Here is a 288,358-nt window from a genome sequence, read left to right as displayed (position 1 = left end):
GGCACTCTGGTTGCTCACAGAATACCTGCACAGAAATGAAAAATCACACAAGAAAAAAATAGAGAGAGAAGCCAATAAAAGGAAAACATGAGTAAAGCACTGATAACTGGTGCACCATGGCACTGAAAAGGGAACGATATTAATGATCTATTTTCTTAACTTCTTGTTGCACATACTGATCTTGCTTCAAATAAGGCATATTACCACCTGAGCTGAATCAAAAGAACAATGGTTTAGCATTCAAAGGCTTATCATGCATTAGAGCTGAGGGCAAATGGCTCAACTTAGTCCACATAGGAAAACTCTGTTCCGCTCCAAAACATGCTGGCTTTGTCCATGCTGCTTTCTGGAGGACAGTCCCTGGCCCAGACTATCCCTCACATTCTCATGGATGCCAGGAACTGTGCTAAAATCTAAACCACTGTCTGCCAGTACTTTAACCATGTTTTTACAGACACAGATAAGGAATCACTTCTGTTCCTGGCTCTGCTTCATATTCCTGCACACTCAGGGACAAATTGCTTCAGATCTGACTCTGCTCCATTAAAATCCATAGCAATGTAGGACTTCAGTAGGGCTGAACTCTCCACATCTCAGTTCCCTAGCTGTAAAATGGCAATTACAAGCCTAGTGGTTGGGGGCGGGGGGGACACGGGACGGGACACGGGAATAATAGAAACCCTTTAAAACAGAAGATAGCCCTTTTTCTAGGAAAAAAAAATGTGAATTTCTTTCTTCTGCTCTCCAAATGCTGTTTCTAGATGAGTCATGAACACTTCAGAGTGAGGGAGTCTATTCTGTTACACCTATGAGCATAAGAACAACTTACAGATAAGCCAATAAATAAATCTGCAGCACATTTTTTTCTTTTTGTTTCTTGTCCTACTTCTTCCAGTTCCTATCTATGAGGATCTTATTTTTCCTCTAAGGCTCATTTATGAAGTTGCAGAAGCCAAAGGGCAATTTGTACGTGAAGAAAAAGCCAGCTCCAGTATGAAATACAGATAGGAGGTGACACACATTGTTGTGTTAGCTCTAGTTTTCCTTTGCAGGTATTGACCATCTGTCCAAATAAGCTGTAGTTACACTTCAGATGTGAAAGAAAACTTGCAAATTAAATTCATCCTTATGTCAAGGTGTAATTAAATTTTGAAGAGTTAGAAATATTGTAAAGTATTAACAATTTTTTTTAGAGATATTGTACTTGGTAGACTAGTCTTTTATAAAGTAGCATGGTGTCTGGATGAACAGACCTCTGATATTCACTCCCTCCCTGAGCTGGTTTGCACATTTGGTAATCAATAGCTATGTCAGATGGAGCTTTGAGGAACCGAGACTTTTTCCTTATAGCATGCAACTCCAGAATGCCCAAAGGTTTTATATTAAAAAAGCAACAAAAATGAGAAAAATAGATTTTCAAATTGAAAAAAAAACCAAAAAATCAAAGAATCTGGGGAAAAGAATAGAAGACAAACTATATATACCGCTCGCTCCCCACTAACTGTGCCCTCATAGATGGGTGGCATCCTCCTACACTTGGTTGCAGCCAGTTAAGTGACTGTCTGGCAGCAAACTCTGCACAGTCCCCTTTGGTACCAAGAAATTTCCTGTGATCATTTCTGTGTCCTGTTTACTTACCCTCCATGTTTGACTGCAATCTTGCAGCATCTACATGAGCTCCACCCTGTTATCCTCTTCCCAGGCTCATTCCACACCTTCTGAAACCTGTTCAAGCTCAGTAGCTCCCTAAGGAATGACACAATCACCCCTCCAGAGGTGTCCCCTTGGCCCAGACACCTAAAGAAAGACATACGTTGTTGGGAGGAAAAAAGTAAGAGCAGTCTCTTATGGACATGTGCCTATGTTTTACCTTTCATGAACACTGAGCAGTTGTTCCTGCACTACCTCATCTGCATCTGCACTAGCACTACAAATAAGTTTCTGCAACCGATCCAGAAATTGGCTAATGGCATGGTTTGTGCTGGGATTTCAGCAGAGAACGAGTTTGCCCCACAGTCCAAAACATTTCTTCAGCGTGCTGAAATTCTGAGTTCCTCATCTGACTAATTTCCTAAGAAGAGAAGGGCTGCACTGCACTCCTGACACATCCTCAAAGCTGCCATTTGATGCTACCCCAGCCCTTGCAAAAGGCCTGTTTCCAGACTGTCTTCAAGCTGCCCACAGAGCTATCTGCTGTGGTGACAGACAGCCCCAAGACCCCACTGAATAGCAGAAGGGAAGAAATTCCTCCCGAGTACAATTTGCAGAAGGAACATGACTTACATGTTCAAGTTGCCTGTTGGAGGATCTTTTCTCTCTCCATTGATTATATGAGGAGTCTAGGGAGATCAGCCTTCTGACTCAAATGATGCATTTAGATGCTTGAAGTTCAGTAATGTAATTCATAAGATTGCTAAGCATATATAACTTTCTAGGTTTCCAACGGATAAGAGATGTAACTACATTTTGTTGCCTGTGAGAAAAACTAGACGCTGGAGGTAGAGGGAGGCTCTAATCAGTCATCAAGTACATCCGCCGCCAAAAATGGCTTTTCGTTTAATTGGCAAATTTTATTACATTTGCCAGTTGAGGTTTGAAAAACCCGTATCTGCCCTTCCACTGATAAAGAAAATAGTGCAGAGAGTGGCTTTGTCTCTACTACAGATCAGCAGGACAATTTCTGGAGCTGGGTATACAATCACAACAAATGATTTGTATATGTCTGTACAAGAAGCCACATTGTCCCAAGGTCCTTGGGGAAAGCCTTTACAGACACCGAAGGGACAGAGAGCTACCAAATGTTCCCAATACAATGCTTTATTAATGCAGTCATTGAACTCAGAGATGAACATTAAAATCTCTTCAGGAAAAGGAGGAAATTGAGCCCTCCTATACCCAAATGAAAATTCTCACCTCTCGGGCAGATCAAACACCCTTCTTATTCTCACCTCTGTAAAAGGCTTTGGATGCCTTTGAAAACCCATCACTAGCTTGCTTAATCAACTTGCTGCCCAGTGCAGCAGTGCCCAAAGCTTTATGTGTCCCAGACTGGCAGCACTCTGGGGCAAAGGAGTGGGTTCAGCTCTTAAAACTAATTCCCACTTGACAGGAGTGGAAGTCAGAGAGAAAAGGCTCTGGCAGCTCTCAGTCAAATACAAACCCTGAAAGAATTTCCCTGCATACTGAATTCTTCATAGGTTAGCTAACAAAGATGGTGAGAATTATGTTGTCAGCAAAAGCAGTGATTTTCAACAACCCAAAACAGAAAAAATACTTGTATTTCTGCTCAGTCACAGAAGTTTTTAACATGAGGAAGGCTTGCTTTCAACTTCTTTTTTTTTTCCACCTTAACAGTAAAATTCCAGAAGGACCTTATGATGATCGAGGTGTGTTTTGCAGTGACTAGAGTCATTGCATAATTGTGAACAAAACAGCGCATATTTCTTTTTCCTTATTTTCTTAATCTAAGTGGAGCAAGTGAGTCACAGAGGCAAGAATACAAGTTAAAATCCTCAAAAAAAAAAAAAAAAGATAATTTTAGATATGACAGAAAACAAATGGATGACTCTGAGTGTTATATAACGTGGCCTTTTATATCCTCCTGCATCCCAGATACAGGTACCAACCCACACTACTGCAAGTTCCCCAACAACAGACCAGGTTAAAGAGGCTGCCACCCTCCACCCCAGACACGTGACCCCCCAATAAACGTATAAAGATACTAAGGAAGTCTAGTATGCACACAGGCTCTCAGCAGAACAAATAACTAGCAGGGGGGGAGCAAACAGCAAATTCAATGAATACTTCATTACCCATTTCAATTCTTTTATTCCCTAAGGGAGTTAGTAGAGCAAAAGCACTCTCACACTCTCTAATCCAGTCCTCAAATTTTATAACCACTTTGAGATAGGAAAGGCAATTTGAAGGGAGCTCATGGTAATAGATTCATTTCTTCCAGTGACCTAATGCACTTGGCCAGCAGACTTCTGGTGAAGCCAGGAAAGCTATGTGGATTTATATGGTACAGGGATCTGCCTCCATCAGCTTCATGTCTCCAAGGATGGTCTCAGTCACCAGGGCATTTGAAATGGCCTTGTTAGGCAACAGAAACCCAATAATTAGCACTAAAACAGGAAGAAAAAAGGCCCAGCTTCCTTCTCCTTGCATAAGTGAAGGAGTGAGAGGTAACTTCACCAAGACCTGTATTTCTGTCCCATGCAGAGAGCTTTGATTCCCTGCAGGCTCTCCTCTGCGCCAGAGGAGCAGCCCATAGCTGCTTTCATCCTGGAAAGCTACTCTAAGCATTTTGACACCTCACAGGAGCTAGCAAGCACAACCTGCCAGCAGAACAACTCTGATGCTCTGCTACCATATTCAGTAAAGTTGCTCAAAAAGAAAAATAACCCATTCCCCAGTCATCAGCCACCCAGGGGATGGGACTGTGCAGAGACTAATGCTGTCCGTCCCCTTCCCATCCCTGAGGGAACCACTGGAGAGATGAAAACTGCAGCTGTATCCCACCCCACAGCAAAACAGGTACTCACCACTCTTCTCCAACCAGTCCTTCTTCAGCCTGGGGGCTATGCAGCTGGCAGGAAATGGTGTTCATGATTTTCTACATCAAATAAGCAGGAAGCCCCAGATGCACCTGGTTCCCACCAGTGGGTCAGCTCTTACAAGAGTAAATCCAACACTAAAAGGCTGGGCCAGAAGATGAAGTAGGGATGCTGGCTGGGTAGGAATGGGCCTCATGGGCAGAAGACGAGCAGGAAACAAAGACATACGGGAGCAGACTCATGGGTTATTCTTAAGAAGATTTTGTGAGAAAAGAAAAAACTAATGTTGTTGAGGAAGAGAAGGAAATAAGACTAACAGAAAGGAATGTGGTAAATGTGGGAAAGGTGCTCTACAAGCATCCAGGATGTGGGTGGGGTATCAAGAGTCCAGAGAAAAACACACCGAAGGTTTGATGCGAGGGTGGGGACTCAAAGTCTCTGAGGACATCTGCAACCCAAGCTAAGAAGCTGGGACAGCCCTTTGGGATTGAGAGAGAAACAGCGATGCCAGGCCTTTCCTGGTCATGAAATAAGGGGGGAAGGAACCCAAACTACAACATTTTGGGGGTCACAATGAAGATGTGCAGGCTGGCTGTACAGCAAAATGTCTGCGATCCACTAAATGTTTGACCAGGATTATTCCACTTTAAAGCAGAGCGCCGTTCCCTGACTTTGGGTTTCATCAAGAGATGCCCTCTGATGGGGTATACACGTTCCTCTTTCTTGGTTTTATTGCCTGTTATTTTGCCTTACTTTAAATAAGAGGGAAATGTAGCCAGAGAAAGTTTATGGACCCTCTAGGGGATGCCTCTGTCAGAAAAGAATATACTCCAAACATCTTTCGTTTCCGCAAGCCAGAAATACTTATTAGATCAGTACGGATGAGAGGGTTTTCAAATCTCACACCAGTGTATAAACATTTTGTCCATAAAAAAGGCAAATTGGGTTTTTACTCTGGAGAGAAACATCCATAAATCAATCAGTGGATGGTATAATGCAGAATGCAGTGTGAAGCAAGAGTCTGAAGAAACAAGAGAAACGAAGAGAATTATGTCAGAAAATTGAAATATAGATGGTAATTGTGATTATGAAGTTTAAAATCCAATAACTCATTTAGCATCAGAATTGGTGGGGAGCAAGCTTTTAAGACTCACAGAGACCACTGATTTTCATGAGAAACAGCAGCTGTTTCAAATACCCAACTGTAACCAACTGGGAGAACAGAAAGTTCAGCATCGCTCCTGGAGCTCTGCTTGCTTGACGTTAATATGAAGTATAAACAAATGTCATAATAGGCTGGTTTTCTGCAAAATTCTATTATTCCTTATAATTTAAAAACAAGTTAAATGGTATTTCTTTTAAGATGTTTGTTTAGGGTTGACATTTAAACATAGGATTTATTATTTATGTGGTTCTTCAGACAGCTTGTCCTTTAGCTATACTTGAGGGATATGGCTTCAAAAAACAAGTCATGGTTAAACAAGATTGCTGTGGAAAAGAAAGATAGCACAGGAGATAATTCAGGTGTGTCTCTTCAAGGGCAATTCTTGGTCATGGTACAAGATTGAAAAGAGTGTGACTTGAAAATATCAACAAGCAGGGGCTCCATCCCTTTCAGTACTGACCAGCTTTTACATCCAGTACCACTGCCTTTAACTGGTACTGAGGACATTTAGCAACTTGCAAGATAAGGCCTGTAAATTAGTATCCACCTATAACATCATATGAAAACATCAAGCTGTAATTTAATACTTATTCTGAGCCAGAAAACTCCTGTGAGTTTATTTCAAGGTGGATTTCAACTTTCTATTTCAATTTTGTAAAAAATTATCGTGCTTCCTCAGAAAAACAAGCATAATGAATTTTGCCCAGTTTGGTTTTAGATGGCAAAGTGACTGGATTTAATTTCCAGTCAGTCTCTCCCAAGACTTTACAGTGAGGGTAGTGTTATATTGAAATCAGTGGAAATGCTGTTTGAACAAGGACTAGAAGAGTAGACTGTACTTTGGATTTTTTTTAAGGGATTCTTGTTCCAAGAAGACAAGTGTCGTGGTTTAACCCCAGCCAGCAACTAAGCACCACGCAGCCGCTCGCTCACTCCCCCCCAGTGGGATGGGGGAGAGAATCAGAAGGGTAAAAGGGAGAGAACTCGTGGGTTGAGATAAGAACAGTTTAATAATTGAAATAAAATAAATTAGAACAGTTAAATAGGCAAAGCAAAAACCGTGCACGCAAACAAAACAAAACAAGGAATTCATTCACTACTTCCCATCAGCAGGCAGGTGTTCAGCCATCCCCAGGAAAGCAGGGCTCCATCACGCGTAATGGTTACTTGGGAAGACAAACGCCATCGCGCCTAATGTCCCCCTCCTTCCTCCTTCTTCCCCCAGCTTATATACTGAGCATGATGTCATATGGTATGGAATAGCCCTTGGGCCAGTCTGGGTCAGCCCTCCCCCCGGCTGTGCCCCCTCCCAGCTTCTTGTGCACCCGGCAGAGCATGGGCAGTTGAAAAGTCCTTTACCACTGTGAGCGCCACTTAGCAACTACTTAGCAAGAACAAAACGTCAGTGTATCCTCGACATTGTTCTCATCCTAAACCCAAAACACAGCCCCATACCGGCTACCAAGACGAAAATTAACTCTATCCCAGCTGAAACCAGGACAGTATCCACCCCTTATTCCATACCATTTACATCATGCTCAGGTCCCACATTATCCAATACATCCTCTTTAACCACCACCCCTGTTGTCCCCAAAATGTCCATTGAGCTCGTTTAGTCCATGACTTGGGCTCCATCTGTGATAGTGGTCACTCAGGACAGGAGAGGTGGTGTGTTGCGTGGAGTTCTTGGGCACCGCTGCACTTGCACTGCTTCTTGTAAGGCTTCTCCTCCATTGGTTCAGGTGGTTCCTGCTATGGTAGTTCCTATAACATGCAACTCAGATCATGGGTTACAACAATTTAAAGGTATTTCCATCACAATCTCCACCCCTGGCCCCTTTGGGCTAGGTTTAACATTGCAATGAACTCCTCCCCTTACTCCTAGCCTGGCTAGCAACAAGGGGTTCCTGCTATAGTAATTCCCATAACATGCAACTCAAATCCCGGGTCACAACAATTTAAAGGTATTTCCATTACAGTCTCCACCCCTGGCCCCTTTGGGCCAGGTTATAGGGTTTAACACTGCAATGGAGTCCTCCCCTTGCCCCTGCTCCGGCGTGGAGTCCCTCTGACAGCACAGTCCATGAACTTCTCTAATGTGAGTCCTTCCCACGGGCTGCAGTTCTTCACTAACTGCTCCAGCGTGGGTCCCCCACGGGGTCACAAGCCCTGCCAGCAAACCTGCTCCAGCGTGGGCTCTTCTCTCCACGGGTCCACAGGTCCTTCCAGGAGCCTGCTCCAGCACAGGCTTCCCATGGGGTCACAGCCTCCTTCGGGCATCCACCTGCTCCAGCATGGGGTCCTCCATGGGCTGCAGGTGGATCTCTGCTCCACTCTTAATTTCCATGGGCTGCTCTGACACGGGATTATCCACGTCCACAGACACTTTGGGGTGTCATGCTCCCGCAGGAACTCGTCCACAGGTCACAGTCCCTTCCACTCGAGTTGACACTGGAGTTCCAGCCTGTCCAGTAAAGCAGCACAGAAAAACAGCGATGCCCTGGCCATCTGCCAGCCCGGGTACGTGGCCATTGCTGTTATCAAAATATTCCCAGGCACAACACAGTAAGATGACTCTAGCATACAGTAAGGCAAGCAAGCCCCATGGCAAGCACAGAAGCCTGCCGATTAACAGCTAAACAGCAATAACAGCTATAAATTCGATCTAGCGCATTCCAATTAAATCTGTTGTTATCTCGAACCCTTCGAGCCCCACGTTGGGCGCCAAAAAGGACTGTCGTGGTTTAACCCCAGCCAGCAACTAAGCACCACGCAGCCGCTCGCTCACTCCCCCCCAGTGGGATGGGGGAGAGAATCAGAAGGGTAAAAGGGAGAGAACTCGTGGGTTGAGATAAGAACAGTTTAATAATTGAAGTAAAATAAATTAGAACAGTTAAATAGGCAAAGCAAAAACCGTGCACGCAAACAAAACAAAACAAGGAATTCATTCACTACTTCCCATCAGCAGGCAGGTGTTCAGCCATCCCCAGGAAAGCAGGGCTCCATCACGCGTAATGGTTACTTGGGAAGACAAACGCCATCACTCCGAACGTCCCCCCCTTCCTCCTTCTTCCCCCAGCTTATATACTGAGCATGATGTCATATGGTATGGAATAGCCCTTGGGCCAGTCTGGGTCAGCCCTCCCCCCGGCTGTGCCCCCTCCCAGCTTCTTGTGCACCCGGCAGAGCATGGGCAGCTGAAAAGTCCTTTACCACTGTGAGCGCCACTTAGCAACTACTTAGCAAGAACAAAACGTCAGTGTATCCTCGACATTGTTCTCATCCTAAACCCAAAACACAGCCCCATACCGGCTACCAAGACGAAAATTAACTCTATCCCAGCTGAAACCAGGACAACAAGCTGATAGACACTGTGAATATCAGCATTATTTTTTCAGACCATTCTTAAAATTAGTGAATTGGCTCAAGCCAATTAAACAGCAAGCACAACTGGCATATGTGATTGTGAGCAATCTTACCTCCATCCTGCCAGATTAGTGCGTGGTACCTTAAAGGAAAGGAGTTGGAGATTTAGGGCACTTAGGTCTTAAAAAAAAAAAAAAGTCTCCTTATCTCTTCATAGTACAAATCATCAGCCTAGCTAATTAGCCACCCACTTGTTCTCAATCTGTTGAAATGACAGCTAAATCCATTGCTTCAGACCATGCTTTCCATTCTTGAAGACAACCCATTGCCAATAGATGTAGATCTATGAGGCATGGTTGGATGAAAACAGGAAAGAAAGGCTTTGCAGAAACTGGAGACAAGAGCACACATACATGGATACAATGAAGGCCAGGCCGAGTGGCACCACCCACTCCTTTTACACACGAGCTACACATTTGTCCCACAAATTCCTCATTTGCCATAATTATGTCCTTTTAAAGGCTGTTGATGTGACTGGCATTAGGACAAGGCTCACACATGGTCATTTACTGCATTACACTTGTGGATGATTAATAACAAAGTATGGTATCTTTGCTGCTTGGAATTGAGCACAGCCTAAGAAAAAACAGAATAATTCCACAAGATTTGTCTTCTGGTAACATGTTCACACAGTCTTAATCTTCATTTGCAGCAGTGGGATCAATGTTCAAAGAATCAAGCGCTCCAAGAATGAATCCATTCCAAGACTACATAATCTGCTCTAGTATATTCCCAAAGGAGAAAAACTAGCTGAAACAAACAGATTATTCTTTCTGTTTTTCCCAAAGATTTAGGACTAATTCCTTACAAGTACCAAATCACTCAGCACTGTCATACCTCTCTTGCTCTGCAAGGTATTTGTGGCTGGTCTCATTCCACTATGAAGATCACATGTTGCTTTGTTCTGAGGTCCACAGGGATCACTTCAAATGGTGGAATAAAAGACAGTACATTCTGCACAACTAAAATCCTGAGATTCTCCTCTTGGTTGGGTGCAGGTGGCTTCATACTCAAGGTCTTTTTTTGATCGACTGCATAACTCCTCAGAAAGTCATATTTTCATTTACTAGATACAGAGACTTACATGGTATTTAGGCCAATTAATATGGCCTAGATTATGCATTAAACTAATGGCAACACATCTTATGAGTAATTGAGACCACGGGTGCAATGACAGTGCAGAGGGATTTTCCTATATAACCCATGGCATAGATGCAGAGGGCAACATCAGGACATGATGTGAACTGGGAAGATAATATGCAGTTTCATAGACCTACTGAGTCTACTGTTAGCCTGTACAGACAGGCTTATGGAACATAACATTTCTTGTCCAAGATGAAAAGAGCAGCTACTGCCAGCTGTGGTCATTAGTTTTAGAGAGCTGTATGATGCTAAAGATCTACTAACAGAATTTGGTCTTCCATGAACAACTCTTCCATGACACCGATGAATGCGCTTCTTGTGCAGCATATTGGCAGCGTGATCACAGATGCCAGAGAAACGCAGGAGAGATGGGAAACAAGACAATATAAAACACCTCTGGGGTATGGGTTTTGCTAGTCTAATGTCTATGAAAGCTGTTATCTGTACAGAATGAGTGTAAAAGACAACAGACATAAATTTTGTGAACAAAGTATGAGTGCATATCCATCAGAGAGTGGGAGCAGACATGAGATGGGGAAGAATGTCTTTCACAAAGTTTTCTGTTTACGCTCTTAAATCCCCTGTTGAAAGCCACTCTGAAGTCTCTTATGTCACTCTCTTCCTCTGTTTTGAACAGAATATGCATTCGTTACAGGTATCCTACTTTGCCATTTTAAATTATTTCTTATCTTTAACTTCAGAAGGTTGATTCTATTAATCAGAACAAAGGAGAGTGTGACAGCTAGAAGGGGAACTAGGGAAAAGTTGGGAATATTTATGACAGCCATTTGGGGCTCAAGGTATCCCAGTCTTATTTAATACGTTGACATGTTGAACACTAAATGATTTTTTTATCATCATTACTCAGCTCTTATATATAAATATAGGCATCTATTAATTATACTAGCAGATGATATATATGAAAATGTCTACTTAGCCTCCAGTTATGAGAAAATGCATTATACTCATCAGGGCTGCCCCAAGGGCATCAGTGATTTGTCCTTGTGAAGACATGCTTGGCCCTCCAATTAAAATACTGAGCAGAAAACATCCACCTCTCTCTTGAGACAGCTACTTCTGGGAGGCAGCAAAAAAATACCTTTCCTTGGCCTCAGGGTATAGGAGCCAGAACAATTTAAGAATTAGAACATAGTAACGGGAGTGGATTTTTGCTGTTTATGAAGATATTTCCTGCACAGTAAGTATAGACGCTACTTGATATGCAGCAGTCAGAGCTGGGATTGTCTGTTAACAGGGAATGCCAAAATGGTGTAGAGGCAGCATAGCAGGAGATACCCTCCTTTCCAAGCCTAGGGGTCCAGTACATCAGGAACAGTCAGGGACATACTTGAATTACAACATGCTTCTGGGCTGCCTAGCTACAAAATAGTGCCTTGGAGCTGTGGGGGATCAGGTAAACTTCCCTAAGCTGTATTGGGGACCAAAACCAACTTCAGGTGCATGAAGGTGTCTTTGTTTATTTGTTTCTGACCATCTGCTAGCTACAGCTTTGTCAAATTGGAGAATCTGACCCAGACTCATCGCATGGCTCCAGATTGTTTGAATTAAAGGCTCTGCTTAATTACTGCTACAGTAGTTAGGAAGTTAGACTAATGTAACAAGCTGAAGCAGAGTAGCTATCCATAGATGCTTTCTGTGTTGTTTTTTGTTGTGTTAAATTACTGTTTAATCTAATCTGCATGAAATTGGACTGCAGTGAGCTACCTGGCATTTTCCCATGTAAAGCACTCACATGTAAGCCGTTACCGCAGTTGAGGTGATACATAACAACTCCTCATGTAACAGTGAGTGGAATGTAAACCTGAGTCCGAAGAGCAGCAGGTCAGATCCCTCAGTGGTATAAACCAGTGCGTGTTGGCTGGCTTCACTTGAGCTTGGCCAGTTTCTGGTTGTATGCTTTCCTTTCTTTGAGGCCTCTTATAAGACTTCCTAGTGTCAATTCCAGCTCAAAGCAGATCATGCTTTCTTTTTGGAAAAAGCCTTCAAAGTCCCTGAAAAAAAACTGAGCAGTGAAAAGAAGCCCATCCATGCCTAACTGTTCTAGTGGTTAATATAACCTTACTATTAATTTTTAATGCAATTTCTCAAGAGTCAAAATTGAAATTCAGTTTCTGGATCTCAGAGTAGCATAATCTGCTAGACTGGGAGTTGTCTGTTACCAAATTTTTTTCCCTAAGCAACTAGTTTTCATAGCACTGCATTCACAATTTGTTCATACTCTGTCTTTAACGTGATTTGCAAAGTGATACAATGTGAAATGTAAAAGCATGAAATCTGTTTTTCAGACATTCACAAATAGATTTTGAGAGTGAATGCTTTCTGCAAGAGTCTACAATGGTTTGGGAATCAGATAAAAATAATACAAATCTATCAACTGGTGAGCTTGGTTGATCTATTCTGCTGCGTACTAAGTTCTTTTTTTGTAGTAAATAAAACTTTTGAATTAGTAGTACAACTTGAAATAGACTTTTTAAAGTTAAATACTACCTGGCTTTACTGTCTTAATAACAGAAGAGATGATAAGCACGCAATGACATTGGTAATAAATATTCTCAAAATTAAGATGCAGGACCTGAGCACAGAATGAGATACAGCTTGCCTCAATACACATATCTGTAGGAATCTAATCAAGATTGATCTTATCACATTCAGAGCCTGAGAGTGCCTCAGGTGGACTGGAGGCAGAAAAATGGCAAAATGCTGTTACTTCTTGTAATCCTGGGCAAGGGCAAGGACAAGAGAATGAATCATAAAAGTACCCTTGCTCAACAAGGAACCAAAGAAAACGTCAAAATAGCAATACAGAAGACCTGTTTGAAAAGAAAAATTCTGCCTCCTAACTGTCCCTGAAGTCAGTATCATTTTATATTCAATGTGGAATACTTAGAAGCTGAAGAACTGAAAACTAAATTCTGATGGAGTTCATTGTTGACTCACTTGTTCTAAGAAATTCATGGTCATACTTTCTACACGTGCCTGCCTACAACCAGGACAACGTTTGCTGTAGATATTGTCTCTTTTTATCCATCCTTTATACAGCCATGGAATAGGAGCTATGTCTGTGCCTCCCCGACCCTACATCACAAGATGCAGAACACCACAAGGATCCCTACATGTGACTTATAGTTCACTCAAATTCTAAGGAGAGAGAAATAAAGGCAGAGAGATGATCTTCTTGCACTACTGAAGATTCCCAGAAGTTAAAACAATAAATTTTACTCTATACTCCTCTGATTATATTTTCCCCATTTTGATCACTGTCAGAGAATAATAACTGAATACAGGAGGAGGTCATGTGACCCACGGTGATTTAATGGCTTTTCTTCCAAGTTTGGCTTCTCCAGAAGTGATCATTGCTCTGTTTTGTTAAGAACTCAGTTTGGCACCAAAATGATCACTCACGTTTCCCTACTTCAGGCCCGCTGGCAATCAGCAAAGCAGCACAACACTGTTCAACAACAGCCAGTGGGGCACAAGCCCTTCAGCCGAATTTACCAACCCTCCCTTTCCTTCTGCACGCTTCATGTTCTAAGGCATAGCATTATATATTTGTTACATGGTCACAAACAATTTGTGTATGGATGGGCGGATGTACACATGTGTATATACACACACATTTTTCCTCTCCTCTCCACTTTCAACCTGTACACTAGTTGCCATGCAGACCAGGTGCCTAACAAGTACATTCTTGCTGTTGGGGACTAACTGGTGTATTTTTTAGTTATGATCAAGTCCAGCTTGGTTTAGATGAATTACAGGCTCGTCTCAACTGCTATCAGCTTCTCAGCATTTGATGTATCCAGCATTATTTATCAGTCCCCACACTAGCATAGGTCTACCACAATAGTTGACAGCTTCTTTCACTAGTTGTCACTCACAAATTTGCTGAACCAGTCCCAGGCCTACCTCATTACCTGTATTTTCAAGGAATAACATCTCATACAGAATGCAAACAACTAATCTCACTCTGCCGAAGGCGTCAGCTTTCAGCCATCATTTGCTACATTTGCAAGCAAATGCCCTTCCACTGTCTCCCACATCACCTTTCATATGCAAGAGAAGCTCCTCATAAAACACCAAAACTCCACTTCTCAGGCTGAATGCATCCAGACTCAGCTATGGTTAGATATTTTGGGACTCTGTGCTTCTCCGAGTGACTGGTGCCATCTCACTGCTGCTTTGCTCTCCTCCCAGCCTCTTGCCTCTAGGCTTATGCTGAGCCTCATAAAGGGGTCACAGTACCAGCTGGAGTCTCACTTGCAAAATGCAAAACAGGGGCACCCTCAAGGCTCTATTTGCAACTTTCTTTCCATTGAACTTGGCTTCTTTGTCCTATAATAATAAATATCTCAAAGTGGATTCTAAGTAAAGAAATGATACATACCGACAACAATTTTGTTAAATCGTGTGGAACTTTGCCAGACTCAGGAAAATCTGCAGCATCTGGCAGCAGACTGAAATATATAACTGCAACCAGGGAAATATTGTGAGTTTACTACCCTGGAAAAGTTTACTGTCCTGGAAAATTGTTACTGTACGAAACACATGCCAAGTTAATATTGTAATGAATTTTATGGCTTGGAACTGCAGTTGGCTAGTTGTTGTAGCCAGAGGGCTATATCCTCAGATGGTGTAAAATAAGTGAATGTGGAGGAAACCGCAGACTTATCAGGAACAGACTTTTAAACATGGAACAATTGGCCTAAGAATAAGCCTGCTGTTGCAAACCTTCTCTTACAAAAAGGGACTCAGTCACTCGTGTAATTGTGAACACAAGTAAACATAATATCTAATAAATTTAGAGGAAGACAGATGCATAAAATCTTGAAGACAGATGTATGAAATCTAATAAAGCAGTATAAGAAAATTTCTTAGTAACATAGAAGACAATTATTCCTTGCTGATGCATATCCCCAGCACATGGAACTATTGTGCCTATGGTTAGGATCGCCCGAAACCACTCACAGAAACTCTTGTAGCTCTCACCTGCTTCTTGCAGAGGTGTTGGGGGAGATAAGAAGATAGACAGAGTGGAGAGAGAAGGACAGACACAAAGCTGTTGCAGAATGCCTTCACCTGGGTAGTGCTAAGGTCCTTTCCTTTGCAGTTCTGTAGTCTGCCTTCCACTTGCAGGTTACCTTTCACCAAAGCTGCTGCCACAGTGGTTTTCCCTGTTCTCACGCTGTTGTTCTCATCCTGTTATTCTCATGGCATCACACCTGCAAACCCTGGTGTTATTCTTATGTCTGATTTCTCATGGGAAGCAATTGCCACCAGAGCAAGAATGACTCCTTCCTTCCCCCTGCCCTTTCCCATCTCTTTTATAGCTTTTAGTTTACACCAGGGGAAAAACAAAAGCTAGTCAATAACATAGTAGGTAATAGTGATTTAAATCTCTGGTTAGAATTATCCAATAATATATATCTAAGCACAGTGTGAAACACTTGTCTTCCATTCAGAGCAAATAGTGTTTTAAGCAGGAGTATCCAGAAGGGAGTTTGAGCAGGTCAAAATGAAAGCTATATGGTTACTATGGAAAAACATGGTGGGAAATTATCATTATCATTAGCATCACCTAGAGAGGATCCCCAGAAGAAGATGCTTGCATTGGAGACTCTGTTGCACCTCTTCACAGCCAGGCATGGGTGAAAGTTTTCACTTTCTCTTTTCTCTCTCTTTCTTTCTTTTGTATTTTCCCCAAAGGAAATTTTAGAGTAGATGTGTGCCATCAGCTACAGACCTCACAAACAAAACTTTAAGCATTTACATCTGTCTCAGCATCCTTTGTGCAACAACACCAATGTTATCTCTTGCCTAGGGCAGAAAAAACGGCTTTCAGTTCCAGGCTTGAGGCTGACTTAGCATGTAACTTTTTGCAAGTTATTTCAGCCTAGGTGCAGTCTCCCAGCAGCAGTGACGTAGCTGCAGTGGCTACACTGGGAGCCTGCGTGTTACGTCCCTTCCCATCAATGTAGAAACTCATGGTGCAGCATAGCTGTGGCCTGGGTAGACTGCAGTCTCCCTCCATAAACACCTCTATCTCTGCATGTATAAACTCCTCCAATATGCATACTGGCTTCTTCTATAGCCGTACTTAATATAGAGACAATCTATGAAAATTGCTTCCTCAGTTAATGCTTAAAGTAGTGGTGGGGAAGGGTCCGTGCTTTATTTCCCCTGTATCTCAGTTCCCCAGCTGTAAAGCACCTTGTGGTGTGGACTCAGTGTCTCACCACGTAGATGGACAGCCTCTTTCAGAGGCTTACATGCAATTATGGTATGAATTGCACCAGTAAAGTAAGTCACTGATGGCATGTCTGGACATTACAGCTATGTCTATACTTGTAAGTTAAGCAGTTCCAAGGAAGACTCCCAAGCAGTGGAAATGAATTGTCTGCACTGTAAATTTGCACCTTTATATTATCCCGGTGCAGTTTGGGCCATGTCAGACAGCTTTGGCACTCTCTAGAATACTCTCTGGGAGAGTCTGGGAGTTAGCAGGGGCTAGGGACAGTCCCGGCTGGCAGTTCTCATGCAGCCTCTGTTTTAAAGGCTCAGAGAGTTCAATAATACATTTTTGGACAGTTCTGTAACAGCTGGTCTCACTGCTACTGGGTGAAAAAAAAAACTGGAGAATTAAGTGGCAATATGTAGTCTAATTAATTGTGCTTATACAACACATTTAATTCCCAGAGATCTCTTTCCCTGTTCCAAAGGGTAAGACTCTGCTTCCAGAAAGATCAATAATGCATAAAAAATCTGCCCAGTATTATTAGTTTGAAATGTCAAAGCTTTCCTGATTACAGTGAGGTTTCAAAATCCATATTTAATCTCTTCAGCAGATGTGGTTTGAGCTTTCATTGCTGTTAACCACCTGTAGCTCTCACACACTGGAGCCTGAGAGAGCTCACCACTTCTGAAAACCAGGCCATTTTAGTCAGCTCCCGAAAAATTGATTTGGAAGCAATAGAGACTAAGTCACTTTGGTTTTCTAAGAGTCAGAACTAAGGAAACTCTTCCTCTAAGCAATGATGTAACTTGAAGGCAAACCTACCCACTGTGTATTAAAAATGGATGCTCGTCCAATAAGGTTTATTAGCTTTTTGCATGGAAATACAAAGATGAAACATTTCATTCTCATTACTGAAGGAATAATGAAGAAACAGTGAAAAGAAGGAAAGATTTTTTATAATTGATTCTTCCTGCTGGTTTTGAACTAATCTGAAACCTCTTGAAGTGACATAGTTGTGTGACTTTGCAATACCTTCCAAGGCTGATTAAATAAGTTCATCAAATCATCACAAATCCAGCAGAAATTTTCCTAAATAAGCTTGAAAACTTCAAAATGAACATGTCTACAAAGAAATAAAACAGATCAGAGAGAAAGTTCAACCTTCAAAGCAAACAGGGCTTTCGTGATGCCAGAAGAGAGTCACACAACACTGAATGGAAAAGCAGAGCAGAAACTGTTCAAAGACTGTGCAGCGGCGTACATTCTGGGGCAGCTGAAAACATCTCAATATACAAGTAATCATATAGGTAAACTACATGCTGTGGACTTGGACTTGAATTGATTTTCCTATTTTGCATTGCGTTTATTTACTCAGACTCTGTATAGCATCATAACCATCTCTAGTTTCCTCTCCAACAACAATTAGCTTAAATTATATTTAAAATAACAGAGAATATACTTGTCTTATTCGGATTTCAGTTACTGTAGCTAAGCAGCAGAATGCATTTGATCTGTGAAAGGACCCAGTACAGGAAATATATATATTATATAAACAAAATTTTTCTACTGTCTCTTCTTTAATATTCTCCAAGAGTGTCTTTTATTCCCATTCACACAGACTAGTACCTTTTTCTTCAAACAGCTTCACTGCTTTTAAGGTACCATGAGGGAAGGTCAAACTTTATTCCACATATGTAAGAGTAAGAGACCCTTGTGGGCATAGTGGAAGAGCAGAGCTTTCATGAGAGCTAGGAAGGAGGAAGATGTTTAATGGAAGAAGCTTAGTGTCAGTTCTCATCTGAAATAAGAAATGCATTTTAATAAATTGTTTAGGAACAGCCTTTGTCCTCTCTCATATCTATTAAAAAGAGAATCCAGACTCGACAAATATATTCCTAGAAGAATCAGAAGACATAAAGAAAACTGGGGGAGGTTTCCTGTGTAGGTGTTTTTCAAAGTTAAACTGAATAAGCATTTAAAAAAATGTTTACATTTCTTGTAAATGTTTATTTTTTGTGAGCAAAAGATTTCATTCTGTGCAAGTTTCTATTGCAGCTGCCATTATAAAATGTCAGTAATAGATATATATTTTAAGTACATTTGTACATTTCTTGATTTGTTTTTTTTCCTTCCCACTTCAGTATAAAATGTTATACTAAACTGAATTTTATCTGTGATAATATTAGTATCATAACATGGTATCAAGGACATTGAACAGTAGTCAGAGATTGTGAAATGAGGTCATATTTTGTTAGTTAATGCTCAGCCTATATTCTAATGATGTCATAAAACTTATACTAATTCTCTGTTTCTTATTGGGCAACCTTAGTTTATGGGCTTGATCTTCTTGCTTGTACAGTAACCTGCAAGAATGACTCCATTTAACTAAATACTATTATATCATGTTATAAAGCCCTGTGCAAATCTTTGCCTTTTTGAAACATCTTGCAATAAGAATGGGTTTCCTTTGCTGTTCACTGATGTATTAGAGTTACGCTCCTCCGCACTGGCAAATTCACTGTTGTACTTTCTTCCATTTTACTTCACAGAGTTGAGCATTATCAAAGAAGGGCTCAGGGCAAAGACAGCAAGTGCGGAGAATTGAACACACTGTACAGATACGCTGACAGAACCGAGTCCTTTGGCACAGAGTCTTTTTTCTCTTTTTAATTTGATGAAATGGACATTGCTGTCAATTCTGCAGTGCTTCTGTGAGTAGGACTCTCCTGATCAACAGATGTGGATATTGAATGATTGCAAGACGATACCAACCAAATGAAAAATGCATTTGGTCCCTGCAGTGTGTTTTTATTCTACAGTGGAAAAATTATTATTTCCCTGCAGCAAACAGCCCTTCACCCAGGCCCAGTTTCCCTTTAATTATACATTACTGTAGTTGTCTAGGGTCTTAGAGTTTTTCTTTGTTTTCTCTTTTAAAAGGTCTTTGTTATTCCTCCCAGTGTTCATAACTTAGTAATGTTCATCTGAGCTAGAAGAAAAGTTTATGAAGTGGCCGTTTAAATAGGCCCAAGAAGTGACATTGTTGGACATCATGGGAGTGGCAGGTGCCAGATGCTCCACACTTTGTAACAACAGTCCCACCATCGGCTCCTTGTCCTGAATATGCACTCTGCAGTCTGCTTGTAAGGTTCCTATAGCTTAGTTCAAGTCATCTCTTCTTACTCCCATAAAGGTACGTAATAATTCTGCAGGAAGTAAAGCCCTGAGGATTCAAATATATTACTTTACCAAAAGTAAGTAAGTTAGATGGTTTAGGCCCAGAGGTGATTTCATTTTAACTAAAGAGAAGTTTCTTATAGTACGGCTGGAAAAGGTATGCGCTATTATTTTTTCAGTCTATAAAATTTAACTCTAAAAACTTCAGTTATACTGAAAAGGTACAGAATTTAGTGCCTTCTCTAATACAAAACCCAAACCTACTGAATGAAGGAAGTCAAGAGATTTTTAAATTGTGTTTGGTCCAGTTTTCGTGTTCTAGATTGTCACTTTCCCAGCCCTGAAATACCCTTATACAGATACAGATGCAAAGACAGAGGAACCAGAGGCAGTTTCACTGCACTAACTCTCCAAAAGCTGAGCTGATAGAGATGGGAAAAGTATGAAGAGAAAGGGAATGACTCCTGCTGTTTTGGGGCTGGTTGAGCAAACAGGGACTCTTGGCTACGACACTTGGCTATGAGGAGTGATGACTGAGCCAGGCAATTATTTCTAGGGAAGAGCACTGGCTTCATTCAGTCACCTTCTGAAATAGCTAACAACTGGCAGACGCTTGTGTCCTAACAGCGGGGAGGCTTCCCTCTGTGTTTTCATTGCTCTACACAGAAAAGGCAGTCAGGGTTGGCTGAAGTATGTTCTGGAGAATGTCTCCAACTCTGGTACAGCGTTGAATGCAGCAGGATGAGCTGAAGGAATTCAGCAGTTGGCTCATTTGTAGATGATCCAATACTGTGTGTATGGGAGGGAAAGCCTCACCGCCACCCCTGGGTTCAGGAAACAACCACGACCTCTGGGGTGGCAATGATTGTTTCTCGCCATGCTATGGGGTGCAAGGAAGATGGTTCCTCACACTTCTCTTGTCATGAGCATCCTGCTGCCTCAGAGAGAAAACAGTGTGGTAGGAACCGTCATATTTCTCTCTTCTCTGTGTCAGTATTCGAATGAAAGGCCAAAGAGCACTACTTAAAAAACAAACCATGTCTATTTTGTATTCTTATTGTGCCAGGAAAGGACACACAGTCTGCCTGTAAGGTGGTCTGATTTATTCAGTCCCCAAACCACTGTTTACATAAGGAGTCAACATTGCTTAGTGTAGGCTTCAGCCTCATTGACATTCATTGGTTCCACCGTGGTCTCAGTCGATCTCAAGATTTCAGATAATAGCTTCAGTGTCTGGCCAATAAGTAGTGCTCATGTGAAGCCAAGCAACACCACGTTAATATTTATGTAGACAAATAGATTCACTCCATAAAGCAATTTTTTTTTTTCTGGCAGATTATATGACACCCACTTGGCAATGGTGTACAGCATCCGCATGGGGAAATTCCCTCTCCCGTACTGGATTAAAAGCTCCAGAGGTGATTCCAAGCTGTAAATTGCCTTTTTTACACTACAATCATTTAAAAACTCTTTTTATCTTATTTCATCAGTGTATTTGACTTTTTTATTTTATCAGGTATGAGGCAGACCTTTTATTGCAAAAAGAAAGACCCCATCGGTGAAGCTTCTTGCAAAGCACAGATGTTATTCCCAGGCACTCTGTACTGTCCTTTGCATCACAGAGTTACAGTCCAGTATCCACCCATGAGCAGATACTGAAACACTGTTATTTTCATTACTTCCAATAGCCTTCAGTTTGCTTGTAAGTAAGCCCTCAACGAAAAGTAATATAATGTCAACAGACAGTTTTGGCAACCATGAAGAACACCCAGGAGGAACAAAGCTTGTTGTGGAACCTTTAATGAAACTGCACAAATCTGCAACAGCCTGAACAAAACCTATATCTCCTGTATTTCATTTTATCCTCTTCAGCTATCAAACATAGGTTCTTCAATATTTAGGTATAAATGAAGTGTTAGGTCATCCAAGCAAGCATCCTGTAAATCCCTATCTATTTACTTTACCTGGTTGTATCTGCTCTTGGGATGAATAGCTTGTATTTAACAAAAAGGTTATTCATGTCTGACTAAGGCTTTCTGGGAAAGCAGTGGAAGATATATCAAGTGCTGGTTAATCCACCATTGCTGGGACAAGATTTCTCCCTCTGTTTCTTAGTTTTGTCCTTTGAATTATCTTACCTCCACGTCTGTTGCTTATAGACTTCTTTTCCCTCAAACAGCCCTTTTAGTGCCCATTGTCTCCTTCCCATGAAGGCACTTGCACACTATAATGAAGCCACCCTTCAGCCTTTCTTTTCAAAAAGATTGAGCTGTGTAATCCACTCACCCTGTGACACTTCCCTCGGCTTTCATGTCATTTCACAGAACCACAGACCAGCTGAGGTGGGAGGGCATGTCTGGAGATCATCTAGTCCAATCCCCAGCTCAAAGCAGGATCACCTAGAGAAGGCTGCTCAGGACTGTGTCTAATGAGGTTTTGAATACATTTAAAATAATAATATAAATAAATAATTAATAAATAGTTTGTGCAGGCTTTTTTTTCTCCAGAAATTTTAAATGGTTCTACAGAGTAACCCCTCATGCTTCTCTTGAGAGGACAATCAGTTATGGGAGGGTTGTTTTTGTTAGTATTATTCTGACAAGAAGAAAATAGAGCATAAAAAATTTAGTATCAACAACACATCATGTAGTAATTACAGCACTTAAACACATGACCAGACAACGAAAAGCCAGGGATTTTCCTTGTGTAAGAGAGGACAGCCACATATTGTCTGTCTTGACTAGTGAAAATTATTTGATTAAAAAAAACAAAATGTTTTCTCAGCCAAGTCTGAGAGCACTGTGAAGGGTATACAGAGGCACTGGGTGTGTACATGTCTATTGTCAGAGGCAAAATTATATTGCCTCTGCATAAGTTATGAATTTGAAGGATAAAACACAGACAGCAAATTCCTGTTGTTCAGAAGAGGGAAGGAAAAAAAATCTTTATGAGACAAAAGAGAGATTTTGGTCTGTAAAGGTAGTATTCATCTCACCCAAACTTAAGTGTCTGAGAGTTAGATTTCTAGTCATAGGTGACCATTTAGTCCACATCTACTGTCACTGGAGAAAGATGGACTAATTCAGAGGTAGCTTCTTTCCATTTGTCTTAGACGTCATCTGAGTCAGGCTCTGCAGGATCCTGCCTTTCTTTTCATTGACTAAAAACAGTCTAAAAGGACTAGTTTTGCATTGAATGCTAATTTATACATAGATTATATTAAGTGAGATTAATTACACACTCAGGTTACAAACCTGTAAAATGACTGTACAATGTCCATACCACTGTGCTTGGCAGAGATCAAAAATATGGGTAGAAGAATCATGACTCTTTCTTGATTCAAATCATGGAAAGATGTGTCCCAAGATCAGGTGTCAACAATCTTCATGCTTATTTTTGAAGAGGTTTTTAGATGTTGAGCATCAGTCTGTTTTTCCATTGTCTTAATTTCAATTCCATTTGGCAAAAATTAGTTTATAAGAAGATTAATTACTAAATTGAAAACCTGGCTTTAAATCAGTAATTTTAGTTGTCTTCTGAATGGCTTGCTTTTTGAATTTTCCTTAACAGCTCTGCTGTTTATCAAGAGCTGGACTTTAAAGTCTGTTCATTAATAGAACCTTCATCCCAAATTTGGCACTTTTTTGCTATCGAGGAAGAGTATATTTAGACAAGTTAATATAAGCAATTATGTAACTAAACCTAGTTCAGAATCTTAATATTTACATTCTTTATCACGTTTTCTAAGGAAACGAAGCCTAAATGGTCAGACTTCATACATATATCCATCCTCCTCTCTGTGACACTCGCTAGTAACTTCTGAACCCTCTAATTTCAACTAAATCTGACAGATTCAAGCACATTATAGTCCTGCAGATTTCACCACACCCATATGAGATAAAGCTCCTACCACTGCCCTCATTAAATGAAAGGTGGCAGCAAGAATTGAAATCTTTATAAAGACGCTGGAAGTCTGCATAGAGTAAAAATACCACAAATGCTCTGAGCTCAGAGAAATGGTTCATTTATATTCATATCTTTTCAAAAACCACAGAATCTAATCAATTCTGCTGTTCATGGAACAACTTGTTATTGCATTAGAAAATAATTTTCCTCGTATTAATATGGGACTCTTCCTCTATTTTTTGTTGGTGATATATGCTAGTTTGAAAAAGCCAAAATTAGAATTGAATTTTAAATGCATAAAAGCAGTATTTTCCATCTTGCTGTCTAAACTAGCCTTGTACCCCATTATATTAGAGCACAGATCTGGGATTCTCCAGGGAAAAAAGCATCTGCTGTCACAGAGATATAATATATCCAGTATTGTACCTTTGTGTATAAAGTAAACACTGTGCCTCACTATATGGAATTTTTGTCCCATGAAAAAAGTAATTTACTTTATTCAAGACAAATTAAGGAGTGGGGAAGTTGCCCACTGACAGTATTTGGGTTTGCATAAGCACAAAAATGATCCCAAATGTATTTATTTTTTTTATTCCTTCTAAAATTACCTAAAATACAGTATTGGTTAATTCACAGAATTTCTGAAGTTGCATAGGTCTATATTCAGCATTCCAGTCAGAAGTCGGAATGGCAAAATAATGTCGGTTGGAAGGGATCTGCAGAGATCTACTCTGTTCCCCCACACTCAAAGCAAGTTCAGCATCAAAATGGGGTCATGTTACTCCAGTCAAATTTTGAAAATGTTTAAGAACATCCCCACAAGCTCACTGTGGCCCTGTTGCAAAACTTCACCAAACTTATGGTGAACGTTATTTTTTTTCTTGTGTCCAGGTAGAATTTCCCCTGCTCTGATGTCTCCCTGTTGCTTGCTGTCTTTGTGCTGTGCACTGCTGTGTCCAACTACGTCTTCTCCATCACCTCCCACTAGACAGCTGTAGACAGCAGTAAGGCCTCTGTCCCCTTATCTTCTCCAGGCTGAACAAGTTCCAGTCCTCTTCTCAGATGGCAAGTACATCAGCCCTGATCATCCTGGGGGCCTTCTGCTTAACTTGCTCCAGTTTATTGATGCCTTTCATATACTGGGGGCCCAAAAGTGGACACAGTCCTTCCGATGTATCTATCTCACAAGTGCTGGGTAGAGATGAAGACCAATTCCCTGGACCTGCTGGCTCCATTCTTACTGCTGCAGGCCCCATGCATGGTTAGCCTTTATTGCTGCTACCTCTGCTTCCAGAAAACTGGTCCAGTGAAGAATGATTAATGTTTATCCATCCAGACTATCACACCCTAAGGCATTATAATAAATAGCATTAAGATCCAAAGGTGCAGTACTAGAACAATTTTTTTTAGTCCACTATAGTCATATGAGTATTTGCTTTTTAAAGAAAAGAAAGAAATATGACAAACCGCGGTTTGATTTATGCATTCATCCAAGATAGCCATAATCACCTAGGAGACAAATAAATAAACACAGCTTTCACACTTGGATGGTCTAGACTAGAAACCACAGACCTCACACCAAAGGGTGAGACAAGAGTCTCATAAATAGTAGTAAAATGTGACTCTCTTTTTTTTTTTTCCAAATTGTATTTTAATCAGCTTTCAACCAACAGCAAAACTTTCCAACATAAAACACAGAGTGCGTGGAATAAAACTTTGGGTCAACAAAAATTGGTGAATTCATTTTGAATTCTGTAAGAATACTATAAGATCTAGAATATAGATTTTGAGATTAAAATTGATTAAATGCTTCCATTTCACCCTATTTTGCTATTCGTGGCTCCAGTATGGTTTGTGGGCACTGTAGTCAAAGCCTGTCTTGAGAGGGTGGTTACCTGCAGCTGCAGAGCTGTGTTGAAGCACCTGGGTGTCCACACTACATCTTTTCTTCTGTTAGCTTCTCCCCTCCACCCAACCGTCTCTACCCAGGTCTCATCCATCTCCTCAGGTGACGTCCAGTGGCCACAGTCTTACAAACTCTCCTTCACACAAGCAATCCAGGTGCAGCAGCTGAGCCAGAACACGACCAAAGGCAAGGAGTTGCCAAGTCCTCTAAATTTCCAGGTATGAAATGCCATGAGGCAGAAGGAGCTCCTGGACCTGACACTACCCAGGGCAAGCCCAGCCCCAACAATCATGGGCTCCTCTGAGAAGGTACATCATCTCTTGTCTGTAGCCGTGTCTGGGACCTGCCTCTCTCCTTTGTGCCCAGCCCTTGGAGGTACCCACTATGTGTCTTATGGTCTTGAACATACAAAGGTTTTTGTTCTGTGGCTCACGTTTCAGGCTAATCCATTTTTTCATATATCCTCGTAACCCCCCAGACTACTGCCATGAAGTAAAAAGTAGCTGACAGTTTCTCCCTCTGCTGCTGAGAAGAATGGATGATAAGTTTTATAACCACAGGCAACAAGGAAAGAATTAGCACTTCACAGAGGTAGTAACCCCAAGGAAGAACTCCTTAATACAAACGTAATTGATTTGAAGCCATTTGTATTCAATGCTACTAGATTAGAATGACTGTAATAAAACAGATGAATAATATTAATACTCTATTAAATAATTGTACCATTAAAAGTGCACTTTTTATTTCCAGTTTAGTTTTTCCAGTCCCCAAATCAGGACAGATGGCTCTCTGTAGCAAACAGGGCCTCAGAAAACACAAATTTGATTCAGAAACCTGCAAGAGTTCCCTCGAAATGAACATTTCTACTTATAGAGTCTTTAATGCCAGGACATAAAGATTAACAATCTGGTAACATGGTTTCTAAGCATTTCACATGCATTTGCACTTACAACAGAGTTTCTATGAAAGACAAGCAACACTGCACACAAACTCACCTGCCAACTCAGTGCAAAAACTGATTGTGATCAAATGAGTTTTTTCTTAGTAACATGATCTAATCTAATATAAACCCTTGTGCATAAACTGAAGGTGTAGAAAAGGGAAAAAGTGTGTTGTTAACCACTCTCCAACTTTACAATGGCCAACTCCGGCACCCATCAGACTAGACCTCTAAGTGAAGGCCATGGGTGAAAGATTTCAAATAAAGCTTATGTCCATGTTGCCAGATTTTATTTGCACAACTTGTCAGAGACATACAATTCACACAAGAGCTAATTCTGCTGGGAATACAAGTTTTTTCTCTCCCCTTCTCCCTACAAGGGGAATTCTCCGTTGGTCTTCTGCAGCCAAATTTGGCCTTGACTATCTGAACTGCACAGAGGGACCAGACCATAACACTGAAGCCAACACTGCAGGTCCTAATTACCTATTCTGTCCTGCACTTAACGTGTTTAAATTTACAGCATGTCAATGAGGTAGAGATGGGAGGTGGACAAACTGAACTGCAGGATCAACTGGAGGGAACGTGGTGATGATCAGGGAAGGAGATGAAGAAGCCAACAGCGTGGATCACTGTAAACAGGGATTACCAAACCAAGAGATCAAACTGCAGCTACTTCAGTCATGTTTTGCTAGAAGAGGGCTGCGTGAAGGAGAACATTGCTGAAGCAAGCGTCTTTTGCTTTGCAGCACTTGGACTGGAAATACTCAGGTGTGGTGGCTTAATCAAAAAGGTGGTAAGTAAGCCCTGAGAAGAGAGTCTTTTTTTTCACCATGTGGGTATGGCAGGCACTTTCTGACTGTCCCTTAAAATACCACAGCAAATGTTGAACATTACCAGCCCACCTAAGAAAAGACAAAAATATTTCATTTCATCCTGTTGTTTAGGTCTTGTTGCATGAAGTACCCCTGCCACGTTATACTAGCGGGAGTCAAGATTTCAGTCTGAATGTCCAGGTAACTTACCAAGTTGCTCAAACAACTCTTGCTTCTAAGGACATACCCCCAATTCAAAACTAGATGTCTAAATAGACTTTGCACATAACATAATATTTAATATTTTGCTAATATTACCTATTGAGTCAGGTAGACTGAATAAGGATAGCCAAGAAGACGGACTCACACATCACACAAACCCTTTCAGTCACCCCAGTCTATTCAGAGAAATCTTTTTGGCCTACAGCAGTACACCGTGCTTCTGAGTAGGACCACAGCTAACATTGAATGGGGTGAGACAGCTTGCTCTAATGGGAATCGGGGTCAAATTCTTTGGGTTGAGCTTGGACGGGGCTTCTGGGGTTTGGCTGGGCTGGAGGTTGTGGGCATGCTTGCAAGTTTTGTCAGATCGAGTGAAAGTGCTCAAATCCTGGGAAGAGACACACTTCCCACTCCAATTACACCTCTTTGTGATATATGGCTTAGTCATACTGTCCGTTAACCGCCTGTCAAACTTCTGATGTCTGTCAAAGTCAATTCCTCTGCTCCCGAATTTTGGTACCACACCAAAAGTTATCTGAACTTCTTCAGGTTTCAAGACAATTCCTCTTTGTCTTTCACACTGTTTGCCACTGAAGCTTCAAAGTCATGTCTTTCAGAGATATCCCCAGAGATTTCATGAGTAACCTGAGACACCCTTACACAGTTCTAGAGTAAAATTTATCCTCTTCAATATATCTGAGATTTTCTTTCAAATTTCATTACAGGGGAAATTATGTAGGAAAAGAGGATGAAACTGAATTAGAGACTTTTTGCAGAAGATAAGAGCTGAACAGTGTTATATTTTGTTTCCTGTCATTAGCTGCCTTACTTTTTATTAAGTCTAAAGTTTGGTGGTCTCTAAAACTTAAAAGGGGATTTACTTGGTTTAACCTGGGAATACGAGATGTACGCCTGCATCTCAGGAGTAGGAACAGCTTTTGTTTTACCTGTCTATTTGACAGCCACAGAAACCTCAGCTGCAAACACTGCAGAGATGTTTCAGATCATTCTCTCTCTAACTCCATCTCCGCAGTCCGCAGGTGAGGGCCCGGCAGTGCTGGGGTGCCGGGCAGGAGGGTGATGCCCCATCCCAGGCAGAGCTGCCCTACACAGCCCTGCTCCAGGCCAGCCACGGGCTCAATTCCTCCCGCTGGCAGCACAGTGGGGTTTCAGCAGCAGCGTTATTTATCCAACTCGGTGTCAGCCTGGGATCGTTTTGCTATTGAAACAATACCGCATGAACGTCATGAAATGTCTGGTTATGTGTGAGTGTATGTGTTATTCTGTCTATGAAGATTTCAAAGGAACAACAGAAATACAAAATTCAGTAGACCTGTGCTTTCGTCTTCCCAAGCCAAAAAATGCTGTTAGCTTACTCATAATACTATTTCTGGCTCCTCTTCATCCTGTCATTTATTCCAGCAACAGATAACAGGGTGACTGTACTGTCATGGTTTAACCCCAGACGGCAACTAAACACCACACAACCGCTCACTCTATCCTCTGCAACGGGATGGGGGGAGAGAACTGGAAGAGTAAAACTGAGAAAACTTGGGGGTTGAGGTAAAAACAGTTTAATAATTGAAATAAAATATAATAATAATAATAATAATAGTAATAGTAATTAAAAGGAAGATAACAAAGAGAGAGAAACAAAAACCCAAGAAAAGACAAGTGATGCAAATGAAAACAATTGCTCACCACTAACTGACCGATGCCCAGCCAGTCCCCAAGCAGCAGCCCCCCTGCCAACCTCACCCCTAGTTTTATTGCTGACCATGACGCCATATGGTGTGGGATAGCCTTTTGGTCAGTTGGGGTCAGCTGTCCCAGCTGTGTCCCCTCCCAGCTTCTTGTGCACCCCCAGCCTCCTCGCTGAGAAGCAGAAAAGGCCTTGACTCTGTGTAAGCACTGCTCAGCAGTAACGAAAACATCCCTGTGTTATCATCAACACTGTTTTCAGGACAAATTCAAAATATAGCTGCTTACCAGCTACTGTGAAGAAAATTAACTCCATCCCAGCCAAAACCAGCCCACTGTACCCATTCTGCAGGCTGTGAAGCTGAGGCAAAGCTTTGCCCAACACGAGACAGCAGAGACATGGTTGGTACCAGAGGCAGCCCTGCTCACTCTCACCATCCCTGCTTTGCTCCTTTGCTACAGCTAAGATCTTACCCCTTTGGCTAAAACAGCACACAAGCAGTGCCCCGGAGACCAGTACTGAATCAGTTTGGGTTTTAATAAAGGAGCTTGTGCGGTTTTCTTTTTTTTTACATTTTAATTTTTGTTCTAAATTTTCAAAACTTTAAAATACACTAGCAATAATCAAGACCAGAGAGGGCCATGTGGTTATGTGAATCCAGGAGTGTGAAGCACCATAACGCTGGTGCCTGAAGTTTGCGAGAAGCTGAGATAAACATCAGACAACAATGACAACACTAACCTCTGACCTTAACGGGCAAGAAATGAATTTGAGTGTGTGTAAGCTGTCCAAAAGATTTACATGTTTACCTACATATAATTTTTTACATTTAAGGCCTCTAAAATGGCTTTGGAAAGGATATTTTAAAAAGCATTTCCCATCACCACCACCACCATTTATAGAGTGAAGCATTGCAACATTTTCCTGTAGCTTACTGTGCATGGGGAATTTCAGTATCTGGCATCTGTTCGGAACATGTTACATTGAGTACAAAGCTGATCCCTGGATAGCTCATTTATTTAATAAGTAAAGACAAAGATTTTACTAAGTTCCTCCTGCTGTAGCACTGAGGTGGCAACCTCACTACTCAGCTATCCCAGCAATGCTTTTAACCCTTAGCCCTGAGGCCAGCATGTAGACATTGAATTTTCTGCTCAGCTGGCTCTGTAATAGTTCAACCACGCTGTGGAGTGTACTCCTCTGTGTTGCGCCAGCTTATCTCTGAACACCGTGCTTATGTTCAGAGAACGGTATCTCATTAATAACAAGTTATATTATTCAGAAGCCACGCTTATGCATCATGCCCTTCACTGTGAGTTTCAGCAATCAAAAAATAGCCCACCTGAAGATGCGTTTGTTCTTGAAATGGAGGATAACGTGTAATTCTGGCATACCTCACGCCAGACGTGCAGAAGTAACTATTAAAGCTTGACTATTAAAAAGAAAAGTATACTGTCCTGCTTTGGAAGTAATCCTGCTTGTCTGAATTGCTGCACTTAGCCACTGCAGCCCGCTGCGGAGCAGTATGCCCTGGAAAATCAATTACCCAGTCCTCACATGTTGTGTGCACCCCTGGTAGAAGGAACAGGTTTTAAAATTAGGGCAAAATCTTCCCCAGAATTGCCTGGGATCCAGCAACAAAATTACATGCATATTCAACTTTAAAATTAAAAACTGTAGTACAGCTACTTATAAACTGTACTTCTGCAGAGCTACCAGTGAGCCGTGCATATTTTGCTCTCTGGGTAATTTAGCTATGTAAGGCCCATCCATACTCTATTAAACAAATCAAGAAAGTATATTGGGAAAGCTGGTTTAGGGTATGAATAAACAGATGCCAGAGACTGAATTGTTGCGACTTTACTGCTGAGCAATTTGGAGGCAACTGCTGTTAGGCAGCCACTTATATCTTCCTATCATGTTGCAAATATAAAATAAAATGAGTTATTTTATTTCAGGGAAGTTAAGTAACTCAGTTCCTCAGCAGTAAGCCGTGGGCCACTTTAACTCATTTTCTTGCAGTCACATGTACATGCTTTTAAACTGCAAATCTTTGAGAGCTGTAAGAATATAAAACTATCTCCAGGGGAAAAAAAAAAAAAAACACCATAAAATATATTGAAAAAGAAAACTCCAAGATATGCCGCCAGTAATAGACAATAAGTAAAAGGACATTTGGGAATTAAAAAAAAAAAAAAAAAAATTAAAGAAAACACCCAACGAACACTAGAATGAATAAAACAAAGGCAAAATTTTGACCAAGAAACAAATCACTGGGTAAAAAGGGAATGATTTTGTTTCAGTAGAAATTGGTGCATGATGGAAGAGCTTCACGTTACTGAAGACCTGACTTTTAAAATAAAAAGCGTTTTCTGACTTTTTTCGTCCCAGGAACAGAAGACTGACACTCCTGTCGCAAAGGCTGTGGTAAGATTTCTTGTGGAGGTGGGTGGAGAGGGGGTAAGGTAAACACTGAAAGAATGAAGTGTTGTCCCACAGCACACAGCTGGACACTGCAAACTAAGGAAGGCTCACAAGCATTGGATCAGATAAATTATATTCCAGAGATCTGCAGGAAGCCACAAGGGACAACAGAAAGCCTTAGGAGGAGTCTTTTTGACATAATGTTTTGCACAGAGAGGGAGGAACTAAGTAATGGAGCCAAGGACATAATTCATTTGGATTATGTTAAATGCTCTCAGCAGAAGGTTGGAAAAGCAGCTACACACTGAGACGGAGGAACAAGTGCCATGGTAAAGCGGTTCACCTTGAACTTATTTTTGTTTCTTAGCCCTTAAACTGAGTGAGGCATTCATACCATAAGTTTCTTGAGCAGAAACTGACCCTGAAGTACAGACTGCCTAGTTATAAATAAAACAGTTGCAATTACCAAAATGACTGTCCCTGCTAAAGATGTGCATTTCAGTTCTCTGGTCAGCAACACACAGATGGGCACCGAGCAGGCAGGGAAGCAGCAGCAGCTCATTTGTCACAGTGACGGTGAGAAGGAGTCGCAACATTAAACTTCAGATGCATCTCCGTCTGGAAAGTTCGTAACCTGTAAAGAGGTTTACAGAAGATCCTGAGGTAGACCACTACGGCATGGTGGACTAGGCTGGAGGAAGAGACAGGCACCCACTCTTTTGGCAGCCCTGTGTATCATCTACAGATATTTTGGATTCTGAGAAAACATTGGGTGAAGAAGATCAGGGTTTTCACAAAGGAGGATCATTTTTGGCAAGCTGGCAAAGAAGTCAGGATTAAAAATGCCTGTAAGGACATCATCAGGGTCTGTAATGAGGCTGAGAAGCAGCCAAGCACTCCATGAGATGAGACTTAGATGCCTGGGAAATAATGCACCATTGATAACACCAATATTCATAGAGTCTGATACAGGAACTGTCTTTTGTGATCTACATGGGAAAAGCATGCTCAAAACTTGGCATAATTGAGCCCGCAGAGAATCTACTGCTCCGGTGTCCAAGTGTCCCCTGGCTGCCCCCGGCATGACACACGACAGATCTGACAGAGAAACAAAGACAAATGTTGATGACTTTGAGGATAAATACCCTCCACCTCGTGTGGACACTGCAAAAGTTCCCAAACAATGCAACCCAGCTCAGACAGACCTAATTTAAGAAATTATTGGTCATTCATTGCTCTGTCTGGAATCATTTGGTGAGGAAAAAAGGACATCAGCTTAAAACATAGCAATTACATTTGTTTGGGAGGGTTTTTTTAATTTTCCATTTCTTCCCTATTTTTAGCTAGATGTACATCTAGTTTTATCTGAGTGATGTCCAAATCACTTCTAATGAAACTTGCTAAGTGCAGGTCACAAGCCAGGTTTTAGCACTGTCTGTAATCAGAATTCAAGCTGATTAAATGCATATTCAGGGGCAGCCAGCATGAAAATGCTTTTAATATTCTCAGTTTAAATTGAATTAAGAGTGCATAGACCTTACTTTATCACAGTAGTTACTGATTTCTCCTGAGAAAACCAATATACATTATTTTTGTAAGGCTAAAGCTCTTTCTGGCTCAGCTCTAAGAAGGTAAGTGAAAACAGTTGGACTGAAATAAAAGAAAATATCTACAGGATCTTGGAGAACTCTGATGTTTCTGCCTCTGAGCTCCCATCTTCTAACACATACATGTGCCTTGTCAATCACACTTAGTGCATTGGATGCAAAATTTTACCAGATAAGGCCAAGTTTTGCACAAGTAAATTTTAGGCTTAAATACCTGAAATTTTCACAAAGGGCAGAATAAGAAACAAGCACTCTTAAGTGATCTGCTTAACAGACACTCTGCCTGCTACTTTTAAAATCCAGCTGGTTTATTCTAATTGTCCTTAGAAGACAGAAAAAGCACTCAGCAGCCATCCATTCTGCTCAGGCCAGCAGCAGTGAAATCCCAAATATCATTTTTCATTCAAATATCATTCAAATATCATTTTTCATCTTGTTTATAAAGTCTTCCAAGTTCCCAAAGAATTGAGGTCTTGGCTTTGCCCTGATTGCAAACAGATAGGGAAGAACATTAGCAGCCAGGAGCCCATATCTGTTTGCATCAAATGTTTTTGTGTGGGTACAGAATATCAAAAGGCTCCTTCACTCGTCCGTGCAATCACTTGGGTCTGAAAGACAAACTCTGCCCGTGCTGCAAGGGCAGAGAAGGGGAATTTTTTAGCAGTGACAATGCCTGTTGACGCTTCCACTAGCATGACGCTGAAACAACTTCCTTTGGTGGGTGCATTAAATAAATCTAAGTATCAACCAGGGAGGCTAAAAAGATTTTCTACTTTCGGATATATCTATAAAAGTATATATAAAAATACATAAATATATAAAAAACAGCATGCCATTTGGATTTTTACTTTTTGAGGCAAAATTGTCAAGTAACCGTCAACTGCCTGGAGCCACAGGAGAGTGAGTTACAGTAATAGATTAGTCCCCGTCACGATAAAGCTCCTTTTAAACTATATCTTACCAGACACTGTGGCAGATCACTAGGGGACTTCTCATCTGTGAAATCTCCCTTCACACGCAGCAGCCTGACAGAAACAGAAAAATAGAGTTTGGTCGGTTCATCCAACTTCTTCTGTCATTTTAGACTGTATTTATTAAAAGGGAACAGTGTTTCTGCCAAAGGTAATATTAACATAAGTTAACATGCATTCCTGCAACTAAATCCCCCTGAGAAACATCGTGAAGAAACATCCTTCTTCAGTGATTTTAACTCAAAAGCACAGCCATCTGAAAGCAAATCTGACCGGAAAAAAAAAAAGTGACAAACCGCTTCGTTTCCATTCTCCGAACAGGGAGAATAGCATTAAAATAATTATTAAATTGGTCCAGCCCAAGGGAATGGAAATGAAAAAATTTCAAATAGTTCTTCAGTGATGATACACTGAGGGGAGGGAAGGTTTTGTACCTGCTGACGGTAAGGGCAGGTTGCACATGGATCCGCAGGTGGAGGCTAATGCTCGCCCACAGACAGCCAACCTATGCCAGCTTCGCAGAACACGTATTTTTTATTTTAGGAGAAGGTAATTCAGATGCCATCTCCCAGCCAAAAAGGTTGTTTTTACTTGTATCAGAATCAAATTATAAAAAGAAAGCCCCAGCCAAAACCACAAAACTCTCCTGGTTTTGTGTTACAAATGGATGAAGCCACCACTCAACTTCACGTGGTTTCCACACAAAAATATAAATTATACTCAGGTTTGGCAATAGGAAGAAGAACATATCCCCAGTTCATGGTTAAAAGCGAATGAAGGCTGCATGTTTATGGGCTTCCTCACAAAGCTTTTCCACAGCTGTATCTGTTTTATAAATAGAACTAGTCAAATTAATTGTAGACTAATATCCATTACAAAAGTGGCCCCTCTGTATTTTTCCACTGATTCATGCTAATTTTTTCATAAAAATCGACTCTCTGTTTGAAAGTTTTTTGCCAATATCTTGTTTGAGCGCTTGTACAGTAAAAGCCAGGACTCCTTCCAAATGGACAATGTGATTATTTATTAGTTTTTATGTGTCAGTAACTACAAAATCATAAAGTATTATCGCCACTCCCTGAGTGGTAACTGAAACACCAGAGGCTAAAGAACGCTAAGCTATGAACAGTTTTCTGGGGTGACTTTATGGATGAACTGTTCATGCAAAAATACACAAAACTTTCAGGACTTGTAAATCTTTTCAAATATACAGAGCAGCTTTCTCAATATTCATAAATAACAAATAATTTTTAAGCCACTTTTGTCATCATTATTTGGAAAATACCAAGCCATTCTTTCTACTGTCAAATTAATCCTAAACACAAGTGTGCTTATTCCTTAAGTCTTAAAAAATATTGTACTATATCCTCTGATTGTTATGGTGTTATAAACAATGACAAAGTTCTTTCAAAGTATTATTTATTACGCTCCTTCAAACTAGAATTGTAAATAGACAAAATGAGGGAACAGAGGGATAGGGCTTTTTAGCTGAAAACAGCAAGACAGCAAGAATAGTAAAATAGCAAGATATTCAGCAAGCTGATCTCGAAACCAAGCAACTACTCTGCATTCAAGTTGAATAACACAACTGTCTACTACACAGAGCTGAGGTTTGAGGTGGGGACTTCAGCACTGCATTAGCCTTGCGCTCCCCTGTTACTGCCTTTAAGGGACAAGCAAGGTAGAGAAAATAGCTTCTACTCAGAGGGACCGGCCAAAAGGCCAGATAGATGCCTCCAGATCTCACAAAGATTGCCAGAGCAAGGATCTTCCTGCTCACTTCAGATGGGATATCAGGCCTTGAGATCCCTTGATCCCAGGCCATCTGAGAAATGTATCAGCATAAAGGAGAGCATTTACTGAGGATATATACAGACCTAAGTCACAGGAGACCTTCTTAGATCTGGTACAAGCCAGTCTCACATCCAGCACTTTTCTTTCTTTACAGCAAATAGCTATAAATTAGCCTCCAGGTGCAAAGACCAAAGGAGCTGCCCAAATGTAGTGACTGGAGAAGGATGTTCCAAGTGAGCCCAAAGCATCTCAGTCACTCACAAGCAGTGAGGCAAGGAACAAATTACTGTTGCAAAAAAAGCAGAAGAGAGCAGTCCCTTCTGCTTACTGTAATAAAAAGGCTTGCAGACCCATGATTTGATTTACTCTCCTTATAGCCACAGCCATTTAATAACCCAAGTTGCCACACCACAAATTCAACAGATGCAGAGTGGTGGAGCATTCCCAGGCCTCTTTGCACAGGGTTGATTAAATGCTCGAGGAATTAATAATGACTGAGAGAACTGCTGTAATCTTCCAGGGCAGTAATAACTTTGCAAATAGCATTTGTGTATACTTGCTCGCCATAAAACTATTTGATGGGAAAGTTAAGACATTGTTCCCGCATACACTTACCAAAAAGTTTCTCTGAGTTCTAAGCTCCTACACAAGAGTCGGATAACCTCAAAAGTCAGTGCAACAAGTCTGTGGTGTCAACAGAAAGAGGAACATTTCTTGTTTCTCTGGGTCATGTTCTATCTGTATCGTTGTCTGTGAAGTCTTTTATAGGAGAAAACCCCACCAGGGATCTGTGGTCACGAACACTATGGAAAATTGCCTCCTGGCAGGAAAAACTCCCCATAAGTGGAGCATTGCGAGGACCCCCATGGTGAGATGAAGGATCACCAAGCCAACAGAGCAGAGATGGCTGTACATGAGGCGAGCCATCCCAGCGGGCAAGTACATGGGTTATGGCAGCAGGCAAGGGCCACGGCTGAGCCCTCCATGTTGTGACCAGGGAAAACCAAGGACCAAAGAGAACATGGAGAAAGCACAGTGTGAGGCAAGGGTTTAGCTGCACAGGAAAACCAGAGCTTTTGCGGATGGAAGGGAGAAGCTGGGGGTCAACAGAAGTCCAAGCCCCCAAGACTGAAAGAAGAAAAGGATGTTCCTGATATCAGAAGGGAGAGCAGACTCTGAAAACCAGCAATATGGGAAGACTGAAAGGAAGCACCTCCCACGATACACAGTGGTTCCTCCTCAGTTTTTACACCATGCCATGGTGTGTTATCACATGAGTTAAGGGATCAGACATTTCCCCAGGATGGGAGATGTCTGTACACCAACTACATCAAGAGGACCAAATATGAGGAAAGGGCTTGGTGGGAGACCACTACCTCAAGTCAGACCCTGCCTGGGTGGAAAAGGACACCCACCGGTGGGTAGTACTTCTCACACACGTGTTGTTAAGTGCACAGAGAGGGCACAGCAGAGCAGTTGCTCATAACGGGCTATGACTAATTATTTTTATTCACCAGCACATTTGGGGCCATATTTCTTAAATAGTAAGTTCTTGAGCGGTAACGAGACCCGAGGGTATTTACCACACCACTTATCTGTTATTAGAGCACACTACTAATGTGTCTGTGGGAAGATGAATATTAACTGAGGGGCTCGAATAGAAGGTCATTCAAATGCCAAGAAAAATGAAATTAATTGCATAAAGGCATGAAACAGTGCTGAATCAATCAAACGCCAGCACTCTAATAGAGACAAGATAGGCAGGTCAGCTGCAGCGGGTGTTCGCCCTTAAAGGAAAGTCTGGGTCTAGGGAGCAGAATTAAGCTCCTGCCCCCTGAAGTCCTCAACGTCTGGGTCCTCTCACTCACACGATGTAATGACATGGCCAGACACGCTGTGCTGCCTGCAGCTGACTTGGCTTAAGAGATTACAGCCCCCAGCCTGTCCCCGGCAGCTTGCCCCCACCTCTCCCTCCCGCTACATCTGATGCCGGTTACTACCCCTCCAGAGCCACCAGCAAAAGTGTGCTCGTATCCAGGTTCAGCTATAACTTTTTAGTATGTTTTACTTGTTCTGATCTTTAAAGAGAACATTTTGGCAGACTACGGCTAGGAAAAACTACACCAGCAGATCCTAGGAGGAGGTGAGGAAGACCGGTCACCAGGATGGTAGGCTAAGCCCTTTTACACCAGCTCAGCTATGGCCAGATCAGCTCTTGGGACTACTCACAGGATTAACTCCTCAGAGAGTGACCTTGCAGCATCACCAAAGGGAGGTGACACGAGCATCTTGTTTTCAAGCTTTGGGCCTGATTCTGTCTAACCAGGGACTCAAATGGTTTCACCACTACTGTATATGACAGCCCAGAATGTCAGCACTCTTCTGCTTCCATTTCTCCATCAAAAGGAAGGCCCAGAGTTTTTGGTTTGTTGAGTGGACCTACAAGCAATGAGATATCTGCCTTAGAAATCCAGGTGAAGAGGCAGGTTTAATATAGGATGTGAAATACTGTAGATTGATGGGTTGTACTTGTGACATGGAGATTGTGTGGTACAGAAGGGGATCTCCTCTACAAAAAAGAATGTCCTTCACTGATCAAAATTACCTGTAAAAGATCCCAGTTGGGAAGCACCATGTCAAAGTCAGGACAGCGTGACAGTACTGTCAAAGCTGCTGCTGCTATACAAGACGGGGCAGCCCTTGAGCTACAGCTGAATGGCATTCAGGCACTCTCTTGTATTCCACTTCACTCCAACACATGAAAAATAAATCTAGAAACAGAACTAGCTAAGAGCGGAGTGCATACAACATCAGAAATGACTGTTTGAGATCTACCACAGTGATCCTGTGGGAGAAGAAATTGTTTCTGTGCCAGCCTGCTAGAAGGAATAATATCATGCAGAAATCAGGACGAACGCGCTGGCAGAACCCAAGCAGAACCTGAACCTGCTGCAATGCACCACCCAGCAGGCACTGCTGCTCTCCAGCAGTGGGGAGCTCAGTGCCGCACGCAGATTTCCGTGAGCACTTGCATGTCATACAACCCACAGGGGATCCTGCAAAGTCTCTGTGTTGCACAGTAGAAGTGTCAAACATGCTCGCCATTATATCTTACACTGCATGTGAAAGAGGGTTTGCTATGTGATTTGAAGAATGGTACCTTTAGTGACTAAAATTTTACTACTTTTTATTTAATCACACACACACACAAATGCTGGCCCTGCTGACAATTGGTGATTTGGTCCAAAACCCAAAATGGCAAAGTGAAAACAGAGCCCGGATCATCAGCAGCTTTGGCTTTATCTGATGAACTAGAAACTCAATGCAGTAAAGATTAAAGATATATCTATGGTTTTGCAGTGTTTCGTGATACCCAGTAGAGCTGGCCGGACGTAACACCAGTGCTCTGCCATGGGCAACTCCCATTCCTCATCTTGCATCATTCTCTCTGAAAATTCACACACTCCTGTTTTCTTAACTGATATTCACAGAAAGCAGTTTTCAGTACCATATGCATGAAGGCAAGCTGGAAAAGCATTCAGTAATCAACCAAGCTGGATGTGGTTATACTGACGTGCGTTGCAAGGATAGTACAGATAGCATGTGATTCCCTAGCCAGTCATTACAAAGCCTAAGTCAGATTCATAGCATTTCTATAACAATCTCTTCAGAAAGTGGTTTGTGATCCGTTCGTGGGAAGTGTCATTGCCTGCATTTTAAAGCCAAGAAGAAACATGGCACAGAGAGATCTGGGATCATGAGGGCTACTCAAAAGGCCCAGATTCCCCATTTAGAAATGGTGTGAAAATTTCCAACATCAGTCCTGAAAACAAGGCTGCTAAATTTGTCTTCTATGTACCAAAGGCAATTAATCTGAAATAAACAGTTTGAAAATATAGTGGTGGCACTCTCTACTTCCCTTGCCAAAGTTTCTACCCCTTGGAGCAGCCACTGCTTTGGTATTTGGCTCAGCTCAAGGGGTAAAACATTTTCTGGGGAGCAGAGAGGGAATAAAGGCCTGGTGGCAGGAAGAAAGGAGAGAAGGCTGGGAGACCTGCAGGTTTGTGCAAGGGCCTTGTTCCTCAGGTAGCAGCTGTGGTTTCAGAGGTTTTTGTCCTGCACCTTCCCTTCTCTGCTCCTCAGTTGTACTGAGGGCCAGATAAGATGTTTCTGTGGCCATGCAGCAACGTGACAATTGCAGGAGAAAGCTTGTCATTATCATTTTAAGAGGTTGCTCTAAGTCAGCTATTATTTCTGAAAATAAAAAACCCACCAAGCTGGTTACCATTTAACAGCCCTATCTCAAAGTAAACTGAGGAAAAGGAAAACCTATCCATGGACATCCATGAATTATTATTTAGCCTGACGTGCAGGTGATGTGTAGATGTGAATCCCAAAGGCATGGCCAGAGTAGAGCCCAGGACTCCTCATTTCTGCTCAAAGCACCCCAGGGATTTCCTCATCCTTTTGTAAGATAAGAATCCGTTATTGCAGTAAAGGGCAGCAACATAAGACCCTCAAAAAGATAGACAGAATATCCCACAGGCAGAAAGGAATCCAAATTTGTCATATAAATGATTTACTGTGAATTTTTGGCTCAGCTCTGCAACTCAGATGATTGAAATTCACCCCAACAGGCACCTTCCATATGTCTGAAATCGTGTGACGCTCATTCTTGCCGGTACAATGCAATAATCGCTAACTGGCAGGTTGACCAAATACTTCCCATAGTCACAAAGAACAGATGTTGCACCATCCCCTCTGGCTATTAAAGATAGAAATAATCGGTCTTTGTGCTAATATACTGACTTCTATTGCCCCATGATCTCAACACTCTTTCATATCCCTACCATCTCCTATGAAATAGGAACAATAATCCATTAACACAGTGAAACAGGCTGTATTGGCTAAAAAATGCATTAGGAGAGGGCAAGCAAACACAGGAAACTTTTCCTTGGCCAGTTCAGTTACTAAGGTCTGTTAATCTTTGCAGCATTCAGTTCTCCTCCAGAGAGCTCAAGACTGAATTAGGCTTTTAAAATAAAACAATTAAAAAAAAAAAGTAGACCGTGTTTTACAGAGTTCAGCTTGACTAGAATTTTATTTTTTAAAATATTTTGGTTGGTTTATTTTCATCTTGTGAAAAACATAGTGTAAATCACCATCTATCAAAGCCATTTTTCTACAACAATTGAATGGCTTTAAAGAGGTTGCTTTGCTTTAAACTAAACTAAATAATCTCACGCAACTGTGAGTTACAACCCTGACACAAATAATAATTTCTTTTTTTAAATTAAAATTTGTTTGGAAATTTTGAAATGTATTTAAAAGAACTGACCAAGAGAAAAATAATCCTTATTAAAAAAAAAAAAAAAAATTAACCAGTTCTTCTCCCTAAAAATTTCCAGAATATCACTCTTTTTTTGCATTGCCCATGTAAACCTCCTCCCATCTGAGCAATACCATGGAGGTAGCTTGGTCCGCCTCTGCAGGTCCCTTAGGGTAAGCAAGGATGGCTTTCCCCTAACAAACACATGTGCAAGTTTCTAGCTGCAATCCACATGCTTGTTTGTTTAGGCTGCATGGATCTACAGTACATTAGGATGAGTCCCAGACAGCCTGCTGCTTCAAGTATCTAACGACAAATAAATTTCCCATGTTTAACAGCAGTACTACTAACATGGCACGGCAGTTCAATTATCAGACATATTGTTTGGTTAGCCATCAAACCTTAAAATTCTTCTTGTGTGAAATCACCCCAGCATGAGAAGTTTCAGTCCAAGTGTCAGAAGCGTATTAAAGACCTAAAGCCAATTTCTCTTCTTACACACTCCAGCATGACCAAGTATTCATATGCTAGCCTACAGCCATAAACACAGCTCCGGTCATAACCAGCCTTCTCCCAAAAATGAGACTGCACACGTCTGCCACTTCTCTCCCTGAGCAACAGGACACCAGTTTAGAGGTGGTCCTGCATGGCACAGATCACTCTGCCCTACCGAAAATAGTTACAGAGTCTTATGAAAGTGAGGCCAGCAGAGAAGCTGCCGTTCTCAAAATCACAGAATATTTGAGGTGGGAAGGAATGTCTGGAGATCATCTAGTCCAAGCTCCTGCTCAAAGCAGAGTAAGCAAGAGCAGGTTGCTAAGGGCCATGTACAGCTCATCACCCATCCCAAGGCAGAGCTCCATGCATTCCCAGTGCTCTCTCATAGAAAGGGCTATTCCCCTTCCTTGCCTTCCCGGCCTGTCCTTCCTAAAGAGCCTGCATCCAATCTCTAGAGCGCTCCAGCTGTGCGTGTGAGCTATTCCACCATGTCACTGCAATCCCGAACAGATCTTAGCCCTGCAACTGCGTGCAGACCTCTAAGTCCTCCTGTTTCTTCCCTGTGCTGCACGTGTTAGTGTGCCAGCACTTCAGAGAGGTGCCCAGTCATACTGATTTCCCAGAAAAGTCATAAGAGCCTTCCTACCTTAAAGCTCTCTTCACCAGGTTGGTGAAGACGCCAGTGTGTTGTCTCCAGTCAGTTTTGCACTGGTTCATCAGAGCCCGTTTCCCCTTAGCAATCAGGGTGATGAAAAGGCGTGCATAGGAAGATGTTCCCCAAGACCTGCACCTGCCTAGAAGGGCTGAGCAATGAAGAGGATTTGCTCTCCTGCGCTGTCCTCTTTATTAAGCCCTTGTCCACCTCAATGTTCAGAACAGGCCTGTGAAATTTTGCCAGTTCCAAGAAAACGTTTCATCTGGTGCCTTTAAAGCATCGCATCTTTTTGCATACTCTTGTTTTGCCAATGTGGACATGACCCTATTGAGTAATTTCACACTTCAGACACCCCAAAATCTCCCACCATTAACAAAAAAGCAGATTAATTTCCACCTGTGATGTGCATGGCCCATCAACATCCTCTTGTTTGGTTTTATCAGTATTTCAATCCCATATACAAGAACTAGCACCATCACACAATCCTGATGTGATCCTTCAGGGGCACGACGTACCTCACAAGCATTCTTAAAAACAAGGAGGTGAAGTTTATTTCAGAAGAGGGATGCTCAGCAGGTCGTGGTGATTCACAGAAACTCATTGGCCACCTTGGGACTGAACCAGTCAGACTCTAAGCCGCTCACAAAAGATAAGACGACATGAGGCCTGAGTCTATTCTCATTTATATTCTAGAAAATACTGTTGTTCAAGAATAAATATCATACATAAATAAAAGAAAGACTGCGAGCTGTAGATTCTCTGCAGCTGATGAAACTATGAAATGTAGCCTATCACTGGACTACTCCATGGATTTCAGTGATGCTAAATCCCAGACTACAATGAAGAGAGAATAAAAATCAGTGAACAAAACCCACACATTTCAATGACATTTTCCCACCTGATCATTCCTTTGAAACAGAAAGATAAAAGCACAAGTCTTCATATGTATTTATACAATGCCACCTAGTGTCATATTGATCAACCGTTTTTAATCCAAAGATCATTCAATATTTTCAAAAAAATCAGTGTCTGCTGGCACATTGTCACCAAAGTGCTTTTCAGTTGCTGGAAACCTGCAGTAAGATTATACCTTCAGAGTTCATTCTTTATCTCTATTTTCCCCGTGGTGTTTGTTAGAGTGCATGTAGGAATGTGCCTGTGAATGTATAGAAGTCATTTACTTCTTATGGTTCTTAATTTGCAGCTATTTTATAAGCCACTTGCTGATGTCGCACACACCGACAAACATGATTTGTATGGCACCACTGTATCTAGAACACCTCTGCAGTCATCGGACAAAACCAGGCACTTCTCGGGACTGTGTCATCTCACCCTAAAACAGATATATAAGATAGGACAGATGAATCACAGCCCCAAAGCTCTTCTTTCTCTCTGCTGAATCTCCACTATTCTGCAGTAGAGAAGCAGGCAGTATCTACCTCCACTATCAAGGTAAGCAAAACCTCTGGAGAAGGGGAAGAGTGGAAGCTAGTGACTTCTGGCACCAGGGTGAAGGCTCCTGCCCCACCTAAGGTCTTACAGCTGCAAAATGGATTCACCACCATCAAAGCTGAAGGGGAGTCAGATGTGACTACAAAAAAAAAACTGGTTCACTTTTTGCCTTAAATCATGCAAGACTGCCAGAAAGAAACGGTGAATCATTGTAATGGGTCACTCCCTGCTGTGGGGTACAGAGGCACCTGTCTGTCAACCTGACCAAATATCTGGAGAGGCTTGCTGCTTGCCGTGGGCCAGGATCCGGGATGTGGTGGAGGAACTGCCAAAGCTTGTCTGGCCCTCTGACCACTATGCCCTGCTGTTATTCCATGTGGGCACAAACGATACTGCCAGGGGAAACCTGGACTATATCAAAACTGACTACAGAGCTCTGGGAGCAGTAGTCAAGGGCATGGGGTCCCAGGTGGTGTCCTCCTCAATCCTGCTGGGGAGGGGAAGGAGTGTGAGGAGAAGGGCAGTAGTAGGACAAGTCTGTAATTGGCTCCAGAACTGGTGCTTGTGGCAGGGTTTTGGGTTCTATGACCATGGGACCCTGTCTACAGAATAGCATCTGCTTGGAAAAGATGAGATCCACCTCACTAAGGAGGGCAAAGCTATTTTCACCAACAGGATGCTTGACCTCATAAAGAGGGCTTTAAACTAAGGGTAATGGGGGAGGGAGAGAGTAACCAGCAGTCCTGTGAAGGAGTGATGGACAGAATCACTGGGCAAATGGCACGGGATGATGTGATAGAAGGGATCACAAAGTAACAAAATGAGGCTTAAGTGGGATCATCTCCAGCACGTAAGCAAGGAAGTGCCTACAAGGCACCGTTATGGAGAAGTCCCCCAAACCCTCTCTAGGAACTCAACATGCTGGGGAACCTCTCTAAGGTGCCTGTATACTGATGCTGCAGTATGGGGAATAAACATCATGAGTTAGACTTGTGGGGCTATGATTTTGTTGGGATCACAGAGATGTGGTGGGATGGCAAAGTCTGCAGCAAGGAAGTTGTACCCTTGGTGGAAGAAGATCGGGTCGGGGATTATTCAAGCAATCTGGATGTATATAAGTCCACGGGCCCTGATGGGATGCACCCACAAGTGCTGAGGGAGCTGGCAGATGTCATTGTGAGGCCACTAGATAATCTTTCATCAATCATGGTGACTGGGAGAAAAGCAAATATCACTCCTATTTGCAGGAAGGGCAAGAGGGAGGAGCCAGGGAACTACAGGCCAGTCAGCCTCACCCCAGTCCCTGGGAAGGCAGTGGAACAGGCAATCCTGGAAACCATTTCCAGGCACATTAAGGACAAGAAAATCATCAGGGGTAGTCGGCATAGCATCACCAAGGGAATATTTGATATAGGCTTCACATCCTAAAATAGGGTCTCCTGAAAGAGGAATTATCAGGATAACAAGAGGTCATTAGTGCTGTTTCTCAATAGTCAGTCTGGGCACCAAGCCTATTTAATGCTTTCATTTTGCTGTTGCTCTGTATCCCACCAAATTCAGCATTGCAATTGCCAGTAAAAGACCACAGGCTTCGTCCTATCTCTGCAAGGCCTCACGACTTGCCAGGTTTTGTTCAAACATGTCTTGGCTTGCCTGAAGTTTTGCTTTATCTTGTTCAGCTGTAACAGCATTTTTTCTAGTGACCGTGGTAGCTATTGCCTGATTTGTTTTCTTTGTAATAATAATGTGGTAAACCCATAATTTTTTATATAGAGAATACTTATTCTGTACTAAATGAAATATTTATGACCCCAGGATAATGATGCATTGTACAGGAAAACAAGCCTGGTATGATAGCAGAGGCCTTGAGAATGGGGACATGGGATGTGGTGTCAACAGGCAGGGGGTGGTTGGAGAAGAGACACAAGTTGGCACTGGAGACCCCTAAGGCTATAAACAACTCACCAGTGGTCCGTTAAAGAAATGCACACCTGGAGCTGAGCAAAACAGGTTTAGGGGTAACAAGAAGACCAAAGAAGTAATTTTTTGACTTAAGTCTCATTGATAGCTGAAACCGTCACCTGCTATCCTGGGCATTGATGTAGAAAAGCTGTTAAGCCTATGCTTGACTTGAAAGAGCACGAAGGGAAATCAAAGCTTGAAGCAAACAGGATTTAAGCAGCAGTTTAAGTAGCTTGCTGAACTGAATAGGTTGTTTATATAAAAATATTTCAGTTCTGTGAAGCTGAACAAAGTTTTTCAGTTCCCTCATGATGAAGTAATATTCCAAATACAAGAAGAATTATGTTCTCAAACTGTATGTATAGTTGTGAACACAAGCTTATAAATACTTTCTTATTTACGAGGAGACCGATCAGTCTTCACAGTTAGTTTGCTATATACCTACCTAAAATTTTATGGTCTTAGTCTAAATGTTTATGATTTGAAAATCACATGCTTAAAACAGTAGTGCCGAGGACAAGCTAGTGCCTTAGAGAAATTCAGTCTCAAACCAGCTTTTTTCTAAGGATTTATTGATTTGTATAGATTGGAGGATTTTTTTCTTTTGCAAATGGGCTGTTCTCTCCCCCAGCCTCTATAGTACAGATGTGTAGCTTCACTAGGCTGAATCGTGCCCTTGCACCAGGTACAGCCCCAGTGAAATGCTACTAAAGTCAGCAGTGGGGTGAATTGCATTTAAACGAGATGAGAATCTAACTGATTTCAGTAGTCCTCATTTACTGAAAACAAGGGCAATCAGGCTGCAGGTTTCTAAATCTTCTCCTCATGAAGATAACCAGCATCCATCTGTCTTCTGTGCTCAGACACAGAGAGTTCAGTACAGGTCTTCAGCTGGCACGAACAAGCACAACTATGTCAGAACTCCCAGGCAGAGCCCTCCCAGTTTGTACCTGCTGAGAGCCAGGTCCGGAGGCACTAATGTCCTGTGATGACAAATGAGACCTCAGGTCTATTAGGTTGTTTCATTGCTGGTTGTCTTCGTTGTAAATTCAGCTGTTCTGGGATTGGAACGGCAGTGGGTGGGGAGGGAATTGGGAAATATGACATCCTTTGGGGTTTTTTCCTGGTGGGTAAAGTACTGCCATTTCCCATGTGGGTGTAATTATGCAGTACCAACCTTTGAGCTGTGCCTGGTAATCCTCTACCAACATTAGAAGAAATTTCCACTTCAGGCACATCTTGGTCTTCTGACATCCTGGATGATGCACTTTCAATGCGCCAGTCGCTAGTGGGTTGGCAATGAACAAAAAAGCAGGAGAAATCATCTCTTTCAGGCCAAGCAGTGAGAAGTGGATGAATTCTGTATAGGCTATATCAAAAACAAGTCACCTCTTATTAACTGTGTTTGACTTCAACCACACCATTACTTGCACTACGATTCTTCTCCCACTCAGAAATATCTACCTGTAGTTATCAGCTGCATAAAGTAAAGGATAATAAAGCATGGAAAAATTTAACCAGAAACTAAGAGGATCTTTCATTACCACTGGCAAAATCTCACGGCCATTGAACGACCAGATCTGAGCAGGGAGCTGGGCCAGATGACCTCCCATGGTCCCTTCCAAACTACATCACTCTGTGATTCCCTGACAGCAGAACCTCCTTCTGTTGTACAACTGCATAATAAAGGATCATCTTTAATGCAAAAACAACTTTCATTGTCTAATCCAAAACCCACATGCTTATAGTCAAAATGAAGTATCCTTTTGAATGAACAGGGCCAGACAGGACACGATGGACACTGAATGAAAGAGGAAACAAAAGAAAGACATTGAACAGCTTTGCCCAATGTCATAGAAGAGGCTGAAAGCAGACATGGAAATAAAACACCATGCACATGTCAGAATAAAGAGGGAAATGGGAGTTTTGAATCACTAGATGAAGGAAGATTGAGGAACATGATTGCTGAGGAGGGAAGGTTTCCAGAAGTAGCACTCTGCATGCGACAATTATTCCCTAATGCTGCCTTCCAGACATGTCCAAAATCCCCATCTCCCCTGGAACAAGAGCTGTGTCATCATGACTAATGGTGGCTCAAGACCTGGCCATGTGCTGCAGAAACTCACAGACAGCCCTGACTGTGGGGAAAACCTACCAGACTGCTTGCCAAGCTGTAAAGGGAGAAAGGGGCCCATATTTTGCTCATTTGAAGATCTCAGGAATTTGTCGTCTCTTTCTTTAAAGCAGGATACTCAGGAGAGGTGGCCTGGGGACCACGTTCACATTGGTAAACAGAGGAGGAGCCATGCCTGGTCCCTGGGGCTCCTTTTCCAGCAGCAGAGACATGCCCAGGAAGGCCACACAGCAGCAGGGTTATCACCCTCCTGCCCATAGAGCTACATTTTTTTCACCAAAAGGGTTGTCAGGCACTGGAACAGGCTGCCCAGGGAAGTGGCTGAGTCCCCATCCCTGGAGGTATTTAAAAGAAGGGTAGACGTCGTGCTTAGGGACGTGGTTTAGTGGTGGACTTGGCGGTGCTAGGTTAACAGTTGGACTTGATCATCTTAAAGGTCTTTTCCAACCTAAACGATTCTATGATTTCCATAATAGCCAAGAGCCCCAGCAGCCTGCTCAAAGATGCTCATCCCCACCACTGCCCTGGGGAAGCCCCATGCCTCCCAACACCAACCAGCAGCACAAGGCAGGCTGGATTTTAAGACAACACGCAGTATGAGCATTTTGAAGCTACTCGAGGCGCTGGCTTACCATGTCTCTGTGGGTGCTACACTGAGGGTGACCGGTGGTCATCATGCGGGTTTCCAAAGCAGAAGGTGATGGGAGGCAGCATGTCATGGACAGGCTCTCCCTTGGGGGTGCCAGGACCCTGTCTGCAGGACAAGCAGCAGACTAGGGTGGGCAAAGCTTGGCAAGAGCATTGGCTAGGAGAAATCTGCCGGCAGGGCAACAGGGCACCCTCTGGCCCCTTTTTCTTGCTCCTGTGGCTCATCTGAGCTGACTTCACCACCTCTTCAATACGCTGGCTTCTTGCCTTCTCCTCTCCCCAACAGCCTCTCCCCTGGTCCTACCACCACCCAGGACACAGTCCTCCAAGCTCCAAAATACAGCAGGAGCCAAAAAGAATGGGGAGGACGAAGAGCAAAGATGGCAAAAAGAGAGCTGACAACTCTTTCATGATGTGAACCTGTTCAGTGTTGCTGCTTGCCCAGGTACCTGTAGTAGACATCTCATTTAACCTGATTTTTTTTTAAAAAAAGTCATTGACCAAAACCCTTTCAATGTCCAGTTTTCTGATGAAAACTTAGCATCTTCTGGAAAAAAAAAAATCTAAAAGTCCAAAAATATGACTTTTAAAAAAATTGTTTCAGCAGAAAAAAAAAAAATTAAAGGACAGCTGGAGCCTCTCCAAAGAGGAACGGGAAGCAGGGCAAGTCAGGGAGCCTCGTGCAGCCTCCCGAGACCCAGTGACTCTGCAGGACTCTGCTGTCCCCGTGAGCCAGGGGATGCTCTCATCCACTGTCCTCTGTTACCCTCCCACCTGCTGCAGAGGAAGAGCATTTCTTCCCTAAACCTTTACACAGAGAAATACATCCAACACTTCAAAACAAAGCCAATGCAACGAACAGCAATGCAGGAAAAAATCCATACCTCAATTCTACAAGTTGAAGTTGTTCTGCTTTCTGGCAGGGTATTACTTAGGTTTCCCCTTTTTCTCCTGCAGCCTAATGAAGAGAGCGAGGATGCCTGTAAAGGGGTAATTTGGACAAGTGGGCTCAGCTGCTCTTTGAGCCTACACGTTCCCAGCCCGGGTTGCTGTAACCTGGTACTTGGGGTCTTCTCAGAATAGATGCTGCTGACAGCAACTGGCACAGAGTATCCCAGCTCACATTCCCACGGGAACTAGGAAATAATATCTTTCCAATTATTTCCAGACCATATTGGCTTTTAATCTGGTTATTCTGTGATTAAAAAAAAAAGAAGTTCCTTTGAAGGCTTTGATTTGTCTCAGCGTCAGGGCTGCTGAACATTTGTCCAAATTGATTGGCACCTATATAAATACAATTTACCTCTCCTGTGTCTCCTCTCTCTGTCAGCAGCAAGCTTACTCACTTCTGGCCTGTCTGGTCTTGCCCTCCAAACACATAGAGCAAAGGATTGCTCTATTTATTTCATTTCTGTCAGCTATTTCCACTTCTTTCTTCTTTTCCTTCCTCTTCCACAATATTGTGAAGAATCTTCTAAGCATTTCCAATTGTGTGTAATGGTTTGGGGATATTTCCCTGGTCAGCTGCTTGGCTCAAGACCCCCTCAGGGAGTCTGATCTTTAAGATGTGAGGAATCAGCACTAATTGCTCCGCCTGTTTTATAAAAGGTGACCCATGGATTTTGTAGGAATTCCTAAAGGAAATCTTACAGAGGTTTGGGGAGGCAGGTCTTGCATCTTGCTTGTTTTTTTTCCCTAATATAAGTTCAGCTCCATGAAAGCCTTTTGCTCATCAGCTGCATAATTATGAAGGGGGTAGAGGCAGCACAGATTGTCACAGACTCTTCCCAGTGACTTCTCCCACCTTAGCTCTAGATGTGCTCTGACTTTGAGGGTGTAGATAATTCCCTAGGATGGGTATAATCTTTGATGCTCCTGGCAAAAATTGCAAAAGAGCCTCTATCCTCTAAATTAGCATCCGAATGTTATCTAAATCTTGTTCGGTGCCTTAAAACCCAAAGGCACAGTCTCTGTCTCAGGGATTTTGTAAGTAAGTTCTCTAACACAGAAGACTGGGCAGAAAGTGGCTCTGGCTTGGAAAGTCTGGGAGTAAGTACACTCGGCAAATGTGGTGTGGGACCAGGACGAAGTTCTTGGCAGTACTCAAGTTTGTCATGTCCCATGCACCCAGCTGTGTCCCCGTTAGGCTCTGTGCACCCAGGGCTGTACACCTGCTCAGCAAATCGGGTCACTTCAGCCAGCAGTGTTGGGTACGTGGAGGGATGGACCAGACCACAGCCATGTCCTGCAAAGGGCCCAGCTTATGTAGAGTGCAGGAGAGGCAGCGGTGAGAACCTCAGACTCAGTGTGTGAGCACCAGCCAGTCCATGGTGGTGGGTCCGAGCCCGTGATTACACCCTTTGCTGGAGCCGTCCCCGCGGCAGGACACGGATGTGGCTTAGCACTCTGTTATGATGAAGCAAGGGGAGGTCTTGTTGTTACAAAGCCTTACAAATGAAGGGCAGGATAGCAGACCCAGACCTCACAAATATTTCTTGGGTACTTTTGTTCTCATGTGAACTCCAGGTGGGGTTCATCCTGCAAAAATAAAAGCAACTCCTCTCTCTCCTCCCATGATGACATTATGCCGTTTGGCTCAGTGCATCCCTGCCATGGTCAACCCAGAGCTCGCAGACCTGGGTGGTGGGGGCTCACCTCCATCTAGGGGGTTCAGGGACCCAAAATGTGGCACTCATGGTACTGAAAAGCAGCCCAAGATCAAACCCACCAGCACGCCAGTACCTACCGTGTGGGGAAACCATGCCAGTGGGACCCCCTGTCCTGCCCTCCGACAGCATTCATCAACAAACTGCAACAAGGCAAGTCATTTGGAAATGAATTAACACAGACATCAAATGAGATCTCTGCTTTTTTGGATGTGTTATCAACAGTTGCAAATCATGAGGTTTTTATGGTCATCACAGAGTGAGCGTGAAGGTTTCTAAAGAGACGGGTAGGCTTTGGGTCAGGCTTATGCACTGGACAGGATCCAGGTCCTGTTGGAGTCAGATCTTTTGCAGCTGCATCAGGGAAAGCTGCATCCAGAGCAAAACCTACCTCGTACTCCCTTGCTCACCTAGAGACAACCCAAAAATCAGAAGGTAAAATTTTGGCTCCAGTGAATTCAGAGACTTCAATAGGGCAGGACTTCATGCAAAAAATCCCTACTGAAGATAGACTGCTGAGGAAGGACACGAAGCATGTATGAATGTAAGAAATGAGTCTTGACCACTATTTATTTGACAGAGACAATTTAGCTGTATGGTTTTATTTCCTACGGTTCATTTTTAATAAAAGTTTGTATCTTTACCAGAAGATTGGTATCAACACTCAGCAGTACAGTAAAGCATTGATGGGACAGGAATACATACACACTTCATCTCTATTAAAAATGCACTTCCTTTATATTCTCCTTTGATGAAAAAGAAAATCAAATGTCCCTTCTCACTGTAGCATCACATTAAATGACGTGAAGCAAAACTAAACAAAGTCAGCAAAATGCCAAACCCTTTGTAGCCCACACTGTCGTCATCTGTATGTGTGTACATGTCTGTGGGTGTATTTTTATATATTCCTAAGCCACCTCATGGCATCAGGGTATTTAGGGATGTGAAGGATTCCTGGGTGAGCAGTTTTGGAAAAATGTTTGTTGATAGGGAGGTATTTCTCACCTTGGCATCTGAGCACTGCGGGCAGTAAAGAGCCCTCCATGGGGGAAGCCCAGGCAGAAAGCAGGGCTGGATCTGAGTGTTCGTGACAATCACGTAGGCAAGGGGTTGTGTGACTGAAGAGTATGAGCAACTGAGTCTGTAATAAGAAACTTTATTTTCTTCAGTTCTTTCAACTAGAGCAAATCTTTAAAAGGAGACAAGAGCAAAGGCGAAACCCCATGGCATGTTGCAGGCACGTTGCAAGTTTGAAGAGTGCTCCCAGAATATCTGGATGAGAGATGAGTGATTTTCCCCCAGAAAGGGGCAATCTCTCAGACACGGGGATGGCAGGAGAGTAGGAGCAGAAATCCCCTGCCCTGCTCAAAAGATGATGACACATTCATGTGCTGACATCCCCATCTCTCCTACAGGAGCAGAGCTGCTTGGGTCTGTACTTGCTGCCTGCACCTTAATGCTGATCCACTTTTTCATGCATGATCTCAGCGCCTGCTGCACACACTAAAATTAAACCTATGGAGCAACATTTCCTCTGCTTCGCATGCCGCTGCACGAGGAGGAACCCCGGCCAGTTCACAAGAGACATTAGAAATGGCAAATGCCCATGAGCAACTTGCAGTCAGAGACAACCCCTCCTCTCCTCTCAAGGCCCTGTCTCTAACCAGGCTGCACAATTTTTACTGCCTCCTGGTTTTGTTAGCACGAAATGTACTATCATCTTCCCTGTGGAGTTGAACATAGGCCCACCCAGCCCATCATTAGCTTTTTGGTCATCTTATATATGTCGGGAGGGGCTTTCTTCCCTTACACGGTAGTGACTTGTTTTCTTCCTTCATTTCTTGAGCTTAAAAGCATAAAGGTAATTTTGTTGAAAGAAAAAGCAGTGAAAGGACACTGATGAGAGCAGAGAGGGCTGCTTGGGAAGTCAAAACACCACCAGACGCAAGTGGTCGGCCATTGCAGTACATCCTCTTGGCAGGATGGAGATACCCCTCTGGAAATGAAAATGCTCCTTCTGTGCTGCAGGAGGCACCTCTGCCCTCGGTATGCCCTCTGGGAAGGGCTGCTCTGGCCAAAGAGGGAGGGCAGAGATGCATCTCCTGCCCCAGGACGCCCACCACAGCAGCCCCCATGGTGGCCCTGCCTGGGACACGCTGGCTGCTGTTCCCTGCAGCCTGTGTGCAGTGGGGACCACGGTTAGCATCGCTCTGTTAGCAAAATAAATGTAAGCCTGTGAACTTCCCGGGGAATTTGTGGTGATTTCCAGAGAGCAGACCAAGGGGGTGAGCGAGAGGAAACGGGCACGTCCATCTTCGCTCCGCATGCATCCGGTTTCCTCCCCTGCTTTGTCCACGTAGTAACTTATGGACGTTAAAGCTATAAAATGCATATCACCCTGTCTAATCCCGGCCCTTGACAAAGCAGCACTGCTCCCTCCTAGAATGATTGCCCACAAGGGAAACATGTTTATGTCCATTACTGGCTCAGGCAATTAATTGGCAGCCATGCTAATGAATCTGAGAGCTCTTTGCCCGATTTCTCCCTCGCTGCCAGACGCTCGGCTGTCTGGGCAGAGTCCCTTGCAAGCAATTTCTCTGCATATCTCCTCAGGCCAATAGGAAACTCCATGACTCACTTTCCTCCCTCGAAACAGCAATAAGTGATGGCTGGGAATCAGAAACTTCCTGTGAAAACAAAGGGAAAAACCTTGCCTTGACAAGTCCTGTCAGGACTTAAACTTCTAAACCACAACAAAATCTTTGCAGATCCGCTGGCTAAGGCTGCTGTGCCTCTCCGCTGAGCCCCTCTCGCTGCTTTCTGCTCTGCAGCGAGCACAACAGCAGCCCTGTGGCAGTGCTGGGGTGCGGGAAGCCCTGTCCCTCCTCGTGCATCGATGCTGCATCCATACCCATAAATTGCAGAGTGCCAGGGGACGTTGCTGGACCAGGAACGGGCAGGGTCGCAGTGCTAATGACCAACCAATACCCGGCCAGCAAGTCCTGGGACATGTCCAGGAGTTTGCATGGGCCAGACCTCATTCCCTCTGGACAGCTTTCTGGGTGCCTCGGAGGTCTGGCCTCGGCAGAGGGACACCCGCATCCCCGCGGGCATGTGGGAGATGGGAGGCTGCTTAGCACTATCACAGCTGAGGGCATCAGTGCAGGAGAAGCGGCAGCATAGAAGGTCCTTAGAGATCTTCACGTCTGAAAACAGCACACAAATGGCAAGTTAAACTGCAGCTGGCATAGATATTGAGAATCATGATTTGAGGCTGAAGCACCAAAACCAAGAATGAGATTCCTAAGTCCTCTGGGAATTTGATCCATGCTCTCACTGTGCTGGTTTTGGCTGGGATAGAGTTAATTTTCTTCACAGTAGCTGGTAAGCAGCTATGTTTTGAATTTGTGCTGGAAACAGTGTTGATAACACAGGGATGTTTTCATGATTGCTGAGCAGTGCTTACACAGAGTCAAGGCCTTTTCTGCTTCTCACCCCACCCCACCAGCGAGGAGGCTGGGGGTGCACAAGGAGCTGGGAGGGGGCACAGCTGGGACAGCTGGCACCAACTGACCAAAGGGATATCCCACACCATATGGCGTCATGCTCAGCATATAAAGCTGGGGGAAGAAGGAGGAAGGGAGGGACGTTCTGAGTGATGGCGTTTGTCTTCCCAAGTAACCGTTACAAACGATGGAGCCCTGCTTTCCTGGGGATGTCTGAACACCTGCCTGCCGATGGGAAGGAGTGAATGAATTCCTTGTTTTGCTTTGCTTGTGTGCGCAGCTTTTGCTTTACCTATTAAACTGTCTTTATCTCAACCCATGAGTTTTCTCACTTTTACCCTTCTGATTCTCTCCGCCTTCACATGGGGCGGGGGGGGAGTGAGCGAGCGGCTGCGTGGGGCTTAGTTGCTGGCTGGGGTTAAACCACAACACTCATCTACTGCAGGAGGGAGTGGACAGGAGTGGAGGGAGATCTTTCTTCTATGTGATGGCATAAAGTGCTTAAATTGTCAAGTCTTGGGTAACATTTCCCAACACAGCAAGCAAAAGGTCACTCTTTCCTTATAGCAGAGAAAAATCTTAAGGATCAAGAAGTCAAAGAAAGATTTGGTCTAAGGATCTGAGCTGAGTTAAGGACTGAAATTCTGGCTCCAACTCCCCTAGGCTCCCAGGAAAATTACTTTGCATTGCTACACACGCTGTTTTATTTGGACTCATTCTCATCTCTGTGAGAATATTCTCCTCCCACCCCAATTTATTAGAGCAAAATAGTTTCAAAGTAATTCATGGAATCAAAAATTAATCCCATGCTGAGTGGTATTATGATTGCTGGAGCAAGCAGTAATTCCTGTCCAGCATCCCTGTCTACATACAGATCAAAGCCAGCATTACGGTCAAACACATCCTCGGCTGAGAAAGGCAGCCCCACTGCTGCTCCTTCCAGCTGAGCAAAAAGGTTGAGCTCGGCCCATTGGGTCATCTTTGGGTTTGCCATGCCCTGGAGCAGGGATGCAGGTAATCTTCAGCGGCTGTAGGGTACTGGAGGGTTGAAGGTGAACCATGAGGGTGAAGGGGGACAGACAGGTGAGCAGAAACTCCAGCTGGCGTGAGCAAGACTTCAGCATACGGCTTCCCACAGGAGCACTGCAAATGCTGTTTTTCAGGAGCTGCAAAGCAGCGAACGTGAAGCCCGAGGTTACGCTCAGAAAGCAGCTGATCATTGGAGACTGCATGGAGCCAAGTTTCCAGGCAGGCCAACATGTGAAGAGCATTATCAAAGGGGGAGGTTTTTCATCAGGGCAGCTTTGTTCTGCATGTTGCAGATTGCAAATTGCGGGAGGCTGTTGGGCACATCTCTGATGGCAGCAGCGAGTCGGACTCAGTCCAGTTTGCTAGAACTGATCTAATCAGTCCCTGGTTGTCTCCAGCAGCTCCTTGAGAAACAGACTCCCAAATGTTCGAAGCAGCCTGCGGTGGTGAGTGGCCCTGGGCTTAATTATCTGGAGTTCGTTCTGGTGGGCCGCTGGTTTCCTGCCCCAATTTCAGCAGGCAGATGAAGGTGTTCTGCTGCTGGTCCCATCCAGAAAAACATGTATGAGAGTCGATGACTTTTGCTCCTTGTAAGCCTGCAAGCATGAAGTGGAGTTATCAAGTCACACACCAGCTTTTTCACTTCTCTGATATCCCCTGCATAAGCAACACTGCTTTGCTTTTGGGACCAACAGCAGGGACAGAGCTTACACTTCACTGAAGGTTGTGGCTGTGGGACTGACCGCCCTGACTAAAGAGGGTTGATCTCCAGGACACCTCCTCACTGTCAATATGACCCTGCAGAGGATTCAGCTGAACCGTTGTAAAAAAACAACTGGATTTCTGCATCACCCCTGGTATGTTGGCTGGGAAATCAAGGCCATGTGCATTCAAAGATGCAATCAAACCAAAATTTGATAACCCATCACAGAAGAACGTTTGGGTTGGCAGGCCCAACAGCAGTTGTGACAGAGCTTCATAGTCTCCTTCCAAATGAGACCAAGCAAAGTCCCATTCCAAGCCACCCTGACAAGATACATACGCATCTTGGCTGATAGCGGGGGAAAATGCATTAATAACAAACTTGGGGCTGCAGCCAAGAGGCCTAGATCAGCTCCGTGCAGAGGACCAGTGCACTCCCATAGGAGACTCCTGGCCAGGACGCCTGGAGTTTCCTTTACCCCTGAGGCAATATTCCCAGCATGATGGGGCCGACACAGAAAGCTGAGTAACAGAAAAATGGAGGGAACAGGTAATGGTGCAGGGACAGGACCACCTTTTTGGGGTGCACTACTGGAGATGAGGCTGGTGGAAATACACCTGGTTTCCCTGACTCCATAAGCCGGGAGCACTACCGGCATCAGCCAGGGCACCTTCTAGGAGTAGAATCTGCTTAAGCTTAAGCTTTGTTTGGTGTTTCCAGGTCTTACAGTGGAGGAGACGGCGAGCGCCTGCCCCACATTGCTGCAGAAGAGGCCAGACCTGGCCTCCGTACGGCCAGCGCAGTCAGCCGAGAGCTGCCCTCTCCCACCAGGCTACGGGCACCACCCAGAAGATGTCACGGGTGAACCAGGGGGTCACTTTCTGCCTTGGTTTCAAACTGTTTACAGGATATTATTTTTTTGTGTCCAAGGAGACGTAAGAGCATCTCAGTGCAAAATGGTTTGAGACGTTAAATCCGCTTGTGAATATAATCACAAGTGACCCAGGCTGGAAATGCCTGGTTTTGGTTTTGTTTTTTTTTTTTTTTCACAGCCAATAGACAATGAGCAAAACAACATTTCTGGGTTGTTCAGGACTCTTTTTTACGTTTGTATCAAAACGGTGCAAGTAGCAGCGTTTTAGTGAGACTCTATCACACCAGGTCTGTTCACCCCAGCCCAATCTGTCCCTTCTTGCAAGCTTTTACTGCCTGCAATGGGAAAGCAGGTCTTCACTCTTTAAAAGAATAGGAAAACACAGAAAAAAGCCTTGCTTTTGTCCCTGACCCTGCGTGATCAGGTCTTCTGTAACCTTCAAGCAGTCCTGGGAACAGTCCCATCAGCTCCTGCTCCGACAGCCAAAGCAGCGTTTTTTATGTCTCCGTTGTGGCAGCTGAGGGGAAAAAACATTGATTGGATTCCACCGGTGTGAGAAGATTAATCGTCCGCCTGGATTTCCAACCAGCCTCTTCCACCCTGAGTAAAGCCTTGGCATTAATATTTAAAATTCTTCTGACCTCTCTCTGTTTTAATTAGCAAGCGGAAAGCTCCCTGGCCTGCGCCAGGAAAAAAAAAAGTCCTTAAGATCAAAGTGGGCTCTAATTCACGTTTCTGCTTGCCGCGTTCAAAGGAGCCTGTTGGTAAAATGAGCGTCGTATTTGATGGAGATGGAAGGACATAATCCATCAGCTGCAAAAGGTGGGTGCTGTGTCCTGAGGGAAGCGATCCCGTTTCAATGTGGCCAAAGGCAAGGGGGAGCATTGGGTGATTTTGCCAGTACATCCACAATTTTAGGCTCTTTATGGAGGAAAAAATATCCTTGCCTCAAATATTACTGTAAATGTGTCTACAGGATAAATAAAACATTCAGGATCTTCTACTAAATAATAAGAAAACCCATGAAATTGTGTAGCTCAAGGGGAAGTGTCAAACGCTTCCATTGTATCCTCAGAGAAGTGCGAGAAAACGTATTTGTTTTGTAAAAGGAGGCGACTTGTGAAAGTGAGACCCCCCCCAAACTGAGTCACCTGCAAGTACCCCCCAGTGCTGATTCATCTGGGTGGAGAACAAGGGTCGAAGTGAGGGAAATAATGGCCTCCTTGGTGAGGGACTCACTGCTGGGAAACACGAATCTGGAAATGGAAACCTCCAGACCAGTATTTAGGCACGAAGCTATGGCCACCAAAATGAGTTCGCTGGCCCCAACTGCATTTTGCTACACGCCACCCTCTCCTTGGTCCTATGTTTCTTCTGCATCACGGCAAGGATTCATAATACTGATGCTGATATAGAGAGCCTGGGCCCTGTCTCTGCTCCATATTAAAAGTAGTCGTGGAAAAAAAATCCTAAACCAGGTAAAAGCTCAGTTTGAGCATCACTGATTTTCTTGCTCTCTGTCTTTTTGTGCCTTGCCAGTGCACACCCACCCCAGGAACACTTGTCCAGAAATACTTTCCTCTGGCAGAGTTGGAAATTGAAGCATTTTCACACAAGCTGTCCTGAATTTTTGTCTTGCCAAGTACAGGGCTGAGCTCAGACCACAGCAGACCTCTCTGCCTGGGATGTCACCAAGCATCTGGAATGAACCCCTTCCCATGTCCAACCACGGTGGCCTGGGCAAAAGGAAGGGAAACTCTCAAAGGAGAAGGGGAACAACCCAACAAGTTTTCTGAAAATTATTTTTGAGCCTTACTGACAGTTCTCAGAAATGTCCCACCCAAGATGGCTGCAGTGAACGGGACCCAGGCCTGCTATGAGAGGTGTGGGAAGCTACTAGGAGAACAGGTTGTCCATATTATGGAAAGCACCTTGGTTCTCATTGCGGTTGAGAAACCAAGGAACATGGAGGTTCTTGACCATGCAACAGAAACCTGTATTTTCTCAGAGCAGCCTTGCCTGGAGAGGTGTCACCTGCAGAAGGCAGAGCTTCTGCGATTGTCCTGGAGACCCAGGTGTGAGACAATACAAGGAAGCTCAAGCTTTTACCTTCAGCAGTGAAATTACCCCATCTACACGAAGCAGTTCTGATGTTTTACTCATCTTCCTCATGAACTGAGATGGCATTATCTATAAAAACTAAAAATGTGTCATTGTAGGCACTCTTTGCTTTTATTATTAGCTCTCTAAAAGCTCAACATTTCTACATGCCTTCATGCGCTCCCTGGTGGAAGTATCTACCACACATGAACCCAGAAAATCTGCACGAATCTCAGCCTTGTGCTAGATTTAAAATGATTCTGTAAAAAAAAAAAAAAATCCTCTCTTTTAGTGGATCTCAGTGGCAGATGTCAACACCTTCATCAAGGACTGGGAATAAGCGATGAAGGTCTGCAACGGGAGCAATCTCATACAGCCTGAAAATCAGCTGAAAGATGGCAGGCAAAGGATGTTAATGAGTATCCATCATAAAAGATAAAAGAACAACCGCAACCTTCACTTTGGGACTTTGTGCATATATCTTAGTCACGGCCAGAACGTCTTGCATCGGGAGGGGAAAACTCTAGATGGGACTGCTGAATTCTGCTGCTCCTAAAGCAGCTCTGCCGACCAAAACCCAAGGGTGGCAGCCAAAGCTGGGGTGCACAGAACACCCCTGCCTGATGCTCCCTCGGGAGCAGAGCTCTGGATGCCCTGTGAAGGCGCGGTTCTGAGGAGAAGCAAAAGGAGGCACCCAAGGGCTGTAAATGGAGCTTGTAAGACAGAAGGGAGGACAGGGGACAGCTGGCACTGGGCTGGGTAGAGGTGAGGGAGGGATGAAGAACGAAGAGGAACTGGGGCAAAAGGCTGCGATCTGACACAGGGAGCATGGGGGTCGGGGTGCAAGACGGGGACTACAGCCACAGAGAGAGCGAGATGCACAGTAAGGGCGGTGTGGTAAGAGCGGCAGGGATGGCGATGAACTCTCCAGAAGAGCAGTGCATGCAAACAACCTCAAGGAAAGGTGAAAAAATTGCCTACCACAGGCATATTTGCTCCCGACTCCTGGGAGCCACGGATGAGGCGGCAGCTCTCGGGTACGCCCTCCTGAGCCGAGCAAGATCTTTCTGCACAGCCTCCCTAAGGACACCCAAACCTCTACCAAAGAACTGTGCTATTTCAGGTTGACCCACTGCTTCCCACCACCTCCTGAGCAAGTCTCCCCCTGTATTCCTCTTTGCAAAATCAACTTCTTTTGCCAGAAGTTCAACGTGATCAAACAGATACCCATCATATGATCTAAAAAATAAATAGCTGTGCCACATCAGGTGGTAGGAAACGCTGCCATTTCAGTCACATGAGGTCCGACCGTCTGGCCACGTGACGGGCAGAGCTGGAGGAGGCGTGCAGCTTCTCACTGCCTTCATAACTGGCTATGTGGCTTTCTCTGTTTAAAAAAGAAACATTAAATAACGTCAACCCATATTGCATAATTACCCGTGGAAGCACAGGGCTGAAGTTGTCAGCTGAACTGCTTTGGCATTACGTCTTCACTTACACGGCGTTAGGACTCTATTTTGTAACAAATACGTACAATTTAAATGTTCGGTCACGTTCCTGGCGTTCCTTCACCGCCGAGTATTACTTCACTGATGACTCCAGATGGCTTATTAACAACAACATAGACAAAAAGTCACTTTTTCAAGCAGCAACTGTTTATTATTGGGAAAAACATTAGGACTTTATTGTTTTCTCTTACATATACTTGATTTGAATAAAAATAATTTAAGATTTTTTAATTTTTTTTTTATATTACATGAAAATAACTTGAAACAAGGACTGTGAATTTTGGAAGCAAGAAAACATAGACAAAACTGTTGTTTAGCTGCTGAGATGTAGTACTTGGATTTTTTTTAACTCAAATAGACAATCACAATTGTCATTCCAGTGAAAAAAATTAATCCATCTATAAAATATCTTGAAGTTTGAGAATGGTATATAGTTACACTAGAAAGTATTCATAATATAGTGTGAGTTCTAACATATTACCTAAAATATATAACTTCTCAGACTTTACAAGGTCAAATATTTTAGACCATATTCCAGTGGAAAAACACTCCAAACCTATCACAATCCTTTTAAAGTTCTTGTTGAATTAACTTTTATTTCCTTTTGAGGAATTTTAATATAATATTTCAAGCAATAAAATATTGCATACAAACTAGCTTGCAGAACTTTATTCACACCAACTTGGACAACCACTGTTTTAAAGGATGAAGCACCTTTAGTAACAGTGATAAAGCAGCACTGTTACAGTAGCTGATGAAGAAGCAGATTTTGTGCACAGATTGGTACGATTTTCATGACATTCCTGTAAATCTGATAAAAATTACTGTATATTCAGTAATAAGAAATTAAACTAATAGGAATTAAAATATGCTTAAGGCTGGAGTAGGATTACAGTGTTACAAGACAAAGATTCTCTTAATTAATCCAATCCATATCATCTGACAGAGACTTCCAATAAAACACTGATTTCTTTTTTCTTTTTAAAATACATGCAACCTACTGCAATTTCCATTCCCTGGCTTACCTCATCTCTTTTCAGTTGAATGTGAATATAGTTCATCTTTTCATTAACTTGTAGGGTAACAAACACCATTCAGCATCACCTGAATGGATTCTAACAAAAAAAAGCCCCAAAAATCAAAAAAAGCAATTACCACGTCAAGGTCTCACATTAGAATATAAACTATTATCTGCAGAAATATGCAGGGTAAAAATTAGATGGAATTTGCATAGGTAGTTATTTGCACTGAGTACCATGTTAAATTTAATGTAACTGTCCCAGTCGTGGCTGTCTGATGGACCGACGGAAAACCACTCTACTAAGTGCAAGGAAAAAATACTATTAATACAATCGTCAAAACTGCTCTCTTGTAACAGTCTAACCTCAGGGGTCAGTTCTCTTTTAAAGAAATGCTTGAAATGCTGGCTGGCGTTGCAGCTTGACAAACAATCCCATGCCATCTAAAGCGACAATGTCAAGCCCTTTAAAAATAAACATTTAATTTCAGCATATTTTCGGGGATTTTTTTTGTTTTGTTTTGTTCTTGGCTTTTTTATTTTTGTAACTGGCTGCTGTTTCCAGCACCATCTCAGAGGCTGGAACGTTTCATTCCTTCCTCTGCCGGTTTTGTCATTTTCCACTTGGCAGATACTGACCACCACACCCCGCTGCTCCGCACGGCGCAGCAGGCACCGGTGCCGCCGCCTTATTTTCCTTGTCTGTATCGTATCGTCAGTGGGATTTACAGCCCTGGAATGTGACTTCTGAATTAATGTGCATTTTCTTTTCCTAAGGAATGCCTTACTTTACAGCTATAGCTGTGTAAAAGCACTGTGATTTTATATGAGTGGGCGGTGTCTCTTTTAAGATAAATCAGTGATGCAATTTAGAAAGCCAAAGACGCATTTTCACCCAACTGCAATAGTTCTAAGATCAGGTAAAATTTTGGACCTAAACTATGCCATCTGTCTTCCTTTGTAAATTAAGAATTATTTTTAGTTTTACCAAGAAATATTCTACTGGTATGAACTAACGAATTTTTGAAATTATTATGCATATTTATGTTTTACTTCTCTTCTCTAAATATATTACTCATTTGTTTAATTCATTCAGGAATCTACCATACTGCCAACCAACTACAGTAATCCAGAAACATTTTCTGTGTATGGAAGGGGCTTAATCACTAAGCCACATCTTCCTGCAAAGCTTCAGTATTTTTGATTGGTAAAAAGCATTTCTCATTGAAATAATACTGAAGTGGAGCCCAAGCCCTCCTCCTTATATATGACTGTTAAGTTAATTAACTTTTCAGGACAAAACGCTGATCACATTCAATGACAAGATACACTATCATTTTCAAGACAGCTCCAGCGGTAGCTCTGGTGGTACAACCGTGTATCTTGGGTCAAGCTTAGGTGTGAAATCCTTGAAGTTCTTAGATGCTTCAGTACCAAATACATCTAAAACTTTCCTGTTCATGAGAGCAAACCTGAAAAAGAAGAGACATGAGAGAGTGAACAGATTATTAATTTACTTTTGAAAAAATAAAATTATTAAAAATTATTTTATTAAAAAAATACTAATTTATTTATAAAATTATTAAAATTCTTTCACTTCATGAAAGACTATCCAAACCTTTGAAATATAGGCTTCAGCCTGCACTGTTTAGAGACTGCAAGTTTTTCATCTTGGGCAATAAAGATTAAAAAAAAAAAATCTGACAAATCTGATTAATAATGCTTTGTGTAGATATACGTTATAGAACACAACTTGTGGAAAAGGGGAAAGGAGAGTCCCCTTCTACTTTTAATTTCACAAAAAACCTCAAACCAGAATATACTACTCTTCTTTCTCACCCCAGCCTCGCAAACTCTGGCCATGCCTGCCCAAGTGTGGATAACAATTTTACAGGTGTTGCAACTTATTTCCACCTCTTTAGTCTTCAAAATTGTTGAGTGAAAGACCTATGAAACATCAAAAGAATCTCCCTCTATGGAGAGAGTGTCAAAATTACTATTACAGAGATCTACTTCAGATAAAACAAATGAGCAGAATAGAATTTCTTTTCCCTCCTCTCTTTCAACTAAAGCAATCTTAGGGTTAGCACAAGAGGGAAAAATGCAGCCAAAGCTGGACATCTGCACTGACATCATCCCCTGTATCATGTTTGTACAGCCTCAGAGGTTGCCTGCAGTCTGCCTCCAGGCATCCCACGGAAAGCTTCCCACTACGTCTAGCGATGTATTCAGTCACCTCATGTCCCGCTAAGAGTGTACTGTGCCATGGGGAGTGTAGGTTCGACATGCTCCAGGGACTGGCCTCTGATTTCACTTCTATTTTTATAGTCTCGAGAGCTCAGTGTCACGACAAACGTTACCTTTTATAATCCCATTCATAAACTGACCTACATCACGATTTGGATGCCTTGTTTCTGCCACACAGTACCCTCAGTATAACAGTGTACACTTCACTAAATTGTATTTTTATAAATTAGTTACAGCAAAATCTATTTTAAAAGGTAAGCATTTTAGATCCCTGCAGCAAATAAGAGCAAAAATATCCAATAAGATACAACAGTGTAAATTTGTGATTATAATCAGTGAAAATTTTTCATTAGTTTTCCAAGAAAAAAAAATTCCTTTCCCAACTGAAATAGATGTCCTATAAAAGCCTGCTGAATCTTCAAAGTATTCTTAGGAAATACTCTGACATTTCTAGTAATGCTTTGAAACATGTAGGAATACCATGTTGTCAATCACTGTACATACTGAGTGATTTCTTCAACCTGTAGAGTTGTTTACTGGATTCTTCATATTCCACTGAAATCTGAAAGCATTCCACCCTCCAACTGAACTAAAGATAAAAAAGCCCTCAAGTAAAACACTCATCTGCTAAACAGTCTTAACTAGATTTAAGTCTTTGCTCCTGTCATTAGACTAAACCTAGCAGTGTCACTTCAGCAGCGAAGAACTTTAAGTGGACTCGAAACCATTTGAAAAGCAAAGTAAATACTCATGAAATTAGCCTGTACTTACTCCTACAGCTCTGCTGTTGACAGTGAATGACATAGAAAGTTGAATGTGATCAATGGCGTGTTTAGACAAGCTATAACATACTCCCAATTACATACCTGCCCTTCGTTAGTCGTAAAAGAAATTTCCAGTATGAAGGTCTCAGGTTCTGAACTTCCATGACAGCCTGCAAGGAGAGTATTCTGTCAAAGCCAGGTGACAGCGTCAGGCAAAAGCTTCATCTGCTACATTATGTTGCCAAAACCAGTGAAAGGATAGTTATCAAAATACATATTTTTTTTAATTTTATTTTTTTAAAATCATCTCATGATTCATGGACCAAAAGCAGCTGTGATCACCTGCTAAGGTCCAGCGCTGTCCGTAGACAAACCACTCACAGCTGAATTCGAGGCTCCATATGGCCACCACCAGCACAGACTGATATTCCCAGAAGACTATCTTTCAAAAGTGGTGGCAATTAACTCCGATCTCATTGCAGACAAAGCAACGATAATCCTTATTATTCCTGCATGTGTGATTTTGCACTTGTGGATGCCAAATTTACCTGCTATTTTATCCCCCACTCACTCTGCATTTTGTGATTTACCATTTCTTGTAGTCAGTCATCTTTGTATTTCATGTTACGTATCCTAAATAATGTTATATAACCAAAATGCTTGTCTTCTCTCTATTCCATTACTTTTCCAGGTCACTTATGAATATAGTGAGTAACAAACATCCCAGCATAGATCCCTTTGCTAACTTCTCCCTCCTTCCTCCCTCCTAAACCCAGTAATTTATTTCCAGTCCTGGGCTCCTTTTCCAACTAGTTATTAAGTAATGAAAAAACCCTTTCCTCTTTTCTCATATGAACTTTATTTCTGTTAGCCTCACACGATGGTCCTCGCCAATAGTACTTTGGAGATTTCAATGCTGCAGACCTTCAGGCACATCCCAAGAACTAAAATATCAGTACACTTTGATACTAGAATGAGAGATATTCCCAAATATATGGGAACTATGTGGTGGAGGAGTGGAACTGTCCTGTTAAGCACGAGACAGCAGAAGAGTGCTTTAGGGTCATTTTATATTCTCTTTATTGAGGGGTACAAAAAATACATATAGCTCTGGAGGTCCAGAAATCATTCAGTGGGATGTTTCAGCAGAAGGTCTAGAAATGGAGAGATGCAGTGGAATAGTAGAGTCATTTGGGTACCAGTGAAAAGGAGCTTTTCTAGCTCATGCAGCCGATGAAAGGACTGAGGGCAAAGGCACGTAATTGACTTGGAAAGTGCAAAACATGATAACTACAGCGTGTTTCAAACATAAAACTTCTGATTTTCTTACTAGTCTTTGCAGATTCTTTCAACTAGGCAACTTTAATTCAAGTTAGCTGAAAGTGAAAACTTCTAGTTGATTCAAAAAGCACAAAATATTACAATATATTGTTTGTCTCCTTGAGAAACAGTCTGTTCATATGGTTATGAAAGCCCACACATTTATGTTCATCTTCTTGGGCAATGCATTTTGAGATCGTTTCCAAAGAATTCAATGCTTTGTATAATGTAATCAGCTATAAGCATATCAGAAATTTGAGTCCTAGAAATGATCTTCCCACTGTGACACTCAAAAGCAGGATGCAGGAGCCCTGATTCACAGCATCTTGCTGGAATCACTACATCACACTATGTTTTCTCTATCACCATATCCCTGAACTCCTCATTTCATTCTACATTTGACTTAAACTAGAAGAACTTCATATTCTGTTAGAAGACAACATACTTACTGCCTGAAAGCATATCGATGTAGAAATGGCATAGATGATGCTGTCTGCATGAGGAAAATAAGGAACCTTCCCTGCTTCAATGCCTTTGAAGTACATAGTCTATAAAAATAAACAAAAAATGATGAATGAAACAAAACAAACAAAGTAAAAGTAGCTTTTTACTTTTTATTTATTTCACCTTTTCAAAGTAACATGTCAACATTACTAACCTATGCTCATATATTTTTGTGTATGTCCACAAATGTGACATTGGTTGAGATAGCTTACAGAAGTTATCCAAGATCAATAGAATAAGAGACTATTAATGTATAGAACAGGACCTAGCAACAGCTTGGGTGTTAAAAGGGTAGTATAGATCTTAAAGATAAAAAAGGGAAAGTTTGCTACGTTAAACTCTTCATTTTAAAAAAGCAAAAGAACAATGCAGTAACTATTCCAACAAAATGAATATTCACTGTTCTTAAACAGCTTGAAATCACGTACTTTTCTTTCTGAGAAAACATGTAAAGTTTATTTTCCTGAGCACAGCTTGACCTTCTAAAGCAGCACACGCCTCTTTGGTCAGTTACCCTTGGCTTGCGTAAGACGATAAAAGTAGTAAAAAAAAAAAAAAAAAAAAAAAAAGGAAAGAAAGAACACACAGCACTTTTTGTATTTCATTGCAGCCACAATGTCTCAAAGTCCAGAGAAAACCATCAGCAATACAAGATAATATTGATTTTTTTACAACTGGTGTTCTAAAAGCCAATATAGATAACTCAGGTTTGCTTTTATATAACCAATATGTGAACTGCTTTCAGAGCTTGATCTAGGATTACAAGGAGCAAGAATAAACAGCGTTCATCTTCCCTTTTTATGTTTAATTTTATGCTTAAAAAAAATAGTTCCTTCTTTTTATATTCTTTGAAATGAATTCTGCTCTGGTAATGGAGGTGGATAAATATCACTAGGGAATGAGGCCCCAAGGTCTGCAGGAGAAAGCTTTGTGATTCGGGGATGATGCATAATAAGAGAACACACTCAACTTATTCCAGTGGCGCTGTTGGGGAAATAACCATGACTAAGTCCCGATTTTATGGAAAAATAACAGTAAGAAATCAAAAGCTGGTTAGCAAAGTATAATCAACATACCCAAACTCTATGAACTTTTTTTTTTTCCCCCTGGGCTCCTATTTTTAACAAGTTCATAGAAATAATTCAAGCCTGAAAAATAGTAATTAGAACGAAGTTCATTGCAAAGCTGGGATTTCAATCAGTTGAAGTATACTGACAAACAACTCCAGCTATAGACTAAAACCTAAGCTATTTTGAGTTATCTTATAACTTAATGCCAAAATTAGGGAACAAAGGCAGGAAGTTAAGCCGTAGCTTTTGGCAATAAATCTGCAATTAAGGACTAGGTCTGATTTATGTTTCTGGCAGAATAGACATTCTTGGAACTTTCAGATTTAAAAAAATCTGCAAAAGCTACAAAGCAAAGGGCTATCCGGAGATTAAAAAAATTCATGGAGAATATACATGGAGACCAGTGGATAAAGAACTTTTAAAATGAGTCACAGAAAAGAAAATAAGAAAGAAATGAGACCACAGACCGGCACTGCCTCTTGGCACACACATACTGAAACACGCCACTGCCACACAACTTTGCATTATACTGGAACTGTCGGACAAAGCCTGGGAAGTTAATTTTCTTTTTCTGCCTTGAAAAAATAGATGAAATGAAGAACTCTGCTATGAGGGTAATATCTTACCTCTACTAGTTTGGACACCAGATACATAGAGATAGTAGTACTTTTGTAAAACATCATAGAAATGCCTGCTAGACACCCTGTAACAATTAGAAAACAAAAGTATTGTTAAGATTGTGATTTGTTGTTGCTGCTGCAGTATGTCAGCTCAACAGACACTGCACAAGATTATGCTTTCCGTTGCTACAACAAAGTTCAGTGATGTTTCTGTGCTGCCCATCAAAATATGGTTTATGTCATTAAAAAAAAGAGAGTTTTGAAACCCTGAAATAAATAGTTCAGTGCTCAGGAGCACAGCATCCAATTTCCTCTCTCACCCCACAAGGAAGAGAGACCTCTGAGGTTCCAGTACGTGATAGATGCACAAACCGCAAGGAAGGGCCTGCACCACCACACGTATTTCATGGCAAAAGGGTCTTTCTTCGGATCCAGTGGAGCCCATCCTTTCAAATGGGTATTCTGTCACGTATGGAAGAGTCAGTATTTGAACCTCACATCTCTATAGTTGGAAAATAAAGGACAAGTTCACATTTGTGCATACAATAATATATTGTCCTTGAAGCTGACCGTAAAAAACACACCATTTGGTTGAATTTGCCTTACAATTATCATTGCAACTCTTTATTTGAAGATACTTGAAACACCACTGCCACTTTGACACAACCTTGATGTACACAGTCCCATTTTCATCACAGAAGTCTGAAAAGGGAATGGGAGGACAGACAAGAGAAAAATTTGCAGAGTCCCAACAGAGGCAATATAAACTTCTTGTCATGGACTCACCAGCTACAAGTGCATGAAGCTCATCATCTAGGTTTCGTACCCAACGCAGGAAGCAACTAGTACCCTGCAGGTGAACAGAGAGCAGGATTAGCCCTAGTTTTTCTCTTTCATAACGCACAGACTGGAGATATTCCTCTGTAAGCTAGTAATATAGCACACAGTATGAATTAAGAGTGTAGTGTGATAATACCCATAATCCACAGTACCTGAAACATTTCAGTGTTTTAATTAACAGTTTACTGCTACCATTTTTTTCAGAATCAGAGAGCAGATAAATCTAATTTGAATACAAATCTAATTCCAAAACTAATCTTGAATTCACATCATCTTCATTTGCTGTAGTTGTCTAGACTCTTTCCCATGATAAAGTCTGTTTTCAACTACACACCAAACACCTTGAGATTTTTCCATACATCTAATAAATTCTGGAACCAGGAAAACACATTAATCTAAAAAGTTAGAACTGCATCCGATTAAAAGACACAGTGAAACGCATAATAACCTGCTTGTTGACACAGACAACAATACACAGCTGTTCAGGCCAGAATGGATGTAAGTAACTGTGGTTTAGGCTGCATTAAAATCTATTTCATTTGGATGACTGCAGGTTACCAAATGATCCAGATTGTTCCACATCTGCCACATCCTCTGCATTGTTTTTTCAACTGTTTTGGAAATCCACATTTTGTCTCCAAATTTTACCCCTGGTAAATTTGTTTGCTTCTAAATGGTTCGAGGTCTACCTAGTAAGGCCCAATCCAGTGCTGATGGCACCAAGAGAACATTATGTAATTCAGTATGACAGACGGCTGATGTCTACTTCGAGATATGTGTGTCAGCCTCTTAATCCATCTTATGTGTGCTTTTCATGGAATCAAAGAATGATTTATGTTGGAAGGGACCTCTGGAGATCATCTGGTCCAGCCTGAAGCAGGTCTAATTAGAGCAAGTAGCTCAGGAACATGTTCAGTTGAGTTCTGAGCATCTCCAAGGATGGAGACTACACGGCCTCACTGTTCCACGGCAACCTGTTCCAATATTTGGCCACCCTCACATGAAAACATATTTACTTATATTTCTTTGGACTCTCCTATATTTCAGCTTGTATCCATTGCCTTTCATCCTATCACTGCACACCTCCAAGACGTGTAGGTAGCAATAAAATCTTCCTCCAGCTTAAAACCCAGTTCTCCCAGCTTCTCCTCACACTTCATATGACCCAGTCCTCAAATCATCTTGGTGGCCCTCAGGTGAACCCACTCTTGAAAAAGACATTAAAATTAAAAGAAGAAATGAAGTAATAGCTGTGTCCAAAAATGGACACAGTACCACAGATGTGATCTCACTAGCTATTTTAAAGTGCACATTTTTAATAAATAAATTCCTTGCAAAGCCATTGATACATTGCAATTATGACAGTCAACTTTCCTACTCAAACTTGTAAAGTAATTTAAAAAAGGAAACCAGGCTACCATGGCCAACTTATTTTCTGCAAAACCATGTTTGCTGACATTAATTAACAGTAAGGGGAACACAAAATCTTAATAGTACAGCTACTACAAACCTACAAAGACATTTTGGACTGCTTTGAGGGACAAGATAGATAGACTTTTTTTAAAAGCAGTCCATAAGGCAATTCCTTTGGGTTCAAAATACATGGAATCATAGAATCACAGAATCATAGAACCGTTAAGGTTGGAAAAGACCTTTAAGATCATCAAGTCCAACCGTTAACCTAGCACTGCCAAGTCCACCACTAAACCATGTCCCTAAGCACCACATCCACACGTCTGTTAAATACCTCCAGGGATGGGGACTCAACCACTTCCCTGGGCAGCCTGTGCCAGTGCCTGACAGCCCTTTTGGTGAAGAAATTCTTCCTAATATCTAACCTAAACCTCCTCTGGCGCAGCTTCAGGCCGTTTCCTCTCGCCCTATCACTTGTTACTTGGGAGAAGAGACCAACCCCCACCTCGCTACAGCCTCCTTTCAGGCAGTTGTAGAGAGCAATAAGGTCTCCCCTCAGCCTCCTCTTCTCCAGGCTAAACAACCCCAGCTCCCTCAGCCGCTCCCCATAAGCCTTGTGCTCCAGACCCTTCACCAGCTTCGTTGCCCTTCTCTGGCCACGCTCCAGCCCCTCGATGTCCTTCTTGTAGTGAGGGGCCCAAAAGTGAACACAGGACTCGAGGTGCGGCCTCACCAGTGCTGAGTACATACTTAATAAACTATAAATAAAGGTCATGAGTATCTATAGAAGTAAATTACACTTTGCAATTGGAGCTTTTAAAAGACATCAAAATAATTTCAGCTTTTGCAATTGAAATACGTTTTTCTCTAAAGGCTCTTTTCTTAAAGTTTGAGCAAAAATTTAATTTTCAAATAAACTCTGAACAGCCCATTTGCACTTTGCCATCAAAAATTTTAAACTCTGTAACCTTACAAATTCTTGTCTCTCAATCTGACTGCAAGTCAAGTGAAATGCTGTTTTGCTTACAAATAACACTTGTTTTTTTAATTTTCAGTAAGTAATATTTTCCCTGAATAACACAGAATTATCTTAAGTTTGCAGAGCAAGAAAAGTGGCAGTTGAAAAATGACATGTGCAATTAAGAATATAAAAGTGCAAAAACCACTTCAGCACTGCACTATGCAATATATTCTCCCTTCGGGTGTGTGCTTTGTCACATTCTCTTTTGGCATAAATAAACATAATTCGATTAATTCCAACAATGCTGTATGAATGCGTATCAATTCGCAAGCTGTCATCTTATAATAGCGTAGAAGGGTAGATTTCCAAGCAGTAAGTGCAATGTCTCCTCAGCTGCACATGATGTATGTTCTGCAATCTCCTGCTATTTAGCATCAAGTAAGAATTCCAGATATTTGAGCCAAAAAAGTCTGCAAATGGCTTCTCTCTGGCAACACTGCTGCTACTGCAGTCACTACTTGTGTCTGCAGTAAGATGTTTTTGTGTAACAGCAAATCCCTTCGAAATCTGAATTCACTTTCTGTGAAGTACTCCCTATCTCCTGATCCTGATACCATGCTGCAAAATTCATCTGGTTTATTCAGAAACGGTAGAAAAAACACACAGAATGGAAGACTAGTTTTCTATTTACAATTTGATTACCGCAATATGATAGAATTTGTTGGTGACATGCTGTGGCAAACAGTATCAGTAATATTAAAGGGCTAGACTTTTTAGCTCTTCGTGATACTCTGAAAAGTAAAATAAAAAACATGGCATTCGTCGTTTCTGTATGTTATAAGCTTACTTTGTATATACTGACGAAAGATCCCAGAAAAGCTCCAAGCTGGAAATTTTCCTTATTGTAGAAGAGAGAAAGCAGCCGGGATGGTTCTGTAAACAGATGCCGGAACGTGGATGGAATCCGAAGGCAACACTGGATCAGGTAACCGATGCTAAACATCCTAATGAAGCCCTAGAGAAAAGAAAGAAAGATTCTGTGGTAAGAAACCACTAATTCAGAAAAAGGAAAAGCAAAAACATCTCCAGAAGTACTTATTTTTTGACACTGAGCAGTATAAAACCCACTCTGCAGATACTATGTAAAATGCATCCCCATCTTAAAACTCAAAATCAGTTTTCTTTTTCCTGATTCCCCTGTAAAATAGCAAACGCAATAAAATCATAGACAATTGACTCTCCTTTAATTTCTATGAATATCTGAAAGGCCTCAAGGGACAAACTCTACTTCTCTTCTGCTCCAAAATTCTGTCCTTTGAAATAATCCTGATGACTTCATTTCCAGGTTACTGACCAGCTTTTAACCACAAATGGGTATATAGAGGAAAGTAATGCGGTGGAAAAAAAGAGCACTTCTACACTCAAATGTCTGGAGAAAGCACTAAGGGAGGAAAAAGTCCACAAAAAATAAATTTCAGAAAGTGTGAGAATTAGAAATTGACCCTGATGGTTTGGCACGTGCTCACACACCTTCCCTCAACCAAACTGGAGGCTGAGTGATGCCTGCAGCAAGAGAAAGGGCGAAACTGGAAGGGAAATTATGTGCAGAGCTACTGAGAAAGGATAACATGGGTTCCAATGATTTTTTCTTACTACTCCACCTTGGATACAGATCAGCTTTTTTATACCATGTCACAAAACCACACTGACCTTTCCTTTCCAAATTCTTCTCCCCAGTTTCTTATAACTTCCTCCGAAGCTTCCAACCATTATTCTTACCCTATGGCTGAACTTCTCTAATCATTCTGAATAAAACCTATCCGTTTTTTGGTTGGAAGGTGCCTCATCTGAAAACTATCTGTGCATTCACCATTGGCAAATAAGACAGGCACCCATTGCTCATGATTTCTGTTGTTCATTTTTCAGAAGATACTCAGGGACCCCGGGACAATTCCAGTTACAGGGACAACTGGCAGAGGGTTTGACCGAGCAACCTTTGAAACTCGGAAACTCAAACCATTTTTGCCTCCTACAGAACTTTATAATGCATCATAAAGCTCATAAAATTTTATTGTGGTTAAACATCCAGTAATAAACTCTTCCTGAAGCAATTACTCTTCCTGCTACTCAAGAAGTGGTTTATGAGAATCAAGTGGAAGAAAATATATTGTGTCATCCAATGATCCAGTAGCTATGAATGAAAAATTTCCACTTCTTCGTCTGCTGCTCTTAAAGGTATGTAAATTGTACATACTGAACAGCTAACGACCCAGTGTTTTCTGATCATGTAATGAAAATGCCTACTGAAAGGCATGCAAGGTAGGCAGAGATGTAAATGCACTGTGAATTTTGTGTAGTTAAAATATCAAAATTAAGAGGAACATATACTCACCCCTAAAATTAAGAGGTACCCTAGTGTGAAGTACATACCCCTTGTCTTCCAAGAAAATTAGATGATTACAATACTATTATATAAAAAGAAAGTCCTAAAACCAGCAGCTATGAACAAAGCCTAAAACGAGAACAAACAACAGTATGGTATGTTTGACGTTTTCACCCAGCTGTAGGAAAGGTTACTCTGACGGGCTGAGGAACACTGCATTAGGAAACACTTAAGTTCCAACTGGAAACAGTCAAATATATCCATGATTTTATTTTTATGAGTCACCTACTCAGAAGTGCTGAACTGAAGGACTGAGGCTTAGTTTTGATGTGCACCAAACAGCAATAAGTAGTGCACAAAATCTTTCTATTTAGCTGATTAAATCAACCAGGTGAATCTATATCACACTTAGAGGTGTTTTTCAGAGTCACAGAAAGTATTACATCTTATAATCAATGCACAGTATTGTAGCTTTTCTCTTCCATAAAAAGACCTCAAATGATAAGGGAGGTAGAAAACAGCAGAGTATATGCAGGACACTATAATAAGCACGAGTGAGTGAAGAAAACTCTGCTAAGAGCCATTTCTCCAGAGATTTTGAGTTGGGACTCAGATCAGCCAGAAGTAGCAGCACACTGAAACTACGTATCTGCAAAACTCATTGAATAAACCTTTTTTTTTTACCTTTTGACAAACAGATTTCTGAAAAAGTTAATAATACAGTTAAGATATTGGCTATAACTCAAATTCAGAAAAGCATGTGTGTGCACATAAAGAGAGTTTGGTACCGTACCAAAACTCAGTCAACCTGTTGCAACATATTAGGAATTAGTTAAAATAATTATTTAAAATAAATTAGTTAAGATATTTAAAATTCGTTCTGGGTATACGGTTACCCATGTTCCTTCAAGAGACAGAATGCAGAGATTACAATAATCAGAAAATAATCTTATATTCTTTTTGGTCATCCTAGTCATTAGGTAAGTTATGAGGGTGATCTGGTGTCATCCACAGCATCAGCAGAAAAAAAGGACAACTGGACTACTACTGCTGGCCAATGTCTCCTCATTGTGACCAGCTGAATAACAGAAGAGGAAAAATATTGTTTGACTGTTTCTGGTAGCTCTTTTCAGACATTCGCAAACCCAAAGCATTTTAAGTATTTAAAACTTGAAGGGAACTCTATGAAATCAGGTGGTATGTCATTACTAAATGTTACATAAAAGCTACCACGGATTCTGCCAACTACCTAATGTGCATTTAAATGTAAAGCAGGAGAAGAGGAGCATGCAATGACAACTAAAGCACAGATATGATAACGAGAAGACGAGATGTTCAAGGGTAAGGGAAAATATAGCACGAAGGGAAAATTTTGGCAATAAGCAGCTCATCAGATCACTATCAGATTTGAAAGCTCCCCTACAGATACGGAGTTACAAAAACATGCTCAAATCATGTCAGCTGACAGTTATTACTGATCGACTCCAGGAATGGCCACGGAGAGAACTGAAAATGCTTTAAGAATTTTGGGTCTTCAAAAAGCCAAACACATAAAAATAAAATTTTTCACTCATGTTTTAACTTAAAAAAGTCACAGAAAAGGCAGGAAGTTCAACGATCTGGCTGCCACTTCAGTGATACTTCCTTGATTATATTATTGTAGTCAAGAATAATTTAGACTAAAATACTATACAAGACTGGTACAAGAATGAAGTATAGTTCAAATGCACAACTGGTTTCTCTAATGAGAGAACAGCCTTATAAAAATGTCTTTTTTTTAATTATTATTTTTAGTCAGACCAAGACTTAGCTCAGCTCCATTATCAGTTGGGATTTCTTCTCCCCTCATCCCTTTTCGAGGTTATACGAAATGTGAACAAAATGATGCTGAATGAACAACTGAGGAGGAGAGAGACTCCTGAATATCCCCTTTTTGATGCTCCTGTTCTTTTCATCATTAACACATCTTCCTACTCACCTAAAAAAGGACAGAGAGAGTAGTGTAGGGATGGTCTACTGCAATCTGAGGAACTCACAACCTGGAATCAGATTTGGGTCACTCCACTAGAGTGACTGAACAAGACTAACTCCTATTTCTTGGTCTCCCTTCTATTTTAAAGGCATTTCAAGCTCATTATACTCCATAACGGTCAGATCAGCTCTCTCTTTACCCATGAAGTCACACACACAATCATTCTTCCAGCAGATTATGACAGTTTTCCATGGAGAAGAGGCATCAGTTCCATTATGAGTACTCTAACAGAATCCTTACTTGTTTGTTCTAACTGTGCCTGTAAAATAATACAGTGTTATGAGGGTACTTACAGATTTGACTGCTGAGCATGCAAGCACAGAATGCATAAGGATTTTCTGTGAGATTAATAAATAAGCTCAGGAAGCAAGTCTGGACTAACAGCAGTTAAGAGTTAATTACTGTAAAATACGCCTAAATAACGAAAGACAGCACTTTATGTAAAAGTGCAGCAGACTGAAGTTATAGCAAGGCACCCATGTAAAAAGATGCACACTAGGAGATACTACCCTCAGCAGAGATCTGGAAATGCAGCATATCAACCCATAAAATCACTTCTGCTTAATTTTAATCTTTGTTTTGAAGATAATATTCACTGCAGTCTTGGACATTGATTCTGAAGGCCAGACACTGATATCTACGGGGAAAACACAGAGTACTCTGCAAATGAAGGCACAGGGAATGTTTGCTCCCCAGAGGGTGCTGACCAAACGTAAGCACTCAGGAGATGGGAGACAAAGCGAGCCAGGAGGCACTGGACAGCAAACTTACTGGGCAAGGCACTGAACAAGCACAAAGCAAAAGGACAGTCTGTGTCCCCAAAGATGTTATGCCTTGAAGAAAAGAGCCCATGAATGAAACATTAAGTGGACCAAGATAGTGGCGAGAGGTTGTAAAATCGTAATTTTAATCTGGGTTCTGTTAAGTATATGTCATACCTACAACAGAAAAGTGATACCACTATCCTGAACTATTTGTGAATGCTCTACTGCATATTCTCGTCGTAATTCAGCAGAACACTTAAGCACCATCTCAAATCCTATCAACTCCAGCACAACTTATATCCACGTTACGCGGTGGTACGCTAATATATTGCAGTGTAAAAAGATTGTGAATACAACACAAAATGACATTGTCAATAAACATACATGAATAAATGTGCTAGATCTCTTGATGCTAAATTTAAGCATAGCTCTTCTGAGATAACATTAACTGTATATAAAATCTTAATTTAAAAAAGTTATTTTTGAAAAGTAATATATTGCAAAAGCATCTGAAGATACTCAAATCCATTTTTGCTGCTCCATAAATAAAACCGGGTAAATTATTAAGTGATTGAGATCTTCTGGAGTCTTACCAACTCCTAAAACAGGCATAGCAGGTGGTACCACCTGTGCCAACACAACACCAGCCACAACGAATCTCTACACAGTATTCCTCTGAAAAAAAATGCGCTGATCACACGAATCACGGAGGATGAATTACACCACTGGACGTAAACAGCTCTTCCTGGGCGCAGCAACTGTGACCAATCTCTCATTACCCTGAGCCCTTAAAATAAATGAACGGAGGAGGGAGCCCAGCGCCCGGCAGCAGCGTGCCAGACCCGCGCAGCTGCACGTGCGCCAGGGCTGCGCCGCCTGCCGCAGCAGCACATTCCAGGTGCTTTAGTTAGGGTGGAGCCACAAGTGGGCCCAGCCGTGAAGTGCATCACATAGTTAAACAAGTTCCTTGCTCGCTAGTCCATTTTTTCCCACACGTTTTATGTTATTCATTCACTCCAGCTAATCTGAAAGACCAGAGAACTTTAACCCCACCACCACCCCGCCCTAAATTGAGAAAATCTGTTTTCAGGCTTGTCACATTTTCAATAGAAGAAGAATGAGTAACAGGCTCCTTTCTCACTTCCTAAGTATATGCTTTTTCTGACTAAAGACTTGTACCCTGTCTTTGCCAGAGTTTGTCAAGCTAACCTTTTCTGCACTTACTTTAATACAATATGAGATGCAATTATCTCCATAGTGTTTACAGCATCTATGCCTTGGGCCATGTTTGCACCTGCAAAAAGCACAATGAAAAACATATTAACTCATAGCTGTTTTCAGCGTCATCGACAGGAGACTTCATAAATTTTTCTTGCCTAAAAATACATAAAGTGCTATTTTCCCACCATTCATTCTCCCCATTACCCACTGAAGGGCACTGTGAACTTTTATGATGCCATAAAAGGACAATAAAAACTAACAATACTTCAGTTGTACAGCAAGAAGTGTCTGCACACTTATTTGGATCCAACCTCTTGCCATGCTACACATTAAATACAAAATTAAAGAAAAATTTTCTGCTGTGGTCAACAGGAAGAAGTGATGTGACCCTTCCCGGTCTGTCTCTGCTTTGTGGTTCTGGAAGGATATTTGACCAAGCATCCATTATCTGTGTCCCTACATCTTTCATACCATTGTCAGGTTCACTGGAGGGCAATGCAGGACATACAAATGCACAGAGATACCTGTGAGACTTCTCTCAATTACAAGCCTTTCACTTCTGAGCTGTTTCTTCTACTGTGTTGATTTTTATGTAGCTCTTACTTTGGACTGAGAATTTGAGCTTGAGCATTTAAAACAGACTGGCTTGGGATGGTGGGACACATGAATTGTACAGTTGTTAGCCCTGCATTATGTAGAATTAAAATAAGTAATGTCATACCAGGTCTGAACATTATATTTTGCTATAGCCAAGTCTTTAAGTTTTAATGCAAAATAAATTACACAATTTATATACTCTGCCAAATATCTTGGAAGTTTTGAATTGTGTACTATGAAGTCTAATGGCCATAAATCATCTGTGAGGTCAGTTTATGTAGCAAAAATTGTAATGAGAATGTGATCAGGTTACAGGCATTTAGACGCAATTATACTGAAAAGAACCATATGGAAGAGAAACCTGTGAGAGCATTGGGACTGAATATCGAAAGTTTTCTGAAGGTCTGAGTCGGGAGTTTCAAAACCTTAAAGAACAAACTCTCTTCTCCACACGTAGTCCCTTGATCCTTGTATTTAACGAACAGTGGAAGAGCTATGAACTATATCTAGCAAACTGAATAAGGGGTATTTAAGGCAAAATAGGTATAAGCAACTCAGCTGAAAGAATCTGCGTATGGCTGGAGCTGTGTTCTCCTTGTAGGTCTTTTCTTGTCTAATACAGTTGTGCCTGAGAAACCACTGCTGACTTCCCTTATATTTTTCAATTAAAAACCACAGCAAAACATAGGAAGCTGCCGCGTGATGTAGGTCACTTCATTTTTGTGCATTATCTGAGCAAATAAGATAAGCCACTACTTTGAGAACACAACACACTTGGAAGACTTGTTTCTCTCCTGCATGTCAGCAGGTAAAGATCTGGTCATAAAACTGTTCCTGGAGAGGTCAGTGGAAGTGAAGATTCACAGGTGTGGTATGAACAGACCCCTAGTCCATTTTTTATTACATCTTCCCTGTAAATGAATGACTCCTTGTGGTACCCAATGTGCCTGAAGCAGACAAATCAAGCACAGCAGAAGTACATCATCTGAACATATTAGCCTGAAAAGCTATCTGATGTCATTTCTTTAAGCTTATACTAAAGGACAATAGATTGGATCCTGTAGACCGGGAGGGAACCTATCTTACCTTGCTTCAGATGTCTAGATCAGACCTTGTGCAAAACAGTTGTAGACTCACTCCTTGCTTCGCAATTTCCTATTTCCTGACAGAGGAGGTAGGCCAGGTGCTACCAATCCTGTTCTTGTTCTCCTTTATGCAATACAGGGATGTAGGTCACCAAACAGATGATGTTATGGTCACTTAAGGTGACCTAAGTAAGGTCTGCTGCTGTGCAATTTCCCCTCCTTAATATCACTACTAGCACCAGCAGAACCATGCCATGAGCTGGTTTTGCTGAACACTGCAGAAAAAGCAACCACCACTCTGCCACTCAGAATTGATTGAATTTACTCTCCCTTGTTAGACAAATGCACGTTGCAAGTCATTGCTATGACATACGGGTCTTAAATTTTGCTTTCATTAGAGGTCATCACTTGTCACTGCTAAGTACCCAATAAAAACGAAATGCAAAACACTTAAATGCAAAGCAAAAGTCTTATAAAACATTGTCAAATACAATGAAACAAATCATTAAAATGAGCTAAGTAAGAATGATTCACTTTGTTTTTTCTTTTGTTTTCTTTGACTCACACTTTGTCCATGAGCTTTTTTGTTAGAGACAGTATGTTCATTGGCTGCGATACTTTTTCACAGTGCTTTATCGTTCTATCTATTTTTGAAAACGCTGCTTCAGGTGAAAATGAATGAGTGGGGATTTCTTCTTTCCCTACAATGAACCTGAAAGAAGAAACAAAACAGAGCAAAACAACAATTATATAAATAACTCAAATAAATATATTAAGCCCAATAAGTCTCTAAAGTCTTTAAGACAAGCTTGAAGTTATTACCCACAGATCTGCAAAAGAAAATGCATCCTATACAGCTGCCAAACCTTGTATCTCTTTGAAAAGACCAACTAACTGACATATATTTAATCTTCAGATAATGGTCACAATTGCTGCCAGGAATTTTTTTTAAACTAGGAACAAAAACATTACTGGGGAAGTCCATCTCTCATACAAAGCAAGAACACCAAATAAGAAAATAAAAAGGCACATGAAATATCTCAATTATCTCCAGCAAAATGGGGTTACAGAAAGGTTGATGATTACTATAATATTTTTCTAAAATATCTTATTTTGTAAAATCTTCAAAATGTTTTTGTTCCCACCAAGAGCATCAATTTTGTTTTGCTTGGCTTCATCTTCAGCCCTCTTTCTTCACCCAGAAGTTGATATTGTCAATATACCCATTCATCTTAGGTGTAGAATTACTGTATATCAAGGGCAAAGGAGGTCATAAGAGCAAGGTGTTTCCTAACACTTTGCACTATAATCCAGATTACACTGCACTGTAGTAGTCTTACTGAGGGCAATGAAGGTAGAAAAACTTTGTCATTTGGTATGTGACTGTGAACTGATGATTTCAGAAAGCACTGTTGCTGCACGTTGCCACAGGAGTGGTTCATGTCCATATTTCTGGACTGTAGACTGAATTTTTCACTATTGGCACATTATATCAAATTTCACAGCTGTTTCATAGCTGCAAACTCTATAAAATATTTTCCACTACCACAACAGCAAGTCTGTCTTGATTGACTTCAGCTCTTTTCTTCACCTGTGAGTTGACACTGTCCATGCACCGGGCTGTCTGAGTGGTAGAGGGTAGCAGAGTATGAAAGGGACAGATAAGAATAACGCGTCTTTCTACTTTTGACACGAGACACAAAGATGGGAGAACTCTGTATAACTACAACAAATAAGGAGCACCAGAGGGTCTCATCGTGAAGTAAATTCTAGGAGAGCCTGGACCACTAGGACAGACACAAGGTTTAGCGGCACACTGAGGATATCTCGAATGAATTTCTTGTATCAGGAATAGTGTGGCCAGCAGGACCAGGGAGGTGATAGTGCCCCTGTACTCGGCACTGGTGAGGCCGCACCTCGAGTCCTGTGTTCAGTGTTGGGCCCCTCACTACAAGAAGGACATCGAGGTGCTGGAGCGTGTCCAGAGAAGGGCAACGAAGCTGGGGAAGGGTCTGGAGCACAAGTCTTATGAGGAGCGGCTGAGGGAGCTGGGGTTGTTTAGCCTGGAGAAGAGGAGGCTGAGGGGAGACCTTATTGCTCTCTACAACTACCTGAAAGGAGGCTGGAGCCAGGTGGGGGTCGGTCTCTTCTCCCAAGTAACAAGCGATAGGACAAGAGGAAATGGCCTCAAGTTGTGCCAGGGGAGGTTTAGGTTGGATATTAGGAAAAACTTCTTTACCGAAAGGGCAGTCAGGCACTGGCACAGGCTGCCCAGGGAAGTGGCTGAGTCCCCATCCCTGGAGGTATTTAAAAGATGGGTAGACGTGGTGCTTAGGGACATGGTTTAGTGGTGGACTTGGCAGTGCTACGTTAATGGTTGGACTCGATGATCTTAAAGGTCTTTTCCAACCTAAATGATTCTGTGATTCTATGAATCACGAAACCCAGTTTTAGAAAGATAAAAGAATAATGCTCCTTCAAAAACATGCAACCATATGTCTGCATTTCCTTTTAATAATGGTTCCAAATATTAAAAGATTCCTCTCGTGCCAGCATATTATGCATTCTTCAAAATATGCTGTATACCCCAGAAGTTGGAAGAGTTTTGTGACAGGATGAATTTTCTTAAGAAAACTCTTTTCATACAACGCAGCTGCCACTGTGCACGATGCCTCAAAATCTTCACTTTAAGCTCCGTACTCCCAGAAACTTTACTTACTTTAGTGCAGAGTATGTAAACCCTTTCAAGCCATCTTTGCACCTGAAACATAAAAACAACAGGTTTTGCTATAACGGGCTGCTTGCAATACAAAGTGTTATAGATTAAATATTATGTAGAAGGGCTGCGGGTGAACACCAGCTTCTCATGAACGGAAAACAGCACGTCTGTAACAACTCTGTGGCTATCCCTGACTTCACAGTTGTCACCATGGCCTTGGGACATCTCAGAAACAAAGGGTACAGCATACAAATGCCAGTGCTTCTCTCTTTTATCCAAACCAAGAGTGGAGAAACTTTTAAAGGATGGTGACAGAATTCCTGGGGTGACAACAGAAGATTTCATGTGAGAAAGACTTGTTACCTTATGGAAGAAAGTCATAATGAGTTTACGAAACATAAATGTTACTGTAAGGAGAGAAAGGAGGGTCGGACCTTGATAAATAACCCACCCTCTTGTGAAGAGCTGCAGGGAATAGTTATTCTGACTTTGAGATACACTGTTCTGCTTCGCACATTGCTGATCTCTGCAGCTCGTTACTTTAAGAAAACTCTCAATCTGAAAGTCCCAGGTTTTTAACTACATAGTGGTTGTTCTGATTCTGAGCTTGATTATATACATCCTTCCTTACAGACTATAGGGTTCCTTGTGTGAATAATGACCACAGTGAAGACTCCACAACTGGCTGTGAAAGTTTTAGGTTATTAACTTTTTCTGCCCAGGGAATGATGAAAGGAGTTGAAGCTTGCAGGTTCTTCCTCGAAGACTTCTCACAGCACCAGTGTCATGTTGGTAGCAAAGCAAAGAGCAGATACTTGGGTTTTTTTTTTTCCTTTTTTCTTTTTATAGGATTGCATGGGGAATACATCATGGTAAAAATGCACTCCTGACACAATATATAAAGCACAAACTAGTAACTTATCAACACCATCCTTTCAAGAACACACCTACCCTAAGAGAAGACAGGACAGCAAAACCTTCATAAGCCGGAATAGATGAACACAACCATTCTGCCTGCAAAGACCAAGATGCACCTGGAAAGTCTGTGCCCAAGCCTCCCTGAGAGAATGTGACACCATCCCCCAGAAGACACCATGCATGGTCAACACATGCTACCGATGGCTGCATACATATGAACAGCAGGAACGAGATGAAAGATGATCAACAGATCTATAGAGTCTTGCTTCATCCTGGCAGGAGAGTGCCTGGTGCGGTGCTGGTAAGATGTCACAGCATTAAACCCTTCTGGGAAGTCTTCCCAAGGGTATGGCCTTCAACACATATGTTTTCAAGGAACTGGTTTTGTCACCATGTGCCCAGTGCTAAATAAGTAGAAAATTCATCCTATGGATGATGAAAGTCCTAAGAATTTTCTCTTTTAAAATGACTACACCTAAAATATTGGTCATGTATATATGATCTATAGGGGTTCAAGGTAACCTTGCACAAATACAATTTTTCATTGTATCTTTAATTAATATAGAACTTCGTGACCAAGATGCATAAACATTTTACTTTTTATGATCCGTTGCCTGTGGAATTCAGAAGCTGAAAATCATCGTAGCACTTTTACTGAGAGATGGATTGAAAGAATTGGTGAGTGATGGACTGAAGCAAGTGAAATCAGCTTTGCCCAGAGATCCCAGCGAATCACTGGCAGAACTACAAACACGGCCCAAATGCACAGGGTTTACATACACCTGCTCTGTCCACAGACCCACAGTGTGGTAGCACGAGTTCGATTTTAAACCTCCAACTGACTCCAAGTTAAATGCCCTTTGAGTTAAGGGCGTTCAACACATTACACCTGCAAGCTGCCAGCTCAAGAATAGGGCCTTAGTTTCTACTTTTCCAGTAAATTAAAACTATTCACAAACTGAAATGTAAACATGCACGTAAGTGTTTCTAGACTAATACTGAAATAGAAAAGTAATTACAGCATGAGCATAATGATGGTTTTGCCTTAATCATTCCAATGCAACTGCACTTCGAGTTGCAAGTGTTCAATTATTCCTTTATTGCACCACCAGATGGCCCTACCCAACTAGTGCTCAGACTGACCCGACCTGACTGATGCCATCCTACAATTCATTTGCTTTAAACTCTCCTGAAAGAAATTGTCAGTCAAATCGTTTCTTCACTAATAGTGAAAATCAGACGACATCTGAATCACTAAAGGAGAAAACAACACTCCAACCCTCTCCTCATTACACCAAGAAACATAAAAAAGATTTCTAACGCCTGTTCTAATTACACAATTAAAGTCAATTCTATGCAGTAAGTATTTGATGCATTGGAATTTTATTAGTTATTCTTATTTTTCTTACTTTATTAGTTATTCTATATAGTTACAGAGCAACAGCTAAGCATCCTCCTGCAAAATACACCAAAGTTAAATACGTAGTTCAATATGGAAGTAACGCTAAAGATACAATTCCTTTTTTTTCCCATTAACTTCCTTATTTTTTAATAACAACACAGTATAAAAGTGCAATTTAAGTTCTTAAATAGAATTTAATTCATGCTGCTTGCTGTCTAAAATGTCTTGTGTAAAGTCATTATGCAAAACTAATGGGTATGTGGAAATGTTGCGTATTAAAGGTCTCAAAAACAGGAGTCCTAGAGAAACAATACTTTCGATCAAGAGTAATTTGCACTGTAACTTCCCCTTCTCTGACATGGCAATTTTGCTCTTACAAATGAAGAAGCAACAAACAACAAAACTGGAAATCTACTTTTTGGCTTTACCTCATGAATTCAGCATATTAAAGGCTTCAAAATACCCATCTAGAGACTGAAACTACCTTATTTATTCACTCACTAGGTACACAACACTGGCAGCAACAAAAAAAACCCTCCACACTGACTCCAGACACACTTCTTGGGTGGGGGGGACAACAAAAACCCATGCAGGGACAGTGCGGAGACACCACAAATTCAGCAACTGGCCCCAACGGTAACTGCTGAGGTCCAGCGCTAGCTGCACATGGCACGTTTCATGAACACCTGGCTGCTAATAACTGAACTAAGACTAATGACTTGCTTCATACAGCCACTAATTGGTAATAATAATGCCACCACTAATTGGTAATAATAACTTTTACTCAATGCTTCATTGCTCAAGGGGTGAAAAAGTCTGCACTCTGCTGCTGACCCCCACGAGCCATTCAAGCTGCAAATGAGCACACTAAAATGCATTACATGTGCCCAGCGTTGCAGATACCCCTGAGACAGGAAAAACCTCAACAGTGTATTATAAGCTTATTTTTAGCGTATTATTCAACCTGGAAGGTCTCCAGGAGTGAGCTGTACGCCGTTACAGGTACTCGGTGTAGCTCACCTCTGCTACCATTCCCATCACCCTGAATGTCCCAGGGACCCAATCCCAAACTGCAGGAAGGCGGCACCATTTTTTGCTCAGCAAGTAATAATTTAAAGGGCACATAATCTCGTTACGTTTTCCCATCAGAGGGGAATTTGTCCCTGGTACAAAGCCAGAGGCACCAGCGACTCTGCCAGTTGTCCCTGTTGGGCACCGCGTACCTGATCTGACAGCAGAAATGCTCTGCTCTGCTCCAGCTTGATTTTGGCCAGAGCCGCGGCTGGAGCCAGAAAAGAAGAAAAATAAAGGAGCCATAGCAATAAATTTGGGTTCTCCAAATTCCCCTGCTGGGACAATTTTGGCAGATGAGCAAATAGGGTCGATTTTAATCGTGCATATTTATAACATAAATTTAACGTATGGCCACACACATTTATTTTTTCATAAAGAAAACAGCAAAAGTGGAATAGAGCCAAGGCTTGATACTAACTATATTTCCAACAAGACATGAACTAACTCTAATTATTTATGTTTGTGTATGCAAAGAGGTGCTGTACATGAGTTTGCCCTACTCTCCCTCCATCCTGTGGGAAGGAGAAGTTCCCACACTGAACTGTAAGGCTGGATGCCAGCAATTATGTTCTGGGTTTTTTTTATTAGTATGTCTTGTCATAACTCTTCTAAAGATTTTCTCCGTGAACAACTGATATACCCTGCACAAGAAGCCTTCTGAGGAAACAAGTGACTTTTCACCCACGGAACTGGTAAGGAGAAAGCAGCTCACAGCAACAACATATGCCATGTTTAACAACATCCCCATACTGCTTATGTTATCCTTCAGGGTAAGAGTAAATTAGAAACTCCTATATGCAGAGCTCTCATTACGGCCATGCGGGAAGGAAACACCGCAAGCACAGGACATGTGCTGGCATATTACTGCAGCGCCTCTGCCCATAAAGACTGGCTGGGGGGACCACGTTTCCGCGTTAAGGCATCTTGTTTTATAGAGACGGGAGGATCATAGTTATGAAACGTGACTGTGTCTGAACACGCCAGCCACATCCCTTGCTATTAAATCCCTTGCTATTAGGAATTAAAGGCTACCTACACTCCTTTGTGAGCTGTGCTGAACTCTAGAGGATAATCCATTTTCTGTTTTAAGCTACTCAGAGAGGTTACTATACCTTCCTCCTTCTGTTTTTCTGTCCTTCATTCCTTGTCTTCTCCTGTCTTAACAGCAACAGGTGCCATTTTTCTGAGATGCATTCTGTATCCATTTCTCTTCTTCCTTTTCCATCTCCTCTTTTGCTCTTTCTTCCTGCAAGTCAAACTCCTATTTTGTATTTCCCCCCATCTGTCCTCTAAATGTTATTCTCAAAAGCTCATTTCTTTTTCTTAAAAAAAAAAAAAAATCCATCAGTACCTTCTCCATACCTCCCCATGGTCTGACACTTTCCACCATGCTAATCAAGTGGGTTGTGACTACGAGATTGAACATGCAGAATAAGCACCACTGAAAAACAGGATTATAAAGTAATTCCAGACTCAGGGACACGTGCTTAATCATTCCGAATCAGAGAAATGGAAGAATTAGTTCAAGCTCAGTTCTAAGTTGTTTTGAGACTAATTTGATTATGTGGTGACTGTAACATAAAATCACATTTTGGAAATATTAGTTTTCCAAAAGGCTCTGGGCACCAAGAACAATTCCAAACCAGTAACATCTTCCTCACTGATGTAACTATGCAGAAAAATTTATTTTAAAATTAAGTGTTTTATATCTCTGGATATAAAATAAGAGCCAACCCAGACAAGTCTAATAAAACAAAGGAAACTGAAACCAAAGGTTCTTCAGAAATGTGTTATCACTAGTATTTTTCCCAGTGGAAGAACACACATTTACATTTTTAAGTGGAAAATGTGATTTCTAAACATTACGATCGGACATGCCACAAAATCTATTTTGACTTGTCATTACTTAGTTGTGGTGAACTTTCCAACCATCTGAACAGTACCTACATTCTTCTCAGTGACCAAAGAAGAACATGATTATTGTGTTAATCCTAATGCCCAAATCTATCAAGCTGTCAGTGGTTTATGATGAGGCTGCAGAAAGACATTTTGGTCCTCATTTAGATAAATCTATGGGAACCTGGATCCTAAAAATCTCTGCAGATACGGTTATACGAGAGTCTTCTGACTTCAGGACCTACTCATGACTTTGACATCAGCTTAGAAAAAGAATACTCTGCTTGTATGTTTTCCTAGCAGAAATAAAGTGCATCAAATCTAAAATTGCAGCACCCTACTTGGAAGCAGAGAGGCATCCTGGAGGTATTTAAAGAACGGATAGACGTGGTGCTCGAGGACATGGTATAGATGGACTTGGCAGTGTTGGGTTAACAGTTGGACTCGGTGATCTTAAGGGTCTTTTCCAACCTTGATGATTCTATGATTCTATGACTTAGATGCAATTCCTTTGGATCAAAACCACTACTTGCAGTTGAGTAGCATCTAAACACAAAGGAGCTTCCTTTCTAGACCTACAGCTACAAGTGGCACAGAAGATCAAAACGCAGGAGGTTTCCTTCATAGATGGCTAGGTTGCTTTAACGTGGAAGATTCAACAAGATTTTTTTGCTTTTTCTTTTGTAATTATGGCTATTTCAACCAATCACCTTTATTTGCATCTTATTAAAGACACTAAAACTTACGTCTCTCACAAAGATAACTCAACCCAAAAAGAATATCCGTATCTCAAACTAAGTCATGGTCCCCGGTATAGACATGCAAACATTTCTGTCCATCCATCCTGACGGAAACATATCTCTTAGAGACCCCGAACAATCATCACATCAAAGCACCTGGAAATGCAGAGAGCAAAAATAATTTGTTCCATGTACCAGTTGCTGTTAACTTCAAGATTTCCCCCAAAATCAAACCTAAGCCCTTCCTTTGTGCTATGTCTCCATAGCCCAACTTTTCCCAGATGATGCAGGAGCAGGAATAACCACCCACTTTCCTCTCGTCCTCCACTTTGCCAGGACTGGCCTGGAAAAACTGATGGAAAACCTCTTCTTCCCCTCTTTTTGACACGGGTCAGGAAGGAGGCCCCATGCGGTTGCACCACATAACCCCAGGAGAACCAGTGACAGCTACAGGCAGAGAACACGGCACCACCGCGCTTGGAGCTGCCTCCTCCAAGACTCAATAGGATCATGAGGCACAACTTGTGACTTGTGCGGAGGAAATCCAGAGGCAAATTTAAGGGAAAAAAGGATTTCCACCCACATTCTCTCTCCTCTGAATTTCCCCTTTTCTGGATTAAACATTTATTTTCTTTCTGTCTTTACTCACAGGTCTTACCTATTCAACCCAGGACTATGAAAAAAACTATAAGGAGGAATTATAACCAAAAATCTCATCTTGTACCCCATGGACAACACATAGCTTTCAGAAGACATGTCAGAAATCAGATTAAAAATAACTGAAGTCAGAAGAGTTGTAGTGGAAACTCTTATCAAAATCATACTTCAAACTATTAAATGTGCAATGCAGCTGGGATCAAAATGCAATGAAAAGTCTCATTGCCTGTGTTTCCAAATCAGATTGATAGTTTAACATTTGTGTGTTCAAATAAAAAGTGAAAGAATGTAACCACGACATTTCTTTTAGCTGTGCTTGAAGTATAAAATGATCTTTTGACAAGGCTACATTTTTGTAACTATTACATGCAGCGAATATAAAACTATGTTTTAAAAAAAAAGTAGATGAACAAAGAAAGAGCAAGTAAGGACAACATTCAAGGAGAAGGGTCAAAGAAGCACAGTACAGGATGTACATTTTTTTTTCTACACCTATACTGAATGCATAATTTACAATACTTGTATAGAAAGGGTGAATGGAGATGACAGCGCTGTCAACAGTGAACTATGGCCCCATTAAGGTTTCATGTAAATCCAGGGAATTATATTTTTTAAGAAAAATTCTGCAATTCTGGCAAGAATGTGACACCACAATTGAAAAGAAAGCTGTTTATACTGAAGTTAAATTACAATACTGGATTCAGGGTTGTGAACCAAAGCTGTTATCAATCAACACTTCACATCTGATTGCTAATCAAGTTTTGTGTGTTATTGCCAAATATGAAATCAGATTTCTAGTGGTGTTAATTATTCCGCTACTTACAACACTCTCATTTCTTCAGAGACTAGCGCTTCCTGAAACGTGCATTTTTAAGTAAATGGAATTTCTGTCAAAAGATCTTAAAAGCAAAGAAAAAATTATTTTTTATTATCTTAGCTGGATGCGGCCTTTCCATGTCATTGTGTAGCAACAACGCTGTGCTGTGGGCTCAGGCGCAGCAACTGAGTCACTCAGATGGCCACGTTCCCTTCTCAAAACTCTTCATCAAAGCCCCTGCCTCCCACAGCTAATAGAAGAAGCCAACATCAATTAAAAGAGCTGACTAAACAATGAAGTTAAGGATTTACCTGCTTAGTTCAATTGGTTTGTTGAATTTTGGAAAGTGATGTCATGTTCCCACTATCCAATTTTAACCTTTTTCTTACAAGTGGTTTATCAAAAAACAGTAACCTTCTGCTACAGCAAAACCCGAACGCTCTCTCCAAATCAGGTGCGGAAGAAAAATAGGAAACGGCAAAAAAACCCTGAAGGCATGAAAATGGGAAGTCAAATTGCCTCTAGGGTATCGGGATACAGAGAAAGGTACCTTGACGCGCGCACAGAACCACGTCCACCTCCGTGGCCGAGGTTGCGCTGCTGCCGCTTCATTGTTGTTAGAACAATGAGAACAGTCAGGCTGTTACCAAAGGGACATGCTGTTACGAGATTAAAAAGCAAATGATCTTAAATTTATACCGGGTTTGGCTCAGGTTAAATAATGGTGGCATCTGCAGCAATTCTATGTTACGCTGAGACCTGTGCTAAATTTATCTGCTGCCAAATTCTCCTCTGCTTTTTCTATCGGCTCTCTGCAATTGGGAAAAAAAAAAGAAAAAAAAAGAAAAAAAAAAAAAAAGAAAAAAAAGAAGCTAAGCTTGTTGGAGCTGTTTTCTGTAAACATACTTCATGCTATTTGCAGGTGATTCAAAATTTCAGTGAGCCAAACCTCTCTCATAGAGATTGATTGATTAATTCAAGTATTCAAGAGAAATGGATACAACATTTGCTTTCCCCAGATGATCCCATAATTGGATTTGAGGGCAATGTTTGGCTGTTTGCTTTGTTTCAATTTGGGAAAAATGTGATTACAAGGAGATGATCCATTTATATTTTTATATTATATTACCCGTATCTCTAACATTTAATAAAATTGACATATATAATCAGAATAAACTTATAATGAAATGAAAAGCTATAAAAAGATTTTAAAGAAATTAGCAGTCATTCTGAATATGCCCAGGCCATTGCCAAGTTAGGTTACAGAGTGAAGGCAACACACGCCTTTTAGATCAGTGAGATATTATTTGTAATGACTTGAAGTGAGATTTTCACTCTGTTACTCAAAAATATTCTTAAATGTTTATAATGCAGAATATTGCAGAAATCATCTATTACAAGCAGTTATTGAGCCATAAGCGCTAGGACAGCATCAGTTTGTTGCTACACTCAAGCTAAATGACCATGTTGCAAAATCTGTTGAAACTTTAATTTCTGGCTGTATGGTATTTCTTTGTGATGACTGCCCCACGCAGATTTACCTGCTTACCTGGAGTTTACACACAGATCTCCAGCATGACATTGTGGTGTGTAGACATGCCTCTGAGGTTCGCAAGTATCACAGGAACTCTTGAAAATACATTAAAATCTCAAAAGTGTGCTCAAAGAACCACAGAGTGAATAAAGTATTTGTGCACAGCCTTGGAAAACACTATTTTGAGAACCAAATTTCAGTGCTACCACAGAAGGTCACTCCTGAGTAACTCCCTTGCTGGCTTATGCTGTAGCAAGGGACCAAGTTTTACTCTAACATAGTTTTATTTTAAATTACTGCAGTGCTGTTCAAATTGATAATATTTTAGTGCTGCACATCCAGGTGCAGTATGTGAAATAGAAAGTTGCACGAACCAGAAAAAAAAAAAAAAAAAGAAGTTGAGAGACTGATCATGAAACTTGGAGTGATATAACACAAAGCCCAAGCCCACCTCACACTTGGAGGTGGAAGTGTCACCTCTGCGATGGACTTCTGGTCCTTTCTTATTCTAATAATCACATAAATGTGGCTTCTGAACAATACTGTAATGCTGCCAATTTTGATTTTTTACAACAAAAAACTTTTTAAAAATTCCATGCCAAGAATGCACGCAATCTCCCAGATAAAACACAAAACTATGAAGAAAAGAATATTTTTTAATAATGTAACATGAAACACTTTCTGCAACTAACGAATTTAACTTTGTGAAAGAACATGGTATTTATTGAAAATAACCTTCCAAAAATTATTGCTGGTAAGTTAACCACTGTTGATATCATTGTTTACAACATCAATAAAACCTCCCACAATTATTTAGCTCTGCAAATATACAAGTGGCATTTACAACTACTACGCAGAGACGGTATTGAAGTGCTGCCAATTCCTATCACTATAGTGGAAGTGCCACCATGCCCGGTCTCTGTCAGAGTGTCCCAGTTCTTAGGTTGACTGGGTTTCATGAAATGATCAACTTTATCGTATTTTCACAGGGTAATTTCTAGCATCTCCAAGATCCAAATTATCAACACGTGAATCAAATACAATCAAGGAAATAGGAAACCATAGTCCAATGCATATGTGTTGGCATGTCACAATGTTTTTCTTAGTAGAGAACTTCTGGAGAAGGCATTGTTGTGGGTTTTCTGAGGTTTTTCTAACTTTGAGATTGGAAACACTACCCAAAATTTCCACTACATTTCATCTATACAGAGAGCTCTGGACACTTGCTAACTCCCTTCACTCACATATAGGAGAAAGAAAAAAACTCAGAATCAAAGAAATATCAGCCCCACTTTCCAAGCTGGGCAAGTAAGGTATGTCACAGGCGTTTTTATTATGAGCATTTATTGTACTTCTCTTGCAGAGCACAGAAATTAAACCAGAGAGCTGAGAGAACACATCCACTTCAAAACCACAACATACTGTGACTATACCACTGAAAAATAACATTAGAAAACTTCTGCTATTTTTCTAACCCAGTCTATATATACTAATTATATTTTGTTGTTCTTCAGTGCCCTATGCTAAATATGTATGTAATTACGTGGTTCCCCATTTCTAGAGTGCTTCATCAAAATACACATCTATACACGACTGATGTGCCTTTTCCTAAAACATACGATTAATCAAGTATTTAACATCCACTGATGAAATTTCAGCACAGTGGCAATGTTGCCAGTGATGTCTGATATTGTGAATGGGGTTTTGGACTATACCTTGTTTCACCTCCATCCAATTTCTTATAAAAGTCAAGAAAGTTTTAAATACAAAATACTCCTCAACAATTCACCAAAATAACAGAAAACACAACAGGTAAAGACACTTAGGTAAGTTTTGGGCTGTGTGAACCTGGCTATAAGTAACTCCCATAAAAATCAATATCCATAAAAATGATGCAATTTTACTCCCTGTCCTTCCAGGATAGCTATCCTGATGCACCTTTGGGAGCTGGAAGTAATCCCCCTTCAGTAGGAATAAGATGATCTAAGTGGAAAAACCAAATGGCACTGTGTTCAGAGCCTCTGTTTGCCTTTGAAAAAATTTATAGGGAATGATAAACATTTAAAATAGCTCACAAATTAGATGAAGATGAGTATTATTAACCCCAGTTCGGTTTGTAAGATTTTAAAGAACCATTAGCTCCTCTCACCATTTCTCACCTATTTTAAACTTCTATTACCCTCAGCTAGCTGAGATAGAAAACATGTGACACTACACTAGGAAGCCAGAACTTATACGTTAACAATGTAAACTTAATTAGCAAGGTAAATAAGTGACACTGACAAAAAAGAAACAAGCCATCCAGAAATACTGGCTAACATTATCTAAATGAAGACATGCCAGAACCTCTAAGGTAGCACCAAAGCTTGTTTTAGGTCTGCAAGTCAAAGTTTGAATCCAAATCACCAAATCATTTGCATATGCAAACATATCATCAATGTCACAGAGAAGTAATGTCAGAAAATCCTTGATGACTTGACTCATTTTTAGTCAGAAAACCTGTAATTTTCAACAGCTTCTACACTCTGTCAAGCACAGCCATCAACAAACTCTGCATCTTTGTAGTTGCCACTGCTCCAGCAACAGGGACCAAAAAATACATGCAAGTTCCCAAGTAATATATACAATAAAAAGCACAGATACCAGAATATTTTCTTTTCCTTCAACACTTTTTCTTGTACTCTTGCAATGTGTGAAGTATGGGGTCAGTTTCTACGGGAAATTATTACTGGCAAAGATGGAGATCTTCTCTTTATCGTTACCAAGGAAGGCTGTCAGGCGTCCTACAAGAGTAACGCACTGGGGTGTCTTCCTATTGAACCCATCCTTACTCCAATCCCCCTGAACCAGTCCTTCTGAGGGCAACTCTTTTGAGGGTACATTCACACGATCAAAGCAGTCTCACATGGAGCTAGCTACCGAGTTAGCTGGGAACACAAGCTGAAGCACTCCTGTCCCTGTCACTGTCACACTACGCCCAGGAGAGCTGGTCCTACAAGAATAGCAATGATTAAACTGATCCTGGAAATGAGGCTAGCACTGCATGGCACTACTGTGCCACAAAACCTAACAAGTCAATGGAAATGGACTTATGTGTCTCCATCAAAGATCCACCCCACACAAAATTAACATGCCATTTGAAAATCACAGAAAGTTGGTCTTTTATAACAGATAAGGCGTAATCATTGCTATTTTGGGAAAAAAATATCCTATTCAGCCTTAAACTCAGGTTAAGCATTGGTAATCAGCATACCTGTGATGTGTTCACATCTGCTTTTGTCAACTACTAAATATGTAGCATAATCTTCAGCTTCCTGGCAGCAAGTCGCCTCATTTCTAGAGGACAGTTACAGACTGATTATGAGCCACCAATGTGACTGCAGTAGTGAAAATAACTTCGGGATGCTTTAGACAAGTTATTTTCAGTAAAGATAAAGTTAAAAAATAAATATCATACTGTCTGGGAAAGGAGGAATTAGACAAAACTGCAATTCAACTGGCTTCCTAAGGAGGAAGGTGCCTACTGTGAGAAACCATCATACATAAACAGACATTGTAAGCACCCAGAAGACAATCATGAGGATGTGTCTAACAATCAACACACACTTATCAAAAAAAAAAATCTCCAACAAAACCCTTTTAACACTGGGTAACATTTTGTGACTCGAGATGAAAAGCAGGACGTGCCATACACTACTGACTTCATTCAGGCTTTGGACCCTGAAGCACGTGACATTTTCTTTTAAAAACAATCAAGGAAACATAATCTAATGGAAGAACAAATACAAAACTGGTTAGACTATAGTAGTGAGAGAGCAGTTATCGATGGCTTCCTGACAAACTGGAAGGACGTGCTCAGTGGTACTCCACAAGGACCTCTCCTGGATGTCTGCTACTCAATAATTTCAGTAGCGAGAGAGGTGACAGAGCAAAAAGTGTATGCCTATTACATCTGCAGATAATATCAAGCAAAGAAGAGCTACAAGTGGAAGAGATAGGCTCAGGAAAAACAGGATGCTATTCATCAATTGCATGTGCATTATATGTATGTAGAAACAATCAACTACACAAATACAGGATAAGAACTGTGGAGGGTCAAAAAGCAAAAGCTGCTCTAGGATGCAGAAGAAAGGTTGCAAAATACTGAATTAATTCTCTTGGTTTATCAGGTTTATAGAATCATAGAATCATTAAGGTTGGAAAGGACCTCTCAGATCATCGAGTCCAACCGTTAGCCTAACTGCCTGGTCCACCTCTAAACCACGTCCCTAAGCACCACATCCACACATTTTTTGAACACTTCCAGGGACTGTGATTGCACCACTTCCCTGGGCAGTCTGTTCCAATGCCTGACCACTCTCTCCGTGAAGAAATTGATCCTAATATCCAATCTAAACCTCCCCTGGCGCAGCTTGAGGCCGTTTCCTGTCATCCTGTCACTGGTTACTTGGGAGAAGAGACCGACCCCCACCTCGCTACAGCCTCCTTTCAGGTAGTTGTAGAGAGCCATAAGGTCTCCCCTCAGCCTCCTCTTCTCCAGGCTGAACAACCCCAGCTCCCTCAGCTGCTCCTCATAAGACTTGTGCTCCAGAAACTTCTTATCAGTTTCTCCAGAAACTTCTTATCAGCTTTATCAGCTGAAATAAATTCTTATGCATCACACTTCATAGTTGACTCATTTCAGAGAAACCAGAACAAAACAATGAGAATTATTTGTATGGAAAGTTTGAATTAACTGTGGTTGTTTAGTCTAAAGAAGAGGGGAGAAGGGTAGAGGGAGACAAGGAAAGAAGAAGCTGGGAGGATGTGATAAATGTTTGCTACTTAAGTTTGCTACAAAGTGAAGGGAATAATCTGTTTTCTTCAGTGTTTGTGGTGGACAGAAGAAAAAGTAATAGACCAAAGTCACATCAAGATATATTCAGATTAGACACTCAAAAAATCTTGTGATAAATATGGCTAAGAATAGGAATAGATTGTTTATGGATGTCAGGGACTCTCCGTTACTGGAGATTTTAAAGACCAAGTTAGTGAGGTATTTGACACGAATGCAGTAAGTGATGCTTCCTTAAGGTATAGGTAAAACTAAACAATCTCTCATGATTTATTTAAGTCCTTTTGTTCTGTATTAAGAGACAGAAAAGTTTAGATAACACTTAACTTACATGCTCTCAAATATCCAAAGCTTAAACCAACCACAGCACCTTATTAAGGGGGGGAAGGAAAAGTGGAGATCCTCCAGAGCTGTTCTGAAGGTTTCTTTGTCCTAGTAACAGCAAAGTCTCACTGCAGTGAATGAGGACCCAGAAAGGACTCTCACTCTGATGGCACTGTTCTACCCAGGTCAGCCCTTGGTTCCTTCAGCTGAGAAAAGAGAAAGAAATTCTAAACAAGATTAAAAAAATAAGATTTTAACTTTGAATTCACCTGTTTCTTGTTGGAATTTTCTTTCACTTCTAATGTTGAAGTAACAAACATAACAATTTGTCCTCCTAGAATAAAATCCGTGTTGTCCTAATTTTAAATTTAGATAGCAAGCTCAACGTACTTTTTTGTCCCTGAAAATACAAAGTCAAATAAAAATGGTGTGGCAAACAAACCTTCATGTGGCTGCAATCCCAGCAGGTCTGGGAACAGAAGGTGTTGGATTGTGTTTGTTATCCAAAATTAAAGGTCGTGATGAAAAAGTACAGGTGTTGCCCAGTGCCTCTCAGTTATGGGCCAAGAGGCACAACCAGGAACATCAATCCATATGGCCACAATACACACCTGGAGAAGCGACACAACTGCCTTAGCTGTGAAACACAACCGAGGGACATCCGTTGGAGGGCCAGAAAACACATCTGCCACTACTTCTGTCTTTGACAAAAATGTACAGCCCGTAGAAATTAAGTAGAAATTAATTCTACTTGCTTGTGCCAGGCACTTTATCCACAGTCAACATTTAATAAGAAATTATATCAACCATGACTGATAGACCAAGGACTCTGAGCATGAAGATGTGGGCTCTGCTCGTACCCATCCAGGTTAAGCGGGTCACTCTTCTTCTCCTTTTGCTGTGAGTTTTCTTGTACAGAGTCCTTCAGGAGACATTTTATGTCCCAATCTTGTTTCTGAGATGCAAGATCCCTTTATAAGGCTTTAGTAAAAATAAATAAATAAACAAATATCAGAATTTCCAGTGACACATCCCTTTAATTCTATTAGAGGCAACAAGATGTAGCAAACTGAAGAAAGAGTGTAATATGCCAAGGCAAATTTTGGCACACTGGACGTGCTAATACTACACATTTTGCAGGAAAGGAAGAAACTGAGTGGACAAAGGATTTGCACCATGAACTACTCCTTCAGCTCTGACAGCTTTCCAGTGAAAAAGTTCAGTTTACAGTAATATCCAGGACATTTGGATTGTTTTCTTCAGGGGATTACATTTCTCCATCTATCTCTCCCCAAGCCAGAACATGTCTTTTTTTCTAACTGCACCTGATGCTGACTCACAGACTGCTCTTGATGCTGCAAAGCCATGAAAGCAGATTAGACAAGGCTGCTTAATTTTTAATTTGCAATAATTAGTTGGAGATGCATCCAAGTTCGAGTGGCATGTTCTTGGCAAGTTTTTACCGTTTTAATACACTCATCAATATTATGTAAACAATTTAACAAACTTCATACAGCAGATGGCAATACTTGGACCTATACCATTTTGAGTGTTTATAATAAAGTTAGAAAATGTACTTCATGCAGAAGCCAACTGCGGAAAAAATTATTATTGGTTCAAAATTTCACTTGTAATCCAGCAAATAACTACAGCAATAGCTTTACATTAGTAAAACAACCACAAGTCAACAAAATTACACTTAAGTTGGACAAGTTATTATTAAGTATGTGAACCAGGCAGTGTGTACCATTTGCACGGTCATTTAGCCTACCATTTACTTACTGAAGTTTAATTTTATTCACTATTTTCCACTGGCTACCGGCATACAACGTTGTCTAAGAATAGTATTATACATGTTTCACCCAAGAGATACTAATAGTTGAAGGTAAAAAAAATATAAATATTACTAAAAGTGGAAGAAATTAAAGGTTTATGGAATTAGGTAATTGTATGAATGTGCAGACTCACGGTAAATTTTAAATATATACTGACAGAAGACAAGTTTTTAAATAACTAAAAATAAATTGCTCTTCGATAAGATGTAGGAAATCCACAGCACTTGTGAAAAGAGACGAATAGAACTGTAATCAACCAAGAGCTGACGTTTTCCAAAAAAAATGTGAAGAAGCTATGTTTTGAAATGATGTGTTTCAGTCTACAATACCGAGAATAAGGAAAGGATTCATGGCAAGGATTAGGATGCTACAAATCATATGGAACATATGAATAGGAGTCTGTTTCCATGTATCAATAGGGGTTTAATTTCTGAATGAGAAGCTTAAGCAAGGGCACATTCTTTTGTAAAACATCCCACGGGTTTCCTAGAATATACAGACTTGGTAACATCCTCAGTTCTAACTTTGCTCAATAGGTTCTTATAAATCTGCTATCAACATTTCATTTAACGCTTAAAACAGTGAAAGACTGGAATTGATTTTCGAGGAAGATAATAAAAAAAAGAAATAAAGTACATGATAGGTAGAAAATGAAAGTCTCTCATTCTACAAAGAAAAGTTGATCAAGAACTGGCTGTAACTTCTCAAAGTTTGCCACTTGGGCTGCTATCTGAAACCAAGATTTCCCAGGAAAAAAAAAGATAATCCTCAAACAGCTGGAAACCATCCTAGAGATGCAAAATAAATCACTTGCAAGTGAATTCCACACTCAAAAGCCCTAATCAGTACTCTACACCAGCAACAAAACAAACAAAACCCAGAAGGAACATTAACAGCCCTGGTAACTGGTGTCTACTAATTGCAGAGCATCAGGACAGCTTCAATAGGAAAGCAGAGCCTGAATAGGATTGTCTGATAAATCTACTGCTCTCAAAGACTCCACGCAGTATTCTTGACCCTGTAGGTCACAACCTTTTGCTCCCAAGTCGCTCATGCAAAGGGGGATAAAGAGGTTTAGCCCATTCTATTAAATCCTTGTAATTATTTGTTACAGCATTAAGTCATCTAACATTATATACACAGTAATTTGGTGAATCACGCATGCCCTTTTAAAATGAAAATACAACAGACAAAAAGGATGCAATTTAAAACCCTTTAAGGTAGCCCAAAACTTTGTAAGTTTAATTACTTTTATATTTAGCTGGTAAGAATTCTGTGTAGTAGACAAATTAGATATAATAGCCTCCAATTATGCCTAAACCAAACAAATGTGAACTATTTCACAATGGAAGTACATTAGAAATTTATCTAAAGCTTAAATCTACAACAAAGATGGGAAAAACATACACTGACCACAACTGGGTATGAAAATCGGGGTACCATCAGAGAGCAGCATAGTCATAAATAAGTCCTTGGATAGTCAGTTTTCATTCTCAAATTTCACATCACTAACAGTTTGCTGTCAAATATAATATTTCTTTTATGGTGTAATTTGGGTGAAAACTGCCAAATGCACTGTATAAAAAAGATTACTTCACCTTATGAATCACTTTTCATCAACATACTTTTAAATACAGCTGTGAAACTTTTGTTCTAGAGAAAAACAACAATTTTACATTGTTGATTTATCTGTGATGGAGCGAAGGGTGGAGTGTGAGGATGTGGGATGACTTTTTTGTATTCATTTCCTTGTTCAGAATTTTAAGTATAACTTTCTTCTATAAATATATTTCAAAATACATAAAACTACGTGCATTTTTATCTTGCAAAACAACATTGTATGGCAATCAGTGATGAATGTGTTTCATGATGTGCTTGCAAAAACTTGACCCGTGGAATGCAGCCAAGTGAGATTTGGGGGAAAAAGTCCCACCTCCAGTCCAGAATATCAGAGTTCTGGACTTCATTAGGGAGTATGTTTTAGCTGCATTTCTAATCCTACTACTAATGGTGAGGTCTAAATCTCCTAGAGACGTGCCTTTCAAGGGCCATATCTTGCAGCACAGGCAGAAGTATCTAATCTGACAGTTTGAAAGGACAAAACAACCAATGTCTGTCTGACTCGTGCCAAATGCTACTAGAGTATTTCATTAATTCTTTCCTCATTTTCAGATTCATGCTCCGTCCCTATGGGCCAGAAGAAAATACGTGCAAGAAAGTTTAGCATATAAGGAGCAGAGGAAAGTTCATTACAAGCAATTTGCACCACAAACAGCTTCAGTGCTTTCTGAGCTGTTTCAGAAGAAGTTCCCATAGGGCTTTTTTTTTGTGTTTATAATGTGGACACAATTACACTATTTAAAAGATCTTCCCTGGAAGGTAATCCTCCAGAATGTCATCTATTCCTACTCTCAGTGCAAATATTCCAGAGCTAAGAGGCTTCTTGACACAGGTGAGCAATGCTGATGTCTAGGAGACTCACGAGCCCTGTAGGTACAACCTTGACAAAGCAGCACATGCCTTCAAGCTTCAGAACATTTGTGTGGTCAAGTCACAGAGGCTCCACAGAGCCCTCCTCTGGACTCTGCTTTGGTCATACACATTTTAGCTCTCTCTTGATCAAACTGTACCATTTTCTTTTATCTAGAATACGCCCCAGACCTTCCTATGCCTTGCAAATGAGTAACACGGGTTGCAGAATGCCTTTCCTCACGTGGAAGGCATGTCAAGATGCAAGAGGCTCTGTAGTGTCGGTGTCAAAGATGACAACTGAGAAACCCTGCACCTCTGCATTAAACCTGCCGGCTTGCCAGGACAGGTTTCCACGTGTTAAGAAACTGTGAGGAGAAGTGCGTGTACACACTCCGGAGTTGCTGGTGTTTTGTATAATGAAGCTGTAGGGACAGACGATGGAGAAAAGGCATCTTTTATCTGCTCTCAAATTTATGTTGCACTCCTGGAGGATTCAGATTCTCCTACTGGACGTTAACGTTGCCCAGCCTGTTTTTTGTGGTTTGTACACTAGGTTTTTCTGTTGTCGCATCGATATGGAATTTGCATGGTTGCAAACAGTAACTTTAAAATGGATATTGAAATGATGATCCAAATTAATTTACATTAAGAATTAACAATATTCATCAACTTTTTGCTCGATACTTCAAAGTATGCCACAAGTTTTGATACCAGACATTTCCATGAAAAATACCATTATTTATTCATTCAATGATCAAAATCTGAACTAAACATTTTGTCTGTTCAATAAATGATACCTCCCACCACTAAACATATCCACAGAAATTTTGTCTTACATTTAAATACAACTGAATTATATCCTTTTAAAGAAGATCACACTTCATCACAGAAGACAGCAAACAGGACTGCTCCCTGTTCTCCCTCCCCTGGGTCAGCACAGGGCAGGCTGTATCCTGCTTCTGTAAACTCCTTCTTTTAGAGCCCCCTGATTAGAAGCAGGGTTTAAGAGGAAAAGATGACCTTAAGTGTGCTTTCAGCATTGGGTTGAACTTCAGTTAGAGAAAGAACTTTTCTATTCATCAACGAAATAAAAAATATTATAACATTTTCTGTATGTTTTTAATTGAGCTGAATTATTTTTATAAGAGGGCGGGTCAATTCTTGAATTCATTTGGCAACCTGAGTCAGCTAATGCTTTCATCTCCTGCACAACTTAGATTTTTGAGTATCTGCATACAGATAGCATTTTATTGCTATTTACCTAACTTGCCAGCACATCATAGCGCATCATGGTTAACTTCTCCTTTTTATAAAGGATTTTTTCTTCTTTTTCTATTAATAGTTTTAAAAAAAACATAAGCTATATAGAGAAGGGTGCACATTACAGGTTGGACTTGATGATCTCAGAGGTCCTTTCCAACCTTACTGATTCTATGATTCTATGATAAACAGTTATGCCTTTTTAGAGACAGGAAAAATACCAAGACGTTTAAATGCCATTTATTATTGACCATACAAGTTTTAAGGCATTTTGATCATTCACATTCAACTTCCCTAGCTGTACATAAAGAACAAGAGAGCAGCAAAGTTGTTTAAAAACAGTTAGGTTAAATAAGTTTTGTTTTTTTTCATTAATAGTTAAACCAACAAGTTCTTCCAGGAGCAAACAAATGCACCGAGCCTGATTCCCTAGCAATTTGCACAGCAAGCCTACTCCACGAGTGTAACACCTTCATGTGCTCCCTAGGGTCTACAAAGGACCAGGTTCACCCAGCAGCCTGCAGTCATCGGTGTATCTGTCTTGTCCACACAGCTGCTTAGTTTCATGAAAAAAGCAGAATTTTCTGTATCTTTGGGACCTTTATGCTTTTGCAAATATGGCCAAAACTGGCTCTTGGGTTCAAAGGTTCCTAGGAAGGAGACTGGCAGAAACACAAGACAGTGCTGTTGCAAACATCCCTCCTCCTTTGGAAACCAGGCAAAACCTGGCTGCGAGGTCAGGATTTTACTTGACAAATGTACATGAGGTTTTGCAGCTATCTCCCCCGACAGAAATTACGTCTGTTAAAAGGCTAACGTGAAAAAGATACACTTAAGAAAAACAAACTCTCCCCGAATCTTATCTTTTTCATGTCTCGTCATCTGTTTTTGTGAGATTTCTATTAACATATGTTCACAACATGATTTTTAGAAGTTGCATATTAAATTCAATCCATTATATTTTGAAATGGAGACTCTCATAAATCATTTTTTTACCCCCTTTTTTCCTCAGACTGCCTCACTCCATAGGCACAAAGCAGCTTAATTTTACATCCATAGTGAATTTGAAAATCATACTATTTGTTTCTTAAAAACTCATTAAATGAGTGGATTTAAAAGCTACGTGAGACATTTTTCTGCACAGATACACCATAACTACAGTGATCTGCCATAACAAGGTGCCCCCTCTTCTGCAAAACATTCAAGGAAACACTACAAAATGATACAAAGCGACATGAAACTGCCATAGTTTGTTTGCCACAGATTTCCTACATCAATGCTTTAACGAGTATGATAATTTGAGTTGTAAGTACCTTACGAAAAAATCCACACTCCATAACACATCTATGCAAAACACTAACTGTGGATGTGTACATAAACTACATTATAAACTAAATATAATGTATATTATAAATTACTCCTCAGTCCTTACCCTTCTCAGTTCCCAGTGTCAGCTGAAAAATTAAAACATTACACCAGCTTGCACATCGATGTCTACAGGTATAAATTCATATATATCTGTATGTAGACAGAATTATTCACTTTATGGGCAAAAATTTACTTATTTCTCTGAGATGGGTCCCAATGAAATTTCAGAAACTATGACAGAACGGAAAATTTGCTGTTTGATGGTGTTTCTTGTTTGTATTGTTTGGAAATGCTTTTTCTCAAGGTTAGATTAGCTGAGAAAGAGCACGTTAGTTACTGCAGCATAAACCACGCAGTCACAACATGGAAGCAACATTTTCCATTTGCAGGTAAGCGCAGGATGAAACAGGAACCTAGGTGAAACAGCAAAGCATTAAGATTTGGGATATTCACATTTTCCTCATCTTTAAATGAGGTTACCAATATGAGAAAAACCTACCTTTTTTTCCTGTCAATGTTTTTTAAAATGGAGCTTTTTTAAAATGGAGAATATATGGTTGTCCACTCTACCATCCGACATGGCACACCAGAAAGGTGTGGAGTTTTACCGAACTTTGTCAAATTCCTTCATGAACTTTGTAGTAAGCATCCACAAACCATTAAAACACCATGCCACCCAACATACACTGGCCAACCATTATATTTCAAGAAACACTGTCATAGTCACCTGGTTTGAAAAAAAAGAAATTGGTGGAGGAATGGGAAGAGAATTAATCTAAAACCTGATTTCTTCTGCAAGTCCAGCATCAACACATATATTACTTGTGATGCATCTTTCCACCATCAAACATTCATTAACAGGTTATCTCACCCAAAAGCTTTCAAGCAGCTTTGAAAACCAAACAACTTAAATTTAAATGAACCAGAACATCACTTGCTAATATGAGATCGCTAACAACATACATCCAGCAATAGTACCGCTAGATATCCACCAAAACACGCCACTGCCAGAGACCACAGCAGGCAGTGGGCTGCCGCAGACGGGACTCCAGTCAAGCCTAACAGATGGCTCTCTGGATGCCATCACCTAAACTCAGATCATCACCGCTGACAACGCTCATTTCTTCAATTCTGAAGAATTTCCCAACCCTGAGAGGGACAGGGTGGCCCAGCAGGAAGACTTCTACACAGCTTCCTCCGTATTCCTTCAACCTACAACAGCCAGGCTTTTGAGTACGTTATTAATGTTTCTCCTAATTGCTTCCAAGGGGGAAAAGGAAATTCCTTCTCTTCCATCCCCCAATACAGGATTCACAACCCACACACCGTGGACTACTCAGCAGCCTGCTCCCTGTCACATTTTAATAGGCGCTACATCAAACTGAAGATCCCTTACAGCTTTTCAAGAGGAGAGGGTCATTCACGCATCTCCTCCTAAATTCATGACCAACCATACATCCAACCATATGTAGACTTGTTTACATATCATGGGGCCTCACTGCAGGCAGACTTGGCTACATGTCTGCAGACTGTTCCTATTTGTTGTAGCTACAGCAGATCTATGGGGTTTGGTTTGCACCTTCACAAGACACGCTACACCCTGCAAGTGCAGTACTCTGCCGTTCTGAGGGCACTGCTTAAGCATCTTCCTCCAAGGAACAGGGCAACTGCTTGTTAATTAGCAGAACTGAAATAACCAAGGACCTTGTTTAACAAAATAGTAGTTTGACACATGTTCTCCCCGTCCGCCCACTATACAATCTACTATTTTTCCATCTTACATCAGATTCCTGCTCTTCCAGGACTTTGCACAGGTATGAGAACGAGGAGCTACCTTCGCTGCTCCTGAGGAAGGCAGGATGGGTACATAAGACACACGGTGCAGACCTGGCTCTAACGGGCACTCCTGGCTACACAATCCCATTTTGCAAGCATGGAGCAAGCGCCCACAAGCAGTGGCCTCCCTGTGCCAAGCACAACCCAGAAGACCACTGCTCCATTATGGATTTTTCTGAAAGTACCGTCTAGCCCTGAGACTTAAGTCAATGAAGGAACGAGACCTCCAGGGGGGAAGAAGATGAAGGTGGGGGGAGGTTAGTCACCCATGATTTGTACTCACTTGCCAGGTCTCCAGCTGGGTGAAGCACTGCGTGACAGACTTGATATCCTGATCAAGTCCTTGATTTACATTTTGGCATGGTTCACCAGCACTTCTCAGCAGGACTAGATGAATCATTGATCTGTTCCAGTACAATAATTTCTATGTATGTTCATAACCTTGGAAGAATCTATATAAAATCTGAACATGCATTTAGTCTGCACAGTGCTCAGCTGGATGCTTTTCAGTCTTTAAGCGCTGAATTTTGTTCAGGATGTGCAGTTACATTGGTGCCGCCTATGTTTGCATGTTTAAAACAAAATTAATTTGGGGAAAAAAAAATCACCTAGGTCTTAACTTAGGTCTTAATTTAAACTTTTTGTGAGATAAATAGTTCATAGATTAGTTGTATCAGACAATGTTACTCTTAAAAATCCTTGACCTCAGAAAAGCTTGATTTAATTGCTGAATAAAATAGATGTAGCAAGATAGATAGTCAGCCCTTGAGCATTTTTCTGAATTCTGCCTTAGCCAAGCTCATGCGGGTCAGACGCAAACAGAAAGAGAACTCGTATACAAATGGAAGTAACTACAGCTGCCAACACTCGGAGAGCTCGAATAACTCTACCATTGCACAGTCAGGAGCTCACTGACATCACTTTTTAAAACAAAGGAAAAAAAAATTTAAAAAATTATAATGAGCTAAAGAAATTTCCTGTTATTCTGCACAAGAGAAACCCCCCATGCCACGTCCTTCACATATGGCAGAGACCGTCAGCATTTGCAGGCTCAGAACGAACTGAATATCTCCTTAATGAGCTTTACAGACAGTTTGCTGAAGCTGTAACTTGCAAAGCCTTCAGAGCACCAGGAGCTCCAGGCTCCCGCCTGCCCGCCCTGGGTCCCTGCCCTCGGCTTCGCAGGCGGGTGCTGCAAGGCTGAGGATCGGAGGAGTGCTGTTTCCCACCTACCACCTCGCCGGCTCTGGAAAGACTGAGTTTACAGCCCTGCCTTCCCTTTGCTTTTCCTCAAATGCAATTTTAGGCTCAATTTGATCCTTACAGCTCCATTTCACGTCTAACGTACCACCTGGAGCAGTTCTGGCCAATTAGTATAAAAGAGGAGACAATTATCTGGTTATAGAAAATATTTTACACAAAGCAAACGCAGCTTTTTCCTGTATATATCTGAGAATGCCTGAGCTTTTATAGGATGTTATTTAAGAAATATTCATTATACAATCATGTAAAGGAAACACTGAATATTTTGCATTACTGAGTCTTGCTCAAGACCAGCACATTCGCTATCAACCATCAGCTCCTACTTGATAGTGAAAAATAAGCAATTTCTCTATGTTTGTTAGATGTACATATGAGAAAATGTTTGAGATTATATTAGATTAAAAACCTAATGACCAAGTGTTACTTTTAATACAGCAGGTAAAATAATTCAGGTAATATTCCGCTTAAAATAGTTCACAGAAACAATAAATCTAAAAAAGTGTTTACCTATTACTCCAACAAATCACAGCAAAGACTACTTTGACTAAAAAGAAAATTAAAATAGCCCTTATGTTTCCTCCCTTGTCCTTTTTTTATTTTTAGCATAATCAATATCAGAAGTAAAAAGTTCTTAAAAAGTCAGGAAACGTCACTGTAGAGCTACAACACCTGGTATTCAAAATTTACTATTAATTCTTAAAAACCCTATATGAACCTGAAGTGGCAATGCCTTCTGAAGTACTAACAATGCAACTTATTAAACTTTCTTTTATCTGTCTTTGTCTTTTATGCTGCAATCCTTATACAGTGTGAAATAAAACACATGGAAATTGCTATTTAAAAAAGGACACTTCAGTGCACACTTTAAAATAACAGTACTTGACAACTCTTAGATGAAGACGAGATTTCTGGAAAACCTTTGTCAATGTAAAAATGTAGACAAGCTCTATCTATCTTCTACCTGTTGCGATAAGAAGCAAAACAAGGTATCTGTACCAAATTAGATCTGATATAAAACAAAAAAAGCAAAGCATGGGAGAAGGGAAGCCGAGCAGAACAGGGAAGGCATTGGGTTGCTGAGATGAATGCCAAGTATGCCAGGTAATCTTTTCCAGTTAAGCGGGAAAAAAAAAGATATTATCAAGCAGATGGCTACCAAAAGAGTCATTCTCCAAAAGCTCACTCTCCACAGTGGCAGAGTAAGGGGTATGTCCAAATGATGAGGTTTACTAGCAGTCTAATGGTACACAGTATGACAAGGAGTACTTGCACAAGTGAAAAATCATCCTTCACTGTTTACATCTCAATGCACTTTAGACCTGAATCAACTTTATCCATACGTTATCAAGTAGCTTCTGAAATGCTGAAGAAGGCTGTTTGGTTTTGGTTTTTGTTTTTTTTTTCCTTGATTTCCTGCTTTTGCAAATAGAATAACATGACAGAAAAACCCCAAGTCTAGCAGACCACCTCATTTGTGGAAAGGAAACCTCCAGGACTGATCTAGTGGGAAGGTCAGGATAATTTGGGCAGAACTGAGGTTTAAACTTTTCCAGTTTCCTGACAAGAAAAGCCCCTCTAAGCAGATGACTTCTTTAGGAGTAATGTACAAAAGAGAGCAGCAAAGACCGGGAAAAAACATCACCTTGAACTTTAAAGCACCATAACCTTTGTAATATGGAATCTTATTTCAATTAATAAAGCGCTTCTGTATATATATGCACAATATGCTATTTATATACAAAAATATTTTTGCTCAAACTCAAAGAATAGTTTGAGCTAAAGTTGTTCTTCAAAAGGAGGAAAGGAGAGTTAGCAATTAGAGGGCAAATAATAGAAATGCACATTTTTAATACAATTAAGGGGAAGATGGACAACCAAAATGTTCTTGGATCCCAAAACATAGCTTTGGTTATTTTCCAAAGTCTTGTTTACTTTATATTGAATTAATACAGTAATATAAATTAAATCCTTAAAAGGCATTTGTAGATCGAATGACAAATGACTTTTTCAAAATTTGAACCAAAAGGAATCTCAAAGATCGGACGCTTTCACCTTTGAGTTCATTACTTACTGAGACTGCATTTTAGAATGCTCAAAAAAACCCCTAATTTTTAATTCATTTTTTCCTTCCTGAGAAACGCTGCATTTTTTGCAATGCCTTTCATTGAAACCTAGATAACTGCTTTTCAACAAGTGCATGTGCGTGCAAATATGCGTATCAGTCCCAGTGTTATCTGTAATTCCGAGTACCAGCTGGCATGTTCAGCATGCTTTTACTGATCGCTGCTATGCTATTTGATTGCAAGTGCACTGTAACACGAGGGAAATCCACGGGATTATGCATAATATATGATTTGAATGTGATTTTTTTAAAATTAGTATTTTATATTTTTATATTCATATTGGCTGCCCATGAATCAAATGTGTCTGAAATAAGAATGTGCTGAGAGATTGGGAGTGAAAGTGCAGCAAAACCCCACCAGACTGCTTTGGCAAGTCACAGTAATAACTTCTGGCTAACTCACTATATGCTTCCCAAAGACAACCGATAGCACATACGCAGACAGTAAACCCACTGTAAATGGTCACATCTTCAACTTTAGCTTACCATACATGTAATGTAAGCATTTCTTATACACTCAAAGAGAAAAGCATGTATATTGAGTAAGAAATATGAATAATTTATTCCTGCACTTTCCCTCTATATTCATCAGTTATTAAGGTAAACTCAAGTATTTAGTAACACATGCTAAACAAATCTGATAATGGTCTAGAGTACTCAATGGATTTACAGTAGGATGTCAGCCTTTGGCTTTTATTATTTCTAATAATATTACTAAATTACATTAGTACTTTCCTGGGGGATGTGTTGATGTAACTCAAACTGACACTGCCTTGTCACCAAATCACAGCACATACAGCATAGTGAAAACTTTCACACTCTTATCAGAAGCCACAAATAATGCTCCAAACATTTTAAGCTTTGAAAGTTTAGCTTTCAACATATGGCTTACCCTTTGTTTGCACCCGTGGGAAGAGGTGTGTCAGCAAGAAACTATCAGTAACCCATCAGTCTGTATTACAGAGCGACAACAGAGGGTAAATTAAATCCCAATTTCATTAAGTCAACTTTGGAAGGTGACAAATGCAGAAAACATAATAGTGATTCTTTGCTATTTCTTTTAGCTGGGTCTAAAATTTAACTTTGCAAGGGGAGAGGAACAAATCAAATCATTTTTTTGCCTTGTTTTATCAACTATTCTTAAAATTTTAAAGAAAAAACTTGAGACAGAATTCCAGAAAGCAGCTTTTCCAATTATTTCTATATTCTGGTTTCAAGCATTTTATTAATTTAGTTTTTCCTCAACTGTTGTAAGCAGTTATCTATTTACTTAGTTCTTCATGCAGCAACACAGAGAGAAAAAAAATTCCAAAATGGGAAATGAATAAATGACAATACGCAGTTAGCCTCCACTTAGAAATGCTTGCCCACTTGAGTAGTCCTCCTGAGCTCAGAATCAACACGCAACCTCAGAGAACCATAATTACAATTCCAGTTATATCACAAGTTATACAGAATAATCACATAAAATTACAGAAGGTAGGAACAGAAGAAATGTCATATAGTCTATTCTCCATCAAAAACAAGGACTGCAGATCTACCATTCATGTCTAACCTGGTCTTCCATGACGGACACTGGAATGATGGAATCTCCGTATCCCTGGCCAAACTGTTCCACTGTGCTTAGCGAGTCTTAATATTAGAAAGTTTCTCCAATAATTTCCAACCTGTTTCAATTTTAGTCTATAATTTCTTTTACTTCTCACCCAAGAGAAAATTAATTATTTGTATCCTCATGAGAGAAGCACTGCATACATCAGAAGACTATTATCAGCCTAGACTTCTTCTAGACTAAACAAAACATTTCAAGTAATTTGACGTTCCTCAAAGAATACGGTCTATAAATGTCTGATCATTCTCGCTTTACCCTGGGCTCTGCAAAATCTGTCCACAGACAGAGTTTTGTTACTCCAGCTGCCATTACCAACGCTAAGGAGAGGAGAATGGTAACGTCACATGGCTTGCATGCTGTACTTTTATTTATATACCCAATTACAATTACTTTTTTCCACATCCCGAAACTTTTGACTCATGTTCAGTTTGTACTCTAACTCCCAGGCCCTGCTAGGAAGAGCTGTGACCTAGGAAGACGTTCCAAATTCTCCACCTGCACAGTTAATCCTTTCTTCCCAAGTGCAGAACCTTTCATTAGACATTATCGAATTGCATCCTGTATCTTGGGAATATTTCTCCAATTTGCCAAACTGTTTTGAATGACATACTTATTAAATCTGTGGATAAAACCAGACAACTGGGAAGATAAGATTGGCTGGGTCTAATTATTCAACAACTTTATTAATGATCAGGATGATGACTTACAGTTGATATTAAATCTGTGGATGAAACCAGCTACCCCTGGACAATACTTCCACTCTGATAGTAAAACTCAGTAGTCAGGTTTTTCAGCCAACTTTAAGTAGGAGGTTTTTTCTACAGCGTACTTTAAGGCCTTGCTTATGAGAGTGTCACATGAGAGTCTGTCTAAAGGCTTACTGAAGATATGTGATATCCACTATTACTTCTGAATCAACAAAGCCTCTTATCTTCACAGAAGGAAGCCAGATTGACTTGACACAACTCATTTTTGACCAATAACTATGCACGCTGTTATTCAACTCCTTGTTTCTTCTAAATAACTTCAAACAATGTATTTGAGGAACCATCCCAGAATTTTTGGCATTTGCATGATCCTGGGCCAAACACTAATATTTCATTGAAAAAAAATTATATATGCTTCCATTCAAATTTATATAGGAAAAAAAAAATCTCTCACAGTATCCTGACATAGCAGAGAATTACTGTTTCAGATACCTATGGTATTCTTCCTACTTTAAAAAAATACAAATTTTAACCTAAAATGCATTAATACCCTTTAGAGCAAAATCTCAACTATGAATATAACTGTTTAAACTTAATGCTTCTTCAGGTTTTTCCTCACTTACTATTTACTTATACAGTTCTCTTATTCACACCATAAGTGAAATTCAAGTTTCTTAAAAATCCATTGAAAATTTGCCACTGAATTTCTGAACCACAGTTTCACCTGATGATTAGACCCATGGTTTGACATTAACATTACTAAAAGCGGAGTCAGATTCTGAATTTCAGTTTGCTATTACATCAATTACTTTGGGGCAAAGATTATTTAGCCTAAAAATATATGACTAGAAACCTTTTGCAGTACAGCTTCTAGTCAATATATTAAGCATACGAAAGAGAATAAAGAATGTCTCATTCTCCAGAATATTTAAAATGGCCCATAAAGTCTCAGTTTTACAGAAGAAGCTGGTTTTATGCAGCAGTTTCTTCTTCTGTGAAATTGAGACTTTATGAACTGAACCATGTCTGTGAAAATCATCTACGACATAATTTATACTCTTCTAACCAAATAATGTATAAGCAGAAGGTAGAATAAAGAAGAATTATGTAATTCAATGTTTATAAAGTAGCAGACATTTGACAGGCTTCAAATTATGTCCAGGATACACTGATTGATACCATTATCCGTTAGTGTGTTTTCCCTGACATTTTATCTTAGGGCCAAAAGCCAAAAGAAAGACCACAAGCATCTAACCACAAAGTAGCTCTTATTTTCCTATTCTAGTCAGCAATTAGCTCACAGGAACAGAATTCCAAGTATTTCCAATGCCTGCAGTTAAAAATATGACTGGTTCTAAAATGAAATATAAATGTCATATGTTAAAAGCCGTATTTGGGACTGTAGTCTTTAGACTACAAATATATATTCAAGTTGCGCAGTAGTTACATGTAAAATATTTAATTGTGTGCAACCCTTACATAAACAGAAAGACTATTTATTTTAAAAATACATACCAAAGCATGTAGATTCTAATGTAATGTAATTGCTTTCTGCTTTTCATGAAATGGAGATTTTCTGCCCTGACTGCTATCAAATCAGAAACATGTGATGAGTGTGAGTTACCGGTTTAGGACTTGTATTTCATGACTGTGATGGTGCCTGCAAGAACTGCAGCTCAGTTTCTCCACAAAGGTTTGTAGCCATCAAATAAACACAGGTAACAGTCAAATGACAAGCTGGGATTTCTAAAATCTAATCCATCCACTAAGAATTATGATTTATTCCTTGCTGTGACTCTCCTTTCCTAGATGCATTTTGTAAATAAACAGCTTGTTCTTAAAAGTTTTGTAGCTGCTGCTCAAAGGGATCTCTTCTTTCTTTCTTTAATGTCAGGAGGATTTTGTTTTTCTAAATTAAATAAGCAACTACATAGACATATCCCTCAGCTCAGCAAAACTAGATAACTATTTTTAATAGAGCAGCAGCAAAAACAGGAAGAACTGACAGGAAACAGTTGGGAAAAAGAAATTAAGCCAAGGAGCTGAGACAGTAAAGAAAACAAGAGAAATAAGAGTACAAAAGCCGTAAATTAACTTCACTTTCACCATTTTACAAAAGTACATTTCTCAAATCCTAATTGCCATGTAAAGTTCCCCAGGAAAACACTGCATAAGGTAACAACAAAAAGTAAAAAAGAAACTTTCACAGTTGCACAGTCTGTTTCTTGTTCAGCTCCTTTTCTTTTCCTTCTTCCCTTCTCTTTTGAAATTGGTTAAAAAGAAAAGAGAATATTAGGAAATTGAAATTCTCAGAAAGCCAAAATAAAAGTATCAGATTCTGCTGAAAAAGGAAATGAAGAATACATCTCCTGAGTTAATATTTATTTGGCTTAAAACTCTACCGTGTTATACAGCTGCTTATATACTGCTTCCCACCTTAATTCTCTGACAGCAATTCTGTACCATGCCCTACTTTTTGAAGTTAAATTATGTCCTGTAACAGGAACGCAGGAGAGATAGTCTTGTGATTTAAGAACTGGACTGGAACTCTATGGCTCAAAGGCATCGCTACCACAAATTTTGTATCTGACCTTCTGCAGGCTACTTAAATCTTCTCCCTGAGTAGTCTATCTGTAAAATGAAAAGTGCCTCAAATGTATGTGAAAGGGTAAGGCAATTAGCTGCCAAATCTTTACTATAGAGTATACGCACAAGAAAAATCTTACAGAAAAATAATTTTAAATAAGGAAGGAAAAAAAATCAACTTTCTATAATGTTTGGCAATAAACATAGGCAAAATCTATCTAACAGTTTTGAAACCTTGCAAAAATAAAATCCAATCCTTACACCCTGTGAATGGATCTTTTTAGCGCCAGGATTAAAGCAGCCGGAAATCTTGTCTGCACTATGCTTCCACTCGCAAACCTTGACACTTTAATGCCAGGATGAAAGAGAAATTGAATCTGTGAAGCTCAACTGCTTTCTCATCATCTCACTTGTAGTATCAGCCTTGTCCTGACCACTGCCTCGGGAGCTGGGAGCCCCACGGGTGATGTGCGGCATTGCCAGCGCCAGCATCCCCGCAGAAGGCCTTCCAGGGCAGCTGGGACAGCGAGGTCCCCGGGAGCCACAAGCACTTTATTCTCAAAGCCTGAGAACCAGAAGCTATTTCCCTTCTTTTATTTTGCATTTAAGGATGACAGGAAGATGATAAACAGCCAAAGCCCAGACACATCGATATGCTAGCAGGACAAAAGCCCTTTGTGATTGACAGACAAAACCTAAAGAAGGGGAGGAGACCCCCTTTTTCTTCCTTTTCGGATGGCTCTGGACAGAGACGCCTGAAATTTTAGCCCTCAAAAGCTTCTCCCGTTACCACCAGATCACCTTGCAGGTAAACACCTTCCTGGTTCACTGAGTCACTGTTACGTATCTGAAAAAGAATCTCCAGTGAAAAGTGATAATGGTGGAAAAATCCTCCCTATTGTACAGCCATAATTCTTGCACCGCTTGTCTGTAGGCAATGCATTTCCTCTCTTGAGGAGGCCGTGCAACTGGATCCAACTACACGGAAAGCAATCTGTTAAAACGAGAACAAGATTTGCTGTTGGAAAGAAAAGGTTTAAATAAATTCCAGGAGCCTATATACCATATGTCTAAAAGTGACCAAACATGGAAAATTAAATTTAATCTCTTCATATTATATTCAAAAGTTAGTATTTTCTATAAAAGAGTAAACTTATTCATTTAGGAAATGCAATGAACTATTTGCAACAACTGGTGTTCCATTTTAACTTCTAAAGAAACTAATTATTTCTATAGACTATTTAGTTACATTTTCAATAGTGTATACACAGTATTAAAATCCCCATTTCAAGTTGTTTTATAGCATGCAAATTGGCACACGTACCATGCAAAGCGGCAACAGAAACCATAAGATACTTTTATCAAAACGTTTTCCTTTCTTCCCATATAGTCGTAAAATCATTTGCACTACTTAATCCACTGGAAACAACAAAGCAAGCCACCCGAGTTCAGCGTAAAAGTGTTTTTGTTTCTGTTTAAAAGCAGGGAAGCCCAACAAAAGAGAAGTCACCCACTTTAAGAGCATCTTCTTGACTTTTGACTTGTGTATTACTAAGGAACAGATGGATCAGCATACCTTATTATGAAAAGCTGCAACCCCCAAAAAAGCTAGGAGAGACAGGAATTAGAACAGCATTTTCCTCACTCGCTGACAGCTGAGAAAGCCTACTCTGCAGCCCTTCTGCATATTGGAGGATCAGGAGCAGCGTGATTTAACCAGGGGAAAATAAAAAACCAGCTCGACTCCAGCCCACACAGTTAATATTCTTCGTTTGGATCTAATCTAACCATAGCTTATACTTTCAAGAACAGAGCTAGTTTGAATAACAGCAATAACATACATGCCCACTATTTCAACCCACTATCACCTTTTCAACTTGAAAGACAAAGTGAAAAGTAGTATGAACTGGGACTGGAAAACCTCCTTTAACAAGAAAGGTGGTTCAAGGGATTTGAGGCAGTATCCATCTTTAAAAAAAAAAAAAGCCAAAAGGACAATGATTACCTTTTTTCTGGGGTATCATTTCAGTATCATAAAGGTTTCGGTAATACTTGGCTATACAAAAACAGAGTCAAAGACACAGAGTGCCGCAACAGCGTACAATGTTTCTCTATTGGATCAAGGGGAAGAAAAAAAGGGGGAAAAATGACCTGGTGACTTGTAGATTAGGTACTTGGATGATCCAACATGCTTTCAAATAAGTACTCTCTCTAAAGATCTTTAGTAAAATCGAAGACACAAAGCTGCACTACAGCTCTAACAAAGCAAGCACCCATGTTCTCACACTCCTTTAGCTACAGCTGGTTCATGGCTGGTGGAAACCCTGTCCTGCTTGGCCTCTTACTCCTTCACTGCGGATACTGTCCTGTCTCCCCTCCTCGCATTTCTCTTTTCTTCTCTGGTGAAGCGGCATATCTGATAACGAGAGCAGGTAAAGGGGGAGCAGACAGTTCTGGCACTCGGCATAGCCCATCAGTCACCCTCAAGTGTATACAGAGGTGAAGGAGTGAGAGGGATTCAAAGAAGAAAACATTTTGAAAGGCACTCGAGAGGAGCATCCCTTTCCCCGCCGCAGGCAGCGCCCAGCCAGGGCCTCCTCCCAGCCCCTTCCCTCCCCTCGGCTCCCACCGCCACTGCCAACAACCGACCGCAACGCGGGGAAGCAACACAAATCATCCGTCTCTGCTGATAATAACACTGCTGCTGCTGTAGACTCTCTCTCACCTTTCCTATCCTCTCTCCCACTTTTCAGGAGAGACTGCGGAGCTGCCGGCTGGGACGGGGGGAGGCAGAGACCGGCACTGGGCACCAGCACGGCTCTGCACCAGGATGGCACCAGGTAACAGCTGCTCTGATTTCTAAGAGATGCTTCTCTTCTCCTAAAACTTACTATCAAAAGGAGTGTTTGAGATATTGTCAAGATATTTATGCTTATCCCTTTGAACACCTATAACTTTACAATATAGACTCTCAGGTTTGGTTTTGTTCCCTACGATGCCTACAGACCTGCACTCTGTGACCTCTGGCCAGAGACAGGCACGGACTTCTTGACACTGCTTGGCTTGGCATGACAGCCATGCCATGGCTGACAGTAAAATGATGAGAGCAAGAAATATAAACTGATGGGGCATGCATTTCCTCGGAAGAAACTGTAAATACAACAGGCATCGAGTGATTAACAATCAGCATCAAAATGTCCAAAGTTCTCTCTCGGGATATCTTCAGGAAAGTAGTCCGATACCTCCTGGTATCTTAAGACTAAAATAAGTATGCTCTAGTAACGTTTCAGTATCACAAACATATATATTCAGAATGTAAACATGAATCTTAAATGTTACATTCTAATCCCTAAACTTACTATATTGTTATCACATACTTTCTCAAGAAAACTTATACAGCAACAGGAAAAACCTTATTAAACTGAACATTATTTGACAGATGCCTAATTTAAAGGAATACTTTAAATCTTATTCCCAAATTGGCAAAAAATATGACAGACATCAGGTGAATATTACCAAAACTGCATGTGAAATTCAGTTTCAAGTCAATAACATGGCCATGTATTTTTTGAAAGACAGAAATAAAGCAACAACAAATTTAAATTGCCTTCCCAATTCATGAGATGCATCAGAACTATAAACGGTTTCTCTTTTTACTCTTGACAAGGATCTAATGAGATTACAAAGTTCGCTACAGTTTTGTACTTTTTAGTACTGTACAAATTAAAATAATCTCATTTAGCATTCAGAAGGAGGTTTTCAAATATTTGACATCATTTTTCCATGTAGGAAAGAATGAATTCTATGATGTCTTTTTCTTTTCATTCCCATCCAAAAACTTTGGTGATAACCCAGAAAAATCAATACTTAAATATATACTTTTATATATACTTTTTAATATATATACATATATATGTGTGTGTTCCCTTCCTATTTTGCTCTTATTAGCAAATATTATATTTTTCATCTTAAAGCCAAAAAGTGAGTTCACGAAATAAAAGGATAATGCAGGGTAAGTTAGAAAAAACATCCTCCGTGACCTCTCAGCATTTCAGGAATTCTTAACACTTAACCACCACTCAGAATTATTTTAATATGGTTTCTAGGTAACTTTAAGGAAAGACATTAGCCCAGGTTTATTCCACCTAGATTTATGCAAGTAAGTCTGGTGCGCAATCACCTATACCATAGAGAGAGGCAGCTCTGCAACATAAATTAAGCCCACGCAAGATGGGAATTGCCCTCTTGATTTGCCCACCTTTTTCCTCAGATTTCCTAACCTAAATATGTCAGACAGGTGCCTAAAATTGAAGATGAATCTTGAAAACCTATTTACAACAGGCAGCGCAGGCATGCTAAAGATCTAATTGTTGTAAGGTTCTCTTTGATGCTAGACTGGAAACCAGAATTTATTTCTTTTAATTTTATGAATACCGTTATTGTCCCATTACTCCCGCACTACCCAAATGAACAGGTGAGAAACAGTGATTTGTACTTGCAAATATAAGAACACAGAAATAGAAAAAGTGGGATTTGCTTGCAGACTTCCCCCAGCAGCCACCACAGATGACTGAAGGAAAGTGCAAGAACATCATCAGGAGAGGGTCCCAAACTCACTAAAGACGCCCACCAGGTTCCGCTGGACACCGCAGTTTTGCACCCTAATATACATTTTCTTTGTAATGCCTGTAAGTCTAGATATTCTTCTTACCTGTATGAAAATCTAATAATCTCAAATTCTTGCACTTAAAAAGATGCTTAAAACATATCTTTAACACTACTATATCACTTTTGAGATAGAGGTGGATACACGTTAGCTTGGGGAGACCAGTCTCCCCCTCTGTGAATGCAGCAGAGAGCTAGGACCAGAGCTCTGCAAAACTTGGCCACAACTTCCCTTCAAACCAAAGCCATACTACACGGCATTGCAAGTTTTAAGGGATAAGAAAGAAAAAGTGAAATGCAGTTGAAGTATGGTGAAGGAGTATGAGAGAAAAAAAAAGTGCTTCGTGAAGATAAAAAAGTAAAAATACTTGTTCACCTTTTGTTCTATTGGTATATAAACAGAAGACAGATTATCTCACCTTTCTACCCATGTTTGCATCTGAACTAAGCACAAGCAACTCTCAAGGCAGTGCTCTGCCAGAGAAGTGTCAGAGTTAACCTAGGAGGTTATCTTCTCATCCGCAACCCCGTCCTGCGATACCATGTTTTACTTTTGCTCATACTAAATAAAACTAACTGATATTTATAGCATTGCTTATGAGACTGAATGTTTTCCTCTACTCACCAGGTCATCCAAAATACCTAAGAAATCAAGTTTCGTGACAGTTACCAAAATAATGCTTTGAACCACTAACTTTGAGATGTTTATATAAGGACAGTAAAAAACATATATAAACATGGAAAAAAATTCTCATCTGCTTTTTTCTTCTGATTTATTACCTAATAATTCAATAGCAGAGGACTTTTAATGTACTCCTGTAATTCTACAGCAAATGTAGAAGACTTAAAATTAATCTTTGTAAGAAAGGGGAAGATTGTTTGATCCTAAATCCCTACAATAGCAACTCTGACTATTAAGCTTGCTTATCCGACAGTAAAAAAGAGAGTAGAATTAAAAGGCAAAAATATCTTTCAGGTAGTTGCTTCTGTACAAAAGGGATCTTAGGTGATTAAATGAGAGACGGATATGGAACTGGTACCGCACGTTTTTAAAAGAAAATAAAGGCACTTTGAAATATCATGTCGAAAATACTGAATAAATTACAGGATACGTGTTTCATGGGGAAAGAAGAGTAAATAGCTGTAATTTGGGAGGCTAGAATTTCATTAATGAGATAGAATAGAGAGCTCTGCAAACAAAAGGACCTTTCTTAAAGGTTTTCAGTGACTACACAAGTTTCAATACTCCATCTTAATGGCAGTATGTGACAGCGCATCTGCATTTCTTAGATGTTCATTATATTTTTCATTATCATTTTCAATCAATAGATAATATATAAACGACATTAAGAGATCAGCAGCTTTCTGTCGTGAGCTATGCAAACCCCAAGTTATGAAAAACACCATGTTCTGCCTTGTGAAATCACAGCAATAACTTCTGATTGTCTGAAATTATTGTTTCAGAAAATAACATTTTAACTTTTATCTCTATAGAAGGCAGACGTTATCCTCAACTTATGATCAATCAATCATCAGAAACATCCAACTTCCCATAATAGCTAGTTTCAGCTCATACATGGAGCTTTCCTTTCGAGGGTTCAGAGCAGATGAATTAACATATGCCTGTTATAAACTGGCAGTATATAGTCTAAGGATTAACTACTATAGCAACCAGTGCTGTAGTCTGCCAACACATGTTCACCCAAATTGCTGGAAGTTTATGTGGATAGGATTTATATGTAGGTGTTCATTTATTGTGCAGAGATTGTAAGTTTTGTATTATCTGGATTTCTTCAAATATGCATAAAAGCACAGCCATTGCATCAACCTTCCAAAAAGTGTAATACTCAAAATAACACTGCTACTAAAATCACATTAATTCAATTATATTTTAAAAATATTTATTTTATACATTATAGGATTCCTCCTGCTTGTTTGTTTTATTCTATTCAGTTATTCTAGAATGGTATTTTGGACAGCCAGTACTATGAATTATTCCAGCTGAAATAAGATGACATGAAATCATGGTATAATCAAAACCTTTCCACCCATAACCTTAACTCCATGCAAACTGTATTTTTTTTTAAATAGAAGCATTAAAGACAAGTGTGCTTTTGTTCCAAGACACTTTAAAAAATGGTGCATTTTTAAACAAATCATACATGACATCACATGACATCACAAATTACTTTTTTTGGTAAGCGATGAGAATTAAGTTCCCATGGAGCTCAGTGTTACCTGAAAATTAATTCCTAAAGATATGGAAATGTTCCTCTCCCCAGACACGCTTCTGTATGTAAGTTTTTGAGGGGGGAGAAAAAAAGGTAGAAGGGGAAAGAATCCTGTTTCAACTGTGGCTGACTGCATGTGTGCATTAAATACACCTATGACAGATAGGACTATACAAGTTACTGTATACCACAATTATCCACAAATGAGTGATGCATAATTTCATCATTTCCAGTGGAGTTGAGCAGAAGCATTTTGAGAAAAAAATGAGGTATAAGTTAGGAGAAAAGCACCAGAAAAGGAGGATGGAATAGACAAAGGAAAAAATAATACACTAAAATATGCTTCCTCTGTCTGTAAATATAACTTTGTTGCTTGTAAACCTATCATCATCTGCATTTCAGCTGCTTTTTTCCTCATATATTCTTCTATTTTTTCTCCTGTTGGCTGACATGATCTTATTTTTTCCCTCTTCAGTCACTCTCTCCTTCCCTCTTCCTACTGTCGTCCTTTCTGTATTGCTCTTCTGAATTTACCTTTCATTCTGACTCCCTTCGCACTTTATCTATTCTGGAGTAATTATTCCTGGGTTTTCTTCTACCATCTCAGTTCTGTAACTTCACTTCTTAACTCTTGATATTTAGCACCTTCTTTTTCTTGTTGTCCTGTAGTAGATGCAATAATGTTTGAACAGTCCAACAGAATTTTGGGGAAACTCCAGTGATAAACATCAAGGCTGCCTGGTGAAATTTTCAACTGCCATAGGGATGGGCCAAGAGGATCAGGGTAGCAAGTCAACACAATATGAGGACAAAGCCTTCCAACAGACAGTAAAGGGCATTAATTTTACAATTGGAGAAACCTTTTCTATACCAAATGATAGGAAAATTATCTGAATACTTCCCTTTTTCAAATAATAAACTCACCAGATCCATTGCACAGGCTTTTGAGCTTTTCTGCTGCTTTGGAGGCAGAAATCAGACGTGTAAGGGTTGGCAGTCAGAGAGAAGCACCAGCAAACTGTAACTGCCTGGCCAAAGGACCATTACAGAATTTGTTTTGAAAATAATTCAAAACAGACATTATAATGAGATACTGAGAAATTTCATTATACTAGAAAAGGAACTTTTCAAATAAATAGAGAAGAACTTGCCTATACATCCATAGACCAAGATTCATACATCTGTTACAGCAGTATTTCCTAATGGTGTGGGTAGGAAAATACCCACATCAAAGGAGAGGTATGATCATGTTACAATTATGTGCCATATTTTGTTCTCTTTTAGTGGATAACTATCAGCCAGAGCACTTGCCTTCCAGAAGCAACACTGAGCAACCTCAACTTAAGAGGCTGTTGTTAACACGGCAACCTGAAAGATATCCTGAAAGTTGTGTGATGTATAGAATGTATCTTAATTCCTCCATGAAGAAAACAGTTCTGAACTTTCCAACTCAAGTAACTTTTCATCTCCTAGGTTCAGCAAAGATCACCTTAAGCCATGCTGGTATGCAGTCACTTTAACATTACAGAAGCCCATGTGAATGCTGAAGAGCATCTCTGCTTTCCATGCTTATCCCAACCACCTACCGCCGCTGGCTCATAGCACCGATGCCAGCTACGGTGCATCGCGGTATGAGCTGTGCAAGGAAAATGATCCAGCTCAAAACTACACAGAGCAAAAATAGTGGCTACATTCAGTTAACCCTGGAGCTGCCAGGAATGCTAGTGCCAACCAGAGCGACTGACTGGGGACATTAATCACTTTTAAGTTCAGAAAACTTAACAATAGCCTCAGATAAGGCAATTTATATGAACTGAGAAAATAAAGACTACTTTGCTTTTATTCCTTGTGGCATTTGACTCTCAAGCATCCGTCATATTTTGGTAGCATAGAGGTATACTGACATCAAGTCTCTTTTTAGAAAGGTTTTAAGCTTCAGATTACACCATTTAGATATCAGGATTTTATCTTTAACGACGAAAGGGATTACAAATGGTCTTGGTGACCAAAAGTGCTACTGCTCTCAGCACCTTTTAGGACATTTTGGTGGGGTGGGGAGGACAAAAAGCCCCCTTTGAAAGACAGTGTCAATAAATGCTTGTTAGCAGTGAACAGCATTTGATCGTCAATGGGAAAATACTCTACAAGCCAAGCAGATCTGACTTTGAATAAGGTGTTTTTCTGAGACTTTTCTGAAAGTACTGTAATTCTAACACTATTTTGTCAGTTTATGTCAGTTTATCCCCTTATGATGAGGAACAGGCTGAAGTGATTTTGAGTCATTACACAGAGGAAATGCAGTTTAACAGCTCTCCCAATCCTTTTCTATTTTAGATAACAATGGAGACAGGAAGATTGCCTCCCCCAGGGCTCTGGATAGATCCACAGAGGATCCCTCTGACAGCTGTCCAAAATCTTACTGAAGGGAATCAATGATGAATTCATATATGGGATAAGACAATGACCAACTCACAATCCCAGTCCAGAGAAACTGGACAAAAACTTTGAGGACTGATGGAGTGACCTCTCTGTCCTCTGTCTCCTCCCTGAGTAGTTGTTCCTCTCCTACTATATTTCTGTGACTATAAATTGTGGAAGAACACTTTAATTGTGTGGTAGAAGAGTCACATTTCTCCCTCTACCGATTTTCAGAGATGCCCCTGCCCGCCTGGACCACTGACGCGTTCCCTGCCTTTGCCTGCCCTCCTGTCTCCACTCCATATGCTCTACAAGACATGGCGATTTCTACAGCACAGAGCTGTAATTTGGAATTCTTTTCCAGGTATACCTTTCAAGTTGCATTCAACAGCAAGGTTCTCCTCCTCCAAAGACTTTACTGGCCGCTGTCTTTGACAGCTTATTACATCAAATATTTCACAATATGACAGCCACTGATGTGCTTCAAAAAGTGGAAGACACTGAGGAAGTGAAATATTCCTGTCCCTAAGTGGTAATACCTATATTATCCAAAATTTGTTCCTACAGATCTGAAAGGATAGATGATCTGTAGCCAGAGAATCTTTTCACAGCTTCTTTCTTAAGATTTCCTTCCTCCCTATTTACGTGAATTCATCCGTGCTGCAATTTATTATTGTAAGAAGAAATGTCTTGCTCTGTTATCCCTTATCCTTTCTATCACAGCCAGTGAGAATAGAATATTTATTCTCTTCCTCTTTTCAGCAGTCTTGTACGTACATGAAGACAGTTATCCCATCCCTTATTTATTTTTTTTAAATTAAACAACTGCAATCCATCCTTTTAAATAAACCATGTTTTCCAAACTCCAGATCACTGGAGGAGAAACTCTGACGTTTCTCTGCCTCTTCCATATTCTTCTTGGCACGTAATAATCAAAAAGGACACAAAAATGCACTGAGAACTTCTTAAACTTTAAGTACAACGAAAAGACAACTTTATGTACCTCACACGCTCTATACATCCCATCACAGCACTCCCCTTGTTACAGGAATGTGACATTGTTGACTTACACTCAGGCAGCAGAGTGTGACAACTACTGTTGGGTCTTCTTTCAGTGAACTGCTCCCAAACCATTTGATTCTCCACAGCTCCTTACCTGTAAATGCATTACCTCAACCTTGCCATTACTAAGCAACTTTATAGATTTTTAGATCGTAACTCCAGTTTGCATCTATCTTAAACTCCAAGTCTGTTCTGCAAAGTAACTGCAGTTCCCAGCCAGCAGTTTTACCTACAGATATAATAACCATTTCCACTGTTATCTTTGTCATTATTTAAATATAAAAATATTAAACAATAGAGGACCTGAGTAGGTGCTTGTCAACACAGTCAACGCATCCTCTCTCTGACAGCCAACCTTTGACAACAACTCTGTCTACATATTATCCAGGGGATTCTGTGCTTACCCAAAGGTATTTTCACACAGACCATCTGTACCTGGTTACTTCAGGAAAGTATCCCATGAATCACTGTGAAGAAGTTCTAATCACAATACCAATTACACTCAGAAAGACAAAAGAAAATAAATTTGTCTGCACTAATTATTTTTTGATAAATCTACTTTGATTTACTGTTTTTGTTTGTGTTTACAAACAAAAATTATTTTGATTTTTTTTTTTCCTGAGAATTAAACTAATGGATGTATAACCTCCTGGTCCTGTATTTTAATTCCTCTGTTACAACACCAGAGACAAAGGAATTAAATTTCATCTGTTCATCAGCTTGAGAGTAAGAAGGCCCTACAGAGGGACCTGGCCAGGCTGGATCGATGGGCCGGGGCCAACTGCATGAGATTCAACAAGGCTCAGTGCCAGGTCCTGCACTTGGGTCACAACAAGCCCATGCAGCGCTACAGGCTGGGGCAGGAGTGGCTGGGGAGCTGCCTGGCGGAAAAGGACCTGGGGGTGTTGGTTGACAGCCGCCTGAACATGAGCCAGCAGTGTGCCCAGGTGGCCAAGAGGGCCAATGGCATCCTGGCTTGTATCAGGAATAGTGTGGCCAGCAGGACCAGGGAGGTGACAGTGCCCCTGTACTCGGCACTGGTGAGGCCGCACCTCGAGTCCTGTGTTCAGTGTTGGGCCCCTCACTACAAGAAGGACATCGAGGTGCTGGAGTGTGTCCAGAGGAGGGCAATGAAGCTGGTGAAGGGTCTGGAGCACAAGTCTTATGAGGAACGGCTGAGGGAGCTGGGGTTGTTTAGCCTGGAGAAGAGGAGGCTGAGGGGAGACCTTATTGCTCTCTACAGCTACCTGAAAGGAGGTTGTAGCAAGGTGGGGGTCGGTCTCTTCTCCCGAGTAACAAGCGATAGGATGAGAGGAAACGGCCTCAAGTTGCACCAGGGGAGGTTTAGGTTGGATATTAGGAAAAATTTCTTCAGTGAAAGGGTAGTCAAGCACTGGCACAGGCTGCCCAGGGAAGCGGTTGAGTCCCCATCCCTGGAGGTATTTAAAAGATGGGTAGATGTGGTGCTTAGGGACATGGTTTAGTGGTGGACTTGGCAGTGCTGGGTTAACAGTTGGACTTGGTGATCTTAAAGGTCTTTTCCACCCTAAACAATTCTATGATTCTGTAAATGTTGTTGATGACTGCTCAACAGGATATCCATCAACCCTGGCATGGAAGGACTAATTTTAGAAGAGAAAGTGGTTTGGAGCCCATTTACTGTCAGCGTTGCTGTGTCAGGTCAGGGAGGAATTCACCAAATACCTCTGGGCTCTGGTGAGTTCTCATTTAACTTCCAGGTTGTCTCTAAAACACTGATTCATTACCAAAGACACAGATAAGAGACAACTAGCTTCCTCTCAAATCATACAACATTTATAGCTCTCACCAGTTAGTGTTTTGAGTTGGTTTAATCAGCAGTCATACAGGCAAGTGTCTAACTTCAACCTCACAAGTCAAATTCTCCAAGGCTGTTATGGCATGCCTCTGGGAAGTAGAAGAAAATAAAGCAAGGAGAACACTGCTGATGCAAGGGTCTTAATGTGTGGTAAACGAAAGGAGAAATGCTTCTTTGAATCCTTTAAATTAACAGCTCTCCCTATCTGCAGATTGTTCTTGGCCAAGATCTGCAAGTAATTCGTAAGTAAGGGGAATTACAAAAAAACAAGCTGCAGCTTCCAGAGTTTTGCAATTACCAGGGGATCATATATGGCTTGAAGAACCATGGATGGCTACATGCCACAGAAAATTCTAAGTCAAAGGGCTGCAGTCAAAGGTTACTTTAGCAAGCAATTTTCCAGCTTGAGATATAATATAGAAAATTTGAGAGGTCTGGTATTTAAAAAGGGAACAATGACAAGGTAAATGACATTACATATATCTCGCAAAGCGAGAGAGAAAAAAGTTATTAAAATGAGTGTCTCATCCAACTCCACTACTCTATGTTTTAAAAAAGAAATACAACTGATAACTTGCGAAAACGTATGTGAAACTAGTTTACTCTAACATTAAAATAAGGTAGTTGCACCTGCACGCATGTCAAATATTTGACATTATTTGAGACCGTAAACCCTCATTTTCCTGTTCCCCTCTATTTTCACTAGAAGAAAAAATGTTATCTTCCCTGCCATAAGCTATTTAAGAACATACATGGAAAGCAGTATTTCAGACGTTTTCATACTATATAATGTTAGATCTCCAGGGTCTTAATTATGAGATGAGAGGAGGCTCCTTAAGTAATCAGTACAATCTCCAGAAGATTTAAAGCATTTAACTCAGCATTTCCCTTTTTAGCCCAATGATGCTCACAGCACTGGGTTTTTAACGTTGTGGAAGCACTCTACTCAATTCAGAAAGCTTGAGTCAAGAATACACAAGTTTTCAGATGAATACCAAAAAGGAAGTAAGCTCTTAGAAATGCTGTTTAGAATAATCTTTACAAACATAAATAGATATACTAGCAACATACCTGAAAAAGAACATGAACAGAGCAGCTGTGATGCAGAACAAAAGGACCTACAAGAAGGAGAGAGAGTGTTATTACATAAAACATCACACTACTACTGCATGTTCTGGATCATGAAGATTTTACAACTGTTACTATAAAAGTTACACTTTATATGCTCGATGGGCCAGAAGGAAAGCTTGTCTGAATCCACCAAAAAGGATTCTCTTGTTTCTAGTTGACTTTGAGCCATTCCTGTAGAAGTTAGAAAAAATATGAAATCCAAACCAGGGTAGTGGGACAACAGACACAGCAAACGATGCCACTTAAAATTATCTGGAATAAAATAATAAATAATAAATTAATAAAAAACCATTAGAATGGAAACAATAAAGCAATAGAACGGAAATTTAAACATTATCTTTTGCCTGTCTCTGCTTTTGTGTTTTATTCAAATATCATATTGCTGGTTTCAGTTTAAAAGGCAGGACATTTAAGATGTCTGTACAGACAGCTGCTTCTGCTTAACCACTTTCGAGCAAGTCTGAGAGTAGATAATGCTATTCCCAAATGAGTATCCTTTCTAGTAGTTTACCTTTGCGTTGAACTCACTTGGAATAATCCAGTCTTGCTTTAGATTATAAATGAGACAATGAGAAAACTTAGCAGCTCTCCAGCACAGAGAGGGGAACGTCCTACTTCTTCCTCCCATCCCCTCTGCTCCCAGCTCAGTGCTCTCACCTCCTCCTTTCCACCTGCACAGTGACTCAAAAATGCTGAAGAAAACAAACTCAAGGAGGAAAAAAAGGTAAATCGAAACTTTACAGAGTTTTCTGCCAATTTGGTGAGATAAGGAGATCACTGGAGGGGTGTAAAAGCATCAGAGCAGGCACAGGCAAAAGGGATGGAGAGGGACCTCCATGCCAGGAGCAGAGGAGAGAAAGGACAAAGCTGTCGTCCTTGAGATACCAACAAGCCACTGTACCTTGACTGTAGAACTGCTTGTACATACAGCTGTTTCAGGAACAACTACACCATGCTTTAAATTCATAACCTGCCTTAATCCATGCCATCTTTGCCAGATACAGCGGGAGAGCAAGAAAATACTGTTTTGCTCTAGATACACTGGCCCATATTCATACCGTCATCCAGGAGGCAAAAACCTTACAGAAAAATTGCAAGTGTTTTAGGAAACATTTGCACTTATTTTCAAGGGTTCAAGAAGTTTTGATCATGATAGGATACAGATAGCTTAAGTGAAAAGAAATGGAAATGCTGGCAGCAGTGCATATTTGAAGGTTATAAGCACACAGAACAGTAGGCTGCTGCGTGTTGATACAGATCAGAAAGTGTGATAAAAATTTGAATAGGAAAAGTTTACAAAGACTTTCAGAGAAAAAAATCTTACAATGAGACTATTTCCCTCTTCTAAGTCTTCTGACATGTGACTTAAAATTAGGTCACACAAGACATTATAATGTTTACTGTGTAAACTACCCATTTTTTTTCCTTTTCCTTCACCAGCACTACCGTATTTTATTATTCTGCATCAAAAATGTGAACATCTGAACTAATTTTACATGCAATCATTAGGGTAAAGTGAAGACAATGGTACATTTCAGTTCAAACTAGCAGCAAAAGCAGACTTACATTTAAACCTGAGTTCTACTTAAAAAGATCTGCCCTAGCCCTCCAAAATTTAAACCATATTTAATCATTCAAACAACAACCATCAATTCTTTGGATGCCATTTCTGGGAGACAGAAGCAACAAGAAGCCTTGACAGCCCAAGCAATTATCTTGAGAAATAAGTGAGAAATGGCAAAAAAAACCAGGTTTCAGGGGGGAGGGGAGTATGCCTTTGCATATTAAAAACACTCATTTCATTAAATAGTCTTTTCTTCTTTCCCTTTTTTCTTTTCTTAAATGAGTTCGATAACAACCTAACAAGTATACATGTGTACATCACTGAGATTCCCTTTGAGCTCTTCCTTCTCCAGGCTAAACCACCCCAGCTCTCTCAGCATCTCCTTGTATGAGATGCTCCAAGCCGTTATTCATCTTTGTGGCCCTTAACTCCAGTATGTTTATGTCTTTCTCGTACTGGGAAGCCCAGCACCGGACACAGCACTCCAGATTTGTCTCACCAGGGCTGAGTAAAGGGGAAGGATCACCTCCCTCGACCTCCTGGCAATGCTTATTCTAACGCAGCCCAAGAGGCCGCTGGCCTCCTTTGCTGGAAGGGCTTCTTGCTGGCTCATGTTCAGCTCGGTGTCCACCAGGACTCCCAGGTTCCTTTCTGCAAAGCTGCTTTCCAGATGCCCGCAGCATGTAACTGCATCAGGGGCAGGACTGGGCACTTCCCTTTGTTGAACCCAACGAGGTTCCTGTCGGCCCATTTCTCCAGCCTGTTAAGGTTCTTCTGGATGGCAGGACAACTACCTGGTGCGGCAACAACTCCTCCCCGTTTTGTATCATCTGCAAGCCTGCTGAGGGCGCAGCCTCCTGTGCACTCATCCAGGTCATTAATGAAGATGCGACTGATCCCGGTAGGGACCCCTGTGGTACCCCACCAGTGACTGGCCTCCTGCTGCTGATCACAACCCTTCAAGCCTGTCAGTTCAGCCCAGCTAGTTTTCAGTCCACCTCACCATCCACCTATCATCAATTTGTCTATAATCTGTATTCTATTTGGCAAAATCTTGGCAACTTAAAGAACTTGCTTAATCAACCTCTATAGATATCAGATGTCTGCCAGAATTTAAAAATATTCTTTAAAAAAAAATAAGATATGGATGACCTTGGCCAGGTGGAAAAGAGGAAACGGGTACCAATTTTTGCAAATGAGAAGTTCAAGGAATATTAGGCAGTCAACCAGGCCACTTCCAATATCCACAACCATACTAGAATAAATTATTTGAAACAGCCAGTTTATAAACATCTAGATAACAAGACTATAAGACACAACCAACACAATAAACAAGTAAATTACAAGTATTGTAATCTTTTTTGACAGATGTTTTAAGGAAAGGAGCAGATGTAATTTATCCGAGCTTTAATGCACCTTTATGACAGTTGCATATGTTAATTAAGTGGGCACAGAGCTGCTCAAGATCACTACAGAGAAAACTCTAACAGTCAGCAGTTCAGTATCAAACTAAAAGGCATTTTAACTGAGGTCACCAAAGCGGTTTTGCTTCCCTCTTCAGTAATGGTTTGAATGATGGAACAGAGATCATGTCACAAATTGATAACATCCTTTAGAGTCCAGGTCTTCACGCAAAGTGATTGAATTGCCCCAAGTCAACAAGATGAAATTTAGTAAAAACAAGTATGAAGTACTTGGCAGAAGTCACATACACAAAAAAACATGAGAAGAAACAAAAGCATAGGCAGTACGAGAGTATAACGCATTCCGCAGATCACAAATAAACAGGCGCTAGCAATGCAAGGCTGCAGAAAGTGCTGTAAAATAGCATTATGGAGTCTTTTAGAGGCAGAGGAGGTGAAGACATCACAGTCTATTACACTAATGCCCTGGTGCTAGCAACACCCTGAAATATGGTGTTGGGCACTACTGTTAAAGAAAAGCACAGACAAAACAAGACAACCCAGGGGAGCACGATGAAAAGAAGAGGTGTGCAATCCATGACTGTTGGGAAACTGCTTAACCTAAACTAAAAAAGAGGTAGCTAGTGACACACATGACAACTATTTTCATATAATTATCATATACTGATAAATCTTTCACATCAAGTACAGAAGGAGGAAGACAGAGCTAAAACTACAGTGAAAATAACTTAGATAGGAAGAGGTGTCTAGGTGTCTCTACAGGGTAGTGATAAACGAATTGCCTGTGAGACTGTAGAATCTCCTTTATCAGAGGGATTTAAGATCAGTCGAGGCAAACATCTCCTAGCAATGCTCTGGGAATGTTTGACACTGTCTCTCCCAACACTTACACAAGTGAAGGACAGCAAGACGTTCAGCTAAAGCAGATGTTCTACATGAAATGCACAGCCCTATGTGGAAAGCCCAGTCACTGTCGTCTTATCATAGCACCAAGAAACAGAAGGCAAATGGTCACGATGCTCCAAAATTAAGCTACTTTCAAAATAAGCCTTTTTTTCAACTTTTTCCCATTCTATAGAATTTTTTTGTAGCATCCTCAGTACAATATGCAATACTGATTTTAGATTTAAAAATAACTACATATTGAGTGAATTTAAGCCTTAAAATCTAGCGAGCAGGAAGTCTCATTTGGGATTTTTCTTGCGGAGTCCATCACTTTTTGATTTACGATACAAGGTCAACAAATTGGGCTTGGCAACACACAGACCCTGAAACTTTCCAGCTGCAACAGATACAAGCAGCAGCCAACCTACATGTTTCTAATGGGAATAATACACCATAAATATTTGAAAATTTTAAAGAGATGTGTACAGGTTACAAGGAAAAATCCCTGTGCTCCAGGACAGGTTAGCATATTTGGTATGTAAGGTGAGCACTGCAATTTAATTGATTACATCATACTTTACTGTACTCAATAAATAAAGAGGAAAGTTGCTGACAAAACTTAAGAGGTGTTTTTTCCAGATCTCTATTGGCTGACAAAGCCTTCCCCCCCCCAAGAAAGCTTAGCCCTCACACAAACAGTATCACAAAGCAACATTCAGCAGTTTGCAGTTCTGAGCACAAAACAAAAAGCTCTGGCTGAAAGCAGTTACCAGCAGCCCCAGTAACACCAGCAGCCCCAGTAATACCACCAGCAGCAGCACATCACAGACAACTTGCCCTCGCAGCCCGATCAAAATCTTGGACCAGAAAAAGGAAAAATAACATTGACAAAACTACTAAAACTACTCTCAGGTCTCGTGTATTCTGAATTTTCATGCACATCACCTAATCCCAAGGTGATGTGTATCTTCCTTAAGCGTTTTCATTATAGACAGACTTCCTGGGATAAAAAAGGTCTCTGATCGGAGGCTGCTGGTTCTCCCATACAACCAGAATAAAGAGCAGGACTGAAGTCTATGATCAAGTAACACAGACCTTGTAATTAAAAACAAAAAGCACTGAAGATACACATAATCTATGTAAATGAAGACAGAAGGAGGGAAAAGGGACAGATCAGTGGTATCAGCTGGTAGAAGCATTTAGAGTGTTGGAGCTACAGTTCAACACTGAATAGTGTTAAATCCAGCTCACAGAAGACCTGAGGCTGTTTCAACCACTGGCACATCAACACTTGAATTGCAGCTTATTCATGAAGCCTGAAAACCATCACCTTCTTGATCAACCACTTCGCAATGCCTGTGAGAGCTATATCTACACTCAATGATAAAAAAAAAAAAACAACTACTACTCCTAGTTTCTTGATGGCTGTATGCCACAGAAAAAAAGAACTGCCAGCTAAGGTCTGTCCAAGGAAAATTTTATTGGTAAAAATCACGGAAAATTAAAAACCCTGATGACATTTGACTAGCAGGTCAGTTAAAAGAAGTCCCTCCAATAATTATTACCTGAGCCAATTTCTTCCAAAAGTTACAAAGAAGGGAAGGTGCACTTAATATTATTTTTCCATACCTATTCCTTGGTCTACTGAGAAAAACCTAACTTTACCCATAAATCCACAGAGCTACATAAACAGCATTATAATTATATTTTGGTGTAAATCATAGGAATTTTTCAGCTGATGGTTGTGGTTCCTGAATTTTATTTCAAGACATGTTATTGCTCCAACAAAAAAGCTTTCTACAGCTCTTATCACAAAGATTCTCTCTTAAGCAAGCTCCCTTCTAATAAAATAAAAGAATAAAATAATGAAACTAGACATGCAGATTAATGTAATGACCTTGTACTCCAACATCAAGGAAATACATGTGCATGAGATACCTCTTTTCTACCTCCACATCACATAACATAAACCTAAGTGTCCTAATCAATGAACTGTCTTTATAAAATTGATATGCTATTCTTTTCCAATAATAAAGTATCTGGTTAAAAAGCATAAAACTTTCTTTAATTTTATAGTAGTTAAAGGGAAGGGAAATCACAGAATCCTTCTGGTTAATTAGACTAAGATACCAGAAGTCGTATAAAAAGAAGTTATGTGAAAATAGGTGTGACGTTTCATTATGTTCAGCCACTTGAAATGTGATCTGATGATCACGCTTACTAATGTAAGTAGTTACTTTTTAGTATTATTTAATGCCCCAGGCAAAAAATTATCATCGTAAATAATTAGCTGACGGAATTAGTCACCATTGCTGACAAGGCAGTTCTTACATATGACAGCTACATCTTCACCTATATGGGACTAAAGGGCAGGACTTCAGCCCTAGACCCACAAGCTGCTAATAATATCAGCTAGACCGCCGGAGTTCACTGCTATAAACAGCCCTGCGCTCCGACACGGTGCCGAGGAAGGCTGTAGCAGCCACTTACTACTAGATTAGATCAGCAATGGGTTTGGCAAGTGGCTTTCCTGAGCACCGAACTAGTTTCTATCTGTTCTCCCACTCTTCGCCTTGGTTCTCCATTTACCGTCCCAAGCCAGTGAAAAATCACTTGGGGAGGTTTTTATTGTGCCCCCCCATCACTTTTTCCCACCTCTTAGACTGATGGTCTTTTTGGGCTAGCACACTGGATTCTCCTGAGAGCAACGCTAGCATAACTTTATTCTCACCAGCTAGAGAGCTAAAAATATCCAGAAGAGGCAGCTACAAAGAACAATTCAATGCCCAGAATACATGACCCGCAATAAAATTAAAGATGTCAGCATCACAACGCTTTTGGCTTATTCAAGAGAAGGCGCAGAGGTGGCTGGAGCATGGTGAAAACTCTTGTCATAATCTTGGTCACCCATATAATGATTATTTTTCTAGTTGAAATTAAGTAACTTCTGAAGCAATGCAACATTGCTGCTGCTTTAAAATCGACAGGCTTTAAGAAAATGTAGAAAACAATTTGTCAGATCCTTATCGGGCTCCGGGCCAATTTAGCTACACCTACACCACTTCAGCTGTTAGAGGCTCCTGATTTTTTTCTGCCAGCAAGCCTCAAGCAATCTCTAGACCGATAAGATCAAAAGAAACACTAGTATGTGTTATTAAGCAAGAGATTATATAGATACATGTTAAAGCACTGTTGTTTGATCATGATTAAATGATTACAATTAGCAAATGTAGAAGGTAACTGAGCCAAGACGGGGAGCACCTGCCAGTCTCAGAAGAGTATGGAAGAATAAAAGAGAAAACTAAACCCTTGATTTTCTAGTTCACAAATTCCATATGTATACATATAGTTAAGCACTTCAACACCCTACATTTGTTTTCTCAAAAAACACTTGTCAAGTCGCGCCCTCCGTTTTTCATGTTATCTTAACCACAGCAAACAAAACTACAGCACAGTGTAACGCAGCCACGAAACAGCCTTTCTTAAAGCTCTTGACGAGAGCCCACTGCTTGCAAGGATGCACAATGCTTGAGAGACTGAAGTATAAAAAAAGTAACCGACAAATGAAACAGCAGTACCTTACTATTGTGCCTTACTAAAAGAGTGAAGAAGAGCTATTTTACAGCATATCACATTGGAAGAGCCGGTCCAGGCTCATTTTTCAAACTAATCAAGCCAGCTGGCAGGCGGCTCGACACCAAGCAATGGGGACACACCTCCAATCCTATTCTGTATCTTCTGGTACTCCCAGGTCTCCAAGTCACATCTCAGGCTATAAAACATAAACCCTCAATTAGCAGCTGTGAAAACATCATTCTGTTAGGCTGCCACACAGCCACCTTCTCATTTCCAATAGTATCTAACTAGGAAAAAAGCACACACACAAAAATATCTAGACATAGGAAGTTAAGTAAAATACCTTAGGGCTACAGGGACATCAAATCATTTGGGAGGGTTGCTCTTTCCTGAATTAAAAAAAAAAGTACTCATATGGCTTAGTAATAATTACAAGAGGAAGAAATTAGCAGGAGGGAACTCCAGCCACCATATCACACAAACAAGAAACTACCTTCCTGAAACAAAATACTCAGAATGAATCACAACAAATATTATAAAGATAACAACTTTTAAAAAATCAAGTCCTTATTTTTCCTTATTGTAAGGTGCATTTAAATTAAGCAAATTTATTTTTTTCCCCGTGCATCTGGTTGGATAACACTATGGACTCAATTGCTCAGTACAGAGACACGTAGAGTATCACATATATAACCTACACTTAAAGGGGATAAATAGAATCGAAAGACGTAATTCTTCCTGAAAGACAGCTCATTTTTAAGTTATTATCACTGAGTAGTAGGACTAAAATGAAATGCCCCCAAATTAACTGAAGTCACTGACACATCTCCACTGACCACCAAGACACTGCATCAGGATCAAGGAGGAGGGGGGTGTCAGCATCATCTTTATATTCTGAAAATAACATTTAGATGTATCTTCTTCAACACTAGCCTTTTGTAGCAGTGGTTTTTCCTTATTTTGCATTCACCAGCATGGGGAAAAAAGGCATAAAGGCTAGAGGCTTGGTATGGTTCATCAGGAGGATCGTGCTCGGTGCTTCTGCAGCGTGTTCCCGCCGGAGGTCTGGGTTCTGCTCACAGCGGCACGCGCCCGCACCCCCGCCTCGCACCATCAAGCGCCCTCCTCCGAAAACTGCACCTTGATACCTGGCACCAGTACATTCACGTATTAACAGAAACACTGTCAAATGGACTGATGTTGAAAGGTTACACTTGGATTCTGACCAGTAAGGGAAAAATGAACAGCTTCAGTGATTAGTCCCTACAAGGGACAATTTTTGCCATGAGACATGGTAGTCTCGGTTTACACACCACAAGAAATGTATTAAACGTGACACTGCCGTATTTTCAGTTCATTTCCCATTTCCTGACATAGCTCAGCTTTAAGCCCCCCAACCATGACTTCAATATTCAGACAGCTGGAGGTCTGGGGGCTTTTTTGACTTCTAGATTTGCTTTGTTTTTGGAGGCCTCTTGAGAAAACCAGCACGCCCTCAGCAGGGCAAGTCTCGCTGGATTAGGCCTGCCTGGGTGGACGTGCACTTCAATGAGTTTCGAAACTTTGATTTTCGTTATTGTTTTAAGAGAATAACTAACAGCCATTCGGCAGATTTCATAATTCATTTCTAATTACCAGGGAATATTTGCAGTTACGTTAACCGTATTTTTTCAATAGTCACAGTTTTCACAAAGAAAATATCTCTACAAGTTTTTGAAAGTCAAGAATTTGACTAATGAAGACTTTTCACGTGAAAAAACAAGCATAGATCAAAAAGTAGTCCTCTGTCTTAAAAGGCTTCCTATTGCTTGTGAACCAGAAAGCCTTCTTAGATAGAGCTTTTCAAAGCAGGGAATACAGAAAATTGTCCATGAAACAAATCCAGAACATTAATCAGTCAGTAAAAGCGTACGTCCAGCTCTGCTCAAACACCCAGGTTGTCTCTGTCCGAGGACCAGGAGTAAGACAGACAGGCAGCAAGGCAGGGCACAAGAACAACTCAATACCTTCTCGCTGTGAGAGTGATCAGACACGAAGTGGAGTCACACGGTGGCTTGCAATCCTTCCCGGTGCTCGGGCACTCGGAAACTGAAGTAGTTCAAGTTTCTCTGCCTTTCAGAGATAAACAGTCTCTAGCTCGTACAAGGCTAATCATGGTAAAGACTGGTGCGGGCACCTACGGTATTTGATCAAATTCTTCAGAGATCTATCAACAAAACAAAATAAAACCCCTTCCTTCCCAACAAAGGGTGTTCTGAAACTATGGAGTGAAGCAAAAATTAGCGGAGTATGTTCTTGACCAATACTTCACCAAAAATACTGTGTACAAAGAGAATCAATACAGTTAATGTTTTAATAGGCAATATCCTTGAGAAGAACAAGCTTCATGAGAGTGAAAATTAATATATAAACATATATATACATATATATATATATGTGGGCATACCACAAAGAGTCCAGCGAAGGACCACAAAGATGATCAAGGGCTTGGAGGAGAGGCTGTGGTAACTGGGGTTGTTTAGTCTGGAGAAGAGAAGACCCAAGGGGGATCTTAGCAATGGGTATACATAAATTCCAGGTGGGGGAACTAAGAAGACTAAGTTGGACTCTTCTCAGTGGCACCCAGTAACAGGAAAGGAGGCAACAGGCACAAGCAGAAATACATGAAATTCTGTTTAAATGTAAGAAATAAATTCTTTCTTGTGCGAGTGGTAAGGCTCAGTGAAGCCTCCATCCTTGGAGGTACTCAAAACTCAACTGGACAAAGCCCTGAGCAACCTGCTCCAGTGGACTGTGCTTTGAGGGAGGCTGGACTAGCTGATCTCGCGAGGTGACTTCCAACCTCAACTCTTCTGTGAGCCGGTGAAGTACTAGATCCTAGAATAGCCTAGCAAACTGCATTTGCATACAGACTCTATATAGTACCATGCTGTACTGAACTACAGTAGGAAAAGAAGTATTTTCTCCCCATGTTTATTAAAAAGATCTGTTTGCCTAGTGACTTTTCTAAATCAATGATAAATTAACATAAATTAGAGAGAAAAATGTCCAAGTGCTTGGAACAAAGAACACATAACATAACAAATCTAGAGATACATTATGCCTTTATTGTAATAATAAATAGCTTAGACTAGTGCCAAAATAATACAATTGCAATTCAGTCATGTAGATGTTGGCGTAAAATTTAGAATGCAAACAGATTTCAAAAGTTGATTTGCACTCCTGAACAATAACTTGATCTTCCATTCTTTACTGTTTTTACAGATGCAAACATTCCCAGTAACTTCCAGTGAGTAAAATATCTCAGTAATTAACCCTCATAGACTGTGTGGTCTGCACCCATCTGTTTCTGTTCAAATGACTTTGACAAAAATAATGTAGATACTCTTTCATGTATCTATAATTAAGGTTGATTTTGTGTCAGGTTGCTTTCGTTTGGGGTATTTTGGTATTTTTATAGGGATTTAGCAGCTATTTCACTTTTCCCCGCTTACAGCTCTTTGAGTGTAATATAATTTTTTTAACAGTTAATTTTTTAACAGTAACAGTGTGATATAACTTTTTTAACAATTAAAGAATGAATATAAGTGAATGTAATTAAAAGTGCAATGATATCAAATCATTGAGCTTATCTAATTCTCAATAATATCTCAATTGCCAAGTCTAACTTGTAAGCACCACGGCTAATTTTTATTCCTGACTTTATCATCTTTTGCATGAGTGAGTTAGTTTTCTTGCCTTATTTTTCCATTTCTTTAGCATTCGTGGTTCTCTTATTGGTGTGATTTCAACTGTAAGTTTCCTGTACATTTTAAGTAAGCCCACTTCTGGACAACTGTAACTTTTCTCTGGTGGTGTTCTCACCATCCTCAAGTTGCACAAACAAAGGTTCCTAACCTGACTTTGACCAGTGTAGATTTTTATCAGGAAATAATTATCTCAAAAACTTGAAGCTGAAATTCTGTTTCACACAAAATCTGTTCTTGCCAGCTTTCTCCCATTAGCTGAAGTGATCTTCATTTCTTAATCCCAGAAATCAAAAAAGCCCTGCAATTAGTTTCCTCTTTCTGACCATATTAGTTTCCATGCTAGTCTGGCACAGGCAAGGACACTGCATTCATAACCGTTAACTTTGGGCACTTAACAAACTTACACAGAATAAAATATTCCCATGCTTTTGGGCTTCATTTCCTAAAGAAATGAGAGTTCTTCGTCAATCACCCACACCTCTGGAACTTATAGCCTGCTTTCAGCCAAATGCAGCAAAGCTACACAGCTCGGAGAATGACATTCCTGCAAGATCCACTGAAATCGGCAGCTGGGTGGTGGAGAGAGGCCAAAATCAGCACCCCCATCACCAGAAGAACTTTCTGACTGCACATGGAAGCCATCTCCTCCCTTTGGTCTGCTATTTTTCAATAAAATCGCTGAAAATAGTTACAGTTAACATGTATATTATGCATGCAGCTTAGTCTTGAGGAAAAAACAGACCAAATAAAATTACTTCATGTCAAACAACACCCTAAATAACATGCAATGCTTCTGAATACAACACCAAGCCTACAAACAGAGTCTCAAGAAACTTCAAATTATAAGAAAAATATACTTTAGCATTTGTTCTACTTTATCCTAAAAATGCCAGGAATAGCTTTAAAATATATGATCTACAAGGAGTAAACTTTTCCACTTTTCTTTAAATTTACCATGTTATGGCAGAGTAAAAAAGTTCTGAAATAGCTGAAACAGGCCCTTTTAATTGAATTTGGGCCCCCAAAATGCTAAAATGCTATAGAGGGTTTCGTTCTTGCTTTTTTAATTATTCATTCACTTCAGAACTACAACCAATCTGCAAAATTGCTATCATTTTAAATTTTCAGATATTTATATACATATATGTATATAACTATATTTATTGCTAATATATGCTACAGCATCCAGGATATTCATCAGCAACACCTGCAAGAGTTTTATGTTATACCACTGGACCACAGTGAACCAAATTTGAGAATCTACACTTCAAATCTATATTTAAAGTCTAAGATTGTCTGAAGATTTGGTCACTGTGATACTGCTACAAGCTGGTGACTTCTTCATGACAGCTACACATTTTGCTGTGCAGGTTTGCTCGTCACTGGGTCATGACTCAGTTCGGGCTGAAGCTTCATGAATTACTTCCAGACAACATCAACCTACGTAGTCACCGCTCCTCCTCTCCGGCACCTTTTTTTGCTGATTACTGCCATGTGTCTTCTGCTGGCACAGAGATGCACAGAAAAACAAATCATCGACCTGATCCATCTGAAAGTAACTATTTCCCCCCCCCAAGGACTGAACGGGGGCAGGAGCAGGCAGCTGGCGTTCACGCTTGCCTAAACCAGCTTAAGCCACACCGAGACCAAATCGCAGCCTGTTACACACTGCAAACTCCTAACAACACAGTCAGTTCAACCAGCACGATTTGAACTTCTCATCTTTATAACGTTGATGAATAAATGCGAAGTAGTTGTGAACTGTTCAAATTAGGATACATTGAAAATACAGCATTAGAAATATACTTGAAATGTAACATTGCAAATGAAAACTCCAAAATCGCTAACATCTCTAAATATTAAATCCATATGTAAGCTGAAATTTAAATCTGGTTACTTATCCTACAAGAGCATTACAAATGTAGTAAATACTAAAATAACAATAAATTTTCTTAGTAGTCTGTGCGGATGTCTCATATTAGACTTCTGAACATAACTCCTTAGCTCAGGTTACAGATATCATCCAAGATTTCATCTCCACCATGAGGATTTCTGCTTGCTTTTTTTTCTTCCAGAGCTCATAATCACTGAAGAATTACAAGGTTTGAGATTACCTTAGTATCCAAAAAGGAACTGCAAGAGATATTTGTCTTTAAAAGTTTACAGGTGTTGAAATAATTTCCCTGCTGCAAAGCACATGTATTAAAATAATATTCCAAGCATAATATTCTGTGCAAGGCAGCGTCATGAAAGCCACTGTATCCAGTAACCATTCATATTGGTGAAAATTATAAACAGTAGCAGAACACCATGAAATTCTGATAAGCACTAAAAACTAGTAAAGGGACAGGTTTCAAGGAGCAGAAATAAATAATATATTTTCATCATTCAGAAATAAACAGCATGGTTTTCCCACTACTGCAACCGCCCATTAACTTAAGCAGTGTATTTGATAATTAGAGCAAGTTAGATGGACAAATTTAAAATTTACTAGAAACTATAGCATGCTCAGACTTACTGTAAGTTAGTTACAACAGACAAATAGTTATTTTTCAGCCTCAAAAATTTTGGGATCCACATGCCCAAGCCCGGAGCTGCTCTCTCTGCTCTGCTGGTGAAAATGCAGGCAGGGGCAGGCAGGAGCCGAGGAAGCCGATAGTGCAGCAGGAGAAATACGCATTAAAGTATGCGCTCAGAACCATGGATTTCTTTTCTTAAAAATTATGTATGACTAGCAGACACCTACCAAATTTATATATATATATATATATACACACACACAACAGTATTTTGGTGTTTACTAATTGAAGAAAAAGTATTTCAGATTTACTATAATTATTTATGTTTACGCACACATCCTGGCACCTTGCACATGATGTCATTTAACATCAGTATTTCTTTATCTTTCCACTACTTTGGCAGAGTTTTCAGTGACACTGTGAACTACACGCATTTCTTTGCAAGTAAGAGCCCCCTTGAGAGCACGAGGAGGGGGAAATGGCATGGTAAGCCAAAATGCCTCTCACGTTTCCCAAGATAGGAGCCTCCACAATGTAGAGCTGACACTAGCTGTCATCGTAAGACACAGTTAACTCCTCAGGGTAACGAGGGCTCTTAACAATTAGCATTTTATGTGAGCATGCTAGGAAAGATGTATAATCAGAATTGTTTGGAAGGGGGTGAAAGTGGAGATGATGTTATCTGTCAAATGAAGGAGTTCATGCTGCGATGGAATTACTTTTCAGTGAAGCTTCCTGAGAAGACAGAGATACTTCTGTGTCCTGGGAAAGGAAGGACTTAGCAACTTTAAGAAGTTCTCGCCACAGATGTCTACTCCATCCCATTGCTGGAGGTTACCTTTTATTCGGCTTTGCCTTGCAGCAGCGAAGCCGCTCGCGCAAGCACTCGGCATCTGCTTTGCGGCAGTGAGCCAGCGGTAAGGGACTCGCGCTGTTGGTGATAGCTGGGCAGCGTAAAGCAACTCATTTTGCTTCCAAGACCCCCTCATTTGGTCCTTTGAACCATCTCCTGAGTGGAGACTGAGTGGAAAGAGGAGATGCTAACCAGGAGCAAAGAGAAGCACTATTTTAAACCGCTCTAGTTAGATTCACAGTGCCTTTCCCTAAATTTTTATTAAGCTTTAAGATTCTTAGACCTAATAAAGAGAAGCTCAAAACAGGTATGGAAATCAGTGGAAAAATAACAGTGTTTTACTGAAATACTTGTTAATGTAATTCTGTTTAAAAGATTATACAGCAAAGGTTTGCACATCAGGAAACACGCCTTTTTATTCTATCACAGAACTTCATTACAACTTCATTAGGATAAACTGTTTACATTATATTATATTCCTCTTTCTCCTGGCAGTTTTAAAATTGTCTTGTTTGTTTTACAGTCTATCATTTAAATGTTAGAGGATCTGTCACCCACTTCTTAAAACATAAGTTACAGGTTCAGGAAAAAAGCCTTGGCACTAGCAGAGAACACTATAGAGAAGATGGATTAATTTCCATTCCTTCAGCTATTGTTACTCCTACCACAACATAGAAAAATATAATATTAAACAACAAAAGTAACGTGAAACAAGGTTAATGTAAGATTATGCCTTTTGGTGATTGTTTAAATATTCTCTGAAATGTTTAAAAGCTGGTAGAGATGTTTGTTCATGCCTAGAGGCATTACTTTGTTCCACTAGTACCACAGCAATATCCCAATTGTTATTGTAGAAAATACGACAATTCAAAATCGGTATGTAGCAAAACAACTAAAACCATCACAATTTCCTTAATATTACACCACTGCCCTATTCTGCACCTTCTTGGTTGCTCCGCACCTCCACCTCCCTCAGCCTTCCCCGGGAAGGTGGGAGGGCTGCCGGCACCCAACGCCTCCCAGCTGGGAGCTGGGGAGGGAAGGGCTGCTCCGAGAGATGGCCCAACCGCTCAGATGACATCTTTCATGGCAGCTGGCAGGGTGGGGAAAGCCAACTGCCTGAAAGGAGGCTGTAGCCAGGTGGGGGTCGGTCTCTTCTCCCAAGTAACCAGTGACAGGACAAGAGGAAAGGGCCTCAAGTTGCACCAGGGGAGGTTTAGGTTGGATATTAGGAAAAACTTCTTCACTGAAAGGGGAGTCAGGCGCTGGCACAGGCTGCCCAGGGAAGCGGTTGAGTCCCCATCCCTGGAGGTATTTAAAACCCATGTAGATGTGGTGCTTAGGGACATGGTTTAGTGGTGGGCTTGGCAGTCCTCTTTTAAACTCCTCTAGATAAAAATCATACATATGATAAGCCTTTAAATTTTTATAACTTACCTTATTTTTCTATAAACTAACAAAAATACATTTTAGAAATATTTTTTCTAAGTTTTTAGTGGAGTAAGACATTTTTCAGATGTAAGTTATTCTCATGGGATAATTGTTGTCGTGTGCTGTATTGAAATATAGAACTTGTCTATTAGAAAAGAGCTGAGCTCAGTCATGCCGTGTTGTACTACATGCTCTGATTCTATGATTCTATATAAACTCAAGAAATACTGGTGTGTTAAGAATCAAGTTGTAGTCCACAACAATGACAAGTTAAGAGGAGGAAAATAGAGATTATTTAAACACTTCTATTAATGAAACATCTGCATTTAATACAACTGATTACTCCTCTAAAAGACACCATCGATTATATTCTTCCCTGTAAAATTAATGCTATAGATTTGAATCTTCAAAAACTTCATACTTTCATAAGTGTTATGAGATTTTTTTTTTCCCCTAATATTGCATTCAAGTAATTCTCAGCACTGAATTAGTTCCAAATATCACCAGAGTCCACCTCACCTTAGCTTGCCAGGTGAGCCATAACACAAGTACTCACATTTGAAAGACCTTTTTGGTTTGGTTGACAGCAAAGGATGAACAACCTCTAGTCAAGTGCAATAACTCTACAAAGACTGCTCGTGGTAAGGAGCAAAACTGAAGGAAAGCACATCATGAAATCACCCAATACACTGAACCGTCTAAAACGACTTAACATGAACATCTTCAAATAAAACACCAAAGAGCTCAACCAATTTGTTTATGCTTTCCAGAACACATCTGCTGTCCTTTTGAACCGTCTCATTAAGTATTGCTCTGAAGCACAAAGACACCGATCTTTATCTAGCGAAGATTACAGGGCTCCACACATCGCTTTCAGGAAACATAATTTGATTCTGTATTTTCTGCATCTACAGCCCACAAGCGGTGCAGAAGACTAAATGATTTGGTTATGTCCCAGCAGTTAAAGGCCTTTTTGATTACAGGATAGGCACTTTGAAAGCAGTACAGCAAAAGGTGAAATGCACCCATAGCTGGTCATGCAATATTTGCTCCATTAAACTGACTCGAGTTTTCCAAATCACCACTGAGAAATTCTGAATTTCCCAAAGCGAGGTGTGTGAACAGATGAACTGACAACTAATGAAGTAAAATGGCATTCAAAATGGGATCATACTGAGAAAATACTATTTAAACTTCAAAGATGATGGATGATTATAATATAAATGAAACCAACCAAACATCCTTGGGTAAAGGGATGGCCAGCTGAAAACACTTTTTCATCTCTCAGTTACTCCTAGACAGTCTCTGCAAAATCAGCACTAGGAACAAATGGTGGGGTCAGTCCCCCACTCCACCAAAATACATTATCTTGATGCTAGTTGTATGCAACAGCATAAATGAGCTATGAGAACATTTAATTGCAATGTGACAATGCTAGAATCCCCTTTTTCCAACCATAAATTCAGCACTTTTATATCATTAACACTGAAAACGAGCTAAACAAAATGCCACAGCTCATTATGCCATTAAATCAATGGGTTAACAAATTCACGTCCAGAAAAATTTAAACTCAAGGTAAAATTTCTTTCCTGCAAATGGCAGCAATGTAATTGAAATTAAACTGTTTTTAGTTTAAATCCTGTTATCACTGGAAACTCTTTTTAAAAACTCAGCAGTTTTGGCATAATTATATTTCTGGCCTGTTTCCTCAACAATCTCGAAAGACTTTCCTGTAAAACAGCTTAAGTGCACATCCTACTCTGTAAAATGCCAGAGTGCATAATATCAGGGTAGCCATCACATACAGATGATGTGATTTTTTTTCTTTCCCAATAGGGCATGAAAGAATAAATCAATCAACCAAAAAAAGATCCCAGCAAATCTTAGTAAAAGTATTCTGAAACAAAAACTTCTTTCTGCTAACTTAATAACAAAGACACCTGAGGTAAAGAAGACATTATAGATTATCTCATCAAATTTCATTACTCCATATTTAAGGCAATGCTTCCACAAATACTCCTGAAATCTTTGAGTAATCTGCTGTATCACAATTTTCAGGTATTTCAGGGATTTTAGTCATTTCTCTGAAATCCAAGGAAGTAACAAAAGGATTTAATCTTTATTTTGTTTCCTTAAGAGCAATCACAACAACCCATCACCGCCCAGCACCACAACCACCTGCACTTAGGTTTGCACGGGCAAAGGGCTATCACAGTGAGTCCAAGAGCTCCTTATTTTTCATCAGCCAACAGAGTATGAGCAGAAGTCTTTGATCTTACGATTTAGAACAGGCTTATTAAAAAGCTGAAGAAAAAGAGAGAGTTTTGTTGTTGCTGTTGGTTTTATTTTCTTTTCAGAATATCTTGCCTGCCTTACTACCTCCTAGCACTGTTACAACTATTATTAAATTACTTCTTAGCATCAGTTGGTGGAGACAGAAAACCTTTGAGCTTATAATCACCCGTACCTACACAACACTTCCTACTTCGCAAAAGGTATTTCCAGCTGAGAGTCACCTCTTCTTTTTGGAACCCAGAAGAAAATATTTGGTGTTCCCTCCTTGGGATCTCACAGACATTACTGACTAAAATTATTCCTTAGCTGGACCGATTTCCTCTTGACACTATCCAAGTTCAGGCAGTGGTTAAACAGAAACAGCTTTGTTAACCCACACCCATTAAAAGCAGTGAAATAAAACACGTGCAAAACATGAAAAAGAAAAAAATCTGAAAGAGAAGATCCCCGAACACGCTCCTTTTCCAGGAAGTATTTAAGCAACGGAAAACCAAAGGAGGTCGGGAGCAGAAGAATACTCAGGGATTCAAATCTGAACCTAAAGACAAACCAAACTATGTGCAGCATCCTTGCAGGCTGCTCACAAATCACCGGCCTCTAAATTAAATACAGGAAACACCGCGTGACCCCCCCATATTTGTCATTATTTGACTGTTGTCACTGTCTGCAAGGTATGGTTGACCTCACATGGACCTTAATGTTCATGGACCACAGGGAACCATTACAAAAGTGAAAACAAGGGAGACAAAAGCAGAGCGGAGCAGAGCAGGCAGCACATGCCCCAGTACAGCTAAAATTCAGATGAACGGATCAAGTTACACATATTCAAGCAAGTATACACCAGTGTAAAACACAAACTGATAGTTTCAGCTATCAAATTACGGAAAAAAACTTGTAGAAATACAATGCCGTTATACACAAAGTTTTAATCTGGACAATAATTTAAGAGATTAGTCATGATACAGATATTTGGCTGAAAGTTTGAAAATAAATGTAATATTTTTGGTGAACAAAAATGAACTATTATGCTCACATAAGCCTGTTTTTAATAAACAGCTTGCAAAGAATATTTTAAGATACTTTATTCATGCAATCAAAATGATCGTATCACATAACAACAGCTAAAAATAATTTGCATTAGCAGCATTAATGCTTTTAACACTTCGGATTACTTACTTGGCGTCAATTACAGTCCCCTTTGAGAACAAAAGAAATATTGAAAGAAACTCAACATATTGTTAAGAGGAGCACATAAGACTTGGAAATATTCTCTTTGGTGAAAAGATACTGTCAGTAGATATACAAAGGGATTCATGCCGAGAGGAGGCATGAAGTAGAGTAAAAGCACCAGCCATAAACTTTCAGTGGGGGTTTAGAAAACAACTTCCTTCCCGGCAATGGGAAGTAATCAGCTTTACTGATGAGTGCATCCAATTTCTGCAGTGACTAGGGCTTGAAGATTTTAAAGAAAAATGTCTAGTCTTTACTGTTACAAAGATATTTTAAATGTAAACGAAGGGGAAAATTACATGCTATTATTTCAGTTCATAAGCTTGTGTCTTTGAGGTGTTTTCTCCTGTCATACTTGATGTGCACCCACAAGCTCTATTAGGTTGCTGGGTTTTTTTTCTGAACATTGGAACACCACTTCTTTGAGCAAACTGATATCTTCAGACCAACCACTGTAATTTTCCATTTCAACTGCAGTAATGACAAAGCTTTCAAGTAGGAGACAGCCTGTTTCACAGAGCCTGGAGCACCAGGTGAGCTCAGGATACACTTGAGGTCGTCCCTTTGCACAACAGCGTTTGCTGCACTCACTGACGCTGTTTCGTTCCTGTGTAGTTCAGTCGCTTCTGCTACAGGGACAACACAACTTGAACAAAAGTCTGTTCACCATGAGACAAGTTCATAAAGACGCAGTAAAATACATCAGCTATTCCAATTCGCAGAGATTAATCCATTTTGTTCTCCCATGATACAATTTTTTTTCCACATCTACTCACCCAGAACTTTTTTTAGACAGGAATACCACCTCCTCATTTTTCTATGCCCTATCTCCTTATCACTTGCCATAAATCAAATGCTATTGCAGAATTATGCTATTCAACCCCTGGAAAAAGGTTTCCGCATTCCTTCAGAAATAACTGAGCAGAGCAGTGCACAACCAGAAGCTATTCATCAGATGAGGTGGATCACACAGAAGTAAGGTAATAACAGCATAGCCCTTATAATATATAAAACACTGAAGGAGGCAACAGCAAAACGTTGAGAGGGAGGCAGAAAAGGAGTTCAATTCTTCTGGTAATTTTAAAAAAGGGTGGTTTTGGTAGGGTTTGGTCTTTGTATAAATTGGCTACTCCCTAGCCTGAGAGTGACATGAAAGATGCATTTTCTGAAGCAAAGGGGAAAAAGGAAACAATGATGAAGACGTTGATGGAGACGATATGGAAAAGTTCAACATGTTGAGTTATTTTAAGTTAGGAAAAAATGCCAGGAATCCAGGAAAGAAAAAATATTACAAGAGGGAGATGATTTTAGTCTAATTTTTTAAAATGTGTTAGAAAGAAAGTTAGAGTACAATTTTAAGGGGAAATATTGCACCCAGTAAAACTGATTTAAACCCTCTAAATTGCAGCCAGCATGATCACAGAGGAATGGAAAAAAAGACCCATTAGATCCACAGAAAACATCTGAATGGCTTATTTACAATCGAGTAAAACACAGGTTACCTGAGGAAGAGTGAATAATTCACTAGTACGACTTACAAAAAATGAAACAAAATGGCAAGAACAGTTTTACCACTGTCCCATCATCAGTGGAGCTGGTCAATTCTGGGCTAGTCATCAGTCTACTCACTGATATTTAGGAATAATTAAACCTGTCAGGACAAGGAAGAGAAATAAATTAGTACACCATTAAAAGTCCTTTTCAACCCTAATTACAAGCTGCCTTGCTTTTGTCAAAAAAAAATACCGTGTTAGGGGTTTTCTGTTGCTTCCTTTGTGTTAAAGAGCTTTAGTTTAAATTGCAAAAATAAGAAACTAAAGTGAGCCTTGTACAAGGCCCTTAACTTGGTATCCGTGTACAAATATCGTAACATCAAAGCAATTCTCAGATTGCTTCCAGAACTTCTGGCAGCATTTCATACTATTTGAAGAACACCTACTTCACTACTGGGGCAATGAAATGCTTCTTCAAACACTGACCAGTATCGTGGCACATTACCAAGGGAGAAGCACATATAAAAATATTGTTTTGGGGGAAAATCACAGACCATTATTACCATTTGGCTTCTTAAAACAAAAACTAAACTCACAACACAGACATACCACAATAAAACAGGATGAGGGCTTAATACTAGCAGATTTACTATAAGAAGTCTATATCAATCTGACCTGAGGTCCCTATGCTTTTAAGCAGAAATAAATCCAAGACACAAAATAGCCAAGATCAAGCAGATAAAAATAAAAAATAAATACTTCAGACTTTAATTCTGTTATCTTCTGGTTTGTTTTGAAAAATGTGTCTTCTATTGGAAAGCTCTGATACAAAAATTAGGAGCCTTCTCAGGTCTTACCTATAAGAAGTATTGAGTCTCTAGAAAAGATTTTTTTCCTTCCAATTAAAAAAATGTTTGCACTAGAAAGGTTTTGATCAATAAAAAGACAGCCTTAAATAATTGGATATAAATTCTTGGATATTCTGAAAGGCTGTAACTTTGCCAATTCTATAGAAAAAAAAAGGATAAATGGATACATAACATAGAAGTCTTAAATATTTTCTCTCCCCCAAATATAGCACCATTTTTATCTGCTTGTTAAGTCACCTGAGCAAAAACTACTTTAGAATCATGGAAAACATGACAAATTGGGTCTTATCTTCAAAGGTGGTGGTGGGAAAACCCAAAGGAATTTCAAACCCCCGAGATATCAACAAAGAATTTAATTACGAAGTGATTTACTACAGTATTTTGATACTATAATCTGCCTACAATACAGGAATAGGTCATAGAAGAATTCAAGCAATCCTTGTTCATAAGTATATCTTCAAATGTTTAATACGTGTATTTTCAAACGTTTAATATAATGCCAGATAAGAACGTCAGCAATAGAAACACAATTCTTTTCTTAAGAGATCTTGAATAGAATTCCTTAAGATACCCTGAGAGAATTAATATAAGCAAATTTGAACTCTCATCTGTACTGGGAAAATGACTGAATTAGGTATTCCAGCACCAAGAGCAGCTTTGTCTAATTTTAGCTCTCCTAAAATCCCTACTTAAGGAAACTTTCACATTCAGCGCTGTAGGACTGGAGACATCTTAATAGCAGTCAGCACAGAAATTATGTTGTAACTTGCAGACCACCTTTCCCATAGTCTTCTCCTGATCAGATGGTTAGATTAGTCCAGAGTCCCCCTTCAACAGGCTGGCCCAGTCTTCCCAGTACTACTCCAGCAAGGCTTGCACTCTCTAACCACATCTCTCTGCACATAGCTCTCATTTTGGGGATAAAGCTATAGAAGCACAAATCTGGTGGGCTGTTTCTACTCATTATAAGAAAAGACTTTGTCTTGATAGCACCTTAAAAAAACCCAACTGTTGAAATACTGGAGAAAACAAAAATGGGGAGGGGAGAAGACGCAAAGACACCCAGGCCCCTGGGGCAATGTGCACCGAGTTTCTGTGAGCCAGGGACGGGGACTGCATGGTTACAAGTCTCTGCCTGGCCACCGCAACAGAGACACAGCAGGACTTCTTCACACTAAGGGGTACAAGGACATGTCTTTGCACAACCACTTGGAAGAACAAAAAACATCCCAAGGCAAAACTTAGAAATGTCTTCTTTTATGGCCCTTACATGGTCCATAATGAAAGGGAGGGCAGTAACGTGGCATCTCAGAAGTGACAAGTGCTGGTATGGCGTGAGCAGAGGGAGCACTTAGGCTAAGAAGGTATTAAGGCTTGTTAAAACCATACCAAAGCAGGGATTACACCAAGCGTTAGGTAGCATGCACAGGGCTAGTTGCAGGATCCTCCCTGCCCTAGCAGTGTGGATGAACACCTACTCCAAACCCAGCCCACGATCACCCTTTGGAGAAGACAGCAAAGAGGAGAGCACCAGCCGCCGCGCTGCCGGCTGTATCGTCACGCCTAGTCACGACACCTTCGCGTCTCATGGGCACGGCCAGCAAACTGAGAAGGAATCCAGTGGGAGCTGATCAATGCTGAACCCTTTTATCCAGCTTCTCTAAAATTCTCTGTAACTTTCAAATGCACAAACTGTTCTCTCTGCTTCAGACATAAGCACAGCATTTGAAATGTCAAACAGCTGTCACTTTTCATTCCCATATCAGTAACGTAACCTCAAATTATAATTTTGTTTGCATAAAAATGCCTTGAGGTAAGCGACTCAGGGAGGAACCCTTTTTTAGCCAGTTATTTGTCACCATGTCCATTGTTGAGCAGCACTTTAATAGCTGTTGTAATAAAACCTTGTACTGATATTTTAATATATGCTACGGCAAAATTTATCCCAAAGCATTTATTAGAGTCAATAAAAACAAATCTCTCTGTAGTGCGTTTTAGGATAAACTACCTTTTTTTCCCCTGCATTAACTGATCAACTGCCATATAAACCATCTGTGCAATGTTAGCAAAGTACTAATGAGTGATATTTTACAGTATCATGTAGTTAAGCTCAAATGAGACTGCATTTAATACAGTTCCACCAAGCTGATGAATACAATTTACCATAATGGTGTGTTTCTGTCTTTTGTGCACACAGTTCCATTACTTCTAAGAATATTTCCCATATTACTGTCACATTAAAATAATCAAAATATTTTGTGAACCTCAATGCTAAATGCTATTTCTAGAAATTGCATATACTTGAACTGAAATAATCTATATTGGGAGACTACGTTATGAAAAAACACTAATTTAAGGCAGTTTCACAAGTACAGTTAACTGTTGGAAGGACATGCTTTGTAAAATAGATATTTAATGTCTCACACTGAAATTATTTCTTGATAACCACTGCGTCTACCAGGCCATATTGTTTATCAGCTGCTGCTTTTAAATGGCTCTTTTCTATTCAAGATGAAACAAGAGAAATAACTTGAAGATCTTCAGTGGCTACCAAGAACATGGAAACAGATATTAATCAGTCTTTCCTTTACACATCATCACTACCATTCAAATAAAAAGTAAGTGAAGGACACTTTCTTTAAGTCTGATAAACAGTTCCAGGGTCAGATTTCATTACACACAGGTTCTGAGTTTCAGCAACTTAAAAGCATCTTTTCTTAAAAAAAAGTTTTATTAAACATATGTGCACACTTGCAGATGTCTGGAATTCCAAGCACTTTTCTCATGACTGGAAAATTGTACCCACTCACGGTCTCTTGCACACAGTCCTTGCAAAGTAAAACCGAGTTCAAGGGCACGTAGATGACACACAGAAATTTTATTTGTCTATGTTCTTCTCCTGAATTGACACAAAGTCCAATGAGCTGTAATGAATGCCACAGGAGAGAAGTACGTTGTGTACAAAACACGGTTACTGAAAAGAAATATTTCCACATCTGCCTCTGTTCAGTTCCATTCTGCACAGACCGTAAAATGACACAGTTGAGACCAAAGAAAATTCAGAGAAGTAAATTAAAAATGACTGTTGAACTCTTCTTACAAACCAGTTAACAGAGATTTAAAATCCAACACATGCATGGGAGTCAAAATACCTGTCTTAGAAAATTATAAAAGCAGAGGCGAACTTTGTAAAGCGCAAGGTTCATCTCTACCTGTATTAAAAACAGTTCAGTAATATACGAAAGGAGGCAGCAATGCTGTCAATGTTATCCCAATAAAACACCAGCTTTTTCTTCTATAGGACTGAAGCTTAGCTTCCAAACTTCAGTGAAATTCAAGAAGTAGGCAAAGCGGAATGATTCATCTTACATCCCAACAATATTATTAGTCACTAAATTTGTAGCATGGAGTTTACAGGGCGGCCTGAGCATTACCTTATCTCTGGATGGCTGAAAAGAACTGGGATTGCTAATCCACTGGAACCTAAAACTGCAGGAGACCACTTGGGTTATCAAGACCAGTGCTCTGTCGCTGCAGGTAACCCCGTTAATTAGTTTATGATAGGAATTAAGTACAGCTATTGCACGACCTACTGCAAAATAACCGGTGGCATTTTGCCCTTGTAGCTGAAGAGATAAAAAGCTTACTTTTCGCTTTTACTTGTATGACTCCAAGTTACTCACTTACCTATCCAAGCCTCATGTGGACATGTTAATACTACACTTTTTTCCAGCCTTTTTCCAAGTTTTTTTAGGAAGTTAACTGTTCGGAGCAGGAATCACCCCTTATTAAGTTCACGTGGTTCTTGACACGTGTTGCTGGTGCAACTGTAATTCAGGTCTCTGAGTGCATGTGTCTTTCATTACTTTGTCACGTGGTGGGTTTTGCAAAAGACCTCGGCCTCCTTCATGAAAGGAGGTGAATCAAGATCGCATAGCGAAGGACACTTATCTGAGGGGCACCAGCCTCATTTGCTTTAGAAAATTTCAGCCTGAGCAGTTCAAAGTAAAAATATAGGCACCTGAAAACAGGCGTAGAAAGGGACAGACTGATAAACTGTACTGACTGATGGTGCTACAAGCCCATCTACAAAATAGATTATTGAAAGCTATACTTAATGCATTTAAGGAGAAACCTTAGCATCATTTTTTAAATGCCTCTTTACTACCCAAACAAAACCTACTCCTCTTCATGATAATGAGAAATACCCAGATATACCAGAGATGGTAAATAAAAGCCAGAGGTGCTAAATATTCCAGGGATGGTAAATAGAAGGCTAAGACAGTGGTCATTCCAATGCGCTTTTCAATGCTGGGATTTAAAAAAAAATAAATTCAAATACATGCTTAAGTTATTATTTCCTGTCTAGCAAAAAGTTTAAGTCACTTATTTGGTTAAATACTGTTGAAATCAAGGGGACTTATACTTAAATTCGCTCCCTACTGAGTAAAGCACTAGAGCATGTGCTAAACGTGCCTTTGGGAATTAGCGTCTCATGCTGCACACTCTTGCAAATATTTAGGCACATGTTTAGTTTCGTTACCATGAATATTCCCATTAATAAACATGCCCATAGCTGTTAGCAGGAACAAGACTTCAAGCACTACTGAGAAGGCAATTATATTGAACTAATTACAACTGCAATATTACTTCTCTCTGTAAATGAAAATGACAGAGGTGAATGAGAGATTTATCTATATGAAGAGGTAAGAGTAAGGGAGCCAAAACCTTTAAAGGGCAAAATATACGACAAAAGTAAATCAAATTATTGTCACAGGTGACAAACAGAAAAGTCAATTTTCTTTGCTCAACTTCCACATTTTTTTCCAAATTCACTGTACTTCAACAGGGTATATAAATCAACAACACCACAGTACGTGTATTTTTAAATCTAGGTAATTAATGAACAGTTTTCCCTTTTACTGCAATCAGAACCCCCATATAGGAAAATATAAGGCAATTGATGCCATATGTCCCTCTGAATTGTTATTCCAGATGTATTCCTTGGAGTCAAAGAATTGAAGTTCCTGTTTCTTTTAAATAACACATTCCTAAAAACTCAAATGAAGCAATTTTGAGTACGAAACAGTTAATATGATTAATTTTTTTTAATATTCAAATCCTTCACCATTTCTTCCTATAATCTGAGTACAAAATAACAATCTACCTATGACACACTAAATTGTCAAGAAGCACATGTGCATTTAGCTTTAGCTTTTAGCCTGAGATTTCTATGGCCAGAATGGTGACCTTACCCTTACACAGGCATCTGAGAGCTACTTTTTATGTTTTAATTTCCATTAGCACAGAAGAACTTCACCATACAGTGAAGCAGTTGGATTTGATCAGATTACTTGTTTTTAAGAAGCTGCACAGTTTCCTTATCTTTCTCTTTAGCCTGTAACAAAGAAAGAAATAACAATGAACAATTTTTGTGGGAATATTTGCTTAATTGAAGGTTAACAGTGCTAAGTACTGCTAACAGAAAATCAGAAACAGGGAAGGGAGTTTCAGCAATAGCTTTCCCACATTGCCCTGCCAACAACCTCAGCCTTGTTGGGCCATTTTCTCTAAGGGCTAGATGTAATTAAGTTTCATTGCTAAATCAGTCTTGAGCCTGTCTTGAGCAGAAAAATCACTTATGCTTAATTGCATGTGGTGATGTGGTGAGCAGTCCATTAGGCAGACGGCAGATACCAGTTTATTTTTTGCAGCTCTGCAGGATACTTAAAAATGAAAGGTCATTATTTTATCCAGGCTGTCACTTGTATAATACATATTTCCTACAGAAAACAGTGCTACTTCAAAAAAGGCTCGTTATTTGAGTTTCTGTTACATAGTTATACTAAATATTATTTTGAGGGTTGCTGAGTTTAAAAACACGAGTTTCTGAAACTTAGAAACAATGAAACTGAATGTTTTTTCTACTATAATAAAAATATTTAATAATATTATAATTTTATCAATTATAGTACAAATATTTAAAAACAAGTATATATAAAAAGAAAAAACTAAACTGCCCATCATTTTTAGTATAGGAAGATGCATATGTAATATATATATATGTGCACAGTCATACACACACATCCGAATACATGCACATGTCCAGAGGAATGTTCTCCATGACCTTAAGAAACTCTGCATACTGTTTGTTAATCAGAACCACGTATTTTTCACCTGATTCCATCAACAAAGAATTAGTTTCCATAAAATTGTAACCCACAGGAACAGATTGGTTTCACGGTTCTGAGTGGGAGAACTGTTCCGACAGTTCACTCATGCTAACATTCCTGCTGCTGGCAGACCAGATCTTCACCTATCGTAACCAGCTCACGCTAAGATACTAGTCAAGAAAAACAATATAATTCTTTCTGAGAAGGCGGCGATTTAATATTGTAAAAATACTACAAAAAATTCTTACAATAAACCAATGCAGGCAGTTACTACAGAACTTCAACAATACGCAGTTCCGTTAACGCCCACTATTACTGATTCTCGAAGTGCCCACAATGCTCACACTCGAGCACTGAGCAATGGCATTTGACCTTTTCCATAACAAGGACTTGCTTTACATTTGTAGAGGTACTTAAACGTCCGAGGCTAGACTGTTCCCCTAGACATGCCGGTATCTAGGTACAGGGTTGGGCTCCGAGAGCAAACTCCATAGAAGTTTTTTAAAAGAAGGAAGAAGATCAAAGATTTTTAAGTATGAACTGATTGCAGCTCCCTGGAGTGTGGGACCAGACTTACGGTGTCTGGTGTTTCCTGATGTTCAGACAGCACCTCCTGTGTTCCAGTTTGTGCCCATTGCCTCTGGTCCTGGCACTGCGCACCACTGAAGAGTTTGGCTCTGTCTTCTTTTCACCCTCCCTGCAGGTATTTATATACATTGGTAAGATTCCCACCCCACCCCCCAGCCCCAAGCCTTCTCTTCTCTAGGCTGACCAGTCCCAGCTCTCTCAGCCCTTCCTGACAGGAGAGATGCTCCAGGCGCTTTATCATCTTTTGTGGTCCTTCATTGGACTCCCTCCAGGCTGTCCATGTCTCTCTTGTACTGAGGAGCCCAGAACTGGACCCAGCACTCCAGGTGTGGCCTCACCAGTGCTGAGTAGAGCGGAAGCATCACCTCCCTCGCCCTGCTGGCAATACTTTGTCTAATGCAGCCAAAGATACTATTAGCCTTCTTTGCAGCAAGTGCTCCTGAAGCTGGCTCATGTTCAACTTGGTGTCCACCAGGACCCTCGGGTCCTCTTCTGCCAAGCTGCTTTCCAGCTGCATGGCCCCAGCATATGTTGGTGCCTCAGGTTGCTCTACAGCAGCCGCAGGACTCTGTACTTCTTGAACTTCATGAGGTTCCTGTCAATCCATTTCTCCATCCTGTCAAGGTCCCTCTGGATGACAGCAGGTCTCTCTGGTGTATGAGCCACTCCTCCCAGTTTGCTGTCATCAGCAGACTTGCAGAAGGTTCACTCTGCCCCATCATCCAGATCGTTAATGAAAATGTTGAACAGGATAGGACCCGGTATTGACCCCTGGGGTACACTGCTAGTTACTGGCCTCCAACCAAACTTTGTGCCACTGATCACTACCTTTTGGGCCCAGCTGTTCAGCCACTTTTCAACCCACCTCACTGTCTGCTCCTCCAGCCCATACTTCAACTGCTTGACTATGAGGATCTTATGGGAGAAATATTAGTTATTACCACTTATTTCATTCATTCTGTTCGTATCTCTCCCTTTCTTTCCTTTCATTTTTTTCACTCCTTACCAGTTCACCAGCTACAATCTAAAATTACTCATCAATAAGAAAATATAAACTATTATTTGTATGATTTTCACCAACTTTGAACATCAAAAAGGAAACAGAAAGAGCTTTCTCGTTGCCTGTAGCACATTCATCCTCTCTTTAGAAACCCCAAATAATGCATTTCAAATTGCATTTAGGTTTATGCAATCTGTTTATATACAGGACAATTACAAGTTACCAAAGATGCTTACTTTTTTTGTTTGTGCATTTTTTTGTTTGTGCATGATCAAAGATATTTTAACAAGTCTAACATATGGGTAAGGAGCATAAAATAACTTGGATTGGAACAGCAGAACAAATGAGAACATTATCTCCCACGTATCCTGGACTGCATCAAAAGAAGCATGGCCAGCAGGGCGAGGGAGGTTATTCTGCCCCTCTACCCCGCTACTACTTGTGAGGCCCCACCAGGAGTACTGCGCGCAGCTCTGAGGCTCCCAACATAAGAAGGACACAGACCTGTTGGAGCGGGTCCAGAGGAGGGCCATGAAGATGATCAGGGGTCTGGAGCACCTCTCCTATGAGGACAGGCTGAGAGAGTTGGGGCTGTTCTGTCTGGAGAAGAGAAGGCTCCGGGAAGACCTTATAGCAGCCTTCCCGTACCTGACGAGGGCCTACAAGAAAGCTGGAGAGGGACTTTTAACAAGGTGGCATAGTGATAGGACAAGGAGTAATGACTTTAAAATGAAAGAGGGTAGACTTAGATTAGATATAAAGAAGAAACTCTTTACTCGGAGGGTGGTGAGGCACTGGCACAGGTTGCCCAGAGAAGCTGTGGATGCCCCCTCCCTGGAAGTGTTCAAGGCCAGGTTGGATGGGGCTTTGAGCAACCTGGTCTAGTGGAAGGTGTCTCCGCCCATGGCAGGGGGGTTGGAACCAGATGATCTTTAAGGTCCCTTCCAACCCAAACCATTCCATGATTCTATTAAAAATGACTGGACAAGAAGAAATACAGTGATTTCCTTTTATCCCCAGTCACTTGACCAGAGGAAAAAGCCTATGATGCAAAGTCCAAAATTGATCTCAAGTCCTCAGTGATTGCAATCTATCTTGGTATTTGTTTCTTGTCAAACTGATTTGTCCCATCAACTGGCCTTTCAAGAATGGTCATGAACCACTCCTACATCTGCCATAGAAATGAGAGGACATTATTTAAATAATTCAATTCAATGATAATTCTAAAGAGCAAGCAGGAAACATTGACAATCCCTTTAACATGTTTTTTACATTTGCATTGCTTTCCTAAAGGAACATTAAATTTCATTCATTGGAAATCACGGAATGTAAATAACATTTACACTAAATTTAAACTATCCCTTCTTCAAAGTGCCTCTCCATAGAGTATAAGCAATGAGTTAGCTGACACGCATACATTTCTATTGTAAAGTGTCAGAGAATACGACAGCGCATTCATACATTGGCAAGACTATTATTCCAATAACTTGGGTCAAACAACTTGCACGGAAACTGAAAATCAGTTGAGTGTATGCTTTAATTACATCTTTAGCATGTATTTAACATTCTTAAATGCATACAGAAATGTGAACAAATTCTTGGCTTTATCAGTTCGAATACCTTTTTACTGTTGCCTATTTCTTCAGCTGTAAGAATGCATTAACATAACATCAGCATCAACAACACCAAAGTGAGAAAGAAGCATTATTCAAGTACCTACCTCCTGTAATACCTATCCTGCCTTTCTTCATGAATAGAAGTAAAATCCTCCCTAGAGATTATCTTTGCTCTGGCAGAACAACAGAGTTGCCAGACCCTGTCTTTGAGGTCAGGTTTTAAGTATAGCAAGATGACAGTTTCATTCCAAGACCATGACATATAAGACAATAATTTGAACAGTTATTAAACAAATGCTGTCAGGTTACAGAAGAAAAATGTCTATATTTGAAATGACAATCACTAACTACATTTTTTGATGAGAAGGAAATTAAGAACAATAATCTTAAGAAAACCTTAAGGAAGTTTAGGTTAGATATTAGGAAAAACTTCTTCACCGAGAGGGTGGTCAGGCATTGGTACAGGCTGCCCAGGGAAGTGGCTGAGTATCCCTGGAGGTATTTATAAAGAACGGATAGATACGGTGCTTGAAGACATGGTATAGATGGACTTGGCAGTGATAGGTTGACGGTTGGACTCGATGATCTAAAGGGTCTTTTCCAACCTTGACGATTCTATGCTTCTATGAAAACAAGCTCATATACTTCCCAGTACTGTATTTCTTGACCACTCTAAGTCACATTAAATCAAAAACTAGACTGGGAACTAAATATATTTCCTCACATTTAGTTCTGTTACCATAACTTTACATTGTCTATATTTGCAATGCACTCACATTTTGCTGATAAAAAAGAATAAGAACTCTGGAATATACAGGCAAGGCATTACAAAGTAAAGAAGTCTTTAAAATAGGTAATTCCCTCCTTACTTCTTGTCAAAAACTTCTTGGTGGAAGATACCTGGCAAATACTTCTGAGCATAATGCAATTTACTTTTTAGCCCTATGTTTCACTTCACAAAGGGAACGTTATGATTATCCTAAGATAAATACATACCATCAGCCTGCATTAAAAAAAATTTACTTTATAATAAAAATAATGCATATCATGGTATGTCAAACACTTCAGTACTAAATCCCATTGTTCCACTCTATGAAAAAATAGACAGACTATACTTCCACTACATTTAAAACAAAAATACAAAGCATGAATCACCTAGATAACTTTCAAAACAGAATTGAAATCATCAGTTCTCTAAGTTTCCAAACTTCTGTGTTATCTTTCTTCAGTGGTTACTCCCCATATTCTGGAACATGTAGCCACTATCCTATTTTCATGTATTTCTACCTTAAATTTGCACCATACACGATACCTACAATGTATTCATTTTCCACATTCCCTAACCCACGAATCCCACTACTCCACTTTAAAATTATTTGGAGTAGGTCAATATTTTTTTCAAAACTCATGATGATTTTTAGTAAGAAACTAAATATCCTCAGGCAAGTTGCATATTAAAAGAGCAGAAAAGTTCTTTATATTTAACTCAGGTTTTGAGACAAATTTACTTTCCTCTTCATGATTAAAAATTAATTAAAAACCTATAAACCACGTAAAATTGATAATCCAGGGCAAGCTACACAAATAATACCTTCACACAACTGAATACATGGCAAAAACATCACTTGAACACTGTACACTGGAACACCTCAAAGGTAAGCTGGTGGTTTTCCTCCCCAGGGATGAATGGCATTCTCTCTTTCTCTCTCTCTCCAATCAAGCTTTAGTTTTCACTGCATTTAATCAGAAGAATTATTTACTTCTGACTTACTTCCAGATAATACAGATAAGGTATGCCAGTCTTCAGCAATTAAATTACCTTTGAACTGTTACCATTGTGACCTGTCAGAAGGATTTTCCAGATACCAGTACTATTTTTAAATACTTCTGACACATACCGCAAACCAAAACCTTAAATAGATAGACTATAAAACAGTTCTAGTCTTATGGATACATTTTATCCATTTGCTGCTCCTTTACAAGAACTTATGAAAGACAGGCTCAATATTACTTCCAAAAAAGATTTCACTCAACAGAAAGCTGTATCTATGTATGCCAATAATTTAAAGGGGCTTTTTTAATTGATGTTTCAGAACACTGATCGAGGATACTTTTTTCTCTTTTTTTTTAAACACATTTCTTTTGAAAAAGCTAAAAATTAAGGTACAGATTATTCTGTTGGGGACAGAGAGAGAAGAGACCTCCTTTTAAAGGGACTCAGACCTGCCTGCAAGCAACTCCTTCCTTTTAGTTTTGCAAATGCCCTTCAAAAATAAGAGGGTACTGATAAGAGAAATTAATACTGAAACCTACCGGCACTTTGGATCTTACACTACATATTCAGAAACTATGGTTTGGTTAAATTAAATGGATGTTGTTTTGCAATATATTAAATCAAAAAAATACACATTTTTCCATGTACTAGCAACCCTTAACCAGGAGGGAAAAAACCCACAAGATAAGATCCAAGAGACTGACGATCCTACTTTGCAGGGAGAAGATTAGAGAGGCGAAGGCCCAGCTGCAACTTAAACTGCCTACCACCATTAAAGATCACAAAAACTGTTTTTACAAGTATATCAGCGACAAAAGGAGGGCCAGGGAGAATCTCCCTCCTTTGTTGGATGCGGAGGGAAACTTTGCCACGAAGGATGAGGAGAAGGCTGAGGTACTTAATGCCTTCGTTGCCTCAGTCTTTAATAGTCAGACTGGTCATCCTCGGGGTTTTCAGGCCCCTGAGCTGGGAGATGGAGATAGGATGCAGAGTGAAGCCCCAGTTGTTGAACAGGTGGCAGTCACCGACCTGCTCCTCCACCTGGATGTGCACAAGTCCATGGGCCCAGATGGGATCCACCCAAGGATACTGAGGGAGCTGGCAGAGGAGCTTGCCAAACCACTCTCCGTCATTTATCAGCAGTCCTGGTCAACCAGGGAGGTCCCGGATGACTGGAAGTTAGCAAATGTGATGCCTCTCTACAAGAAGGGTTGGAAGGAGGATCCGGGGAACTACAGGCCTCTCAGCCTGACCTCGGTGCCAGGAAAGGTCATGGAGCAGATCATCTTGAGTGCCATTACGCGGCACGTGCGGGACAACCAGGATATCAGGCTCAGCCAGCATGGGTTTATGAAAGGGAGGTCCTGCTTCACTGACCTGGTCTCCTTCTAGGACAAGGTGACCTGCTTAGTGGATGAGGGGAAGGCTGTGGATGGTGTCTACCTGGACTTTAGTAAGGCCTTTGACACTGTCTCCCACAGCATTCTCCTGGAGAAGCTGGCTGCTCACGGCTTGGGTAAGTGCACTCTGCGCTGGGTTAAAAACTGGCTGGATGGCCAAGCCCAAAGAGTGGTGGTGAATGGAGTCAAATCCAGTTGGCGGCCGGTCACGAGTGGTGTTCCCCAAGGCTCAGTGTTGGGGCTGGTCCTGTTCAACATCTTCATTGATGATCTGGATGAGGAGATCGAGTGCACCCTCAGTAAGTTTGCAGATGACACCAAGTTGGGTGGAAGTGTCGATCTGCTGGAGGGTAGGAAGGCCCTGCAGAGGGACCTGGACAGGCTGGATTGATGGGCCGGGGCCAACTGTGTGAGGTTCAACAAAGCTCAGTGCCAGCTCCTGTACTTCGGTCACAACAACCCCATGCAACGCTACAGGCTTGGGGAAGGAGTGGCTGCAGAGCTCCCTGGCAGAAAAGGACCTGGGGGTGTTGGCTGACAGCCACCTGAACATGAGCCAGCAGTGTGCCCAGGTGGCCAAGAGGGCCAATGGCATCCTGGCTTGTATCAGGAATAGTGTGGCCAGCAGGACCAGGGAGGTGATAGTGCCCCTGTACTCGGCACTGGTGAGGCCGCACCTCGAGTCCTGTGTTCAGTGTTGGGCCCCTCACTACAAGAAGGACCTCGAGGTGCTGGAGAGTATCCAAAGAAGGGCAACAAGGCTGTTGAAGGGTCTGGAGCACAAGGCTGGTGAGGAGCAGCTGAGGGAGCTGGGGTTGTTTAGCCTGGAGAAGAGGAGGCTGAGGGGAGACCTTATCGCTCTCTACAGCTGCCTGAAAGGAGGTTGTAGCAAGGTGGGGGTCGGTCTCTTCTCCCAAGTAACAAGCGATAGGACAAGAGGAAACGGCCTCAAGCTGCGCCAGGGGAAGTTTAGGTTGGATATTAGGAAAAACTTCTTCACCAAAAGGGTGGTCAGGCATTGGCACAGGCTGCCCAGGGAAGTGGTTGAGTCCCCATCCCTGGAGGTATTTAAAAGACGGGTAGATGTGGTGCTCGAGGACATGGTTTAGTGGTGGGCTTGGCAGTGCTGGGTTAACGGTTGCACTCGACGATCTTAAGGGTCTTTTCCAACCTTAACGATTCTGATTCTATGAAGGCAGAAAAAGCCCATGAATGTTATGACACGGCCTTAGAAAAATTTAAGTTTCCTTGTACGAAACCAGATTTCTTCTGTAATTTCAAACACGGTTGGCTAGGAAGCATTATCACTTCAGTGAGGACAAACAAGGCTCATTTTTACTAACAGCACTGCTCTTTAAACGTGTCCTTGGCTAAAGACAGAAGGCTTAAAAAGTAGAGAGCCTTCAGGACCACAACTACAGTGTCTCTACTGCTGTAAGATTTATGTAAATCTGAGAAAACATCTTTCCTCACATATTAACATGACAGTACAAAGTATTTGAGACAAAAGCATGGAAACCAGAGATGTTGGGGTAATCTGTGAGAGCAGAACTTTTGAACCCCGGAAAATAAAGACATCTTTGTGATAGGAAGGCTCGAGGGCAAGGGGATCAGATGTCCGCTATCCCATTGCCATTCAGTTTCTAAAGTGCCTGCAAGCGATTAGGTCTGGTATGCCCCTGAGCTGAAATTACAGGAAACAGTGTGCCCACATTAATTTTATTTCAATGAAAATTAATCTCAAGTGATTCACGGTACTTCTTCAGAACCTAAAATGTTATCGTTTATGAAATCTTCCTGCGTTTCATGTATTACAAATGAAGCTGGCCAAAAATACAAGCAGAAACATGATTGTGAAAAACTCCAAAATTTAAAAAGCAAATGTAGAATTCGGTAATTTCTAGAATAAACCCCTTTATATAGAAAAGAGATCATCATTTAAATGAGCACTCTGTTCCGTGTCACCTTTAAAGCACATAACTGAACATGATTGAGGTGTCCTAAGATCTCTTTCTAATTGCTCCAATGGCAAGTAAAATTAGAAAGTTCCTTCTCATGAAAAAAAAAAAAAAAATTAGTTATTGCTGTTAATAAAAAAGGTTCTTGTCTACATGACTTAATTCCACATGTGAGTTTCCAGGACTCTACACTGCACTCTGCTATGACATGGTAGACAGGGAAGAAGAGGACAAAGAACCTTGAGCTAGCAGTAATGTCAGTTTAACGTTGTCCCCTTCCTTTCCTAGGTTGAAATTCTTTCTTAAAAAGAATCAACACAAGATAAAATTTCACAGTTAAAAAGAACCTACGGATATGCATACGCATGCATACATATATTCATCAGAGCCTTCAACAGCTTTGGATAGTTATCTCTTCAGGCACCCCAGCTAAATCCAACCGCTACTGTGAACTGAATCTCTCAGAAACTTAAAGACACAGCCCTGGAAATCCCTTTGTACACTTTGTTTCCCATGACATTTCATGAACAAAGGCTTTTTATAACTGGGGGGGAACCACCAAATATCCTAAATGAATGGCATTCTATTGTAATGCTACAGACCCAAGACTCCTTTCCTTTCTTTGAAACCATTTCAAAACATCTCAGCTGTTGCAGGCATTATAAAATGGAGTCTATCATATAGCCTAAGCTCTTTTCTTTGCTCTGACTCTCCTATGCAAGTCTTTCTCTTCTGCAAATTTTTTTTTTCCTGTCTTTGTCATCACAAGACACTATATGAAGATTTTGAAAGTTCCAGCATACTGAAGGTTCTCCATATGCCTTAACACTTCAGACAGAAGAGCAGAATCCATGGGGCATGGTCCTTCTCTTCTCAAGTTCTCAGGCAGCAATGGTTTTTTTCCTGATAGACTTAATGAACCGTAAAGATGCATGCCTGAATTCTTCCACCCAGAAGTCTCAGCATTTTCCAGATGAAAAGAGATTAAGGCAGTTTACAAATTCAGAGAGATATTATTAGAAATGAGCAAACATCCACAGAGTTCATGCATGGCTGATATCAGTTCCAGCTCTCTGGGAATCATGCCTCTACCATTATCTCTCTGTTGTCCCTGTCAGCCTACATATTTTATAGTATTTTTTCCATTAAGGGTTCCACCCTCTCCATTTATCCTCCTGCTCCTTCTCTGGATGGGCTGTGTGCATTCGTTACCCTCCTCTACAGGGACTGAGAACATCAGTCCTGCAAGCTAATGGTCCTAATCAGATCCCTCCTTCTTGTTCAGTACCTCCATATGATGTACAAATCTTATGTGACACACTGGTTTTGGTATATCACTTGCTTAACGTGAATAAAATTGGTCACTTCCAATTAAATTAGGGAAGTTTTCTCTCTCTCTGTGTATAATCATCAAACTTCATCTTAGCCTGTGTCAAATGTATTCCATCCTCCTACCATGCATCCAGTGACTTCTCATAGCCACTGCTGCCAACCCTTACTCCTCCTGGCTCTCCCCTGGGGGTTGAGGACACAACAGCAAAAGCTCCAGGGGATGCAGAACTGGGAAGCATGAACAGTCAACTCTGAAGCACTAGCCTCCTCCTACTTCTCTTCTCACCCTCTTCAGCAGGCAGGCTGTAGCTGCTCTTGTTTCCTCAACTCCATCACTGCTGCCACATCAGCCAGCACCCACGAAGACAGCAGGTCTGTCTGGAACAGGCTGGATGGCGTGAGGAACAGATGGCAGCAGACCTTAGCCTGCTGCATGAGGACCAGAAGCAGAAGAAACAGCTGGAGAAGCTCTCTAGGTGGTGTCAGGTCCAGGCACCCTGAATGCACAGCTCTCAGCTATGCCTACCACCGACTCTAAACCTTGTGACATTAATGAAACGCGCCCTAAGACTTCTGTACACAAGCGCAGCCATAGATTTGGTGTGATCACATCTGTTCATACAATTTTTTAATCATTTGGGAATGAGCTAGAAGTGCTAACAGAAATGAATAAGCTCTACGAGGCTCTGCCTCATGCTCCACCCTCGAAACAAAGCAACTGACAGATATAACTAATTATCATGAAAAACGACATATTGAATCCTGAAAATGGATTATGTTTCTGGGTTTGATTCCCTCCCATGGATGCTACAACACTTCAATCCAACCAGGAGCAAGAGAACTGCTGAGAAGATTCTTCAGGAACCTTTATGATCCATATCCCACAGTTAAATAATTTTCAGCACTATGTACTCAAAGTTGATAACTACTTTTGGCAGCTCTTCTAAACTCTCAACAGTAATTTTACAAACCACATGCAAAAGTCAAAAAAACAGTACAACCTCATTTTTCAATTTCTTCAAGAATAATAAAGGAAAAAATTAAAAATTCTATATGCATAAAGGCTTGATGAGTCCCAATGAATGGAGAAAGGTTGGAAGGAGAAGAAAAGGGATTTCCCATTCCTTCGTTTTCCCATTCAATCTTATAAATACACCTGGTGATAACAGCTGGATTATAATGGATAGCTTTTCACGCACCCTGTTTTGCCTGTATAGAATAAATGTTTGCGCATTAATCTGTTCAGCAGTGCAGACAGAACAGTCATTTTTTTTAATTTATGAATTTAAAAACCAAAGTATTTACACGATTTTTGCCTTCTAGTATTGAATAGTTTTACCCCCTCTTAAATGTTAAATGGGGTTACATTTTTAAGTGCTGCTACGAAAGCTGAACAGCACTTTTGCACATTTGGACTGCTGCCTCCGTAGTTTGGAATTTCCAATAAACAAGTTGCTCTGCTTTGATTTTCACTGCCAAGTTCACACTTCTCAAACAGAATACAGTCAACTTTAGTTCATATTCAACTTTTTTTCTGGCTCCCTTTCTACTTACACACTGTGCAAACATTTAGCAATTTCTTGGAAGAGCTAAAAAAAATTTTAATACGACTCTTGATAATTATATGTTTCTTCTGGAAAAATTCATTTCATTTGATTAATGTCATTCCTCATTTTCAGACCAAATAAATTATAATTCCACAATGGAATTTAATGAAAAGGTCTTCCTCGAGTCAAAATATTTTTTCCCCCTGCATATAGCCTGATAAAAATATAAGAAACAAAAAAGGTCTTTTTATTTCTCCCACTGCCTTGTTACACAAAAAGCCAACTCTGGACAATTCTTACGTGTTTTAGCTATAAATTATCTAGCTTAGCATTAACTGCATTTCCACTGAAGCCCAAGGAATACCTCGGAAATAGTGTCACAGGACACAGTACACCAACGTAAAGTTCACCATCATCAAATAGATGAACTTTCACACAGTTCCGTTCTTGCTAATCACGGCTACATTCTCTCACCCCTTATCTTGCTGCTCCTCATCTGGTTCTCTTTAGCCCTTGAGGCGGTTTAATTGATAGAAGACCAGAGGGAATATCTGAAGAAAAAAGTGGAACTTTTTCCACCACATCGATGAGCTGAACTGGCTCAACATAAGATGTATCAGACACAGAAATTACTAATATCGTTCACAACAGAGATCATTATGCCTGTAATTGTCCCAGTATTTTGCATTCCATGATACAATTAGTTACACTTTAAAAAAAATTATATCGTTTGGTTTTTCCGTAATTCACACCATTCACTGGATAACTACAAGGATGGAGATTCCTCAAACTCTCTGGGCAACCTGATCATTAAAACACAGAAAATTAAGTACCCTTTACTGAAAAAAACTAAACAGAGGTAATTTGGAAGCGTTGCACATATTCCATTACTAACGCTTCTGGAAACTGCATTATACTCTTCTGTAGAAAAGAATGAAGAGCAGTACATAAACAGTATAAAGGATCCATATTCAGAAAAGCTAAAACTACAGACAATGGCAGGACAGGAAATGTCAGGAACATCTTCAGACACTGATGCAAAGATATATTACTTCATTTCAAAAGAGATATTAAGGCAACTTCATCAGCATAAGGAACATTTTACAGCACAGCTGGGATTCCAGGGTAAGTCTAGGTCTAGATTCCAGATTGAATACTCTGTCTACTATACGAACTTTTCACAAAGTTACCTAGGAATTTGATCAAAATCAGACTGCCATGAAAAAACACTGAGGTTTCTATGTTTAAAACCCTATATACTGTAGCATCCAGCTGTGGCGATGCTCAGATCAGTTCTCATTTCCAGTGTCATGACTGACTATAGTGTTTTGTTTTTTTTTTTAAATTAAATTCAACCTAAGCATAAATTCCACCACCTAATATTGGAGACATTTAATCAGCAGTGTTCAGAACAGTGTTTACCTGATATAAAACCACACAAAGAAGGAAGCAAATATTCACCATCAACAGAAGCATGTATGAGCAATATAATATTCAAATATATTTATCCTCTTTAGAATAATTCACCTATTAAAACCTCATATACTACCTGAAGTTACTGACTTCTTGAAAGGAACAGATGAAGTATGAAGTAACCTCTCTGCAGCTACCCAGTAACAAAGATCAACCTCATATGAATTTCTTTAGATTCTACCATTTTTAATAGAGAAAATCCAGTGAAAAATTGCCTGGCTAAAAGGACATTCTTGTGAGTCACTTCTATTATAAGCCTAAATTATAATTCAGGTAAAGAGAAAAACAGAGTGTTTTTTGAAGAATACTTAATCTCCCACTGGGCAGGATTTAAATTCTTGTTCTCCTTTAAAAAAAAAAACCAACTATAACAGAGGTATGCAAGTTATATATAGTCCAGCCCTCTTCACTTACCTGAAGACAATATGTCTCCCAAGAATTTATAAAGCATTACATTAATGAAATGTTACACCACATGTGGGGGGAAAAAAAAAATAGGATATATTTAGACTTACTTCTCCATGCCTTAAAGGTGTAATAGCTCCTCTTGCTACTGCCATTCGGAACAATGTTTCTGTGGCCTGCATCAACAAACACACACACAAATTAGTTATTTAAAAAATAGACAACGCAGCTCATTAAGATATCTGTCAACTTTTACAACATTTTTTGAAGTGTCAGCTACCTTTAGCACCCATTTTACAACTGAATCACTTCAGTAAGTTATTTAAAACAGTCTGCACAGGTTAGGCAAAGGTTTATTGCAAGGTGAGAGGTCTATTGAGGATTTTGGTCTCAGCTTAAGTAACCACCTAAACAGTGCGTGGTACCTCGCGCAACCCTGCAGCAGATACACAAGACTCTCCATTCAGGTCAGAGATGCTCAGCCCCATATAATGGTCTTCCACAGGTTGTCAGGTAAAAGTGTCATATTAAGGGAAAAAATAGCTATATGGTATTTTACAACTGATGAAACTAATTAATTTTTCAAATTGCTGTTTAGTAGTATACACTTGAATTAACAAACAAGTATCAAAAAACAAGAGTATGATGTAACTCTTTTCCTCAGGCTCCACCTGAGCCCCTCTTAACTCTTACTAATGGTGGCATTACAAAACACAACACTGTCACGTGCAAATGACAGGGAACATAACTTTGTGGAAAGCTTTAATTAGGTTAATCTTTAGTTAGGTTGCATACCTTTCTGTGTTAGTTGTCCCATCCTTTCTTTAATCCAGTGGGACAATTAGCACATACCTCTGACACAAACATAGATTACTGACTCTTAACTCAGGCTATAACACAAAAAAGGCAAAGCTTCTGTATCACATTTCTTTCTACAAGCTGGCTGCAAAAAGGCATGAAAAAAATTCACCAGTTACATAAAAACATGGATCGGCACATCAGTGTAACAAGAACTGATTTGTTTTAAAGACTTGTTTCCATAGCAAGCAGTGAAGCCGGTTTCAATTTCAGTTGCAATGAAACATGTTTTTAATATCTGGTTCTAATAAAAAAAATATTCTAACATTTAAGGATCTAGGTTAAAGAGTAATTAGCAGCCTGTTTGAAAAAACATTTAGAATGTTTATAAATAAAAGTAGTTTGCAGCAGCTGATCATCTTTCTAAACAGTGCTTTAAAAAATAAGCAGCTCGATGCTTACATGACTGCAAGACTTGCCGCGTGCATGCTACACTACCCTAAGATAGCTGTATCTCGACAAATGTAATATCAGAGACATCTCTTGAGATTAATTCCTCAATCTTCCTAGACACCAATTAAGTGAGGTTTACCCTTTTCTTAGTAATTGCTTGCAGAAAATGATTTTATAAAAGAGCTTTTAATTAACTTATGTGTGTGTGTGTGTCCCATCTGTAAATGAATGTGTGAGCTCCAGAACACTGGACTGCAAAATGTACGACTTCATTTACACCCGCGACGATGCAGGGCAATGCCCAAGTGCGATTCTTCTTCTCAAACCTTTCTTCTTTGAGAGATGAAGCGAACTTCATAAAACCTTTTGTATTTCCCCAAATTGGTTTCTTTCACCAACGTTTTTAAGGATGTTTCAACAGAATTGAGCATTCTGTCAATACAGCTAAGCTGCTTTGGTTTCTTTTGAAAACCACTGGTGTGTGTGACTTCCTTTTCACATCTACTAGTAAAAGATCTCTCTTAATAGACTTGTACGCACATTGTTAATGCCAGATGTCAAAACCATTCAGAAACAAGGAAAAATCAGAGCAACAGCAAATCTAGCACCATGGATGTTCTCCTACGGGTGCCACTCTTCATGGGCCGAGCATCAGTAAGGAGATAGCCCCACAGTCACAGCTTCCTACCCGAACAGCGTGGGGGGGATGAGGCCACCGACAGCCATTCATGCACTGACAATGACGAGGCTGGAGACAACGTTATTGGGTTTTTAGCATCCAAGAGGATGTTTAAAGAAGTTCATCTTTCAAAAGGGTAATCACACCCAAGCTTACTGTTCGTGTAATGTTTAAGGTGAAGGAGGTGGGCATTAGCATTTCAAGTTTGTATCCTTTCTACAAAGAAAACTAAGTGGGAACAATGTGTTGAGATTCTAATATGGCAATGTCCTCCATGGAAGAAGAACAAGATGAAACCATTCAGAAATTTCTTTAACACCTTCATAAAGCTGTAACATCACACAGACTAATGATAAAAGTCATCAGGCTAGGAAAATTTGGCCAGTCTTAAAAATCTGAATTTATCTGTAACGCTTCTGTTTTGGACAAACTCTGGCACTGTCTTCAATTGCCATCTTTTTCCTTTCTGCCCCGCAAATGCAGGCACAAAGAGAGTCGTTTGGCAGAGACCACCCGGGTCATCTGGTCCTACCCAGGGCCCCTTGGAGCAGGTTGTCCAGGGCTTGCTCAGGCACGTTTTCAGCATCTCTAAGGATGGAGGCCCCACAACCTCTTTGATCAACCTGTTCCAGTATTTCATAACAACATTTTCAGTGACAAGTCCATGAAAAAACTGCAACTCACAGATGACCTGTAAATTCCCTGTTCCCAAAGAAGCACAGCCCAATTGCCCAAATACTCCATAACTGGTGGAAATGCTTCATGCCAGCCAAGTGGAAGGCCATCCTTTCTTCTGCGGTTTCTAGCTGTGACAAGCCAAGCCACACTGAAATCCCAAAACACAGAGCATCCTGCTGGCATTCAAGCTGTGCAAGTTAAATATGAAGGAATAAGCATGGGGGTGAAGAAATTTAAAATATAAAGTCACAAAAAACCCTATATTTTTTTGAAATGTTAAAGACAAACTCCATCATACGCAATGCTCCATAAAGAAGGGGGGGGGGGGGGGGGAAACGCTGCATGAATGAAGAATCCCACAACAGTAATGAAAAAAGAACAATATGCTCACACACCTCACATACTTTCTCAAATTCTGTATGTGATAATATCTTGCTGATAGTAAAAGGATCCCTACAAGACATCAAATCTACTTTGACTAAAAATCCAGTTTATTGAACACATCTTGCCTGGTATATTCTTGGTTTTTAATTTCAAAGCTACCGAAGTTATTAGTACAATAATAGCCAATATTCATGCTGCATAATATTCTCATACAACTCGTTTCAATATTGATGAAGTTTAAATCCATTGAACACAAACATCACAACTTTAAATAATTTTTTTAAAAGTATTAAGTACATTGAAATAGGAAGTTTGTTTATTTAATTGGATTAAATCTGATAAAAACATGCGGAGTACTATGTCACAAATTAATCTTTCAACACAGGCTACCTTACAAAATAATTTCTTGGACTTCTTCAGCAATAGATTTCTATTGGAAAAGTTTAGCATATTTTAGGCATCAGGTCAAAACTTCCCTTCTGCCCCCCAGAACAGTTTTCATGGCTCTTTTGGCTCACAGTTCACAGTATCCTTAAGCAGAGATACCCACAGTTACATGCCATTTAGAATAAGTTTAATTACCTGGTTGTAATGTCAGCCCTTTTCAATCTTTAAAATATCTTTTAAAATTCTTGCATATATTAGACATTTGTCCACTGAATGCCAAGTTTTTACATACAATTACATTTATTGCTTCCTAATTTAAAAATACAGCATAAATTATGTCAATTTTTTAAATGCTGAAAATATTAAAATAATCTCGTATTTTATGTTAGGATGTGTAACTGTGACTACGAAATACCACTGACTGGAAATATTTATCATTGTGTCAGGATAACCTACTAAAAAAAGCAAAACTCTCCATTTAAGAAATAATAATAGTGTTCCCAAAGAAACCGCCGACTAGGAATTCAGATAATTTTTAACTGCTTCTGCCTCTGTTAGCATTAAATATTTCACTATAACCAGATTTTTAATGAAGCTGTAAAAATTTAAGATTTATTTGCATTCAATTCACTGTGAATAAGCCTTAAATAAGAATCATTGCAGGCTTAGGCAATGACTTTAGATACTTTTATTCAGACATGCGAGTCAGAGGTCCATAAGAAAGCAAATTATCAACAGATGGTTGTCGCGATCTCAGTGTGAAATAAATGTGTTGCCAAGCTGATAGTTACCGAATCCTAAAATTGTTCTTCATTGTAAGGAATGTATACTGTGTTACATTATCTGTGAGGTGAAATGGCAGCCTCATGTATCTTACCACCCTGTAACGCTGTGCAAGCTCTAATGTCATCTCCAGACAAAGATGACCAACTGTTCCCCCTCCAAGAAAGCAGTCGCTTCTGTTCAAATTCCTTGCAAGTGGGTTAAAAAAAAAAAAGGAGAAGCCACTTGTATGAACCAGAACTAAAGTGGAAAATAATTGCACATTATTGATGGAAATTATAGGGAAAAAAAAGCAAGAAAAACAGTACTTTAGATTCCAGATGTTTTGAATTTTCTATTTGCAAAAATAAAATGGTCTTATAATACTTCATCAAAATAGTTACTGTTTTACCGAAGTTAGAACTCCAAATGCAAGCAGTGCAGGGGATTGCTAATGCAAATTAATTAATTTAGAAATGCATGCTTTTTTATCACCTGACAAATTTTGGCACCTACTTCTAAATGTGCATTTAAAAAAAACCCCAAAACTATTTAAAAGATATGTCCTGAAAGGCACAGATTGTCTGAAGTCATTCACAGCAATTTACAGATTTAATTAAAATTAAAATGGTGCAATTTGTTATAAGTATAAAAATGGATGGAATACCACAAAAGACTTTTTTTCACTCCTATTAAGTTTGCTGATCTTGGCTACAATAGCTGGCTGACAGCTCTGGCCTGTAAAATTTGTGTTTCTTCACGAAAAGCAAATTACATTAAAAAAAGGTTATTGACAGTCTATCCAAAATCATCATTAACATTCTTCAACTTGATTACATATTGCAAATGAACTATTGTTATAGCCTTCATTAGCTAACCATCACACAGCTTTTGAAAACAAGCACAAGTGCTATAAAAAAAAAAAAAGATTTGGTGAGATTCAGTAGCAATAATGAATAGGAAAATGTACAAGAAGTCTCTGAAATAAAATATTTTTCCTAATTTCGGTCCACAAAATTTCAACTGTAAGGCAACTCTCACCATCTAAACCTTACTCCAGATGACAGATTTAACTTACCTGATGAGCTTATTTATTGTTACAGTTTTTGATGAAATTACTACAATACCAATATAGAATTTACTGCCATTCTATATGTTTTATGAATTTAAAATATACGTAAAATATGTTAAAATACAACACTGAAGCTGAACTGATGCTTTTAAATATATTTAAATTCTTACTTTCTGGAAAATCATAAAAAAAATTCACTCATTCCATTTTACAGGTGTGAATTCCATATACCTCTGTCTTTCACTTTTTTAAAAGAGTCTGAACATCTCTGCCTTCATTACTGAACGATTTGAACCTCACTTGTACAATGAGTAGATCAGTATATACTTGACATCTGTGAGACACAAGCTCTTTCCATTCAGTCATTAGCAGATCAAATCACTTTACCTTCAATAAAAGCAACTTAACTATGAAGTCTATAAAGACTAAACAATTTCAATCCCACCATAAAGCATATTTTACAGAGCTCATGATAGCCTTGGACCCATTTTCTGAAACCTCGCCAATTTTTTTCCATTTTCAGCTTTCAGAATGTGAACACCCAGAGAAAATAATACACCAAACACCCACCTTCGCACTCCGTAATATTTGATCTCCCTTTCCTCTTGTTACTTACACAACATTTGTGCACCTTTATTAGAAGGATAATACAATTCCATTACATAATCATGTTTTACTGCCTGTCCCAAATGAAAATAAAGATGCCTATAAGGAATGGAAGGACACATAGCTGCAATATTCACGACGCTCAGCAATTATCAGCTTGCAGGACTGTCTTGTGGAAGTGCTGGATGCACAAGAGAAGGGTCAAATCTGCTCTAATTTATGGGGGAGGAGGAAAGGCCAGCTTGAAGATTAGAGGGTAGAAAGCAAATAAAGCACATACATGGCCATGTATCTTATACAACAAAAGTACTAACTGAAAACAGTTCTCCTTTCTCAAATAATAAATGTATGTTGATTCCCTAACTAGATCTTTGGGGGTTTGTAAAACTCATCACTAATACAGCATAAATAAACCAGTTATTAAAAGTAACAAGATTAACAGCACAGGTAGCTCTGTTTGAGTTACGGCTTGCTCCTTCCTTAGAATACTTGCAGATTTGTCTCCTTAAACGTAGGTTCAAATTTACACACAAATATTTGATCAGTTCAGTGCAATTTCTATTACACTAACAAATTCCATTTGTTCATTGAACTAAATCTGCACTTTCAGGGTTAATGAACTCTCTTATGAATTAATTTACCTCTACCTTACTACCTAACTAGACTACCCTGATCTTCATAACACCCAAAAGATAATATACATCGTGGTGATGGACTTTGCACTTAGCCTTCGCTATGCCTCCACTGCACGAACACCCCCTTGCTGCAGACCAGCTCACCAACCTCAGCCTCTCCTTCAAAGAGCCTTAAAACTTACAGCTGCAGAATACACGCTCAACAAATGAACCGAGCACAAAAATAATCAAGCATTATGCGCTGCCAAGAGGATGAAATAAAAGCATTACTATTTATTTATCTTAACCTGAGCCTAATAGTCTACAGTTATGGGATTTGTAACTTTTTCCAAGATGATGATAACTTTTTTTCTTCTCCTGACTTCTTCTCTACCTGTTCTCCCTTTCCTTCCTCCCACCCCCCCTCTAAAAAATGCTTGGTATTTAATTGGGATTCCTGGTCCCAGCCTGTAACTGACTTTCACCTTTTTCTACTTTTCTCTGCACAAAGGAGTGAACGGCTCAACGCTGCAATTAACTAAATATCAGGAAACCAGAAAAAAAAAAAATCTGGCAGTATAATGCTCACAAACTGAATTACCCACAAACCAGGCCAGCAGCCAGCATGGGAAACTGGAGAAATAGGCCTTTTAATCTCCTCTGCCTTGACCAAAATGCCAGAGAAAGGAGGTCCAAGCGAGGCAGCCTCGCCACCAGCACCGAGCAGAGGTTTCTGCGTCTGAGAAGCAAACCACCAAAGCCAGCTAAAACCTTCCTCCTTTCCAATCGCACAGCAGAAGGACAGAAAACAGCTGCAAGCCAGCCTGCAGAAAGCACATGACAACTGTCAAAAATGGTTTTGATTAGTAATGCTGCCAGATAGAATAAAAGATAAGAGCTGAAAGACCACTCTGGCCAGCCCAGGAATATATGAGCACACTTGCACGTAGTCAGTTGCTCCCCCAGGACTCAGGAGCAGCGAACTATTCGGATTTCCAGCTCCAAAATGGTGAGACAGAGCACACGCACCCATCCATCCATCCCGCACCACCCCTGCAGCGGGAAGGCTTCCCACCTCCCTCCATCCCCTTTGGAACTGATCCACGGGGGACATTTCTGCTGCCTGGCCAGGGGCCACTGGAACAACGCGCAGAACAACAGGCCTGCCCGGGCCTGATGCAGTCACCAAGTGTCAGGATAACGGGGCAACACTGCCCCGAGCCCACAGCTATACTGAACCCCAACACTATATGGAATCTTAGAATGGTTTGGATTGGAAAAGATCTTTAACGGTCATCTAGTCCAACCCCCTGCCTTGGACAGGGACATGTTCCACTAGATCAGGCTGCTCAGAGCCCTGTCCAACCTGACCTTGAATGTTTCCAGGGATGGGGCATCTCCCACCTCTCTGGGCAACCTGTGCCAGTGTTTCACCACCCTCAGCGTAATAAATTTCTTCCTTGTGTCCAATCTAAATCTACTCTTTCACTTTAAAACCATCGCCCTTTGTCCTGTCATTACGGACCATGGTAAAAAGCCTGTCCGTATCTTTCTTATAAGCCCCCTTTAAGTATTGAAAGGCTGCAGTAGGGTCTCCCCAGAGCCTTCTCTTCTCCAGGCTGAACAACCCCAGCTCTCTCAGCCTTTCCTCATAGCAGAGGTGCTCCATCCCTCTGATCATCTTGGTGGCCTCCTCTGGCCCCGCTCCAACAGGTCCATGTCCTTCCCGTGCTGAGGACCCCAGAGCTGGACACAGGGCTCCAGGGGGGGCCTCACCAGAGCGGAGCAGAGGGGCAGAATCCCCTCCCTCGCCCTGCTGCCCACGCTGCTTGTGATGCAGCCCAGGATACGGTTGGCTTTCTGGGCTGCAAGAGCACATTGCCAGCTCATGTCCAGCTTTTCATCCACCAGTACCCCCAAGTCCTTCTCCTCAGGGCTGCTCTCAATCCCTTCATCCCCCAGCCTGTACTGATATCAGGGTTTGCCCCAATCCAGGTGTAGGACCTTGCACTTGTCAACCTTGTTGAACTACTTCACTACATCTCTGCCTGCCCGTCCACTCTGGCTCCTTGCTGTGATTTTCTAACGCCTGGCACTGCTGGTCTGAAGAGCACTGGTGAAGATCACCATGAAAGAAAGTCGATAGATGAGAAGGAAGGGTGTGTGACGTGGCAATGAGCAGCAGGATGTTCCTGTAGAATTTGTTCCCAAGCTATCATAAATAAGTGAAGTCAAACTCTTCTGTGATACAAGTAAAAGCATACTGAGGTTACTTTTCAGTCTACCCACAGTTCCTCAGTGAGTTATTGGGACAACTGAGAGCAAAATTCAAAGACCCCTGATCCCTATTCTCCACTCTAACCCCTGGAAAATGGCAGAGATTTAAATAACCAATGACACCAGCAAGCTATTCCAGCAGCCTTGGGTCTTGTAACATAGACATTTTTAAGTTTCACTATAACCACTTGTCCTGGTTTTGGCTGGGATAGAGTTAATTTTCTTCCTAGTAGCTGGTACAGTGCTGTGTTTTGGATTTAGTATGAAAATAATGTTGATAACACACTTAGTTGTTGCTAAGTAATGCTTACACTAAATCCAGGACTTTCCAGCTTCCCATGCTTGGCCCAGCGCACAAGGAGCTGGGAGGGGGCACAGCCAGGACAGCTGGCCCAGACTGGCCAAAGGGCTGTTCCATACTGTATGGCGTCATGCCCAGTATAGAAACTGGGGGGAGTTGGCCGGGGGGCAGCGATCGCTGCTTGGGGACAGGCTGGGCATCGGTCAGCGGGTGGTCAGCAGTTGCATCATTTGTTTTTCCTGGGTTTTGTTTCTCTCTCGCGTGCACTGTTTTCCTTTTCGTTACAACTTATTATTATATTTTATTTCAGTTATTAAACTGTTCTTATCTCAACCCACAAGTTCTCTTACTTTTGCTCTTCAGATTCTCTCCCCCATCCCAGCGGGGGGGAGGGTGAGAGAGCGGCTGTGCGGTGCTTGGTTGCCGACTGCGGCAAAGCCACGACACCACTAAATTAATGAGAGCTGCGTATTTAGACAGCTTTATTTCATATGATCCAAGCATGTGTTCTGGAAGTCCAGACTACTTTAAATACAGTCATTTACAATCCCTTTATCTGCCTTCATTGACCAGAATTTCTTGTTAGCATGAACTCCGAGCGGGTTCAATTCAGTGCATTCCCTACAAGCTTTACAAGATTTATGCTTAATGTGTTTCACAACCATGGTCCTTTTTCTTTAGGGGATTACCTCATCTTTTATATTTCCCACTGGTAGCAATTTTAAGTAGTAGCTCTCAGTATTTGCAAATGGAACAAAAATTTCTTTGTCTCAATTGTTTTGTTTCCATGTATTGTAATTTACCCACAGAGTTATGAGTTAAACTAATACAAACCTAATCTAAAAAACATTTTCAAACTAGTGATTTATCATCACCATGCTGTAAACAGTAAGTATTATAGACTCCATCTACTTTGGATGAGACACTCAACTCACCAACCTTATTGTTTAAACATGTGTATGTCACGCAATCTTTCCGAACTAATTAGAAACAGAAGACACAGGTTCATGCTATTTCATCTTTGGTACAACTTAAAAAAATGCCTCCCTCGCCTGTCTAGAAAAGTTTCCCTGATGTTGGACAACAGCTAAATTGTTTGCGATGAAGGGCAGGTGTATTCTGGAGATGACCTAACAAAAAATGAATCGGTGTGATTTACTTATCACATGCTGTTGTCTATAAAAAATACATCAAATGCTGATTGTAACCACCTAAAACAAAATAACCAGCAAGAAATTTCAGAAATTCAATTTTGGTATGGTTTACACGGGGAATAGTAACTAACTACCAACATAATGTGGTTTTCTGCATTATTAAAAAAAAAATTAACTTCTTTTAAGGAGGGCTCAAAACTTCAGGGCTTAGAACAATTTTGTGAGAGCTGGCAGAAGCACTGGTCAGTCTCTTCATGTTCTTGAGAAAACGGTTCTTATTTTGCCCAGGAGAACAGAAATCTTCACTTACAGGCTGCATAATGCTCAACAAAGTTTGCAAGTGAAGCCATTTCAGATAAACTGAACGAGCAAGATTTCTTCTTCCCAAGCATCTTACTTCAAAATTGGCAGGACAACAGTACCTCCAGGGTCTGAGAATAGCCGCCTCTGCCAAGCAGTGCGGGGCCCAAAGCAAAGCACACTTGCATACTCTTTTTTCTTTTCAAGAAAGGCAGGAAGCTTTTATCATGAGACCAATCTCAGAAGGAAGCCACACTTCTCTACATACGCTATCAGAAGGGCCACGTCTATTCTGAACACTAAGACCGTTGACAGAAGTCGCAGTGCAATTGTACTCCAGAAGCCCTGCTTTTTAATAACGAAGGTTTTGGTGTAACACCTACCCACAATCATGAAAACGTTATGTAAACATACAACAGCCAAAAGTAGTAACGTCTGTCAAATCTGCTCAAACAAAAATTGTTAAGAACTCACTACTTATTTTGTAGCTAAAGAATTCTGAACTTCCAAAAATGCAGAACTCACTCATACACAGTAACTAAGTTTAAAACACTTCACTTCTGTCTCTCTGTCATGCCAGGAGCTGGACACTCCTTCCTTGCTCTTGAATGTTTTCCACGAAGAGAAGCTAACTGGACTGACCCTCCCGGCTGATGAACTACTGTAGCCAGCCCAGCAGCAGGACTGGAGGACAAATACCAAATGTCAAAGCAGAAGTACGTACCTCTAGCAAGCTAAATTAGTGAAATGCCCTTAAAAATCAAGGCACCAGCCAGACTCAGACTCAACCCCCCTGAGATGAAGTTGGCTACAGTCTCCATGTCCTGAAACACATTAGAGCCAAAGAGGCTTTCAGTCAGGCCTGCTCGACAATATCGCAATTGCCAAAATTACTGTCATGAATTGACTTCAACGCTAGGAAAAAACCTTGCCTGCTGTACAACGACCTGGTAATTATTGCCAACTAGCTTTGTAATCCTAACAATAACTGGGCACGTTTTTATATAGGTAAAAAAGTTTAGCCTACTCTAACGCAAAAAATATGAGACTTGATTTCTGCTATCGCATATCAGTGGTCTCGTGGGACATTAGCCTTTCATCAGAATTTGGACGGTTGCTATAGACAATGGTAAAAGAAGGAAATAAAGCTACGTGGCGATCAAAGCCAGGTCTGTAAAGCCCCTGCTTCACTTTCTCTAAAATTTAGAAGGCAAATCATGAGCAAAGCAGGAAGAACCCAGTGAGATTATTGGTAAAATAAGTAAAGTTCACACAGAAGAGCTGGATTATAGAATCATAAAATCGTTAAGGTTGGAAAGGACCTCTGAGGTCATCGAGTCCAACCTGTTAACCTAGCTGCCTGGTCTGCCTCTAAACCATGTCCCTAAGCACCACATCCACGCGTGTTTTGAACACTTCCAGGGACTGTGATTGCACACTTCCCTGGGCAGTCTGTTCCAATGCCTGACCGCTCTCTCCGTGAAGAAATTTTTCCTAATATCTGATCTAAACTTCCCCTGGCGCAGCTTGAGGCCGTTTCCTCTCGTCCTGTTGCTTGTTACTTGGGAGAAGAGACCAACCCCCACCTCGCTACAGCCTCCTTTCAGGCAGTTGTAGAGAGCCATAAGATCTCCCCTCAGCCTCCTCTTCTCCAGGCTGAACAACCCCAGCTCCCTCAGCGGCTCCTCATAAGACTTGTGCCCCCTAGCTATTATTCTTCTTATCCGATATCAGGAAAGACAACTGAAATACAGAGGATTTTTCTGTAAATAAGTACACTGTGGTCTTCTTTCCTAAGGGTGGGAAATCAAGAAGCCCTGAAAATCTACTCCTGATGGTACTACCATGGGAATTCCTCCTCCAAAAGACAAATAATACTTTTTACTTGCCTCCCAAAGTCATCAAGAATATCGAATTAGTTATTGCCATCCATCGCCTTGAGAACATCCAGACCAGCTAAAGTTCCAATACGCTAAAAAAATACAAGCCGACAAATTTGCAAAGAGCGAGAGGCAAATGTCTCAGCTTTCTAACACTGAATCACACTAAGTTATCGAATACTTTTCAACCACCACCACAATAAATAATTCTAGGCAACTACTTCTCATGCCTAAAATGGTTACCATATTTGCCACTTTACAGTTGATTGATGAGGATAAATTTTAACAGTCTGTGAAGTATTTACAGACTGCAGCTGATGAGCATCAGAGAAAAGCCCATGGAGGAACTGATAACCCATATTTTAAGGAACTTTTGAACACACACCAATGGTTATGGTTAAAACAAAACGTTGAGCAGCTGCTAATCCAGAAGACATCTTCAGTCATTTATTGGGAGCGAGCAAAGTTCCCGAGGAAAAGGCATTATGCGATCGCACAGTTAAAGACCATTTTTATGCACTTGTAGAGACTGAAGTTAAACAAGCGCCTCGTTAGTACAATTGATGTCTGTAGGATATGATATTCTGTAAGTAGAGGTTAAATCTTAATATAAATTAGAAAAAGATGTGATGCTCACTTTGGAGTGAAAACAATCTTTCTTTTTGGCCTGTTTTTAAAAACAACCTTCCCACACATATAAATGAACCATAGGACTGTAACGTAATATTTTGCACTCCAAATTTAATTCCTCTCACGATGACATGGAGCACTTTATTATGCAGCATTGTTATTCAGAAGTGTATTATTCTCAATTCTTATTATACTGAAAGATACGTAACCTTAAGGCTGAAGCATTGTGTTAATAACAAAACCATGAAATCTTAAGAATAACTATCCCTGAAGCTAGCTTAAGAAATTTAGAGCAAATAAAAAACTAGAAGAAATACAAACTACTTAAAATACAGAAAAACTGTGTTAAGCACCAGTCTGCACCAATGCCACCTTTTAAATAAGAACGTAAATTTAACTACAAATGTGGTCATTAGAGTAACATTTAATCTTGAATTTCCTTCTTATTTTTCAGTGACAACGATATCAAAGATTCAGTATCCTCCAGTAAAAGACAATAAATCCATCAAAGAGCAAAACACACCAATATTAAAAAAAAAAAAAAAAAACCAAACCACACCCAAGGCCTGTTTAAGAAAAAAGCTTTTTGCACAGTAAAGTTAACAGAAATTTCACAATGTACTTAAACATGGCACTTTAAAAAAAATCTCCTACGTATCATACTAACAAAATTAACCTAGAACAAAATGCTTCTCTGGAATTAATGTTTTATTCATGATGAATTTACACTATTAATCTAAATTTCTGTTACACTACCCAATACACAATACACAATTCCTGTACACAAGGACAACACCATTAAAGTCTCATTTTAAAAAGCCTTGAAAAACACTTATTTGGAAAACCTTGCATTCACATTTCATTTTTGCAGCACAAGACCAGAATTAATTGAATTATTACAAGAATTAGCAGATGAATGTCTGGTGGTACATTAAATGTAGGTTTGTATATTCTGTCATAATAGTCTACTCTGTTCATAAAATGTATTATTTATGAAAGCAGGAAATCTGCACGTCCCAATGCACAACATATGACATTCACACAGAGCAAAGACAAAGCAAGGGATTTTTAAGGCTGCAGTTGAGCTTGCACATTTCTTAGGATCAACAGGAAGCATCCCCAGTAAATCACCTGCTGGATTTGCCAAATCCAGAAACCACAGCATGGTCGTAAGCTACTCCAAGTGATGTAGAGCTGTATCACAGTATTGGGAAAGCAGGGAAAACAATGAGGAGATAGCTTAAACTGCAATTTAGATTTAAACTGAAATTCTTGCTCCTCACCTCAGGGGCAGACAAACCACAGAATCCCTTCACCAGACCACTTTATTCACCCTAGATTCACTTATTCTCTTTATGTTAAACATGCAAGGAAGATAAAAAAACTATACGGATTTTAAGATTCACAACAAACACTTTAACCAAGTACAAAATAACAAGAAAGAGGATTTTTGATGAGGAACAAAACGTATAGTTATTCCTGGCAAGGTTTAAAGGTAACAAATACATGTAGTAGGTCTGTTATATAAACTGCACTGGATTGCATGGATAAGCATGTTCGTTTGAATATCCCGTACATTAGCACAGCCAAATAATAGCTCATACCTCTTGGGGAAAAAGTACATAAATCACACTTACAGAAGAATGAACTGCAGAAGGAATGTAGCAATACTAAAAACAATTTAGAGACCGTGGCAGACAATCAACTGAGCCTAAAACAAGCTGTGTTGCCCATCAAATGAGCAAATTAATCCTGATAAGTGAAGAAACATCAAATGGGCTCATAAATCAGACTGTTATAATGTCTCGTTTGGGCTCACGCTTTAGAAAGCTTTCATAACACAGCTGAAGGAATGGTGCTGAAGCTGCTAAAACTAATGAGTTTTGTTAGCATTTAAAGGTGTTGCATAATCAAAACATCACAAAAATTGTTAGCATGACTTGTCCACGGTAAGATGCTCCCCAGATGTAGCTGTGTTACACGCTTTACATTAACACAGGTATCTATATGGAAGAACTTGACAGCAGTCATCTTCACCCAGTAAAAAGAGGGACAGCTGAATTAGCGTTTTACAAAAACCTCCAGATAAAACAGCTTCAACTAGAGTAGTGAGGTGTGTTTTTGTTGTTTCGAACACAGATCTTGCCAAAGGAAGCAGCAGACGCTCATCTGTGTTAAGTCTTAGTTTAAAGGCCTGGTAGCTGTTTAAAAAATAAGTTATCAACCAGAAGTCTCCAAAAAAGGCTACTGGGAAAGGCTTGTCATCAAGCTGGAAGAGGTCAGTCATCAAACCAGCCATCAAATTATAATGGCTACTAGAAGCTGCAAGTAAATCCTATTCCAAAATTGATCCATTTTCACTGAGCCCGAAAAAGACCCTTCAGCCCTTCTTCCCCGCCTAGAAAAAGGAGGTGGTATTTTATGCTTTATTTTTAATTATTCTGACTCCTACCACAGAGCGTCTTTCTCAATTTCTTCCTATGCACCAAGCTTTCCCTTCCACAATATGCTACAGATGGTGGGCATAGCAACACATGATCATAAACAGCCAGACCACATTACGGCTTCCAAAATGCAAGTGCCACAGAAACGTGGAGACGTGAACTGGGATTAGGCTTCAGAAGCTGCTGGAGTCTCTGTGGCTGGCACCCACGGAGCCAGAAAGGGAGAATGAATGGATCTCTCAGTGTTTTATAGTAATTAGGTACTTTTCTGAAACCGGTGCTTCGATTGCTTCGTCTGCACTAATTGAGCACAATGCAAAACACTGCTCTGAAATGCCAAACAGCAAATTTAACAACCTTATAAAGGAGCCAGGAATACAGATTACTTTTTTTTTTTCTTATTAAAGAAAAAGATCACTGGCCCAACTTGTCGCTACACAAAACAGAGAGCTGGAAAGTGTCCAAAATTGCGTTGTAAGTGTTGTTTTATTAGCCTGAGACTGTTAATAAATATATTGTAAACGAACTTATACTTGCTTGGGTGGATATAAAGAAACAATTGTATCCCTGTTCTTACAACAGTTACAATTTACTCTAGTTCTTCACTTTTTTATCCTAGTTACGCTGTTTCCTACACTAGTTTACCGTAGCAACTGACATTTATTTGGTCCATAAATTACCTTAATGCAGTTTAGTGCTCTTTCATAAATTTTACAAACACAACACTTACAGAACATAGACTTGTATTAATTAAAGCCATGCCTACACAAATCTAACATTTCCTGTAATGTTTTTACTTACTGCTAATTCTGGAAAACATATAGACAGACAAAGCCTTTCTCTTCCCTTTCACCAGGTGTGTTTTTAAAGTTTATATATACACATAAATGTGTGGGGTTTGTGTGTGTATCTTATTACCAGTGTGTCACAGCTGATAATACACAAGCTTTGACAGGAAAAAGACTGTCTTTCGAGGATCTGGCACACCAAGCTACAAATTAGATCCTTTCATTAAGAGAAACTTAATTAATTCTTAGCAGTTTCCACTTTTGACTTTACCATTGCAAGACTTTCATTACTTAATTTACTTGTTAGAAACAGCTTTAGCTATTTCTAACTCTAGATGTTAAAAGTCTTTAAAGACTAAAACTTGACACCCATAATAAAAGTTCAGGAAATTTGAAAAAGGGCTTGTTTCTTACAGGAACAGAAAAGGTTTGAGGTACATACTGATAGACAGGTTAGGGAAATATTAAGGTAACTTCCATTTTATAACCTTTTTCATGCCTAAGTTTAGGTTTAAAAGCGAAAAATGAAGCTATTGTTATACAATAGTGGCATATGAATATTCAATGAATATATGGAATAAATATTCAATAAATATAGCAATAGCAGTAGACTAGACAACAGTATAAGAAAATATATGACATATGACAATGCTATTTAGCCATACTTATCTCTCCTTTGCAAATATTTTAAAATCTTCTATACTATCTACAGAAAATACATCATAGAATCATAGAATCGTTAAGGTTGGAAAAGACCCGTAAGATCATCGAGTCCAACCGTTAACCCAGCACTGCCAAGTCCACCACTAAACCATGTCCTCGAGCACCACGTCTACCCATCTTTTAAATACCTCCAGGGATGGGGACTCCACCACTTCCCTGGGCAGCCTGTGCCAGTGCATGACTGCCCTTTCGGTGAAGAAGTTTTTCCTAATATCCAACCTAAATCACACTAGTTCATAAGAAGAAGAACTCGAGGTGCAGTGCACCCTGCCCTGGACTCGCCTGCCTCCCTCATACAAAGCCCCTGGGGCTCCCAGCACGCGTAACCTAAGGTGAGCAACACAAATAACCCATCCCTAACCCACATCCGAGATCTCGCTGAACGCCTACAGCCACAAAACAACTCAGACAGACCGTCCTGCGTAAGACAGCTATCTGCCGCTTTGGAAGTAGAGGACGAAACTCCAGGTTTTGCGTTTTAGCCTGCCCTGGTCACCCGCTCGCCATGACGGCAGGGACAGGTCCGCACGTCCGCCGCCTCGCACACACACATTCCCATCACATCCCGCAGGAAATGTTGTTCACAGGCATATATAAACTCTACACAGGCATTTAATCCGACACGACATCTTTGTGAACGATTTAAGCTAACACAGCAGCACTTACGCCACAGTAAAACCTTAGAGATCTGATAAAAAAATTTACAAGAGCAGAGCAGTCACTACCAGTGTTTGTTTTCTCAGTGGTCTTTATTAAACCAAATCACTAGGATTAAAGCTACTACAACAAAAACTGGAGGCAGACATGAGTGGGTTGACAATTCTTCTGTTTGTTTAAGCCAGCCTTACTGAGGAGATTCAAGTTAAATATGACCAGAAATAAATTTGTCATAATAGAATTTCAATTCTCAAATATCTGGAATCAATTAACTTTGGGAAAGTTTCAAAAGGGCCACCCAGTAATAAACACAAAATAATTTGTGTCTGCTGTCTTGTTTGTGATAATTTTTTTTATTGCTACCTCAGTTTCAGATGTCAGAGTAATGACTTCCACATTCCGATTAAAATGTGAATTGAATCCATATGGAAAAGATGCTCAAACCCATCAAAATCAAAAGAACTCCCTTATTTCTAACTTCTTATACAGTGAAGTTTATAAACCTAACATTCTGACCATTCTCAATTTAAGTTAGGGAAATTTTTAAAACTATTACTGAAATAATTAGATATGTAATGGGAGGACATATCTATTACTTCAGGGAAATATTAATGTAATCTATTTTAATTAAAAGTCTCCAGCAAAAATACCATTTAACCTCTTGAATGATGTAACATTCGTAATTGCCCAAATGATTTCATTTCCTGTTATAATTACTTAGGAAACACACGTTATTATGACTAAGTAACGCTCTACGCTTTCAGATATTTACATCACAGATTCTATATACAGCGTATTTATCTTCCCACTTAAAAGTACGCTGAGGAAATTGCCGAGACTCAAAAGCACTTTAAAAATAAGCTCTCTCCTCCTTTCTGCGTCATGAAGCCATCGTCCTTTCCCTCCGTCCAGCCTGGAAAAAGAACTACCTCTCCAGAAGATTTACTTCTAACTAGATAACCGAGGATAAACAGGAGTTACAGGCAGAACTGCTAATGGCATTTACGGTTCTTCCAGTATTTCTTCATATTTCTTTTAAAAAGTTATTATTTCTGCCTATTTTTTCTATGACAATTAACCAGACCAACTGCTTTTAAACTAGTGAGGAGGGAAGGGGAAGAGATCTGCTTTGTCTGAAAACAAGGCAAAGCAAAACTACACTATCAGTGTTACAAAGGTCTTACTCATCACTTTGCTAAAAAGCTCCCCCATCTCCATCCACTGGAACAGAGACTTCCAAATCTGTCAGAGACAAATAACCTCAGCTGAAGAGAGCACTTTCCGCTATCTATATACAAATCCCCATGTTGACATCTGTATACACTAACAAAGGATTTAGTAAAGTAAGCTACATCCCTCCTAGCCACGCACCATCTGTACGTAACTCGGTGCTAACAACAAGCACGCACTGTGTGCCCAGAGAAGCCACCAAACACGCTCCAAAGCGCCAAATGCCATGTGGCTTCCCTGCGTTTTCTCTTACTGCTCACCACAAGATGCTTGGTTGTTTTACATAAGGGAAAAAGAATTAAGCACAGAGAAAATCCTGCTTATATATGTTCGATAAATTATTGCATGGACAGCTCGGATAATGAAAAACAAATACACAGGTAAGAGGCTACAGACCAAGACGCAGTGGGAAGCGGAGCAATATGCTTCAGCAAGCTCTCCAGCGGCCTGCCCGGGCTCCGGCGGGTCAACCAGCAAACTGCTGGAATCGTTTCTCAGCTTACAGACACCCCAAAACGCCTTCCTGCTGCAGGAGCTGAACTGGCCCAAGGTACGAGACTCACCTCTCCAGATGCAGATGTATGAAGTCTTTGAACTCGCCCTCCAGAAGCAGAAGAAGCAATATCTGTATTAAACCCAAGAGCACAAAACCGGGCATACCAGAACAGGTCCACGGCCCACCTCGCTCAATACTTTGCTTCTAACAACCAGCACTGACAAATGCCTGAAAAATACCCTCCTCGCTACACACTTCAGCAAACTATAGGGCAGAGCTGCCAGAACAAGATACAGGATCTTCACGTTTTATTGCCCTAATGAATTGCTTTCTCCCATGATTTCTCTTGTTGCCCACAAGAAAGCTTTCGGCATCCACAACATCCTACGTCAATTAATTCCTCAGTGTAGCTTTGTATGTATGTGCATCAGTTTGTTTTGAACAGCTAACAATTTTCTTTGGCATCCCTTCATTCTTGTATTACCAGTAAATAGTTCATCACTATTCCCCCTCTCCATGCAAACACAATTTTACATACTTGTCTCCTATTCCTCCTTAGTCATCCTCCCCCAGGCTAGGTTTACTTAGTTTAGCTCCTCCACCTACACATATTCTTCAACACCTTTGCATCTTTATTTTTCCATGAGGTACTTTCTCTACTTCTGTTACACTTTAAAGAGGACCAGAACTGCAGACAGTAGTAAACCTGTCAGCACACCCATGATTTATACAGTGGTGTGATAACGATTTTTCTGTTTTATCCTCTATTCCTTTCCCAATCATCCTTAATATTGAGGGGAGTAGGGGGTGTTTAATAGCTACAAAGTGTTGAACTGACATTTTCCTCATAATTCCAACTTCCTATCCCTCCGTATAACAATTTGGAGTCCAATGCTGTGTATATAAAAAGGGATTTTTCTCCTCACATGCACTGCGTTACTGCCACTTCGTCAGCAGCAAAGTATCAGGAGAGTCTTCTGCAAGTCTCCAGAACCACCTCTTATTTCCACAAACTGTAAATAGTAAAACTTTCTCTTCTCAGTCTCCTCTTTTCCAGAGCATTTATGACGACGACAGTCAGTACTCTTCCCCATTACCTACTGCTATGCCATAACTGTGTGATCCTCATTTTTGCAGTACCAACCTGAAATTCTGTGGCTGAATTCAAAGAACTAAAAACGCAGCTGGCGAACATGGTTCCATGAAAACAGCAATATGAAGAGGCAAAAAACTAAATCAGATTCTGTGCTTCTAAGTTCAGCATAAAGATGTATACACAACTTTTGTGGGTTTGTTTTTTACCTGCAGAACAGCAATATTTTATCAATTCTTAACCAACCAGTCTTGGTATTCTGTTTGTGAACAATCATTCCCTTTCTTCAGAGCAAACTATTTTCAGACAGTTTTCTTCAGCTATCACACCTTACAAGTCTTTAAGCTTTTCATATTACTATATAAAAGGAAAATCTATCCATACTTGAAATTCCTAAATACCGTTTTTAAATTAAAAAAACAAGTTTTGGGGAAAAAAAACCACAGGTTTTTGAGATAAGCACACAAAGTACAATATACTTCACCCTTTTTCCTTATTCTGACCTTCCATTTTCTTCCTCGGTCATCACAATACATTGGAAAATTCCTAAGTCCCTTTCTGTTCATTTTTGCTCCTCTATCAACCACTCCATTGCTTACAAATCCAACAACAAAAGCGGGGGGAGAGGCGACTGCCAGCTTTGCTTGGTGACAGCTTGTACAGAACAACGGTGCACCGACGGTACCTGTAATCTTACCGCTTCCAGCAGTGCCCACAATCTCGGACTAACATTTGCACCAAGCTGCATCTTTCTGGGAGTCATGCGTGGTTCTACACAATAAAGCTGCTATTTAAGACTTGAAGATGGTCCTCAAGGATCATCACATGAGCTTACCCAAACATTTGTCAATATAATCTCAACTGCCAGTCTAAAAATATTTCAGGAGAGAAAAGATGTCATAGAGGCTGTCAGAGTTCTTGCTATTATTAATTTTATCAATCTAGTAGATATTAAGTGATTACTAAAAAAATTTCCAGGAGCTCCCTATGGGTTTTTGTCTTCAAAATCTAGTATTAGCACTATTACCAAACCTCTGAAGTATTTTTCTCCAAATCACCTGTTCAAGCTACCTGTAAACTCTTGCTCCATTTCTTCCCACCCATTTTCCTTAAAAAGCAAGCAACATAAACACTTTTCTTGTTCATCATGATGTTAACCCATTAAAGTTTAACATAAATGCACTTTGCAAAGTTGTTTTCATTAACAAAGATCTCTAACCACAGAGACTTACTGTTTTAAAAGATTTCTCTTATTTTTCTAATCATCACATAAATATCAGTGACGTAACAGATTAATGAATTCTCTGCATTTAAAATTACAAGTCAAAATTTAAAGCGGTGTTTTGAACACTGCTGGAAGATAAATAGTATGCAACTAAATACAAAACACTACTAACCACAGATCAGTGTAGAATTATTATTTTCACAAATGTTTAATGCGGTGTGTTGAGGCCAGTCAAGTAGACTTGGCAGGTTGAAGGGAGCGACAACAGCCATGTCTACACTATGGCCCAAAAAAGATACACAGTCCTATGGCTGAATTTAGATATGCCCACAGTATGGGACTCACGTCTACAGACTGATGATGATTTTGCATTCAAGATGACCCACAAACTGAAAAAATTATGTTAAAAATGCAAAAATGAACATAAACAACAGTTTTTGATTCTTAAGAGTACTGCAAAACACTGACTCATTTTCTTCATTTTAGTGCCTAACGGTTCCTTTGATCTAATGACTTCAGTAAATCTCAAGTAATTCATCATTTACTTTTGCTAAAGGTCATGATGCTCACCAACAGACTGTTATGCTGGCCTTTCTTCTTAACTCAGTGGCAAAATTCCTGTAGCTATAGTTTCCTAATACTGCTCATAACACCTGTCTGTTTTCAGTTCACAGCTATTTTGGAAAACTTTCACTGCACAGGTTGAAGGTTTTCCACCCCCCAGACCTGTGTTTGAGGCTTCCTTCCAACCCCCCTTACGCATGAGAGGATACTGCCTAACACAAATCAGTCTGACACTGTCTTAAATTGCTGCTCAAATTACAGATTGCAGGAACTCCATTCAGTAAAGTTCCAAAAATAATCTTACTAGTTTGACACACACGCTTTGAGTCTCCACATGTACAATATACAACCTATATTACACATTGGATAGAATTCAGAGTAAAAAATGACAGATTTTTGCCCATTAGTAAGACTTATTTTAACATACCAGTGAGAGGTCTTATTCCAAAATTTATCAAAATAGAAATATCTTCAACCTTTGGTATACTCGGATTTATAAACGGAGTATAAGCAGGCAGTCATGCAATTCAGTAAAAATCCTATATAGATTTTCTTTTGGGAAGGCAGGGGGGAGGTGTCTGAGAGCTTGGTTATTTATGACCATGGCGCAGTTCTCCAGCAAGGTTATTTACATCACTGAATTCCCATTACCTCTCGCTTTGCCTAAGGCCACTAACTTACCATGATTTGCAAGCATTAGCAAACAATGCCCATATTCAAGTTCAGTGTCTCCATTTCAACACAAAATGGTGGATATCGTGCGCCAGAGTCGTGGCTCAGGACTCAAGGGGCCCGTTTGCACAGCTTAACTGAACCTGGTTCAGTTCCCAGCAGTCTTAATTAGGCTAAGAATAAGAGACATGGTGAACATCAAGGTTTAAATGTAAAGCAAAAGGGTTATTCAAGAAGTCACTTCTTGGACAGCATAGAATTTCAGTGTGTTAAAAGAACTGTTGTCACCAAAGACAACTGCATATTTTGATATGGGAGAATGACCATAGTTTGTAAAGCTCCTGCTGGCTAATAAATAAGATCTTTAAAGACAGAAAGAGAGAGAAAAATAGAGACAAAGACAGCATGTGTGTGCATGTGCATGTGTCAGGAAGCCGGGAAGGGGTTTTGTTCTTCTTAAACAAAAAAAAATTCCTATATAAACATCTAAAATATTTGAAATTTTCAAATATGCAAAGCAAATACAATTGTTTATAAAGTATTTGTAAGCAGCTAGTGGGGCATGAGCTTACACATACAAGAAGTGTATATTTCCAATGCAACTGTACAAACATTCTTTGAAAATTTTTGCACCATGACTGATATTTAGAGACCTTTTAATCAACATACCGATCTGCAAAACAACACATAAAATTGTGTAAATGAAATGCTGCAAATAGAATTTTGCCAAAGGAATTGTACCAGCAAATTTGGATGAAAGAGACTGAAGCCACCAGTTACTTTACCCAATGTTACGGACACAAATGATTTTATATAAATGAAAGCATAAATTTTCAAGGTGAAAAGATTTGCAATTGAAAAAGAATATAATCATTAACATTTTAAAATATTCAAAGGTGACAATTTATTAAGTTGGATACTGGAGGACAGTTAAACAAATTCAGGACATTTTTAATGAAGTTATTTAAAATTCATGGAAAGTCAATCTAACACATCTTACTGAAATCAGTGCTCATACTTTTTGTAACCCAAGCTATGGTGGATATCCTTAACAAAATTCAGAAACATGGCATATGTGCCAATTCATTGACAAAACATGTTCTGTCAACATAAAACAGGTATTAAAGTCAAGAAACATATGTTTTTAAATAGATATCATTCAGCCCCTCTTCCTGATTCCCACTTCAGATCATTCTTCTCCCTGGAAATATTGAACATGGGATTTCCATTTCCAGACTTATTTTAACCAAGTCCACAAAAATCTCCTGCAATCCTCAAGACGTGAGAAAAGCAGCAGCTACCGAAGCACTCCGTTGCTTCTGAGCAGATGGAGGAAGATTACTGCACCATAAAGAAACTCCTCAAAGAATCACACAACTGACTTTGCACAAACATTAAAGATTTGTGTGGAAGTGACCACATAAGACCAACCTCAAACAATGCAGCTCCTCTGAAATAACCCGATTTAACAGAATATTGTAGTAATATACAATAACGGGTGCACCATTGAAATTTCCATAGTGACTAATAAGTCTGATTTGCTGATCATTGCTTTATAGTGTGGAAAGGGTAGAAAAAAATAGAGAAGGAGATTCAGAAAAGAGCCTGCTTCCACACTCATCTCTGGATTTGCCTGTAAAAATGCTATTAAAGTCAGTTCGTCTTCTAAAGAAGGAATAGTCTTAAAGACAGGACATTAATTGCAAAGTTTCACATGTGGACAAGGCTCAAACCAACATAAAAAACTGCCTTAGGAAAACGAGTCAGCTTTAGACATAGCTAAAATAAATCTTATTCTGTCTTCAACTTTCCCCACGTTTACTAGTTGTAGTTTGATACTTCAGAAATACTCCCTGCTGCTTTACCAGAAACAATCAGAATTCTACATTTTCTAAAACAATTTTTCCTCGTAAGAGCTCAGCTTTGAGAAAGGATTTTTTCCTTTCACTTTTCCAACACCAATATCGTTTCCAAGCCGACCTGTCTTCCATCCAGACTGACATTTACAAGCTGTGCTAGAAGTTGTCCTCCTCCGCTTTTCCAACCTTATTAGAGGCATAAGGAGCATATCACAGAGACAAGATTTCAAATGAACCACCTCCCCCTGAATGCCAAACCAGTGACTGTTTACACAATTAAAAATCTTAGTCTCAGCACTGTTTAAAAATCTGCGTATCCTGTAACAGCATCATGTAAAGAACTTAAAGAGCCACGTGTTAACATCTGCCAGTTTACACAAGGTTATGGCTATACACGGGCACATCCATTATATCTGATTACAAACATAAGTAAAAATATTTACTTATTTACAATAAAACTTTCGAAATCACTTTTATACGTACCCATGAGACACACATTTTAACACAGAAAATACTTCTTCAAAATGTAGAAGTGAAAATATAAAAACCATGATTACTTCAGACTGTATGTGCAAAGGTATAGTTTTTGTTTTCCAGCGCAGAAAGTATGAAAAAGGAGAAGTTGTTTCCCAAAACAACTCATTTTTGTATGGAAAAAGACATTTATACCTTTCAGAGCAAATTTTTTTAGACCAAAACTTTCTGTGGTACTAGTATTTAAGCATTGCAAACACACCATTGACTTTTATTTTGACAGCTTAGAGTTTTAAAAGGAGCAAAATGATTTCTGGGCTGAAACTGCTGCTCTGTTTAATTATCATTATCCTATAAATGACGTCAGGAACAGTATCAGACTAGAACTGGCACCAATATACTAGGAGTGGATATAGGTAATTAAAAGCATGAAGGATTTAATTTCAACTGAAACATTTGGAGCACAGAAAATAATAATTACATGTAATATAGAATTAATCAGAAACAATGCACGGTCATTCCACCAGCCAGTTCTATGCTAAGATTAACATTGTGTTAAAAAAAAAGAAAAAAAAAAAATCACAAACCAGCAGGATGAACTTGCACTCTGTAAACTGTATTCTTCTTAGAAATGCTTTCATTCTGCGTATTTTGAACACAGAATTGAAACTTTCTTCTTCTATAAAATGAAATCGGTACTGCAAGGCTAGTTTTCATAATACTTTATCAATCCCAGAAACTATAAAGAAACAGCTTGACAACAACTATCACCAACACAATAGCCAGAAGATTTTAAGTAGGACTGCCAAAACCTAAAAAAAATCAAGACTCCAAAATTCTATACATTAAAATTTCCCAGTTTTGTTAAAAGGCAGTACAGAGACATAGTTGAAGTGAAAATTTATACATTTTAGCCAACGCACTCAGTTAGCAGTTCTGCTGATGCACCGACCTCTGTATCTTTGGCTATGCACAAATGCCTTTGCCCAATTCCTTTGTGCTCCAACAAGAGCAAGCTGAATAAATTGTGTGTGATCCTGGTAAATCTGGTATCCAACAACAGGTCGTTACAACTGTTGCCCAAAGCATCAAGAGTTTGCAGAGAACCCAGCTCAAGAACACCTCTCCTTCATTCTTTACACCTCAGCTCACCAGCTGATAAAGCAGATACATTAATAGCCCACTGCTTCAAATACTGTCTTGTTATGCACCACCCCCACGGCCAGCAGGACATCCACTCTGATTTTCAAGCTTCAACAGAGTACTTCAGGGTTTGGGGCGAGGGAAGGAGCAACGAGCCTGCAGCAGCATTTCACCTGCTTCGCTGAACACCCGGGGCATTTCCCTCCTGCCAGCAGCACCCAGACCCTGAGCGTTGCTCTGAAGCAGAGGTGAAGATGCAAATGGCAAATATTGCTGGAAATGGAAAAAATCCCTCCTTTCCAAAGAAGTTTCCATTTCTACACCTACATTATCACATAAAGGATTACTTTTGTTTAAGGTCCCACCTCAACTTCCTCAGCCCTCAGACTGTGTTTTCCCCCCATTTCTCCCAGAACAGACCCATCTCCCCTTCTTCCCAAATCTCACAACCTCAGAAGCTCGAGAGGGCACTAGGAACTGCCAGATTAACAGGGACTGCTGCTGAGAGAGGAGGATAACACCTGCATTTCTGGAAGGTTTGAGGAGGAAAATGTGACTGCCTGACAATGTAAAAATCTGAGAGAAGGGAAGAGGACTGCTGAGATTGCTGTCAAACAGGAAGAGCAGGAGACTCGTGCCCTCACAAGCCTCCCCCAGAAGACCTCTGAAACCCTTTCCTTCCACCAGGAAAACTTCAACTTTCCTGAAACAGTTCTAGGATTTCACCAACTGGGAAGTCTTGAACTCACTCTTGACCCCTCTTTTTTCATCTATCAAATCATTGCCCACAGCAATTCTCACAATCAGAAATGCTATATGCACTAGAGATGGGTGTCTGAGAGCTCTTCAGAATCTGAAGCATTATTTTCATCTCAATTACTAACTATCAAAGAGTTAACTACAAAATTCAACTAGCTTTCTTCAGCACTTAGCATATTTCTGATATGAAATTCTGCATAAGCTATAAGCTTCATCCGAGAGGTAAATTTCAAAATTGATTTGCAATATTGACATTTTTGCTAATTCTAGAAAGTCAACAAGTAGTTATTCACTGTAAAAGATCATGTTAAAGGAGCATAAAAATAAGTATTACATCGAGCTTCTAACGAGATACACTGGGAAGTTCAAAAATGCAAAGCAGCTTTGCATAGAAAGCAAGACACAAAGTATTAAATGTTTTCTCTGACTCTTGCCAAATGTCCTGCTCTGTAGTGATGGATGAGGTTTCCTGAGGCTAAGATGCCAAAGCCAATTAGCCATGTCAATCCTCAAGAACGCCAGCTGCCAGGATCTAACTTTATTACTGTATTACTTAAAAGTGAAGACATCAGCAATGTTTAAGTTCACATGACTCCTAATTTTAAAACCTGCCTTTTAAAGATTTAGGGTGGGGGTAGTGACAATGACCTTAAGTTTCGACCTTTTAAAATCATCACGGAGTGCCATGAATTATCCATAATTTGATTATGTAAAGTATTCTGTTAATCAAATTAGTCTACATTATGCTCTATTTAAAAGAAAGTAAGACTTCAGCTTATTTCCCTCCTGAGTTTTATGTAATGTTTATATTTAAAAGTAGCAATTTATTTCAATATTGCCTGTTTCAGTTGCCAAACTGCCTATCCCACAGAACATGATATGTGTAAAGTATATAGCTTACCCATTTATGGCATCTAATTCTGAATTCCAAAATAAAATTTTTGGAAAGTGTCTCGAGCATTTATCGACTAGAACAAAACATGCCCAAGTCTTTGATTATTTGAAAACATCTGCATTTAATTTCTAAGCAAGGAGTCTGGAAATGTTGATCATACAATACACTTCCCTGCACAGTCACCACAATAAACTCAATGATTCCGTGAAAGGGTAAAATTTTTCTTCTGCTTCAGTGCCTTTGGAATAGATCTGAACATTACTGTCAGGCATTAAAAAGCACCCATTTCTGTTGAATATCTTCAACATTCCTCCAAACTACTCAGAAAAATTTGCTCCTTTTCAATTAGTCTACGTTAGCTTTATGAACATCTTAACAGAAACCATTTTGGCTTTTTGCTACTACTACATTTACACTTCCTTTACATTCCCAGTGCAGTATACACCTGGCACATGGTATTAGCAGCATCTTCCTGCGCTGTTCTGTACCCTGGGGATGCTGAGAGAATGAGACAAAAGCAGAAGTACGACAAGGTTAAGAACAGTTGCAAGTCTTCTGAGACGAGAAAACAAGCTTTCTTTTCCATGTTCTTATTCAAAACTGGGTTTAGTTAGTTTTAATTATTTCTAAGCTGGAGTTTTTTAATTATTTCTTCAAACACAAGCATATACATACCTAGGCATTACAGCAAATAAGAAGCATTAGAAGAGCTTGAAATTAATAAAAGCTAATTCTCAATTATTGATTCTACCTGTCAGAGTCCAAACTAAAGGAAAAAGGGACCAGAATGAGTAACGAGTATATTCTAGTTTTGCAGATCTTTGAATCTGTAAGCCTTCTTGTTTCATTATGATTTTTTCCTTCAAGATGTTTCTGAAAGACAACTTCATATTTTGAGGCTTTATTTTGCAAAATAATCTAAGTGCCATTAGTGCCTGAGAATGCTATAATTCATTACCATTTAGAGTATTAAAGATTACCTATTGAAATTATACAAAAAAAATCCCCACATTTCTTACTCAAGCACACTGTCTGCAAGTCTAAACTAACATGTGATTAGCTTTCTTCTTTGAGATTTGCTCTTTAAAATCTAAAGGATAAAAATCCATCAGTCTTGGTTCTTTTTCCTCAGTTTGGTAAACCAGGTTACATTCAAGTCCTCTGTCACTGTCAAAAAGTGCATTTGTGATGCCTGACGTCCATGCTACGACACCACCCATACCCCAAGTGTCATTCTGAGAACGAGGGGCTGACTCTGCCTGGCTTTAAATCGTAAGACAGAGTAAATGATGAAGGCCATACAACAAATGTTGGATGAGCTCCATCTGAGTATGCCTTCTATGAAATGGAAAAGATGCGAGTTCTTTGTTTTCTACCTCATTTTTCCAGGCAGTAAAGAAGCAGAAGCTATGGAAGAGGCTCTCCTCCTAAATCCAGATGACAAAACCGCAGAAAATGACCTGATACAAGCAGAAGCAAACAACTCTTCACAAAATCCCACATTACAATGTGGGCCAAAATAGTAGCAAAAATGCCACTATTAGAGGTGGGGATTCAGGACTCTCAGCTGAGCTTCAGACTTGAGATGTGTTAAGGAGGAAACATATATTAGAACTGCAGCCTCAGGGAAAACATTAGTGAGATGATATCGATGTCTAAATTGATACCAGACAAGACTAGTTTCTTGTTAGCACTAAAATTAAAGGCTTAACTGGTGACAGAAGTTCAAAAATTATCAACTACAGCCAGCAGCAAGTCATCACCTAAGGCAGTTTGTCCATGTGACAGCAGAAATTTTGCCATAAGTGAGTACTTGAGACGTCTTTCTAGACAGTACCAAATTCTGTCCTTTTTCCTCCTCCCTTACCCAGGCAGCAATGACAGATGCTTCCCTAGGGAGGTCGGTACATCGCTTCAGAACGCTGTCCCAACATTGGGCTTTGACCTCCACGAGGCAGGAATTACTTTACGATCCTGCATTCTAGCTCAGCGTGGTTTTCAATGAGGAAAACATGAGAGCTTCCCTGGGAGCTTTCAAACAGGAACATTGTCCTCTAAGTTAACCAGCAGGTCAGAAGCAGAATATCACAGAATCATAGAATCATTTAGGTTGGAAAAGACCCTTACGGTCATTGAGTCCAACCGTTAACCCAGCACTGCCAAGTCCACCACTAAACCATGTCCCTAAGTGCCACGTCTACCCGTTAAATACTTCCAGGGATGGGGACTCAATCACTTCCCTGGGCAGCCTGTTCCAGTGCCTGAGCACCCTTTCTGGGAAGGAATTTTTCCTAATATCCAATCTAAACCAAATATTCAAGTACTTGTGCTGTTCTAACAACAACTTACAAAACAGAGAAAATAAGACAACTTACTATTCTATAAGAATCCTATAAGAACAAAGCTATCCTGCCAGAAGGAGCTAAGCAATGGTTTTACTTCAACTGACTCACTATAGACTCAAAAACTGACAACGCAAGGAATAAAAGGGGTATCTACCCTGGACACCATTAGAGAATAAATATACATGGTCCCTGCCAGCTGCTGCTGTAACCAAAGCCACCGACACCCCAGAAGAGGGGCGCAGCTAATGGTGACAAAGCAAGGAAGAGCTGGTGGCAGAAGGACAGCTAGCATCCTGGGAGACAAGCGTCTTAAGCCTTTACCTGATGCACTTTCAGTTGTAGAGATTACTTTTGAAATGTTAAAAAACTAAAAAAAAAAAAAAAAAAAATCCAGGTATTCCTATCTCAGCTAATATGCTAACAGAACAGGTAAGCTCCCCTGTCCCAGCAGTCCCTGTAGAATGTTAATACTAAGAATCACATGAAAGCACACAACAAAACTTTAATTATCTAAAAAGAAAAGGGAGGAGTGGTCAAATCCATTTTACTAGAAGCCAGCACTTCTAAAAACTTTAGAATATGTATTGGGTAAAAGTAAATCCATCTGCCCTTCTTCATTCTGGATTGCCTCCATCTTTTGACTAAAACTGAATTATTCCCATGGAGGAGAAAAGGAGCCAGTCGGTGCCTTGTTTATAAAATGTCGGTTTAGTAAGTTTAAACAGAAAACATTTTCTTGTGTTACAATAAATAAAGTCTGTAACCAAATATAATGGTTTGCCAAAACAAAGGGGACATGTTAAATACCTATTATTTCACAGAATCATCAATGAAGAAGTGGCAATCATGGACTACTTTTTTTATTTTAGAGGATTTTTTAAATTTATTTATTTTAAAGGATATTTTTTAAATAGTACACAATGTTTAATAGCATATAACAGCAGTAGGTGATAATTTCTCATTTGCAAGTTATGCAAATGATAGAAACATGATTTTTACAGCCAATACATTGCTCAAAAAAAAAATAAAAACCACACCTTCAACCCGTATTATTCATAGTAACCTCCTGCATTTAATTGCAACTGGCACAAGGTATTTCTTGAAACACGCATAACAACTCAGACACATTGGCAATTTTGTACAGAAAGCACTTGATAAGCTGGTGAGAAAAATCACTCAAGAATGCTCAGTGTCAGAGCACTTCTTGCATGCAAGTACCTTCCTTTACAGTATTACCAGTTTGCCTTTAGCAAAAACTGAAAACTACAGGATCAGCAAAAGCACAGCTTAAAAGTGGATTTCTGTTGTTGCTTTTCCTCTTGCCATAACAAGCCTCACTCCTCTCTCTTTCATCCCTCCACGTATCACCCCCACAAAGCATGAAACAGTAACAACAAATTTAGTGTATATGGAAAGTGATAGTGGAGGGCCCTTGGCCTCAAACATTTGAACCATGTTTATATTGCACCATATCTCTGTCAAGTTTGGTATCTACTTTGCTGCCTGTGTGTGCCAAATATCTTAAATTAGGCTAATGGCTTTGATTTTTTTAGAACATTGCAAAGCACAAAGATTTAGTGATATTTTGAATCACTATGACTTCCATCCTGTAAAAAAAAAAAAACATACAAGTATCTGGAGTTAAATCTGACTGAAGAGCACTGGATACTTATTTCTCCATTCGATCCTGAGGGATTTCTTTTTAAGTCTGTGCTTCAGCATTTTTGCATGCTCCTAGACCAAATGTTTCAAGCTTTAAGGGCACAACTTACATGCAGCCTTCACACGGGCTGGCTGGAATAAACAAAGATACAGCCAAAATGAGCCCAGATTTAGTCTATTTATGCAACCGAAAAACAATTCAACTGTGAAACTGCTTGGATTACTTTAAAACTGCAAGAAACTTTGTGCTCAGCTGTATTACTTGTTCTCTATCATATACAGAGGCAGAGCATCACCCACTGGAATGTCCTTCATCAACTTGTTCAGTTCAGTATTTGTTTAATGTGAACAGCATTTCTTAGTAGCTTTAACAATTTCTTAATTGGAGCTGAAATACAAATGAAAAAAGTATTTCTGAAATAGCAGGCATAGGGAAGGAGTTGGTATGTCTGAAAGGAACAGCAGCGAGGTAAGCAGGCTCTCCGCTTCGTTAGCAGGCTGTTAAAGTGAGCACGGCCGCAGCAGCTCTCAGAGGGTTTCCAAAAAGCGTCACAAGTTTGGACGTACAAAATTTTGAAGGTCTTCCCTTATTCCACTCTTCTTACACTCTTGACTGTCCTCTCAGCATTTCTATTCATTATCACTGGTCTTGCACTGTCCTTGGGAAGATGCACCGTTCCTCCCATGCTTTGCTTCCATACGACTGATGACAAGCATGGCTGTTTATTTCTTACTTTCAAACAGTATCTCTTCCTTGGTATATGACGACCTGTATACAATACTTCATAAACGGCAGATGCACTGATGACCTAACATCAGCATAGCGATAAATAAAACACAGGATCTTCATATTTCTGTGTAAACTTTATCCAGACCCAATTGCTGACAACAATTTCTCCAACTGCCATATCCAGGACTTCAATAATACCCTCTCTCTGTCTCTTTCCAGGCTCTTGTTAAATTTCTCTTCATATTATTTGCAACAAAATTCATCCTTTCCTTTCCCCACAAACCCATCATTTTCTTTATCATCTGCTCACTGCTTTAACTAGAATAGACTCTACATTTTCTCATCTTTCTTCCACTTGTCATACCTGTAACACTCCCACAAACCAACCCCCATCACATCAGCCCAGCTCTAGTCCCTTCATGTCTCTTGCCACAATAAATTCTCATTTCTCATCTTTAGGTTGTACTTCTCTGCCTCCTTTTCTTCCTATCTTTCTTGTCTTATTTTTCAAATTTATACCTTTCCACTCCCTGATGCTCTCTCTATGGCTGGGCCAGATTCTTACACCTCTTCTTCCCATCACGCTCAAGAACCAGTCCTTGACAGCATCACTCTGCCTTTTGCATCCAGCTGCCTTATCTTACGCCTGAGCTTCACATCGTTTAACCCGTGACCCTCAAGAGCAACTTGTTAACATTAACATTTCCAATTTTGTAAGTACATTAGAAGCTGTAATACAAAATGAAGAAAGCCTTTGATATAGTGATGCACAGTTTGAATTTCAAACATAGCATGTAAAGAAACTTCCATTTTTTCTAATAAAGGAAAAAAACACGTTTTGTAGTTCAGCATATGGTACGATAACTGCCTCTTTGGTGTAGCATTTCAATGACAACATATCAATTTTCCTAAATTTTTGTTTCTCAAAAGGTTTGTATCAAATTGGCCCTAGTCCAGATCAGTCTCTTGCTATCTTGCATACTGACAGCAGCCTTTGTTTGTTTTGTTTGCAACACACACACACAAAAAAAAAATTCCTGATCCAAAGACATGGTTTCTTCAACTTAAAAGCAACAACTCAACTGTTGAGCTGTTCACAATGAAGTATGTCATAACTGTTTTGAAACATAAGAGCTATATGTCTTACCCATAGGCAGTCATTAATATCACCTACTTTTCCAGATAAAAATAACTGAAGAGATTACATTTCACTTTCCATCTTTTGTTGGAATCTTGGAGTTCCTTTTGATCTCCAATTATCCATGAAGGATCATCTTATATGTTCACTACCAATGCATCTCTTACGATCCTAGAAATTTCTTGACTTAACATGTGCAATCCAAAATAGAACTTGAAAGGCTCCATGCTTCTGTGTGGTCCACAGCACTGACTACTGCTACTCTGCTCCAGGGTATTACAGAAACGTCAGGTCTCAGACTGTAACTAGTTAAAAATTTCCAAACCCACGTGTTCAACAATGTTAGGGCTCAGGCATATTAATTTACTTCTAAAAACTTCGACTGACTTCCAGCGAGAAGCTCAGAAGTTGATTTTAGACTCTGCATATCAAAATTAAAACTACAGATCCTTCACTCCTATACTTATTTCTAGTTCTTATCTTAAAAAGAAAAAGAAAAAAAAAAAATGCAAGCCCTGAAGTGCATTGTTGTATAGCTTCAATTTAGCAGAAAGCTGGTCTAAGAAAGCATTTTTATTCAATTTTTCCATAGAGTATATACAACCTAAACAGCTTATTTTTAATCTGTCATTTTATTGTGTAAGCAGCAAGGAAACGCAACTGGGAAGTTCACGTTCACATAAATCTATAAATCACGGACTTATTTAAAATTATCCAGGACACTTATTCATATGTTTCTAGTAGCTCCAGATTAGAAATCAATAAAAACGTCACTTTTAGAACAAAAGTCCTTAGACCCACTGCCTTTCATGTTCTACTGCATTTCACTCACTGAACTGCGAAACACCAGCCATGCATAAGGACTTTAGCACATCTTTCCCCTTTTTCACTAAGCACATTCATCTCTGATAAATAGTCACGTATTGCCAACAGGACAATAGAAGTAAAATTTTCTGATCTAAAAGCCCTAATAGGGCTATAAAAATTCACTACACCAACAATCATGATAATTGCTTATAATAACCAATAAACCTAATTACAATTACCTCCTCTCTGTCTAACTGGGAAAAGGCACACATGAAGAATCACACAGAAAGCCTCAATTATTATCGCTCAGGCTGCAAAACATAGTTTAGTAAAACGTGAAACAAAACAAAGTAATACATTCAGTTCAATTAATATCTTAATAGGTCCTGACACTAGTTTTACAGAATGCAAGAAATGCAGTGTAATTTCACAATCTAGCTGCCATCGCTAGTGATTAAAATTTGCCAGCTTTCAGAATGGGGCATGCTGCAAACTAAAGATTACTGAAATAAACGTTTTAAAGGCTTAGTAAATTTCTAAGTGAATGTTATCAAAGCATGTAAAGTTCTAAACCAAAGACAAGCAGCACAAATAGGGAAACATTTACAATGACTATACAGCTTGCTAACAAGGTACCTCATGATCAAGGGCAGTTTACAAAGCAAACCCTGGTAGCCCTGACTTCACCAAAGATTTGTGACTAAAAGAAACCATTATTATGAAGAGAATATCCATTGCATTGAATGGCCTCAATAAAATGTAACTGCATCAGCTGACTTTTCCCTTATAACACCGTCCAACATCATGTGAACTACGTGGCATCGCAGCTTAAGAGCCGTGAACGTGATGACAGCTTTCTCAGAATTGTGATACTCAGAGGTGCTGCTATTTAAGCACACCTATTTCACCCTTCTCTTGAAAAGTCCATCCCAAATGAATGATGACATGCCCAACTAATTATCACCATTTTTATAACCTACATTTCCTGAACAAGGAGTTTCTACACAGTTGCTCTTTTGAATTCAAGGAAAACTTCAAACCTTTCAAGGTTAACATAACCTGTAGGAATCCAACTTTGTTCCCTTGTGTTATTGAGGAGGGTCTGAACATCTAATTAATTACATTTCAAGAAAGGGATTTTTCATCTTTTCAAATCAGGAAAAAAACTTTACAAAGAGGAAGAATCCTAAAGGATACTGTATGAGCCATCCCAGTCAAGCACCTATAGAAGTTAAAATGGTACTTGACAATAATAGAATTAATGGCAAGAATTAATTTATTCTCTTCTGAAGTGTGTAAGCTCCACTCACGAGTCAGTCTGTAATGACAGGCAGTAAATGAATGCAGAATAACCCAAGAAACAATTTTTGCCTAAAAGAAATTGTTAAACACCAGAATTTGAGAAAGAAGTCAATACTGGGTTTGGCAAACGCTTATAGGGAGTTTCCAGGATATTCACCTGCTAGCAAACATATGATGTCACCTCCTTCAAAAAGCTCCCCTCCCAAAATCTTCAGAATCACAAGAGTCACCGTCAATGACTTCACAAGGATGGAAGAGAAGGTATCAATTTTATCACCCTAGTCTGTACTGCAATACATTGCCTCTGTCTCATAATTTTTACTCATGACTCTTTTTGTCATCAGAGATCTACACTTGCACAACTCTATTGAGGCCCCAGCAAATTGTTACAGTAGTCTGGAACACAACACTTAGGTTGTTTCCTTTTTTTGCAGTTTCCGTGACTCTTTACACAACTCAAACTTTATAGAAAACTCCGGTAATTCTTTTGACAGAATAAAAACAGTTCTAAAGGAGCATGATCATGTAACAGAAGTGTTACATGCTTAGAAAAAGGTAATACACAAAGCGTCACTTAGATAAATTCACTACTGTTATGTATTTGAATGAGATAAGGAATATGACACAAAAAAATTTAAATCTATACAATCGTGGTAAAAGTGTTTGCATGTGCATTATTTGCTATGTTTGAGAAACAATTAATTACAAAACTAAAGTAAAAATCCAACGGTGTTGGATTACTCATCTGCAAAATAATGAACATTAAAAGTACCAGGTATCATTCTACTAGGGAGGGGATATATAAAACTACCCATTTTCCTGGGGCTATGATACAAGAAATTTTGAGCATAGCACAATGAAATACATTTCAGCCTCTGCTTTGCAGCTATTTCCAAAAGACCTATAGTCACAATTTGCTCTTAAGATAATTTTATTTACCTAATAACACGTAATTCTTAAAAAAAAAATAAAAAATCCTGGAAGCATTAAAAAGGCAATGAATCTCAGCATCAATTTTAATCAAGACACATTTCCAACGGATCGTACATATTTTTATTCTTGAAATAAAGGACTACTTACTTGATTGGCCATGTAAATTGTGAGGAGACCTCTCCTATAAACAGAAATGATAAAATTAGTGATGAATGAAACATTTTTTTCCACACTAAAGAAAAACACTTTAAGCATTAAGAATATTCTATTAAAGAAGAGAGTTTAAAAAACAGATTAGTGATGGAGGACAAATCATTACCACCGTATAGAAAAATACGTATGAAACCAAAAATAGCACCTTGGTAGCACAGTATTCAAAGCGGTGAGGAATTACATGAACCAAGTTATATATAGCAGCTTGCTACTGCATGAGTCCTGAGGCCTTCATGAAGGGGCAAGGCACCTTGAATTACACAGCACTCATCACAAAATAAAAGCCTACACGCGAGCTGGGAACGTAAACATACAAACTGTGGCCAAAGCCCAAGTTAAATTGTGAATTTACAGAAACATGCTTGTGTGTAAGCTTCTGTTTTGTGATCAGTGCTATGTAACTCAAGGCGCCTTGGCCCTTCTGCTTATGTTATCATGAAAAGTGTTTTCTACTGATGCCAGTGATGCAGAAATCTTGGCTCAAACCCATACGCCCCGCCTTTTCTAGCTGAGAGTCAAAATGCCAACAGCGCCCTGGCACAGCTGCCACCATTTTCTCTTCTAACCTTTACCTCATTTTTTTTCTTTTTTTTTTTTTTCCCTTCTATTTTCAGATCTGTCCCTGTGTCCCAGCCCATAGCTCACACTGCTGTTTAGACAGGAAAAGTATAAACTTGATCTCATGCTCTCACACTTCTGCTGATGCTCCTGCAGCACAAGACCAAAACCGAACTCTTGACTATGCAGATGTGAGCTGCTCCAGTAACAGCCTGTGCTGGATGCCACTGTAGGGCCCAGATCAAAAACACAGTTATTTTCTATACATCATTCACAAGTCACCATCGGCCTTGAGAAAGTGGAAAACCTTACCACCGTGGATTTGCTTTGCCCTCACTCCTTCCTGCTCTTCAGCAAAGATTAGCTTAGAGACTATGGCCAAAGGCTGGAAAACTCAGTATTTCTTACTGGAATGCTGTTTGTAACTTCTTAATTTTACTGTCAGCCTTGTAGTATTTGGGATTTTTCTGACTGTCCCCACTGCTGTTACACACAAAACTTGAAAATGGCATAGAAGGCACCACATGTTTAACCATCAAAGTTTCTCAGTCTGGAACCGAGTTTATAACCTGATCTCATCTTTGTCTTCACATCATTTAGGATTTTTTTATATTGCTATTACACGAATAACAGAAGGTCCAACCCAGGCTTGTATGTTCCATTTTTTCATGAGACTTTAAGTTTTCAAGCATTCATAGAGTGCTTAAGAGAACAGTATGTTAACTGAAGATATCTTGCTATCACCTCGGTTGAAGAAGCAAGCAAAACAAAATCACAGGTACCAGGAAAGAGAGAAATCCCTGTTGCATAGTTCCCAGGCTTCAGCCATCTGAAAAAAAGTTTATTCAGTATTTTCTGACCCCATGTTTAGGTGTTTATAACTTTGCCAAGTTACACATCCAGATTGAGGTTTTTCACAGCAGATGTCTAAGGTACGGGGATACATTCCACCTAAAAGCTTTAGTGCTTTCACATTACATTGAATTTGCGGGAACCAACGATGCACCATCCTGAGTTCCACAAGTTGTTCTCTATTCACAGCGAAGATTCAAATTTGGCTTAAGTTCAAAACTTTAACTAGCAAAATCAGTTTGGGGGTTGTTTGTTTGTTTTTTAAAAAGTAGAGTTTTGAATCTGCTCTTTGTATACCTTCTCCACCTAGTACCACTCTGTGCCAGGTATTAGAAACAAGACTCTCGCACAGAAACTTAAGAAAAAAAAGCCTGAATCTAAAAATTTGGTGAGGACAAGGCACACAAGAACCAAAAAGACAACGGGTAGGAAATAGGGTCTGTAAATGTTAAAGCAAAGAGATCTCTACAACTTGTAATAAAGCATCAAAATACTGCATGATGTTTCCGACCAGGAAGGGGTGAAAATTCACCTCATGTAATAGATGAATTCAACTCTCAAGCTGGTCTTTCAGCTGCTTAGCTCAGAGGATAAAATAATATTGGTGTCCTGACCCTCCCGATTACCAAATTGACAGCCAATATAGTTCTGTGTACTGTATTTTTTTTTTTTTTTTAATTTGTTCTCGTGGGGAAAAATACTGGATACTTCATGTCTCTTGGATTTTATTTTTTTTTACTCCTGTAATAGTATTAAAAGTTTAGGATAAATATCCAAACACTCAGCTGTTTGGAAACACAGAATGAAATTTACCCATGAGACTAACATGGTAACTCAATACGCTTTGAATATTCTGCAAAACGTCAGAACTTCAATAACGTCCTGCAGTAACGCACTCACCTGCGAGAAGCTACCACCAGCTACCGAGTGACAGACGCAGCTTTAAGAGTGTGGTGTGTGCATTCACCGTTGTATTACATACAGCGTGCGCAAACCAGCACGGCTATTGTACGCACACGTACTTTACTTGGTGGATTCCCTCCTTCAGTCTCTATGTCACGCAGGCAGGGATGACACGCATGCAGGATCTTCTAGCCTCCCACTGAATTTTTAAATACTAAAAAACTACAAATGTGATCTCACAAAGTTTTAGCTTCTATTGTGGTCCGTTTTGGCTAAGTGTAAAATGCAACTTGCCAACCGCAAGGACAAAGAAAGGAAAAGGGGGCTAGAGAAGAGGAAGGAAAGAAATCAGAAGCTGCAGTGTGGCTGCAGCGAGACTGATGCGAGAAGCAGGGGGTCGGGAGGAGGGAAAACGCGCAGACAACAAATGCGCACAAGGCAGTAACTTCCGGAGCTGAAAATACAGAAAGTTGCTGGATGACATCATCTGAAAGTGCCTGCGGCAAGCCTGTCTCTATCTGCTGCTCTATGAGGCCCTGGCTAACTCCAAGCACAAGGTTTTCTTACTCCAAATTAATTCTGGGATTGTTTTAAAAATGAACAGCCCCATGTTTCTGGAAAAAAAAAAAGAAAAAAAACCAATGGGATTCTTCCTGGTCCTGTGCAAATGTGATCCAGCAAGCCTAACCCAACCCTGAACTCAACTGTTAAAAAGTGGGTGGAAGTTCAGAAAATGTTGCACTATTTTGTAGCAATGACAGCTGATGGAAAACAGGACAGAAAGATGGAGGTAGGCCAAGCGAAAGGGTCACTGGTACAACCCAAGGACTGTATTAAAACTGCAGCTGGTAAATAAGAGAAGAATATAATCGGGAAATTGTGTTACAAGAGCAGGAAATAATTAAACAACAAAAATAATTAGTCAGCCATGTCTAACCACCTGCTTTGGGGAAGCTTAAAGATATTAATAAACAGCTAACGTTTCACCCCCGAGGTCCATGAACCAGTGCTGACCATTAATCTCGGGAGCACCAACATGAGCAAGTAGTTACACCAGCGATGGTTCGGCAAGGCCACTAGGGGAAAGCCCAAGGAGATGCACACAAATCCTTACTGCCCCTTCCTCCTCCATCATCTCTGTCGCATGCCATTTTCTTCCAGAGGCTGCTCTCATCAAGATCTTCATTTCGGCTTCCCACTGCCTCCCTCTCACCTCTTCAACCGACAGTATCTCCCATACCCTACTCTGTTTTTAATGACGTGTGCAATCTTTAATTAGGGAAGGGAAAACACAAGCTAGGGGCAAAATTCATGAGCGGCAGACCAAGGCTGAACTAAGACAAGGACGTAAGTCAGCATCCAAGAGAGCTGCATCCGTGGGACAAGAGATGGGATGGCACGTCCTGGTCCGTCCTGCCAATCTGTTGTGTTAAAGAACTGAAGAAAAACTGTTCTGAAAAAGTCTTAACAAGACTGGTATGTTTTACCTGAAAAGGAGGATTGCACAAAAGCAATCACATTTTTTAATTACCCTTTAATTCAAGTACCAAAGAGTAGTAGTGTTTAGCATACTTCTCATCTTGTTTCTCTCTTCCCCCTCCCCCCCAATTCACACTTTCACGTGAATTTTCTTGTATGCTTGTTAAGGAACTGAGCAGCCAATGTCTCCAAGTTTAGTTATTCAGCACAGGTCACGTCATCTGTGGCTGAACAATTCCCATCTCATGGATTCCACTTTTAATGTTTAAATTACAAAAGACCACAGGCTTCCAGAAAATAATTCTCTTGTTCATTTATACCTTCCTCAAAGAAAAGTTTCATTTGATAATATTTGCTTTTTGGACAACTTGGTAATGTTCAGACCAAATTCTAACAGCAATAGCTCTTAAACTACAGCCTATAAACCTCAACAGAGAACTACATATTTTTGTGATTGCATTGCCCAGAGGAAAGAGTCTAAAATAACCGTTACAAAAAAACCAAAAAGCTATAGGATAAAAATAGCGAGGAAGCCTAGCAGCGTACTGGGATCTATTACCAGAAGTGTAGGTAGGAGGTCAAGGGAAATGATTAATCCCCTTTACTTGGCACTCACTACTCCACATGGAGTACTGCGCCCGGCTTTAGTCCCCAGTGCAAAACAGGCATTGATCAGCCGGCAGGGAGGACCACGAACGAGCACGGCCAGGGAGATTTTGCCTTGACCTGAGGAGAAGGCAGTTTCTCCATCAAGGCAGCCAAGCATCGGAACAGGGACCCAGAGGGGTTGTCGGACCTCTGTCCTCAGAGGTTTGCAAGGCTGACCGGACAAAACCCTAGGCAAGCCAGTCTGAACTCAGTGCTGGTCCTTGCTTCCCAAGGCTCATCGGAATAATTCTATCGTTCTACAGAAAACAAAAGGTGGAAAGCTGCTTCAAAACATCATACATAATTTTGTCCACAGATTATAAAATCAGAAGAGATTACAGCGATAAATAATCTGGCTTCCTAACTAATACAAAACACAAACTTTTCTTTAATGAATTAGCCACTTCTTCAAAAAGATCAAATTTGTCTTGAAGTATTTCCAATGAAGTCACCACAACCAGCGATAAGTTATTCTAATGCTGTTTCCCTTTACAATTTGCACCCTACTTTAGACAAGACTCTGTCTGGTCACTGAAACCAGTTACATCTTTACCTCCACTGTAACACTACAGAGTCCAATCAAGTCACCCACATACCATTTGTTAAACAAAAACTGAGCTCCTTCAGTTTTTCCACAATGCTTCCTAAGATTTTAATCATACCCATGGCTCTTTACTGAAACTGTCTCAATTTTTCAGAACTCATCTTCAAGGACTTAAAATGAAAATAAAGGAAATAAAGAACAGATTAAAGATTTCCTATTCTTTGTTTAATCAATAGTATTTTAAAGTCAAATAAATCACTAAGTGCCACTCAAACTTTGAATGCATTTGAACTCATTCAAACTTTGAATGCCTGTGAACAAGGTATTTATATTTTCATGTAAATGCTGTAAATTCTGGAAAACTTACTTGATTGAGGCCAAAGTCCAATTCCCCTTAGACATGAGCTGAAAATCCTATTCATGCCAATAGAAGCAATGACAACTGTCCAAATCTGCATGCCAACATATTATTTGTGGAACAGTTTCCTAAAGAATGTTTTCTTGCTTAGCTTGACACGTTATAAAATTCAAAGAATAACTTTACTTTCACAAGTAGCATGCATTTTTGCTTCATGTAATAATAGCAAATCATATAAAATACCAATTTTTAAAATGCTACCAAGATGTTTTTTCCTATGAAACTCACTGCCAGTTCTCCCTCCTTATTTATGGTTTTCCTTAAATATAGAGTTGTTGCTAAGCTAAAAAAAAGCAACAACAACAGAAAAAAAAAACCCTTGCCTGAAGGTGGGATGAATCCTCAGAACATGCTTATGCTCATGGCAATTTTACCATAAATTAATTATTGCAACCACAGCAGCACTCAAAGAAAATTTCCAACAGAAAGCAAACACCTTCTCTTTCTCTGAACAGCCACAGAAAAGGGGTAGGCCTGTCATTTTGAAGCTATTTCTCGCTGAATATTCATTCCTCCTTTTGAATATTTATTTCTTTCATATGTTTTGCCTTGCCCTGTCCATCTCATATGTCTAATACACAGCACTCCAGTCCCGGCGGTTTTCTCATCCAGAACTTTTTTTGGCAATACGAAGTTTAAAGCATTGTTTTCTCTATTGCCTTCTTTCAGTTAAACCACAAACCTTTCCGAGTAGACATCCTGAAATCTAAACATTCACTGCAATTAATTAAACATATTTGAACTACTATAATTGCATTTTTTTTAACTAGTCTTGTGGTTTTTATGATCACTTTTTTTTTCTTGCTCAAAATTAAAAGGGAAGTAAGTGACCAAGTCAGAAATAACAGGAAATAACTACAGCAAGATGAATACCCCTACGTACAAAATTCACATAAATTGACTAAACAGGCACCTCTCTGAGTGAGAACAGCTCTAGGCGTGAGCTGTACCAGCCAGCCAGTACATTCACACCAGAGGGCGAGGTACACACTGGAGCAAGTACACCCAGGCCCCGTACCCTGCTACAGCTCTTGTAACCCAGCGTACAGCAGCAGTCAGTAGCAGAGATGGCTAGAAGGAGCCTGAAGATGGATAAAGCAGCATGTTAAAAAACTTTATGCATGAACACGTTCTCTGATTGAACAGCCTCACTGATCGGTTATGTTTCTCCACATATATAGTAGATTTAAACAGGTGGGGGGCAAAACCCCACAAAATAAAAATATCCAGCTCACTACTAAGACAAGAATAGTTTTAGATTTGCTATAAAGCTTCCTAACTTCACCCCCAGCCCAAAACGTCACGTTCCTACTATTTGCTTTTCCAAAAATTCTTAGTGTTGTCAAACCAGTAAGCCTGACCTGAGAATAAATAGGTACTAGAATGAAACAAGTCAAACCGACCTTTTCTTGTGACCTATACAACAAGATCTGAACTACGCATGGCTTTAACATCGTGAATTTATGAAAAAACACATTTTTATAAGCTTCCTACAAATTCAAGTTTGAATTTTATACAAATACCACCGTTCATTCATTGAGTCTGCTGCATATTCTGACAGTTATCACCTTATTTTAACCAATAATCCTTTTTTGGATCCTCTGCAAGTCTAAGAAAGCACAAATAAAACTACTTTCAAAGGAATCAGTGGATTCAAAGGTATATATGGGGAGCAATGTAAAAAAAAAAAAAGTAAAGAGCACATAACTTACGCTGTACTGACCTGTTATAGTAAAATTTGAGAACATTTGCCCTTTTTTTTTTAAAAAAAAAAAAAAAAAAGAAAAGAAAGAAAAAGAAAGAGTTAACTCTGGCTTAAATTTCTGAACATAAACTAAGAAGCTAACATAATAGTTTGTAATGGCTCCCCAGACAGGATTTGTGGTCTGCAAAAACAGGAAGAATTCCTCCCCCCAGCTTCCCTCCCCCCCACACTGTAAAACACACCACTTTATAACCTGCAGAATTAAATCAAACACACAAATCACAGGTTTCCCCTGAAAAGAAAGAGGTCAAAATGAAGGTTTTTTCTTTTTTTTCTGCTCTACAGCAGCTTGACACCACAAGCTAACCAACTATAGATCTGGAGTTGCGATTGCATCCCTGTAATAACACAAGTACTACAGATTATGTTTAGGGTATCGTTAATCTCTCACACCCACCAATTTCCTACTGACAGCTGGAGGCCAGCAGCGAAATCCTGGTGCAAAAGTTCACTTAAAATCAGCAGGAACAGATAAGCTTTCAAAATAATGCTGAAAATTATGAAAACAGACCTAAGCAATAAGTTTTCCAAAAAGAAAATGATTACTTTTTGAACTTAGTAAATACCAGTAGCAAGTCTTTCACAGGAAGACAATGTTCAGGCACATAACTTCATATCAAAAAATACAGCTAAAGGACCCACGGGCCACTGGTTGTTTTCAAGGAATTTTCTATTTCAAAATTTTGGGTTGTTTAAAGAAGGAAATGGACACTTTACAGTTTGGGAAATTGACGTTGCTCGAAACCGCAAATCAGTAATACTTGCTTCGAGCACATTACATGTTAAGTAAAATGGTTATTTTTTCTTGCAAATACTCAGAATTTGTTGTTCTTAAAAGGACAGAAAAGAAACTCAACATGTTCTATGATTTGAACACATGCCAAAGAAAGGGTATGAGAAAACTGGAAAGGGAGAGAAGCCAAAAAGAAAATACATCTACAGTAATACATTCCAGTTAAATTAGTACCAATAATTCTTACCGAGTTTTCAGCTAGTGCAACATAAGATAACATCTATAGTTTAATTTTTAAACTGTTTTATACTCTATTTTATACAGATTTTCTTTCAACATTCCCTCCCTCTTCCTCCTCTCCCAGTTTGTCTATGGTATCTACAGAGCCAACAGAGTCAAAACAAAGGCTGACCTACAGAGGGGGGAAAAAAACCTCTTAATTAAAGCGTGATTTAACCTCCCAAGATTCCATGAAGAGATAAAAATCAGATTCCAAAAAGCTTATTAGTTTCATAAAAGGATTGACTAGTAGATAACAGAAGAATAACAAATTAATCAAACCTCAGGAAAAGAAATGAAGGATTTCCAGCAATTTTTTAAATTATTAACATTCTTGGTATAGAAGGTCTATCTGGTGTTAAATAAGGCCCCAAATAACAATTTCTTTGGACTGTTGATAATAACACAGGATTGTTTTTAATCAGCTCAGTCAATCAAAAAGAAAACACTTGGTTCTTTTCTGGGCACCTTCTCAGCTGGGATACAACATGTGCTGCTTGGCCGCTCTGTCTGGAAGGTATGTGCATAGGGCACAAAAGCAAATACTCTTTGAGCAAAACTGCTTTGGGGACCCTTAGCAACAGCGGCTCATTGCTTCTACATATTTTGCTGGCAACCACTACTGTTTCATAGCAAAAAGAGGACATAATGGTCAGAACTGTTAATAAAAATTAGGAAGAAGAGCAAGACAGTATGGAAATTTCAGAGTTGCAGAGAGATGCAATATTCACCGGCCTTGAACATATACTCAGTATATTTTGGGAGCGAGAAGGACAGGAAGAAGGAGAAAAAAATTCTCATATAAGGCTAATACTCCAGCAGACAGCTTGGGATTGTCCCACCCCCAGTGGAAATTCATCCTGTATTTGACGGGTTCTCCTCCACCTCTACCCTCCAGCCCTTCTCAGGTTAAGAGCCATTCACCCATACCCCACCTGCACATCCCAAACCCAGCCCACAGCAGCCCTGTGAGAAGCGGCTCCAGAGGCTTCCCAAGAAGCCCCTTGAAATCGCTGCCTTTCCCTCCCCAAGCCATATTCCGTGACCAGTTTGAGACGGCCCATTCCACAATACAAGTTTTTTGATAACCTACTCAAATCATCGGGTTTTTTTCATCTATTTCAAAAGCCTTAAGCAGTCTAATGCTCCTTATCTAGTCTGTCAAACTAGTAGCTATTGGCTTGTTTGCATGTTTAGAGCTAATTTTCTCTTTAGACTTATGTTTTAATGATTACATTTGTGACCGGATTACACTGCTTACAACATACCTGAGGCAATATGCAAAAAAAGCTAATGTGGCAAATCAATCCAACTCAAACAGAAGACTACTGCAGTTTTTCCACATGGTGGGACTTAACTTCTAAATGCCTTTATACTCAGAAACAGCAGACCAGCTATGCCAACAGAAGTAGGGTATGGAGTTAAGACTTGCCAACATAAAGTGCCATTTGCACTTCTTTTCCCTTTAGAACCCCAATGACAGAATATTAAGACATATTAAAAACAGGCTTCAAATCCAGTTAGGAACTATGAATTAGTCATGAAAAAGACGGATTAATGCTGTTAAGAGGTGCTTGCATCCCTAAGGGCCTGGAACACAAGGGGTCCCAAGGAACAGCAGTGTCAGAAGCCAATGTAAGCCTTCTCTAGAAAGGTAGGGAAGCCATACCAAAAGTTTGACTGAGAGTCATTTCAACACAGCCCTATTAACTGAGGAGAAAACTTCTTGCAGGCCATCAGCGTTCAATGATGAACTGTGCCAGATACTACAGCCAGCCATTAATGTGACACCTCACCTACCAAAGACAGAAAAAAGCTATTGCCAAGTCCAGTTTGAACCTATTATTTTCTAACTTTAAGCTCAAAGATCCAAAATGCCAACGGTTGATACTAGAACACTTTTGCTAGTTCCTCAGTCTGCTGCTCATGAGGAATGAATAACAGACACCGAAGAAGAGCTTAAAAGGAAAAACTTATCACCGATGAAGCAAGATGGAACACATGCAAATTCCTTCAAGTAGACAAAACGATGAGACAGTCCATATTGTTTCAGTCCACATTGTTTCAGTCTTTCACTCAAGTTGGAGCAGTTTGGATTGCGATGACAGGTACTGGCCCAAATTCAGGAGACCTGTTTTATGCTTGCCTTTAATGCCGTGGACTTTGTTGTTCCTGCTTTTCAGACAGACCATCTTTAAGAGAAGGTTTTAACAGCATACCCTTAGTTTATCAAAAAGTTTCAGTCTGGAGTGGAGGTCATCTGATTACAAGAAACACTATGCAACCCATAGCACTAACTGAAGGAAATAAAACCGTGTCATTTTCTGTCCTGGGATGTGGAGGGGAGAGGGCAGGAAGGGGAAGCAAGATGTTTAACCACACTACACTGCTGTAATCTTCACCACAGAAAACCCTCGCGTGGTTAAATATAGCAAATCATTACCATTCCAGGTTGCTACCTCCACACTCTTCCTGCTGCAGGAGCTAACAACAACATTAATTCCTTGGGAGCAATGAGGCTACAGGAAAGAGTCACTTAATTTACAGAGGTTTTATAGGTGTGGCACACATGGAAACAAAGACTTAAGCTTCTCTCATCTGTACTATCTAAAAACAATATCCTATAAGCAGACCTGAGGAACATATCACAGAAAAGTTCCCTCAAAGGCTTTCAGCCATGGTACCAGAGGCATGGTAGGCACGGATGTTATCTGGCCAGGTAAATGTCAAGCTTTTCATTGCCACATCAGCCAGCGCTACAGCCAGCTCACCTAGGCAGCATCTGAAGTTTATTCTACACTAGCAGAATATTTATTATGCCCCCTCTGGGAGCTGCATGTTATATGCAAGCATTCAGACACAGAAGATGTATTAAGTGTTTGCTTAAGCCAAGGAAGTCCAAATGAGTGTCTCCTGGACACGAGTGCTGAGCAGACAGAACAGAGTGATTAATCCACTGTTTGTGCCATTTGAATCTAAGTCAGACTTGCAGAACAGTCCAATGTTCAGCAGCAGTCTGAATTTTAACATCTTCTCTGTAAGCATTTCAACAGGACCGTAAGTTTTCTAGGGTTTTTTGTGAGTTTTGGGGGGTTAATGATGAAAAATAGAATACAAAATTACAAAAGTACAAAATACTAATACTCAGATGACTAAATCACTTCTACTCAGTTTTCAGCCTACAAAGTGAACATTTCAAAAACAGATTTGTCAAAAGTGGTCCTTAGAACAACAAAAATTAAACTTGAACTATAATCAAGCTACACAGAGTCACCTGGGATCTATCAGAGCTTGTAGCTTGACCTTAGCACTGCCCTTTGTCCATCCAGGCTGGCCCCACAGGAACTGACAGAAGCATCAAGGAGGTTAATGGGTGCTGCCTGTGATGTCTTTCTATTATTATTCACGAAGTAACCTCACGGCTGGTGCTGTGCCCAAGCTAGTAAATCCTCCTGAAACTCAGGGAACTGGAGACCATTAAGCAAATGCCACCACATAGTCCTGCCTGATCCAGCTCAGCCCTGACTGTAACAACACTAAGCGAGAATAAACCCAGCCTGTACAGACCCACCCAGATGTCTGCAACACATTCTCCAGCACCTCCAGAATCTCAGGTATATATTTTACATGGGATCTTCCAGTATTCTTAACTCTGTCTACCTGTGTTACCCCAGAAAATGAACTGTCGACTCTAAAGCTGTAGCTGCTCTCCTGCTCTTCCATCTTGTGCAAGACATAAGCAAGCTGGACCAAATTCTTGCAACATTCGAATGCTGCAGGCTGAAAATTCCTGAAACTTGGTTGCTGAACACTTCTGCAGATACGGTTACAGTTTTTCAGAAGCCTGAATAGTTTATAACCTGGGCTGACTGACTATAAATGCATGGGACTGGAATCACAGATCCCCACGGATCCTTCCTGCTCTGTTCACAACTATAGGATTCATCTTGCCAAACTTTTGCCCTCTGAAGTGGATGAAATCTAGCTTGAGACAGTTAGCTAGACTGCCTTTGTAACTGAGACACAACGGTGATTCGCTCAACCGATTGGGAAGAGATGACTGGTATGAAACAGAAACACACATTTCAGATGGTGAGAAAAGTCCAAGTGTTGACTGTAACAACTTCTTTTTAAGAGGCATGGAGAAGTATAAGGATTATACCTACATCTTATGGTAGACTGATTGTAGGAATAATTAAGAGCATAGTATGGGAGAAAGAATCTTTCTTGCATAAAGAACAAAATGGTTTCCACAGTTCATTTAAATGCAGCAAATTTAACTCTGCAGCTACTTTTACAAATTGAGCACATAGTTTACATCTTGCTAGTAACACAGCATCTTTTTATGACCCACGGAGGACATCCTTTTCCGTCACACAGGACTGCTTCACAATCCGGCTACAACTTAAATGACAGCCTTCCCTTCGTGCACTAGGGAGGTGACCTTGTCATAGAAGGGTATCGAGTGAGTTGAACAGGACTTTCCTTTTGTGAACCCATGCTGACTGTGCCTGATGACTACACTGTTCTCAAATGCCTTTCAATAGTACCCAGTATAATCCTCTCCATAATTTTTCCAGGAACTGAGGTTAGACTGACAGGTCTGTACTTTCCTGGATCTCCCCTCACATCCTTTTTGTAGATCGGAATAACGCTGGCTAGCTTCCAGTCGGCAGGGACCTCCCCAGACTCCCAAGACCTTTGGAAGATGATGGAGAGGGGTCCTGCCGTAACACCCACTAGCTCCTTCAGCACCCTGGGATGAATCCCATCAAGCCTCATGGACTTGTGAGCACTCAGCTGATCCCTTACAATTTCAGTGTCCACAAAAGGAAAGTCACCGTTCCTGCACTCATGGTCCTCCAACTCAGGGGACTGGGCAGCCCAAGGTCTATCAGGATTATTCAAGACTAAGGCAAAAAAAGCATCGAATGCCTCCACTTTTTCTTCATCCCTATTAGTCAGGTGACCATATTCAACAAGGATTGGTCCAATGCTTTCTTTAGACCTCCTTTTGCTATTAATGTACTTCAAAAAGCCCTTCTTGCTGTCAGATACAACACTGGTGAGTTTCAACTCTAATCGAGCTTTTGGCCTTTGGTGTCTTCTCCCAGCATATGCTAACCATAGCTCTGTAATCTTCCTGCAAAGCCTGACCTCGCTTCCAGAGATCGTACAGTGTCTTTTTCCTCTTGAGCTCCACGAGGAGTTCCCTCTTCAATCAAGCTGGCCTTCTACCCCGCTTGCTTGACTTAAACCACAGTGGAATTGCTGGCTCCTGTGCTTATAAAAGGTGGTTCTTAAAGACTGGCTTCATTAATATTGATTTAACTGAACACACTTAAATCAGCTTCAGGAACGTTTTCCAGAATTAACATGGAAAGCTATAACAATAAGTGAAAAAAAGAAATCTCTGCAACTATCAACAAAGTTATGATTACCAGGGATATACCCTACAGAGGTCATCAATCTTTCTAGTGTAAAATACCAGGCTACTGGGTTTTTTTTTCCAAACTGGAGACTGAGTGTGTCAGAACAAACCATAAGCCAGGTGATCCCATTTCTCAGAAAGAGAAATTACTGTAAATCACTGATTAGAACTACATTAGCCCTGTGCTGGGGATGGGCCCCAGCTCTTAGAGCTCCCACTAAGACCCAAAGTCAGCAAGAGATGCTACTTTCCACGAAAAACACACCCGACAGCTGCCAGTCCTCAGCTACCTGCCATTCACAATGTTCCCACAATCACAGCATCTTCCAGATAGACTCCTGCACTCCCAGGCAACTTTGATCAATCAATCTTTCCCTCCCTCTGATAACTATAGCAGTAGCAGCCCTCAAAGCATGCAGCAAAATATGTTCAAATGTTTACAGGCTGCTACTACAAAAAACACAGATCTCTCAAACACTGGCTCTCACCAAGGCAGTTGCTGAAGTGCAATGGATTTTAACATATTTTGGTTTAGAAACAAAAAGTGCTCCCGGTAACTTCTACGGCCTGGCTCCATATTTCAAAGCAATAATCACTCTAAAAGAGTAAAACTCAAAAAAAAAAAAAAGTTTCCCTGCTAGCTCTCCTTACCAGATTACACGCAAAATACTCATGTGAGTGATTCAAACTTGAGGATTTTTTTCAGTACAACACAAAAAATATGCAAAAAATCATCCCTCAATGTAGCTTGCTCTCTCAACTCACCCCCCCATACTGGTGATTTATAAGTTTCCCTAAAATACGTCAAACTGAATAACTGTAAAACATTTTGAGAAAGGAAATTGTCACCTCAAGTCTAAATATACTATACTGAAATATATACCAACAAATTTGTATTTGACTGGACAAACTTACAAAAACGCTGTATTTACAACATATGCTTCTTACCATTAGGGTGCTGCCATATTCTTCCTTTATAATGTATTTAGCCTAATGGCATTTAAGGCAAGCAAATAACCCTAGCAGCAACTGAATGTTTCATCAGGAGAATGAACATACAGTCTAAAAATTCCACATTGTTCTTATACAAATGTTTCTGCCACTTTTCTAAGCACTACACAGTCATACTTTTGTTTCCAAGAACACTAAATATAAGTATATATATAATGTTCTCTCTAACATGCACTGTTGCACTATATCACTTTTTAAATACACATGCTTTAAATATTTTTCTTAGAGTCCAGTATACTGATTTTTTTGATGAAAAACACCCAAAGTTTTCAACTAAAAACATGTTGCCAGTAGTCGCCTAGAGCAAGATTTTACAACCAAATTATAAAAGCCCTAAATCTCAAGTTTTATAATACCATCAGTGACACAGTCTTAACTGTAGCGAGGAGACAGGCGCCGCTATAATGTTAACAGCCAGTATGTAAACATTAATGCTGCCTAAGGGGGGAGCAGGGGGCAATCCCAGAAGGGTCCCTTCAGAACTGCCACAGAACTTTTAGGTGGCTGTAGTTAAACTTTCTTTGGCTCAATTACTTACAGAGAGCAGAAAAAAAAAAGTTAGCCAGGCAGCAAGACAATTAATTTCATTAAAACTGTAATTGTATCCCTTCTTAAAGATTTATCATTCTTGAAACTCACTAATACATTATTTTTTGAACAAGAGTCCAACAAACTGAAGTTTGCCATTCAGCTATTACCAAAACACAACTTAAACGGTTTTGAAACACAAGCACATTTACAAAACACTTAAGAGAACATCATTCTTTTCCTCGAGAGTAATCACAGAGGTCTTAAATACAGGCTCTTCCCTGAGCTATCGGACTTCTTTGTCTTAGAAACCAGTAAGGTACAACTGCTCTAATCAGATTTCCAGTAATAGGCTGGCTTCAGCCAAGCCTCAAATCACATTTCAACAGCTTCATTCACACCAATTTTAACAAGTATATTCAGTTACTTCCTTGCCTTCTAACAGTCTCGGTGCTTCTGGAACAAGGTAGTACCATGTCTTTCAGTCTAAGCCACATACCTCCTCCTCTACTATATGCTCAATTCTTGCTGATAACATTTAATAGATGTTGAAAAAAATGACAGGAGACTGCAACTTTGAATTACAAACAGAAGCCCAAAGACATAAACAAAATATTCATTTTTCAAAATTATAAACAAATAAAATTGCTTCTTATCAACAATTTGAAACAACACCTATAGGAGTAAACAAGGAATACACTGGTAAAACAAAGGTTAATAAAAATGCATGTAATGATTTCCTAAGAAAGCTTAATGAAATTACTGTAACTGGGTCATATCTCTATTTTTGAGGAGACATTAACACAACTTTTAATGTCTAACACTACAAAACTAAATTTTGTGACAAAAGAATTGCACATTTTTCTTTAATAGGTGATGTAAAAAAGGTGAAACTGTAAAGAAAATTATATTCTGTTAAATACACTTGTGCAAGTGCACGTGTTCAAAGCTTACTTATTATAATACAGCCATAGTTACTATGACAATATATACATAAAGAGAAATTAAAATGTTGAAGTCACAGCCAAATAATCAAAAGGAATTAGAAAAATGTACAGTCTAATGAATTCTGTACATTTCCCCAGGAAAAGGGAGTATTTTCCTTATTTGCAAGAATATTTTCTTTGCATGTGAAAACACACAACGCACTGGTAACACCTACAATATATTTTGTTCCATTTGTCATTTTTCAACACCTCTGCCAGAGCCGTAAATACAGCGAAAAGAAATAACGTGACAGGACTAACACTAAAAACGATTAAAAAGATCTGTACTGTATGAGATAATGTAAAGTCAAAGTCAGCTGAAATTTAAGTTAAAGTTAAATTTAAGTTAAAATTAAGCCCTCTTAGCACTTCTCAGAGCCTCAAATGTATACCAGCTACGCAGCTAACAGATGTCGGACTGTCATTTATAAATTTTGCACTCGCCAGTAAGGATGCTTCCTCCTAATCCTAACAGGCAACCCACACTGCTTGAGAGTACCAGAAAAAGGCAAAAATTCTGAGTTACTCCTACCGGACTGAGGGACTAAAGGCATAGAATATGAATCTGCTCATTACAAACACATAATCCTCCTGTTTAAGTATCTACATTCAATTATTATCTAAGAAATAATTCGTACCAAAACATAACTTAATCATAACAATGTCAGTAGTTCTCTTCCAGTAATCTCACAGAACATTCATAGATACATATACAAAGAAGTTTACAAGTGTTTTTATTCCTTGGCCCTTTCCACAGATCCTAATAAACTAGTTTTCATAGACAGGATAACCATACTTTATAATCACCAAATAGAATACACACGGACATACTAATGGGCAATTTATATCTTTATAGCACTGCAGCAGCATAATATAATGCAGATCATTCCCTGAGTATATTTGAAGTTTCCATGGAATGTCACCTCCCCTTCTCAGTGCCATACAAATTTGCAATTATCTATTACACAGATACAAACTATAATCAAACTAGTTTTGCAACACATTAGAAAACATGCTCCTCCTCAGGATCATAATGTGCCTAGACAAGCTATCCATCTCTGTTTCCCATTCTTCCGTAAGAATTACAAAATGTATAAGGCTGGCACACATGAACAGCAACACTCAGAAGAAAATCTGATTTACAAGCCTGCTGCTCCCAAGCTCAGGACTGACAGGGATGCTGTGCAAGCAAATGCCAGTGAGGTACTTAAAATAGGGTATCCACTTGGGAAGAGATTAAGTGATTAAGTTTGATGTTGCTGCCAGCTGCTAGTAGCAATTTAAAGGACTAGAGATATGTTTATGTACTCAAATCAGGACTTTTTCCCACCTCCCTGATTTTTCAATACAATTTGTTGTAAGCTACTCAGGATACGACTGAAAACGCCACTGTCTCTCCATGTCAAACGTCAGCTTCCTAAGACTACAAGTCTATTAGAATTTGATTTTGCCTGTAACAGAAGCTAACAAGCAAATACACGTGAAATCAGAAAGTCGTATTTCACTAAGTCTGTCAGCAGCAGCATTTCACACACTATACATAGTTAGCATCTGATAACATACCAAACAACTTCATATTTTAAAAAACATAAACTTTCAACTACCTTTTGATGCAATTTAACAATTTTTTTTCATTAATAACAATGATCCCACATTTTCAGCTGCATGTGTTGCAATACCAACGTGGCCTTTTTACATTTTATCTGATGCAATATAATGTGAACTTTTGGGGCAAAATACCAATGGTCACGCATTTTGGATTATGACAGAAAGAATAACAACCTTCCAGGAATTAAGTATGTCAGCATTATTCATTACATACATGCTGTACCAACCTACTTCTGTCATTTTCACACACGTCTATTTCAACTTTTATTTCTTTCAAATTTCAGATGCTAAATAGGAGCCTGTTAACACGTCAAAGCTTTCATACATTGCCACTAAGACTTTTAGAAATCCCCATTTGACACAAAATTTGTTGGCTTACTCTTTTTGCTACACTTAACAAGCTTAGGTTTGAAAGTTTTTCAAAGTTGTTCCATTGTTACACAAAAACCTTGTACGGGTTTGGGTTCGCAAGCAGTTTCAACTCTTGACTCACAAATACTCTGAATGCTACAAGACACTCATAGATGGACAAGCAGCCTGATTTCTTCCCCTTTAATGTTATCTAGAAATATTAGAAGTCTAACACACAAAATCTCTCACATTGTAACAGGTCTGTAGGAAAAGTTAAGCTAGTGCTGTCCCTGATCAAAGGGAGAAAATGCATTTGCTCTCACTGCAAAATGAAACACTGATGCCAAGTACAGTGCTGGAGTCTAACTAACTAGGCAAAGTTCTACCAAAATGTATCCACCCTCTTAGAAAGTAATTGCAGTAAGATGAAAATCAGACAGCTAGAAAGGACATTAAAAAGATAATTAACTTATTTAGTAACTTTATTATGGTTATTTTCTCTATAGTTACATTAAATGAAGTGATTTAGAAGTGCTCCAACCTTTCCAGAACTTCTTACACATCCTCAATCTTCAAAAACAATGGATAATTCATTCTTTTAAAAGGACAGAATTTTGACAATCTTACCTAAAACTTGGCTTGGGCTTTGCTTACTCCGTGACTGAAGTTTAGGAATGGGGCCTGACAGTCAGTCAACAACATGATGTATAAATGTTTGCAGTTATTTTGAAATGACTGCTTAAGGAAGTTTCAGATACTCATAGTAACCAAAAGTGCGTTCACACCATCTCTAGTACTAAACACCCTTCATTGCCTTTTAAAGAGTAATCCCATACATTACCCTTTTGTCACCTTCTCTACTTTGAATAAAACCTACTAACTAGATGACTAAAGCACCTCATTCCATATTAAAGTAATCAAGGGTTGTAACTTTCACTGTTGAGACAAGCTACCAGTATATGTTGAATTTCAAAACATTAAAACCTTACAACCCGGGATTTCACCCGCCACCTTTCATGGCCACATTACAAACGGCAGCTTTCGGCTATGCTTGGATCACTCAGAGCTTTCTTCCCCCCTCTTCATGCTTTCATAACAAACTTCCCATTGATAGCTGAACTTCGGCACCTTTCCTTAAGTGAAAGGCTTTGCTTTCTGTATCATTACATTTCATCCAATTTGGATTACTTCAGCTCTTCCAGTCAGTTTGTACCACAACATCCTATTACTCCTCTATCTTAACTAATGTCACATTGCTAACTCAAGTCATCAGCAACTTTCATTAGCATGCTCCTTCTCTGTGACTAATTGCAAACGTTATTTAAATTATATTTAAAAAAAAAAAAAAAAATCACAGCTTCAGTAGGAAATCCTAAGCAATTGAGCATCATCAGGCAATCATAAGCAACCCAATTACACATTAAAACAAGAAAAACAAACCACAAAAAAGAAACTGAATGTTTGTAAAGTGTTTTTTCACTGTAGCTTCCTAGATTTAAATCTAAGGTTGCAAAAGACACTATTTTAAATGAACTACATCTCCAGCATTCTGAAACAAAACCACTGAATTGTCAAATGTCAATCATCACATGACCAAAACAAGAAATATCATCATATAAAACTGAAAATCCATAAACACAAACTGTACCTGCTTTTCCTTTCGATGAGAATAGCCATATAAGAAGCAGGTAAAGCAGCACCAAAGCCAGGAGACCAAAAGTAGAATTTTCCAAGTATCTTCCTGAAAATGTAATTTGTACACATATTACTTGCAAAGCAACCGAAACATTCATGTATAACACCATATTTTACCTTTATGATAAAAATACGCATGCTTTATTAAGATTAATTTTGTGCCTTTACATTAATCAATTTTTATAATTGGATAGTTCTCAGAGGGGTTCCCGAAGTGCTTCATAAACATTAAACACCTGAAATACTTCACTAACGTATCCATTTCATTTCAAGGATTACTTTGCTTCAAAGAAAGCAGTGCTTTCAAGTGATGTTTCTGAAAAGTAGCAGATATTAATTAGAAAAAAATCTTCTAAAAGAACTTAGAGCTGCTCCTCTCTCTGCTACTTGTCCAAATACATCTTCAGGAAGGTGTGCCTTGCGGAATTTAGGGATGCAATCAGGTGAGCCAGAAATCGAATCAAATTATTATATGTCACGCTCCAAAGAAATAGTCAACCGATGCTAAAACCAGTAAACCACTCATTTACAGTAAGCCAAGGCATCAATCTGTATGTTACAACTGGAAGCAACAGTGACATCCCAGTTCTATTAAGGTGGGAAAGCTCTCGGTTTTTTGCAACAAGATCTGGATTTCACTGAAAGAGTCCACAAAATTTCAACTATCAAAATTCCTCCAACAATAAGAGTTGAAAAAAATAGTTACACAAATGACAACATCTAAGAAAATATTTCTATAAATTGGTCACTGTTAAAGGACAAAAACCAAAATGCCTGTCAGACACAACGTCACCAACCACATTTGGTCTGTTCAGGACACCTGCACCTTCAAACTAATTCAGGTTGATCACAGAAGCAAACAATAGTCAGGAAGTCATGAAATGTGGTAGCATGATAATAAACGCACTTCAATTACACCGGTGCTGCTCAGCTGATAAGCACTATCAGTTCAGGAAAAGAGAGTGTTACAATGGAGTCTCCCCTTCTAAACACAGAGTGAACAAAATACAACAAACAAAATGGCAAACACATACAGGGTAGAAAAGGAAATTGTCTTAGATAAAATTTGATGCTGACAATACAGAAGAGAGAACAAAGATAATTAATCAATACCATCTGATTAGCCCACTTTCATTCTTGCTGTAAAAGGCATGATCAGCCTCATTTCATACTTCTGTTGCAAAAATAACATTACCAGTGAGCAATGCCAGCTTATGTTCATAAGTGAAAAGAGAGCCAGGGTATCAGCAGCAAGTGATGTAATGGCAATTACACACACTGTTCATTCCCACGGCTGCAAAAGGATAATTTCTCAGGATGACAATGCCAAATGCTGCAGGAGCTAAAGTTCATTATTAGGACTCTCTTGGAAAGCAATTACTGTATGAAGTTTCAGAGAAGCCATTTTAAAAATCTTAATAAGTATGAACACATCTTACCAGACACACCTGTTAAGTAACAGAACAAATGTCTTTTCTGTGGGAAAGAAACAGGAATTTGTTCTTTTGGCATGGTTTAGAATCCCTCTACAAATGCCTACATGTTCAGTCTGATAAGATTTCGGAAGCAACAGTAACATATTTTACATAAAAAAAAATAGTGGAAATCAAAATGTCCAATGAGTAAGTGAAACATTTAAACTTCTGCTAAAGTAAATGAAAACAAGTTTTTGCTATTTATTTGCATGGTTATTTTCACATGGTCTATGGTTAGAAGGCGGAATGAGAAATATGAGTTCTTTCAGGTTATGCATCTAATTCCTCAATGTACAACGGTATCCAAAACTCAAAGGCTGGTTGATACATAAGGTTGAATCTAATCAAGCAAGCTAATGTATAGCTGTACGTGGACAAACTTAATTACTCTAGTTACTAGACTAAGAGAACCGTGTCTTCATGAGGTTTTGCATTTAATAAAACCAAAACCCTAAACCTCACACCTTTCATTTAACCGAGTCAACACTGGAGCCCAGCACTTCCGTCTGAAGCTCAGACAGATGCAGTCTTCTGGATCTCACCAGCGGAAGAGATTACAACACCCAGCTGGGCTGTCACACATCCATAACAGAGATCATCACCCCCACTGCTCTGCCAACAGAGCAGTCTGCACATATTCCTAATTCACTTCAAGACAAAAAAAAAAGGAGAAAGAAAGAAATGGGGGGGGAGGGGGAAGACAGCCAAGTTAGCTTGGTAATCTCTTCTAGAATGAGAACATCTATCCACAGCCTAAGCCATTGCTGATACTGGATTTAGATGTTTTTGAAATTTCCATAGAATCATAGAATGGTTTGGGTTGGAAGGGACCTTAAAGATCATCTGGTTCCAACCCCCCTGCCATGGGCAGAGACACCTTCCACTAGACCAGGTTGCTCACAGTAAAGCATTTCTTCCTTTAATCTAAGTCTACCCTCTTTCAGTTTAAAGCCATTACCCCTCATCCTATCACTACAGGCCCTTGTAAAAAGTCCCTCTCCAGCTTTCCTGTAGGCTTCCTTCAGGTACTGGAAGGCTGCTATAAGGTCTCCCTGGAGCCTTCTCTTCTCCAGGCTGAACAACCCCAACTCTCTCAGCCTGTCCTCATAAGAGAGGTGCTCCAGCCCACTGATCATCTTCATGGCCCTCCTCTGGACTCACTCAAACAGGTCCATGTCCTGATTATGTTGGGGGCCCCAGAGCTGAACGTAGTATTTTGCAGAATTTTGCCCGCCTACGAAATAGTGAGAATATTAAATAATGCCTGAAATTATTTTAATTGCACTTTCTTGCCTTAAGTTTTACATGTTGTCTACTTGGACTTTAGTAAGGCCTTTGACACTGTCTCCCACAGCATTCTCCTGGAGAAGCTGGCTGCTCACGGCTTGGGTAAGTGCACTCTGCGCTGGGTTAAAAACTGGCTGGACGGCCAAGCCCAGAGAGTGGTGGTGAATGGAGTCAAATCCAGTTGGCGGCCGGTCACGAGTGGTGTTCCCTAGGGCTCAGTGTTGGGGCCAGTCCTGTTCAACATCTTCATTGATGATCTGGATGAGGGGATCGAGTGCACCCTCAGTCAGTTTGCAGATGTCACCAAGTTGGGTGGAAGTGTCGATCTGCTGGAGGGTAGGAAGGCCCTGCAGAGGGACCTGGACAGGCTGGATCGTGGGCAGGGGCCAACTGTATGAGATTCAACAAGGCTCAGTGCCAAGTCCTGCACTTGGGTCACAACAAGCCCATGCAACGCTACAGGCTGGGGGAGGAGTGGCTGGAGAGCTGCCTGGCGGAAAAGGACCAGGGGGTGTTGGTTGACAGCCGCCTGAACACGAGCCAGCAGTGTGCCCAGGTGGCCAAGAGGGCCAATGGCATCCTGGCTTGTATCAGGAATAGTGTGGCCAGCAGGACCAGGGAGGTGATAGGGCCCCTGTACTCGGTACTGGTGAGGCCGCACCTCGAGTCCTGTGTTCAGTGTTGGGCCCCTCACTACAAGAAGGACATCGAGGTGCTGGAGCGTGTCCAGAGAAGGGCAACAAAGCTGGTGAAGGGTCTGGAGCACAAGTCTTATGAGGAGCGGCTGAGGGAGCTGGGGTTGTTCAGCCTGGAGAAGAGGAGGCTGAGGGAAGACCTTATTGCTCTCTACAACTGCCTGAAAGGAGGCTGTAGCAAGGTGGGGGTCGGTCTCTTCTCCCGAGTAACAAGCGATAGGATGAGAGGAAACGGCCTCAAGCTGCGCCAGGGGAAGTTTAGGTTGGATATTAGGAAAAACGTCTTCACTGAAAGGGTTGTCAGGCATTGGAACAGGCTGCCCAGGGAAGTGGTTGAGTCTCCATGCCTGGAGGTATTTAAAGGACAGATAGACATGGTGCTCGAGGACATGGTATCTCGATGGACTTGGCAGTGATAGGTTAACGGTTGGACTCAATGATCTTAAGGGTCTTTTCCAACCTTGACGATCATCCTTGAAAATATTTGCAGTGGCTTCAATTTTCATGGTTTTCCCTAGCTGAAAGGAAACAAATACTACAAGAGCATCAAAAACACCTATTACCATAAGCCAGACTTCTCACTGACAATTACATTTCATATTTAGGTCTTTTAATTATTACTGGATGACTAAGACATATTTCCAGCATACACAGTGACTGAAGATTCGACGGGATTTTGGTAACAGTATGAACATATGAAGTGATCACTTTATCCAGGACACCCTATAGGCCTGCCAACACATCTCCTCCTTGGTGCTACAAAAGAAGGAAACAGCCAACTCCTCTCAATTCAGGAACTGTGCAGGTAAATATGAGGTTAACATGTCCAGCTACAAACCCTTTCATCTGTTGCTTTGGTCTATAACTCCAGGAGGGTAAGATCAGTGTCGAGGACAGTTAAGGAACCAGAACTGTAGGGCTGTACGGCATTTGACCCTATTCTGTGTCTTAATCTCGTCCTTGGGATCGTATCGAAACCTCCCCCGACATTGGATCGGGACAATCAGTCAGCTTCATAGGGCTTGCTGGACAATTTTGCTTCCGATACTGCTGCTCCTGCTATAATATACCTTCCAACCAAATAAGATACAAAAACTGCAGCATGCATCCTATTATACAAATCTATCATATCCAATCTCTCATTGCTATCTAGAATCAGATCTAGAGCACCTCAGTCTCCAAAGTCTCAGACAATCTCTTTGCATGGTTGCAAATGAAGTTCAGAAACACTCAGGCCACAGTTATACAGAACACCATAGAGGTACAGATATTTCTTTGATGGATTAAAACATACAATACCAAATCACATTCTGGGCTGGAAAATGACATACAGTTACTTTTGCTCTCAGGGGCTACTGAAGGAAGTACACTGTATTGCACAGCAATAAATTCAAAGAATCATGCAAGTTCAAACAAAATATTAAAAAAAGAAATATGGAAAAAATCCACAGAAATTGATTAAAAAAAAAAAAAAAGGAGTGAAATCTCACATTGCCATCCTCCGTCACCCACCCAACAGCATATGAGAGAAGGAAGCTTATATGGCTCACGGTGCAACACAATGTTGATATTAAGTACATTCCAAGTGAAGGACTTGTCAACATTATGATCTTAGAAGAAGCTCTTGTGGAAAAAAAAAAAAAAGGTATACAGTACTCAACTTGTAAAGATGTCATGCACTTCTACAGCTTTCTGGCTTGTTCTCCTTTTGTCTCCAAATAACACTTACTCAGCTCCTTGACCATATTCAAGTACTGAACTGACTTGTTCAAAGAACCTGTCCGTGACAACTCTCAAACACCTTCCTGATTAACAGTAGCTAGTTTAAAGCCCATCCTTGTGTAAGGATAGGACTGCTTTTTTCCTCCCAATGCATTACTTTGCACTCTTCTCTATCAAATTTTGTAAGTGATTTTAATCAACAGATCTTTCTGAAATGGATGAGAGTCAGTTTTAGATTTCTGTATCCTAAATAATCTCATATAATCTCCCACACTATTCTTCATCCCTTTTTCCAGATTCTTTAGGTATATCCAGAACAAAGGACACAGCAGGAACATTACTGGCAACCTCTTCCTATTATGAAAACTGATTATTTATTCCTAGTTTGATTTCACATATTTTAACTACTTGCTAATCATTTACTAATTCCTGGAAGACAGAGGATCTTTCTTCCTGAAGAGTCCTAGCAAGTCAAAAATCATTTGGGAATTCATGTATAATGCACCGATTGGATCATCATCAGATATATATTTATCCTTCAAATAACACCAGTAAATTTGGAAGATATAACTTTTCTGACAATCATGTTATCCACTGTTTGAAATGTCATTTAATAGCCCTTACATATCCTATTCATATCCTATTGACTTAATTGCTGAGGCTCTGAATTTTATTCCTGTCAGAAAATACTCCTTGTAATTGGACTTTCATATAGTCCAACAGGTGTAATGCGTAAGGCTTCCTAAATACTTTCTTCTTTTGCCTCCATTTGTGATCTCAGTTCACCAGCTCCAACTGGCACCCCAGCCAACAGGCTGACTTTTTTTATTTGCAAGTCCTGCAATCGCAGGTGGTGGGCAGTCTGCAGAGACCCTACCCGCAGAGATGCTGCTGGAGGTGACAACTCTTCATGGGCATCTCTTTGCAACACAAAATGCATGTACATCTCTCAAGATGTTGGTTGGTTACTCTGCTGCACAGCTATAAGTAGGGTAAGCATTTACATGTATCCCTTGTCATGTTAAATTGTTAGCGTTGTTCTTTGCATGATTTTGGCCTGGGTCAACCCAAAGAATGCTTTGGGGGACTTGGAAGGTGCATGGACTAGGTACAATTCCCATTACTCAGTCCGCATCTGGCCATGCTCTTTGTTTTGGAGGTCAAAACAGCTTCAGACAACTATGCTTCACATAGGTGAAAGTGATCCCATACCAATTGGCTTCAGAGTCAGACATTAATCTCTTACCTGCTTCATTTACTAGCGCAGGCATAGTCATAGATCTGCTAGATGGCTAGTAACCTCTGTTAGAGAAACAGCTGAAAACAATAAAACTTAAAGCCACACCAGCTTAATTTAGAGAGTAACATCTAACTACAGCACTGAAGTAAGGCACTGCAGATTTACAGGCAAGTACATGGCAGGATAAGGAAGACCACTCTACAGCTGAGAGGAATAAAGATAAATCAATATTAATACAGCTCAGATTGCTAGAAAAAATCATATGCTTTAGAGCTTGTTACTTAAAGATTCACTTTGAACTTTGCAAATTATTTACTTAAAACGCCTTCCATGGCTCCTCAGCCAGCTCCTCCTCTCCTTAGCCTTCTCCCTCAGCTTTGAAGCAAAGTTTAGAGGCCTCTAAACAGATCTAGAAGTAGGGCATAATGGGTTTGATTAACTTTTAGAGAGGCTGTTGAGTGCACTGTCAGATAACTTCCAAAAATTCATAGCTACTGTAGGCTTTACATGTCTCTGTATAACATCTCTTACAATAAATGCATGTAGATCTAGGACATCGTCATGTTCATTAACAGGAAAGTTTAATTTTTAACTACCCTGATAGTTACTTGAAATATACACTGGAAACAGCTCAGAATACAGAAGTGGCATTTATACTCATTTTTCAGAGCAAGTCTGTATCTTACAGAACCCCAGAAGCTGTGCTGGGATTTCCTTCATTTACAACCACAAATAAGGGAAGTACAAACTTGTATGGCTGGATAAAGTTTACAATAATTAAAAGTCATCACAGCCCCTGCATCAGGAAAATAGAAACCAACATCAAATTACATCAGTTATTTCTAGGAGAGAAAGATCAGGCCTTCTCAGTTCCCCTCTAGAATATATCTGAATTTCCTGCAACAATGTATTCTGAACCAGTAAAACAGAGAAAAGGAAGCAAAGTGTATACATTGACTTTTTTACTGATTTAAAAGATAACAAAAATGAGACGGGGAAAAAAAAAAGGTTCGTATTCAAGTGGTAAGACCAGAAATCAAGATGATGGCACTGTTGTTGCTTTTCTTACTCCTACCCATTACGAACAAGCTTATTATAAAAAAAGACAAATTATTATATAAATTGAAAAGCTGCATAAAAATAGCTTTCCTATTACATTTCATTTTTAGGACAGTATACCAACCTTAGAATGCAAAAGCAAGCAATATATAAGGTCCCATTTGCTGTCAGAAAGGAAGTTGATCGCAAGATCTCAGGTAGCAGTTTGTGCAAATAATAGTCAAGTTTTCGTTTCCTGAGAATAGCTGCAATCTGAGGGTGGAGAGAAGAAAAAAAAAGGCGGGGGGACAAACTTTAATTCGGTTAGGCTCTTTTGCACATTGTAAAGAAAAATAAAAAAGGAAAAGGAGACATGCCCATTTAAGTAGTAAATCAAAGCCTCTTAAATTTGCTGGTTTTATGAACAATACCACAAAGATTTCCTTTGAGCTTGTTCCAGCTGTTACAATATTTATACCAGGAAACACATCAAGCAATCCTAAATGGGAAGTATAGGAGGATTTTTATTACCTTGTTACCATTGGCCATGATAGTCAGAAACTTTGTCTGCCAGATATCAGAACTTTTAAGATGTAATAAATTTACACTGTTTTGTCTTCCAGGCAATTGGACTATCACATAATTAAGGTCAGAATATCACTAAAGTAATCCAAATACACAGTGTCTATGAAGTGAAGACGTATTTCTAAAGGTTCTCGATTCCAATTAACCAACTGCAAGTCCTCCAAAAAACTGTCACCATCTGCTGGAAGAACACCACATTCCTGACAAATTTTATAGAAATGGTATGTTATCTCTAAAAAACTGCCTAAAGCAGAACACAGTCTGGATCTAAAAAATAAATGTTCTTTTTCGTTAGTTTAATGCATGTCCCATGTTTTATAAAGAACAGTTACTTAACGACTCAAACGCTGAAGGTTCTCAGAGTCTTTTTTGTCCACAGAAATTCTGCAACTACCTCATGGGAAGGTGTAGAGAACCAGGCTCTTCTCAGAGGTGCACGGGGTAAGACAAGAGGCAACAGACAAGTTCAAATATGAGAAAGTCAGATTAGACCTAAGGAACAAAAATTTTCACTTGAGGGTGGCTGAATATTGGAGCAGGTTGCCCAAAGTGACTGTGGACTTTCCATCACTGGAGATCCTCAAAACTCAACTGCAAAAGGCCCCAAGCAACCTGATCCCACTGGCCCTGCTTTGAGCAGGAGGCTGGGACTACACGGCCTCCCAAGGTCCCTCCAACCTGTGTGCTCCTATGACTCCATGAAATTATACTTTGGGTGCACCATGAGACAGATTTTATTGTTTTTTCTTTTTAACAGCATTATCATCTTTATCTGCACTGATCTCCCAGGGAGTCTCAAAACTGGCAGGAGTTTTCGATCAATGCTTAGAATTAGAGAAGTTCCAAACAGCATGAGCTTCACACTGCTGGTGCTGATGAGAACAACAAAAGATGTCCTGTCAAATCGGTACTGGCAACACATCTCAAAGCCTCGGTTCCTCAATTTAAAAACACGGGGGAGGGAGCTGTTCTTCTGAAACACTGTCCACTCATACTGAATAGCAAGTAGATGTTTTAGATTCAGAGATGGGCTGAGGATTCTGCTAAAACTAACCACAGGAAAGTTCTGCCAAAATCTGTTTCCAAAATGAAGCTTGAACTAAGGATTAAGGAGAAATACATGCAGGAACAGACTTCTGAAAACAGATTTACACATTACTTAATCAAGTGTCAAGACTGCTTAAACCATAATGGATTAGGTAATAATGCAATCCAGATAATCTTCCTGTTGAAGGAAAGTCTTAATGTAGTCTAAACACCAGATCACTAGTTGCTACCTCCTCAGCTATTTCTAGCCTACTGTACGAAGGTCATGAACATTTGGAACAAAATAACAGTTTTTTTGTTTTAAGAACACAGACCTTACACCTGAAGTGTGAAGCCTTGCTTCCCCAGAGTAAAGTGTCAGAAGTATAGCAGGAAAAGACCAGTATCTTATAAATTAACATCAAATCAAAGTAAAAAATTTATTTCTGTAGCTTCTCCAACAAGTTTTAGACTAATATAAATTTCTGCTTTCCCTTCTCTTTACTATTCTACTCCCAAGTGAAAAATAGAAAAGAACCAGGAACAACGACACACAAATCAGTCCAAAGAAACAATGCTCACGATAACTGAACAAGCTGTATGTGTAAGGAGCTTGATGCATGCCCACAAAAAAAAAAAAAAAAAGCTCATCATTTTCAAAGTGTTTTATAAATATCAACTAAGCTAAGTATTGTGTACAGCTGAAAACAGGCAAGAGCAGCCTATGGAGCAGGCTCCCCTCCTCTCCTCCACCACCAATGGTGTGATTACATGGATAAAATACCAGAGATACTTCTGGACACCACCTTGTTCTCCCTTTCAGTTCCACACACTTCACAAAAGTACTGTTAAAGTTAAGGTTGGCAAGACAGAAAGATTATGAAATCTGTCAGACTGCCGCGGTTCATGGTTCCCACCGGGATACTTTTCACTCAAGCGAGCGGGGAGGACACTGAAGAAGGCCAAATTCTTACAACAAATGCACTGCTCAAGGCTTAGCAGCGGACATCGGTAGCAGATAGCAGCATGGAAGGAGAGGACATCAGGACATCCAGTAGATACTTCCCTGGCAAACTATTAATCTCCATGAAGATGCTAACAGATGTAGCAGAAGGTCTGTAAGTTACCTGTGACTCCCTGTAGAGTCAGACAGACCGAAACGAACATCTCATTGACATTAGGGTCTCAGCTCTCCAGCTACAAAAGGAGCACATGAATCCTAGGACACCTTTATTTAGGCACCTCAGGGTGGTCTGTATCAGGACCTCAGTAAAAAGTTAGCTTGGGGTGTTATTCACTACAAGAATGAAGGACTGCAATTCTGATTCAGCTCACTGATCCAAACAGTTGACTATCGTGTATGCAGGAACAGCCAAACCAGCTCTGCACCTCCCATTATTCCTGTCACCCTTCTCTGTAATTTCTTAGCTTCACTCTTTTTGAGACGGAGTGGCAAGAATTTTACAAAATAAAACTCTTCAGTGCTTACAAATTATTGTAGATTTTCAGCGTTAATAAGATAGCTCGGCATGTCCGCAACACGAGTGGAGCACTGCTGTGTGAGATAATGCCACAAGTGTTTGCTGCTATATGAAACCCAGACACGATGCTGCCTCCCCTCAATCTCACGCTGCCCGTGCCACCTCACCTCACCTCACCTCCTCACCCACGGGTTTAGCTGTAATCCAGGGAACAGAAGCAACACACTCCTCACACCACTGTAAGGCCATGATTTCAGAAGAGAGAAAAGCACAATCCACTTCCAGTGCAGCCTCTCCCTCTACTTCATTTCTGAAGCCATGGTGTTTCTCCTGCCTATCACCCTTTATGAGGAGAAGGCTGCCCAAAAACTGTCTGGAACCAGGGAGACTCCACCAAATGCCAGTGGATTAAGGCACAGGTTTCACTTATTCGTGACTTGTCCTGGCAGATCACAGCAGTGCAGCCTTACCTACCCCAGGGTGAAGAACCTCCAGCATCTCCTTTGACTAACAGGGGCTTAGGAACACTCCAGATCTGCTGCAACTTCCTACCTTAGTTTTCCATAAAACACTTGAGTCACTCTTAAAATCTCTTCTTTTCAAGGCACCCAACAACCTGGCCCTAGGATATTTAGAAGGACTACGCAACTCTCTGGGATAAAGACGGTCATTAACAACTCCACCCTTCAATGGAACTTACATTTAACCAAGACAACCCTTCCCTGTACAGCACCACCTCCCCTTTCTAAAAAAATAAAATTAAAAAAAAAAAAAAATCAGTAAGACTGTGGAATAAAGTTTCACAGATACTAAGAGCTATCACTGACTGCTTTCCATTCCAGATAGAAGGCACATGGCTTTCACTTCTCATTTACATATATACTGTATATCATCCATTTAAAAAAAAAAAAATGACAAAACTGTAAAATCAAAATGTCACCCTGTACACACATCTCTCTAGGGAAGAGACTACAAAGGGAATAAAAGACCTCATGTAACCAGTGTTCACCATATATCCAATACACCATAAAAACTCTATCACATAAACCAATACGCTTGTCACTGACATTTAAAGTAACAACTAGAGAGTGGCGCTTTCTCAGGTAGATTTGCTCCCTGCAGGTAAAGAATATTCAAGTTTGAAATACTTACCCAACGTTAAAGATTTATTTATTCATCAAGAAAAATTCCAACCCTATCAAGAATTAAGCATTTGAGCCAGGGCAGAGTATAACCACTCCTTGTAAGTTAATTTGCAAGAATTCCAAGATACCTGGAAAGTAATAAAGAAAACCCACATTTCAAAAACTAAAACTGATGTTCTCCTCTCACCACAATTTAAGGTTTCTTACACTATTATGTTTTATGCACTAAAAAGAAACTTTAAGCAGTAGTACAGTCTGCAGATGCAGTCTTTATTTCGCCTATATAAGCATTAAACAGAGACTTTGGTACTCATTATCCACAGCCCATACCAACAGCTGAGCTGTTTGCCTGTAACAGCCTTTGCAGCCCTTCCTGCAATTTAACTCCACTTTCTTCTCTCTCAAAACCAGCAGATGACAGCCAAACCTGCCAGCCTGACTTACAGCAAAAATATTTGCCCCAAACACGACCAGTTTGGTACTAAGAATGTGGTCAGGTAAAGCCTCTTGAATAAGACAAGTCAAGCATAGGGGAGAGAACATGTCCTTTCCACACCTGAAGACTAATCCAGCACTGCCCAGTGTCCCATTATGACCTGTGGGATAACTGAAAATGGAAAGCCTCTGACTTATTTTTTTAAGAAAAATAACCCCTTTCCTCACTTCTGCACACAACTGTTTAAAACTTGAAGCCCAAAATTCAATTATGCTTTAATGCAGGCCTGGCCGTTTTAGAAGGCCTTTGAAGGCAACCCCACACCCTCATTACTTGGTATCAAAGGGAATGAACAGCAGGATAAATACATGACAGCAAAAGACATAACCACAAACCTGCCCTCCAAAATCCTTGAGTATGGGAGCACCATAATGATTCCCTAAACAGCTGATTATCTTTTATGCACCTAGCCCAGACTGGAAGATTTCTCCTTCTCCTGTTCATCAACCCAATGTAAACTGACCACAGATTTACTCTCCAATGGTAATCACCCCATTTACCCTACAGTTTAAAACCAGCTCTGATTTAATTCTCACTAAACCAATTTGGCTATTACCATCTTGAAATAGATAGAAAACGTTCATATATATGAAAACGTATTTAATTTATTTTAAAAAAATGCTATGAAATTATATTTAGCATAGTTGGAAAAACGATGAGAGAGAGGCTACTACTTCTCCAAGACTGTTTTTATGTGAATAGAAATGAGGCTAGAAGAAACGTGGTTTTTATGTACAGTACAACAGAGAGGGGAGTTGGAAGAAGGACATCACCCCTCAAATCAAATGCAAACACCCTTGAAGTAATACATCCAAAAAAAAAAAAAAAGTAATGCATCACAAGCAGCGTGGCCAGCAGGGCGAGGGAGGGGATTCTGCCCCTCTGCTCCGCTCTGGTGAGATCCCACCTGGAGCCCTGTGTCCAGCTCTGGCGTCCTCAGCACGGGAAGGACATGGACCTGTTGGAGCGGGGCCAGAGGAGGCCACAAAAGTGATCAGAGGGATGGAGCACCTCTGCTATGAGGAAAGGCTGAGAGAGCTGGGGTTGTTCAGCCTGGAGAAGAGAAGGCTGCGGGGAGACCTTATTGCGGCCTTCCAGTACTTGAAGGGGGCTCATGAGAAAGATGTGGACAGACTTTTTAGTAGGGTCTATTGCGATAGGACAAGGGGTAATGGTTTTAAACTAAAAGAGGGTAGATTGAGACTAGGTAAAAAGAAGAAATTTATTATGCTGAGGGTGGTGAAACACTGGCACAGGTTGCCCAGAGAGGTGGGAGATGCTACATCCCTGGGAACACTGAAGGTCAGGTTGGAGGGGGCTCTGAGCAACGTGATCTGGTTGAAGATGTCCCTCCCAATTGCAGGGGGTTGGACTAGATGACCTTTAAGTGTCCCCTCCAACTCAAACCATTCTATGATTCTGTAATACTCTAGTCACTTTAAGAATAAACATCACTAATGATTTGAACTCTAAGGCCTACTGTACTTTATGTCTGAAGTATTAAAAAAAAAGCTTGCTCAGTAAAAATAAATAGACAAAATATTTTCTAGCATCAACTACAGAATTCACACAACTGCATTTTAACTCTCCAACATGAAAACATAATTATGAAAAATCAGTCCCCCAGATTCAGGATACCATCAGTTTGTGGGAGAGTATTACTGAAGGCCTTTCTTTTTTTAATTCAGTCTTCATATACAAGTTTTAAGCCCTATAGAACAAAGAAATCAGAATTTATTTATTCTGTCTTAACCATGGAAAGAATACATGCACTTCCAACACCATCCTTAGAACATGGCTACATAGCCTAGGGCAAGACTTTGAGGTAGGCTATCAATGTGTTGCAGTGGAAAAGGCACATGAGACTCAACAACAAGCTTTCCCAGGATCAGAGGCACCAGTCAGGACTGATTATTTTAACGATGTGTCATGTAACGCCTACAAGTAATCATCACCCAACCGCAATAACCTGAGCTTCACCCCCAGTATCCTCAGCCTTCACCTACGTCCCTGAACTACAGATTCTACAGGATGCACTGCATTTGACTTAATGACTGTGCTAATTGGCTGACCAATGCACACAGTCTGACAGGTTACGTGGCAGGCTAAAAAACCACAGACCTTGCACCAACCCTGTCGTTGTGTGTACAACACCATTTTTTCTCTCCCTCCTCCACCAAACCACCATTTCCTAAGTTTGTACAAAATGTATGTCTTTAAGAACATTACCTCTCCATCAAATTTTAGTGAAATTAGCCAATGCATACAGCACCGATTGATGGAAACTGAAAAAAAGCACTATCATCTCTCTCTCTTTCCTTCACAATATCCAACTAAAATCAAGCATATCATAACAAACTTTTGTTTTTAAAAAAAAGAAAAACAACAAAAAAGGAGGAAAAAAAAGCTACAGAAATATTCTGACACCTAGCCAAATCTCCAGGAAGGCAGCGTTCAATGACATTTATAAGAGTGACTATCTGGCACATTTAGGCACCTTTAAAATGTAAATTTAGAGATGATCAATAATGCTGTGTGGATGGTTTATATAATACATACACTGCAAATCACTAAAAAGCCAAGGAAAACTGTATAACTTAAGACACCTGTGCGTGCTAAAAGTGAAGCAATCCCCAGTATTTAAACCAGTTAAGAAAATACCTCAGGTTACTCAAGCAACAGGCAGAGCTAGACTAATGTTGGATTTCTTTCATAATTATGTTCAATTATTTATATGTTCTTTTATAACCATTTGCAATTTTGTATGAACTTTACAAGAACATTATTCTTCTGCTTTATAAAAATTATTTTTAAGCTCTTTGGAATAACTTAATCTCAAAATGCCCTCAGGTAACACTTGGGTTTTGAAAGACACTTGTTCAAATCAGCAATTTTTGTCATATGCCTCCTCTTAAACATCCAGATTTGCTGTTCTTCAATTAGCTGGTCTCTCCCCGATTTCACAGATTACAAAACCTAGCTTCCAGATTTTTTCATTTCATAAGTCAGTTCCCGCAATACCCTGAGGAAGAGAGTGTGCCTCCTGCTCTCTGACTTCCTCTGTCCCTTGGAAGATGTTATATGAGGATCATTGTCAGGGGGCTGGGTTGTTTTGGTTTGGCTTTTTTAAAATTTTCCATATCATCCACCCAACTAAAAAAAGAAGTGAACAGTACCCATGTACTCTTTGAATGACATCTAAATTACCTTCAATCCTGGCATCACTCTCATTCCATGACAACTTATCTTTGCCACTTGTTGCCCTTGTACTTAAATGAGTTGAGGGCTATTTTTCATTCCCCTTGAAATGTCTAACTCGGTATAATTTTCAATGATTTTCTTCCTACCCGAAATTCTCGCACTCTACTGTACAGCTGTACCAACTTAAGTGAACAGATTTACATCTCCTTGATAAACAGTCCCTTTAATGATTTTTGCTCGTTCCCAGTATTTGTAGTGTCTTTACCAAGATCTTTGCTCAGTCAGTCAAGGCTGGGGCTTTCCCTGGTTTCCACCATTACTGCAATGCAGGCTCCAGGTCACTCCTTGCATCTTTGAGCATAAATTCTTCAGTCTACCTGAATTCATTAACTGATTCTTTTAAAATTCTCAGTATCTCAGCAACAGACTATTTTTGTTCATTTTCAATTTATGAAAGAATTTTACTGGTCTGGCCCGAAAGCCACTTGAACAGAGCCGAATGATCACAGCCTGGAACGAAGACGTCACAGCCAGGTTCTTTCCTTAGTAACATTTAAGCTAATTTTAGTCATATTTAACCCAGCTTTCAGAAGAATCTAAAGGCAAGAACACACTGACCTACATGTCATTCATAACACAGCAGAGCGATACAGGACACTACACAGCACTAAGATGATCAGGTATCCCAACACAACGCAATCACACACCACCACCACAGCAACTCCAGCAACTCCTGACAGAAGGGAGTTTCTTGATGGCCCACCCCAGAGATCCAAGCTGACATAAAGAAGCATATTCAAGGGTAACACTAACATCCTTCTTAGTCTCCCCACCCTACTTCCAAATACACAATGGTTTGCAGCACAAGAACAGAAAACACATTGTAATATACCCAGCAATTCTGGACTATTTCAGAATACAATCTGGCCAGTACAGCCTTCTCGCACGCCTCAAAAAGATGACACATGATGACCATGTCTATGCTGGCAGATAAGACAGGATCTGTTTTAGCGTTAGCCGGCTCCCCAGCTTTGCTCAGGACCAGTCCAAACAGCTCTCCTCAACAGAAACCGCACGTGAAGCGAGCCTGAAGCAGCAGGAGCACGGCTGGTGTGCACCATCTTTGGGGCCGACCTCTGGCCCGACCCGACAGCAACGCACATACAGCCAGGAAAGCGATGCGACACTCACACTTCATTCTACATCACCTCGATCTCTGGCTGGTGATTCTGTCTTATATCCAACAGTTTTCAAAATAATTCATTAGCGCAATAATTAAGTTTGTTCTTGTTATTACCTCTAGTCAATCAGTGATTTATGTGTGAAGAGAGCTGCCAGCTGCCATGTGCATGACTACCGGGCCCATGCTGTACTCGTACCAATGTCCCTCTCACGTTTATACAGGAAGAAAAAACACCTTATACTTGTACACCTGCTAATAGCATTTGTATCGTTAACAATATTATATACAATGCTGTCCTAGGGAGCTTACAAAGTAAATCATGCAGATTAAGAGAAAGAATATGGACACTGAGGGGTCAAAGAGGGTCTGGGAAGACAGCAGCACTGGAATCCTAAGTAGGAAAAAAACACTTTTGACAGAGAAAGAGAAAGAAGCAATTGGCATCTAAGAACCTGAAGGCTATTACAAGCACAGGAGGAAGCAGCTATAGCACAAGTACGAAAACTATTACGAATGAGACCCAAATGAGTACGAAAAGAGCATCAAAAGTGAGACCAAAATAAGTATGAAAGGGGTATGAGAAGAAATTACATGAAAGAAATCAATAAAATACAGCAAGCCCCAAGAATCATTAAAAAGTGTACTGGAATAGCAGACACAGGTTACACCCGTTCTGCTAAATACTGGGCTGAACCATCCCCCAGTCCAGAGGACCCGCTGGCATCCACGCTGCTGGAGGCCTGGTGCTCCTCTCCTCCATGCCAGCAGATCTGTCTTGGAGAGAGGCGTTTGGAGTAAACCAACAGTCAGTGTGAACCACCAAGGGGCCAGTGCTCAAGCTGTTCCCTGCCTGTGTCATTGAGCAGCAGAGGCACGCCAGGTGAAGGAAGGGCAGCAGATGTAGGGTGGGAAGGAGCCGGTGCTGGGGAGGAAGGGCAGGAGAGGTGTTGGTGGGGAGGGGAAGGCCTGTGTTTGAGAAGGGAAGGGCAGGACAGAAGTTAGGTCAGAAATGCAGGGAGGGAGCCTGGCTTAAATTAAGTGAAGAAAACAGATGATCAAAGTAGGAGAAAGAAAAGGTGAAAGACACGAATGACTCTTGTCATCCTACAGGCAAAAAGTCAGAATTAGCTTAACTGCAAAGCAGCAAACAGATGATTTTTACCTTATTTAGATTAAATGTTACCACTAGATCCAATTACCTTGATATACTTCATACTAACAACTAAGCATACTCACCTACTGCAAAACGTGCACCATCATCAAACAAGTGCCTAAAGCCTACAAACCCCCAGGAAACAGAGGACTTTGCTCTAACGCATGTGATGCATGGCAGATTTCCCATGCGAACTCAACAGAAATCCCGGGAAACAGAAGCTGAGACAATTCAAATCCAATACTCCAGCCTCTCATTTCCCCTTCTCCAGCTTTATGCAGTTTCCCTGTGAAATCATTCTTTTCTCCCCACCTCTGTGAATTTCTAGAAGTCTGAATTCTTCAACTTTGAAAATACAAGATTACACCTTCACATTTTCTTTAGCCTTGACTAATCAAAAACAGAAGTATAGCTAGAATAAAGTACAACAAACTCTGATGAAGGACTTTTTCAGTAAAGTTTTCTTAAGATATCAAGACAGGCAGTGTTTTAAAAAGTGTAATTATAAGGTTTATGGGAAATTGTTTGAGGTTTCTTTCCAGGGTATAGCTGTTAAGCAATTTTTAACTTTTTTCTTTCCTTTTTTTTTTTTTTAAAGTGGGTCTCAGAAGACTTATGCATTGGGGCACTTGGTTTGTGAAATACAAGCAGTCTTAATTATGAAATAGGCATTCCCATCAGCCACTTTGTATGGGGAGGGACAATTCAATTTAGTTATAAAACCTACTTTTGCTAAAGCACTCAATTTGTACTGGAGCAAAAATAAAGGCAGTAGAAGTATGATCTCTGAAGATTATATTTTTTCCAACTTCAAAAAATACTCAAGTACAGTTGTTTTGAAAAAAAAAAAAACAAAAACAAAAACAAAAAACAGTACAGCACTACTTAAAAGCAAAGACTCTTCAAAGCCATTTACTGAAAACCAGTATTTTACTCATCAAATACTAGCACCACTTAATTTGGCTCCGTCAGTCTCCCATTGACTGAAGAGCAGCATTTAAGAAATGTGGGGTGTAGATGTTACAAGTTTGGACTCTGGATTATAACTGTCCCTAACCATGTTCTCTCCCAGAACGACCTCTGGCAATTTATTCTCATCTATTCATTCTCATTCATTTCCACACAAGCTTTTGTGAAAGGAAACTCTTTCATCTAGTTTCCTTCATTATTAGCTTCTGGTAACAGGAGGAACAAACAAGCAGAAGGCATTTTACAGGCTTGACATAAAAAATGAAATGCAATTTTTTTGTTGCTGAGCTGTACAAAGGACTGGGACTAAGCAGTACCAGAAACATGCTGAACATACACTGATATAAAGATAAAATAACTTAAGTTCATCCCCTTATGTGAATCTCAGAATACAGAACAGGACTGAACATTTGTACTGTCCAACTGTGATATTTCATTTACAAATACAAGGTTTTCAAGCACAGCTTTAAGTCCAGCAAAGAATGACATTAGCGATAACTCTCTTAATTCAGAAGTGTTCTTTCCCTGCCAACCTACTTAACGTGCAAGGCTTCTGCTTCCTCCTCGGCAGTCCCCACTGCACCCTTTCACTCTTTACCTTATGCGGGCTCTGGTGCTCATCAAACCCTGGTTAATAAACCAAGTCAATTCATGAATGCAGCTGAAAATTACCCCAGCTAAAAGCAGGGTAGTAACCTCTTCTGAGTTAGTGAATGAATCAAATCTGCTCAAGGAGAGATAAGGTCCAAGACCCCACAAAGAAAGGAGTATACTTATGTATCTGGGAGCAAAGTCAGGCAAGTGCTTCCTCCCTCTTTAGGTAGCAGCAAGATTTTAGAGCAGCTCAGCTTTACATTACTCTGATAAGTCAAGTTAAACACTGTCAACAAAAAAACCCACTAAAATTAAAAACTGTAAAGAAGGCAGCATAAAAACTGATGCAGATGTTTTGCGGTACAGCGTGACATTGGTTGAGAAGGTTCCCACCCCCCTTGGATTTGTGACAAGACATAACTGTTCATGGGGCCACATTGTAAAATAGATCAGGAAAACATTTTGCATTTTGGGGTTTGATTTTCCTTTCAAAGAAATAAAAAAGGGGGAGCTTTTCCCCTAACCCATAACTGCACATCTGAGTGAACCATAACATAGCTATGAGCAGGAATCTCTTCACCAGGCTTGGCTGCTGGAGAACTCTGATATAATTACAGAACTGTTTAAGCTGCTTTATCCTTACAGAACCTGACAGATCACCACTACACCTCTCATGGCTTATTTCAGGCCCATTCTCTGCTGGTACAAGTATTCATGCTCCCACACAGCAAACTGGATCAGAAAACAGATACAAAGAAAAAATTACTGGGGAGGGGAGGAGGAGAGGGAATGTTCTTCTCTGTCGTAGTTTCCTGATCCAGCTCACTGTATGCTCACACAAACAGCTGCCACTTCTGCTTGTGTCAGTTCAGAGTGAAAATGTTCAGTCAGACATGACAACTCCTTAGGTCCACCCTGCTACCAGTTACTCATTTTTTTTTATCGTGTAATTGGATGTTGTCACAATTTTCACTCAAGGAACACTTCAATAGGAGCTTAAACAAATTATGCCAGGACTGCTGCAATCCCACTCCTTCCCTTCTCTTTATTACATATCTTGATAATTTTGTTGGACCAGCACTGGTAGAGAGTTGAAAATACAGGCTCAATGACTTGTTTTTCTTTCTCTATGACTTAGCTTGAGGCCAGCTCACTACTCAATCCTCCAAGCACCACTACAGGAGAAACACAGAGATGGGGACAGAAGGAAGTGCTCACCTGCAGCGATCCCAGCTTAGATCAGCTTTCAGAATATGTTTATACAGATGGATGCAAACAGATCCCGACTCCTCTACCTACACCCTAATTTGCTGGAAGCAAGCCAGCTGCAGCTGAGGTGACATAACCAAGTCTAACTGTACGCTCAACCTAAGATGCCTCACCTGTAGGATACTCTCTGAATACTTAGCCTTAATGTATTTTTTTAGCCTTGTTTCATTGTACAATGGAACTTCCTTGATCCTAAGGCACTGATTACCAAGGTGTCACCAACAGTAATACACATGTGCTCTTGCTACTGCCAAAGATACAATGCTAGCCTCTCAGACAAATACTAAGTCTTTTATTCAGGCACCATGGGTACTGCAAAATGACGGAAATATGATGTTCAGACTGTGCCCATGCCCTCCTACCCCACCAGCTTCACCCCCCTCACAGCATCTGTTATGCCACCAGACCCCACCACCCCCCATGCCCTTCTCTTCCCCTCCGAGGGCCGGATTCACCACACTCCTCCTCTTCTGCCCCTGCCCCCTCAAGCATCAGGCTCTCCCCCCATACACCCCTTACCTCAAGCCGAGCTGCCTCCACCACACCACCTCTCTCCCTCAGCATCAGACTCCCCCCAGAACATCTTTTTTGCTTTTCTGCCCCACACCCCAGGGTCAGACTGGCCCGACACCTCTCCTGCCCTCCCTCTCCCCACAGACTCCTCTCCCCCTACCCCAGACCCCCCTCCCTCCCTCGATATGCCTCCTGCCCTTCCCCCTACCCCAGACTCCCCTCCCTCCCTCGATATGCCTCCTGCCCTTCCCCCTACCCCAGACTCCCCTCCCTCGATATGCCTCCTGCCCTTCCCCCCCACCCCAGGCCAGACCCCCCCCCCCCGCCCTGTGCCCTCCCCAAACGCCCCTCACGCCCTTTCCCCTCACCTCAGGCCAGGCTTCCCCCCCATATCCCTTCCACCTTTCCCTCCCACCCCAGCCCAGGCTCCCCCCCGCCCTGATACCCTTCATGCCCTTCCACCCAAAACCAAGGCCCGGCTTCCCCCTCTCGGATACCACTCACGCCCCCCCATGACCCTCATGCCCTCGCCCCCCCGCCCCCAGACCAGACCCCCCCTCACGCCCCAGGCCAGGCTCTCCCCCCGCAGACCCACCAGGTAGAGGGTGCCGTAGATGCGGAGGGACTCGGCCAGGGCCCCCTGCGTGATGTGCAGGACGGCCCGGCCGCACCGCGGGTGCCAGGTGTGCCCGACCTCGTAGCAGCTGTGGGGGATGGATTTGCTCAGCGCCGCCATCTTTGCCGCGCGCGCGCGGGGACGGGGGACGGGGTGGGGGGCGCGCGCGCGGCCGCCGCGTCTCCGCCGATGCAGGAGAAAGGTCGCGCGGGGCGCTGGCGGCGGCGGGGTTACTCGCGGGCAGCCTCGCGCTCTCTCCCCGCCCCCCTCCCCTCCGCGCGGCTCGCGTGAGGCCCGCAGCCAATCGGCGGCGGCCGCCGGCGGGCGGGGGCGGGGTGGCGCGAGCGGCGCGGAGGGGCGCGCGCCGCACGTGGGCCGGGGCACGGCGCTGCCCGTGTCCCCGAGTGTGTCCCCAGTGTCCCCGCGGTGTGCCCCGGGTGTGCCCCGGGTATGCCCCGAGTGTGCCCGGAGTGTCCCCGAGCGTCCCCCGCGTGTGCCCCGAGTGTCTCCGTGTGTGCCCCGTGCGTCCCCGGGGTGTGCCCCGCGTGTGCCCCGAGTGTCCCTGCCCGGCGGGGAGCACCGGCCGGCTGCACCCGCCGGGAGCCGGCGCGGCAGCGGGCGGGGGGCCGGAGGGGCGCGGGGAAGGCGGCCGAGGCTGCGCATCAGCAGCGGGGCGGGAGGCCGGTGCCTGAAGCCTCGGTGCGCCCAGGCCTCGAGTGCGCGGTGCGGGCCCCGCGTCTCCCGGTGCAGCTGAGCGGGAGAAAGGCAGCTACAGCCATGCGGGGGGCCGGAGCGACTGCGTTGCGAGGAGAAGCTTACAAGAGGTGGACTCCCTCTGGTTTGGAAAGAAGAGGGGGGTGATATGATGGAGTTTTACAAACCCATGAAGGCAGTGGCTGATAACATGGTTATAGTTCAGTTGCAAAACTGGCATCTGGTTCCAGCTTGAAATTTTGATTATTTTGGGACTAAATGGGCTGGGTGTGTCGGGACCGGGGGATTTTACGTTAGGTCTCTGTTAAGTAACAGTTTGTGAACACTCAGTCCTGATGGAGCAAGTACACCCTGTACCTTCTGTGCAGTGGTCAAGTCAGGAGAGGTTATTTCAAGACCTAAGCAGATACATCCCGAGGCAAATAGGAAGATGAGGAAACCAACCTGCAGTCAAATACAGACTTGGAACAGATCCACAGCAAGAAAATTCCTCCCCCTTACAGCCTGCCTCAAATTCTCCTCCTGCACAGCCTGCAGAGGTCCCCTCGTTGATCAGACTTGAGACCAGTCTGCACTGCTCCCAACAAGATAGAGCACATTTGTCATTAATTTTGCAAAAACCTTTACCATTCCTTCCAAGAAGCCTGCTATGGGAGCAAGAGCATACTTGCATTTCAAATTTAGCAGCCCATAGATGGGTAAGTTGGACGGTTCACAGAACTCAGAGCCACTGCGAGACTATTTGCAGGCTCCCAGCAGATCTGCATTAGGAGTTTTTTGGCCTAAATAGTTCAAGTATGCTATTTCAGTCAAGCGCGCTTGACTGACCAACCCTCTGTTAGGTAGAACTCTGTCTATGACAGTCTGTATTTAAAATCGAGCAGAAGACCCTAGAGATAACTTTAAATTCCGCTTTAGTGCTGAGGTACAGCTCCCCTGCAGCTGCGGTTGTGTGACCGACTAAAGGAGTGAGTATTGCCGTGTGCTGACCCTTGCAGGGCAGCAGCACTGGCAAGATAACCTGCTGCAATGTCGTCTGGACTTTGGCTTGGACCCAGTGCCTTGCTTGCTGTTTTTGTATTACTCTGTTAAAGAACTGCTTGTGGGCAGAAAAGGCAATTATTGCCCAAGATATGGATTCTGGCTCTCTTGCATGCATGTTTTGGCTTTGCTGCTACTCTGGGCTTAAGGCTTGCTTGCTGCCTTGTATTTGTGGGCAGCGAACTGTGGCATGTACAACATTAATAATTGCACAAGATAATAATTTCACTTCTGAGACACTTTTTTGCAAACAGTCCTGATTTTGTAGGACTTGTCCTGCTCAAGTTAAGGAAAACAGGATACCCTGTTCATTTGCGCAGCAACCCTGATCTGTCTGACTGAATAGCTGCCTGCTGCAAACTGGAGGCTTTTGCATCTCTCCTGTTGGGCCAGCTGAGGAAGACTCTGACGATGCACTGATAAAGAAGGCGGCACAGCCCTGACCTTGCTCCAGGCCCTTTTCCATGGCGTTGCAATACTCTATTCTGGGAAGAAGCCCTAGGGGTAAAGCACCACGGGAATATCGCCGATAGCCCAATTGGTGTTGGAGGCCAGCCCAGGCTACTCTGTCCTGGGAGAAACTTACCCTTGATTGGAACTGGGACAAAATAGTCTTGGAAAAGGAAGGAGTCACATGAATTAAAACAGCATTAAGGACCTTTACTTTTGCCCCCGTAAGTACCTGAGGTTTTCAGGAGCTCTTCTTGTCTCATGAACAAGGCTGTGTACTGGGAAGAACAGGCTGCCTCTATAACATTACCTAAACAAACGCCAGTGATGAATCCCGTGGCGTGAGGCCAGGTGACGTGGCACATGCTGTTCAGGACTTGCCTCGTAACATCCAGGTGCCCTGGAGAGAGTTCCTCAGAGCAGTCCGGAAAACAAAGCCAGGGAGTGAGCTAATTGCTGAGCAGCGTGAATGCTTGGGGGCGTTGAGAGTGCTCAGCTTACTCCCTGGTCCTCGTTAATGCAGCAGTATATATATATCCACCAATATATGTACACCCCAATGTGTCTGAATAAAAATTTAGGCGGCCAAAAATGTCAGATATGCACGTGAGCCTCGTTAGACTAGGACAGGTAGGATATCCCCATCTCCGTGCCTTGTGCCACAGAAGGGAGCGATGTGGCAGCATCTCGCTGCATTTAGGCTCTGCTCCAGTTGCCCACGTACCCGTTTGCAGCTGAGTTAACAAAACGCAGCTTCAGCACAAGTCCAGGGCCAGACTCAGTCTTCAGCAAGAGACCTTAACTGGTGGGCAGCACTGCAATCCTCCAGTTTACCTATACCGCTGATAACCGGTTATATTAGGGAATCGGATAGCTTGAGTGGCAGGTGCTGAATGAAGAAAAGTAGTGCCTACCTTTCCAGGTTTTAGTGCCTGAGAACACTCTCTGCTAAGATCTTTGGCGTCTGACAAATCTGATGTCTGCAAGCAAATTACGTATCTCGTCTCCACCGGAGTGGCTGGAGGTGTGAAGAATTCCGCCTGCCTTCGCAGCGAGGAGGTGTCAGTGTTACGGGGTGGTCTAGCTGGGAATCCAAGGCGCAGCATTCAACTAATTGGAACAAAATCAGACAGGAAAAAAAAGAAACTGAGGAAAGAAGCCAAACGGGGAACTTCACGTTGCAGGAGGCTTTGCCTTCCAAGTGCATTGAGATCTGGGAAATCTTCCTTCTAAGCGTTTTTAAATATCAGAACAATCTGGAAACATTTTAACTTGGAAGAAATGTAACGCTTTGCCCTCTTCTCGTGCTGCTTTCCAACTTGTGTGCTTTTTTGTCTTTGCCATGTATTTGTTTTCTCCCTTGGTCCAGCTTTTCCCTGCTCCTCTTGTAGTTCTCGGAGCCTGAACTTCGCTTCTGGAAGTAGCTTCTCTTGTCCGATAAGAACTGCTCGTTCCAGCAGAAGGGGTTTTTTTGCACTTACTTATTTTCCTTCTTTTCCCATTCTTCCACTCTCATTGATTTTCTCCTTCGGTTTGTTCTTTCGCCATCTGTGCAATTGTCTCATGCCTCCATCATAAAGTTTATGAAATCCAGACTGAAAAATATCCTGCTGCTAAAAATGTTAAGGATTAAATTCATCCTTCTGCTCAGGTCAGTGGAGGCAACGTGTACACGCAGACATCTGCTTCCTTCAGCAAACTGCGTAGAACCTTGGAGATGTTGCTGTGCTGTGTGCTCACCAGGGAGATGTCAAAACATGGCCAGAAAAAATGTAAAAAAAGGAGCAAATTTCAGGAGAGAGCTGAAGACTTGAGAAAGCAAGTCTGGAGTTTCATGCCGTCGGTGATGTGCCTAGGGATAGTCAGCTCCACCAATCTCCATTTCTTTTCAAAATCCAGGACAATGGTAGGTAGAATATATAATTAGTTCTGTAGAAATAAACCACAAAGCTTGTAACATATATCACTAATGCTTGAAATGGCTGTGTTGAATGGGACTGGATGGCTGCTAACTGAGCTGCTTTTACTTTCCTCCAAAGAAAGAAGAACCCTTTAAGAACTATTTTCACCCTTGTATCTGAAACTACTTACACTTTAAACTTAACCCATTTTGCATTATTTGAAGAGAGATTTTCTTTTGGCTTACAGTCATGAATGCTACTTGTTCATTTTTTAGCAGGGAATAATCTCAAAATACTCTTGTGTTTGCTGATATTTCAAGGTAAAGGAATGAACTGGAAGTTTTCCCATTTTCCAGATGTAATCATTTCCAAAATAAATATGGGATGGGCTGTGGGATAATACCCTGTGAACCTTTTAATACACACAATAATACCCTCCAGTTTATACAAATTTGGATTTTTTTCCAGACATAAATGTTGCAGTCTTTCTTACAGAGGTACCAAGGATTACATCAAGAAAACAAAATCGTAATGTTCACCACGCCGATTCTGCAGGCCAAACCAAGAGGTGACATACTGAGCCATATTCATGCTACTGGCATTAGTAGAATTGTACTTCAACAGCATTTAGCCTATGGCGCCGCTGCTCCTGGAGACAGTGATTTCTTCTTTCTAAATCAGGTGACAGCACTGGTCGTTAAAGGCTAAATTAAGCCCCTGGGTTCACTAGAAGAGGAGTAAGAGGCAGTGCATGTGGATGCCATCCCCAGAGCAGCCCAGAACAGCAACTGTGACCCTGCTGCTTCTCTGGTGCTTTCCTGCTTTCCAGGAAAGTGCTTTCTGTAGTTCTGCAAAGAATGCAGGATCACGTCTTGCATCATCCGGGGACGTCAGTGTCCTCCTGTGCTTGAAACTCCCTCGCCCAGATAATAAAGGCTAGTTCCCTACCTTCATTTGACTGAAACTGCTACAACCCACCTTGACACCACCCAGATGGAATAAAATCTTTTCTGGTGGAAAAGTTGCGTGCTATCGAAAGGTATGTCTGCCCATGCTCTGCAGTCACCGTGCTGTGTCTGGAGCTCCTGTCCTTCCTCTGCCGTCCTTCTGTCTCGATCTTTATCAAATCCAGCAGTCAGGAAAGACCTGTCCCGCATAGCCTCCACGTCCTTCATTTCTGCATACCGGGGGGGGAGGGGAGTGGGGTGGGGCAGCAGCCTTCAAACGTGCAGGTGATGTTCACCTTGCCATGACTATGAGTGGGAAGGATGAGGGCAGGCTGGGCTTGCACGCTGCTGCACGCGCGGGGCTCTGAGGCACCATTAGATGGGTCTCCACTCCTAAAGCGGTCCGAGGAGTGCACTAGAGCTCTGGACCTCTATTGTCTGTGCCACCTGGTTGCTAATTCCCTCTCTGGCTCTTTTTTTGGGCCTTTTGAATGAGATCTGAGATAAATATGCTATAGAGAGGTCTGGTCCTAAGTAGGGTGGATACAAGCCGGTCATTGCCATTTGCCGGCAGGAGTGGCAGTCGGTGGCTGGCTGTTCTTCAGCAGCGTCAATGCAAAGGATCTTTCACAAAGTAGGAGAGAAAAAGGAGGCAGGAACGAGCAATGAAATCCTCAAGTGAAATATTTTTGTTTGACCCTCCTCTTCACCCATTTCCATCTTATTTGAGGTCATTACTGCAATATTATTTATGCTTCAAACAGGATTTTTTTCAGTCATGAGCAGCTTCGTGAACTTAAGAAAAGACTCGGAGCCATTTTTTCTCTGTTTGAAGTTCCTAGGGCACTTAAAGTTCCTGTAATAAAACTATCAGTTCATAAAGTTGAGTTGCTAAGACCACAGATAGAAATGTAGTCATTCTAAAGCAACTGAGCACCCAACAGCTCCTTTGCAAAGTAATGATAATTTCTAGGAACTCAGCACTTTTGAAAAGGCTTTCATTTTAAGCCTGATTTTTTCCAGAGGAATAATGAACAGTAAATTTCAGCAACTTAATTTTCAATGCTCGTGTTGAAATAGCCTCAGGAGTGTGATCGCTCCTGCTGCCAGCACTTGGACGTCACAGCGGTAGAATTCAACGGCCTAAGTAGCAGCTGCTGAATCGCTGCATTTTACAGGTTTGTATTTTCAAGCAGATTGGCAGTGATTTTAGGTTGTCCTGCAATGTTGGGTTGGTAAACTACATCATCCTTCAGCAGGACTCTGGGTGTCCAAAGCTGTGAGCAGGGTGCGTGGCTTGCAGGAGGCTCTTCGAGGCAAGCTGCTGCCTTTGCCTTGATTTTCAGCAGGGTGGCTGAGCAGCCACCCTTTGTTGCAAGGTGTCTTCAAAGCACTTCAAATTGCAAATGAAAGAAACAACGCACCCGTGATTACTATTAGCTTTTGAAATACTGGGTTTAGGCAGGCAGATGTGGCTTTGGACATCCACGTTTGGACCTCCTGTCAAAACTCAAGGCAGTATAAAAACCAGTTGTGGATTTGATGGCGCTGTAAAGATACTGAGAGCAAGAAGAGACTCTGCTTTTGGTTTCTCTCTGCTGGACTGAGCTTTGAATGTACATGAAAAAGAATCAAGGAAAGAAGTTGAAGCAAACTAGTTAAAACTGAAAAGAACCATTTTTAAACATAGAAGCATTCAGAGAACAAAACCTCCTTTTCAGCACCCCTTGCTCCTTCCTAGGGGCCATTTCTTACATTTCTGCTAAATCAGTTGAGAAAGTCACTAAAGCATAGCAACATTGCAGTGTCCCTAGGAAAAAAAAAAAGCACGAAAGAGGCTTGAGAAAACTCTGAATAGCGCAGAAAGCAAGAACAAATGTTTTATATATGTGGTATTGTTAAAACTCCCAAGTGGCATAAATATAATAAACAATAGTGAAGAATGGGATATTTCTGTTTGTTTCCCCACACTTGGGATGACCTAACCTACCTCAGGCATGGTTCCGCTTTGGGACTTGTGAGTTATTTGATCGGTCCAAACTTGTGAAAATAAACACTATTATTCTACTGTTCTACATTGTGCATTCTTTTGTTCTCTGTAAATAGACTGAGAACTAGCAAATGAAAGTAAATTATAATAAAAGACAAATCAAAATAAAAACTGCCGATAAACCAAAACCAACACATGGGAAAAAAATGTAATAAACACAAAAATAATGGAATGGTATACTCATCACTGAGCACAGCTCTGTGCGCTCCAGATGACTTTGTCAGCGTTTTATGGTTGAGCTCTGATCTCATTTACAGACGTCTCCTGCAGAGACTCCCCTCATACTAACCCTGGCGTGGCCAAGAGAAAAATCTTAACATGTTAAGGTCAGTATTTTCAGAGAAACCTGTGGGAGTTAGATGCTCAGATCCCATTGGATTTCAGTGCAGGTTGGACACCTAACTTTGTGTCTCTAAAAAAATCCCCTCCTTAAAGTAGTAGGTTATTTCTCTGGCTCTCCCAATATTGTCTTCCAGGGAATAGTTGCCAGTGTTTTGTGTAGTTGTGAGTAAATGGTTATCTTGCTATCTAAGTACCCAGCTAGAAGAGATGAACTTGAGTGTAAATTCTTTATTAGGAATACATTTGCTCTCTGGGCCCTAAGCCCAGAACCCCATCCATGTCTCTGTGTAGCAGTAACATCTCAAAGGCATGTTTTGCAGAACATTTAATATTTGTCCAGCTCTGTGCACATCATGTGTTAAGAATTACTATTGTTTATAACATAAATGATAGGGCTTTCACCACTCCCTGGGAGAGGTCATTTTGCAGCCTGATGTATGTCACTGTCAGAAAGCTTCTCTTGATATTTTTATAGTATTTTTTAGCATTGGAAGACTTTGAAGATAGGGAGCAGAAAACTTACTGCATTGGCTAGAGTTCCGTATGCATGTGCATAGAGATGAGGTAACTGGTCAGACATGGTATCATTTTACATTCCCCTCCCACACCAGGAAAGCACCTTCCTCCTATATCCTATTTATAGAAAATAAAAGAATTTTGCTTGATTATTTTTTTTTTAGAGAAGAGGTGTAATGGTCATGTTTTATAAAGATCTCTTCAGTCAGAAACCCAGGGGGAAACTGGTACAGGCTGGTTGGGATAGTGTACTGCCCCTAAAAACAAGGCAATAAGGATGGTTAATGACCTGATGTCCACGGACGTGCAATTTATGTCACGGCGCCACGAAGCAGCATTAACCCATATGATATATTTCAAATAAGTTCCCTCATACCAGAACTTCAGTAAACTTTACATGGGAAATCACAATGTACGCAAGAAATTATACCTCCTCCTGGCACTCCCACCCCCACTGAACTGCATCCGTCTCTGTTTTGGGAGAAAGATTTTACATAAAAATAGTGAAAAAAGCATATTTTCTTAGGAAATTTTAAGTGAACTAAATAGCCCAAGTTGAAAGAGTATACGCTCTTACCACTGTACAGAGGAGCTGTAATTATTGATGGATTATTGATGATCCAAAAAAAGAGATATACAGGTTTACAGTACAGCTCACCAGAAGCTCACTGTCTCAAAATATCATTTAACACCCAGCATTTCTGTTTTAGCTGAAGAAAAATAAGCCTCAGGGCCATCTCTTACCAGTACCACTTTCTAGAAGGACTTTCGAAAATTCTCTTTCCCCAGCTGTCCACTTAACAAATGATCGCTTGAAATGCTGGCTTTTTACTTACTGAAGTCATGGGTTTGGGGGCCGGTTCATCCTTTCATAATTCAGAGCCTGGAGTGGCATGGCATTGCACTTTATGTGTGAGTCTTACAATAAAGGTGTTAAAATGATCCTCTAGTCAGGCTGAAACCAAGAATTTTGTATCCTACAGTTATGCATTGTTGCCCAAGGATTCTTGCATAAATTCTCCCTTAATCCCCGCTTTCTTGTTACACTTGAGCCTATGTTAATTCCTCTTAACTGTACCCAACTACCTGGAGCAGCTAAGGAACGAGATAGATGTCCTAAGCTCCTTTGACAGTCACGGGACAGTGGAGCATCTCCAATGCTGCCCCATTAGATCTGAACTGGACTCTCAAGTACCTTCTCTGTCTGCCTTGGCTACACAGGATTTGATGGCAGACTAACCTAGCAATGGCAAAACCTATCAAAAAACTCAGCCTAGGCTGCACAACCCCTGCATCAGATGCGTAGGAAGAAGAGGCAATGTTTGGGGCAGCACGGAGAGCATCGCTGGCCGCTTCAGTGGTTGTCCTCCATTGCTGTGGTCTTGGTGTGGTGGCAAAGCGCAACCTCGAGAACCTTTCCTGCAAGATTAAAATAACGTGAGATGAATCTAGCTCTTAGCCTGAGGAACTGGTTGCACTGGAGGAGCAGATACAGTGGCTTTTGTCTAAACTGGGAGCCTGACTCTTCACTGCTTTGCACCTTGTATTCAGAGCAAAGGAGTTGGTATGCTGGCCTGCCTTCCAACTGATTCCTCCGTATCTGGAGTGATTTTATGTCATAAACTGAGTAATAACCTTACCTCTCAATACAGCACTATGCCCAGCTGTGGCCTGAAATTTTCGTATTTGGGAAATAATTGGCTTTAGTTTTGCTTGGGGAATATTTGAGTTAAATGGCAGCTTTCTTATGGTTTTTTTATGCACATTTTTAGGAGTTTCTTTTTATATTTTTCATAGTTCCCCAAGGATGTGTGTATAGTGTCAACAGTAATGAATGACATGAACTTTTACCATAAGGAATTGAAATATCATGGTAATCTAGTGTACATGGTAATTTGGCCCCATGGAAGTCTCTCTGAGGAATAAAAATGCCTGAGAAAAACAGAATTCACATAAAGTCTCGTTATTTTCTAAGTTCATCTATATGTCTATGGGGAACTAGATGAATTGTCAGCCTCCAAATATAAATAACACTGCTCAAGAATGAAAGATCAGTACATACTCAAATGCTCGATCCAGCAATAATAAAAATAAAATTCTGCATTTGTTCCATTGATAATAAAACCTCAGTACAGTGCTAAAATACCATCGTGATCAGCACGGTAGAAAAGAATCAGGGTGCGGTTCCTCGACTGTTGAAGCCAATCTAAGCTGATCTGTTTTCTTTCGTGGTCACACCACCCCTCCTCATCATCACAGGACTATTTATTTTATTGGGTTAGTTTTCTGACATTTAGTACCTGGACCTAAGCTGCCAGGGAGTCAGAGGAAGAGCATATGTGCACATAGGACAAGGTGGGTTGCACTCCGTGTAAGCACCTGTACCCATGCGAGGAACACAAGGTAAACGTAAAACGGCAGCAAAGCCTTCTGGACAAGAGCGAATGACATTTATGCTCAGACTAATTTTGAAAGTCCCTTAGTCTGTGTAACAGTAATCCATATGATTAATTTGCCAACTTGGATAGAAATTAAGAAACTTGTTTCCCAAAGACTTGCCAAACCAGTCCTTCTCACTGTCTGGAATGAAGTTTATGTTTGTCATCATATGAAAGTAGCTCTGCTTTAACTATATAGGAAAAGGTAAAGAAAAAAGACAACTGTGAATGCCATATACAAATGGTTTGTGGAAGAGCAGCTCTGTCGGTGTGAGAAAAGGGGATAAACTATATTGAAAGAGGGAGCAGAATAAAGCAGATATCTTTTGCAATTATGTCCATGCTGTATGTATAAATATATTAGCAAAAACTCGTCTCCTTAAATGAAATAATTATACCAGCTCCCAAACGGCGTGCATATTGTGATCATTTAAAGAGAAAACAACCATTAATAAATTAAAAAAATTGGAAGAATTGCAGAGGAGACTGGAATTTGGAAATAACTAGCACTCAGTGACTGTATTTTAAATGGCCCACAAAGTGAAAAATAGTGCTTCTGTGAACTGGGCAGTCCAGCAAGAACTGGAAGAGTCAGGTATTGCTGCCTACTTAAACTTATCTGCGATTCTATAAGGACCTGAAGGCGGTTGTGTGTGTAACTTAAAGCCACGTTACGGGCGCGTGAGGCGGCTCCTCCTGAGAGTCGTGCCAGCGGTCCCTATCAGCAAGGGGACAGGTTTCACTGCGGTGTGCGGTCCCCCTTTGTGTATTCACAGACGCTACAGGAGCGGTGTGAACGCAGCGAACTTCACCTCCTGGCAGATGTTGAATTTTGTTCCCAGGAGAATGACCCACCGCCTGCCTAACACAATACAAAGAAGGGGTTTTTTTCCAGCCATGCCCTGCAAGTCAATACTTGCTGTTATGTAATTAAACACAGCATATCAGCTCACATGGGCTTTTTAACGGGGAAAAATAGTACATTTTAAGATCTGTAGCCAGATTCATCAGCGCGCTTGACAGCTCTGTGCTGCTCCAATGACACAGAACAACCTTAAGCCTGCAATAACTGATGGATTAAACCAGCTCGTCGTGGTATCGCTGCAGCAGTGCAAACCAGCCGAAGCGTATCGGCAAATCCACCTTCTTTGCTCCTATTTTAAGCAATTTGTATCTCAGTCTAACTTATTTCCAAAGTTTAAAAATGTAATTAATTAATTAATTAATTAAAATGTTTAAAAGCTTAGTATTTACTTCTTGGGTAATAAATTAATTAATTAAAATGTTTAAAAGCTTAGTATTTACTTCTTGGGTAATAAATTCATTAATGTAAATGTTTAAAAGCTTAGTATTTACTTCTTGGGTAATACATTTGAGGAGAAAGCACTATAGGATGCTTTCAAAAAAATCTGTCCCCTATGTCCCTAAGCAGGTTTGTGTGATGTGGGTGACAACTGGATGTGAGGCCCAGGACCTGGTGCAGTCTGGGTGAGTGAGGAGCAGTAATTCAACTCAGCATGCCATGCGAGGCAGAAAGAGTCCTTCTTAAATCATGTCCAGTGAAATTTGCTTTACCGAAAGTGCAAAATGCCACTGAGAGCCAAGTACAACGTTGCTTATGGAGAGCAAATATATGGGAAATAACCTCCGATGCTGCCCTAGAGTTAAAGTACTAGTGGGAAAGATGACTCTGCAAGAAGGAAACTAAGCCGTATTTATAAAGCAAGACTCATGACCTCTCAGAGAACGAGAACTCAGCCTGTCATTTTCTACCATGGTTAAATCATGCCTTGGAACGATCGGTCTATTACTTCCAAAACTTGCAGGCTAATTTGCTATTGCGAAATGAAATTTCTTCAAATGAGACAAAAAGTGCATTCCTCCTTCAGGATTGCACTCTGCACATGCCAAATCCGAAGTTATAAAACCAAGCTGTTTTGGAATTATCTGAGCATAAAAAAGAGGCCTCTGAACAATTTTCTGAGAACAAAACTGTTCATCATTTTCCAGAAAAAAAAATCCCTTGGACTAAGGTCAAGTGTGGGAAATTTCAAGCCAAAATGCGAATCTCTGAGCATTATAGAAGCAAAGCTGAGTAGCAGTTCAAACAGAAAGTCATTTTGGGAGGCAGTAGCACTGACTCCAAAATTCAGGCTGAATTTTGCCTCCACTGTGGGTCTGATTTTCAAACTACAGTCTGCTAATTTTCCCAAAAGGAACAGATTTTCTTGAAATTGGGCATGCTGGATCTCTGCAGGAAAGCTTTCCTGAGAAGTCTGGTAAAATCAGAGAAGGGAGGAGGGCTGGTTGGTTTGGATGGGGTGGGATTTTAGTACAACATTTTATAAATGTAGCTACACTCTGAAAAAAATCGTTGTGCAAATGTCTTTGTCTCACCGGATCCTGCCAGTGACTTTGCCTCGCAGCTTCTTGTCTGTTCTGCTAATCTGGCTGGAGAGATGTATCAATCTCTGAATTGTTTGAGGAAAGGGGCTTTGGGAAAACTGTTTAAAAAAAAAGAATTAAAGTTATTCTTAAGCACAGAAAGAGCAATAGCTGTGTGAAAAAATACTCACACATGGATAAAGTGACCTTTATATGGGCACCTTTCATCTTATGAAAATTATGGCCAGCTTTGCTCTCAGTGCCCCATTGAACGCTGCGTGTGATACATCTGTGCCTTCTGGATTTCTAACCACACACATAATTTGAAAAATCCTCTTGCATTGACAAATGTTTTGATGCTATCTAAATGCAAAGGATTTCTCAAAATGATGCATGTTAAGTAGCACTGAAATTTCCTGTTTACAATGCTATAAAACCAAATTCTGAGGTCTCTGTGCAGACCAAAATATTGACTTTCAAGGGTCACGGGGCCACTATTGACCCATGCTGGCATGCGAGGAATTACACACGTGAATCCAGATATGGGATCTATGTGTCACAGCTTAGCTGCACCAAAGTACGTGAAAGTAAATTACAGTCATGTCGGCATGAAAACAGAGATTAACAGCATGTCAGGAGACCTGCCCTCTAGACTGCGTTGCTGGTACCGTCTGGGCCTCCCTTTGCAGGGTGAGCTGGCTCACGTGGAGACACCAAAGGTAGAAACCTAAACAAAGTATCCTGAGAGCATCAGGAGCAAATCCCACCCTGCTGGATCAGGCCCAGAGAGGGGCCGCGAGGCACCGTGGCAGGTGAATTTGCACGTACTATATACTTTATTTCAAGGTCTGGGACACGTTCTGCCCCATTGAGATCAATGTTGATTGATTCAACGTCATTGAATCAGAGTCCCACTCTGTGCACTACCTTGTGCGCTGGTATTATGTAGGAATAGTTCATATATGAAAGAAACCAGATATATGTGTGTATGTATTTGCATATGTGTATATATATATATATATACACACATAAATACATATGCAGCTCACTGCACCAGGTTTTTTCCTGAGGTCGAGTAGAGCCACGTTCACTTGAAGTGTCATGACAAAACAAATAATTTATTTTCTGGTTGTTACTGGACAATTGAAATGCTGATTATAATGGATAAATACAGCAGAATAAATGCAAATTGGGGAACAGACTTATCTCCTGCTTTAAAAGAGACAGCCTCACAAAGTACAGAAGTAAGTAGGGGAGAGAATTCATATTAAGTGTGTGAATAGTAATTAGGAATCAATTGTAGATATGTTACTGATGCCTGAAAAGCCATCACTGAATAAAGAAAGTGATCTGCCTTGATTAAAAAATTCAGCTAACTTTATAGGTGGAAAAACTAAAGAAAAAATCTTTAATAAAATTTTTAAAATTATAAAGTCAATGAAGTTTAAGAAAAGCATAAATGTCCAACAGTAGGAAGGAGACATTGATTTGAATGAATATAAATCCAAAAAGAATTACAAGAATGTAACGAAGGGAAGGCAGGGACTGCACTCACCCAGCATTAGACACCTCTTGGTGAGTTTTCACCTCTGGGCTAGGCATCCTGGGTTCCCTCTACAGTCAGTTGAGAGGTAGAAGCATTTTTAGAATGAAATTAATCTGATCAAAAGTTGACATCTGTATTTGGTTAAAATAATCACATCCTAATGTGGTATCCACTTTTTAAAAAGAATCAACAGCGTGCCCGAGGTTTCCTAGGTCTGCCCACAAGGCAGCAGTCCTGGCTCCCAGTGCGATGCTGTGGGGTAAATCGTGCCCTCGGAGGTCTGAGCAGGGTCGTCTTCTGTAGGAATGACGAGGTGATTTTACCTGCACATTTGACATTAGTGACACTCCTATGGGAAAGCTGAGCCATGTTCTAATACCGCAGTTCAGGCAAACGTTGAGGCATTGAAAATGTTCAGAGAAGAGTTATGAACCTTCTCAAATTCCCTGCGAGGTGATGGAAGGCTCTGAGAGATGCTGGTAAGACTTATTTAGTTTTGTAACGTAAAAATATGTTCACAGCTCTAGTAAATATGCAAAAGTACGCATACAACTTAAGGGGGAAATAGTTATAGCAAGATAATAATAAATTATAAGCAGAATTTTATATTCATGTGATTCCTGTTATGTGAGTTGCCTTCTGCAAGTGTCTGCCTATCCTAGTTGACTGTAAAAGAACCAAGGGTGCTTAGGCTACGAATTCAGACATATCCATTAAGACTGTAAAGGGTGGTTTGGGGTGAAAGTGCTTTTCAAACAGCAGGGTCAAATCTTGCTCCTTTAAAATCAAAAGGATGATTAAAGAATTGGAAAAGACGCCTTACAGTAAGAAACTCAGGAAGTTCAATCTAGTTTGCTTACTACCAAAAGGCCAAAGGGCGACTTAATCATGGCCTGACGTTACCTACAGAGATAACCGCGGTAATGACTTCTCAACCTGGCCGGTAAAGATAGAACAAAAGTCAGTGGCTGGAAGCTGAAGATAACTCAGACTAGATACCAAATATAATTATTGGCAGCTGCAATAAATAATAATTATCAGGGTGGCTGCTTATCCTTTAACGAAGGCAACCTCAAAATCGAAATCAGATTTATTAAAGAAAATATGGTGCAAGTCAGGCAATAATCAAGGAAGGAACATGGCTCGTGCTGTGCCGGATGCGGGCCACCGTCTCACACTGCCCAGTAACCTAAAAACCTATAAACCCACTGTCCTGGAGGTTTCTTACTTTGATCTGTACATGCTTATCATGGTGACATGTAATCACTGTTAACATATGCATAAGGTTCAAAGTAGGGTAATTACCATTTTTTCCAACTCCGATCTCTCGTACGATTTGCCACCGCCTCTCCCAGCGCTCTTGTTTTGAAAACTAATTCCTGTTATCTAAAAGACTTTCCAAAGCAAACACAGCAGTGTAGCACTTTCTAATATTTATTTTGTGTTCTCAAAGAAAAGGCAATAGCGGTAGTGTTTTTTTGGGGGGGAGAGTTCTTCTTCTAAAAAGATACTTGTGGCCACTGTAGCTTTAAAATGCCCCTCTACCACTTCCCTGAGTCCAAGGACCAGGTCCACGGGCAGAAGGTTTTGCTGTGTAACTGCTGAATATGCAGCACGTGATTTTTTTCATGGCAATGAGGCAAAGATCCTGCTCTGGGAGCAGCAAACTCTGCTTCGGTGCCTAACTGCAGCAGGAGACTGCAAATGAAAAGGGTTTTCATATGCTAAGACAAAGATGCGTAGTTTCTAAGGTCACCATGATCCTCCCTCTAGTCTTTTCTCCTACATAATTCGGACAAAAAAAAAAATCCAAAAACTTCTCTGCCTCCTGCTTTCGAGAGTTTGACTGCATGGAGAGCGCCCGTCACCCCTTCCCCGCGCTTGTCTGATGCAGGTGGTAAATTCGGTGGGGCTGGGAAGAGCTCGGGAGACGCGCAGCACGCCGTGTGCGGTCACGGCGTTATCGTCCACCCAGATTAGCAGCTGAGCACTGCTGGGTACGGACGGCAGCGCTGGGGAGTACGTGTGGGCCTTGCAAGATAGGGTTGAGTTGCTGACTCCATCGTAGACTCCTTGCCTGACCTTGGGACTGTAGCACTGTCTGCCTCTGTGTTTAAAAAGTTAAGATAATATTACTTGTCTGCCTCGCAAGGATTTTGTAAGGTTATAGGCACTGTTTATTGGAGCTAGCTGTAAAGTACTAACGGTGGTGAGAGCTATGAAAACATCTATCCTCATGAAACCCCAATTAAAATACTATCTGTCTTGCTAGAGGAAAGCACACTTAAAGCCCAGCAGTCCCTACAGCATCACGGCACAGCTCACACACGCATTTCCCGCGTCTCGGAGGTGAAAAAAACCCAATGGTGATGGAGCCGCAGAGGGGAAACCCACGGGGACTGAGCACAGGGCACTTGATAGCATGGGTTTTGCTGTGATTTCCAATCTCATGCCCAGAAAGGAGGCATTGTTAGGCGCTGCCTTAGTCTGTTAGTCCTAGTCTTAGTCCAGCAATGCATCCAGGAGATATCGGGGAGAAGCGAAGGCCCCGCGGCGTGTACACGGCATAGCTGCTCGCGACGGACTTGCTCAGGAGCACATGCAGATGCCCCACGCTGTACACACACAGTAAGAGGTCACTTAACCGGGGCTTTACAAACATTTTCAAAGTGCTTTACAAAGAATTCATTAATAGATGACATATTTTTGCTAAAGGCATAACCAGCTCAACCAGATTTTATTACAGGTGTAAATAATACTGAGAGAATTTAAGCGTGAGCCTCGTTTGTCTGCTCTTAATCCCTCCTCCCGCGGACACGTTAAGGGTCTGCTTAATCATCCAGCCCTTTCCCCTCCAAATTCACGAATGCTTCATCCACACTTTTTTATTTTACAGAGGTTTATACAAATGCCAGGAGGTACCTAGCAGTGCCCTCCAGGTTTCTCGGCTCCAATGAAAAAACAAACAGCGCTAAAACCCAGATGTAACCCAGCGGCCAGCGGTGCAATTTAACTCGTTAGGAAGTAGGTGGCAGCTTAGAAAGCCACCCCGGCCACGAAGAAGCTGAGCGCCCTTGGCTGTACAAAGACAGGCCAGAAGCGAGGGAAGGGCTGGGGTGCAAGGAGCATGAGCCCCGACGTGTCCAGGGGAGCTGGACTTGGGTGCTGTGGGGAGGGATGCTGGGGACACCGGGAGGATGGGGATGTCTCCCAGGGGCGCCAGGCACGCCGGAGGGGTGGAAGGAGGTACCCGTTGTGGGGCGAGGGGCCGTGAGCTGGGTGTTTCTGGATGGGGGTGCAGGGAGGGGGTCCCCAGCGAGGAGAAGAGGGGGGTCCCTTGCGAGGGGTGGCGGGATGCAGCCAGGAGCAAGGGCGCTTCTCGGGGGGTGGGGGTGCGGGTCGGGGGTCCCGGGGGGGGGCACCCCTCGGTGCCGAGGTGGGGGGTGCAGGTCGGACCCCGGCGGGGCGCTGGGGCGGGCCGGGCTCCCCGGGGCGGGGGCGGCGGCGCTGGGAGGGCCCGGGGCGGTGCCGTCCCTCCCCTGGGCAGTTTCTCGGCGAGGCTCTTTAACAGCGGGGCCGCCCCCGGCCCCTCCCCGTTGGAGCCGGCCCGTGCGGCACGGCGCGGCCGGGGCCGGGGCCGGGGCCGGAGCCGGGCCGGGGCCGGGGCAGGTGGGGGCCGCTCGGGCCATGGCGGGGGGCGGCGGCGGGGCGAGCGGGCGGGCCCGGCTGCTGGCCGTGCTGCTGGCGGGGCTGCTCGGCGGAGCGCGGGGTTTCGGCGACGAGGAGGAGCGGCGTTGCGACGCCATCCGCATCGCCATGTGCCAGAACCTGGGCTACAATGTCACCAAGATGCCCAACCTGGTGGGACACGAGCTGCAGGCGGACGCCGAGCTGCAGCTCACCACCTTCACCCCGCTCATCCAGTACGGCTGCTCCAGCCAGCTCCAGGTGGGTTCGGGGGCCCGGGGGTTCCCCTCTTGTGCCCGGACCGGCTGCCACCCCCCATCCCCGTTCCAAAAAACCCCTAAAGAGCCCCAAAGTCCCGCCGCCTCGCGGTGCGGCTCCCCGCGGCCGGGCGGAGCAGGGCCCGTCCCGGGAGGGCGGCGGGCGGCCCGGCAGCGCGGTCCCCCCTCCCGCCCGGGGGAGCGGCGGCTCCCGGAGCCCTGCCGGGCCGGGTCCCCCCCGTTTCTGTCGTACCCGAGTTGCTGCGAGCCTCTGAAACGAGCAGCCAAGGGAGCCGGCTCCTGGGAGCTGCTCCGGACCCCCTCCGGGAGTTTCACCGCAGGAGTTTCTTTCCCAGGCGAACGGCGAGGTCCTCGTTCCTCCCCACGGGCACGGATTTCATCAAACAAAACCCGGCTTGTTTCTTGGGGCAGAGATCCCCAAGGAGCACGCAACCCCCCTCACGCTGTCGCGGCGCAGAATTGCGATTATTCAAAAGCCGAGAACACGACAATATTTCATTACCGTTGTAAATACGTGCGTGACCTTATGGTAAAAGAAAAAGACATTCTTCTAGGAGGATCGTGAACCAAAGTAATTCAATAAATGCCTTTTCTTCTGTTTGTTTGTTAGCTGTAATATCCAGGCAGTGCCTAGAACAAATATATGTATTTGTTTAAACAGTTTCAATTTGGTTTTTTGCTTTCCTAAATTGCACCCTTGAGATTTAGATCTGGCTAAATCCCGCTCGTTTTATTGAAACTGATGGGCTAAATTTACATGGGGCTAATCTGGGGAGTAAAATGTTCAGGCTTTGGCTTGGACCACATTTGAACTGAAAGAAGACAACATTTTTAGGTTTTGGTTTTTTTTTTTCTCCTTTGTTTTTATTGTTCTTGGTTTATTTGTTTTATGCTGCTTCCTGTTTTTTAAGGCAAAGGACCAAATATTACGGCTAAAAAGGCAAGAAAAGAAAACTTGTTACATTTTGACCTGTTTAATTTTCCCCTAACGCCCTTGTGATTTCTGTTTCTTCCAGTTCTTCCTTTGTTCGGTCTACGTCCCGATGTGCACGGAGAAGATTAACATCCCCATAGGTCCCTGCGGCGGCATGTGCCTCTCTGTCAAAAGAAGGTGCGAACCCGTTTTAAAAGAATTTGGATTTGCCTGGCCGGACAGCTTAAACTGCAGCAAATTCCCACCCCAGAATGATCACAACCACATGTGCATGGAGGGCCCAGGAGACGAAGAGGTTCCCCTCCATAGCAAGACCTCCTTGCAGCCCGGAGAAGAGTGCCACAGCATGGGATCTAACGCGGAGCAGTACATCTGGGTGAAGAGAAGCTTGAACTGTGTCCTGAAGTGCGGCTACGACGCTGGTCTCTACAGCAGGTCGGCTAAGGAATTCACGGATATCTGGATGGCCGTGTGGGCCAGCCTTTGCTTCATCTCGACTGCCTTCACGGTCCTGACCTTCCTGATTGATTCATCCAGATTTTCCTACCCGGAGCGCCCAATCATATTTTTGAGCATGTGCTACAATATTTATAGCATTGCTTATATTGTGAGGCTAACTGTGGGCCGGGAAAGGATATCCTGTGATTTTGAAGAGGCAGCAGAACCTGTTCTTATCCAAGAAGGTCTTAAGAACACAGGATGTGCTATAATTTTCTTGCTGATGTATTTTTTCGGGATGGCTAGCTCCATCTGGTGGGTTATTCTGACATTGACGTGGTTTCTGGCTGCAGGACTCAAGTGGGGCCATGAAGCTATAGAAATGCACAGCTCTTATTTCCATATCGCAGCCTGGGCTATCCCCGCGGTGAAGACCATCGTCATTTTGATTATGAGACTAGTAGACGCAGACGAGCTCACCGGTCTCTGCTACGTTGGGAACCAGAACCTAGATGCGCTGACGGGCTTTGTCGTCGCTCCGCTTTTTACCTACCTGGTCATTGGGACTTTATTCATTGCAGCGGGACTCGTGGCCTTATTTAAAATCAGGTCTAACCTCCAGAAAGATGGAACTAAAACCGACAAACTGGAAAGACTGATGGTCAAAATCGGTGTCTTTTCAGTGCTGTACACCGTCCCAGCAACGTGTGTCATTGCCTGTTATTTCTACGAAATCTCCAACTGGGCCGTTTTCCGCTATTCGGCAGATGATTCCAATATGGCAGTGGAGATGCTCAAAATCTTCATGTCCCTCCTGGTGGGTATCACATCAGGTATGTGGATCTGGTCAGCCAAAACTCTGCACACGTGGCAGAAGTGCTCGAACAGACTGGTGAACTCAGGGAAAGTGAAGCGGGAGAAGAGAGCAGACGGTTGGGTGAAACCTGGGAAGGGGAACGAGACCGTGGTATGAGAAAAGGACGACACCCCGAGGGTCTGACTGCTCTCCTGTGAAGGACTGATGGTGTGTAAGCATTGCCGTGGAAATGTTGGGAGTAGAGCAGGGAGACGGTTACACAACCTGTCTCTGGGGGATGGAAGAAAAAGCCTTAAAGAATAAACAGCAAAAAGATCATGCTGCAGATACAATAGCCATAAACCATGCTGCCCAAAATAGGAAAGCCCAGGGAGGCTTTAAAAGCTGTGAAATATCCAAACACGTTATCTTCCTTTTTTTTTTTTTTTTTTTTAAAGCAGGATGCAATATACTGAAGTCTTCAGAAGCTGAGGGACTGTAGCCCACAGCTGTGGGATGTTGTTTTCTTTTCATCGTCTTATAGCTGATGGAGGAAGGGTGGTCCAGGGCCAAATTCTGGGCTGATTTAGGGTCCAGTTATCAGAAGATGGAGCACCCAGGACCTCAGTTAGATGCCTTCTTTCAGAGTTCAGCGTCGTGAAGGAAGCACCTGCCGAGGGTGGTGTCTTTATGCCCTGGAGAATTCTGTTACTCCCATACGCTGCACAAGTCGGCCAAGGATCAGATCCTCCAGCAAATGCCAAGTGGAATTCCCAGGTCTGAGAGTTACCCATGATGAGTAGATTTAGTGAGGTATTAGTGAGGATGATTCTTTAAGTCATCTGATGGTCTAATAATAATTTTGACTCATTTACTGTCTGTAACCTGGTCTGAATTGAGAGTTGACTCTGCCTTGAGCAGGAATCTGGACCTCCCTAGGTCCCTTCCCACCGAATTATTCTGTGGTTCAATCAATATTTCTATTTTTTTAAAAGCTTTACTCAAGGCCGTTGTCAGAAGCAGAAGAGTCAGTGGGAGCTGGGGAACTGTGTATGGTCTTCTGCATTGATTATCGTTATCTGCCTGCCTCCATTCCTTGTCCCTTCAGGTGCTCCTGCTATTTCCAGGGGACTACTTTATTCTGCTGCATTTAACAGCTTTAAATAAAGTCTTACATTATATTGTTCCTCCTTCCAGGAAAGAGAAAAATGAGTTGAGGGTCTCTTCAAACAATGCCAGTTTTCTCCAAGTAAACTTATCTGGCTCTCTCTGGAGACCCGTTGCGTAAAGCAATTAAGTCTTAATATATTTCATTCAGTGAGATGGTATCTCTGCAGACGCCAGTCTGGGGAGAAGCGAAATGTTAAGTTCCTTGGCAACCTCATGTTCACACAGATCAGTTGTATAATTATGTGTGTCAGTTACAATTAAAAGAACATTCTCAGCCCATGACATCGCAGTACAGCTGACTGCCTTATGACGATGCTCCAATTGCTCACTGACAGCTACGGAGATTTTTTTTTTTAACCTATATTTACATGCAGAATGTGAGCAGGCATTCAGTCCTCAGGAACAAGAGACATTTCCAGTTTTTGTAAAGGGATCCCAAGAGGAGAGATCCAGCTTCTTGGTGAATAATGTTTCATAGCAACTGTCGAGTTTTCTAATCCTTTTATTTGAGGAGGCATCGGCTTGTGCTCATGGGTAGCTCGAACCTTGTGGCAGGGGCTTGTTTGGCTAATAAGAAAGGTGATGCAAATAGAAATAGCCCAGGAGTACTTAAGAGAACACTGTTCTGATACTTTATCCGTTTGAAGGACCTTCAGTTTTATCTGTGTGCCCTAAACTTTTGCTCGATTTGTTTGTGTGGGACCCGGTCAGCTGCGGAGCATCCCTGCCGTGCCCCGACTCGCACGACCGTCGAGGGCAGCTGAGAACAGGCACTGCGTTATTCCAGTCCTCACTTTTCATACAGGTGCCCCATGTGCTTCCCAAACCACAGTTCATTCCAGCTCTGGCCGTGAACACTAATCTGTCCCAGAAGCGTGTATTGTTTCAATGTCAATGTTGAAACATGTGCTAGAGCACATTTAAAAAAAAAAAAAAGGAAAAAAAAAAAACCAAAACCAAACCCCAAACAAACCCTAATTGCAGTCTTTGCGGTTGGGCTCCCTCTCCAGCAGAACAAGTGACAACTTGACACATTCTGCTCAAGACGCGCAAGCATTGTCTTGGCCAACGCCGCGTACCAGCCGAGCCTTTTCATCCTCTCCATAGGCTCTCCCTTTTAGTGTTGTGTTTGGATCTGGTTATTCCTCTGTGGACCAGGAGTTCTGCAAGTAGGAAATCTTCAGATGGCTGAGTTTCTCCATCGTGCAACCTTTCTCCTGGCGTAGCGAGGGATGTAAAGTCAGCAGCTCTGTGTTGACTTTCAAGGGGTGAGGATGCAGTAGGAGCCTTGTCTTTTATCCTAGTATCGGGCTGTGCCAACGTGTCACATTCACTCAAGTGTCCTTCACTCTGAAATGGTTTGGATACTCTCCTGGCCGATATGACCCATGTTTGACCTGACTGATTCAATAAACGGCGTTTTTAACCATGGTATGTACACAGAAGTGAATGTTAAGTAGTCCCTTGTTATCAGATCCCTGCCTCACTGCCTGTGACCCCACGAACTGTGACAGACAGATGTCCCCGGTGATTTGAGACGTTGGAAGTGAGTCGGATGAAGATAGCACTGTGTAGCCATACGAGGGACCTGGGGGGATGTTCCATTAAGGAGTGTGAGAGACTCAAATACTATGGGGAGGAGGTGGGCTGGGGAGAGACACCCGCTGCTGTTCCCGAAGGAACGTCTTCCCTGAGCATCTGGGGGGATATTGTACCAACCCAAAGTGAAATTAGCTGTTACAGCAATGACATCGTTCCATAAATGCATTCATCCACATGGATTTACCTTGCTCCGCTTTGGGGCTGTATGAGTGGGAAGTCACAGCAGATAGCCTAAAACCTGGTGGTTGTGAAGAGTGGGTATCTGCAACTCATACGTTCTCTCGTTTCAACGTTGTTATGAATTTAAAGCCAAAAAATGTGTGACTAATCGTGTCTCGGAAGTGCAGTTGCTGCGGTTATACAACCAGAAACTTTGCAGCGGTTCCCTTCCTTGTGCAGTCCCTGCTCCCTTCTCCCCCACCCCGCGCGTGCTCTTCTCACTGCAGGTTTTGGAAGCGTCTGCTGGAGAGGTACAAGCTTGGCTCTTACATTAAACAGACAAGTTAGGTCCTTTTTCTGAATTTTAAGGAAATAGACACTGATTATTTTGGGGTGTACAGAAAATATATCTGCTTTGATGTATGTACTGTAAATTTCTAATTTATCACTGTAAAAAAAAAACCCAAAACCTTTGCTATTTAATTTTTATATCAAAATAAAATTTTAACCTCTGTGGATAACTAAGGTATTCCTGGCAGCCCTCACGTTTGTGGTGAGTTTGTTTCTTAAATTGGCTTCATCACTGTTGTAAGTGCTTTTTTCCCCTGAAGACAGAAGGACTGAAATGCTCACGCTGCAGCGAATGGATGCTCCGAATGGGTTAATCCAGCACGGTTTGGTTCTAAATGTGGGTTGTGCGAAATAACTGAGAACAAAACATCATTGGGCAACAGTGGAAGTACGTGCATGCTTCAGGGCTTGCACGAGGGGTGGACAGAAGCCCTTTCAAAGACGGCACACAAGTCCCGGGCGCTGGCTGGGGAAGCGACTGGAGCCCTGGGCTTGTCTGAGCACGTCCCCAAAACCGAGCAGGAGTGCAAAGACGGAAACACAGCCATCCGCCGTGTTTCATCCACAGCAGAGCCTCCTGTAAGGCTCCTTTTTACAGGTTGGACTCGATGATCTCAGAGGTCCTTTCCAACCTTAATGATTCTATGATTCTGTGATTTTTATTTCGCATCCAAAGCTGCGCTGAGCATTCAGATCCGGGGCGTATGGCGGAGGAGGGCAGCGTAACCCCCTGCCTGTTGAGTATATGAGAACTATTAGTGGCTTTTGGAAGGGGTGAATTCTGCTCTTAGTAACGTGCTTGAAATGGGCTCACTCCTAGGGGTAATTTCAGCCCTTCAGAGAACATATTCAATTGATGGTCTACATTTTCTTGCAATGTTTTCTTTTAAAAATTAAGCTTATTAATGCTCTGCTTATTTTTCATTCCTTTTTATCATTTCTGTTCACAGTTAGGATGTACGAGGAGTTCCTTCTTTTTGTGTACGTCCCTCAGCAGTTTCTCTGACGCTGATAGTGCAGTTTGTGCTATTAGTCATCACCTAAACCCGCTTAATCGTCCCCATCATGAAGCATTCTGTGTGCAGGATTACTTAATTAGCATAATATTATTCTAATAAGAACCTAAATCAGACTAGAGTGGATAATGGTGAGGATGCGCTATAAAGAAGACAGTAGGAATTATCACCTGTGTATCTGTAGCTAATCAAGTTTCGAAGAGCAGCATCTAAACCTCGCAATTAGAGTGATTTGCCCATGCCTTTGGCAGCTCATCACTGTAATGTTCTCAGGTTGGTGATTAATGAGATCTCTGACTTGAAACTTGTAATCGGGAGTCTTTAATATAGCTACAGTTAAGCGTAACAAACATAAAAGAAAAGAGCCGCTGGGGGAGGGTGGAGGATCTCCTCTTGTTGTTGGAGCTGGTCACGCCACCAGAGAACCTTGGACACAGCGTTCGAGACGGTGTTGGCTGCCTCAGGTCTCGCTGACGGCCACTTGCCCATAGGCACGGCCCCCACGTCAAGCATCTCAGAGCATCACCTGCGAAGTGACGGCGGACTGCTGTGGTGGCTCCCATCAGGGGACAGCCTCCCGAGCCACCGGGGTGACAGATCAGCCCAGGTTTGCCTACAGAGGGGAGTATGTGGCTGTATACAAAACTCACAAAAAGTAGCCTTTATCAGGACTTTTTGTTTGTTTGATTGGTTTTGTCTTTTTTTTTTTAAAGCTGTCTTTAAAGAGAGCAAATGTTAAGGAGTTCATAGTGAAGGAGACCAGAGTTCTGCTGCCAGAAATCAGGAGCATCCTAAGCTCTAGTAATGCGAAAACGTGGTACCATGAGACGCCAGCTTCGGTGGTGGAGTTTCCACCACACCCCCTCCGTCCTCAGCCACTCATTCCCATAACTGTGCCGCATTTCAGCTCCTCCTTCATTTTGCCAGTGCAACTATTTGCGGCACTGAGCTGCAAAGCAGATCGGCAAAAAGATGCAGGTTAAAAATGACCATCAGAGTTTTCACTTTGCTTTATGCTGGAGGTTTATTTTTAACTGGGATCATGTCGGTGATCTGGTTTATGCATCAGCCCCACCAAGAGCTGTGCTGGCCCAGCGAGGCAGCGTGAACCGCCGGGGAGCAGGGCTCTGGCTGGCACTGCCGTGGCTCCCGAAGGCAGCATCCTGGGGAGCTGCTCCCCGAGCCCCCTCGCACCATCGTCCCCCCGAGGCCAGAGCTGCGTCTGCCTGCAGGGCTGCAGGAATGGGTGAGAGACAAATGGCAACTACGCGACCACTTCCAGCTTCCCCAGCCTCTGCTAAAATAGCAAAGCCTTTGGTAGGGCTGTTGGTAACTCCTTAAGTTTGATGCTTTGCCTGGGATGATCGAGTCCAGCTCTGAACTGCTCACCCGTAGGTGAAAGCCCCCTTGCACAGCCCCATAGCAGCTGTGTCACTGATGCTCCGTAGTGCCCTTTTGGGCACGCTTGGGCTAATTGGCTCGTAATATAAGCCAGGAGTTTGCAGCCTCTGCCTCAACCTAGGACAGTTCAACCAGGCTGCCAAATATGAATGTAGTTTGAGCGCAAAGTGGAGCATCTCTTCATGCTTGCAAAGCCAACGGTGCCTGCGACGGTGATGAGGCAGAGCACGGTCCAGGCTGGAGCTGCATTGTGCCATCGTCCCGCTGCACCTCGCCAAGAACGGCCGAGAGGATGGGTGCAGATCAGGCAGCTCCCAGCTGATGCTGAGCTGGTACAGTAGATCCCGTATCACTAGTATTTCCTGCAGCTGGGAAATGATTTCTGGCCAGAGGTCCCGTGCATCCTGGCAGAGTCCAGCTGTTGTAACAGCCTTGTGTTGTTAACAACCAGATGTTTTGTTTTACGCTCTGGGAACACCCTACCAAACAGTCACCACGGGGCTGGAAGAGCACAAAGGTGGCTTAGAGGGCAGCGGCACCGAACAAGGACTCATGTGCGAAGGTATCACTGGGAAACTTATTCTGGTTTCCTAGTTTTTGGGGGCAGCAGGACCTCCCGTGTGCCAGATGTTAGGTACAACACCAAAGGAAACAGGTTAAACTCCAAATGCAAATATTATTGCACCGCAAAGTTTACTGTAATTTGTAACTTTTGATTTTGTTGCTGTGTTTGCTTGCCAGAAGCAAAAGTGCTGATTAATTAGATCCACTTCAGAGGGAAGGGAGACATAACTTTAATTTTGTCCATTTTCAAATCAATGGTTTAAAACATTAAAAAAAAAAAAACAATTACCCATGGCTTGTTGATACACTGGCAACATAAATATCTTCATTTTATATTTCCATCAGCATTTAGCTAGTTTCCTGCCTGGTTCTCTCATTTCCTGAGCTTACTCTGAGGAAGGGAAAAACATCCTTCCTGCAAAATAGATGCAACTCATTTGACAATCTGCTTCTACAATATTAAGGTTTAAAACATTATTGTGCAGAGAAACAGCCTGACATTAAATGTTTTAATGGATGAAGTGAAGTATTTCCTTCTGAAGCAACTCAGAGACGCTCTCACTCAAGTATGTGGTATGGGATCTTAAGCAGAGTGCCATGGAAAAGGAGGAATTGAGTCTTTTGGGGGATTTTTATTCCATTTTTGGGTCTCTTGCTTTGCAGCAAGGAGTGGCTGACATCTAGCGGCAGCTGCACCCTGGCCCCAGCCCCTCGCCAGCCCTGCTCCCCACTCGTGTCCAGGCCATTCCCGGGGGGCTGCTCGGGGCAGATTTGCTTTTCATGGCACTGCAGGGCTGGGATGCAAAGCGGGGGAGCTGCTGCCGGACTGGGGCTCCTTGGCTCCAGCCGCTCCCCAGCCCTGCCAGACTGCACCCCGACGCGCGTCGCATCGCTCCCGAGAGGGCTGGTACCTCTTCAGTAAGACCGATGCCGCCCTAGGCTTTCATAGAAACACAGAATGGGTTGGGTTGGAAGGGACCTTTAAAGGTCATCTCATCCAACGCACCTGCAATAGGCAGGGACATCTACAACCAGATCAGGTTGCTCAGAGCCCCATCCAGCCTGGCCTTCAATGTTTCCAAGGATGGGGCATGTACAGCCTCTCTGGGCAACCTGGTCCAGTGTTTCACCACCCTGGCTTTCTTCCAGGCTCCTAACATTGAACCCATTAAATGGGTGTTCAGAGGCAATGGGGTGCAGTGACAGGAGAACCATCCATCCTCTCCCTCCATCAAGGCTCCAAACCAGCATCTGGAAAGGTGAGGGCAAAGCAGGGACGTACCTCAGGTGCTGGTGTGAAGGCTTTGTCCAGCAGCAGGTCTACCAGCTCTGGGCCATACGTGATGGTTTGTACCAAGTGCATCAGATAAGGAAATCATGAGCTTGCCCTTCATTTAATATTAATCTCTCCTTGCTCAGCCCTGGGCTCAGGGCTGGCGTGGCTACAGCAGGTTGCTAACATTGCTCACGGAGAAAAAAAACCCATGACCCGATAATGTGGTAGCATGGCAAAAGGGCCAAAGGGCCATCTTTCCCCTGGCTGTGGCAAGGGAAGCTGCCGGTGGCAGAAGCCAGCAGCACATGCACTCCAAAAAGGTCATTCAAAAGACTTAACATGATCTCTTCCTTGACCTCACGCTAGTTATGTTTAAAAGAAAAAGGACCGGGAGAGCACAGCAGAAAGGGGAGCCTCCAGCCTGAGACGATAGCCTTTCTTCGTTCTGCTGCATTTGGCAGCGGTGGGAAAAAGCTGGCAGGCCCCAGGCAGAAAGCAAAAAGCATTTGCAGAGTCACGCGCAAGAGAACCACAATAAAACCGTGGCATCTTTTTGAAAGGTAGGGGGTGCGGGAGAGGCCTGGAAATGGGGAAGAGGGGTTCTCAGAGGAGGAGGGAATATATATATATATAATGCTGCAAAAATCAGCTACAGGGGCCCCAGCATATGAAAGTTATGACAAACAATAATACCATTCCACTCACAAAACAATCATGTTTCTACAGCTGTGGCCCAAGCGGAGCCAAAAGAAGTGAGGAGCAATCCCTGCTTCCCTGGAGAACGGTTTTATAACCGAAGCAGGGAAAGGGGCAGGTCTCATCCTGAAACACCAGTAATTCATCTTGTCAGCATCGGCAAAGCCAGCCCTCAGTTTGCCATGGGATGAGCTGGGTTTGGCTTCTGCGAGCTCACGAGGTCCCTCCCTCTCCAAGATGCCCGAGAGCAGCGTCTGCGTCTGCCACAGCCCTGCCAGCTTTGGGATGCACCAGGATGGTGCACAGGGCCGCATCCTTTCCTCGCCCCTCCTCAGGATATCAGGCGCTTTTTCTTTTTTTGGCTGTGGAAAATCAAGTCTGAGAGACATGGCCACCAGCCCGGTCCTCCTCACTTGTGCGGCCTTTCCAGTAGCTGTGCTCTGCAGCCCCATGACTCCCTCCCACAGCCAGGGCTCCTGTCAGGAGTTTGCAGTCCCGTTCCTAAATCTGCTGCTGAGCTGCTGTCTCGTGTCACGGAGGTGATGGCCCTCCCGGGGCGGACTAAGAGAGAGAGCAGGATCCAAGAGCTGCCATGGCTGTCGGGACATGAGCGATGATAGGATGAGAGGAAAGGGCCTCAAGCTGCACCAGGGGAGGTTTAGGTTGGATATTAGGAAAAATTTCTTCAGTGAAAGGGTTGTCAGGCACTGGCACAGGCTGCCCAGGGAAGTGGTTGAGTCTCCATCCCTGGAGGTATTTAGAAGATGGGTAGACGTGGTGCTTAGGGACATGGTTTAGTGGTGGACTTGGCAGTGCTGCGTTAACGGTTGGACTTGATGATCTTAAAGGTCTTTTCCAAACTAAACAATTCTACGATTCTATGATACTGCTTCGGTACTGGGCCATGCAGAGCAAGGCAGTGTATGGGTAGGCAAGGAGTGCCCAGGACCTTTACACTTCCCCAGCTCTGCTAAAGGAACTGGAGCAGAAGAGGCCCAAGTTTTTAAATGCTCAGCTTTGAAAGCCTTTCCTTACAACCCCAGAAGAACCCCACTAACCTCCTAGCAACAGAAGAAAGACCAAGAGGTTTGAGGCTCTGTTGGCCCAAAGAGGCACACAGAGTGGGGTGAGCAGGAGAAAAACCTCCATGTGAACAGATTCACAGCAAAAATAAAACCTGGCACTTCACATCCTATTCCCTACTGCACCTGCTGGCTCATCACTGCTCATTTAAGGAAGGAAAGAGATTTCTTCCACAAGGAGAAGGGCAGAATCTGCCTTAATGAAAAAAAAAGACTGTGAAGTCGTCTCTCCATCAAACTTCTATAGCTCACCTACAAATCTACACACAAATTTGACTAAAAGGCATTTTTTTCACTAATGCAGACATGCAGATAGACAGCCTTTAGAAATTCCTATTTCAGAATCATATTCTTAATGAAGACAAAGCTCAGGTTAAATAATTTACCTCCCATTAGAGGGGAAGTGATTGCTGAGCCTGGGACTAGAAGGCTTTTGGTTTATGGAGGTTTGTGGACCTCAGGCTGCATCTCTTCCTGAAAACCAAGTTCTTAATTCCTAGGAAGCACTAGAGCAGGTAGGCGCAGGGCTGCCACGTGCCAGCAGCCGAAGGAGATGGAGCCGCTGTGCTGTGCGGTGGTACCCATGGCGAGGAGCGGCTGGGATCCGAGGCTGCCTTTCCTGGCTAGCCAGGGCCCTTGGGGCAGGCTTTGGAGAAGGAGTACGGACGTGACCACCAAACCCAGGGTCTCCTGAGCTGCACCATGTTCTTGTGCTAATACATTGATTCCCCTGGATGCAGAAGAAAAAAGAAAAATCTCTCTAATAACACAGAGGTTGGAAAACAAACTGGACTTGAGCCCCATAGAGCAGAGGAAGGAAGACACCAGAGAGATGCAAACTCGAACAGCATGAAAGGAGAGCTCCAAGGTGCCCCAGAGCATGGGCAGACATCTGTCCCCGGGCCAGCCGTGGCTGCTCGGCATTCCCATGGGGCTGCTGGCAAAGGGACAGCACGCAACACCTCAAAGGTGCGGGGTGTTTAAACTAACCTGGGCACCACTGCCCAAAGCAGATGAGGCAGCGCCCGGCCCTTGGCAGAGCTGAAGGGTCAAGTAGCTGCTGGCAGAGGCAAAAACTGAGAGTGAAAGATTTTCAATAAATGCAGCCGTTTGCAAAGTGCATGTCTGCCTGCAGCTGATCATGGCATCATAGCATCATTTAGGTTGGAAAAGACCCTTAAGGTCATTGGGTCCAACCGTAAGCCTAACACCCTTTAGCCCTTTTTTATTTATGGCTTAATATGCTCTGACCACGTCCTCACATGAACAGGAACACTTTACGCTGGCATTTGAACAGGACAAAACTAGCATTTCAGCTCCATCTGATACCGGCTTGGAGGTACTTGCCGGCTTCAAGCCACTGCCTCAGGTTCCCGTTCGATCCTTTAACCGCCCAACATCTGCTGGAGGTGAGGGAAAGTGGCTTTGACTGTGACTAGAACGTAACATGTTATATCCGTGAAGGTAATAGCCATTTGTCTGGTAAATAAACAGAGAAAAATAATTACTATCCTTCTTGGCTGGGTTCAATAACCACTGACTTGGCCATAAGTAACCATAAGACTGGTTACAATCTGGTTTCTGTATAAATTAAATTCCCTGAGGGCTGGGCTTGGTTCTGGGAGCTCTACCCGCAATTCAGCAGGGCCCTATGAACGCAGATTTCTATAGTTATCACTCAGGATGGGAAAGGAAGAATTCCTTTCAGTGTGCATTTCATAAAGAAAATAGAGATTAGAAAGAAAGAAGACCTTTTAAAGAAGTACCAAACTCTCAGGAGCAAGAAGTAGTGGAGAAGGGATTGGAAGGGGCATTTCCATGGCACAAGTGTGTGGCAACATCATGCAAATCCTATTTCTTCTTGAAATGGGAACACATGAGGACAGACATATTCATTTCTATCATTTCATTAAAAAGCTGGTTTTTTAAAAATTATTCTGTGTAATGTGAGTATAACTTTAGTTGGATTAACTATCATCTCACCAACTTTGCTGAACAACTTTAACGTATCAACAGGAAAAAATGCATTTATCTTCAAAAACATTGATTTTGACTCTTGATTCAAAGTATTTCAACCTAAATTTTGTGGGAATAAATGCCATTTGACTGATTACTCCCAAAATATTGACTCTGATCTGGAGTGTTTGCTCAGTGACCAGCCTCAGAGCACTCTGAAATCATGGGGGGGGTGTTTACTTGCTTGATGGATGCCAGACTGGCGAGCAGGAGGAAGGCTTCAATAAATCATTTCTGACATTAACCTTGCAGAAACAAATTCCCATGAGTATTTGTGTTGGTTCTGCTGCCAGTGCTTGTGCAAACACTGCAGGACAGAATTCACACGGCTATCTTTCTGTGACTAGTTTTGCAAACAAAAGTTCCTCATCGGCATTTCCAGGCAAAGTCAATGGGGCAGGCAGGGATGAAGGAAAATGCACTTTGTTTATTCAAACAACTGCTAGTGTGTCATTAGCAAATATGCATGAAACTTTCATAACAGATTTTGGGGTTGATAAAAAAAGAAAGCATGCACTGGATTAAGCAACGAAATATCATGTTTATTTGTGCAAATAAGCAGAATGTTCCAAATGTCCAGCATCTGGCATCTGTACTTTTTGTATGTGCTATTTTTAGTGTAATCTCTTTAGTCTATCTACGCCACAGAATTTTCCCTACAATTTGTTGTTTAGCATAGTGATTATGCGATTAAGATGGTATAGGTCAGACCCTCTTGATCTATCATGAGAAATACATGCATATAGAAACCTCTGTTTCTCAGGACGGACACAGTAGGTTGGTAAGTAGCACGTACAGGATACATATGTATACATATATATATTTGTATTTTTAATTTAAACGTTCTCCTAATGATAACCTTGTGTAGAATTGCCCTAATCACTTCAAAAACAGCTTCAGTAAAACCTCTAACTGCAAAAGCTCTAGTGGAACACCGCTCTGCAAGACACGGACCCGCTTGCATTCATACCATGGGGAACTGGGGCTGCTTGGCTGAGCAGCGCTGCGGGAGGTCTGCCAGCACGTGGGGGTGTCATACCACCACCACGAAGGACTGGCTGAGACCTGAAACCCTACTGATGTCCCACCAATTTCAGCACTGGGCCCTTAATTGCTGTCTGTTTCTAAACAGAAAGTCTTTTCTAACAGTGAGGCCTGAAAACTCGTTTTTAGATCTTGAGGACCATCTGAATGCTTCCCAGACTCAGGAGGAGATTTTGGATGTTCTAGAGACCCTACATGGAGCTCAGCCACTTTCCCATTCTCCAATACTTCTGTTGAGAACAAGCAGGATAGTCTTGCTTCTGCCACTAAATTAAGTAGGAGGCTCTGACCTCCTTTGGGGAGCAGGACTTTGGCCCTGTTCACTGCTTGGAGAAGGCCGTGGGTTGGACCCTCCTGATGTGCGATGTGAGTGGGCTGCTCAGTCCCACGCGGTGCTGAGGGGGTGTCCAGGGGACCGAGGATATTCCCGCTGCGGCAGCGTCGCTCTCTACCCACACTCCCGCACGGTCCTGCCAGGCACAGCTCACGCACGGGTGAATCACTCAGGGTTTCTGCCTGTTGGGCCACCTACCCATGGATGGAGAAGGGTGTCCCAAGGAAGCAAAAGCCAAAAGAAAATCTTTCCAGTCTGGGTTGTCCAGCTGCTGTACCCTACAAAGCTAAATAACACCAGTCTGCCCAATCTGGGATGGACCTTTCCACCAAACATATCTCAGAGCCAAGGAAAGCTTTATTTCTCTATAACCCACGATGTCCCTCCCTTCGAGTAAGAGGCAAAAAACATCTCTGACCTCAGCAGAGCCCTCCGTGGACTGCCGCAAACAGTCATTAATAAAACACCGCGCTTTCCTGACTGCTCCTGTAACTTTTGCCACATGTTAAGCCCCTCGGCAAGGGGTTGGTTCAATGATTTCAAGGGTCCTTTTTCCACAAAGATAAATGAAAATTCTGCCTTTGACAAATGAATAGGAAAACTTCCCTGGTGTTTTTTTAGCAGGTGGTTCTTCCCACATCACAAGACTCAAAGTCCCTTGGAAACATGTTATTTTTACTTGGTGGAAAGGTGAAAACAACTGACTGAAACGTGAGAACCCAGCATGTGGGCTTGACAGACCACACTGCCCACTAACCCGTCACCGCTCATTCATCCAGGCAGTTGCAGTGAGACAGAAGGGAGTGGGTTTTTCCCTGCTGGGAACGCCAGTCGGGAGAAAACAACCCCTCTGAGTCTGCGCTTACCATTCAGCAGCGGAGCCAGGGCAGCCCCATGCCTCCAGCTGCCGCTGGACTCTCTCCAGTATGTCCCACCTGGAGTGGGAGAGAGGCCAGCAAAGGGCCATGAAGATGATGCAAGGACCTGGAGCATCTCTCCTATGAGGAAAGGCTGAGAGAGCTGGGACTGTTCAGCCTGGAGAAGAGAAAGCTCAGGGGGATCTTATAGATGTCTATAAATGCCTGAAGGGAGGGTGTAAAGAGGACAGAGCCAGGCTCTTCTCAGTGGTGCCCGGTGACAGGACCAGAGGCAATTGGCACAAAATGAAACACAGGAGGTTCCCTCTGAACCTCAGGAAACACTTTTTTCCTGAGAGGGTGACCAAGCACTGGCACAGGTTGCTCAGGGAGGCTGTGCACCTCCATCCTTGGAGATATTAAAAACCCAGCTGGACATGGTCCTGGGCAAGTGGCTTTAGGTGGCCCTGCTTGAGCAAGAGGGTGTTGGATGAGATGAGCTCCAGAGGTCCCTTCCAATGCGAACCCTTCTATGATTTTGTTATTCTGTGACCCCTGCCAAAGACAAGCCTGCAGCTCTGACAATGGGAGAAAAATCCCAGTTATATCCTGGAAACTGAATTTGCTGGTGATGAACACAGGACTTTCCCCCTATCCCTAAGTCAATCTTCTTTCCACCCTGTTGAAAGGGAGCATGCTCACCAAATCAAAGTGCAATAGCTGCAAATTCAAGTGGAGCTTCTCATTTCTGAGCAGCCCCTTTCCTTCGGTGGCCACAGACTGGTGCGTTCCCATGTGTAACCTCTACGGTGCCTGCGAGAGCAAGCCTAGTTGTCAGCAGGAACTTGTGTCAAGTCTTGAAAATTTGCGGAGACCTGCAAACTGAAAAAATGTTAAAGCCTGTGTTCCAGTTAGCATCCTTCATGATCCTTTTGTCCTTACATTAATCCAGGAATGAGGAATAATGAACAAATTCTGCTGTCAGTTTAGCTATGCATAAACGGTGTTGAACTACAGGCAGGCACACAGCTACCTTATCCCCTCGCCTCTACAGAGGGACCCAAGAGGTGCATTTCTCCAAGTCCTAGGGTGCTCAGACTTTTATTAAACACTGTAAAGGTTCAGTTTGATGGATTGTGTAGAAAGCTTTTCTGTTGAAACAACTGAAAAGGTTGCCCCTCAGGAGTGAAAGGACAGCTGTATCCCAAGGCACAGGCCTGGCCATTTGGAAGGAGGAAAGAATTTGTCAAAATAAAGTATGAATGCCTGGAATTTCACCTGGTTTTAGCTCATGCTCACGGTTTCAGGCTATACAAGTGAAGTCTGCAAGCAGAGAGTGACTGCTCAGAGATGCCACCATGCCTCTTTCCTTTCTGTATTCCTGGCTCGATGGCGTTCGGCTCCAGACACCTTTTGGGTCCTTGTTCTCTCGACACTTTTGAAATGACAAATGCAATTGAGACTGATTAGGAGTAAAAATATTTTGATTTTTCTGGTACGGAAAGAGCACTTTTAAGTCTTAAAAATGATCACAAAGTTTTTCAAGAGAAGTTTTTATTCCTCCTGACACAGCTAAAAGAAAATGGTGTTTGAAGAATACGAATCTCTGGCATCTCTTGATTCAGGGTAGATTTGGAACTATTTTTTCCTGGTTTAAGTCTAAGGGCTGAACATTTTGTAGGTTTGTGCTGCTAATACCCTGCCCAAGGCATACAAAAGCTCAGCTGGTTGCTGGTCAATCAAAGGGAAAAGTGTCCTCAACTCTAAAACCCGCGTCCGCTCCATTGACTTAACTGGGACCAACTGATCGGTGAGCTGACGTGTCTACCTGTTCTGTTCCAGCAGCACAAATGCACCGGCTGCCTTGGCCCTGGGCAGATAAAGCAGCTTTGCTAAGGGGTCTGTCATGTCAAGTGCACATGGCGTACTTCGGCAAGCTGCCATGCCCACAACCGACTCATTTTATTTGCATTTTGCTCTCAGTGGTGTGAATTATGCCTCAGCCGGTTCTTTCATTTGCTGGCATTTTCGCAATGCCCCTATGAAAGTTGGTACCCAAGCAAGCTGTTCTTTCTACTGCCCTTACGCTTTTTAACTATGTTACTTTACACAGTTTCTGGGCCTTTGAGGAGAAGGTTCTGATGGACCTCCTTAGCAGGGCCATCCTACACAGAGGGCCAAAAGGAGACACTTTAAAGGCTGTTCCAGACTGTGACAATCTGTGAGGTGAAGACTTCCATAGACCATCCCAACTGGGGCTTCCAAAAGCATCAATCCCTTCTGAAACTGGAGACTTAAGTCTTGCTCTTTGCTACTGAAGGTCTGCCAGGCTTGCTCATCTCCTGCCAATACATGACTGTCAACTTTTATACTGGTCCAAAATTTGCCACCCCCACCCCTCTTCCTATGCCTGCTCAGGCCTTGTAAATCTTTCACCACATTAACTCAGTTTCTACGATATATTTACAAAGGTTTGTGACCTTTAACTGTAGTCAATCATTCCCCATGGTCTCATTTGTCTCTTTCCCCCCCCGCAGCACCTTCATCACGCTGCCGTTGCCTGTAGATGATTTACCCAGCGCTTGCAGAGCACTGACTGTATCCCTTGAGGCATGCACAGCTCACTCGCATTCCTGCTCTGATTGAGACTTCCCAGATTTTCCAGTGTCTCATTCAGATCTCCTTGCCCTCCAATACATCAGCACTTGCTCCTCATCTTCAGTACAGCAGGTTATTGGCCACACTAGAAAGGCTCTGGACATGAACTGTGGTACATATAAGTGCAAAGTGGGTAGTAGCTCATGTGGATGGAGGAGCGCAGATCACTGGCGTGGAGTTCTGGGAGTGTGCCCTATTTAAACACACCCTCACACATATATATATATATGAAGAGCAGCCCTGAGGAGAAGGACTTGGAGGTGTTGGTTGATGAGAAACTCAACATGACCTGGCAATGTGTGCTTGCAGCCCGGGAAGCCAACCATATCCTGGGCTCCGTCAAAAGTAGCGTGGCCAGCAGGTCGAGGGAGGTTATTCTCCCCCTCTACACTGCTCTGGTGAGACCCCACCTGGAGTGCTGCATTCAGCTCTGGGACCCCCAACATAAGAAGGTCATGGACCTGTTGGAGCGGGTCCAGAGGAGGGCCATGAAGGTGATCAGTGGGCTAGAGCACCTCTGCTATGAGGACAGGCTGAGAGAGTTGGGGTTGTTCAGCCTGGAGAAGAGAAGGCTCCGGGGAGACCTTATAGGGTCCTTATAGTACCTGAAGGGGGCCTACAAGAAAGCTGGAGAGGGACTTTTTACTAGGGCCTGTAGTGATAGGATGAGGGGTAACGACTTAAAACTGAAAGAGGGTAGATTTAGATTAGATATAAGGAAGAAACTCTTTACTCAGAGAGTGGTGAGGCACTGGCACAGGTTGCCCAGAGAAGCTGTGGATGCCCCATCCCTGGAAGTGTTCAAGGCCAGGTTGGATGGGGCTTTGAGCAACCTGGTCTAGTGGAAGGTGTCTCTGCCCATGGCAGTGGAGTTGGAACCAGATGATCTTTAGGGTCCCTTCCAATCCAAACCACTGATTCTATTATTCTATGTTTATATATCTGTATGTGGTCACAATATTTGCGTGCGTTATTAGTACCTGGGTGTATTTTGCATACAAAGTTCGGTGTTAGTAACTTGGGGACACTCAGCTCTATCTCCCATCCTCTGTGTGAGTTTATCAGAACATTCTTGAAGTGTCCAAACAATCTTTCAAGTGAATTTTATAAATATCTAACTAAATTAAAAACTAAAGTTAAATATTGAATTTTAAATCTAAATCATAAGTGTATTTCAGTAAGGTGAATTTAAATAAAAAAAATGTTTGAAATAGCCCTAGGGTAAGAAACACAGCTAGCCCTGGAGAGAACGTCCTGGCTCTGTACATGGCTCATGTGCAGCTGTTCATAGAGCCGTCATCACTGGGGCGCGGGCAGGATCTCCACAGCATCTGCACCTAAAGCGGGGGTTCAGATCCCAGTTTGGAGGCCTGCAAACTAGAAGTTAAATGTTACATTTCTGAGCACTGCTGCATCTAAGTCCCTTCTTTTCTTATTTTTTTCCTGGTTTTTAAATGCTTGGATGAGGTTGACAATAGGAATGCCTACTACTGCCCTCTCCAGTGGAGTTTGGAATATTAAAATTTATATTTTCAGAGGCTAATCAAGACCAGCAGCTCACCTTACTGCTGGAAAAATTAGTATAATATTAGGGATAAGCCTCTGGAAAGTAAACCATCCGCTGTGATAAAAAAACCTGTTTGCCTGGTCAAAAAAGCAAACCTACCAGTAAAAACTGATACATTTATTGACCACACCTACTGAGCCTTGGATTAAGTTACAGGTCAGAAGTACTATCACAGCAATCATTGCCCAGCAAAGCTGCAGGTGGACTGCAGAGACTTCAGGGCACACAGACACAGGAGCCAGGAACCAGGCAGAACAACCCCCAACAAGCCTGCTTGCTTAGACCGAGTCCGAGCACAGGTTTTTTGACCCCCTTGTAAGTGACGAAGGCCACAGATTATTGCACAGAGGCAAGTGTGGCTTTTAGACCCAAATCTAGCAATGATCACCATCATCTAAACTGGTTTCAAGGTGGGTGGTTGAGTTTCTGCGCGGTTGCCACATGCCCACTGCAGCGGGGCTGTTGGAGAGGAGCAAAACCCACCGGGGTGGATCCGGAGGGTGACACCAGGAGACAGGATTCCTCCAAAAGCACGCAGGGAGTCTGAGCAGAGCAAAAATCTTCCTTAAATATGTGGAGATCCTTTAAAAAAGGTGTTCTGACTCTCCCACCGGTGCTCTTACAGAAACCTTGTGCCCTTTTGCCTTGCCTGGTGGGGTCTGAGGACCTGCCGGGTGGTCTCCAAGGGCGGTGGGAGCAGCTCCCCGGGACCTCGCGTGTGTGGCCACTAGGTGTCACGGCTGTCCCACGAACCCACCGTGTCCCAGCGCCCTGGAAGCAGCGAGACGACGGTCCCTTTCTCTTGTCGGCTGCCAGAAACCACGCAATCCTCATAAAAGCAAGCAGGGGAGGCAGAGGCTGTGCCTGGCGCTACCCTTGCCCCCGTGGAGGGGGAGCAGAGGTGGGGGGACTTCCCGGGGGGTCACCAGAGCCACCGTCTGTCCCCAGCATGGCATGCCGAGAGCAGGGAACCGGAGGTGCAGGACTGATTTTTTTCAGATTGGCTTGCAAAAGTATATTCATAAGACAAAATGTCTCATAAACCAGGGTCCGTATTCCCCAGGTGTCTCAGTTTACACTCTGCGCGCACACCCCAGGACAATTTAATATTTCTTTAACGTGGCTAACAGGCCTTGTACCCCGCGCTTCAGGTTAAGTTTCACACGTGTCTTCTACAACGGTGTTATTAAGAGTCTCAGACCCTTCCCCTTTCTGTGGTGCATTTTCCCAGAATGGGTATCCCCAGTTCATTTTTAAGCTCTCCTTCTCCACAAAAGTAGCAAATACTTTACATACTGTAATTTCCACCCAGATCATAAATCCGGTATTTCAGAAAAAAACACCTGCTTTCTTCCCCGTCCTTAAAAGCATTGCTATATGAGGGTTATCTAATCCTTTTTTCTACTATGTTTCTCACCAAGCCTTCAGCCAGGCTTCTGCTGGAGCTTTTATTCAGCTAGACTGCGTCTGTGAGAAAGGAGGCAGCTCAAACATTTACTTTTTCTCTGAAGCACCATCTTGCTTGCTATCGAGCCCCCCCGCAGGTCTCCTGCTCTTTTGGCACCGTCCACATGCCCGCAGGAGCCAGCCCCTCTGTTTACTTTTCCGCTGCTGGAGCTGGGATTACCCTCACGGGGAGGCTGTGTGGATCAGTCGCTTCCCATTGTGATCTGCTTCATTATTAGAGCTTTTTTTGGGTCTGCTTTCGAGCTGGCATGTGGGAAATGCACACCACCTCCCAGTAATGTAAATTAATATTAATTGAGCTATACGAGAGCTTCCCTGTGAGCCGCTTTGCAAAGATGCTCCTGCAGCGTATGTCAAGCGTCGTTAACACATCAGCGGCAGCACATCCAGCTCTCTGAAAAAGATACAGGAGGGACTAATCCCTCCGGCGGCAGAGCGCTGTTGGCCTTTGACTGAGCTGCGTCATCGTGAATTGAGCCTCCATTGTCTCACAGCAGCCAGACTTGGCACCAGAGGAATAATGATGACAATAGCAGCCGAGCGTTATATAGACATGCCTGAGTATCCCTCGGCCCCATCCTCCCGTCGTTTCAGAAGGAGTTCCCGAGCCCGGTCCGTTATCTATTCGGTTATTAGAGAAAATTGCGGTCAGCACAGTTAGGTGCCTCCCAGCGTAAGTCTTCGGGCATCCTTATAGCTTTTCTCTCTTCTAATTACAATCATCATTTCTGATGATGACTTCATGAAATGAAACATAATTTTTATTTTCACTTCAAGAGTCACTAGGTGGACTCGCTGCTATGGTTCGCCGTGATGTGGCGTACAAGAACAGGAACGGTGGAACAAAACAGGAGAGGAAGGGGTCATTTCATCATGCAAGCACAGGCTACATTCGGCTTCAATAATTTGTGCTTTCATTGATGGCATTTTTGTCAGGAATTTTGGGAGATGGTGAGAGGACGTCTGATGCCTTTATCGCAGAACCGAGCACAGGTTCGGGTGTGCTTCACACTCCTGTTAAGGGGTGACCGCTGGCCAGTCATTTAATCTCTTTGCACCCCTGAGCATCCCTCCTCCTTTCCGCCACGTTTTTATCTGACAGTCTGTCTTTTCCTTTCTGCTTGTACAGTGCCTGGCACGGTAGGACAGTCTCAGCCGAGGCCACCAAGTGCGTCAGCGATCTGATAGAGAATATAGCAAGCTCCTCTGATTCAGAAGCACTGGTGGGTGTTTGTCTCATGTAGGTGCCAGGATCCCAGGGCAGTATCTTTGTGTGAAATCAAGACAGTTTTCAAATCTATTTGCATGACTTCACATAGGAAATGCACAGAAGTCAGCATTAAAGGGATATGAGAAATGAACAGAACTTGCTGTGCTCCTCTTAGGGAATAAATTATCAGAAGTCTGCAATTAAATCTTGCAGACAGGAAGCCTTTTGGAATAGGGTTACTTTCTATACGGAGTGCTTGAGAGTTAAAATTGAAGTCTGTTGCTACATAAATATACTTGTGATTCTTTTCATTTATGAATCATAGTAGCCTATTTTACTTATTTACGTGAGATGAAGCTTTAAGAAAAGATTTTAAAAGCAGAAGTGTGGCCACTGGTCATGCTAAACATACCTGTCTACAAGAAAACTCAGTCAGA

At 41.2% G+C, this 288,358-nt stretch overlaps 2 protein-coding genes across 2 annotated transcripts; one reads left to right on the top strand and one right to left on the bottom strand.

The window, feature by feature from the left end:
• Positions 1-63,428: 63,428 nt before the first annotated feature.
• On the bottom strand, positions 63,429-247,108 carry TMEM135 (transmembrane protein 135; the record flags this gene model as incomplete). The annotated part of the gene is made up of 15 exons (XM_082337150.1): positions 63,429-63,561; positions 65,203-65,270; positions 66,870-66,968; positions 68,621-68,697; positions 69,401-69,464; positions 72,676-72,843; positions 78,232-78,301; positions 80,476-80,622; positions 82,630-82,671; positions 127,171-127,217; positions 168,495-168,560; positions 205,446-205,479; positions 225,254-225,346; positions 232,903-233,030; positions 246,968-247,108. 15 exons carry the CDS (start codon positions 247,106-247,108, stop codon positions 63,429-63,431), a joined length of 1,377 nt encoding a protein of 458 aa, XP_082193276.1.
• A 17,895-nt stretch (positions 247,109-265,003) lies between these two features.
• On the top strand, positions 265,004-270,052 carry FZD4 (frizzled class receptor 4). The gene is made up of 2 exons (XM_082335916.1): positions 265,004-265,266; positions 266,300-270,052. Exons 1-2 carry the CDS (start codon positions 265,006-265,008, stop codon positions 267,626-267,628), a joined length of 1,590 nt encoding a protein of 529 aa, XP_082192042.1. The 5' UTR covers positions 265,004-265,005; the 3' UTR covers positions 267,629-270,052.
• The last annotated feature ends 18,306 nt before the right edge of the window (positions 270,053-288,358 follow it).

This window comes from Platalea leucorodia, assembly GCF_965183815.1.
Source record: "Platalea leucorodia genome assembly, chromosome: 2".
Lineage (NCBI taxonomy): Eukaryota > Metazoa > Chordata > Aves > Pelecaniformes > Threskiornithidae > Platalea > Platalea leucorodia.
Note: the sequence above shows the minus strand (reverse complement) of the source record. Positions and strands in the feature narration are given on the sequence as shown.

Excerpts from the sequence above, each read along its gene's own strand:
- FZD4 (XM_082335916.1), top strand. The coding sequence starts at position 265,006 with ATGGCGGGGGGCGGCGGCGGGGCGAGCGGGCGGGCCCGGCTGCTGGCC. Across the intron at positions 265,267-266,299 it reads GCTGCTCCAGCCAGCTCCAG|TTCTTCCTTTGTTCGGTCTA; the intron begins GTGGGTTCGGGG and ends TGTTTCTTCCAG.